General features: G+C 43.5%; 2 protein-coding genes and 1 long non-coding RNA gene across 10 annotated transcripts; 1 reads left to right on the top strand and 2 right to left on the bottom strand.

Moving 5' to 3' along the window:
• Window positions 1-13,185: 13,185 nt before the first annotated feature.
• Window positions 13,186-126,134, bottom strand: LOC110501067 (cadherin EGF LAG seven-pass G-type receptor 1). 7 transcript variants are annotated; one of them, XM_036957692.2, is made up of 38 exons: window positions 122,352-126,134; window positions 73,983-74,151; window positions 73,563-73,743; window positions 72,962-73,250; window positions 71,204-71,426; window positions 68,991-69,106; window positions 67,647-67,735; window positions 58,741-58,821; window positions 42,059-42,216; window positions 38,863-39,026; window positions 38,633-38,758; window positions 33,952-34,118; window positions 33,624-33,809; window positions 33,427-33,540; window positions 33,063-33,237; window positions 32,616-32,757; window positions 31,377-31,497; window positions 30,970-31,153; window positions 30,004-30,105; window positions 29,002-29,096; window positions 27,176-27,385; window positions 26,279-26,462; window positions 25,909-26,058; window positions 24,118-24,304; window positions 23,347-23,514; window positions 23,129-23,255; window positions 22,750-22,950; window positions 20,322-20,496; window positions 19,356-19,468; window positions 18,924-19,003; window positions 18,517-18,643; window positions 18,030-18,155; window positions 17,742-17,878; window positions 16,307-16,413; window positions 15,967-16,131; window positions 15,397-15,681; window positions 14,880-15,189; window positions 13,186-14,379 (listed from the first exon to the last, which is right to left on the bottom strand). In XM_036957692.2, the coding sequence occupies exons 1-38, from the start codon at window positions 125,908-125,910 to the stop codon at window positions 14,352-14,354; spliced, it is 9,321 nt and encodes a 3,106-aa protein (XP_036813587.2). In that variant the 5' UTR covers window positions 125,911-126,134; the 3' UTR covers window positions 13,186-14,351. The 7 variants fall into 7 exon arrangements, with proteins under 7 accessions (XP_036813587.2, XP_036813588.2, XP_090070440.1 ...); XM_036957693.2 differs by having other exon boundaries at window positions 13,186-14,412; window positions 122,352-126,055; XM_090214314.1 differs by having other exon boundaries at window positions 13,186-14,412; window positions 17,784-17,878; window positions 122,352-126,055.
• Window positions 126,135-127,566: 1,432 nt separating this feature from the next.
• On the bottom strand, window positions 127,567-129,305 carry LOC110500281 (uncharacterized). Its single transcript, XR_002470078.3, has 2 exons — window positions 129,045-129,305; window positions 127,567-128,289 (listed from the first exon to the last, which is right to left on the bottom strand). It is a non-coding gene; the product is annotated as an uncharacterized LOC110500281 (long non-coding RNA).
• Window positions 129,306-139,568: 10,263 nt separating this feature from the next.
• On the top strand, window positions 139,569-142,324 carry LOC110500280 (dol-P-Glc:Glc(2)Man(9)GlcNAc(2)-PP-Dol alpha-1,2-glucosyltransferase). Of its 2 annotated transcripts, XM_090214313.1 has the most exons (4): window positions 139,576-139,945; window positions 140,298-140,495; window positions 140,727-141,041; window positions 141,272-142,324. In XM_090214313.1, the coding sequence occupies exons 1-4, from the start codon at window positions 139,781-139,783 to the stop codon at window positions 141,461-141,463; spliced, it is 870 nt and encodes a 289-aa protein (XP_090070439.1). In that variant the 5' UTR covers window positions 139,576-139,780; the 3' UTR covers window positions 141,464-142,324. The 2 variants fall into 2 exon arrangements, with proteins under 2 accessions (XP_021433248.3, XP_090070439.1); XM_021577573.3 differs by having other exon boundaries at window positions 139,569-139,945; window positions 140,727-142,324.
• The last annotated feature ends 77,347 nt before the right edge of the window (window positions 142,325-219,671 follow it).

Genomic DNA, 219,671 nt, shown 5'->3' with positions numbered 1-219,671 from the left:
TGACACGCATTTTAATTTCCACAAAGTTTGCTGCTTCAGTGTCTTTAGATATTTTTGTCAGATGTTACTATGGAATACTGAAGTATAATTACAAGCATTTCATAAGGATTTTGACAATTACATGAAGTTGATGCAAAGAGTCAATATTTGCAGTGTTGACCCTTCTTTTTCAAGACCTCTGCAATCCGCCTTGGCATGCTGTTAATTAACTTCTGGGCCACATCCTGACTGATGGCAGCCCATTCTTGCTAAATCAATGCTTGGAGTTTGTCAGAATTTGTGGGTTTTTGTTTGTCCACCCGCCTCTTGAGGATTGACCACAAGTTCTCAATGCGATTAAGGTGTGGGGAGTTTCCTGGCCATAGACCCAAAATATCAATGTTTTGTTCCCCGAGCCACTTTTGCCTTATGGCAAGGTGCTCCATCCATCATGCTGGAAAAGGCATTGTTCACCACCAAACTGTTCCTGGATGGTTGGGAGAAGTTGCTCTCGGAGGATGTGTTGGTACCATTCTTTATTCATGGCTGTGTTCTTAGGCAAAATTGTGAGTGAGCCCACTCCCTTGGCTGAGAAGCAACCCCACACATGAATGATCTCACGATGCTTTACTGTTGGCATGACAGAGGACAGATGGTAGCGCTCACCTTGTCATCTCCAGACAAGCTTTTTTCCGGATGCCCCAAACAATCGGAAAGGGGATTCAGAGAAAATGATTCCAAGAACAATGATTCCAAGCACCCTCCTTTTGAAGCTTCCAGTCTGTTTTCCGAACTCAATCAGCATGACAGAGTGATCTCCAGCCTTGTCCTCGTCAACACTCACACCTGTGTTAACGAGAGAATGACTGACATGATGTCAGCTGGTCCTTTTGTGGCAGGGCTGAAATGTGGTGGAAATGTTTTTTTGGGTATTCAGTTCATTTGCGTGGCAAAGAGGGACTTTGCAATTAATTGCAATTAATCTGTTTACTCTTCATAACATTCTGGAGTATATGCAAATTGCCATCATACAAACTGAGGGAGCAGACTTTGCGAAAATTCATATTTGTGTCATTCTCAAAACTTTTGGCCACGACTGTATAGTCCGTTTGTCCTGTTATGCAGTTGTTGCAAAAATTATTGTAGACTAGTCGACATGCATTTGACACCATACAATGGTCTTCTCTATACTCTCCAGCAGCTGATAGTCTGATACTACTGTTGTTCCATCCTGGTCAGGGAATGACCCCTGACCCTTACACAACATCTCACTGGATTGGCTGTCTGAATAAAGTGAACTCTGCCCCCAGATGTGGAGGTCCTGGGCTGGAGTGGTTACGCGTGGTCTGCGGTTGTGAGGCCAGTTGGACATACTGACAAATTCTCTAAAATTATTTTGGAGGTGGCTTATGTGGAGAAATGAACATTAAATTCTCTGGTGAACATTACTGCAGTCAGCATGCCAATTACACGCTCCCTTAAAACTTGCGACATCTGTAACATTGTGCTGTGTGACAAAACTCCTTTTAGAGTGGCCTTTTATTGTCCCCAGCACAAGATGCACCTGTGTAATGATCATGCTGTTTAATCAGCTTCTTGATTTGCCACACCTGTCAGATGGAAAGATTATCTTGGCAAAGGATAAATACTCAGTAACAGGGATGTAAACAAATGTGTGCATAAAATTTGGGAGAAATTAGCTTTTTGTGCATATGGAACATTTCTGGGATCTTTTATTTCAGCTAATATAACATGGGACCAACACTTTACATGATACATTTATATTTTTGTTCAGTATAGAATAAGGAATCACATCAGCCCTATCCTTGGCATATCTATCTGCAACGTTCTGCAAGGTTGTTCACTGAACGTGGCCCTGGTTTGAGTCAGCCAAGTGGACCAAGAAATGTGTTGGCCCAGTCTAAAACCAGCCTCCTTCTGTCGCTTGTCTGTCCTTGTAAACCTATATCTGAGAATGGAGGGCTAGGTGGAGCTGCTGTAATATTAATGATATGGCTTAAATCCATCTGATCCTTTCAGACCAACAAAGTGTCTAGGAGAAAAGGGTTTGATTTTGAACTGGGCTGAAGTCTGGTCTCTTTCGCTCTCTCTCTCTCTCTCTCTCTCTCTCTCTCCTTCTCAATCTCTCCCTCTCTTTTAATGTTCTCCACTAGGTGGTGGTCACTTAACAATCATGAAACAGATGGACCCCACTAAAATGTAATTGAGCCGTTAGTCATTGCACTGTAAGAGCAAAGCAAACACTGCTTTGCATTACACGCATCATACACTATAACCAATCATATAAAATGCCAAGTCATCCTCTCAAAACACTATCTTATATGGTGAAGTAATACAGCAGTATGCAAGATTAAGTGGAAAATTCAGATCAAGACTTAAAGACTTCAATCACCACTGTGCATATGAATTGGGTTACGTAAGTCCGCTGTGACCATGTTTTAGGTAATTCAATTACCGTTTTACGAAATTGTAATACATTTTATTTGACACAGTATCGCAGTATTATGACGACATAAAATCCTGATCCCAAATTTCTCATTGGACATGTTACAATAGCAGGAGGTATGTTTTGTGGAAACTAAATTATTTTATACCATGGTTTTACAGTATGTAATCCCTTCTCTATTTCTGGCCTAAACACAACCATCACTCTCTCTCTCGATGTCCCATATCAGAGCTGTGGGGCTGAAGCGCCCAAATCCTCCCTCCGTGTTATTAATTAAAGTCCTAATCCCAATTGAGTGTTTTCTAGAGCGTTCATTGCACATGTTTTCTTCTTATGCAATCATAACTACCACACTTTGACTCAATTACAGAACAGGTTGGAGAGGTTGGTGCTGCTTTAATGATGTAAACACACAATTGTATGAGGGGAAATGAGATTAGACATTTTGTAAGAAATAGAAAGGAGATCAAATATGAATTGATATACCAGTCTGTGATGAAAAAAGTGACATTTATTTTCAATTGTTTTTGTCAAATAAGTTTATTAATTGAATTTTAATTCACTTTCTGAAATGATGGACCTGAAGTTGATAATTGTATTTGATATATTGATATCCTATTTCTATATAAGATGAGTTTGCATTCATTTTTCACATTGTGAATTTTACAAAAAAAAAATATTGTGTCTTTGGTGTAGACTTACCTTGGCCTGACATTTTTGATAGCCGTCATTTTGAGAATTCCCTGTCAAGAGGAGAGACACGGAATCCCCGCTAGCTTAGATAGCCTGTAGCCTCAAATGGAGGACGCTAACAAATGTTTTCAATGCTCCAGGAGCTGTGTTTATTTTGCTTTATTCTGGGACAACGTGGACCGCCCGGACTTTCAATGTAGCCCTGTTTGCTTGCAGAGGACTACAGGGGCAAAGTGGCTACTCTTAGCAAACTTACACAAGCTACTGGGGAATACACGCCCGCTTACTTTTTCTTTCTCTTCTACCCAGTCGCCAGATGATGCTATGGTCTGTTGGAAGTGTTGCCGCCATGTCGGCTCTCCACACCAGACTGGTCAGTACTCTGCATGGATCCCATCCCCGAAGGGGTCTCCCCCTTCCCTGGAGAATGGCGTTAGGAGGATGCTCCTGGATGACTTGGCGGATGTTCATGTTCTCGATCCTACCAACCAACCATGAAAATATCACTCACCGTGGAAGTCATAAACAGCAAACTCTGGCAATGGGGGCCTCCTTGGCGAAGGTAAGCCTAGACTGGAAACAGCTTCGCCGCCCTTGATCCTGAGTTTCCGGCGCCTTCTTCCCTGGGGGCTTCCGATTCGAGATCGGATCCTGAGGTACCTGCGCCTTCGCCCTCTGTTCTGTCTCCCTCTCCGGTGGCTTTCGAGCTCGGGTTCAGATCCTCAGAGCTCCCCACCTCATCGGACCGTGAGGCTATCTAAGATACCGGACCATTCATCATCCACAATGCATACTACAGCTGGCTCGGGTCCATCGGTCACAACAACCCTTCGGTCCTCGAGGGGTTTGCGAAACCACTCGAAGCGAAAGAACGGATGTACCTCCTCAGCCATTGCACCAGCTGTCGTCATCGGCAGCTCTATGGTAAGAAACATCTCAGTTCACGGGGTAAACACCCTGTGCTGTCCTGGAGTACGGGGCATTACAAGGCAGCTTCTGACCTTTCTACGACAGCTGCCGGGAGCTGACACTGTTATAGTCCATGTGGGGTCGAATTACATTAGGGATAGTTCGGAACTGCTGAAAATTGATTTTAAAGAACTGATTATAGCTCTGAAAGATTCCAAAAAGCAGACAATTATTTCAGGTCCGGTTCCATCGTTGGGCTGTGGGTGTGAACGATTCAGCAGGCTACTGGTATTACACACCTGGCTAAAATATTACTGTAGCTCTGTTGGAATAACTTTTATAGGTAACTTTGATGCCGTCTGGAAACAGACGATGCTCTACAGGAATGACGGAGTGCATCCAAATCATCTTGACTCCTGGACTCTATCCACCCATTTTAAGGCTGCATTGAGGACAATGATTTATCAGATCAGGTAATCCCTACCACTGTGTCGCTGAGTTGGCGTAATGCTGCAGCAAATGTACATTATCCCAGGGGCATTGGCAGTCACATTATAAGTAACCTAATTTATGTCCCTCTAACACCCCTGAATGCCTCTGTTGATCCTACAGCTGTTGTATACAGTAATCATGTGCATATGAACCAGAGTTATACTGTAAGCACTGCGGCGGTGTGCTCTAGTAGGAAGTCCACTGTATGCAGCTCACCCTGCACTATCAGCTCAAACATAAATAACATTGTCATGTCTACTTCTGATAAGCTTCCTGGTAAAGCAATAAAAACAATCCAAGAGTCCCATAAAAGTGCTAAAAATAGCCTACATTAACATATGTGTCTTAAGAAACAAGGTTTATGAAATCAATAACTTGCTAGTAAGAGATGACATTCATATACTGACTATCTCTGAAACTCACTTAGATAATACATTATATTTACAAAAGTATGTGGACACCCCATCAAATTAGTGGATATGGCTATTTCAGCCACACCCGTTGCTGACAGGTGCATAAAATCGATCACACAGCCGTGTAATCTCCATAGACAAACATTGGTAGTAGAATGGCCTTATTGCCACCTTTCCAACGAAATTCTACCTTGCTACAGCTACCCCGGCCAACTGTAAGTGCTGTTATTGTGAAGTGGCAACATCTAGGCGCAACAACAGCTTAGCTGTGAAGTGGCAGGCAACACAAGCTCACAGAACAGAACCGCTGAATGCTGAAGCACATAGCGCGTAAAAATTGTCTGTCCTGTTACAACACTCACAACCGAGTTCCAAACTGCTTCCGGAAGCAGCGCCAGCACAAAAACTGTTCATCTGGAGCTTCATGAAATTGGTTTCCATGGCCGATCAGCCGCACACAAGCCTAAGATCATCATTTGCAATGCCATGCATCGGCTGGAGTTGTGTAAAGCTTGCCAGCATTGGACTCTGGAGCAGTGGAAACACATTCTCTGGAGTGATGAATGACACTTCACCATCTGGAAGTCCGACAGACAAGTCTGGTTTTGGTGAATGCTAGGAGAACGCTACCTACCCAAATGCATGGTGCCAACTGTAAAGTTTGGTGGAGGAGGAATAATGGTCTGGGGCTCTTTTTCATAGTTCAGGCTATGCCTATTAGTTCCAGTGAAGGGAAATCTTAACGTTACAGCATTTACAATGATATTCTAGACAATTCTGTGCTTCTTGCTTTATGGCAACAGTTTGGAGAAGGCCCTTTCCTGTTTCAGCCTGACAATGCCCACCATCCACAAAGCGAGGTCAATACAGAAATCGTTTGTTGAGATCGGTGTGGAAGAACTTGACTGGCCTTCACAGAGCCCTGACCTCAACCACATCAAACACCTTTGGGATGAATTTGAATGCCGGTTGTGAGGCAGGCCTAATTGCCCAACATCAGTGCCCGACCTCACTAATGCTCTTGTGAACTCCATATTAATGCCCATGATTTTGAAATGAGAGTGCATGTGTCCACATACTTTTGGTAATCTAGTGTAACTGCCTTAATGTTGCTGGACCCCAGGCTGAGTAGGGGATCCTTAATAAATACAAATGCATTGTAATATGTCAAGAGGCTGGTGTGCAGAGATGGTTGAGTTTAGAGTAGGGGTGTCTAACACCGAGGGCCGCATTCGGTATTCAACGAGTTCGAACCAGCTCCCCCCTGAATCTAGGACAGCAGAGTCCCTGCCTATCTTCTAAAAACACCTGAAACCCTACCTCTTCACCTTGACCCCTCCCCCCAAAAAACAAACAAAAACAAGAATAATAACCAACACAGTTGCACTGACTGTTTAGCTTAATTTCGGTGATTATTAGAGAGCTGGATACAGTGAAGAAGCTGTATAAATGTAGGTCCATTCTAGACAGTTTCGATTTGGTATTAGTCATTTTTTAATATAATTATTTTACTCAAACTACCTGGGGGTCGGATTTGGTCCCCTCGCGTATGTTTGACACCCCTCGCTTAGAGGCAGAGGAAATGAAAGGAGAAAGAGGTGGCTTTTTTTTATTTTAGTGACACTAAGTGGGCTCCCGAGTGGCACAGAGGTCAAAGGCACTGCAATACTGTGCTAGAGGTGTCACTACAGACCATGGTTCGATCCTGGACTATATCACAACTGGCTGTGATTGGGAGTCCCATAGGGCGCGGCCCAATTGGCCCAGCGTTGTTAGGGTTTGGCCGGTGTAGGCCGTCATTGTAAATAAGAATTTGTTCTTAACTGACTTGCCAGTTAAATAAAAATGTGTGCTTGTATGCAGTATAGACTACACACATGCCAGAGAAAAGCCTAAGAGGGAGCCCTTAGTCCAGATTTAATACAATTAGAGCATACAAAGAGGTATTCAATCAGGGCCCTTACCCATCAGCCCTGGTATCCACTGTGGCAGGGCAGGCGAGACTAATGTATCTGCAATATAATATACTTGTTGTGATACTATTTTACAACCAATAGATGGCGGTGTAGGATTCTTGTCATGGACTTTTTTGAGCCAACAAATAGGACAGTTTCCTGAAGTCTGTGTATCTGCTGTATGGTACTTTTTTCCAGTCATGCCAACATGGGCCCGCCCACAGGAAAATGTATTATTTAAGTGATAGCCATGCCTGAGAGACACTCAGGTGAGGCAGAGATCATTTAGAGAGGAAAGGTCAGTGCCAGTCGGCTAAAGTGTCTCCACATAACCCCCAACGATACACACTGAGTGTGATTATACAGTGACAATATGATTCTGAAGAGTATGAAATGAAAGGAATATTCGCTGATTGTTCATCTCGGACAAAAACATATGTTTTTTTAAATTTTTTAACACAATTTAGAGATCACAACATCTTGAGGTTTTAAAGCTATCGGTCTCAGGTGCCCCCAAGACTACCTCTATCCCTAACACCCCATTACTACCTGTACGCGTCCTCCTCAACTGTCTGTGTCCCACACCAGCTCTGTCACCTGAGGTAGAGCCTGTTGTCACTGGCCTGACTGACATCCCGTCACCCGGCCGCCAGTAACCCGAACCACACATATATCCTTTCACTCACACAACATACTCTACTTATTAGTGTGCCTTGATAAAGCAAGACCACTCTAGCATTTCCACTTACTTCTGACTAAGTATGCCTTGCTAAGTGTGGTACAGATAAGTATGCCCTTGCTTTATATGTTGTTGGAATGACTTAGTATCTTCATTGGAACGAGATCCTAAGTCGTTCGGACGAGATAATTCCAAGACTCCAATTTTTGTTGGGGGGGGGGGGGCTTCAGGGCTTCCATAGTAGATACAAACCTGCTGAGGAAGAGGATGGAGTTGGTATTGTTTTGTCTGATGAAGATGAGGAAGGGGTGGTCTTCAATGAAGTAGTACCTCTTTTTAGGATCACATGATCTGCCTCGCATTAACCCCACTACATGTGTCAGCTTCTGTTCCGTTCATACCAGGTAGGTTTGCCTTGTCCTGGTCAAACATGTCAGTCACGCCCATTTGAGACAGATGCTCCCTCATTTGGTAGTCCTCCTCAACTTTAAAGACATCCTCCAGTGACATTTTTTTTTTTTTTTACATTTACTGTTGAAAAGCGATATCCCAAGTATAAATACAGTTAAGTACACATACTAAAGGGTAAAAAATACATTTTATAATAATCTAAAAATATATTATAAAATAATATAATACAATATATATATATATATATATATATATATATATATATATATATATATATATATATATATATATATATATATTGCAAACTTCAAGAAGTAAGGCATTAAAGGAGTTGGTCTGATGGGAATCATTGGCCTCCCCCTTGCTTGAGGAACAATAGACAAGCAATATAGAACTAAAGAGGCAAGGCTCATCCCCCCCATTTGTGCTAGGTCATGACTTACCTGGACCACCTATTGAGATGTGTCTTTTGTTAAGTAAATTTGGTGAAAGCGTGAATTTAGGAAGATTGACAGTAGAGGTCGACCGATTATTAATTTCAACATCGATATCTATTTATCGGTGAACCAAAAAAAGCAGATACCGATTAATCGGATGATTTTTAAATGATTATTATTTTATTTTTTTGAATATATATATGTATATATATATATATTTATGTGTGTGTGTGTGTGTGTGTATATATATATATATGTGTATGTGTATGTATGTATATATATATATATATATGTACGTATATATATGTATGTATGTATATATATATATGTGTATGTATGTATATATATGTATGTATATATGCATATGTATGTATATATATATGTATGTATGTATGTATGTATGTATGTATGTATATATATAAAAAATAGATATATATATTTTTAAAAAAATAAAATAATAATAATTTAAAAATCGTCCGATTAATTAATGTATATATATATATATATATATATAGGTGTCACGCTCTGACCTTTATTTCCTTTGTTTTGTCTTTATTTAGTATGGTCAGGGCGTGAGTTGGGGTGGGTAGTCTATGTGTGTTTTTCAATGTTGGGGTTTTGAGTTCAGCCTAGTATGGTTCTCAATCAGAGGCAGGTGTCGTTAGTTGTCTCTGATTGAGAATCATACTTAGGTAGCCTGGGTTTCACTTTTGAGTTGTGGGTGTTTGTTTCCGTGTGAGTGTTTGTTGCCACACGGTACTGTTTCGGTTTTCGTTCACGTTTATTGTTTTGTATTTCATAGTGTTCTGTTTATATCTTAAAATAAACGTTATGGACACTTACCACGCTGCGCATTGGTCCTCCGATCCTTCTCGCTACTCCTCCTCAGAAGAGGAGGAAGAATGCCGTTACAATATATTTGTAATAATGACAATTACAACAATACTGAATGAACAATGAACCATTTTATTTTAACTGAATATAATACATAAATAAAATATATTTAGTCTCAATTAAATAATGAAACGTTCAATTTGGTTTAAATAATGCAAAAACACAGTGTTGGAGAAGAAAGTAAAGGTGCAATATGTGCCATTTAAAAAAGCTAACGTTTAAGTTCCTTGCTCAGAACATGAGAACATATGAAAGCTGGTGGTTCAAGATTCCCAGTTAATAAGTTTTAGGTTGTACTTATTATAGGAATTGTGACGCGTCAACTATTTCTCTCTATACCATTTGTATTTCATATACCTTTGACTATTGGATGTTCTAATAGGCAGTTTAGTATTGCCAGCCTAATCTCCGGAGTTGATAGGCTTGAAGTCATAAACAGCTCTGTGCTTCAAGCATTGCTAAGAGTTGCTCACAAACACCGTAAAGTGCTGTTTGAATGAATGCTTACGAGCCTGCTGCTGCCTACCACCGCTCAGTCAGACTGCTCTATCAAATATCAAATCATAGACTTAATTATAATAAACACACAGAAATATGAGCCTTTGGTCATTAATATGGTCAAATCCAGAAACGATCATTTCGAAAACAATTTCTTCAGTGAAATACGGAACTATTCTGTATTTTGTCAAACGGGTGGCAACCCTAAGTCTAAATATTGCTGTTACATTGGACAACCTTCAATGTTGTCATAATTGTGTAAAATTCTGGCAAATTAATTACGGTCTTTGTTAGGAAGAAACCGTTCGCAACTAGCCAGGTGGCCCAAACTGTTGCATATACCCTGACTCTGCTTGCACTGAGCAAGAGAAGTGACACAATTTCCCTAGTTAATATTTCCTGCTAACATGCATTTATTTGAACTACATATGTCTGTTTAAAAAAATAGATACTTCTGTGTATTTATTTTAAGAAATGCATTGATGTTTATGGTTAGGTAAATTTGTGCAACAAATGTGCTTTTTTCGCGAATGCGCTTTTGTTAAATCATCACCCGTTTGGCAAAGTTGACAAAGGCTGATAAATGAACAGGCACAGCATTGATTATATGCAACGCAGGACAAGCTAGTTAACCTAGTAATATCATCAACCCTGTGTAGTTAATTAGTGATTATGTGAAGATTGATTGTTTTTTATAAGATACGTTTAATGCTAGCTAGCAACTTACCTTGGCTCATTGCAGCCGCAAGGTCCTTTTGATGCTGCACTCACGTAACAGGTGGTCAGCCTGCCACGCGGTTTCCTCTTGGATTGCAATGTAATCGGCCCCCCAAAGGTGCGGACTCCGGCCGCAAAACCTGAACCTATAGGGGAGGTTCTGGGTGGGTGTCTGTCCGCGGTGGTGGCTCTGGCGCGGGATGTGGACCCCATTCCACCATAGTCTTTGTCCGCCTCCTCAACCGCCTCCGTGGCCTCTTTCGAGCTGCGACCCTCGCCGCCGACCTCGGACTGGGGACCCTAGCAATGGGTCCCGAATGGACAGGAGATTCCGGCAGCACCTGACAGGCGGGAGACTCCGGCGGGCCCGGATTGAAGGAAGACTCCGGGCAGCACCGGAGTGACGGGCGATTCCGGACCATGAAGGTGCACTGGAGGTCTTGAGTACCGAGCCTGCCCAACCTTACCTGGCTGAATGCTCCCCGTAGCCAGGCCAGTGCGGCAAGGTGGAATAGCCCGCACTGGGCTGTGCTGGCTAACCGGGGACACCATGCGTAGGGCTGGTGCCATGTACCCCGGCCCGAGGAGACGCACTGGAGACCAGATGGATCTGTACACAATTCCTGGAAGCTGAATATAACCCAGTTCTTCCATGGCCTGCATACCACCCATTGAGCTGTTTGAGATGCTCTGGATCGACATAGGACAGCGTGTTCCCGCCAATATCCAGCAACTTCGCACACAGCTATTTAAGAGGAAGTGGGACAACATTCCACAGGCCAGAATCAACAGCCTGATCAACTCTATGCGAAGGAGATGCGTCACGCTGGAGCTGAAATACCCAAATCTGAAAAGGGCGAGAGGCTTACCTTGGAATTCGGGTCTGAGAGGTGGATAATCCTGCCTGCTTTTTAGGTAGGTATAATGTACATGAGGAGATTGTGTGATGTCAAACGTTTAATAAATCATGTGGCTTTACTTTAAAGTGGCAATCAGCAATTGAAACAATAACAGTAATTGAAACAATAACAGTAATTGAAACAATAACAAGGGTTTCCCCGCCCGTTTCGGTAAAAATGGGGCTAGAGAAATGTAACCACTCAAATTCATAGACAGAGCTATGGATGCAAACACTGACCATCTATTATATCACAATTATAGTTTAAACCATATTTCTAGGCTATATAGTGTTTGTTTACAGGGGTTTTCCCTGACCTCATAACCTGGTAAGGAATAACTCTGGGTCATAATTAAAGTCTAGATTAACTAGAAACCATTTTTTGGGGGGGTCGGGGCCCGTATTCATAAAGCATCTCCGAGCAGGAGTGCTTGTCTAGGCTCAGGTCCTCCCCAACCTCTGAAGCTAAGTAGGGTTGGTCCTGGTCGGTCCCTGGATGGGAGAACAGATTCTGCTGGAAGTGGTGTTGGCCGTCCAGGGACCAACCCTACTAGGAGGCACTCTTTCCTCTGGTCAAAATGTTTTACAATATCCCAAATGCCCCAGTTCAGTGACTGGGGACATTTCCCTGTGTAGGGTGCTGCCTTTCGGTTGGGACGTTAAACAGGTGTCCTGACTCTGTGGTCACTAAAGATCCCATGGCACTTATCATAAGAGTAGGGGTGTTAACCCTGGTGTCCTGGCTAAATTCCCAATCTGGCCCTCATACCATCATGGCCACCTAATCATCCCCAGCTCCTCCTAATTCATCTTCTTTCCCCTGTAACTATTCCCCAGGTTGTTGCTGTAAATGAGTGTTCTCAGTCAACTTACCTGGTAAAATAAAAATTAGTATAACCCATTTCATGACAAAACAGATCCAAGATCAGAACTCCTATTCTATTCTTTGTGAATATGTCAGGAAACATTCCTGTTCATCCTCATTGTCATCATCAATACTTATCGCTTAAACCCCAGGTCACCTTTTCCGTGAACTTACAGAGCCATTTGTTGAAGAACGACTAAGAAAGTGTGATAAAATACCTAAACTCTTTATCGGGGTGTCAAGAAAAACTCAACGCACTTCAAAAATGTGCCTTCTATTACACACTCACCTGTCATGTGGATAATGAAACCTGTGTGAGAGTTTGTGGCTGTCTCTCAGGGTGTCTGCCTGGTACAGTGAGCATGTTCTGTAGGGTGTGTGTGATGTCTGGGGTTAACTGTTCTGTTTCATGTGTGACTATTCTGGTATGTGAACATACGCTACCCTGGAACCACACTGGAACAGACAGACAGACAGGCAGACAGACAGCAGGACCGGTAGGCACCATTGTTTCATAAAGGATTAGCCCTGGACCTCAGTCACTGTCTGGACTTTGGACCCCACAGCAGGCAAGTCAGACAGTCCATCAGCCAGCCAGACACACACACAAACTCCCAGTTGTGCCTGGCACAGCACAGGACAGTCTCAAGGAGTGTAAAGAGACATTACATTCCTTGGCCAGTGTAAGGATATACAGGGAGTCATTTAAGACATAGCTACACTACCTTTTAAGGAAAAATACCATTCAAAGTACATCTCTTTTCTTTCCTCCCTTACCTCGTTCACAGCTCATTTCAGTTTTATCTCCCTCCTTAAGGGTATTATATCAACTTTTCATAACGTGTGGGTGGGATGTCAGAATTCGGACAAGGCATAAAAAAAATTCAACGTGTCATCTTTAATTTTACAGTTACAATCAATTTTTCCAGTGTCTTGAAACCATAAAAATAAATATACGTGTTACAAAACGATTCCAGTGTCTTTGATCATACAAAAAAAAGAAGACATTTTGTACAGTGCCGATCACATGATAGGCATTACTTGTGTAGTGGTTAGCTTGACATTAGAGACTCCATACCGTATATGTACTGCAGTGGTTCTTGATCTACTTTGGTAAGCAGAATAATGGGTGTGTGCTGTTGACCTGTGTTACATTTTTTTTGGGGGGGGGGGGGGGGGCATGATGGGTATGGTTTGCACAATGATAAGGCACAGGTTTGCTAGTCTGAGCCACAGAAGAGCATGTCCTATAACAGAGTGTGATTTCTCCACAATGAGAAAGGATTTCTACAATTGTGTTTACAAAAGCATTTTCTTTTCAATTTACAAATATGTCGTTTTGTCTCATCCATGATGACACAGTTCAAATACAAAATATAGAATTTTTTGTTGTTGAAATATCTACATATTAATTACACTCTAAAAGCATTGGGTGAAAGGCTATGCTCCTCTTTCTATGATTCGCTTGGAGGAACAGGGCACTTGGTAAGTCTCTTGAGTTTCTCCTGAGTTTCTCCCATAGGATTTGTAGTCTTAGAAGTCTTTCTCTGGATTACCTCTGACTGTACCGGCACGCAGTGGTCATACATCCATATCTGTATCAGTCCTGAGGCTCTTAAGAGTCTCTGATCGACCAATGTGAGTCACTCATTCTGGGGGGGTGGAGTCTTCAAGGATTTCAAAAATGTGGTTTGGCACAAGAGGTTCCATTAGTCCAGTAAGTAGGACCCCATCCTTTACTTGGTTTAGTCTGACACATACATTCCCTTTTCTTGCCTTTACTTTAGTCCGGCAGGCGTGGCTCTGCAGTAATACTGCTCTCCTTACGAGATTAAGAGGGTGAGAGGTGAAGGATGAGAGGTCACCTCTCCGTTGCACATGGGTGTGATACCTTCTCTCTTTTTAATTATACCTATCCCTTTCTCGCCTCTCTTTTCGCCATTGCTCTCTTGTTTTCTCCTCTCTTTTCCTTTCATTGTCCTTTCTCCTCTTGTCCTTTCTCCTCCTCCTCCTCCCCTTCAGTGAGAGATCATCTTTTCTCCTCTCATAAGGGCAGAGAGACTCTGGTTTTCCTGCAGGGTCAGATTGAAGTTTCATTACTGCCGCTGTTCCGGAAGAGAAAAAGGAATGGAGGGAGGGAGGGAAGGATAGAGGGAGGGGAGGGAAGGATAGAGGGAGGGGAGACATGCTGGGTTAGATGTGTGGAGGTAGGGGATGCAGGCTAACCACTAAACAACCACGTGCAACATTCATATGTGGGATGGGAACTTTCATTCATACAGTACACATAGACATGTGCAACAGCGACATATGTCCTCCTTATGTGATAACTTCACCTAACACATGCAAGTCAGCATCAATAGACTCCATGATCAACAGATGCATGTCATTAACGTGTCTATAATGAAATACCATTCAGATGCAATCTGACATTTAAAAAAATCCACTCATTCACTATTTAGGCTAAAAGGATTCATACATCACTTCATGCTGAGTTGCGCTGCATTCTCTGCCCTATTGAAAAACACCACACACAACAATTACACTATGACATCATCACGCGACTACCCACTCTGAGTCTGATTCGTTGCCTCCGTTGGTCGTTATCGCCTTCATGCTCATAGCCACGCCCCCGTTCTGTGGTAATTGTGGCCGTGGGGCAATCGGCGGCTTGATGACTACACTGTTGCTCTTGCCCACAGATACGGGGTGTACCCCGTCGTTGGAGGCCACAGAGGGGGTCTTGGACGGAGGGATGATGGGTGGAGGGATGGAGGAAGAGATGGTGGGAGGGTTGTAGTCACTCAGCTTCTCTCTCAGTCGGTTCTTCATGTTCTTGTCGGTCAAGGGAGGAGGGTACGTGATCTTGTTCTTCAGGATGCCTGAAGGAAGAAGAATACAGAGTCACTTTAGATTTGTTTAAGGTGTAATAAAAAAAACTTTCACAAATGGATAAAGACCCAGTTACAGGGCCAATATATTGTATGCTTGGATGAATGATTGAATGAACAAACAAACAAACACAAACAAACAAACAAACCAAACCAACAAACCAAATAAACAAAATGAGGAATGTCTACATATCTCACCCTTCTTCGGCTCCGGTTGATGGGTGCTGTTGGGTAGGCTTGGAGGTCCATTGGAGGGTCCATTGGAGGGTAGACTGGGAGGTCCATTCTCCCTAGTGGGGGTCTCCCTGTCCTGCGGTGTCTCTCCTCTCTCTCCTACATGGTTGAGTTTGTTCTCCTGGTGCAGCTCCACGTTCACCTTGGTCTCCACCCTCAGCCGTTCTGCACCCCCAGGATCCTCGCTGTCACTGGCTGTTGTCGCCTCTTTGGGCCAGTAAGGCTTCACGTGATTGGACACTGCTTCCACTAGGGTCAGAGGAAGAAGAAATATGAGCCAATCAGTACTGTGGTTGTAGGTAGTACTACCATACCACAGTACAATACTAAATATGTCGATAACACTTTACTTATGGTAAAGTCTGCAGGTATAATGCACTATAATCCAGTTATAATGTATTCTCAGACGTATGTACCGTTATCAGTGAGTCATTAAGAATCAATAAAAAGCTACAGTGCTTTCTGAGCAGCGAGACCATGGATGTTTTGATAGGTACCGTTGAGGGGTGTTTTGGATTGGAAATGGATGGCTACCTTTGGTTGCAATGCTGGTCCCTTTAGGTGTGCTGTGTAGAGGCTGTCTCTCGTTGTTCCACTTGGGCTTGATGTCCATGTCATCATCTTCGCTGTCGGAAGAGTGAGACGAGGCATAGGACGAGCTGTGCTCATCTACAGACAACTCACTATCCGAGTCCGAGTCTGAGAGAGAGAGAGAAAGAGGCAGACCAAAAGACAAAAAGAGAGAAAGAGCAACACATGAACACATTATGCACACACAGCTCACTGCTGTGAGGACTGCACCCCATCTCCATCAACCCTTTCATGAAAAAGGACAGCTTGATGGGAGTTTGAATCGGATCATGATGCAGCTTACCGTCTCCTCCTTTCGTGCCGTTCCTGTGGAACAGAGATCCGTCCAGGTCAGTGTGTCCTGCTTTCGCTGTGGCCGACGACACACTGGGCTTCTGACCAGAGTCACCCCTACATCAGAGAGCAGGCCAAACTGAGGTTAGTTACACGTCTAGATGGAATCACATTGGAGCCTTTGGACTTACTGTAGAGCAGCGGAAGAACTGATAACGAACTTCCTTTTCTTATTTTTTTATTTTATTTTTTGACTTTTCACCCCTTTTTCCGGTGATATCCGATTGGTAGTTACAGTCTTGTCCCATCGTTGCAACTCCCGTACGGACTCCGGAGAGGCGATGGTCGAGAGCCAACGGTCCTACGAAACACGACCCTGCCAAGCCACACTGCTCGCTGAAACCGAAAGCCAGCCGCACCAATGTGTCGGAGGAAACACCGTACAACTGGCAACTGAAGTCCGGCCCGCCACAAGGAGTCGCTAGAGCCTGATGGGACAAGGGAATCCCGGCCGGCCAAACCCTCCTCTAACTAGGACGGCGCTGGGCCAATAGTGCACTGCCTCATGGGTTTCCCGGTTGCGGCTGGCTGCAACACAGCCTGGGATCGAACCCGGGTCTATAGTAACACCTCTAGCATTACGATGCCCGCTGCGCCACTCGGGAGGCCATGATGACTAACTTCACCTGGGCAATGGATGAAGTGGATCCCCCCCATTTTGTCTCTTTTTCCCTGAACATATTGTAAGAGTAATACCTTTTGAGACATTAGCCAGAGGGCCGACAGCAATACTGTATTGTAGCTAACCTGTCTGATGCTTTCTGATCTAAGACTTATCTAGGCTCCAGCCCCGACAAGCCGAACTGCCAGCTGTGTGTGTCTGAAATATTCTACCAGGTACTGTATATACCTCCCTCCTCCAGCCAGACACTCCCCACCCACTGGGCCTAGCCCTAGTTGACCTGTGTAAGTGTGTGTGTATGTGTGCTTGTCGTTGACACACTGCTGTGTTAAGCTGAGCCATGCTTTGCCTGCATGCGTGTGAAATAATATTTGTAGAAAGGTAGAAAAACAGTCACGAAAAAACAGAGATAGATAGAGAGAGATGGCTCAGAGATGCTGTGGAGGCTGTAGCTGGGGTTAGTGTGGAGAGAGAGAGAGGGCTCAGAGATGCTGTGGAGGCTGTAACTGGGGTTAGTGTGGAGAGAGAGAGAGAGAGAGAGAGAGAGGGCTCAGAGACGCTGTGGAGGCTGTAGCTGGGGTTAGTGTGGAGAGAGAGAGAGAGAGGGCTCAGAGATGCTGTGGAGGCTGTAACTGGGGTTAGTGTGGAGAGAGAGATATGGCTCAGAGATCAAAAGAGTAACAGAGAAAAAAAGAGAGATCCAGACTGAGACAGGACAGACAGTTATGCCATTGCCATAGCCATGCGGCAGCCACCATGTTACCTGAGTGTGTAAGCGAGGTAGCTGCTGTGGCTTTTGGCTGACCTGACGGCACTCTCCAGAGAAACAGTGGACTCCCCAATGGCTGACCTGTACAGAGGACCGTCCTCAGTGTACGTGTTGTTACAGTTCAGAGACCGCTGGAGGGAGGGACGAGGGGGGATTGGTTGGAAGGAGGGAGGGAGAGAGGAGGAGAGGGGGAGGGGGGTGTGGAGAAAGAACCCAGTCAGTACCAGACAGTAAAGACATCTGTTCATCCCCTTGTGTGGGTTTATCCATGTGTATACTCACAGTCAGTAGAGATGCTCTGGTAGTGCTGGACTCATCCGGTAAAGCCTTCTTCCCAGTAAAGACATTCTTCAGATTCTTCCTCACTTCTTTATTAAAGATTACATGGAAGAAGAAGATGAAGATGCCCTATAAGGAGACAGAGAGAGACAGAGAGAGAGAGGGTCAGTGAAAGCCTTTTTCAAAAATCCATTCTCTTCACTGATATTAGGCCAGGGCCTGCATTCGTAAATTGTCTCGGAGTACGAGTGCTGATCTAGGACCAGGTCTCCCCCCGGCGATATAATCTTATTCATTACGATCTAAAAGGCAAAACTGATCGAAGATAAGTATGCCTACTCTGACAAGCTTTATGGATGTAGGCCCTGGCCTAATGAAGAGAATGGATTTTGTAACGGCTGGTGTACAGTAAGGCTGAGAGTTTTAACCTCTAGAGTCGTACAGCCTGACCCGTGACCTTTAACCCTGAGCCCTGTCCCTGACCCCTCACCTGCAGACAACTGAAGATGGCGAACAGGTAGTGGAAGGTCATGACATCACTGTTGACTGCCATGAGGCCCAACAGCCAGGTGGCGCTGATGAGCAATAGGAGGAGGAAGGCTGTCCTCAGAGCAGGACTATGTAGGTAGAGGGAGAAACTTGGATTATAACACACACACACACACACACACACACTCATACATACACGCATGGATGCACACCCACACAGTCGCGCATCCACAGACACACACGTAAGTCCTACTAATAGATGGTTAATGTAACATAGGAGACACACACATAAGTCCTACTAATAGATGGTTAATGTAACATAGGTGTAGCTTAACAATGGAATGTAGAGAATGGCCTTTGATGTTCTTAATCTCAAGGGTGTGTGCCTGCGTGTGTAAAAATAATTACATGGCTCCAGACTTCTCGAAGGACCTCTGCCTGCGTCCACAAGATGCCTTAGCTGCCAGTACAAAGATGACAATGTTGACCTGAGAGAGATAGAGACAAGCATTAGTACCATGGCAGACAACAGGGTAATCCACTTACAGTCAACAGATACACTCAAGACCTTAAACTGCAAATCAATGGGGGAGAGAGGGCTCAGGCATGGCATTCACTAAGGAATGAGAGAGAGAGAGAGAGAGAGAGAGAGAGAGAGAGAGAGAGAGAGCAAAGGAAGAACAAAAAGAAACAGAAGGGGCAAGGAGAGAAGAAAGAGCAAAGAAATAAAAAGAAGAATGTGACATTGAAAAGAACCGTGTAAGTAAAGTAAAAACCAGTAAGTAAAAATCTATCACTATTACATGTTTAAAAAAGGCACCATTTATCTCAGGCACTCACCAGGACGACTACAGAGATGGGTCCTGCGAAGCTCCAGATGAGGGTGTCGTGGACAGAGAGCCAGCAGAAGTCTGGGTTCCCATAGCCCTGAGGGTCAAGACCCACTGCCAGACCTGAGGAGGGGAGAACCAGAGAAACACATCAACACTGTGTTAGCTACAGGCCTACTGTAAAGTACGAGCATCACCTGTACTGGGCCAATAATAAATTTGCACTGTGCAGGAATTCTTTCTTCATTCAAATGCAGAGAAAAATAAATCAGAGGCATCTATTAGAAACCTCCACAAAATAAACTATGCAAGTAGATGAATTGGGCTATTATTGACGGGAGAAGAGAATAGCAGAGAAAAGTCTAGAACGCTTGTGCATGGTTCGTCCACAAATGAAGTTGCAGGTCAAGCAAACCACGTGGGAACAGTGTATACTGTGTACAGGCTTTCTTCCTTCATTCAAATCCATAGATACACACAGAGGCTTCATAAAACACCTCACTCTAGTGCACAACGGTGTAAGCAGATCTACCGGTATTATCCACGAGAGAAGAGAAGAGCTGGGCTGGGTTAGCGTCTTATTCTCTCCCCAGGCTTTGTGCGTGTGCCAGGGTGGAAGGTGATATAGCATTATGGGCCGACTGGCATCAGCAGACACCGGTCTAATCAACTAGAGGAAGTCTTCAGTACAGGAGGAGACATATAGCACTGGAGACTACTACTGGACAGAGACTTCAGGATGTCTCTCCCTCTCTCTCTCTCGGCGCTTTCCCTCACATTATCTGGCTTTTCCTACTGCTCTTGCTCTCTCTCTTTCTCCCTCTCTCTCCTCCAGGTTTCCCACAGGGATCAACAAGTACGCCAGAATACAGACAAGATGGCTTCTGACTCATAGATGTGACTAGGTTTGTTTACCTGGGATTGGGGTGACTGAGTTTAAGTAAGTGTGTGTGTGTGTGTGTGTGTGTGTCCTCACCTGTGATGATTGCAGGTATGCCCCAGCCCATGGCGTAGTAGAACCTCATGTGACCGTGGTTGATGTTCCGGACCTCCGTCAGCATGCGGTAGATGTGGAGGCCCTCCACAAACATCCAGGCAAACGTACACATGTAGAAGTAGTGGAGCAGGATGGCGATCACCGTACACACAAACTACAGACAGAGAGTCGTGGAGGGACAAGGTCAGAGGTCTCCAGGGACATCCATTTCAATCACATTGAGAACCACTAATCCAGGTTACATTCTTCAGCACTGGCCACACTACACTGAGGGTACAAAAGCATCAAGAACACCACCTTAATAAAGCTTCGTCTTGCCCATTCGCTCTCTGAACGGCACACATACACCATCCATGTCTCAATTGTCTCAAGGATTAAAAGTCCTTCTTTAACCTGTTTCCGCCTCTTGATCTACACTGATTTGAAGTGGATTTAACGAGTGACATCAATAAAGGGATCATAGCTTTCACCTGGTCAGTCTATGTCATGGAAAGAGCAGGTGCTCACAATGTTTTGTACACTCTGTCTAGCCCTGAGTGGGTCTCTCTCTCTCTCCCTGCCTCCATCTCGCTCTACTTTTCTTTATCTCCCCCCATGCCTTGTTCTAGGAAGAATGCAGTGTTCTTGGGAATCCCCCAGCAGGTAGAGGAGGGAGAGGACTAGAGCTAGATCACGGAGCTGAGGGTCATCAATCTAACAGAAGACGGCTCAGGGCTGTGACTGGTGACAGCATTCCAGCGCACTGACACACAAACACAAACACACACGGCTAGGCTTCTAACTTCAGAAAAACAAGAGGGTGAGTCAGTGAGTAAGTGTCAATCGTTACTACTGCTGCAACAGCACAACCAGAAGAGGAATGGCCAGCATTCGGAGCCTGGTTCCTCTCTAGGTTTCTTTGTAGGTTCCTGCCTTCTAGGGAGTTTTGCCTAGCCATTGTGCTTTTGCCTCTGCATTGCTTGCTCTTTGAGGTTTTTAGGCTGGGTTTCTGTAAAGCTCATGATATCAAAGAAGTTGATTTGAATTTGAACAGTAACAGTCTATGGAGACAGACTCAGACCTGTATGTCTGTCTGTGACAGGGTCTACTGCCCTGAGGCTCAAACAGTCAGGCACCAGTAACAGCATGTCTCTATTATCACAGGCCCGGAGGGACATCAGGCCTATTAGTGTGTCTGTGTGTGTGTGTGTGTGTGTGTGTGTGTGTGCGCATTTCAGAGTAAATTGCATATATGTCAAAATACACTATTAGATTACTTGCTTATAGGCAAACCTTTATACTGCACTTACAAGTTAAAGGAATCACATGCTATGTGAATACACAGTATCGGCATCTCAGAGTGCCTTAAATAGAAAATCTATTTTTAGACAACAAAAAAATGGTTAGTCCCATCCAGTACAGTAAATTCCTTAGCTCGAACACTATTAGTGAAGCATCAGATGTATAATCCAAACAACAACAAAAAAATCGAGCAGACAAAGACAAACTCTCAGGTAGGACCGATCCCTCTAAGCTCCTGTCAGCACCAGTACCTGAATGGCTACAGGCAAACAAATATCAGCTACTTACCAGAAACCGCTAACTGGAGTGAACCTGAAACAGAAATCCCTGCTTTATCCCTTATCCTACCTGAAAATCCACCTCACTACAGGAATAGGACAAATACTGTAATTGTTGGAGAGGAGTGTGTATGTGGGGGGACTGGGGAGGTGTGTATGTGGGGGGACTGGGGAGGTGTGTATGTGGAGGGACTGGGGAGGTGTGTTTGTGTGTGCATATAATGAACGTGGGTTGTGAGTGTGTTTTTTAAACATTGCAACATGATTTTGGACAAAAAGAGAAACGCGTGCAGGCAGACAGACACTAAGACTTTCCATAGTGATGTTGTAGAGCTTGACTCTTTTCTCAGCCCAACAACAACTATGAATTCCCATAACGCCAGGGAGAAAATGGCTGCAGGGCTGTATTCCTGGGGTGTTATCCCAGGTGATCCCTTCAATTTGTAAACAAAATGCGGCGACTCCATAATCCACATAATTCACAGAAGTGATAATAAAATAATTAAATGTAACTGTGAATACAATGGAAAGCACACCTGTGCTCTAAGCAGAGAGAACAGGGGCACTTAAGCTTAAGAATCATATCTAGATAGTCACAAATACTAAACATTCCAAACCATCCCTGCTAAAGCATGGTCAATGTCATTTTCAGGAGTTTAGAGGTCAGGGTTCCTTAGTTTTCAGTCACTGGGGTTTCAGTCTGGTTGATCGGTCAGAGATTAGAGGTCACAATTAGGCTTCCTTAGTTCCGTTTACCTCACCAGGTTGTCAGCCTGGTCGATTCATCGGGGCTAGGGTCGTAGAAGTCAGAGTAAGAGGTCAGGGGTCATAGGTTAATTGTTTCTCACCGGGTTGTCAGTCTGGTTGATGCCGATGAGGAAGACGAGCTCGGAGAAGAAGAGTGCGGCCACCAGGTTCCTGTGGATGCTGTGGAGGTTAGAGCGTAGCTTCCTGAGTAGAGCCAGCAGGATGAAGGTGAGGAGCAGGGCTACCAGGGAGGCTGACACCGTGGTGTAGGTCACAATTTTTAGGGGTAACACGTCACCATGCTGGGGAGAGGGGAAGGGAGAGACGTGTATTACATTGTTATAGAACTAGCTCAAATAAAGATCATAATCAAACTCGATAGCAGCAAAGAGTGAGAGGACATTAACTACCCACCCTGCCCATAGCAATATAATGACAACAATATTTAGAGTTATGTACAGTGTATCTCTATGAGCCTACCTCTCTCTTGGAGATGTCCATGAGCACAGCGAAGCTGCTCATGTGGTCACACTGACAGCTGATGTGTGTGTTGTTCCTGTTCAGCAGCTCACATCCCTTAGACGACCAGCCTCCCGTGCCACCAATCCTACACACACACACACACACACAGAGGAAAGAGAATAAATACCATGTAAAGAGTGTGTGTGTGCGTGTGTGTGTGCGTATGTAGTACTCACGCGATGGAGTGATTCCAGAACACACACACAGGTTTGGTCCTCTCCTCTGTCTCCAGTAGTGTGTACTCCAGTGTGATGGGGGGGTCAAGGGGAGAGGGGAGGGGCGAACCCTCACTGTACACCAACGTGCTCACTATGGGGGTGTTGATCACTGGACGGTTGGGCAGCCTGCTCACACACACAACACATACATATGAACGGGCACCCTCATTTTGATAACTTTTGAAGTACTGTTTACGCACATATGACCACAGACACTCCTTTTAGGGAGTTCCCAAAATATACATTCTCAGCTGTTTGTGGCCACTTGGCGACCGGCCAAATAGTGCTTTACGAGCCCTTCTAGTACCAGTGTAGCAGCTATCATATACACACACAGCGCTAAATATTATGACATACCAACCAAACTGTTCCACATTTAACTCCGCCTTACACGTGTATGTTTCATTTGTAATGATGTGTTTTAGTCATGTATAGAGTTTTGAGTGGTCTAAATGTATACAGTGAAAGATTCAGACAGCATGGCAATGATATGTGAGACAAACACCCACAGTATGCCAGGGCAATAATCGCACCTAAAGTAAACAATGGTTTGTGCCAACGCAGTTGTCATATCTGTTGCCACGCGTGAGTAACTTATGACATACGTTATGTCTTTATTATGATGGCTAGATTAGCTACATAGAAATTGATAAAGGCAGTGTCTGGTTATGTCAGATTTTATGAAAGATTGAAGTAAAGTGTGGTAAAATGTAGTAAAGTGCTGGTCACCTGAGGCTCCTACGGTCCGGGTCGTATCTCTCAGGGAGGAGCTGACCCAACGACCTGAACACTATCACCACGGCAACAGGCAGGGGGACGGCGGGCTCGACATGGCGGCGTCTCTTATTGGATAGGGTGTGATACTCTTCAGGGGCGTCGGTCTTAGAGGGCTCGGCGCTGGGGCTGGGTTCGACTACTAGAGAGTGAGAGTAAGAGAGAGAGTTGGAACACCTATTAAAGTCCTTGCTACATAGTAGATTGGGACCCACTGATGCATTAAAACAAAGATAAATTATATAAAGAATAATAGTAAAAAGCTTTGGAGCACCTTAAATTAAATTTTGGGCAAAAAGGCAAACTCGGCTCCATCATTCACTGAATCAGCTGGCTCATTCATCACAAAACCCACTAATATTGCCAACTACTTTAATGTTTTTTCCATTGGTATGATTAGCAAATGTAGGCATGACATGCCAACAACTATTTCTGAACCTACACATCCATGTATAGCTGACCAAATTATGAAAGACAAGCATTGTCATTTTGAATTCTGTAAAGAGGCTCAAAGTAGAGGAGAGATTGACGTCAACACTTCTTACAAAAACAAGTAGTGATGACATGTTGAATGCACCGCGCTGTCTGTTTAAACTACTAGCACACAGCTCAGACACCCATGCATACCCCACAAGACACGCCACAAGAGGTTTCTTCACAATCCCCAGAACAGACTATGGGAGGCACAGTACCACATAGAGCCATGACTACATGGAACTCTATTCCACATCGAGTAACTCATGCAAGCAGTAAAAATACAGATAAAAAAACGGAACACCGGGGACTGTGACGAGGCACACACACACACACACATGATATCATACACACATGATATCATACATACACACATGATATCATACACACATGATATCATACACGCACACACATGATATCATACATACACACATGATATCATACACACACACACACACACACACACACACACACACACGATATCATACATACAGACATGATATCATACACACATGATATCATACACACACATGATATCATACACACACACACACACACGATATCATACATACACACACACACACACACATGATATCATACACATGATATCATATACACACACACACATGATATCATACATACACACACACACACACACACACACACACACACACATGATATCATACACACACACACACACACACACACATGATATCATACATACACACACACACATGATATCATACATACACACAGACATGATATCATACACACATGATATCATACACACACATGATATCATACATACACACATGATATTATACATACACACATGATATCATACACACACACACACACACACACACACACACACACACACACACACACATGATATCATACATACACACACACACACACACATGCTATCATACACACACACACACACACACACACACACACACACATGATATCATACATACACACACACACATGATATCATACATACACACACACACATGATATCATACATACACACACACACACATATCATACATACACACACACATGATATCATACATACACACACACATAAAATCATACATACACACACACACACACACATGATATCAAGCTTGACTACAGGCACTGGATCTGTTAAATTGGTAGGTCACCCACAAATCCGAAAGGTTGTGATGGATTACAGCCCAAACGAGTTTGTACGAGTTTGTGCAGTACTCCATATCCAGCGGTAGTGTGAGCAGACGACTGTACCTTTGTTGGGGACCTCCTGGGGCCTAGTGTTGAACTGTGGGAAATGGACAGAGGACGTGAGGTCTTTGGGGTAGTACTCCTGGATCTCATGGAAGCGAGGGAATGAGGCCTGCCCAGGGACAGACGTGTCCAGGTAATCAACGACAATGACTAAGGAGAGAGAAAGAACTACACATCAAGACCAGCTCATTATCAAATAAAGGTGACATTTTACAATTGCACTGAATGGAAGTAAAACTTGACTGCAGTTTACCCAGAGCCGAATTATCAATGGACGATTTGTTCAAATTCTGTGTTAGGGAGTTAGGAATCTGCTCCTAGACTCTCTGAAATCCTCTCTTCATTGGTCTGTAAATGTGTCTTCACTCACTCATATTGTCAGTGACGATGGTGAATGGTATGAGGTAGGTCTTCCTCATGTTCCGTGCCAGGGTGTTGGTGTAATCCTCAAAGTGGCGCAGCAGGTGGGCGGTTCCCCCCTCAGAGCGCTGGATCTGCTCCCAGTGGTCTCTGGTGCCAGGGTCTAGGATGGCACTGCCCGCTCTCACCAGGTTCTGAAGGGTTTAACAATAGCAGGACGGTCTGACAGTAAGTCGCTTTGAATATGGCCACAGCTCAAACTCACAACCTAAAGAGAAATGCCATAATAAAATGTGGAGATATAAAATGGCTCAGATTTTTGTAGATTAGTGTTCGTATTGCAGGTTGACGTTTATTGTCATGAATCTTTCCCCGCAACGAGAACTGAGCAGTTTCCGCTAGATAGGCCAGCTGCAAAGTCAAAATTGTCTATATCGTTAAAAAAACGGCTTAATTTAAGGTTAGGGTTAGGCATTAGGGTCAGCAGTGTGGTAAATGTTATGTTTAAAATCTCATTATAGAACTTTGTGGCTGTGCCAGCTAGTAACCACTCTGCAGAGCTGCCTCCAGGACATGAGTCATCTATATAAAATCCAACCTGTGTTCACATTGGCCAGATCAGCTTCCCCTGTCATTGGAACTGGGAGAGAGCCAGTGGAGGGCAGTATTCCTCCAGTCTTCCCAGTGTAACTGAGCCCACCCAGTAGGCTACTCCTGAATAATGCACTGGTAATGCACCTAATGCCCTGCTGTCTGACACAACAGACAACTAGCGCAATACTGAGAAATACTGTGCATACAAAAACTAATCTTTGTAAAAAAAAACAACAACATTGCAATTAGACTGTTTGCAATCAGCATACTTTCAATGTTGTTTTCAAAGATACCAAAAACAACAAACTCTGACCTCGTTGAACTCTGCGTCCCTCGTGGCGGTGAGATCGAAGCCTGTCTGCTGACTCTCGTACTGGAGGACCCTGGTCAGCAGCTGAAACGCTGTCTTCACATCGTTGCCGTAGTAACTGTCCGTGTGGTTGGTGGCGTTGTGGAGCAGGCGTACGATCGCTTTGGAGCGCTCGCCATCCATCCGGGACTCGTTACGATGCATCTCCTCATTCTGGAGGGACGGAGGGGAAGAGAAGGAGGTCAAGAATACAGACAGATACTGGAGACAGGTACAACTATATGGACTGTCTGTGGTAGGTTGGTACTAATAGATGAATCCTAACCAGGGGTGAAAGTAGATTGAATTTCTTACCGATACGCGACACCCAAGCACACGCACGTATTCGTTTCATACATGATCTCTGTGGGCCTAGTAGCCTAGGCCAAGTCAAGATTTGTCACATGCACTTTTGTCATAAAATATTCCATGCATCCTCGTATTTGCAGACTTATGTAAGACGACCTACTTTTCCTAATGTGATGATTAGATCGGATAGTCATAATTTAAGTTTATAATATAACTCAATCACTGGTTGCAAAAAAAAAAGACTGTTCAGCGCAGCACGTTTGCGGCGTAGAGTAGGCCTCGGCTACAAGCTATAGGCCTATCACATGTATTTCTTGTTGGCCTTTTATAAAAACATAGCATGCAATTGTACTACACTTCATAAGACTGGAGACGTTAACAGAAACTGTTTTAATACGACAAAAATGACAGGGTAGCCTACTTTGCTGCCATTGACAAACAGCTCGATAAAAACAACGTTGTCGGATCCATACAATCGACCTATGCAAATGCAACATGACGTCCATCTAACCTGGAGGAGGAAAGGATTGTCCAAAAACCAACAAAAGTGGCATTGGCGCAATGATAAAGACAGTGAATATGCACACTCACCGGAGACGTGGCCGATGTTCTCCGCTAGTGCCAATAAGATAGGCTACTGTTCGCTCAATTAAGATGAGCATTTTGATAACTAAAAGACAGATTGGAGTATTTTCATTGTCATCTCTGTACAGCAATAGCCATTTGCTTTCCAAACAGGCTTTCCACGATTGTATTTTTAAATATTACGATATGCCTGGCTGCCTTTTAATGTGGCATAAACACAACCAGTCATGATGTTTTCATCTGATTGTCAAACGATCATGTAAAGAATACACACCTGTAGGCTACCCACGCACGTTCATCCACTCACAAAATAATTCCAGCATCCAAACCCCAACAGTGCACTGTGGACCCACAATTTGATGAATGGAAAGAGACATCTGTTATAAAACACCCACTTGTAATGTACTGACATTCTGCCATTGTCATTAGGCCTACACTTGTAGCCCGAATGGATGTCCACTGTTATTAACGCGTGCTTTGATCTCAGCCACCCATCTGCACTGCTCGGTCTCAGTCACTAATTTGTGCCTTGTCCTCGCACGTCTTGACCATTCATCTCCGCTTTGGCAAAAATGCAAGTGCTCTCGTTGAACCACAATGCAATTTGGAGCAATTTGCACATTTTCCATGTGGCTGACATTCAGTAATGTTAAATAAGGGTATTACTTCTGATAGCCTGACTTTTGACCAATATGGCGTACCTCCACAATTTATTTTGCTGGGATGCGTACCAGCTTACTTTCACCACTGAACTCCAGATTCGCATAAGTGACTCCAAATTGTGTATAATCTTTCAGTGGGAGATTTGCAAGTTAAGAAAGAGCTCTGCATATGCAGATCTGTAGTTAAAATAGGTCTCTGAGTGAACTTGGACTGGATAAGAGGAGCACACCCACCATCTTCATGAGCTGGGAGAAGGAGACTGTGGTACAGTTGAAGAGTTCAGGAGGCAGCCAGCCCTTTTCATCATTGCAGTGGCGGATAGCAGTTCCTACAGTTCGAAAAGAAACAAGTTCATTGATAGCTATAGTCACAGTAAGAATAGAAAAAACAAAAAGGAATATTGGCGTGTGAAAGAGTTCAACCGGCCTCTTCCTAGCACCAGGTGGCTCTCTACACATGGGTGAAAATGGGGAGTTACTTCATATAATAAATTAGTTAAAAGCACAATCTAAATGCCAACATCATTACCATTAATTCCAAACAATCATTAAACAGAGAAAAGACTTTACGGTTAGAACTGACAGTTGGTTGATGTGAGCCAAGGCGAGTCACCCAATTAAAACAGCCCAAGAGAGTCCTGCGGGGCAACAACGGGTTTCCGTGGTGACAAGAGTAACTAAGGGGGTAACTAGGGAGGTTAATGTGGTTTAATGGGAGCAGGTCAGTGATGTTACGTCTTGGCCCTGCCCATATTGTCTCTACTGCTTAGGCTCTATGTGGAGCAGGAGACCTAACCCAAGCGTGCGCACGCGCGGAACACACACACACACACACACACGGTTCTGCAGTATTATGAATGTGTCTCCAAGCAGACGTTGCCAAGTCTTCTACACAATACCTTGTGTTTGTCTCTGTCTCCGGCTACTGCCCTCCAGAGACAGAGTTTCTTTAACACCATTGGACAAAGACAAATCTCAAAAGGCCCTGATAGACCAATGAGATGGCCTCGTTAGTGTGCTGCGTTAATGAGTTCCCTCGACAATAGAGAGGTGTTAGGGACAGCAGAAGGCCTTGAACTAAGGGACTCCACAGTACATAACCTCCATTCTCCACCCATACAATCTTTATTATGAATAAAATCCTTTGAAGCATTTGATATCCGTATGAATTGGGCTTTCTATTATTGTGACTGTACCTGCTATGCTAAGAGCTGTGTTGAGTGCAGAGGAACTCACCGATAGATCCTTTGGGACAGTTCATGGCTGCAGGACGGCCAAACTTGGTCTTAGGCCACCAGATCCCTTGATCGAAGGCCTTGGGACAGCCCTCGTACACCACTGAGAGATGAGAGGAGACAGATGGCACATGGTTAGAAGTGGTCCCTATAATCCCTAACCACTGACACAGGGTCAGATGTGTTGAGATCCCCTAATGGTTCTGGTTGGTAGTGAGGCTTGTGTAATCTGATCCTAGATGGTTAGGAACAACTTCTGCCTTGAGCGTCAAGGGCTGCCTTGGGCTGTATTTCACATATCTAACACGCCCAAGAAACACGACTGCTAACGACTCTTACGAGTCTTTCAGAACAGCCAAACAGGCCAGGAATTATATCAATAATCCTACAGAGTGGTTACACAATGTTAATAAATTATTCACCTGATTTCTAATTTTGTAGCCTAATCCTAAACAAAACCTGGTTAAGACTTGTACGCGCGTTGTTATGGCTTTCTAAGTAATGCAGTCTGATCATGTGCTGTACTGTATACACACCCAAGTGCTTATATCCTAAGAAGTGACCATGATTGTAACTCTTTGAAGACCTTTTATAGAGTAAGCCACAAGGTTGGGTTGAAGCACTTAGGTGACAGATACGGTATGGGGACTGTGGTTCTTTACTGAAGCTAGAGTGGGATCTAAAAGAGGGAAGGCCTTGAACCAGACTATAGGGAGGCAGAGGTTCTGTTCAAATACTCTGAAGATGAATCCTTCCTTCCTCCAGTCCTTGGCGTTATAACTGATCTGACATGTCTGGATAAGAGGAATCCTTGCTTACATGAATCCAAATTGAGTGAGATCAATTATTACATCAAGGAAGGGAATACTTGTCAAAGTATTCAAAAAGACAGAATGCCCTCACAGGCTCTCAAGGTCACATTTAGGAGTAACAAACATTTGCACGTGCATCATTTCCTTCCACATACCTTCGCAACCGGTGGCGGTGACCTCGGCGAAGGGGTTGTCACAGCGGTTACACTGTTGCCCAATGACCCCGGCCTTACAGGGGCACTGTCCGGTGTGTGTGTCACAGGTACGGGAGTGGGCCCCTAGAGGGAAGCACTCACAGGGGTAACAGGTGTCCTCATCCTTGGGCCGGTAGTAGTTATCCTGGGGAGAGAGAAGATACGGTTAGTTTACTAAGCCTACAACATGCAGTATTATCTACCAGCCCATTGTTTAAGAATGGTTGGTTGATTTGGAACCTATTGGTGAGTTGTGGCCAATTCCTACTAGGTTTGTCATAGTTTACAATTGGGGGGCTTCAAGAGGAAAGATAGTTCGATTCAAAAGGCATAGCCTGTGAGAAGAGTACCTGTGATTATCTTCTTACCTTGCACCGACACTCTCCACTGGTCTTGTTACAGTCAGGGTTGAATCCTTTGCTGATGTCACAGTTGCAAGGGCCACACATGGGGTTCCCCCACCAGCCCCGAGGACACGGCTTCTCAACCCTGACACATCACACAATAACAACGCATTTAGTTGCCTTCAGCACATAATGAATGGAAATAAAATGGCAGGAAAAAAAGTACGAGAAAAAAGGAGACTGCATTTATCCTTACATCACATACCTGCTATATAACGGTATCACTTAACAACATGAATCTAGCATAAATGTTCTATCCCTTAGAAGAGAGACACAACACAGTGAGTCAAACACTCTTTCTCCAACACTTTCATGTCTCTGAGCTGATGGAGGGGTAAGATAGTGGGTTATGATAGGGGCAGGGTAGTCAGTAGCAGAGTATCAGTGCAGGTGGAGACCAAACACCTATGGAGGAGCACTGAAGCGTGAGGTGGTCCCACAGCCTGCCTTAGACAGGAAATGATGTGTGACATATGGGTCAAAGGTCAGTGGGTAAAGAATTGACATGCAATCTACCACCCAGAGGAATAGTCAGGAGTACGTTGCTAGCTACTGTTACATAACTACAGTCCTACAGGAGCCAGTTATGGCCAGAACCTAATATAGCCAAAGCTGGCCTGAGGCTTGGCTTACTGTTATATATATATGGCCAAAAACACACATACACTCACACAAACGCCCACTAGAGACCCCGTTTGCATTTAAACCATACACAACCACACACATAGACACTTGTTACAAGACCCAGTTAATGTCTAGAACAACACACAGTGGTTTCATCTAACCCTCTGGCTCCTGCCTCTGACACTCACGCCAGATTCCTGCTCTGATCAAAGGCAGATCTGGGACCAGTTTTGGAAGAATAAAAATCCCCCAGAGAGCTCAGATCACAGGTCTGGGAAAAGCCACAGCTAGGGTTCATTACCAGCAGGTGCTGGAGAAGGACTGTTTTGAGTTAAGGCCAGTAAAAGTAGAGCCTGTTGCCAGTCAGATGAACGGTGAGGCGCATATTTGTGAAAGACAGAGAGGAAGGTAAGGGAGCAGAGGTTGATTAGGCTAACATGAAAACAATCAGATGTTGCGTTGATTTTGGAGGCATGTGAATGTGTGTTTCCCCTGCACTGTGGAGCCAAACCAGGACACACACATACCCACACGTGCACACACTTACACAGGCACTTGCACAAAGCGGCCAGGTCTTACTTGTTTTCGCAGTACTGTCCGTAGTAGTTCTGTCCACACTCGCAGGTGTAGCCATGGGAGGAGCTAGGCTTGCGGACGCAGGTGGACACGTGCTCGCAGGGGTTGAGGTGACACGCGTCAACGCACTCCCTCCCAAAGTAACCTGGGAAAGGACACAAGTCACAGAGAGAAGAGAGAGACACCTGGTCAGCAGGTCTTCAACATGGCAGAACTATACACAGTTATTTAATGGAATGAAAACTCGGTCAAAGCTGGAGACTACAAAACAGCATTCCTATGGTGAACATTTTTGAATGGTGTGACGAGATGCAGACACAGGTGTGTGTGTGTACACCGTGTGTGCTGACAGCATGTGTGTAACCTGGGTCGCAGACGCAGGTGTGTGTGTGTCTACTACAGTGTGTGTGTGTGTGTGCGCCCCCTTACGAGCGCATGAGTGTGTGTTACCTGGGTCACAGACGCAGGTGTGTGTGCTCCAGTCGTCGCTGCAGTGGCTGTTCTCAGGGCAGATGTTAGAGTCACAGGGGTCAGCCAGGTCACAGCCGTCCTCTACGCGAATCTTAAAGCCCTGCAGCATGTTCACGTTGACCACGTTGGTGGATGTCTCACCCATGCGCGCACCCTGTGGGAAAGAAAACATGCCCTCTCCATTAGGTCCCAGAGAATCGCAGGTACACACTCTCCTCGCATGCTCTGCCCACAGCCCCTAGGTATTAGATAAAGACAGGTAGGTATATACATACAGAGGGCTACAGAACTTTATGTTGTGAAGAATAATGTCATCCAGACGTCGTTTACTGTTAAAACGTACCTGTATGCATCCGGTGAAGCCATCGTGGACGTGGTTCCCCTCTCCTGGTAATCCTCCCAGATACAGAGCCCTCAGCCTCAGACCTGGCAGCTCGTTACCTATCTCCACAGACCTCTGGAGACATGCAGACACACACAGAGTGTAAGATTTGCTGTGTGTGTGTTTGTATCTGTGTCTGTATGTGTATGTCTCAGTACCTCGTACAGCCCGTAGTCCAGTGACACCAGGGCCATGTATTTGATGTCCTTGCCATCTTTGACGCTCTTCAGCTCCACAAGGACATGGTGCCACTCCCCATCGTTCACCCGGACTTGAGGGAAGCCCAGCACCGCTACCCGCTCAGATCCCAGAAACACCTCAAACCTCACGTACTGATCACTTATCTGAGGGGAGGGTGGGGAGAGAAAGAGAGAGAGATAGAAAGACAATTACTACACACAGGTAGTCTACTGAACTTCAGTCAACCATATAACACAACTTACCTTCTTGCGCTGTTGTTGTTATTGTGCGTGTACAATAACTCACCAGTAAATTGATAGTAGAGAAGTCTCCAGCGTTAGCCTGCATCAGTGTGCCAGTGCCTTGCCTCGTCCGGAACATCAGGCCCATGTACCAGGGCACAGCGATGGTGACGTCGAGGTCACTCCACGACACCAGGGCCTGGCCGTCAAAGTGCTGTGGGGACGGCATCACTAGAGGAGGAGAATAATACAAAATCAGAATCACATAATATATTCAATAATCACTGCTATTAAGGCAAATCACGTGTTATACACATCACATGCTAAGTAGGGCTGGGAATTGCCAGGGACCTCACGATAAGATATTATCATGATACTTAGATGCCGATACAATATGTATTGTGATTCTCAATTTCTATATGTATTGCGATTCGATACTGCGATTTTATTGCGATTCGATACTGCGATTTTATTGCGATTTGATGTTCCAAATATATTATTCACTGTATGTCTGCTACAGAGAGACACAAGAGAACATGAGAAAATGAGTTCTGATTAGTCATGGAACTAAAAGTGCAGAAAGCGTCTTAGCTCGCTGTTTAAAAAGAAGATGGAGAACAAGCTATAGGATGAGAAATACCAGCGTTTTGGCGACTGGCGACTAGGGCTAGCCAGCAAACAAAACAAAAACATTTGTATTTTTACCTGGAGTCAAAGTATCGATACAATATCGTCAAAAACAATATCTCGATATGTAACTGTATTCATCCCCCCCCCCCCCCCCCCCCCCCCCCCATCATTAATGCTAAGTATGTCAGACTTACAGATTGCATCTTGTATTTTTGTATTCTTCCAGGGAGAATAATTACAGTAGCTAATCCACCTCACCATGTCTAATTCAGCTATAAGACATCATTACTGTCAAAAACCTTGTACCATACAGGACACTAATCCTTCTTTGACAAACATGCCCACAGTATAACACATCAGACATGCTGTAGTCAGTCAGTCAGTCATTCAGTATAACACATCACACTCCAGAGCACCCACTAGCCCTGCAGCCAAACAGACATGCTGTAGTCAGTCAGTCAGCCATTCAGTCAGTCAGTATAACAGTTGTATGTCTGTCAGCATAGCACTAGGCTGTTCCCTATGAGACAACTGAAGCGCTAAGCTCTCTCGATCTCCCTCTTCTCCGCAGGGCACATATTTCTACTGAGGCACAGAGTACACACACACACACACACACACACACACACACACACACACACACACTCTCAGAAGATGCATGGGGACTAACTCCTGAACCATCTGTGTCTCTCCAACTTTCTTTTCACACGATACATTGTTCATTTGCAGTGCCTGGAAAGAGACAAAAGATGTACATGAGGCATAAAGAACAACATCAGAGATAGTCTGGAGTTGGATTCCTTCGAGATACAGTTCAGAAGAGAGTGGAGAGCAGAGGAAAACCACCAGCTCACACGAAACCTTCACACTAACCTAAAAACACTCACAGATTGATGTGCAACTAAACCACATCATCAACTCAAAAAAAAAGAAACCCTCTTTTTTCCTCTCACTGTCAACTGAGTTTATTTTCAGCAAACTTAACATGTGTAAATATTTGCCTGAACATAACAATATTCAACAACTGAGACATAAACTGAACAAGTTCCAGACATGTGACTAACAGAAATGGAATAATGTCCCTGAACAAAGGGGGGGGGGGGGGGGTCAAAATCAAAAGTAACAGTCAGTATGTGGTGTGGTCACCAGCTGCATTAAGTACTGCAGTGCATCTCCTCCTCATGGACTGCATGCCAGTTCTTGCCAGTTCTTGCTGTGAGATGTTACCCCACTCTTCCACCAAGGTACCTGCAAGTTTCGGACATTTCTGGGGGGAATGGCCCTAGCCCTCACCCTCTGATCCAACAGGTCCCAGACATGCTCAATGGGATTGAGATCCGGGCTCTTCACTGGCCATGGCAGAACACTAACATTCCTGTCTTGCAGGAAATCATGCAGAGAACGAGCAATATGGCTGGTGGCATTGTCATGCTGGAGGATCATGTCAGGATGAGCCAGCAAGAAGGGTACCACATGAGGGAGGAGGATGTCTTCCCTGTAACGCACAGCATTGAGATTTCCTGCAATGACAACAAGCTCAGTCCGATGATGCTGTGACACACCGGACCCTCCACCTCCAAATCAATCCTGGTCCAGAGTACAGGCATCGGTGTAACGCTCATTCCTTCAACGATAAACACAAATTCAACCATCACCCAAACCGCGACTCGTCAGTGAAGAGCACTTTTTGCCAGTCCTGTCTGGTCCAGCAACGGTGGGTTTGTGCCCATAGGCAACGTTTTTGCCAGTGATGTCTGGTGAGGACCTGCCTTACAACAGGCCTACAAGCCCTCAGTCCAGCTTCTCTCAGCATATTGCTGACAGTCTGAGCACTGATGGAGGGATTGTAGTGTAACTCGGGCAGTTGTTGTTGCCATCCTGTACCTGTCCCGCAGGTGTGATGTTGGAATGTACCGATCCTGTGCAGGTGCTGTTACATGTGGTCTGCCACTGTGAGGATGATCAGCTGTCCGTTGTATCTCCCTGTAGCGTTGTCTTAGGCATCTCTCAATACGGACATTGCAATTTATTGCCCTGGCCACATCTGCAATCCTCATGCCTCCTTGCAGCATGCCTAAGGCACGTTCACGCAGATGAGCAGGGAACCTGGGCATCTTTATTTTGGTGATTTTCAGAGTCAGTAGAAAGGTCTCTTTAGTGTCCTACGTTTTCATAACTGTGACCTTATTTGCCTATCGTCTGTAAGCTGTTAGTGTCTTATCGACCGTTCCACAGGTGCATGTTCATGAATTGTTTATGGTTCATTGAACAAGCATGGGAAACAGTGTTTAAACCCTTTACAATGAAGATCTGTGAAGTTATTTTGATTTTTACGAATTACCTCTGAAAGACAGGGTCCTGAAAAGGGACGTTTTTTGGGGGGCTGAGTTTATGTCCAAACCCACAGAATGCGTCTGGGAAATCCTGAATTATCGACTGTCTCGTCATATTTCTCTTCCTGCGCCTGCCTCTACAGTATCACGGATATGCCTATGGTGTCCATTGCTGCTCTAAAAGTGATATGATTTCTATGATTCCCGTGCTGTCCGTACCCATGATATAACGTCTATGGTTTCTACTTCCTACACAGCTTGTCAACAAGTAGGGAAGCAGCCAAACCATCCGTGTTACTTCTGTTCCTAAGTCCAACTACAGATACTCGATCTGCTGCCTGGCATCACTACACAGCTACCTCTTCCAACCCAGACTAGATGGAGATATTTGATCAAATATCAATGTGTGTGTGTTTTATAATTGTTTGGAAGCAGGCCCTAGAGGGTAAATCAAAGCCACCCTCTTACTGTTTTATAACTCAGTAGGAATATTACTCATATTCGTGTAGGAGCATTCAAAATAACAATATTTTTGGCAAGTGTTCTGGTTCTATTGCCCTGGCCTTGGGATAGTTTCCCAAATAAAGAAATTGCTTTTGACATAATGCTGACACACACACACGCACACACACACTACAGCTTCCCTTGATGACTTTAGATGTCTCTGTGTGCGAGACAGGACAGGCACAGTGTGAGTCACTTAGTTTAACCCTTTCAGAGGAACACACACACACACACCATTTCAGTACCCCGCTCCGGACCACAAAACCAGTAAATCACTGTCATACAAGCGCTATCATTAGGCCTGTTAGACACACACACACCACACCCCACCCATCATCCATCCCTAGTTGGGGATATGAGCAACAGAACAGTCAGGATCAAAACAGGGCAAGCTGTAACAGTGTAACCACACATCATATATCTGTCTATCACACTCCCACACCTGTCCATCAGCACGGGAGTATATAAGACTGCTATGATTGGTACTGTAAATACACACTACAGGAGCGCTGTGGTCTGTTCCATGTAAACACTCTGGCTCAACAACAGTGGGGCAACCACAGGGTCCGCGTGTGTGTGTCCACGTCCCTTGATCCTGGCACTGATATGTGAGTCAGAGTTGGTCTTTGTCTCATTAGTGAAATAGACAACAGCTCTTTGGGCCATGCTCTAAGTTTCACTATTATACTAACATTTAGCTTCTGCATAGCACGTGTATGAGTCAGTAATGACCAGTCACCTCAGGTTCCTGCTGGATCTCTATCCGCAGATACACTTCCTTCACACACACACACACGCACTCACACACACCCTTCTTGATCGCTATCTGAAAAGACACTTCCTTCACAGGAAGCTAAGCCACATTAACTCCAGTGTCCTTCCTCACTTCCTTATGCAATCAACTGTAACACAAACAAGTCCTGCTCACACTGACACATACAGATGCCGACCCAGATATTCAATATGAGGGACCCTCATTGTAACATGCACGGCTGCAGTCCTTATGCCATCTTGAAACACACACACGTAACAGTTTTGCTTCTGTCCCTCTCCTTGCCCCAACCTGGGCTTGAACCAGGGACCGTCTGAACACATTGACAACAGCCACTCCACAAAGCGATGTTACCGATCACTCCACAAAAGCCGTGGCACAGCAAGAGAAACAACTACTTCTAGGTCTCAGAGCAACTGACGTCACCGATTGAACACTACTAGCGTGCACCGCTAACTAGCTAGCCATTTCACATCGGCTACACACACACACACACAGACCCTCACCTTGTTCGCAGTTCTTGCCCCCGTAGCCCAGAGGACAGTCACAGCTGTAGGTGTTCCACTTGTTGACACACACTCCTTCGTTCTGACACAAATCCTTAGTACAGAAATTGATCTTGGCAGGACAACCTACATGGGTCATGATAGATGTCAATCAGTAGCAGTAAACAAACAACACAGCTAACCTGAGTAAAGATGACAAAAATATGTTACCTGATGACAAAGGTTGTTACCTGCAGTGGTTCCGTTGTTAGCGATGAAGCTGGCCATGTCGGTGGGTTTGCTGTCGATGCTCAGGTTCCTCATGCAGCCCACAAAGTCTCTGTTCCTCACAGGGAAGTCCTCGGGCAGGTTGGGAACACCACCCAGCAGCAGCGGTCCTGTCAGATCCAATGATCTGCAGGGGAGAGTACAGGAAACGGGGTCAGAATGGAGACAAAATGGCACTTAGAGTTCCTCTAATGGTTCTGGATCCAAAATGGCGCCCCAGCCCCCAATGGATTAGGAGCTAAAGATGCACCAACAAAGTGCCAACTGATGTGTAATGGACTAAGTGAAAACGAAAGTCACACACTATATTGAACTCTTTCTTTCAAATGAATGCAATGACAGGACCAACGTTCCACAACAGAGTGCCTGGTGACAGACACCAAAGTCTTCCTCAAAGTTTCTTAAGTTTTCTAAAGGGGATTACAGGGTACTGATGGTGTGAGTAGTATGGTTACCCTGCAAAAAGCTATTTGTCACAGGCCTTGTTGACTGAAAGGACAAAGCCACTGTAACCCAGCTAGCTGGCTTGATTCATTCCTCCTTCTGTAACACCACCAACGGCCCAGAAGACTTAGCAGGCAGCAAGGACGCTGGCTAAAGCAGCCACTTAGCTTACACACAAGCCTCTAAACAAGCCTCTAAACTCACAAAACATCCAACGCCCAGGGTTTAACGTGAACTATTGTGACGCGACACCAATGCATAAGGTAAAACATACAGTGCCTTGCGAAAGTATTCGGCCCCCTTGAACTTTGCAACCTTTTGCCACATTTCAGGCTTCAAACATAAAGATATAAAACTGTATTTTTTTGTGAAGAATCAACAACAAGTGGGACAAAATCATGAAGTGGAACGACATTTATTGGATATTTCAAACTTTTTTAACAAATCAAAAACTGAAAAATTGGGCGTGCAAAATTATTCAGCCCCCTTAAGTTAATACTTTGTAGGCCACCTTTTGCTGCGATTACAGCTGTAAGTCGCTTGGGGTATGTCTCTATCAGTTTTGCACATCGAGAGACTGAATTTTTTTCCCATTCCTCCTTGCAAAACAGCTCGAGCTCAGTGAGGTTGGATGGAGAGCATTTGTGAACAGCAGTTTTCAGTTCTTTCCACAGATTCTCGATTGGATTCAGGTCTGGACTTTGACTTGGCCATTCTAACACCTGGATATGTTTATTTTTGAACCATTCCATTGTAGATTTTGCTTTATGTTTTGGATCATTGTCTTGTTGGAAGACAAATCTCCATCCCAGTCTCAGGTCTTTTGCAGACTCCATCAGGTTTTCTTCCAGAATGGTCCTGTATTTGGCTCCATCCATCTTCCCATCAATTTTAACCATTTTCCTGTCCCTGCTGAAGAAAAGCAGGCCCAAACCATGATGCTGCCACCACCATGTTTGACAGTGGGGATGGTGTGTTCAGCTGTGTTGCTTTTACGCCAAACATAACGTTTTGCATTGTTGCCAAAAAGTTCAATTTTGGTTTCATCTGACCAGAGCACCTTCTTCCACATGTTTGGTGTGTCTCCCAGGTGGCTTGTGGCAAACTTTAAACAACACTTTTTATGGATATCTTTAAGAAATGGCTTTCTTCTTGCCACTCTTCCATAAAGGCCAGATTTGTGCAATATACGACTGATTGTTGTCCTATGGACAGAGTCTCCCACCTCAGCTGTAGATCTCTGCAGTTCATCCAGAGTGATCATGGGCCTCTTGGCTGCATCTCTGATCAGTCTTCTCCTTGTATGAGCTGAACGTTTAGAGGGACGGCCAGGTCTTGGTAGATTTGCAGTGGTCTGATACTCCTTCCATTTCAATATTATCGCTTGCACAGTGCTCCTTGGGATGTTTAAAGCTTGGGAAATCTTTTTGTATCCAAATCCGGCATTACACTTCTTCACAACAGTATCTCGGACCTGCCTGGTGTGTTCCTTGTTCTTCATGATGCTCTCTGCGCTTTTAACGGACCTCTGAGACTATCACAGTGCAGGTGCATTTATACGGAGACTTGATTACACACAGGTGGATTGTATTTATCATCATTAGTCATTTAGGTCAACATTGGATCATTCAGAGATCCTCACTGAACTTCTGGAGAGAGTTTGCTGCACTGAAAGTAAAGGGGCTGAATAATTTTGCACTCCCAATTTTTCAGTTTTTAATTTGTTAAAAAAGTTTGAAATATCCAATAAATGTCGTTCCACTTCATGATTGTGTCCCACTTGTTGTTGATTCTTCACAAAAAAATACAGTTTTATATCTTTATGTTTGAAGCCTGAAATGTGGCAAAAGGTCGCAAAGTTCAAGGGGGCCGAATACTTTCGCAAGGCACTGTATGATCAATTTGAAAACGGCAAAAGGCCAATGTCATATGGTCTAAAAATGCCACAAAGTACGTGTCGAACGAGTGTCACACAATGCATGCTAATTTTGGGCCGGTCCTTTGTAGCGATTGTTGCCTCTCACTTCAGGAGAAGCAGCTAGGGTGAGGTCTGAAACGACAAATAGGTAAACAGATAGATACTGTGTGGGTGCGTCGTAACTTTCACTCCTTTTCGTCAAAGACCTAACCTAAAAGCCTTGGGTGTCGGCCTCAGAGTCAAACGGAGCCACGTACTTTACTGTAGAACAGCTCTGAGCCTACCATAGTGGAGCGACCGGTTCTAAAAGAATGCAGCCTCATTACCCCGTTGCTTTGATGTGTTTTTCTTCTTTTCCTAAATGTGTTCTAGCTCGCTGCCTTGCCTAACATCCCTAATTTGAAAAGGATCTTGGGTTCGGATACAGAAACAATTAGTTGCAGTGGTAAACGTCTGAAAGATTAAGTAAAGGTTAAGCCATGTTAGGCTGTGTAAGAGGCCATGTCTGAGATATTCGTCTGACAATTGAGAGCATGTCAATCCTGAGAGATTAAGAGAGAGAAAGGCAAGGTAATGTGGTGTAATGAAGGTGACTGAACATCAGTCCTGCACTTACAACACTGACTCCTATTAGCCTAACACATATTAGCCTCACTGAAGGTAGTGGAATGAACCTGAAGACAGAGGGGGAGGGACAGAGAGAGAGAAGAGAGGGAGAGAGAATAAAGAGAGAGAGAGAGAGAGAGGAGGGAGCGAGTGAACAAAAAACAGAGAGAGAGAAACAGAGAGACACTCACTTTTTCTGTCCTGTTTGGGTTCCCTGTGCAGCACAGGAGTAATTGCCGATCTGGTTGCCAAAACGAACTGCCATGGCAATGTCACAATCGTCCACAGCAACCACAGCCACCTTCTCACCTGAGGGTCCATGGGGGATCCCCAGTCGACCAATGTTGGGCTGGAACACAGAGGTCATAGGTCTGATGATTATTACAGGAATGGTAAAAACAACTAACATCAATAATGGAGGAATGAAGAAGTTGCCCTCGTTTGAAAATCAGTTTTTACTCATTCTTTACTGTTTGAAAACAGTTTGCATTCTAAAGATTGCATGAAACTTAAACAGTAAAAAGCTATTAGGTTAATTTGGTCATAACGGACACTGATGAGAGCAATTATCCTGATCAAGGGCTCTGGCCTATGAATGTTAATCTGAGAGAAATGAAGATCCGTTTAGAAAATCTGATCCAACTCATTGGTTTTAAACACAGTGTCAAAGCTCAGGCTGAACGTTCATTTGCAGGAATATATTTCCTCTAACAATAGGCAAGCAGTGGGCTTGTGTGGAAAGACCAGTATTGTCTCACAGTGTATTTACTCCACAGCCTGGCCTGAGACCACAGATTAGTTGATTATCTGTCTCTCTGTCTCCCTGGAAAACAGTAAAGAGGTAAATAGTCTACCCGTACAATAACTCCCGTACAGACCCCAACTCAGATGAACAGTAAAGAACTTGCCCCTACAATAACTAACTACAGATCACAATGCAGAAGACCACAGAGTTTACAGAAGATAGGAAGGGTTTTAATCCTGGGTGCTTCAAGATTGGGCTAGAAGAGAGGAAGAGAATGAGAAGGGGAGAACGCGAGAGGAAGAAAAAGTGACAGAGGGGCCGGCAGAGTGTTTACCACTGACAAATAACATTAAAGTAATAGGACAGTGTATGGCAGGGCAGACAGGCTGTGGGAGGAAAGATATACAGAAATAGAGAGGGAGACTATAGTTAGAAAGAAGTGGAAAGAGAAAAGAAAATGAGAGAAAAACAAGAGAAAGTTGTGAGCGAGACAGAGAAACAGAGAGCGAGCTCCATTTTGGGTCAGAGCAGTCCCAGGGTGGCACAGTTGCCAGGACACAATATCCTTTAGCAGCACTATCACTACCACTCCTTTAGCCCCACCCCTTTCCACCACTCTCCACGCCTCTCCACCTTCAAAAGACTTTCACATTTTCCATATAAAGACCTACCTAAACAACAGTGCGCTTCTGACCTCGTTACACTCTCTCCCTACATTACACTCTCTTTATCTGTCCCCGTTTCTCTCTCTCACACACACACACACACACACACACACACACACACACACACACACACACACACACACACACACACACACACACACACACACACACACACACACACACACAGGGTTTAACAGGGACAGTGTGTGTCTAGCAGTGAGGGTATTTGATCCCTTTCCTGTGGAAGTGTGACAATGGGGAGGATGGGCTGTTGAAAGGCAGGCAGGTGTGGTCCAGCAGCAGAAGCTGGAGCAGGCCATTGTGGGATAGCTCTCAGACAACACACCACCAACTGTGTCTGGACGTTTACAAAGTACAAAAGCTTAATAAAAAGGTCGTTCGCACAGGACTGGTCTGAGGATGTAAGTCATTTTAGGTTACTGTTCTTTGCAGTGTAACCTCTATTGAAACCCCTAGATATTCTCTGGCTCATAGAGGGAGAGAGAGAGCGAGAGATAGAAAATGAGAGAGAGAGAGGTAGGAAGTATAGAGCGCGAATGCTTTGAACTTTTTAAGTAGAGGTAGCGAGCCGAGCCGGCGGCGTTTCTTGAGGTCGAGCCAACTTCTCTTGGTACCACGTACAGCTCAGTACCGCACAATGCCCTGGTCTGCACTCACACTGGGTCGACCTGTAGAGTGTCATAACTCTGGCTGGCCAGGCCTGATTTAAGAGCTGCACTGGGAGCTGGCTGGCTACGCTCCGAAGGCACCACTAGAACTCTCTAACGGTTTGATTTACTATAAGAGCTTGAATAGAGAGCTAAGCACCACGGCTCTCTGTCTAATCTCTTTATCAGAGAGCAGAGAGAGGGAAAGTAGTGGCACCATTACTGACAAATGTGCACATATTCACGTGAACCCACGAATGCAAGCAAGCACACACACACACACACACACACACACACACACACACACACACTTACTGCCAAACACAAGAAAATAATGACTTCCTCGCCTTGCCACATAACCATGAGAAAAGATCAATATTCGATAAGAAACAGTTGCCTGGAAAAATAGCACGAGGCCGAGTTACATGCCTGTCAATCCTCCATGCTTCAACATCAAGGAAGATCTGTGCTAAATGAATCAGTGTAAGTGAATGAGAGAAAGGAGGGGCAGTTCTCAGAGTGGATAATGAACATTACCCTCTTAGCTGTGTGTAGGTGAAGTGTCTGCTGAATGACCATAGAGGTCTAGTGGTAAATGTTGTAGCCAGCTCCCTAATGACAGGCCAGGCCAGCAGATCAATGGCTCTCAGGGTGAAGTGTCAACGGTATACAGTACTGGCCTCCTAAGCAGACACTCTCACACTCTCTGGTTATGTTCCAAATGGCACCCTATTTAACAGCAATGTAGGGCTCTGGTCAAAGGTAGTGCAGTGCACTACATAGGGAACAGTGTCAGCCTAGTGACACTGTATGATTAATGAGACGAGGGGTGAAGCCACTCCATTGGCACGCAGAGAGGCCCATTAACAGTGAGGCATGCACACACACACACATGCACACTCAATGAAACCCCACTCTATACTTGGCTTGGGACACCAGGCCTCTCTTTATGCATTGGCGGCAACACACACTCAGCGGCAGTGGACTGGAAAAGAGTTGAGTGTGTGTGTGTGTGTGTTTATGCCCAGGGGGACAGGGAGGGCTGTGTTAGGGAAGGTACAATATAATATCCTCTTTACAGTTACCTTTAGAACAGAAACACAAATACATAATTGAGCTCAGGTGCATCCGGTTTCCATTGATCATCCTTGAGATGTTTCTACAACTTCACTGGAGTTCACCTGTGGTAAATTCAATTGATTGGACATGATTTGGAAAGGCACACACCTGTCTATACAAGGTCCCACAATTGACAGTGCATGTCAGAGCAAAAAGTTTGGAACCACCAAGACTCTTCCTAGACCTGGCCGCCCGGCCAAACTGAGCAATCGGGGGAGAAGGGCCTTGGTCAGGGAGGTGACCTAAAACCCAATAGTCACTTTGACAGAGCTCCTGAGTTCCTATGTGGAGATGTGAGAACCTTCCAGAAGGATAACCCTCTCTGCAGCATTCCATCAATCAGGCCTTTATGATAGTGGCCAGACAGAAGCCTCTCCTCAGTAAAAGGCACATGACAGCCCGCTTGGAGTTTGCGCCTAAAGGACTCTTGGACCATGTGAAACAAGATGATCTGGTCTGATGAAACCAAGACTGAACTCTTTGATCTGAATGCAAAGTGTCACGTCTGGAGGAAACCAGGCACTGCTCATCACCGAGCCAATACCATCCCTACGGTGAAGCATGGTGGTGGCAGCATCATGCTGTGGTGATATTTTTCAGCGGCAGGGACTGGGAGGCTAGTCAAGATCAAGGGAAAGATGAACAGAGCAAAGTACAGAGAAAGCCTTGATGAAAACCTGCTCCACAGTGCTCAGGACCTCAGGCTGGGGAAAAGGTTCACCTTCCAACAGGACAACGACCCTAAGCAAACAGCCAAGACAACGTAAGAGTGGCTTTGGGTCAAGTCTCTGAATGTCCTTGATTGACCCAGCCAGAGCCCGGAATCCGATCGAACATCTCTGGAGAGACCTGAAAATACCTGTGCAGCGACACTCCCCATCCAACCTGACAAAGCTTGAGAGGAGAAACTCCCCAAATACAGGTGTGCCAAGCTTGTTGCGTTATACCGAAGACTCAAGTCTGTAATCGCTGCCCCTTTTGGCAGCGATTACAGACTCGTCGACAAAGTACTGAATAAAGGGTCTGAATACCTATGTAAATGTGATATTTCAGTTTTTTATAAATTTGCAAAAATTTGCAAAAAAAAAAGGCATGGATTATTTTGTATGAGGGCATTTAGGCCACACAAGGCGGATGGATGCCACAGGAAATTCGAGGCCCGGTGAGAATATTATCAAAAGTTGCAGCCTGCACAAGAAACAAAGCAGAGCTCATGCCTTTCATGAGACTTTTTTCAAATCATTATTAGAGTCGCATCAAAACATATAGCCCAACGTTTTAATCCAAGCTAAAGTTGAATAAATCATTCTAAATGAAGCATATAGGAGAATCTGCTTCTTTGTTAACCGCTCAACACAGAGTAGAATTCTAAGCAAATCTTGTCTGCTAAATGCACTAGTGTAGCCGACAGCCATATGGCACAGCCAGATCAGGACCTAACATAAGGACAACTCAAGAGTATGCTATTCTGTTCTTCTGAAATAGACTACATTTTCTTCATATCATGCTTCTTTAGACATGTCTAAAATAAATCATACATTTATTGTGAAGGTGTAGGCTATATTACATGGATTTATTAGACTTTTTAAAATGTAGATGTTGCAAAGGTCTGCATCAGTGGCTTGTAGGCTATGCGTGGAAGCCAGGAGATGCTAAATGTGTTTATGTTAATTAAAGGGTAATTTACTGTGAAACCAGCAGTTATTTGCTTGACAATCGCCGGCTGATAACATTTCATGACCAGCACAGCCCTACTCAGGACGTTATATAATTAAGCAATAAGGCCCGAGGAGGTGTGGTATATGGCCAATATACCACGGCTAACTGTTGTTCTTATGCACAACGCAATGCGGAGTGCCTGGATACAGCCCTTAGCCATGGTATATTAGCCATATACCACAAACCCCAAAGGTTCCTTATTGCTATTATAAACTGGTTACCAACATAATTAGAGCAGTAAATAAGTAATTTTGCATCATACCAGGGATTTTTCTGGCATTGAAATTCTTGGGTGGGTCCAAACAGTGTAAAAATGTTTTTTATAAACAAATGTTTTATAATGAAAGCACTTCTAAAATTCAGCCTCGGCGACGGGCCGAGCACGCCCATTGCCACACCCCCTTGCTACACCCACCACCTAAGCCCCTTTTTATTCCAGAACAAACCCTGCATACCGTGGTATATTTAAGCAATAAGGCATACGGGCGTGAAGTATATTGGCCATGTACCACAGACCCTGAGGTGCCTTATTGCTATTATAATCTGGTTACCAATGTGAAAAGAGAAGTAAAAATAAATGTTTTGTCATACCCGTGGTATACGGTCTGATAGGACAGAGGAGGTGTGATATATGGCCAATATACCACAACTAAGGGCTGTTCTTTGCTCGACGCAACGCAGATACAGCCATTAGCCGTGATAAATTGGTCATATACTGTACTACAAACCCCCAAGGTGCCTTATTGCTATTATAAACTGGTTACCAATGTAATTAGAACAGTAAAAAGTTATGTTATGTCATATCCGTGATAAACCACGGCTTTCAGCCAATCCGTATTCAGGGCTCAAACCACCCAGTTTATAATGTCTAATATACCACGGCTTTCAGCCAATCAGCATCCAAGACTCAAACTACCCGGTTTATAATATACAGTACATGTATGGTGAAATCAGGTGATATATGTATTGCAGCAGGTGATATACATTATGCAGGTATGCGATTTATAATGAGAACACACCTCCGTCTCTGGCACAGTGCCATTCTTCCCCAGGACCTGTACCTGGGTGCCCCCTGGGATCTCATGGTAACCACAGACATCCCTCTTTCCTGTCTTGTACCCTTAAAGGGGCAATCAGCTGTTGAAACAATAACAAAGCTGTCACCCCGTTTATTTATTATAATTTTTTTTATTTAACCTTTATTTCACCAGGTAGGCTAGTTGAGAACAAGTTCTCATTTACAACTGCGACCTGGCCAAGATAAAGCATAGCAGTGTGAACAGACAACACAGAGTTACACATGGAGTAAACAATTAACAAGTCAATAACACAGTAGAAAAAATATAAAAAAAAGAGAGTCTATATACATTGTGTGCAAAAGGCATGAGGAGGTAGGCGAATAATTACAATTGCAGATTTTGGAGTGATAAATGATCAGATGGTCATGTACAGGTAGAGGTAGAGATACTGGTGTGCAAAAGAGCAGAAAAGTAAATAAATATAAACAGTATGGGAATGAGGTAGGTAACTTGGGTGGGCTATTTACCGATAGACTATGTACAGCTGCAGTGATCGGTTAGCTGCTCAGATAGCAGATGTTTGAAGTTGGTGAGGGAGATAAAAGTCTCCAACTTCAGCGATTTTTGCAATTCGTTCCAGTCACAGCAGCAGAGAACTGGAACGAAAGCAGGCCAAATGAGGTGTTGGCTTTAGAGATGATCAGTGAGATACACCTGCTGGAGCGCGTGCTACGGGTGGGTGTTGCCATCGTGACCAGTGAACTGAGATAAGGCGGAGCTTTACCTAGCATGACTTGTAGATGACCTGGAGCCAGTGGGTCTGGCGACGAATATGTAGCGAGGGCCAGCCGACTAGAGCATACAGGTCGCAGTGGTGGGTGGTATAAGGTGCTTTCGTAACAAAACGGATGGCACTGTGATAAACTACATCCAGTTTGCTGAGTAGAGTATTGGAAGCTGTTTTGTAGATGACATCGCCGAAGTCGAGGATCGGTAGGATAGTCAGTTTTACTAGGGTAAGTTTGGCGGACGGTTGAAAAGCATGCATTTGGTTTTACTAGCGTTTAAGAGCAGTTGGAGGCCACGTAAGGAGTGTTGTATGGCGTTGAAGCTCGTTTGGAGGTTAGATAGCACAGTGTCCAAGGAAGGGCCGGAAGTATACAGAATGGTGTCGTCTGCGTAGAGGTGGATCAGGGAATTGCCCGCAGCAAGAGCAACATCATTGATATATACAGAGAAAAGAGTCGGCCCGAGAATTTAACCCTGTGGCACCCCCATAGAGACTGCCAGAGGACTGGACAACATGCCCTCCGATTTGACACACTGAACTCTGTCTGCAAAGTAGTTGGTGAACCAGGCAAGGCAGTCATTAGAAAAACCGAGGCTACTGAGTCTGCCGATAAGAATATTGACAGAGTCGAAAGCCTTGGCCAGGTCAATGAAGACGGCTGCAGAGTACTGTCTTTTATCGATGGCGGTTATGATATCGTTTAGTACCTTGAGCGTGGCTGAGGTGCACCCGTGACCGGCTCGGAAACCAGATTGCACAGCGGAGAAGGTACGGTGGGATTCGAGATGGTCAGTGACCAGTTTGTTGACTTGCCTTTTGAAGACCTTAGATAGGCAGGGCAGGATGGATATAGGTCTGTAACAGTTTGGGTCCAGGGTGTCTCCCCCTTTGAAGAGGGGGATGACTGCGGCAGCTTTCCAATCCTTGGGGATCTCAGACGATATGAAAGAGAGGTTGAACAGGCTAGTTATAGGGGTTGCGACAATGGCGGCGGATAGTTTCCGAAATAGAGGGTCCAGATTGTCAAGCCCAGCTGATTTGTAAGGGTCAAGGTTTTGCAGCTCTTTCAGAACATCTGCTATCTGGATTTGGGTAAAGGAGAACCTGGAGAGGCTTGGGCGAGTAGCTGCGTGGGGGGGGGGGGGGGGGGAGCTGTTGGCAGAGGTTGGAGTAGCCAGGAGGAAGGCATGGCCAGCCGTTGAGAAATGCTTGTTGAAGTTTTCGATAATCATGGATTTATCGGTGGTGACCGTGTTACCTAGCCTCAGTGCAGTGAGAGGAGGTGCTCTTGTTCTCCATGGACTTTACAGTGTCCCAGAACTTTTTGGAGTTAGAGCTACAGGATGCAAATTTCTGCCTGAAGAAGCTGGCCTTGGCTTTCCTGACTGACTGTGTGTATTGGTTCCTGACTTCCCTGAACAGTTGCATATCGCGGGGACTATTCGATGCTATTGCAGTCCGCCACAGGATGTTTTTGTGCTGGTCGAGGGCAGTCAGGTCTGGAGTGAACCAAGGGCTGTATCTGTTCTTAGTTCTGCATTTTTGAACGGAGCATGCTTATCTAAAATGGTGAGGAAGTTACTTTTAAAGAATGACCAGGCATCCTCAACTGACGGGGTGAGGTCAATATCCTTCCAGGATACCCGGGCCAGGTCGATTAGAAAGGCCTGCTCGCAGAAGTGTTTTAGGGAGCGTTTGACAGTGATGAGGGGTGGTCGTTTGACTGCGGATCCGTAGCGGATGCAGGCAATGAGGCAGTGATCGCTGAGATCCTGGTTGAAGACAGCGGAGGTGTATCTGGAGGGCCAGTTTATGAGGGTGCCCTTGTTTACAGATTTAGGGTTGTACCTGGTGGGTTCCTTGATGATTTGTGTGAGATTGAGGGCATCTAGCTTAGATTGTAGGACTGCCGGGGTGTTAAGCATATCCTAGTTTAGGTCACCTAACAGAACAAACTCTGAAGCTAGATGGGGGGTGATCAATTCACAAATGGTGTCCAGGGCACAGCTGGGAGCTGAGGGGGGTCGGTAGCAGGCGGCAACAGTGAGAGACTTATTTCTGGGGAGAGTAATTTTTAAAATTAGTAGTTCGAACTGTATGGGTATGGACCTGGAAAGTATGACATTACTTTGCAGGCTATCTCTGCAGTAGACTGCAACTCTTCCCCCTTTGGCAGTTCTATCTTGACGGAAAATGTTATAGTTGGGTATGGAAATCTCCAAATTTTTGGTGGCCTTCCTAAGCCAGGATTCTGACACGGCAATGACATCAGGGTTAGCAGAGTGTGCTAAAGCAGTGAGTAAAACAAACTGTCACTGATTTGGTAAATAGCTGAGGGTTGAGGCTGGAGAAATGTAACCAATTTCAAAAGCAGATTGCCCCTTTAAATGCCTGTGATGGTTCTTCACTTCTGAACCACGTTGTTGAGTGAGCAAATGTGAGTGGTGGTGACAGACTTTCTTCAACAGAAGCTAGTAGTTAGTAAAACCACACAGAGTGGAGGATATGTAGTCAGTCTCACCTTCGTGTTCCCCTATGTCCTCAGCCATGCAGGGCTGGGAATGCAGGTGCTTTATCACTAGAGTGTGTAATTGCATGGTCTGTTCTAATCTAGAGAAAAAAGAGAGAAAGAGAGAGACAAACCAAGAGAGGGGAGAAAGAAAGAAAGAAAGATGGAGAGGAACAGATGCAGGTCCAGATGTGGTATATGGGGGTCCACACCGAACAGTGTAGGGTCTGCAGCAGTCTGTGCTCGAAACTCACTTCACACTCACACACACTGAAATCCCAGGATAGGGGTCCGATATGTGTCTGACGTATTGACATATGCGCAGGGGCAACTGCTCGGCCTCCAACCGCAAGGCACTACAGAGGGTAGTGCGTACGGCACAGGACATCACTGGGGCCAAGCTTCCTGCCATCCAGGACCTCTATACCAGGCGGTGTCAGAGGAAGGCCATAAAAATTGTCAAAGACTCCAGCCACTCTAGTCATAGACTGTTCCCTCTCCAAAAAGGCCTTTCAACATCTTTTACCCCCATGCCATAAGACTCCTGAACAGCTAATCAAATGGCTACTCCCCCCCCCCTTTTACGCTGCTGCTAATCTCTGTTTATTATCTATGCATAGACACTTTAACTCTACCTACATGTACATATTACCTCAATTACCTGGACTAAACGGCACATTGGACTAAACGGCACATTGACTGTATGTAGCCTCGCTATTGTTATTTTACTGCTGCTCTTTAATTATTTGTTACATTTTTTTCTTATTTTTTTTACTTATTTATTTTTAACTTAACACATATTTTTCTTAAAACTGCATTGCTGGTTAAGGGATTGTAAGCAAACATTTCGCTGTCTGGTCTACACCTGTTGTATTCGGCGCACGTGACAAATAAAATTTTATTTGATTTGAAACATTACCATTCACCCAGCTATCAGCTGGTCACAAGTGTCTCCCACGCACACGCACAGGCACACACACACACACCCACACCCCCACACACACACAGAGGAAAGGGACTTCCCCAATACAGCTCCAAGACATACATATAGTAGACATTTGACTAAGTCCTGTGTGAAATAATGTTGCCCTTTATATGGAATGGGGCTTTCAGTGACACTGACTGTTATTCAGCATACCGACAGTTAGATCTGTATGTATGGGAGAAATGTATCGAGTTACAACAGAGTTTTCAGCAGAAATCAAGGCCTAGGCCCTATACAGTTTCAGTTTCAACAGAGTTTCTGATCCCCCGACTAAAAGTGGACTTGGCTCACAGACAGGGCCCCCTGGGAGTCTCCAGTTTACCCCATTTCTTTCTCTCTTTCTCCCCCTCTTTCTTTCTCTCTCTCTCTCTGGGGTGTTGACAATTCTGCCGTTCATCTCCTAGCTCGTCTCTGGGGACGATAGCCTAGCTGGTGCCATAGCAACACACTTGATCCATACGGCGACTGACAAAGAGGAGAAGGTCAGAGAACACAAGCAACAAGTAACCCACACAGACAGACAGACGCACGCACAAACGCACGCACAAAAGCACAAACGCATGCGTACACACACACTCTCTCTTCACACCACCTCTTTGAGTGTGTGAACCAACTAACTCTCGCTCTGTGTACTTGTTTTCAGCTCTAACACAAGTCAGTACAGGCATAACACTCCATGTTATGGCCTCACGTCAATTAGCAGACGATCTTATCCATTGCGACTTACAGTTAGTGCATTGATCTTAAGATAACTAGGTGGGACAACCACATACGTCAGTCATAGTAAGTACATTTCCCTCAAAGTAGCTTTCAGCAAAGTCAGTGGTAGTAGAGGGGAAAAGTCAAGTGTGAGTGTTAGTTTACGAAAGTTTCAAAAAATGTTTTACCACTCAGTGTGCCCTGCAGCACGGTATGTAGGGTGTAAGATTACTGACAGAGCTGACAACATAGAAAACACTGCGGTAACTACCCCCAAACAGCCCCTAGGACTGAACAGTGACTAACTAACATTATATTTTCATCCTTAGACCTCTTGTCTGACACACACATGACAACTTTACTACCCGGGAGTGAGGTTAAGGTCAGTGGTGGATGTATCAGATTACAAACAAAAAGAGGTGAGAAAAAAATCGAGCCACTTTATGAGGACTTGTAATACTGCTAATGTCATGACTGGCCTCTTTCCAGGAGTACATTTTGAGTCGCAAGGCAGTGTTAGGGCCGTGGAGTGGGAGGGTGCGTGTGGTGTCGAGAGTGTGTGTGTGCGCGTGCGAATCAGTCTTCCTCCGCTGTGTCACAACACTCCCGCACAAAGACAACGGGGAAACCCTGGACATCAGATTGGACGGGAACCTCTTCAACACTCCAAGCCCCCACAAAGCTCTAATCTGAACACGTAACGCCGATGATCGCGTTCCTGTGGCAAGTACCCCAGAAGCTTTTTTACAAGCCACCCTCACAGCAGCTGTTGAGGGAATACAGCAGCATCGGGCTGTCTGTTAACATCCCAAAAACAGAGGTCCTATGTCAGTGGTCATCTGATCCTCTGCCTGAAATACCCGCGTTCTCCATCTCCGACTCCTCACTTGCCATTGTGCCACACTTTAAATATCCTGGAAGCATCCTCTCAGACGACCGCAACATCGACCAGGATATCCAGAATCGGGTCAAACAGGCCTCATCCTCCTTTGGACGGCTAAGGAAGAGGGGTTTCAACAACCTGAACCTACACACCAAAGTGGCAGTGTGTATATACACTCCTTTATGGACGTGAAACATTGACAGTCTACAGCCGACACGTAAAACAACTGGAGTCCTTTCACATAAAATGCCTACAATGCATTTTGAAAGTGACCTGGCAGGACCGTGTTCCACACGCAGAGAATCTTCAGAGAACCAACTGCAGGAGCATTGAGGCATCCGTCAGACACCACCAGCTTAGATGGCTCGGCCATGCCGTCCGGATACCAGAGGATCGACAGAGAAGGCATACGACCACGCCTGCACCAGCATCAACGGGACAGGCCTTTGTGTGCTCTGTCTGTGGCAGATCGTGTGCATCCCGCATCGGATTATACAGTCATCAGCAAACCCACAAGCAGTAGTGGAAGTCATCATCGCATACGATGGACTACCTCAAGTAAGTAAGTGTGTGAGTCAGGCCCACGCTGTAGGAAGTTACTAGCGGAGGAGAGGAAAGGGTGAGCGGGGGTATTTTCATAAGGAAGGAAGTCGGGAGATTTGACTTGGGTTTCACCGAGGAAATGCAATCGCCAACCTCTTGCCCTCTCTTTCTCTGTCTCTCTCGCATTCCAACCTCCAGAATTTTTTTGAACAGCTGTATCTCCTGCCATCCTTTGCTTTGTGTGTTCCTACGGAGGGAGGGGAAATGCAAATGTTCAATGTGTGTATGTGTGTCTGTGCATGCATGGTGTGTGTATGCGTGTGTTTGGTCTGGTGTGTATGTGTGCCTGTCTTGTGTGGGGTTGGGTGTCCGTGTACGTCCCCATGTGTTCTTTGACCATTACCTCACCTATCCTCTGGCACTGTAAACCTAGAGCTGTCAATTATTCATACACGCATGCATGCGCACCCACCCACCCACCCACCCACCCACCCACCCACCCACCCACACACACACACACACACACACACACACACACACACACACACACACACACACACACACACACACACACACACACACACACACACACACACACACACACACACACACACACACACACACACCCTGAGGATATACAATGGGTAACAATGCTGCTCTCTCTCCCACAGGACATGAGGCAACCCTATATGTTACCCCGATGCCTTCTCTATAACACACACACATATATCAGTGTTCTGCTCTTTCTCTGGGCGATGCCAGATGGACAGCAGCATTGTCCTCTGAATATCTTGAGCCGGACAAATGATATGCTGAGGAATAGGAAACCTTCAAATATGGAGCCTCTATCATAGGAATCCCGTGAGCGGATATTGAAATTTAAAGCTAGTTGGAATATCTGTGAAATTACTTACTTACTAGAAACTCCCCACTATTGGTGTGACAGGTTACTGTTATACATGTTTTATACAAGCCTAGGAGTATTGAAAGCATCAAACACCCATAAGAATGTCTGGCAGTGAATGCTGTTACACATTAACACGGCTTATGAGTAAGAGAAATGGACAGAGTGAGTAAGGGAGGAAAGGGACAGAGAGAGAGAGAGGGGGGTAAAAGACAGAGACAGGAGACAGGTGTTTACAGCACTAATAATAAATCCCTTCTTGGCACCCTCACAAGTTCTCTTTCTCCTGACCACGTTCTCCCTCCTCTCTCTCTATCATTGAGTTATGCTACATGAGCTGCGTGGAATCTCTGGCTCTCTGGCAAACAGCAATTGGTCTGGAATAGGACACAGGAATTACAACAGGGGTCTTCAACAATTTCTTGCACAGGGACCCCGACTCAGGCAAACCGGCAACATAAGCGTCCCTTTCTCAGGACCCTGTCTTTCAAAGATAATTCGTAAAAACAAGTTCACAGATCTTCATTGTAAAGGGTTTAAACATTGTTTCCCATGCTTGTTCAATGAACCACAGACAACGAATGAACATGCACCTGTGGAAAGGTCGTTAAGACACTAACAGCTTACAGACGGTAGGGAATTAAGGTCACAGTTATGAAAACGTAGGACACTAAAGAGTCCTTTCTACTGACTCTGAAAAACACCAAAATAAAGATGCCCAGGGTCCCTGCCCATCTGCGTGAACGTGCCTTAGGCATGAGGACTGTAGATGTGGCAAGGGCAATAAATTGCAATGTCCGCACTGTGAGACTCCTAAGACAGCGCTACAGGGAGACAGGACGAACAGCTGATCATCCTCACAGTGGCAGACCACGTGTAACAACACCTGCACAGGATCGGTACATCCGAACATCACACAGGTACAGGATGGCAACAACAACTGCCCGAGTTACACCAGGAACGCCCAATCCCTCCATCAGTGTTCAGACTGTCCGCAATAAGCCGAGAGAGGCTGGACTCAGGGCTTGTAGGCCTGTTGTAAGGCAGGTCCTCACCAGACATCACTGGCAACAACGTTGCCTATGGGCACAAACCCACCGTCGCTGGACCAGACAGGACTGGCAAAAAGTGCTCTTCAAGGGCGAGTCACGGTTTTGTCTCACCAGGGGTGATGATAAATGATTTGCGTTTATCATCGAAGAAATGAGAGTTACACCGAGGCCTGTACTCTGGAGCGGGATTGATTTGTAGGTAGAGGGTCCGTCATGGTCTGGGGCGGTGTGTCACAACATCATCGGACTGAGCTTGTTGTCATGGCAGGCAATCTCAACGCTGTGCATTACAGCGAAGACATCCTCCTCCCTCATGTGGTACCCTTCCTGCAAGCTCATCCTGACAAGACCCTCCAGCATGACAATGCCACCAGCCATTCTGCTCGTTCTGTGTGTGACTTCCTGCAAGACAGGAATGTCAGTGTTCTGCCATGACCAGCGAAGAGCCCGGATCTCAATCCCATTGAGCATGTCTGGGACCTGTTGGATCAGAGGGTGAGGGATAGGGCCACCCCCCCCCCCCCCAGAAATAAAGTTGGAAAGGTACTATCCTTTTTTTCTACTGTAGGTATGAAATTCAACATTAATGTAATCTGTTGTTGCTTGCGATATTCATAAAAACATATAAAAAATGTAACTGTCCCAATAATTTCCGCGGCCCCCCTGCAGTACCATGGATCCCCGGTTGAACGCCCCTGGATTAGAACACAGAGGGAGGGAGGTATGGAGAGAACAAGGGAGTGTGTGATAGACATAAAGAGACAGAGGGAGAGATTGAGAAACAGAGACCGGGAGATAGGGAAAGTAAAAGAGGGATGGAGGGAGGGAGAGGGGGATGGGAGGAAGAGGCAGTCATGAATGCAGGTGGAGACTGGCAGATTTATGACTCACTGTCTAAACATCGGGGGTTTTCTACTACTGTAACTCACAAGTAGACACACACACTACGCTTAGCTCATCATGTCCTGGTGTTATGCATACACCGTGCTGGAACCAATACAGCTGGAGAGGTTTGGAAACCCACGTATTAATCCTTCACACAATCCCTTTAATGTAGCCATCTTTAATACATTAATCCCAATGAATCTCTCCTATTAGCAAGTCAACTATCCCAAAGTATCCTTATTATCACTCAGAGGAAATCAAATTGATGAGATTAACAGTTAAAGAGAGAGTACCAGCCACACTGACAGAAAGCACCCAACTCCTAATCTTGCCAACATCAATTAGAATTCTAGCCATTAAGCTTCAGTCCCTCGACATTTGAGTGACAGCTATCAAGATGCACACATAGCAGAGCGAGAGAGCAATGACGAGGTGTGCATACAGTATCTGAAAAACACCAAAAGAAAGATGCCCAGGGTCCCTGCCCATCTGCGTGAACGTGCAAGCCAAACGTGGTCCCCGATAATTGCGTACTATATATATATATAATATATATAATATATTATATATATATAATATGTGACATAGTACGCAATTACCGGGGACCACGTTTGGCTTGTGAGAGCTACTGGCTAAAAAGTATACAAAAGCACCAGATAATCTCTTTAATCCTGCTACTCCTATTGGCTCCCTTGGTCACACGACCAGCCCTATAAGAGAAAATATGTCAGCGGGGAAAGAGATCCCTCTCTGTGTGTCAGGGCCATTCTGACTGGTGATTGGCTGAAATCTGACTCCTCACTTCACAATAAACCCCTCCATTTGAACCCGTCCTGTGCTGAGCGCTACAGTAGGTGCTTGTAGCTCATGGTGCGCAGCGCTCCTGCAAGATTCCCTGTAGGTGTTTGAGAGGCTGCAGCATAGAGAGATGTCGACGAACACAAACACACATGTTTAATGGGTGAGCATTGTGTTTTCAGTGAAGGAAAATGTAGCTACAGTGAAATGAATGGAAATCAAATGGAAACCCACGACAAGAAGTGAAGTAACTCTGTTAAAGAATGGAGTCTGTAAAGCAGGGATCATCAACTAGATTCAGCCGCGGGACGATTTTTACTTTAGGGGAAGGTTGGGGTGCCGGAACATGTTTACAAGTCATTTGTAGACTGCAAATTGACGACAAGAAGCCCATACAGATATAATGTTTGACTAAAACATAATCACCTTGCTTACATTTGCACACAATCACGTCTCTGTATTATCTCTATTATGGGTTGGATTTATTGAGAACAGATATCTTTTAAAAAAAATCACTTGGAGCTGACTGGTGTTTATCCAGTCTTTTATGTCCCGTCCCACCCCCCAATTTTGTATTTTGGTGTGTCATTTTTTTGCCTAAAAAAAACTTGGGGGGCCAAATAAAAGCACCTGCGGGCCGAATCCAGTTGGGGAACCCTGCTGTAAAGACATGCAAACCTGTGAGACACTCAACAACATGTTGGATAACACACTATGGACTAGAACCAAACTAACCATAGAACCACCGCAAGACTAGACCACAACTAGAGCAAGACCAGAGACCAGACTAGAGCCAGACTAACCCCAAGACTAGTACTACCACCAGTACTTGCAGTACTAGAACTAACACCAGTACTAGAGCTAAGACACTAGAGGCCATGCTACTGTACCTCCTTGTGTGTCAGCTCCAGCCAGGCAGTATAAAGAGGGACCCCCAGCACCCCACTGGACCCCAGCAGGTGCAGGCTGTCCTGGGTAGACCATGGGAGAGAGAGGGGTGTGTTAGATCCATTAAGATCTGCAACTAGTGTGTGTGTGTGTGTGTGTGTGTGTGTGTGTGTATGTGTGTGTGTGTGTGTGTGTGTGTATGTGTGTGTGTATGTGTGTGTGTGTGTGTGTGTGTGTATGTGTGTGTGTGTGTGTGTGTGTGTATGTGTGTGTGCGTGTGTGTGTGTGTGTGGACTACAGCATCAACAGTGGATCCTCTAGTCTAGTGTAAGTGTGTGTGTTTGTCTGTGTCTGCATGACAGGGAGTATGCATGTGTATGCATGTTTGAGAGAAATAGCTTCTGCTCATTTAGATCTCAATGACTGGATTATTCTGTACGGCTCAGCATTTTAGTGCTGAACCGGATAAATAAAAAAAGTTATATCAGTTATAACTCCAGGTATATCAGCTAATATAGTGAACCACAAATATTATCTCCCTACAAAACCAATGACTATGGCGGATATGACTCCCATTTGAAAATACACATTTTAACTCACTCAGAGTTTATGATCATGAGTCCAGCTGTGAGCAGTGAACAGAGCCTTCTTAACTGTTCTGAGGTGCTAGCACTGATGACAAATTCTGCCTTTGAGCTCTGGAGTAATGAGCGTCAAGACATACCAAAGAATAACAAGCTGGCTTCCTTTAAAACACTCCCCTAAGAGACAGAGACTGGCTTTAACCTAGAAAACATACATTTAACCCCTCAGACATTTAGGGAGCAGCAGAGCTCCCCCACCCACCCACACACACACGCCACACTCCTATGCCCCACACCCCTACAGGGGTCTCCACCTGGGTGTTGGAACGCATAACGCCCACCCCAGAGTCCAGTTATCTGTTGGGGGATAAATCTCACTGTGAGTAGATAGATCATCCCCACTACCACACATCTCTCTGCACTGTTTGCATAGAAATTATCATTCGTAGAGCAGAGACACACAGAGAAAAAGAGACACTGTATATTACACTGGCTGTCCTGGATAAAAATGCTTCCTGAAACACAAGCAAATCCCTCTGCCATAACACTAGCTGCTCTGCTTGGTAGAGCTAGCATGGCTGAATTAATAAGAGAAAACTGGTGGAGGGAGTGTGAGAGAGGAGAGAGAGCAGGCAAACACTGCGTTGTCCTGTGAGAATGACCCAGCAGGGGGTCCAGTGAGACTAGACCTGTTTGTGTAGCCTGGTCCCAGATCTGCTAATACTGTGTATAGCCAACTCGCATGGTCACTGCCTGTGCTACTACCTGTGGTCCTAGGACAGTGGTTCCCAACCAGGGGTACAAGGACCCATGTGGGTACTTGGCTTATCCACAGGGGGTACTTGAGAAGACTCATGAGACCATAGACCTACTGGTAAAATGCACATGAGGGGGTACTTCAGGCGATTTATGCCGAAACTTAAGCCGGTTTGTATGCGCCAATAAATACTCAGATCAATGCAGAAATAAAGTGCTACTTTTTCTTGAAAAAAGGAATTCCATGTGACAGTTGAGTCACGGTAATCTCCTCTTATGCACTCTGGACATTGCATTGGTACTACCCAACTCACTAACGACCGTCAGGTCTCTAATGGTCTGGTGCTCACTGCTCTATTGTCTCTCGAACCACTCTGACGTCACATCAAACCCTTATCATCAAAACAGTGTCATGCTTTTAAAACTCACCTCACTGTGAATGAACAAGTTAAACAATGAAGTTCAACAACAGGTTGAAACTGAGCGGAAAACATGTTTGTTGTTTCAAAGCCCAACACAGCAAAATGGACAGCGCTTTCTAAGGTGATGATTCATTCAAAAACCCCATATACATATTAGAGCTTATGCATAGGCCTATATATATATATATAATATATAATATATATATTGCCTACCGCATATTACGCACAGCAGAATTTTTTTTTTTTAAATGAGCTAGGCGATCCTGTTGGTTCATTGATTGTGCAGGGTTAGGCTACAATTATAGTGAATTTGTATTTGATTTTGAATAGCCTAGCAATAGGGCATTTTTTACATTATTATAATTAATAGGTTGACACATTACCTTTAGCTACAGAATATCTTACCACCATGCGTTTCCATCTCCTCCGCTCTCTCCTCCTTTCTAGAGTGTGCAGAGAGAGGGGCTGTCAACAGTTTAATGAAATGTTTCGTTGTGAAAACATGTTACTATTGATGTTCCCAATCAGATTTCCCTTTGTTTACCAAATTAAGCACTGTGTAGCTGCAGGAACAGGGTTGGAGAGCTCATGGCATACAGAATTCTGGCAGAATATCACCTGTCGCGTATCGAGAGGATGCATGCTCCTCAAACAGTGGTTGATGGGTGGAGTGAAATAACAGGCAAAGAATACCTGGCATAATGGAAAAAACAAACCCATTCGCTAAGGCATTGTAAGGTTTGTATCATTCACAACTAAAGTTTCCAAATATCTCTAAAACTAGCCTATGGGACCTGTTTCAAATGATAACTTTTACGCTCAATATTGACACTTCAAATTTCCACTCGCTCCCAAATGGGAAAAATATCCTTTCTATTTTATTCAGCTAAATAATGGCACGGGACGTACAGTGAGGGGAAAAAGTGTTTGATCCCCTGCTGATTTTGTACGTTTGCCCACTGACATAGAAATTATCAGTCTATAATTTTAATGGTAGGTTTATTTGAACTGTGAGAGACAGAATAACAACACAAAAATCCAGATAAACACATGTCAAAACTGTTATAAATTGATTTGCATTTTAATGAGGGAAACAAGTATTTGACCCCCTCTGCAAAATATGACTTAGTACTTGGTGGCAAACCCCTTGTTGGCAATCACAAAGGTCAGACGTTTCTTGTAGTTGGCCACCAGGTTTGCACATATCTCAGGAGGGATTTTGCCCCACTCCTCTTTGCAGATCTTCTCTAAGTCATTAATGTTTCGAGGCTGACGTTTACACCACAGTGATACTTCCTTCCCAGACAATCATCCTTCTGAGAGATGACGTGACATCACTTCCTGCTTCATAATCATCAAAACCTGAACAGTCCAAGAATATCCCTCTCTTTCTCTTTGTGTGTTTCCTGTTTAGCTCTCTGTGTGTGTGTGTGTGTGTGTGTGTGTGTGTGTGTGTGTGTGTGTGTGTGTGTGTGTGTCTTGTGCCAACTCCTCTTGCTGTCCTTGAGAAGTCGCTGCTCTACATCCAAAATAAAGTGGGAATTTCAAAAATGTCTCCTATTGTGTGAAATCTTCAATAGGAACGGCACCCCCGCCCTGCATGAGTCTACCCACCACACACACCACCGTAAATCACCTTGCACAATGCAAGTGTTTCTGTTACCATTGTGGCCCAATGCCCCTCATAGCCCATCCCCTTGTGGCCTCTGAACTATGATTTTGGTGAGAAAGAGGAATGGGTGCGTGCAGGGGCACCCCTACACCCTCGGTCCCTGACCCCATAACTCAGAGCAGACTGTTAGGGGCTGTTTGGCGTGACTGGGCCTCTCCACTCTGATTTGGACAACCCTTAATCTAACCGGTGCCTTGAGAAGTCTTGAATAGGCCATAAAAATATCATAGGCTGTGCCCCAAATGGCATTGCATTCCCTACAAAGTGCACTATGTTTTCCCAGGGCCCATAGAGCTCTGGTCAAAAGTAGTGCACTGTGTATGGAATAGGATGCCACGCGGAAAGCAGACATAGAGAATCCCTTTATAAGTTCTCCAAGGCTCTGATGTAGAAAGTGATAGGTCTTCTGAGCTTAGTCTGGCTTTAGATGAAGGCCTGGATGCAATCTGGACTGTCAGGGCCAGGTTTAGCTGTTCTAAATCTGACTGGGGTGAGGTATAACATAAGGTGACAGCGTGCCTGGTTGCGGTAGCCTCTTCCTAGATTTAAGGAATTTCATCCAATTAGTGGACAGCAAGGTTATTAGTGTTTTTATATCTATTCATTTTTCGATTTTTATTTGAAATTATGATTTGCTCATTTTTATTTGGTTTTAGTTGTATAAAAATATGTATATTTTCTTTTTATATTTGGTTTTAGTATTAGGGATAGAAAGCATGCTAGTGAAATGTTTTGTGTCACTTCTTGCAACTGGGGGCAGGAATACATAAGGTGATTTGTCAGGTCATAGGTGAGTTTTGGTTGAATTATTAGGTCAAATCTCATCGTGACTTGGATTTATTATAAGGAATAGCGTACAGACTGGAGCAAAAAAGATGTCGGAAGGAAACTTTTGCTCGCGTATGTTTACACCAATCCAGTGCTTTTTAACTTTAGTAGTACATGTAAGAAGAAGCTAGTTAGCTACCTAGCCATTTCTTTCCGTTAGCTACTGATAACTAGTGATAGTGATCAAAGAATGTGTACACACTGACCAGATACTGGACTGACCACTCTAACAGTCTGTATTCACGATCCCGGATGGCTAAGTGCTAGAGGTTAAAATAACATCACATTGATCAAAAATCCAGTGTAGACATGTTGTAAATGACTATTGTAGCTGGAAACGGCAGATTTCTTATGGAATATCTACATAGGCATATAGAGTCTCATTATCTGCAACCATCACTAATGTGTTCCAATGGCACGTTGTGTTAGCTAATCCAAGTCTATCATTTTAAAAGGCTAATTGATCATTAGAAAACCCTTTCGCAATTATGTTAGCACAGCTGAAAACTGTGTTCTGATTAAAGAAGCAATAAAACTGGCCTTTAGACTAGTTGAGTATCTGGAGCATCAGCATTTGTGGGTTCGATTACAGGCTCAAAAAGGCCAGAAACAAAGTACTTTCTTCTGAAACTCATCAGTCTATTCTTGTTCTGAGAAATGAAGGCTATTCCATGAGAGAAACTGCAAAGAAACTGAAGATCTGTGTACTACTCCCTTTACAGGACAGCAGAAACGGGCTCTGACCAGAATAGAAAGAGGAGTGGGAGGTCCTGGTGCACAATTGAGAACAAGACAAGTACATTAGAGTGCCTTGTTTGAGAAACAGACGCCTCACAATTCCTCAACTGGCAGCTAAATAGGACCAGTGAAGAGGCGTTCCTCTGTCCAGTGTCTGTGTTCTTTTGCCCATCTTAATCTTTTCTTTTTATTTGCCAGTCTGAGATATGGCTTTGCAACTGCCTAGAAGCCCAGCATCCCGGGGTCGCCTCTTCACTGCTGACGTTGAGACTGGTGTTTTGCGGGTACTATTTAATGAAGCTGCCAGTTGAGGACTTGTGAGGCGCCTGGAAAGATTTCCACCAGTCTAATGTCCATTGCTCGTGTTTCTTAGCCCAAGCAAGTCTCTTTTTCTTATTGGTGTCCTTTAGTCGTGGTTTCTTTGCAGCAATTTGTCCATGAAGGCCTGATTCGCACAGTCTCTTCTGAACAGTTGATGTTGAGATGTGTCTGTTACTTGAATTCTGTGAAGCATTTATTTGGGCTGCAATCTGAGGTGCACTGAACTCTAATGAAGTTATCCTCTGCAGCAGAGGTAACTCTGGGTCTTCCTTTCCTGTGGCGGTCCTCATGAGAGCCAGTTTCATCATAGCGCTTGATGGTTTTTGCGACCGCACTTGAGGAAACCTTCAAAGTAATTGAAATTTTCCGGATTGTCTGAACTTCATGTCTTAAAGTAATGATGTAATGTGCTTATTTGAGCTGTTCTTGCCATAATATGAACTTGGTCTTTTACCAAATAGGGCTATACCCCCCTACCTTGTCACAACACAACTGATTGGCTCAAACAGATTCCACAAATTAACCTTCAACAAGGCACATTCCAGGTGACTACATCGTGGGAGAATGCCAAGAGTGTGCAAAGCTGTTATCAAGGCAAACGGTGGCTATTTTGATATGTTTAACACTTTTTTGGTTACTACATGATTCCATATGTTATTTCATTGTTTTGATGAATAAAGAAAAACCCTGGAATGCGTAGCTGTGTCCAAACTTTTGACTGGTACTGTATATATAAAGTAAGAGAAGCCCTAGAGAGATCGAGAGAAAGATCGAGATATGCCGGTGCCATGTTCCCGACACAGACATAAATAAAAGTTAGAAAATTGCAACAAACCTGAATAGCGAGTTTCACACAGTCCATTCACACAGTCCCTCTTAATGATCGGCCCCTTCATTAAAAGATTTTTGCCTAAAATGACATACCCAGATCTAACTGCCTGTAGCTCAAGGATATGCATTTTCTTGGTATCATTTGAAAGGAAACACGTTGCAGTGTGTGGAAATGTGAAAGGAATGTAGGAGAATATAACACATTAGATCTGGTAAAAGATAATACAAAGAATAAAACACCCGTTTTTTTTGTACCATGAAATGCAAGAGAAAGGCCATAATGTATTATTCCAGCCCAGGAGCTATTTAGATAGTAGTGTATGTGCAAAGTTTTAGGCTGATCCAATGAACCATTGCATTTATGTTCAAAATGCTGTATCAAGACTGCCCAAATGTGCCTTATTTGTTTATTAATAACTTTTCATGTTCAAAACTGTGCCCTCTCCTCAAACAATAGCATGGTATTCTTTCACTGTAATAGCTACTGTAAATTGGACAGTGCAGTTAGATTAACGCCTCGCCAACATTCTTCTCATCTTTGTCCAGTACAATTTTAAAACTTGTCCCCGAGAACATTCTCATTGTCTGAGAATTGTTTTACTTCAATGGAAAAGGCCTCCATCTTCACAATCAACAGTAGCCTAGGCTAGGGCTCCTTTCACTGGCTCTCTACTCAGCAGCAGGCGCACATAACAAGCTTGCGCAGTTGTCATTACCTCACACACATTAAATTAACAGAGGACGTGTCCAATCTATAATACATTTTTAGTTACACCTACCCGACCCAGATCCGAGACAAAAGTCCGAATTTAGGACCCACCTGGGGCCCGGGTCGGATCTCGGAATTTCAGGTCTGTTGGACTCGTGAAGACCTCTAGTGTGCGTGTGAGCTTGCCCATGTGTGTGTGTGTGTGTGTATGCGTTTGGGTTTGTTTTACGCTGCCGACAGAACACTAGTAGCTTAAAGGCGACAAGTCCAGTCATGGGAGAAACTAAACAAGCAAGAAAGAGGAGGATTTGGTTAAGAAATCTGCCCAGACTGGCAATGGCAGGGAAATTAATCACCCGTTCCCATGGTACTATACCCCCACAACACTCGCAGTACAACAAACAGAACAATGAAAACCAACATTCCTTAATAAGTTTGTACAGTGCAAATAACACTGTGCTTGTCATGGCTAGGTATTGAGATGAACGAAGTAGGGAACTGCCTTCAACTGAAATGTGTCTTGCGCATTTAACCCAACTCCTCTGAATCAGAGAGGTTCGGGGGGCTGCCTTAATCGACATCCACGTCTTCGGCGCCCGGGGAACAGTGGGTTAACTGCCTTGCTCATGGGGCAGAACGACAGATTTTTACCTTGTCAGCTCGGGGATTCGATCCAGCAACCTTTCGGTTACTGGTCCAACACTGTAACCACATAGTGCTACATGATATGTCGCTCGTTAACAATAACCATCCTCTTTAGACCTGGTTCCTATTGAGAAAGGTTGGGATTAGTCCTAAATACACCAATGACAACAGTCATGCTGCTCTAAAGAACCTCTTTATCTATTTACATTTCTGAGACCGAATGCTTGTCAGTGCCAGCATGCCTGGTAGAAACAAGGCTAGTTGATAGGTAGTGTAACAAAATGCTAGATTGTTTTCTGCAATCCTGGCAAAGTCAGAACAGAGGCAGGTCCTCTTTAAGAGGGGGCTGAACAAAACTATACGTACAGTGGGGTCCAAAATGTGTGTAATTCATTTTGGACTCCACTGTACGTACGTACACACACACACACAATCCGACAGCCAGACCCTGGATGTCTCCCAACCTGCTAGGAGGTTGGCCAATCACAATGCAGTAGTTCACATCTGATAAAACCGGGGTTAGGGAAGTCCGGAAAGCGGGAATCAAAGACAGGCAGGAAATAAAGAAACTGGTGTCTTTTGTGACAAAAATGTACGAGGCTATTCTAAAGCTTCAACACAAGGCACATGCCTTCCAGGTAACATACGCTTTCCTGGAAACCGGTTGGAAAAGAGTCTAAAAGTCGGTGCTAAGAAACTCTCTCATGTTCAGAGAAGCATAACCTATAAGATACGTTTGAGCTAGATGAGGTAGATGTTGTCAGCCTGCTATTGTAATTCAATGGGCCCGAGGCCATGGAAGTTTGTGGGAAAATAACACCCAGCAATTTACTGTCATAATATATACCTTTGGTGGTGAATTTGATCCACACTATGAAATAAGCATTATAATGCTCCTTAAGATTGGCTTTCATACAGAGAGTAAGGAAAATCACAGCCGTGTTTCACCCTGTTCGAACAGTTCACATGTAATAAAAAGATGGTTAACTCAGACACACACACGACTCATACAATCTTCATGATATAATCATGATCATTATGATTAAAATGTATGTAGTTCTGTCCTTGAGCTGTTCTTGTCTATTGAGGTTCTGTATCAGGAAGAGTAGCTGCTGCTTTTGCAACAGCTAATGGGGATCCTAATAAAATACCAAATACCAAAAATGAATATGGTACTTAAATGTAGTCACACTTTATTTCGATAGTCCATAATAAATGATTGAAAGGTGGCCAAAATATCAACAGACTATCAACCAGGTTATCTGAGTAGGTGAACATGATGCAGACTTCTCCACTGGGGTGTCCATTATATTTGTCTTCAACATATGTTTACAGTTTCTATGTACAGCAACAAACAAGCCAGACGAGACAGCGAGATAAACACGGTGTAGCGGTGTCTTACCTTGTTGTAGTAGTGCAGCTGGACAGAGTGCCACTGGCCGTCACTGACCCCACCGGGAACAAAGGGATGGACCACGGTCTTCGACTCTCCTGGAGGAGGGAGAGAAAGTGATGGGAAAGAGGGAGAGAGGAACGACAGGAAAAATCAAGAGAGATGAAAAGAGGCTGTGGTTAATTCAATACCATATTGTCTGTTGAATGTACCTTGCATGCCAGACCTATAGGCTCTACTTTAATAGGGTGATAAATGTCTCCTATTATAGTAGTGCCATCGTACGACACTACTAACAAACAATACATGATTTACAACATGCATTATTTTTTAAAACATTTTTACAGTCCCTAAGTACGTCTAAGTTCAAATCAACGTAAGGAAACCTACTTCTCTCCTCCGTTCATTCATGAAGCTAAAACATGAAACTCCAACATGGGGAAATAAACACGCAGCCAGACTCACAAGGCCAGTCAGCTCACACAGTCATCATAAATCACACTCACTGTAAGAACACCAGGCTTTTCCCCAACCGTATCGATGGTTCTCATTCACAACGCCTACAGAGCAACAATCACACCGGATTTACCCAGGGCTTTTACTGACTGTTTACCAAGGGCAGGAGCCCCCCTGGAAGAACTTACCCACTGACTCAGTCAACAGTAACGCAACACCGTAGCTGTGTTACACAGAGCCATTAGTCATGGTGTTTAGCAGTCTTTATCAGAAAAACGCAATGACTTCTGCAGTACGACGTTGCCTTTTCTCGTTGGCTGTGTGGTATAAACTCCAGGGCTCCCTAGGCAATGGCAGTGAGACACACTCGGCGGAGTGGATTCAACAAGAGCTGTGTTTGTTTGCGTGCACATTGGTGTTTGAGCCAGAGGAAGCTGTGGCCCAGTCTTTGCTCCTCTGTTTATGAGCGTGTGTGAGCGGGGCTGAACAGGGCTAAGGTGTAAGTAGGTCTTTATGGCTTGTTAAGTGTCTATACTGTCATGAATCAGTCAGCCAGGCTCTGTTACGGGGGAAGCAGCTGCTCTCTGACCACAGGAAAACACTCATTCCTTTCACACAGCCAAAGCCAATGCATCTCTAGGTTTAACAGCACAGCAGCACAGCCAGACAACTGAGAGGACACAACGAAATCCTGGAACTGTTTGTTTCACACTGGTCAAGGAGTTCAGCTGATAAGAGTGTTTACCAAGGTTTGTGAAAGCCACATTAATGAAATCATTACAGCGGAGTTGATTAATCAAGCTAGTGTTAATACAAACAACTTGAAAGTCATTTTCCAGCTCTTTGTGTGAGCATGATTATTTGTTACTGTGGACACACACACTGCCGCCCTCTCACCTGCAGAGAAGGTGAGTTGGATCTGTTCCTCGATAATCTCCAAGGCGATAAAGTCGTGCTTCTCGTTAAATCTCCCATTGTACAGCAGCAGGGCATTCCTCTCTCTGGTGGCAAACCTGGGGACAAGATGGACACAGGGTCAAACTTTTATTGTAAAAGTCACATTTGGTGGCGAAATGGCACCCATTCAAATCTGACATCTCAAATATGGTTAGCCAAATGATTTCTTAGGTTTTTACAGTTTGTGGCATAGTTAGACTGTCACAGTGTCTGTGTACTGAACCCAAACTGCAAGATAAGATCCACTATATAAACAAAAGTATGTGGACACCCCTTCAAATTAGTGGATTTGGCTATTTCAGCACACAGCCATGTCATCTCCATAGACTAACATTGGCAGTAGAATGGCCTTACTGAAGAGCTCAGTGACTTTCAACGTGGCACCGTCATAGGATGCCACCTTTACGAACAAGTCAGTTTGTCAAATTTCTGTCCTGCTAGAAAACATGTTCTCTGGAGTGATGCATCACACTTCCCTATCTGGCAGTCCGGTGGATAGTGCCAACTGTAAAGTTTGGTGGAGGAGGAATAATGGTCTGGGGCTGTTTTTCATGGTTCGGGCTAGGCCCCTTAGTTCCAGTGAAGGGAAATCTTAACGCTACAGCATACAATGACATTCTAGACAATTATGCGCTTCCAACTTTGTAGCAACAGTTTGGGGAAGGCCCTTTTCTGTTTCAGTATGACAATGCCCCCATCCATGAAACGAGATCCATACAGAAATGGTTTGTCGAGATCAGTGTGGAAGAACTTGACTGGCCAGCACAAAGCCCTGACCTCAACCCCATAGGAAACCTTCGGGATGAATTGGAACGCTGACTGTGAACCAGGCCTAATCGCCCAACATCAGTGCCCAACCTCACTAATGCTCTTGTGGCTGAATGGAAGCAAGTCCCAACATCTAGTGGAAAGCCTTCCCAGAAGATTAAAGGCTTTTATAGCAACTAATGGGGGGACCAAATCCATATTAATGCCCATGATTTTGGAATGAAATGTTCCAAAATCATGGGCATTAAGTTGTCCACATACTTTTGGTCACGTAGTATATATGAAAGGTGGGATTTGGGGTTGGAGAAGTGTGTAAGGAAGGGGTGCGAAATTCATGAGGAAGAAAAGAGGAAGAGAGACTTGAAGAACAATAAGGAAGTGGTCGTAAGACCAGTGGTCTAGAGACAGGAAGGAGGAAGTAGATGCCCTGCCCTGGTGGCCCATCTCCCTGTTAACCCCTGCCATAGTGTGTGTGTGTTTGTCTGCCTGTGTGTATGCTATGAGGGGCACAGAGGGCACAAGAGTCAGACACCAGATGCCAGCAGGGCAGTGGGAGGTGCGGAGGGGGGTAGGGGGGCAGGAAGACACAGCCGATAAAAGAAAACAGTGATAAGAGTACCTCATCACAGGGCGCTTCCTGTTTTCACCCTGTTCTACCGCTTCTCACCGACACACACTCTGCTTTTCACATCAACCCACTTTTATGATCCTCACCCCACCTAGAAATTCAAATGGGACTAGCAACAGATCTGATACAATATTTACACTATTGTGCAAGTGCACTAGTTTTGACCAGAGCCACATAGGGCTGCCTCATAGAATGTAGTTTACTATAGGTTATGGTCCGGGAATATGGAGTCATTTGAGAGACGAAGAACTTGACCTGCATTCCCATTTCTGTGTTCCTGCCTTGACTAATATGGTTATGAAAGGTGTTGTAGCTCATTTCCCTATACGCAGTTTCAACAGATTCGAGCGTGAACACACACACACCCCTCTCATGTGTTTAATGTAAGCGGTTTTGGTGTGAGCTCCGACACAATAAAGATGTCTCTACATGCCCCACTGAACTGGTACACTGAACTGAGTGAAGTGTGTTTGTTTGTGCAACCCTACCTGTACCCAAATTACAGTTTACCACACACACGCAAACATGTACAGTACGCATGTCGCTCTGTTAACACACCTAGTCTGTGTAGCCGTGTGTGTGTGTGAGGTGAAGATCGACAGGAGATGAGAGAAGAGACGGTAAATGGGGAGAATAGTACAGTTGATTCAGCTAGAGGAACAGGAGGTAGACATTGATGGGGAGCTGAGACAGAGAGCGAGAGAGAGAGAGAGAGAGAGAGAGAGAGAGAGAGAGTAGATGGTGTCCAAGTACTCACATGAATGAGACAGTAAAGTGGAACCTCTGTCGCAGTCCTCTGAAGGTGATGAAGGACTGACCAGGGAAGGACCTGGTGGTCATCTCACAGTAAGGCTTCTCGTACTCTCCCGGGGGACACTGGCACATGAACCCCCCCACCAGCAGGTCTACACATTTCCCCCCGTTCTTACACACCCCCGGGACACACCGCCCCGACCGGGCGTTCACCTCACACTGCTCGCCTAGGGAGAGAAGGGAGGAGGGAGACGGTAAGGTTTAAGAGTGATATATACAGCCGGTCAGACCCACACAAAGTCATATTGATAGACTGCATTCCCATTTCCCATTTCTGAGAGACAGAAGACACTGAGCAGACGTCACTGTTTCCATATTGCTCCGCTGAATGGTTCTCATGGAGAATCTAATAATAATAATCATGTTTTATTGTCACATACACCGGATAGGTGCAGTGAAATATGCTCATTTAAAGGGTCAGCCATACTAATACGGCGCCCAAGGAGGAAATTAGGGTTATGGAGACTAACTACTGGTCTGGACATCACCACCACAGATACACAGCTCAGTTTCCCACTGACAGACTGTCTGTCTATGAGACCACAGGAAACTGGCTGACTGGCTCAAGTTTGCATGCCAAAGTTGGCCAGCCTAGGCAGATTCCTGATTCCTCCACTGACAGACTCCCATGGCTCTGACTGGTACTCCATCTTGGAGTCCATCAGTTTCCTTATCTAAGACAGCCACCAACCATCGGCGTCAACTCCAGCTCCAGTGTTGTGTCAACCATCATCCCGACAAAATCTGTCCGGGGGGAGGGGAGGGGACAGCCAGGTATGCGTGGGATGGAGGGGGGCACAGGATGCCAGAACGTCAGATTTCGGACCCTGTCTGGACCCTGGTAATGACTCTTCTCTCTGCGGTATAATCCCTTTTCCCGAGGAGAATTAGGAGGATCTGTTTCCCTGTAATGTGGAAATAATGTGGAAACCCAAGGCAGACACAGTATGCCCCGCTGTCATCGGCCACATAATGGCTCCTGACTAGCTGAGGTTGAACTGTGACCTTCAAAGACTAGGCCCCCCATTGGAGGAGCGGAGAGGTGGAGGAAGGTATAATCAGGTAATTACAGCTGATAAGGAAGCGAAGGAGGGAAAGAGAGGAAAGGAGTGGTGGGGTTGTCATTATATTCTACCGGGCCCCATTGTAGGGACAGAGAGACGGAGAGATGTGGTATCACTATCAGATGAAAGCTCCCGTTCAGTTGACCTGCAAACGCCATAATAAAAATGTCACGAGTGCAACTGATAGCTCCGACCCTCGACCATCACTCATAGACACAAAGACAGAGTGATAGGAGTAGGGAGTAGGGCCTACTATAGAGTGTACCTGGGGCAGCCAGCTAGACAGCATTCCAACCTCATCTCAAACATAAATCACATTGAGACAGACCACATGCTTTCCCATTTAGTAAAGGGGTCATTTCTAGTTGATGGATCATCAGTGGGTTGGCACATCCTGCTGCTGGCAAACACCAGAGTTGATCTGCAGCCAAAATGATTGCCATGCAAAGCCTGCGTCACCCAAATGGGAAGCTACACTCTGATGGTGGATGGGGTGACTTAGAGACCTAGTAAAGTATTAGCCTGTTTCTGCTACTTTGTCAACTACTATGGCCATTTCCACACCATTGACAAGACCCCACAACAGCTTAAAAAACAGGCTAGCAAAGGATAACACAGCATAGAGTGGAGCCACTCACCAGTGAAGTCTTCCTGACACTCGCAGGTATAGCCTCCCTCTCGGCTGCGACACTTCCCGTTGTTCCTGCAGGGTCCTGAGTAGCAGAGGTCTATCTCCGTCTCGCAGTAGTCCCCGGTGAAGCCTGCAGGACAGCGGCAGCGCAGACCGTTGATGGGGTGGATGGGCCGGAACAGCACCGTGTCGGAGGAGATGAAGGGCGGGGAGCTGTCAAACTTCAGCACAGACACACACTTCATATAGTTCTCACACGGCTCCCTCAGGCAGATGTTGTCGTCGAAGGGAAGCACCTGGAATGGATACAATTAATCAGGAAATTGCTCAAATCCAGAAAATGAAATTGGCAACAGAGTTTGCTGGTTTTCGTTCCTTCCTTCGAATCAGTGGCTGACTTAGATCGGGAACACCTGAGTCGTGTTCATTAGGGCACACCGTAGCTAAACTTTTCAAAAAAACAACAAACATTTATTATTCGACAAGTTCAGATAGTACCTTCCAGTTTCTGATAATTTCCTTCAATTTCGTGACAACTGTACATGACCCAGTTCTACAGGAGTGCCTATGGGGTAGGTAGGGGTCGATTTGGGATTCATTCAAATAACCTGTTGTGATGATATTAGCCGAAGCAGGGTGCGGTTCAGGTAGATCTGCTCCTGCAGCTCCTCGGAGGGGAAGTACCTCCCTGGGGGACCCCCTGGCTGCAGCGCCGAGAAGGTCACGTTGAGGATGGCGCCCCGCACGTCTGTGTCGTTCTGGATATTGAACACAAAGACGGCCTGGCGGCTGGTGGAGAGTAGAGAATAGCGAGTAGAGAGTCTTGTGATCACACGGAGCAGAAGTACCATAGCAGCAACAGAATGCTACACGGACTAACCATGTAGGGTTACAACATTTCAATATCTTTCCTCCCCAAAAATCCCAGGTTAGACAGAAATCTCGGTTGGAGGATCATTATTCCGTCCTGATACCGAGAATCTTCCAACCAGGTTTCCTGGAACCCTCAGTAGGAGCAGACACATTACCTGGTGGAGAGCACGGCTGCCACACCCTCCAGGAAGAGGGACAGCAGAGGGGACAGGAAGCGCTCCTGAGACATGTTCTCCAGGCGCACCGTGATGCTGTTGGTCAACATGTCGTCTGTGATTATGGTGACACGCAGGGTGCACAGAGCTGTGACCTGATGGATTCCGTCTGGGGAGGGGGGGGGGGGGGGAGAGGGAGGGTTAAATGGATGAACTACAGAGCAGAGCAACAGTTAAAAGGCGGACCAGAACTACTGTACATAATTGAAGCCATTAAGATGTGCAAATATTTGTTTAGCATGTAGAAGTGATAATTGTCTAAGTCAGCGTTTCCCAAACTGGGTCCCGGGGCTCGTTTTGGTTTTTAGCCCTAGCACTACACAGCTGAATGAAATAATCACAGCTTGATGACTTGGTTATTTGATGCAGCTGTGTAGTGCCAGGGCAAAAAACAAAACGTGCAAAACAGTTTTGGGAAATGCTGATCTAAGTGGATTTATTGCAGAGCAGAAGTAGAGTCAACCACAGTTCAGCCACATGAAAACTGGTGTTGAACTTTGTTGAATAGTTCATTTTTTACCTTTATTTAACTAGGCAAGTCAGTTAAGAACAAATTCTTATTTACAATGACAGCCTACCAGGGAACAGTGGGTTAACTGCCTTGTTTAGGGGCAGAACAAGAGATTTTTACAGGGATTTGATCTTGCAACCTCTTGGTTACTGGCCCAACACTCTAACCACTAGGCTACCTGCCGCCCTCCTAGGCTACCTGCCGCCGTTGAATAGTTAATTGGCCCGATCAGACATTAAATCAAGTAGACAGTCACTGGTAGGGATATATCATTTGAATAAATAAGCATTTTGCCAAACCTGAAAGTGTAGGCATTTTTACCCCTCTCGTCCACAAACACACTTTACTGACTAACAGTAAATATCTCAATCCTAACGGATCATTCTCAGAGGAGATCCCAAATGGCACCCTGCTCCCTATGTAGTGTACTACTTAAACCAAGGCTCCGGACAGAAGTACTGTCCAAGAGTGTGAACGCCAAACGAGAGACGTGATCTGCTCACAGCGATTTCCTGACAAATATTAAGTTACAGTGAGACATGGGAAGGACTGGCTTATATTGTCCAGTCTGCCAGCTTTCAGAGTTAAGTGGGTGTCTGTAGGTCTCGTTGTGATTCCACCCGATTCAAAGCCACTCCTAAGTAATTAAACGAATCTGATGTGTCATTTCAACTTGTGGAACAACTGAAAACTGCTAAGTCTTACTAACCTAAATATCATACACACTGAGTGTACATAACATTATGAACACCTGCTCTTTCCATGACAGACTGACCAGGTGAATCCAGGTGAAACCTATGATCCCTTGCTGATGTCACTTGTTAAATCCACTTCAATCAGTGTAGATGAAGGGGAGGATACAGGTTAAAGAATACATTTTTGAATCTTGAGACATTGAGACACGGATTGTGTATGTGTGCCATTCAGAGGGTGAATGGGCAAGACAAAAGATTAAGTGCCTTTGAACGGGGTTTATGGTAGTAGGTGCCAGGCACACCAGTTTGTGTCATGAACTGCAATGCTGCTGGGTTTTTCATGCTCAATAGTTTCCTGTGTGTGTGTGTATCAAGAACGGTCCACCACCCAAAGGACATCCAGCCAACTTGACACAACTGTGGGAAGCATTGGAATCAACATGGACCGGCATCCCTGCGGAACGCTTTCGACAACTTGTAGAGTCCACGCCCCGACGAACTGAGGCTGTTCTGAGGGCAAAGAGGGGGTGCAACTCAATATTAGGAAGCTGTTCCTAATGTTTGGTAGACTCCGTGTAGAGCCTTTCGGCATGGGCCCGTTCGATATAATGCTGGATAATAGGGAGAGAGCTGGCAAATCAAAACTGTTAACTCTAACTGATCCATACAAAGTCTATAGGGCTAGTCTATATGTTCAACACCAAGCATACAGAGAGAGACTATAGGGCTGTGATGTAGGAGGAGAATGGCCAACAGGTGGCTGCAGCAGTTGAAATACTTTTGAAACGTCTCTGAGTGGGAGATCGGGTTGCAGGAGTCTTGTTGAGTCAATGTGAATGCGTGTGTGAGAGAGACGGCTGAGGGGCAGGTGCCTTGTCAGTCACTCTCCCCCAAATTAGGTCATTTCTCAGGACCCCTACACCCCTCTCTACCCCTGCCTCCCCCCTTCCTATATCCGCTCTCTGCTCCCTCCCCTGTCAGTGCCTCTGTTCATCAGACTGCCTCACACTGTTTATCAGACTGGGTGTTGATACCGTTGTCTCCTCACAGCCTCCTCCTTCTCTCCCTCTTCTCTAAAGTGTTGCCCAGTGTGCCATCACTGTCAGACAGAGAAGAGCAAGGCGACCCATGTTTTCCACTCTGTTACACCCACAGTCACCACATATACTTTGAGAGAAGTACACACAAAAGCACCCGCTTCCCATGTGGTCACACACACACACACACACACACACACACACACACACACACACACACACACACACAAACACGCATTCCCGACTGTGCTCTACTCACACAGAGTAACTGTTACATTAGCCATCCATTACAGAGTAGCCTACCCAGTCGTCCGCTCCCCACCTGTCCCCTCTGCCTGTCTGTCTGCACAACACACTGTTAGTGCACATGGTGGTCTAGAAGCTAGATCAATCACCTGATTGATTGAAACACAAACACATATGCGAGCAGGGATGGTCGGACAAAAACATGCACACACACACACACACACACACACACACACACACAAACACACACACACACACACACACACACACACACACTACAGAAAGTCGCAATACAGGAGGCAGGTGTAAGAGGTTCCAGTCGCCTGTTGAGTGTTGTCATTAAGCCGCGATGAAGTAAGCCCTGACACTAGCTGTTGGCACTCAGTTTAAGACAACAGTACAACTCTAAACCCGTTGCTGTTGAGAGTACAGCTCAAGCCGTCTTGTTTGTAGGATAAATGATGTGTTTGACAAATGTTTCATCACCGATTCTCAGTGTACTCAAAAGGCAATCTAAGCTATTCACTCACTGAGTAAACTAAGCGGGAAAAGGCCTACTGTATAGGCCATGAAGTACATGCACACAGTCCTGACTCTAGGTAAGTTACTATATAGATGCACTGAACCCTCATACTCTTCCCCACACACAATGCTGGGGGAATGAGGTTTGACAACAGGCTACTACAATTTTTTGTTAATTTATTTATTTGTATTTAAAAATTGAACCTTATTTTAACTAGGCATGTCAGTTAAGAACAAATTCTTATTTACAATGACGGCCTACTGTCACGACTTCTGCCGAAGTCGGTCCCTCTCCTTTGTTCGAGCGGTGTTCGGCGGTCGACGTCACCGATCTTCGAGCCATCTCTGATCCATTTTTCATTTTCCATTGGTTTTGTCTTGTCTTCCATCACACCTGGTTTCAATCCCATCAATTACATGTTGTGTATTTAACCCTCTGTTTCCCCTCATGTCCTTGTTGAAGAGTGTTTGTTTGTATGTTAGTGCTATTATGTGTTGGTGCGCGACGGGTTTTGTACCCATTTTATAATTTGTTGTATATTTTGGTTTTGGAGCTTGTTTGTAGTTCTTAATAAATGACTCAGTTTATACCAAGTTCGTTCTCCTGCACCTGACTTCCCTGCCACCAACACGCACACCTTACACCTAGACCGGTCAAACCTGGACGACGCTGGGCCAATTGTGCGCTGCCCTATGAGCCTCCTAATCACGGCCGGTTGTGATACAGCCTGGGTTCGAACCATGGTGTCTGTACTCTGTAGTGACGCCTCAAGCACTGAGATGCAGTGCCTTAGACCGCGGGAGAACAAGGTTAAATACAGGAAGAGTTTTACTGCCATCTTTTTCCTCTCTTTCCCGTGGCATCCCGAGAGAGAGAGAGAGATGCTATTTATATCCCTGCAGCTGTTCTATTCGGGATCAATGAGAGGGCAACACACACACACACACACACATACACACACACACACACACACAGGGTGTTCCTGGGCAGATAACAACCAGTCATCTCTGGGTGTGTCACATTCAGACGCCATGGAAAGTGGAGTTCTCTGAGGGTAAACAGGACTACATGGGAGTGACATGGGAGAAGACAGGACCCATCCCATAGTGATATGAAACAATGAAACACCACACACTACATTACAAAGATGCCGCTTACAAGTATATCTGAGTGTGTCACAATAAAACGCCGTGACGAAGGTCTATAGAGTCTGAAACATTGGTGAAATAAGATCCATGACATTTGTTGGAAGCAGTTGCTACAGTTTTCTTGAATATTCCGTGTGTTGCAACTACGATATGCCGAGCATTCATGAACTAGCAATAACCATTAAGATACGAGACTGATATACTAGTGCTAAAGTCAATAAATGAATACATTATCCAAACAGTAAAACTCATTAGCGTCACAGCGTATCACTCATTGTTTTATTAGTCATCTCGGGCTAAAGAATCCAGGCGGTGAACCCCCGAGCTGTAGCAGCGAATGAATCATAGACGCGATGATTGCATATGTGTTTATTGGGTTACTAAAATGCAATAAACCCGCAATCTGTTTTCCATAGACAAAGATCTAGTCAGCAATAACTCCCCCAATCCTAAACAAAAGTGGGACAAACTCCAAACTCGCCATAGGTCAGTGTCTAGGAGAGTCTTGTTTACGAGGCAGGAGGTGCTAAGGCTGTTAACAGACTGGGAGACACCAGCCAGTCCCTGTAGTTTATAAGCCAACTTAACTATGATGGAGCTGGACACTGGGACACTGGGACATTCCACCAAGGTCCCCAGCTGTCACAGTGAGTGACAACACCCTTGTCTATATCACTGACTGCCCCCACCCATCCACCCACCCACCCATTCTGGAGATCGATGACACTGCTGTCACTATCTGTCTGTGGTCTGTGACTGACAGTCACAGAGTGTGGTCATCATGGTGTCGGTTAAATTGTTTTTCAACTCACAATTCAGGAAGCATGTTAAAATGTTAGTAATGAATTGAAACATTTTCATAGAGACAACAGGTGATTTTCAAGTCAATTGACCAAATTAAAAATGAAGCAGAGCACAACCCTGGTGGCCACCTACTCCATCCAACAACGACAGCAGTGTTTTCACAGATAACGGAAGAAGCAGAGCGGGTGGTAAAACAAACGACAGACGTCTCATCTGTACGACAGTCGACAGGTTCCCCTCGCAAACCTGTCAACCTCACCTGTGTGAGACAGAGGGGCGATTCAAACCTCCCCCCTACAGCAGGAAGAGAGTGGTATGTTCCGCTCCTAAATCACTATGACAGCAGAAAGGAAAGGACAACCTCTGCATTCCACACAAAGACCAATCCTTCCCTGCATTGGTTTGTTTGCAGTGGAAATGTGATGGTTTAAATCATTTTGACATTTACCACAGTCAAATAGGATGGTAATACGAGGAAAAGTGTTGAATCCTTGAAGAAAGCCAACAATTATTACAAAAGGGCATACTAGACATACAGACTTTTTTTTATTTTACTGGCAACCACGTTTTATTGTGCAATAACATTTTAAAAGGTACAGGGACCAATGAAAACCAGTAAAAACTGAGCCCTATTTAGCAGGCGCTGAGAAAACGGCACAAAGCGACCAACTGACCCCTTTCTCTCTCTCCGAACATTCAAATATTTGAATCCCAACAATGATTCCAAACCGACTGTACCTCGACCAATCGGTGTCTAGAGTGATATCAGCACCCCATTCCCTGTGACACACCTAACCGCCCCTGGCCTATCAGGTACAGAGCAAACAAACAGGTTATTTGACTGTAGAGTCAATCCCACACTCTCACTAACAGTTTGGCTTTCTCATCAATCAGCTCGAGAAAGTGTAATTAATCTCTCTCTCTCTCTCTGTCTCTCTCTCTCTCTCTCTCTCTCTCTGTCTCTGTCTCTCTCTCTCTGTCTCTCTCAGACAAACACACACACAGTGAAACTTTTCCCTATAAGAACTTGGTAACTAACTGGGTCCAGGAGAAGGGTTTCTCTCACAGTGTGAGCAGACAGACTGGGATGTCAGGATCACATATCAGCGGCCTACAGACATCCTGCTGTCTGTGTGATAAGAAGAAGAACAGGGGAATTCACCTCCTCTACCACAGTGACCTTTATATCCTACAGACTGACAGAACGGAAAGACAATCATGCTAGAATCAATCTATCTATCGGTTACTCGGGAATTCAACATGCATGACATGAGATGATTGGTTAGGGAAAGTAATAGATTCAATGAGGAGGCGAAGGAAAGTTTCTTAGCAGTTGCCAAGTGGATGTTTATTATGCGAGCGTGGGGAGGAGAGGATAGGAGAGCGGGAAACAATGAAACTGTAGCTGACAGGGGTAATCACTGCCGATGATTGGGGATGACTGGGGCCTCTCTTCCTGCGCATCTGTCTCTCCCTACACACAACTGGCACACACATCAATCAAGTCTCCACACACAAACCCACACAACTGCCATAGGCATCATTCAAGGGAGGACAGGAGATACTGACACCACGGCAAATCATTGTAATAACATTATTAGTGGGCTCCCGAGTGGCACAGTGGTCTAAGGCACTGCTTCTCAGTGCTAGAGGCGCCACTACAGACCCTGATTCGATTCCAGGCTGTATCACAACCGGCCGTGATTGGGAGTCCCATAGGGCGGCGCACAATTGGCCCAGCGTCGTCCGGGTTAGGGTTTGGCCGGTTTAGGCCGTCATTGTAAATAAGAATTTGTTCTTAACTGATGTGCCAAGTTAAATAAAGGTTCAATTCAAATAAAATCCACTATCACTAATACAACTTTAACATCTCTGTTGACATACAACTGTAATGTGACTTTGCCATGATAGCATGATAGTGTAATAAATATGGGCCACGTGTCAGGGACAGGGAGTAGGAGCTTTGGCCGTGAGTCAGACCAGTGGCCCTTTAAATGAAACCGTGTTCCAGGATCAATGGTTAACCCTACAGGAATGCGCAGAGTGACTGGGTTCACTGAGAAACCCTGGCAGGTTTACAGGCCTCAGACCTGAAGTTAGACAACTAGAAAAAGCTGGAGCTCATCTATCAGTTCGCTCTTTATAAAGTTGTTTTGAACTACGCCTGCATCCCAAATGGCACCCTTGCCCATATATATATTGCACGACATAGGGAATAGGGCGCCATTTGGGACGCTGGCTATATGTTTCCCATCCACACTGCCGCTCTCACTCATATTCCCCTTCACCAGGAATGAATTGTGCAAGGTCAGCAGAGCGTTGTCGGTGTCAACTGTAATTCCTCCACTTGGCAGTCCATTCTAGCGAAGGAGGAGATAGTCTGCTACATATTTTAGCTCATCCCTTCCTCCTTCCCTCTTGTTCTCTTTCTCTCACCATATCTCCCTCCCGCTCTTCACCCATCCCTATCGCTCACTCTCCTTTAACGGTCTCTGTCCGTCTGTATCTGTGTCTCATCCCCGTCTGTCCAGCAGACCCGGTGGACTCTACACCCAGAAGCCTTTATCTCACAGGATTAGTGTTTATGTACGTCTGGCTGCAGCTTTGATCTGCTCTGGCCTGGAGACAGACACACGGACCGCATCTCAAATGGTAACCTGTACCCTTTATAGTGCAATACTTTTGACCGGGGCCCATAGGGATCTAGTCAAAGGTAGTGCACTATAAGGGAATAGGGTGCCACTTGGAACGAAGCCATGGACATACCTGAGAATAAACATGTCTGGGGAGATGAGAGGGGCTTTCACTGACTGCTTCCAGACACACTGACAGTAATAGAGGAGAGGAATAGAGAGGAGATGAGGAGAGCTTCTGGCCACAACTCCTCTTCTGAGGCTGCCAGGGGTAGTGTCTGAAAGTGCACCCTGACATATTCTGTGTCTATCTGTAACTCTGCGGCTCTGGCTGCTTTGGAAGCACTGCTGATGATGTTACAGAGGTCCTATCCCACTAGACTAGCAACATTCCCTTCATGTCATAACTCAGACACACATACACTAAAAACACACACAGCTGTCCCACTCAACACCCGCACTTTCCAGGGGGTCCCCTTCCCCCTCCTCTTCCTCCTCCTCTTCCTCCTCCTCTCCAACGGTACAACTCCAAACTCAAGTGTGAGCTAACAGGGATTATTGCTCACTTAGCCAGTCAGTCACTCAGCCGTAGTTGTGAGGAGAGGATAGCAGAGCGGCAAGCAGGTAGGGACACAAAAGACTCCTTTCACCCCAGGATGAGAGGAGGGGGGCTAAGCAGGGAATAACATCCCTTTGACAGCACTGGAACAGGTGGGATTACAACACAGGAACATACTATCTATTTATCCTTACAACAGGAATAGGGAATCATTAAATTCTTCCAGAGTGATCATGAAATGCAATCACGACACCCTATTCCAATCACGAGGTAATTGAGTATTCACACCGATTCACACCGGTTGACATTATCCACATTTTGTTGTGTTACAAAGTGGGATTAAAATGGAGTAAATTGTCATTTTTTGTCAACAATCTACACACAATAATCTGTAATGACAAAGTGGTAGAAAAATGCAAATGTTTCAAAAACATTTTATGGATAATAAAACACTAAAATATTTTGATTAGAGAAGGATTCAACGCCCTGAGTCAATTAGAATCACCGTTGGCAGTGATTACAGCTGTGAGTCTTTTTGGGTACGTCTCTAAGAGTTTTGCAAACCTGGATTGTACAATATTTGCCCATTATTCTTTAAAAAATTATTCATGTTGGTTGTTGATCATTGCTAGTGTCACACCCTGATCTGTTTCACCTGTCCTTGTGATTGTCTCCACCCCCTCCAGGTGTCGCTTATTCTCCATGGTGTATACAGTTGAAGTCTGAAGTTTACATACACTTAGGTAAGAGTCATTAAAACACGTTTTTCAACCATTACCGGAAAATTCCTGTTAACAAACTATAGTTTTGGCAAATCGGTTAGGAATTCTACTTTGCGCATGACACAAGTCATTTTTCCAACAATTGTTTACAGACAGATTATTTCCCTTATGTATCACAATTCCAGTGGGTCAGAAGTTTACATACACTAAGTTGACTGTGCCTTTAAACAGCTTGGGAAATTCCTGAAAATTATGTCATGGCTTTAGAAGCTTCTGTTAGGCTAATTTACATCATTTGAGTCAATCGGAGGTGTACCAGGAGATGTATTTCAAGGCCTACCTTCAAACTAAGTGCCTCTTTGCATGACATCATGGGAAAGTCAAAAGAAATCAATCCGCCTGCCTAACTATTCTGCCTGCCCTGACCTCGAGCCTGCCTGCCACTCTGTACCTCCTGGACTCTGAACTGGTTTTGACCTTTTGCCTGTCCATTTGCCTGCAACATTCTCTTGCCTACCCCTTTTGGATTGTTTAATAAATATCAAAAGACTCAAACCATCTGCCTCCCGTGTCTGCATCTGGGTCTCGCCTTATAGCTAGACAGCCATTTTAAAGTCTTGCCATAGATATTAAAAATGATTTAAGTCAAAACTGTAACTAGGCCGCTTAGGAACATTCAATGTCGTCTTGGTAAGCAACTCCAGTGTATATTTGGCCTCATGTTTTAGGTTATTGTCTTGCTGAAAGGGGAATATATTTCATATTGTCTGTTGGAAAGCAGAAAAAACTGATTTCCATCTAGGATTTTGCCTATTACGTTTATTTTTATCCTAAAAATCTTCCTAGTCTTTGCCAACGACAAGCATACCCATAACATGATGCAGCCACCACCATGCTTGAAAATATGAAGAGTGGTACTCAGTGTTGTGTTGTGTCGGATTTGCACCAAACAAAAAGCTCTATATTCAATGCAGTATTACTTTTGTGCCTTATTGCAAAAAGGTTACATGTTTTGGAATACTTTCCTTCTGTCATGCAGCTTTAGTATTGTGGAGTAACTACAATGTTGTTGATCCATCCTAATTTTTGTCCTATCACAGCCTTTAAACCCTGTAACTGTTTTAAAGTCCTCATTGGCCTCATGGTGAAATTCTTCCTCTCCGTCAACTGAGTTAGGAAGGACGCCTGTATCTTTGTAGTGACTGGGTGTATTGATACACCATCCAAAGTGTAATTGATAACTTATCCCCCCCCCCCATCTATCAATAATCCCCCCCCATCTTCTTTGCGAGTTATTGGAAAACCTACCTGTTTTTTGTGGTAGAATCTGTGCTTGAAATTCACTACTCAACTGAGGGACCTTACAGATAAATGTATGTGTGGGGTACAGAGATGGAGTCATCAATCAAAAATCACTTTAACCACTATTACTGAACACAGAGTGAATCCATGCAACTTATTATTTTCATTTTTTTTATTTAAGTTTTAACTATTGAACAAATTCTTATTTACAATGACGTCCTAGGAACAGTGACTTGTTAAGCTTTTTTTATGTTTTATTCCTGAACTTATTTAGGCTTGCCATAACAAGGTTTTCATTTATTATTAATTTGTAAAATATTTTAAAAACAACATTCCCCTGTGACATTATGGGGTCCTGTGTGTAGACCAGTGACACAACATCTCAACTGAATCCTTGCTAAATTCAGGCTGTCACCCAACAAAATGTGGAAAAGGTCAAGGGGGCGTGAACACTTTCTGAAGGCACAGTAGGAGTAACGTTATAGACCCTTCCCCCCCGTTACCAAGCCAATACCCCTATCTCAGGCTGTGTGCTGCTTGCATTTTAACCTGTGGTTGTCCCCAGTTAAGGCCAGACCCAGGGAGAAGAAAACAGCCACGGTTACAGAAAGACAACCTCTAAAATGAGTCCAAATTATGGACTAACTGCTTGATTTGCTATTTAGCTGTTGTTACTCCGTCTTATCCACAACAGGGTGGCCGAGGCCATTATCCTCTATCTCGTAGCTAGGGGCTGCTCAACCAGCTGTTACACTGGACCTGAGATTTGAACACAGAACGGATTGATTTGCTGCCAGTTGCCCCTGTTGTCGCTACAGGCCTAAGACTTCAGATGGTGGTGGCTGGAAGCTGGAATTGCATTACAAAGCATATTAGATTAAGAAGGGAGGGAGAAGAACGAGAGAGAGGGGGGGAGAGAGTGGACAGAGTGTCATGTTCGTTGTCTATTACATTAGCTGGCAATAAGTCGCCGGGTGTCATGCGACGTTCATCTGCTGTGAGGACAGAGACCGAGAATAGAGCCTGATGGCTGGGGGGGTATTTCTACACTACAGGAATACAGTCACACGATGGATCACTGGATGGTCTCGTCCACCAGCCCGGCTCTTTCGCTCTCACTCTGTTATATTTGCTAGCAATTATCCTGGGGACAAGGTCACTGGTGGCCACAGGCTCCTGTTGCTTTATCAGGGTTCATTAACGTCCCAAATTCAGCAGCAATCAAACTGGTCTCGTTGGAAGCGATTAGTTGATTTTCACCGCTTAGATCTACTTAGCGGTTAACTCTGCAACTCAGCACCCCCCCCCTCTCTCCATCCCTCCCTACCTCTCTGTTTTCTCTCCTCTAATCGAGATCCGGTTCTCTATTTCCCCTTATTATAAAGGTCAGAGGTCATCATATCCAGGTGTCTACTACTCATCACCAGAAGGAAAGGTAGACGTGGCCCACAGGCACTGATCTAGGACCAGTTGTACCCTCCCAAAATATTAACCTCAGCGATTTGTTAGGGAAAGTGCAAAACTGACCTTAGATCAGTTTCTAGGGTCAACTTCTACCTACTCCTCTCCAGACTGTTTTATGGTGGAGAAAAGGGGGAGAGGAAAAGGGGTATTACAAACAGGGGAGGAGAGGTTGATTAGAAAGAAGGAATGGAGGGAAGAGATGGGGGAGGAGCGAGAAGGGGTATATCAGGAACAGATTGAGGGAGGGGTCAAGGCGTCCGAATGCTTCCCAGACGAAACAGTTTGGAGTATTTTGTGAAGTTTTTGTTCGTTTTTGGACTTCAGAAAGTTTTTTTCCGGCTGTTCAGGCACAAAACATTTTTTTCTCAAGACAAGCCAAAGTCGTTAGCCGAAGTCTATGCCTCTTCGTCAGTGATTGGTCAACAGTAGGGATTCTTCAATAAAGTCATTCAATGGGAGACAACTCGTTTTCATGCACATTTTTTCCTGAGTGCCTGTCCCATACGGAGACGCACACTTACTCTGTAAGAATAGTGGCCACAGCAACTACACAGTCACCAAGGGCTGACCTAAATCCTCCTCTGTAGCTGGGGCCTTGGAGCATGGCCAGAGAGAGAGAGAGAGAGAGAGAGAGAGAGAGAGAGAGAGACGGTGGAGAGAGAGAGAGAGAGACGGTGAAGAGAGGGAGGTGAGAGCGAGAGAGGAGGGAGCGAGAGAGTGGAAGAGAGGAGAGTATGAAGAGAGAAATACAATATGTACAGGAAGAGAGATGGAAAGGGAGATAGAGGATGCACCAGGGTTTGACCCAGGTTTTGTGATTTTATGATCACATGTTCCTGACGAGATCTGCCTTCTCTGCTGTAGTCAATCAGTGACAAGATTGACTCATTGTCATATTTCCCTGCTCAGACAGCTTTGCTTTCTACAGCATACACAAACCCTGCGTCACACTAGAGCTAGAGCGAGAGAAAAGAGCGATAGAGAGGAGGAGTGGGGAGGGGATATGGGAAAGAGAGATGGAGAGAGATAAATGAAGAGAGAGAGAGAAGAGGGAGATCTCCAATAACGGTGTTTAAAAAGTAAAATAAACAATGTCTGTGCTATCTAAGATGTGGAATAGGCCTCCTGTGGCATGCTACTGCACTGTGAGAGGGGAGAGCGTATGAGATGAAGAGATAGCTCTGACTGTCTGGGTGATAAACTCACTCAGCAACACAACACAATGACGAAACCCCCCTACCAAATCAAAACAACACACAAAACATGTCAACAATGAAGCATAGTCAATCAGGCCTGTCAAAACTACTCATTCCACTAGGCCAGGATAAAGTATCTTATTTCCTTAACATTTTAGCTTACATTTCACACTACTAAAGAGACACAGAAGCACACAAAAAGAAAGCACCTGAGAAAGAACCACTACTACTTATGGGTTATAAGTTTGACCTCAAACTTACAGCTTTTAAATTCCCCTAAACTTAACCTAAACTTAACCTAAACTTGAAATCACCTGGGTTGTAAAATCAAAGAATGTTCTCTGATCACTCAATCAGATTAAGGAATTTAAGGGACATACAAAGTAGTGATGGGGGAAACAAATTGATGCAGTTATATATTCGGGATATTATTTTTGACAATATATAATATAGTTTTGACAATATTGCAATATTATTTTTGTGCTAGTCGGCTGTACATGTACAAAAACGTCAGTATTTTTACACATCACGGACAAACTGAATTGGTCCACCCACACAGACAGCGTGGTGAAGAAGGCGCTGCAGCGCCTCTTCAACCTCAGGAGGCTGAAGAAATTTGGCTTGTCACCAAAAGCACTCACAAACTTCTACAGATGCACAATCGAGAGCATCCTGTCGGGCTGTATCACCGCCTGGTACGGCAACTGCTCCGCCCACAACCGTAAGGCTCTCCAGAGGGTAGTGAGGTCTGCACAACGCATCACCGGGGGCAAACTACCTGCCCTCCAGGACACCTACACCACCCGATGTCACAGGAAGGCCATAAAGATCATCAAGGACAACAACCACCCGAGCCACTGCCTGTTCACCCCGCTATCATCCAGAAGGCGAGGTCAGTACAGGTGCATCAAAGCAAAGACCGAGAGACTGAAAAACAGCTTCTATCTCAAGGCCATCAGACTGTTAAACAGTCACCACTAACATTGAGTGGCTGCTGCCAACACACTGACTCAACTCCAGCCACTTTAATAATGGGAATTGATGGAAATTGATGTAAAATATGTCACTAGCCACTTTAAACAATGCTACTTAATATAATGTTTACATACCCTACATTACTCATCTCATATGTACATGTATATATACTGTACTCTATATCATCTACTGCATCTTTATGTAATACATGTATCACTAGCCACTTTAAACTATGCCACTTTGTTTACATACCCTACATTGCTAATCTCATATGTATATACTGTACTCGATACCATCTACTGCATCTTGCCTATGCCGCTCTGTACCATCACTCATTCATAGATCTTTAAGTACATATTCTTTATCCCTTTACACTTGTGTGTATAAGGTTGTAGTTTTGGAATTTTTAGGTTAGATTACTCGTTGGTTATTACTGCATTGTCGGAACTAGAAGCACAAGCATTTGGCTAAACTCGCATTAACATATGCTAACCATGTGTATGTGACAAATAAATTTGATTTGATTTGATTTTGAATCGCAATACATATCGGCACATAAGTATTGTGATAAAATCGTGAGGTCCCTGGCAATTTCCAGCCCTACAAAGTTAGAATGGTAGAGTAGATGAAGGCTATGAACTTTCTAACAGCTCTCATGACTTTCATGATCATGGTAGGAACAGTATTGGACTAATGTCACACAGCTGCCTCAGGCACACACATACGCAGACACACACACACACACACACACACACCGTATGGTCAAAGACAGTATTCCCCCTCTCCCTCCTCTATAGCTCCAGAGAGCTATAGACCTCCCACCTGAAGCACATCTGCTTTCTGCATCAGCAGCCAAACCTCTCCCTCCATCTCCCTCTCTCTCTCCCACTCCCTCCCCCTCCCTTAGGCTGGTATGGCTGCAGCACCCACAGACTGACATCTCAGTGTAACTCAGTGTAACTCACTAGATGTCTTTCTCAGACATAGTCTCTTATTAATCACCTCCACAGGCACTCAGATATAGCATTTATCTGGAAGAGAGATTAAGGAATGCTCTTTTATATGTGCAGGTCTGTCTTGGCAAGCGTGTGCATGTGTGTAGAGGAGGGGATTGTGTGTGTGTGTGTGTGTGTGTGTGTGTGTGTGTGTGTGTGTGTGTGTGTGTGTGTGTGTGTGTGTGTGTGTGTGTGTGTGTGTGTGTGCATGCGTTCATGTCCCTGACCATTAGATCTCTCTGAGTATGTATACATGCACACTAATAATTCAATAATAAACTGATTATGGCAATAGTCATGTAAACACCTTACTCTGCTTATCTTATTCGTCGTTAGGTCAAAATCGAAGTAAGCATATCTGAGCAATCTTTCAAGTTTATTTGCATGTGCTAGCACGAGCAGTGAAGTGACTTCGGAAAAATGAAGTGACTTGGGGAAAAACTAAAAGTATTCATCTTAGAAATGTTTTTTTACAAACAAAACGTATATGTCAGAACTCAGAACCAAATAGTCTTCACAAAAATAGCTAACAGCGGATGATCTGAAAGAGCTGCAAAATCTGGACCCCTACAAATCAGCTGGGCTAGACAATCTGGACCCTCTCTTAATAAAATATTCCGCCACAATTGTTGCAACCCATATTACGAGCCTGTTCAACCTCTCTTTCGTATCGTCTGAGATCCCTAAAGATTGGAAAGCTGCAGCGGTCATCCCCCTCTTCAAAGGAGGTGACACTCTAGACCCAAACTGTTACAGACCTATATCTAACCTACCCTGCCTTTCTAAAGTCTTCGAAAGCCAAGTTAACAAACAGATCACCGACCATCTCGAATCCCACCGTACCTTCTCCGCTATGCAATCTGGTTTCAGAGCTGGTCATGGGTGCACCTCAGCCACGCTCAAGGTCCTAAACGATATCATAGCCGCCATCGATAAAAGACAATACTTTGCAGCAGTATTCATCGACCTGGCCGAGGCTTTGACTCTGTCAATCACCGCATCCTTATCGGCAGACTCAACCGCCTTGGTTTCTCAAATGACTGCCTCGCCTGGGTCAACAACTACTTATCTGATAGAGTTCAGTGTGTCAAATCGGAGGGCCTGTTGTCCGGACCTCTGCCAGGCTCTATGGGGATGCCACAGGGTTCAATTCTTGGGCCGACTCTTTTCTCTGTATACATCAATGATGTCGCTCTTGCTGCTGGTGATTCTCTGATCCACCATTCTGTTTACCTCTGGCCCTTCTTTGGACACTGTGTTAACAAACCTCCAGACGAGCTTCAATGCCATACAACTCTCCTTCCGTGGCCTCCAACTGCTCTTAAATGCAAGCAAAACTAAATGCATGCTCTTCAACCGATCGCTGCCCGCACCCGCCCGCCCGTCCAGCATCAGTACTCTGGACGGTTCTGACTTAGAATATGTGGACTACACATACCTAGGTGTCTGGTTACCCTGTAAACTCTCCTCCCAGACCCACATTAAACATCTCCAATCCAAAATTAAATCTAGAATCGGCTTCCTATTTTGCAACAAAGCATCCTTCACTCATGCTGCCAAAAATACCCTTGTAAAACTGACTATCCTACCGATCCTTGACTTTGGTGATGTAATTTACAAAATAACCCCCAACACTCTATTCAGCAAATTGGATGTAGTCTATCACAGTGCCATCTGTTTAGTCACCAAAGCCCCATATACTACCCACCACTGCGACCTGTATGCTCTCGTTGGCTGGCCCTCGCTTCATATTCGTCGCCAAACCCACTGGCACCAGGTCATCTATAAGTCTTTGCTAGGTAAAGCCCCGCCTTCTCTCAGCTCACTGTCACCATAGCAGCACCCACCGTAGCAAGCGCTCCAGCAGGTATATTTCACTGGTTACACCCAAAGCCATATCCTCCTTTGGCCGCCTTTCCTTCCAGTTCTCTGCTGCCAATGACTGGAACAAATTGCAAAAATCACTGAAGCTGGAGACTTATATCTCCCTCACTAACTTTAAGCATCAGCTGTCAGAGGAGCTTACCGATCATTGCACCTGTGCATAGCCCATCTGTAAATAGCACACCCAACTACCTCAACTACCTCATATTGTTATTTATTGTTTTGCTCCTTTGCACCCCAGTATCTCTACTTGCACATTCATCTTCTGCAAATCTATCACTCCAGTGTTAATGCTAAATTGTAATTATTTCGCCACCATGGCCTATTTATGGCCTAATCTTACTACATTTGCACACACTGTATATAGACTTTCTATTGTGTTATTGACTGTACATTATCCAGTGTTGTTTGTGTCGCACTGCTTTGCTCTATCTTGGCCAGGTCGCAGTTGTAAATGAGAACTTATTCTCAACTGGCCTACCTGGTTAAATAAAGGTGAAATAAAATAAAAAATAAAGTTTAAAAATAACATGGTCGCTGTGGTAGAACATTTATTTTGATTGCAGATTTTCTGTATTTATCAAAATCCCACCGGGTAGGCTGATTTCATATGTGAACATGTAAACATGATTAATAGGGAAATCGTCCTTCTTGCAAAGCATGTTAATCAAACTATTATATTAATCTGACTATTCACAATAATGTTATTATTGTGTGCATGTCACCAATAGAAAGAAAGAGTCTGAAGGCATTCCTTTGTTACTTAACACTTATAGTGTTGTGGTAGAGTGCAGAAGTGTTAGCCCCCCCTTGTTGCCAGACAGGTAAACTTGGGTTTGCTCTGCACAGTGCTCAGCTAAAAATCTGAGATTTTACGGAGATTACAGCATAGAGATCCATCGAGGTCAACACGTCTGGTGGTAGCACGAAGAGGTAACTACCGTTCTATAACACAATCAACTATTTGGAAGTATTTGATGTAAAGTACATAAGTAAAAATACTTTGAAGTGTTTTTTTGGGGTATCTGTACTTTACTTTACTATTTACAGTACCAGTCCAAAGTTTGGACACACCTACTCATTCAAGGGTTTTTCATAATTTTTTACTATTTTCTACATTGTAGAATAATAGTGAAGACATCAAAACTATGAAACAACAAATATGGAATGAAGTAGTAATCAAAAAAGTGTTAAACAAATCTAAATATATTTTAGATTTTAGATTCTTCAAAGTAGCCACTCTTTGACTTAATGACAGCTTGCACACTCTTGGCATTCTCTCAACCAGCTAAATCTGGAATGCTTTTCCAACAGTCTTGAAGTTCCCACATATGCTGACCACTCGTTGGCTACTTTTTCTTCACTCTGTGGTCCAACTCATCTCAAACCATCTCAATTGGGTTGAGGTCGGGTCATTGTGGAGGCCAGGTCATCTGATGCAGCACTCCATCACTTTCCTTCTTGGTCAAATAGCGCTTACACAGCCTGGAGGTGTGTTGGGTCATTGTCCTGTTGAAATACAAATTATAGTCCCACTAAGCGCAAACCAGATGGGATGGCATATTGCTGCAGAATGCTGCGGTAGCCATGCTGGTTAAGTGTGCCTTGAATTCTAAATACATCCCTCACAGCGTCACCAGCAAAACACCCCCAAACCATCACACCTCCTCCTCCATACTTCACGGTGGGAACCACACATGCAGAGATAATCCGTTCACCTACTCTACATCTCACAAAGACATGGCGGTTGGAACCAAAAATCTCAAATTTCCACTGGTCTAATGTCCATTGCTGGTGTTTCTTGGCCCAAGCAAGTCTCTTCTTTTTATTGGTGTCCTTTAGTAGTTGATTCTTTGCAGCAATTTGACCATGAAGGCCTGATTCACGCAGTCTCCTCTGAACAGTTAATGATGAGATGTGTCTGTTACTTGAACTCTGTAAAGCATTTATTTGGGCTGCAATTTCTGAGGCTGGTAACTCTCATTAACTTATCCTCTGCAGCAGAGCTAGTTTCATCCTAGCGCTTGATGGGTTTTGCGACTGCACTTGAAGAAACTTTAAATGTTCTTGAAATGATCCAGATTGACTGACCTTCATGTTTTAAAGTAATGATGTACTGTCGTTTCTCTTTGCTTATTTGAGCTGTTCTTGCCATAATAAGGACTTGGTCTTTACCAAATAGGGCTCTCTTCTGTATACCACTCCTACACAACTGATTGGCTCAAACGCATTAAGAAGGAAAGAAATTCCACAAATTAACTGTTTGCTGCACTGAAAGTAAAGGGGCTGAATAATTATGCACTCCCAATTTTTCAGTTTTTGATTTGTTAAAAAAGTTTGAAATATCCAATAAATGTCGTTTCACTTCATGATTGTGTGCCACTTGTTTTTGATTCTTCACAAAAAAAATACAGTTTTATATCTTTATGTTTGAAGACTGAAATGTGGCAAAAGGTCGCAAAGCTCAAGGGGGCCGAATACTTTCGCAAGGCACTGTATGTAATATAAGAGCTATCTCCCCCCTTCTCAGAAGTATATTTCTTAATCATGAGGGGGTGTGGCAATGTGAGTTAATTGGTTCCACAGCCACAGGCGGTCCTAACACTGTGTGTCTTCTCTCGCTCTTGTCACAACGCCCTCCTCTCTCCATTTTGTCAACAATTAATCTCCCTCTACGATAAAGCGTTTGGTCGTCTACAGTAACACCACACAGGAAGACACAGTCAACATGCTGCAACATGGCTCCTAGAACTTTAATAGCAGTGTGTATGACTGTGTGTGTGTGTGTGTGTGTGTGTGAGAGAGAGAGAGAGAGAGAAAGAGAGAGAGAGAGAGTGTGTGTGTGTGTGTGTGTGTTCGTGTGTCTGTGTGTGGATGTGTGTCTTTTAATAAACACTGAAGGTATTTCAAATCTCTCTCACTGAGTGGAGTGTGGTGGGGCCAGAACCATAACTCAAAGCCAGCCGAATGAAACGCCTCTATCTCTGGGGAGAGATAGAATAGTTGTGTGATGTGATGATGCGAAGCAAAGTGAGGGTCGTCACTCCAGGCGCGTTACTGAAGTCATGCAGTCATTTACTATTTCCTCTTAACCCCCCACTGTGTAGGGAGGTTGGGATGTAAAGTTGAGTGCTATTTACCACATGAGCCCTGTTTATCACAATACATATCAAAATACAATAGACAAATTCAAATACACCCCACATTTACACATTAAATACATGTTATTATGCACAACAATACATGAAAAGCAAAACACAAGTCAGCGGAAATCCTCTTGTCCCTAGACAGCCTCTTATCCCTTCCCAGAGGAAAGGAGGAAAGGAGACGAAGGAAAGGAGACGGAGGAGGACTGGAGAAGGATGAAGGCCTCTCCACTGACTGTACTTAGGAGGTGGTATCTCATCCCTCCATTCCTGCTCTCCCTGTCATCCCTCACTACCACCCACAATGCACTGTGGCTTAACAGCTCCCCTGAGGAGAGGATGGGGGGAGGAGGGGAGGGAGGGAGAGAGGAAGAGGGGGATGGTGGATTCCGCTCTATTCCTTTACTTTCACAATCACATTCTCTCTCTCATTTCAAAAGAATCTCCTGGTGAGCCAGGGATTATTCACCTTCAGTCAAGCAGAATGCTTCATTTCACTCTGAAAAAGACCACAGTTACATCCCATTCCACTGCTACAAAACAGCAGCCCTCGTAATATTCAGTTAACCACTCTATTCTTCTGTGAAAACACTTAGAAGTACATGTTTCAGCATCATTTAGTATTAGTTGCCTGGTGTTTCAGTCTAGAGCCTACCTCTTCAACCATGAGGAGCCCTGCATTTCTCTATCGCCCTTTCTCATTCGCACACACGCACGCCCCATCTCTCTCCACACACGTATGTAGTTTGGCTTACACACATTCCTCCATCCGTCTCATTAATGGGACTACAGATGTGTTATTCTGGGCCCAAGCCTTTACTGAGCCTTTGCACATTTCACATTTCACACTTGTACAGGTTACCCACTTGCACATGCAGTGAAACAGGACAAATATAAGCATCCAGTATTTGAACTTTGTCGATTTGCGCCTCAGAAGTGTTGTGGAGTGGAGCTAAGAGAGAGCCTTTTCATCCAGCTCAGAGACCAGAGTGGAAGGACTGGGTAATAGAGAGCACCTGGCCTAGTCTGCCTGCCTCCTCTGTAGATTTCCCCTGATCTGCCTCTCTCCCTGCCTAATCTTTCTCTCTCCTCTGAAACCCCAGTGTGGTGGGCTGGGCCGGTACAGCTTTGTTCCTTGGACCAGAGGGGGTAGTAAAGCCGAGGGGAACCACAACAAGAAAAAGGCACGTTGTAGGAGGAGATGTTGGCTGCCTTCCTGCTACTCGGGTATTCAAGGTTTTACAGCCCTGGTCCTGGGCAGCAGAGAGAGAGAGTGTGGGCAGGGCAGGCACCCAGCCAATAAATATCAATAACTCAGCCAAGAGCAGCACCAGGTGGGCCTGAGCCTACTGCCCATTCACTCATCTGGCTCGGGGTCAATGGCTCAATGGCACAAGTCAACTCACAAGCTGATCACAGACCGGTAGTTTTGAAGAGGATGTAAAGGGTGCATGCTTCTGTATTTGTTTTCATTTTTGTCTTTAAATATTTGTTCTAGTTTGTACAAGAACATGCTATATTCGTGCAGAGAAGTCAAATATATTAGTTATGGCATTGGTTTTAAATTGGATAGGCATCCATGGTGAGCGGAAAAATGATTGTGAGAAATAAAAAATCCCTGTGTGAAGTTATGTCCGTAAATCTACTGTAGTCTGATAATTATTAGGTTTTAAGTCCCCTCTGACAGTTTAAACATCCGGAAAATGATCAATGATTTATAATTGGAACCCTTTCTTAGAGATGACAGTGCGTCTGGGGGCTAGCCTCGCGGCGGCAGGCAGCTAAAGACGTCTAGCATAGAGTAGGGGGGAAGTAGTGGGGGGGGGGTGTTTCACCCATAACTAATTAGGTATGAAAACGTGGAACAGCAGTCATTTGTTCGCGTGTTATTTGGTTTCCTCAGAAATGTGACAGGACACATAAAGAGAGGAATGAGAGGTATGTCTCTAGTCTCCATACATCCTACGGCAAACGCTTTCAGATAGCTATGTGGTCTATATGGTCGTAATGTTGTTACTATCAAGGGCTTAATAAATCACTTCTGGAGAGCAGCGAGCCATAAGTGGACATCTCTGTCTTTCCTCAGCTGGCTAGACTAGCCTGACCTTACAGAGAGTAGTAGGTTGGATTATAGACATAATATAGTAATGGTTTATTTATCAATGATTTACTACCGATGGCTCTTCCCCATTAAATTCAACTCCTCAGTCACTAATTAAAGACTGCCATTATGGAGTGGCTTGACTAAAACAGACACCAATACTTTTATTACTATGCCTTCACTTTGCACCTTGTTAAGTTCTACACGGGGAATGTCTGTGGGGTTACAGCTTGCTTAGCGACAGTGCAGGGGGTAGACAGACGCCAGAGGGTATTGGGGGTCATGCCATCTCTAGCTGTGTGTTGGTAATAGCTGTGAAAATGCCTCCACTCCACCTCAGAATACGCCTGCATGCCCCGGCTCTACTTTTTCAAATTTACACAAGTCTCTGTGTCGCCCGGGCAACCCTTTCTTGGCTTTGTTGAAAAGAGCCAAATAATCCGCGGGCACGTAACTAAGCCTCCTGTTTATCAGTAACTAGGACGGACAATGCCTGTAACTTGACTCTGGTCCAACGGAGAGGGAGGGAGGGAGGGAGAGAAAGGGGAAAAGCGAGGGAAAGAGAAAGAGAGAGAGTAGGAGAAAAGAAGAGAGACGATGGCAAAAGACAGTGGAGCAAGCCAAGAAATCAAGGGAGAGTGAGTGGGAATGACAAAAGAAAGAGACGACAGGAGAACTAAAGAAAAAGAGCAAGAGAGAGCCAGCTAGCTAGAGGAAGATCTAATGACAGTGGAACTGATACTCCAGACCAGTCTTATTAGGACATGCACGGGTGGGTGCGTCTTAAACAGCAAAGCCAAGGAAGGGTTGTACTGTAAGGAGGCATTTGATCCTTTCAGACAATAGTCAACTTTAGCCTGGCTATTTGTTAAGGGTTAAGTTAACTGGTTTCGTTATTAAATGAGATCAGTAAAACAGAAACTAAACTGGGTGTGATAGGGGAGTATTTGGTAATGGTACTGTATCTCCTAGAGAGATAGACTTGGAAGACTACATACACAGACTGTTTGGTAGACGTATCTTGTAGACCAATACAGACTAGCAAAGGACTTCACAGCCAGCGGGGTAAGGGTCGCTGGGGGGTGGGGTGGGGCAAGGGGTTGGTGTTTAAGGGGCAGGGGCCCGTGACTGGGTGACTGTTGGTGCATGGCTGGCCCGTGTGAGGGTGTGGTCACAGCTCACTGGTTCTCTCTCCTAGTTGTTGAATAGGGACATTTGACTAATGCCCCCCCCCCCCCCCCCCCCCCTGTGATCTCCTCTGTACAGATCTAATAACCAGCCTCTGTTCCGTTCATCCTCCGCTGGCAATGTACCCATGCTCACCCTATTCTACCTCTATTCCCTATGTCCAGCTGGCTCTTCTGTCTGGCCCTATGGAAGGGGGCCCTACTGTGTTTGAGAGAGAGAATAACCCAGTGCTGCTTCCGGACTCTTGTGATGCAGGCTGATATGCCCATTGCTTTTCAATATATTTCTAAACATTTTCCATTCAACATTGTCCAGACTCCAGAGCAGCTGAGTATCTCTGGCCCATCTAGTGGCTGTGACACAGTGCTAGTGAGACAGAGCCAGCCCCCCTACTGTCCTCCAGTCACACAGATCAGCAGGGGGACACTTACACACTGTGATACACCCAGCGCGAGGCTCTCTTTCACTGGGCCTTCCGACTCTGGCCACAGCCACAATAGACCCTGGGCAGGAGCCCCACTCCACCCCAAAATGACCCTAAGAGGGGCTTCTGGTTGCTATAGAGATAGCCCAGTGGGCACCAACAATCCTGCAAAGGCTTTTGGGATAAGTGAGAGAGAAAGGAGAGGAAGAAATTAAAGGAGGGGAAGAGAGCAGCGAGAGAGCGAGAGAGCGAGAGAGAGATGGTTATTTTGACCCTTGGTTATTTTTGTTACTGTTGTCCCGTTGACAATTTTGATTCTTATTATTTTCATATTGTAAATATCAAAAGTAAGAGTTTGGTAATATGTACATTGTTACGTCATGCCAATAAAGCAAATGGAATTGAATTGAATTGAAATTGAGAGAGAGAGTGAGCAATGCAGAGAGAGTGGAATCTAGCCCATAACTTCACTTCTCAGTGGTATACATGTAGGCCTATGCCAATGTAATGCATGCCCACGCGGTACTGTCATCACTACAATACTAGAGCATTTACACTACCAGTCCCAGCCGTGCTTGCCTGCTTCAGTACCCTGAGGTATGTTCATACCAGCCTCTGTTCCCACTGAAGACATAACCACAACACCCAATTAAACCTGCAACCCAATGGAAACTATGTCTGATTACAGTACACACGGATAGCACTCGTTAAATAAGCATATCATGCTGCTCTTACTCACATCAGATCACAGCAGGTACATAGGGTCCTAACCCTCACACACGCACGCCGGCAAACACACACACACACACACACACACACACACACACACACACACACACACACACACACACACACACACACACACACACACACAGGGGGATGGTGGATTCCGCTCTATTCCTTTACTTTCACAATCACATTCTCTCTCTCATTTCAAAAGAATCTCCTGGTGAGCCAGGGATTATTCACCTTCAGTGAATAACCGTTGTTTACTTATGAAAGCAATGTGTATATGTAACAGTTTCTAGGCTGTGTGGCAACAGGCCAGTTAAAGGAAGTGATGAAGTTCATCCTGTGTTTAGTGTGTTTAGTGTGTTTCTCAGTTAAAAAGCTAAAGATAGAGCCATGCACTCCCAACAGCTACAACACACCTTACTGAGCAAACATTCCCTCAACAGGGCTGTGTAATTACTTCAGGAGGAAAGCTTGGGGGATAGAGAGATATACTGTGGTAGTCTCGTCTCTACTGCTACATGATTGAACTTTATGTACATTGAGAGAGGACAGACTCCCAGATCTGTTTGCTAAACAGTGACTAGTCAGAACTTATGGCTCCACACGAAAAGCTAGCTCCATTCAACTCCAGCTCAGTCTCAGCTCAGCACAGTGAACTTTATCACAGACTTGTTTACCTAACATCATTACACACTACTACAGTGTCTATGACAGCTTACTAGCTTATTAATGCCACAATATTTCATTGAGTGAAAATCAATAGGCTAGAAATATTGTGGTGATATGAGGGCTGGGATAGTGACACACAAGCAGTGTGAGCGTGCGTGTGTCCTTGCGTGTCTGTGTGCACTGCAGGCCTTGAAATGTATGTGTGTTTATGTGCGTGCGAGCCATCCTGCGCAAGCCTGTGTGGTGATAGATGAGGATAAGGGGGTCAGTGAGTATGTGAGACATCCCAGTATGGAAACTGTCATCGCCCGAGTGGACGGATCTCATTCCTCACATCACCCACATGACTGGGGCCTCACACCCCCCCTCCCACTTGGGAGTGGGACCCAGCCCAGAGACCCAGGACCGAGCTTGGGCAGCTCCATATCTAGAGCCCAGAGAGGGGCACAGCCTGGTGGAAACAGCCTTACTCTCTAGACGTGACAGTTTAGCCATCGTAGCAGATGCTCCTACCCAGAGCGACTTCCCCTAGTCGGTTTCGGGGATTCTAACCATCAATCTTTTGGGCTACGGGCCAAACGCTCTTAACCGCTAGGCTACCTGCCGCCTGTAGACCAGCCCATGACTCATGCCCTGCCTCATACCCTGAGCCCAGAGAGGGGCACAGCCGTGGGGGGGGTCTAAGACCCTTGTGTAGACCCTTATGTTTATGTATATATTCTTATTCCATTCCTTTACTTAGATTTGTGTGTATTAGGTAGTAGTTGTGGAATTGTTAGATATTACTTGTTAGATACTGCTGCACTGTCGGGAACTAGAAGCACAGGCATTTCGCTACACTCGCAATAACATCTGCTAACCATGTGTATGTGACCAATAGAATTGGATTTGATTTGACTTAACTGGGGCCTAGCAAGACCACATCTATTTAGGACCCAGAAGCGAAAACGTGACTTTTCAATTAGGCTCCATTCACTTGCATTGTCCTGCAGGTCATTTCAATGTGTGTGAATCATAACACCTTATAACAGTGTAGGCTAATAAGGGCTGGGGCTACAGTAGTCAGCTAGCTGGGACTACTGGAGCATTGCCAAAACAACCCCTTCCCCTAGCTCCATTGTCCATGCATTTACATTTGCTCTACATTACCAGAGGGTCAGTTTCAAATTCCCACTATGTGACTGAAAGAAGAGAGGAGACGATTGTGATTTCGGAGGAATCCCTGTTATGACTGCCAGGACATAGGCCTAGTTCATTAAGATAATTATTACAGTGAAGCGACAAGGGCCCTCCTTTCCTGTCTGTGGAATCTCAGGGCCACACAGTGAATCGGTAACACTGTTGTGTTCGCATGGGAAAATATTAGCCCTGACAGAGACAGCTAGAACACGGAGAGATAATACACACAGCAAACAGGACAGGATCAAACCCTGAGTGATTGGAACTGCTCTGAAAAAACAGACTTGGACATTCACTCATTTGCATTCTAATAGTTAAACAACGATGATAGACAAGTAGTGTGTGTTACAGCAGCTGACCCGGGTGTGCCCTGGTGCCCATACTGATAAGACTCTGCTGCCACTGTCCAGCAGGCCAGGCTCTGGTCTAGTTGACTAGTTGACTTCTAGGGTCGAAGGTACAATCACCATCATGACCCTGGGATCTGTGACAATCTCTGCGGACAGGGATCATAAATCCATATGAAATCAATAAGAATGATTTGTTTTTTTTTTAATTCACCTTTATTTAACCAGGTAGGCCAGTTGAGAACAAGTTCTCATTTGCAACTGCAACCTGGCCAAGATAAAGCAAAGCAGTTCGACACATAGAACAACACAGACCTACGCATGGAATAAACAAACATACAGTCAATAATACAGTAGAAAAAATCCATATACAGCATGTGCAAATGAGGTAGGATAAGAGAGGTACGGCAATAAATAGGCCATGGTGGCGAAGTAATTACAACATAGCAATTAAACACTGGAATGGTAGAGTGTGCAGAATATTAATGTGCAAGTAGAGATACTGAGGTGCAAAGGAGCAAGATAAATAATTAAATACAGTATGGGGATGATGTAAATTGGATGGGCTATTTACAGATGAGCTATGTACGGGTGCAGTGATCTGTGAGCTGCTCTGACAGCTGGTGCTTAAAGCTAGTAAGGGAGGTAAGTCTCCAGCTGTAGTGATTTTTGCAGTTCGTTACAGTCATTGGCAGCAGAGAACTGGAAGGAGAGGCTTTGGGGGTGACCAGTGAGATATACCTGCTGGAGCGTGTGCTACAGGTGGGTGCTGCTATGGTGACCAGTGAGCTGAGATAAGGCGGGGCTTTACCTAGCAGAGACTTGTAGATGACCTGGAGCCAATGGGTTTGGCAACGAGTATGAAGCGAGGTCCAGCCAACGAGAGTGTACAGGTCGCAGTGGAGGGTAGTATATCGGACTTTGGTGACAAAACGGATGGTACTGTGATAGACTGCATCCCATTTGTTGAGTAGAGTGTTGGAGGCTATTTTGTAAATTACATCGCCGAAGTCGAGGATCGGTAGGATGGTCAAATTTACGAGGGTATGTTTGGCCTTGAGATAGAAGCTGTTTTTCAGTCTCTCGGTCCAAGCTTTGATGCACCTGTACTGACCTCGCCTTCTGGATGATAGCGGGGTGAACAGGCAGTGGCTCGGGTGGTTGTTGTCCTTGATGATCTTTATGGCCTTCCTGTGACATCGGGTGGTGTAGGTGTCCTGGAGGGCAGGTAGTTTGCCTACCCTCTGGAGAGCCTTACGGTTGTGGGCGGAGCAGTTGCCGTACCAGGCGGAGATACAGCCCAACAGGATGCTCTCGATTGTGCATCTGTAGACGTTTGTGAGTGTTTTTGGTGACAAGCCGAATTTCTTCAGCCTCCTGAGGTTGAAGAGGCGCTGCTGCACCTTTTTCACGATGCTGTCTGTGTGGGTGGACCAATTCAGTTTGTCTGTGATGTGTACGCCGAGGAACTTAAAACTTACTACCCTCTCCACTAGTGCCTCTAAAGACGTTTAAACCAGGTGATGTCACTGCATACGTGGGAGGTGGACCTAAATGGTAGGTTAAGGCATATTGAGCAGGGCATGAGGCTCTACAGTGAAATAAGACAATAATCACTAACCAGGACAGTAATGGACAAGGCATATTGATATTAGGGAGAGGCATGCGTAGCTGGGTGATCAATAGGGGTCCAGTGCAGGCCGAGGCTAGCAAGCTAGCAGACCGGGGCTAGCAAGCTAGAGGGACATCTCGATGGAGGAGATGGCTAGCAGGTAGCGGGCCGCGGCTAGCGGATGGGCATTCAGGGGACGTCGCAATGTAGAGGCCAGTTGAGTACCCTCTCGAGCAGATTACGTTGTAGTCCAGTCGTGAAGGATCGGCGGGGTTCCTTGCCCCGTACCGACAGTAGAAGGGGTCCGGGTATTGTAGCTCAGGAGTGGCTGATGGGCCTCTTTAGCTAGCCGGGAGAAAGGGCCTAGCTCCAGGTAGGAAACTGGGGATATGGAGAGAAAATAGGTTCGGTATGCTCTGGTTTGAGTCGCGTTGTACAAACTGGCGAGAGCTTTCCGAGCTAAAGGTTAGCTGATGACCGCTAGCAGTGGTTAGCTGACTACTAGCTAGTAGCTAGTGAGCTGGCTAGCTTCTGTTGGAGGAATTGAGGTGAATAAAAATACTTTAGAAAAAAAACAGATCCGCACCACAATGGGTGAGGCGGGTTGCAGGAGAGTGTTTTGAAGTTGAGTTTTAGAAAAAAAATATAAAAATATATGCAAAGAAAAATATATAAATAGATATATACACGGGACACAAAAAAGACGAGGACAAACGACATCTGACTGCTACGCCATCTTGGATGGATGCACACTTTCTCAACCAACTGTATCATTTCACCATAATGACAGAAAAGTTTGTCTTTGAAAATGAATTGGCTTCAAGGGTAACAGTGACAATAGACTGGAGTCCATTCAATTGATCTCAGTGGACGTTTGTCATTCAGTAGTGTAGATGTGTGTCATTCAGCAGCCAATCTATGAGTGGTGTGAGTGTCTATGGTGAGACAGTGAGAGGCTGTATCAGTGGAGTAGGCTAGATGTCTGCCTGTTATCACTCTGTGAGTGAGTACAGTTGGCCAGCAGCCTGCACGGTTGCACTGAGGGTTGAGGGCAGTCCTCTGGCTGGCACTCAGCCGTTAGCTAGCCCGGTCCTTCCAACTAACCCTGATAAACGCTCTCCCTTCCTCCGTGACTCTCCCTCCCTATCGCTCTAGTACCTATCCTCCCTCTAACAAGAGAGGCAGATATACCAAAGCCTTCTTCTGTATTTCTCATACTTCACCGACACACACCCCAACATGCACACACACACACAACACTGCAGAGCTGCATGTTCCAACCCTTGAAACGAGTTTATCTTGAGGGGAATTAGATTAACGGTTTGAGGTTGGGTCAGTAGTGTTCCAGGGAGAGGACAGAATGGCAGCAGCAGGTATATCATTTACCACTAATGATGAGGGAGGAAAAATCTATACAGTTACATATCGCAATATTATTTTGGACGATATTATATCTATACTTTGAGTATTAAAAAAAATTAAAATGTTTTTTTGCTAGTTAGCATTATCTAGCACTATTTGACAGTACCTGTGCCAAAACTCCAGGAATTTTCATCCTATAGCTTCTTCTCCATCTTCTTTTTAAACAGTGAGCCAACATGCTTTCAGCACTTTTAGTTCCATCACTGATCAAAACTTATTTTCACATGCTCTCGTGTCTCTCTGTAGCAGACATACAGTGAACAATATGTTTGGAACATAAAATCGCAGTATCGAATCGTAATACCTATAAATTTGTGAGAATCGCAACACATATCATATCGGGACCTAAGTATTGGGATAATTTAGTATTGTGAGGTCCCTGGCAATTCCCATCCCTACTTACCACATGGATCTGAAACCAACAGAGGATCCCATTGTAGGTCTAATCCCAACATGGAGCAGGTTCCACCCACCCACGTGCACTACTTTAAACTAAATTGAATTTAAGTTAGGGAGGTGAGGGGAATGTTTTAACTATGCAGTGTTAAGGTGGGAAGGATCTTCGGGGCAAACTGTGAAACTTGACAATAACACACACACACACACACACACACACACACACACACACACACACACACACACACACACACACACACACACACACACACACACACACACACACACACACACACACACACACACACACACACACACACAGAGTAGGGAGGGAGGGGTCATGAACTGAATACCTCCATCATGTTGTGTAAGGTAACATGGAGGTAGCCTGACACCTTTACAATAGAGAAGGCAAATTCAATCCATCTGTGTTCTCCTGTCCGCTCAGCTCTCAGTATTAGACATTAGCCCAGAGGGGTTTAATAAAACATAAGACTTCTATCCATTCAATACATGTCTTATACAGGGCCTTTGATATGCTTAGAGAAGGGATAAAGCTGGTGTAGCTGGGAGCTATAGGTGTGACGTGTGTGTGTGTGTGTGTTCTGCCAGGTAACACATTGTTGTTGCTCTGTTCTGACATTTGGAAGATCTGTCAGATGGTTGTAAAATAACACCCAGATGATTGTGTGTTAAGGGGATGGGGGACATGTTGTCATGGGGGGGTGGGGCGGGGGGGGGCTACAGAGATCAGTGACAGGGACATGATTTATTCTATGGGCCATGGACCAGTTAATTCCATAGCAAAAAGGTACGGAGCATTTGGAAGTGTTTTATAAACTGTATAATCCCATTATTATCACCATTGGAGATGTGAGTGACTGGTTTCGGGGTTTCATTTCTCTCTCTGAGCGAAGGCCATGTACCAACAAGTTTATATAAACACTAACCATTACCTTAAAGGATTAGCTAGACAGACAGATGGGCGTTATCCAAGGGTCCTCTTAATACCTGTCATACTACCATCCAGATGCATCACGCACGCAATTCAATTTTCGTCCATTATACATCACAGAAAGATTGTACACGGAGGATTGTGTGCTGATAATAACAGTGCTATAGAATTACAGCTAGGGCTGGGCATTCCATCCTCAGTTGCGTTGCATAGGATCAACAGGCAGGCAAACACGAAAGTCTAAATCTGGAGAGAGATTTTTCCCCGCAGAGGGCACACACAAGCACGCAGGAATGAACACAAGCGCACATGCATGTGATACTGAAATTGTATATGGTTATCCTATGCAAAAAAAATAATATTGGTGCAATGCTAATAAATATAATATTATAACAAATGCGCTTTCTCCTGCGTTAGATACTGTCATTGTCCGCGGTTCTGAAACAATCTTCAGAGCGCCGTAGAATTGGTGTCTTTCCCTATGTTGTTATGAGCATAATAGAAAAGTTAACCAGAATATTGGGATAAAGGACAATGCGGCAGAGGCAACAGCAGCAGAGATGACAAAACAGCCCTTGCCTTAGGCTAATTTGTAAGAAAATTGAGGAGAGAAGAAACCCTAACTTAATTAGGTCTATAATCAATAGCCTAACTGTTAAATGTGCCTGGCTTTAAAAATCATTTATATAATGTATATCTACAGAAATAAGACAGATATGGCTTCTGTTGCCTGTTTGAGTGTTTGTTTAATAGCCTACGGATTGGGTGAGCACCAAGCCTTGTGCACTGGCAAAATCTTGAATATTTCACAGATTAGTCTGTTTTTAATCTTGGCTATGCTGTCATAAAGTTCGTTTTTTTTCAACGTTAGAACAGACTGGTATTACTTAGAATTTATTTAGTGTTGTTTACACTGTTCTAAACAAGCAGGAAATGTATATTGTAATGTAACAGCACACATGACATGCACGCAGCTCTCGGCTCTTCCTTTTCCTTGATCTCCTTCTTATTGTTATTATTACAATTATCATGATGATCATCATCATAATATTAAGTCATGTTGTTATCATTAGTAAGCATGGTATAACCACCATAGAGCTGTAGGCCTAAGAGCGCGTCCTGCTTAGTCTTAATACCGTAATTTACTGTAGGCCTATATTTGAATATATAGGCTACTGTATCAATCCATTCATTCATTCGTTCATGCCATCACACAGCATACGAGACATTCATGCTTTGAAATGCAATCAAGCATTTTAATTTTACAATTAAAATTTTTAAAAAGGGAGCTTTGAATAATTAACCCAAACAATAAATAAAACTCAATTGTTTTCATTCTGCTGTAATAAAGATTTTATTTATTTATTTATTTAACACTCTCTGGTACACTTATTTATTTAGTGTTGTTTATACGGTTCCAAATGGTCAGAATTGTTTTAAATATTTTAATCTAACAGCAACTGTTTGGCACACATAATAATCACGCTTGTTCCTATACCCTCCTTTTTCTTCATCTCCAACATCTCCTTCCACAACTACAGTCAAATGTCTTCCACATCTGACTTCCCCTTTCTCTCCCCTTTCCTTCCTGAGCAACCAGTAAACATTCAGCGTTTCAAGTTTCGTTTTCACGTCCTCCGCATCCCGTTTGCTGCCACGTGTTACAGTCTTCGGAGTTTGTTATAACAAATGTATTGATGTGATTATGATAGGGCCTGACCTATAGACTATGCACGTGCACGCGATGCTTTTATGTTTCATGTAAAGAGAGCAAGGATTGAGGGAATAGAGAATGTTTTTACTAAACCAGTTGGGGATTTTGGTAAGATAACTTTTCAATCAGAAACAAATAATAAACTAAATGGCGGACATGATGTTAAAGCTTCAGCACGGACAGCACAATAAACCCTTGCTGTGCTGTGGTGCCTTTTCGATGAAGTAGGGGAGAGAGCGAGACAACGTGCGCCAGTCACACAGGCACTTGCTGTCATTTTTTTTTTTAATACATTGTGATCATCAAGCTCTTTCTTGAGTCATTTGTGTGTCTTCATTATTTGAGTTTGAGTTTATTTTATTTGTTACAGGGACAATGCACACTAATCAACGTTTCAGTAAAAGTGCCGGTTTTAGCCCGCCGGCTAATTTTCAACCGCAGTCCCTTAATCGAACAGAGTGCTTAATCAAAGCATCAGACAAGCTCAGTGCACATGTAGTTGGTTTTACTCAAACAGAGTGTGTCTGTCTATATATGGAAAAATATATGTCTATATATGGAAAAATAAGTTTAAACATTTTGACCAATCGATTGGTTGAAAGAACAGGACGACTCTCGGTCTGGTCGGGGACAGCCCTAACGCAAACACACACACAAGAATGCACACATGTGGCACACACACCACACGCACAAACACACACTCACACGCATGCACACACACACACACACACACACACACAACCCCTCCGGACCCTGTCACTCATTGCCCTGTTAAGACGGAGCACAGCAGCTTTAAAGTTCCATCCCCCTCTCTTAACATTCCAGTAGTTGGTCACTGTAGAGCCGACCCATGTAATGTCACACTGTAGTGCCGTTAGCTGAACAAGATGCTTTTCCAGCCCCTCAGTGTGAAGGACAAAGACCTCTATTGTTTGGTTAGAGAGAGAGTGGGGAGAGAAGAGAGAGTGGCAGGTGTGTCGTGTTACACTCAAATATATCCCCTCCAGTCCGGCTAGAGTTGAGTGATGAAAACAGTGTCCTGCAGCATGTTGGCCCTGTCAGAGGGATGTGACTGTGTGTGTGTGCGTGTGCGTGTGCGTGTGCGTGCGTGTGCGTGCGTGTGTGTGTGTGTGTGTGTGTGTGTGTGCTTGCGTGCGTGCGTGTGTGTGTATATGTGCGCATGTGGCCGTGCGTGTGTGTTTTGTCTGTGTATACTTCTGCATGTGTGTCCGACGTGTCTGAGAGGGGAAGTGCTCAGGTGATAGAGAGAGCAGGAGGTTCCAGACTTCCACCTTATCCCTCCTCACCCCGGGTGAGAGAGGAGGAGGGACACCTGTTAGAAAGCTATGCATCAATAGGACAGGTACCCTCGCCCTCCTCACCCCTTTATCTACCTCCGCCTACCACTGTGCTCCGAGCATGAGTGTTTGCTAGCAAACAATTGCAAGGTTGTCCATTTTGACAACAAAGCGGAGCCTGTAGAATAAAGAACTGATTGATTAGCAATCGGGGGCCAATCTCGGGTGAAGAAGCATGGTAAGATGATCAGAACCTGATAAGCTTCTATGTTGTACACCGCAGTCATCTTATTAGGGCAGGTTAAATGTAAACTTTTTCCTAAAAATCAGGACATGCTTACTTAGGGAAATCTATGTGAAATATCAATTTATCTTGAAACCAGACCATGTTACTTTCACTTCTTTGTTTCCTTCGTTACAGGTCATGAGAATCTACCGTCTGAAGCCTGAAACGATACAAGATCACCGGTGAAGTGTTCATTAGAGAAGTCCTTATCAACCAGTGGAACAGAAGAAGAATTCCTCACTACCGGCAGACTGTCAGAACATAATTTCTAATAATTATCTATGTGGGACTGATACCAGTGTGGAAGTGCTGGTCACTTTTTTTTAAACTTGTTGAATAATTACCTTGCCAATAGGACGACTGAATATTATTGTCTAGCAGACAATATTTTTTTTGTGAGTTTCCTCCTAATACAGGATGTGGTAGGGACTAGAGGTCAACAGATTAATTGGAATGGCCAATTAATTAGGGCCGATTTCAAGTTTTCATAACAATCGGAAATCGGTATTTTTGGGCGCCAATTTGCCTATTTTTTTATACCTTTATTTAACTAGGCAAGTCAGTTAGGAACACATTCTTATTTTCAATTACGGCCTAGGAACGGTGGGTTAACTGCCATGTTCAGGGGCAGAACGACAGATTTTCACCTTGTCAGCTCGGGGGATCCAATCTTGCAACCTTACAGTTAACTAGTCCAACGCAATAACGACCTGCATCTCTCTCGTTGCACTCCACAAGGAGACTGCTGTCACACCCTGACCTTAGTATTCTTTGTTTTCTTTGTTATTTTGGTTAGGTCATGGTGTGACATGAGTGATGTATGTGTTTTTGTAGGGGTTTTGTATGTTTATGGGGGTGTTTTCTATTCTAGGTGTTTTTGTAAGTCTATGGTTGCCTATATTGGTTCTTAAATAGAGGCAGCTGTCTATCGTTGTCTCTGATTGGGAACCATATTCAGGCAGCCATATTCTTTGGGTATTTTGTGGGTGATTGTTCCTGTTCCAGTGTTTAGTGTTCACGTTACGGGACTGTTTTGTCTTCGTTCATTTTGTCGGTTTGTTGTTTTTGTTCGGGGTTTAAAACCTCTTGAAGATAGGGGAGACGCTAGCGTCTCAACTGGCCAATTTCCAGGGGAAATGCAGAGCGCCAGATTCAAATAAAATGCTATGAAATTCAAACTTTCATTAAATCACAAATGTAAGATACTCAATTAAAGCTACACTCGTGAATCCAGCCAACATGTCAGATGTTAAAAATGCTTTTCGGCGAAAGCATTTGAAGCTATTATCTGATAGCCTGCAGCCATCCTCACCAGCAGTAAACAAAGGGGCTAGCGTAGCAGGCGCTACACAAAATGCTGAAATAAAATATAAAATATGCATTACCTTTGACGAGCTTCTTTTGTTGGCACTCCAATATGTCCCATAAACATCACAATTGGTCCTTTTGTACGATTAAGTATTCCCATTAAATATGGATTATCATCACGATGCATCTTGGTCCTCCTCTCTTTCACCCGAAGACAATCGTTACAGAATCACCCACCACCAGGCAGCAGCAGGAGGAGCAGCGCAATCAGGACTATTGGACTTGGGAGGAGATACTGCATGGAGAAGGACCCTGGACGCAGCCGGGGGAATATCGCTGCCCCAAGGCAGAGCTGGAGGCAGCCAAAGTAGAGAGGTGGCGGTATGAAGAGGCAGCACGGCAGCGCGGCTGGAAGCCCGAGAGGCAGCCCCAAAAATGTCTTGGGGGGGGCACAAGGGGAGTGTGGCGAAGCCAGGTAGGAGACCTGCGCCAACTCCCCGTGCTTACTGTGGAGAGAGAGGGCGTCACACTGGTCAGGCACCGTGTTATGCGGTAGAACACAAGGTGTCTCCAGTACGCATGCTTAGCCCGGTGCGCTACATCCCAGATCCCCGCATCTGCTGGGCTAGGGTGAGGATCCAGGCAGGGCAGATGGTGCCAGCCCTGCTCTCCAGACAGCCAGTGGGTCTCGTCGGGCCAGGATATCCTGCGCCGGCGTTGTGCACTGTGTCTCCCTTATGTCTGCACAGCCCAGTGCGTCCTGTGTCTGCACCCCACACGTGCCGGGCTAGAGTCATCCATCCAGCCAGGACGGGTTGTGCAGGCCATTAGCTTGAGACTTCCAGTGCGTCTTCACGGTCCGGTCTATCCAGTACCACCAGTGCCAACACCACGCACCAGACCTCCAGTATGCCTCCAGGGTCCAGTACTCCCTGTTTCTGCTCCTCGCACTCGCCCTGAGGTGCGTGTCCCCAGCCCGGTACCACCAGTGCCGGCACCACACACCAGGCCTATAGTGCGCCTCGGCAGTCCAGTACGCACTGTTCCTACTCCCCGCACTCGCCCTGAGGTGCGTGTCCTCGGCCCAGTACCACCAGTACCGGTGTCTACAGTTCGCCTCACCAGTCCAGAATGTCCGGCAACAGTACCCAGTCCAGAGCGTCCGGCAACAGTACCCAGTCCAGAGTGTCCAGCAACAGTACCCAGTCCAGAGTGTCCGGCAACAGTACCCAGTCCAGCCTCCCATCTGACTGAGCGGTGGTAGGCAGAAGCAGGCGCGTAAACATTCATTCAAACAGCACTTTCGTGCGTTTTGCCAGCAGCTCTTCGTTGTGCGTCAAGCATTGCGCTGTTTATGACTTCAAGCCTATCAACTCCCGAGATGAGGCTGGTGTAACCGAAGTGAAATGGCTAGCTAGTTAGTGCGCGCTAATAGCGTTTCAAACGTCACTCGCTCTGAGCCTTCTAGTAGTTGTTGCCCTTGCTCTGCATGGGTAACGCTGCTTCGAGGGTGGCTGTTGTCATTGTGTTGCTGTTTCGAGCCCAGGGAGGAGCGAGGAGAGGGACGGAAGCTATACTGTTACACTGGCAATACTAAAGGGCCTATAAGAACATCAATAGTCAAAGGTTAATGAAATACAAATGGTATAGAGGGAAATAGTCCTAATAGTCCTATAGTCCTAGTCCTATAATTCCTATAATAACTACAACCTAAAACTTCCTACCTGGGAATATTGAAGACTCATGTTAAAAGGAACCACCAGCTTTCATATGTTCTCATGTTCTGAGCAAGGAACTGAAACGTTAGCTTTCTTACATAGCACATATTGAACTTTTACTTTCTTCTCCAACACTTTGTTTTTGCATTATTTAAACCAAATTGAACATGTTTCATTATTTACTTGAGGCTAAATTGATTTTTAAAATAAGTGTTCATTCAGTATTGTTGTAATTGTCATTTTTACAAATAAAAAAAATTAATCGGCCGATTGATCGGTATCGGCTTTTTTGGTCCTCCAATAATCAGTATCGGTATCGGCGTTGAAAAATCATAATCGGTCGACCTCTAGTAGGGACATCATCATTACACCTGTTAATACTTATTTTTTATAACTTTGTTTGAAATCTATTTCTTTTTGTAACACCAAGTAAAATATGCCCTTGGTGTTTTATAGGAATGCAAGGTGTTTAATGTGAATGATTATATGCCTACTGCTAATGTTTTTTACACGGTCTATTTTTTCATGTTTTCTAAAAAGACATTTGAAGTATATTTCTTTTTAAATGGTCTAGGGGGAATGTAAGAATATTTTGAAAATAAATACACAACGCAGATGTCTAAAGTTCAAGAGGACTAAAAGTCAAGAGGACTAAAGGTCAAGAGGGAATTAACGATCAATGGAAATAGTGTTTTTTCTGTAATAGGGAATTAATGATCAATGGGTCAGAGACGGGTCAGAGAATTTCAGTCCGGGACTCATAGCTACATGGCAAGTTCTCATTGGTCCAAATTGTTTATACATTGAGCCTGAAATAGGACTTGTTATTTGGCCATTGGCCCAGTTTTATTGCAAGGAATTCTAATTGGTCAACCACAGGCTACGGTTGGCTTATAAAACTACATCCTGTCCCTTTGTTCTGTGGAGAGAATCACTGAGGACAGAATCACTGAGAAGAGAATCACTGAGGAAAGGGGAGAATGAACATCTTATCTACCTCTCAGCATAACATTGGTTCTGTTTGAATAAACCTATTTTTCTCCTCCTGATTTGCCTTGGGGTCTGTGTTATTGAAGAGTAACATGCTAACACTGGGTGTATTGATACACCTCCCAAAGTGTAATTAATAACTTCAACATGCTCAAAGGGATATTCAATGTCCTCTTTTTATTTTACATGTTTTATCTACCAATAGGTACCCTTCCTTACAAGGCATTGGAAAGCCTCCCTGGTGTTTGTAGTTTAACCTATTTGAAATTCACTGCTCGACTGAGGGGCCTTACAGATAATTATATGTGTGGGGTATAGGGCTGTCGATTGAAAGTCGTCTGTTCTTTCGACCAATTGATTAGTCAATCAAATTTAAAAAATCAAATATATGCATTGAGATTGTCTGATGCTTTAAGCTTATGGTTTGATAAAATAAGACAAATGCCTCAAGAGGGCACCAAAGATCTAAATAACCAGAATAAAAAAAACCTGACCCAACCATTCTCCTCCCGCTCCTGCTGGCTTTTGCAGATTCTGCCATTACTCTCCAGAAGTTTCCGGTAATAGGCTACACGAGGAGTCTGCAACTTTCAAATGTGGAATGCCGATTTATCTTACCATTTCTACCGATCTGCGTGCCAGTTATGGTTTTCATATGCAGATTTTCGTGAAACAGTCAATCTCAAACGTCAATCTCAAAATCATTGTCATGTGGTTAATCAAAATTCTATTCAAATCTAAATGAAAATGATTACAAACCTAAAAAGTAACTTCTATTGCCATTGCAAACTATGTAAAAATAGCTTACATAAAGGCAACAAATAAAAACATTGCAGCCTGCAGGTAGAAAATATCCTGATAAAAATAAATGTCCTATGAATCACATTGGCTACACATGGCCTGTCTGCAACTAACTTCAAACATTGTATCAACTATTAACTTGGTACATGGTGCAAAATAGTCTGGGCCCACATCGTTTCCTGCACTAGTGAGCTCGGGACAGACACAGCTCTAGGCTATCTGCGCAAGGGATAAGAAGCAGCGCTTCCCAGCTGGTTGCGCATTTAACATGTTGATAGAGATTAGGTAAAACTGATTTAAGTTTCCCTGTATTAAAGTCTCTGGCCACTAGGAGTGCCACCTCTGGGTGAGCGGTTTCCTGTTTGCTTATTTCTTTATACAGCTGACTGAGTGCGGTCTTAGTGCCAGCATCCGTCTGTGGTGGTAAATAAACAGCCACGAAAAGTACAGATGAAAACTCTTTTGGCAAATAGTGTGGTCCACAGTTCATCATAAGATACTCTACTTCAGGCGAGCAAAATCTAGAGACTTCCTTAGATTTCGTGCACCAGCTGTTGTTTACAAATCTTTGTCTATTCCGAGGTGAGTGATTGCTGTCCTGATATCCAGAAGCTCTTTTTTTGCCATAAGATACAGTGGCAGAAACATTATGTACAAAATAAGTTACAAATAACGCGGGAAAAAAACACATAATAGCACAATTGGTTAGGCGCCTGTAAAACTGCTGCCATTTCTTCCAGCGCCATTTTATTTATAAACCCTAACAATCAAACGCAAACAATTCACCCAATGAAGTTATGAATCAATGAATGTGCACAAATTAGCGGGAGAGAGCGCATTCTGGAGAGAGAAGTGCATTGTGCAAATGGGCGCATGGTCAATCCGACATCTGCATTGGACATGCAGCCATTACGGTGATATGGCTTCAGCAGTTGTCAGGGCCTTCACACTTCTTTCGCTTGGCGGAGCAGTGCAGAGCTTTAGTCAAGGAAGTGAGTTTCTGTTTTCTACAGGATGTACCGCCCCCACCTACCGTCAACCAATCATGTCAATGCGGAGCTATACAGAGCCCTCCGCATTGTTACAAAATTTGGGAGGTGCAAGAGCTTGATTTGGCCCCTGCGTGCCTTTGGAGGCTCTACAATTGCGTCACACCCTCCATATGGAGCCTCCGACCACATTTTCGATCAAGCATAAATTGGCTTTTAGTCTAGGCCTCCGCAATGGATTAGTTCACTGAGAAAAACACTTTTTTTAAATACATTTTATTAATTTGTAAACAATTCTAAAAACGTAACTCTACTTTGACATTATGGGGTGTTGTGTGTAGGTCAGTGACACAAAATCTCAATTTAATCCATTTGAAATTCAGCCTGTATCACAACAAAATGTGAAAAAAGTCAAAGGGTGTGAATACTTCTGAAGGCACAGTATATATTAAAAGTGGGCAGAATAAATCTCCATATGTAGTGGTCCAGTTTCTAAGACAACAGGTAATACATAACCATATGGATTATCAATCCCTTCAAATCCACTCAGAACTGATTTGAAATCAAACATACCTCTGGACTTAATTCCAATTAAAATCCGCTATAGAACATAAATAGATCTAATTTAATTGATTACAAATTCAAACTTCACTGTCAAAGGTGTAAAAGTAGTTGTAATAAAATCCCTAGCCTGCATATTCTGTTTACCACTCCATCCATAGCTAGACTGCATGGAATCCATACCAGCATTGCCTGCCCTGAGGGTAGTGATGTCCTAACCAGACAGGACCAGACTATAGATCCTCTATACTCCTAGACCTGTAATTTACCGTCTGTCGAGACCCTTTAAAACTACACTCTGGGATTCTTTTCTCAGCACAATAGCAGCCCGGTCACAAAAATTTAAAAGACCATTAAACAGGCACCCAGATGTCAGATTGCGGCGATGGAAACAGAGGAGAGATGTGGTCGAGCCTGATCCCCAGGTAGTACTACTTCCATTTCAAACTCCAAGCCCACACAGACACACACACACATACACACACACAGACACACAGACACACACACACACACACACACACAAAAACAGTGGGCATACCTCTCTGCTGGTCCAATGGGCCCTAAGGGTTGGTAAATGCTGTTACAGCCCTGCGGCTAGCTCTGGCTGGCTACATCTAAAGGCCAGACACGCTCAGAGAAACCAATGAGCATTGCTGAAATACCAGAGACGATAAGATGCCAAGAAAATCCCCTTTTCTATTTTTATAACTAATAGCCTGTACACCAATCAAAGGGGATTAGGATATAAATTAATCGATTAATCATAACTAGCTGTATGAGGTGATTGAGGTCATCTGTGTTTCTATAGTGTCCCTGGATAGCCCTTTCTCAGACACTCCTCTCTTTTCCTATCCTTCCCCCTTTCCTGTCCTCCTTCAGAACCAGGCTTATACCACATCCACACGTTCCTGAGTCTAGCCTCCATCAATCTCAGTCACCTCGACACGCACCAATGACAGAAACACGCACACATACCAGCCCCTGACACACACATACACACACACACACACACACACACACACACACACACACACACACACACACACACACACACACCCAAGTGAGTGTGCAAGATTAAACATGAATCAGATTCCTTTCCCGCTCATTGAACAGGGAGAGAGGCCGGCTTACCCAGTTCAGACAGTTATTTCAGCCTAATTGATGTTCACGATTCCCAATCCTCTCTTCTCTCTCTCCCTCTGTCTCTTCTGTTGTAGGAGAACAGAGAAGGCTGGGGTGGGCTCAAACCTAAAGTCATGGAATTGCTACAGGAAAATCAGAGGCTAGCTATCCTGGGCCATGACAGTTTCTGCCCTTGCTTTCTAGAGTGTTGAAGTGTATTGAACAAACTTAGCTAGGCTACTATGAAACGCCGTTTGGGTCTTTGCGTGTCAAAAAAGATACACGTCAAATAACACTATGCAAACAATGTTCTTCACAAAAACATAACAAAATGACAATCAGTTTCAGTAGGTATAGTTAGCTAGCTAACTATCTAGCTAGGTGTCATCCTCTAAAATACCCCTACTTTACAAGACAGTTCTTATTTGATTATGTGAAGCTAGCCACAATAAGGATTAGTCACAATAGTGACATTTGCGGTTGGCCTTCAGAATAAAAGTATCTCAATAAAAGTGATGCAAATTAATAAAACTAGCGGAATCATGGAATAATGGAACAGATCATGCTAAACGAGGTTGGAGTGTTCTTATATCAATTCAACAGAAGACAATCATTTGTTAATTTGACAAAAATCTGTTGGAATCACACTGGAGGAAAAATGGTGCCGACATATAGGGCAGCAGTGCTTCTATATATATTTTTTTAGTACAAGCATTTTGCTACACCCGCAATAACATCTGATTAACTATGTGTATGTGACCAATAAAATGTCATTTGATGTATTAGACCTTAGAATTGCATTGGGGGCATACTTATCTCACTGTACAGCCTTACCTATGGATTGTGGATCAATTACATGGGGTATCAGTCTCCTCAGTGACACCCACAGAACATTATCGTCATAGCTCTTATTGCGGGACTTTGAAACCACTGTGAATTGAGACACATTAATTGTACCAATAAACCTACTATTTGTATTGAACACTATTCCAGAGGAAAAACAATTCAACGTGGATGTTTTGGAGTCTGATAACTCTGAGGACTGGGAAAAAAGCACTTGGGTACTGAGTAGACGGATACCCCATTTCATTGATCCCCAATCATTAGGTAAGACTGTACAGTGCAATATGAATGTCAATACGCACAATAGGCTGACTGGGGAGATGATTTCCCACAGTCAAAAGTCCCGCAATAAAAGCTACAATGCTAATATTTAGGTAAACTCTTCACAGTTGTGTTCTGTGGGTGTCACCAAGTAGACTGATACCCAATTTCATTGCTCCACATTCCAACACTCCAACCTTGTTTAACATTATCTAGTCTAAATATGGCATGATTCCACCAATTGTAACCTTCTGCATCACTTTCAAAGAGGGACTTTTATTTTGAAGACGAAACACAAATTCAACTATTGTGGCTAATGTGCAGATGGGAGAACCTTCCAGAAGGACAACCATCTCTGCAGCACTCCACCAATCAGGCCTTTATGGTTGAGTGGCCAGACTAAAAAGGCTCATGACAGTCCGCTTGAAGTTTGCCAAAAAAGCACCCAAAGGACTCCCAGACCATGAGAATCAAGATTGTCTGGTCTGATGAAACCAAGATTTAACTCTTTGGCCTGAATGCCAAGCGTCACGTCTGGAGGAAACCTAAACACCATCCCTACGGTGAAGCATGTTGTGGGGATGTTTTTCAGAGGCAGTGACTGGGAGACAAGTCAGGATTGATGGAAAGATGAACAGAGTACAGAGAGATCCTTGATGAAAACCTGCCCCAGAGCGCTCAGGACCTCAGACTGGGGCGAAGGTTCACCTTCCAACAGGACAACGACCTAAGCACACAGCCAAGACAACATAGGAGTGGCTTCGGGACAAGTCTCTGAATGTCCTTGAGTGACCGAGCCAGAGTCCGGATTTGAACCTGATCGAACATCTCTGGAGAGACCTGAAAATATCTGTGCAGCGACGCTCCCCATCCAACCTTAAAGAGCTTGAAAGGATCAGCAGAGAAGAATGGGAGAAACTCCCCAAATACAGTATACCAAGCTTGTAGCTTCATACCCAAGAAGACTCGAGGCTGTAATCGCTGCCAAAGGTGCTTCAACAAAGTACGGATTAAAGGGTCTGAATACTTATGTTAAATGTGATATTTTGCAAAAAAATTCTAAAAACTTGTTTTTGATTTGTCATTATGGGGTATTGTCTGTAGATTGATGAGGAAAAAACAATTTAATCAATTTTAGAATAAAGTTGCAATGTAACAAAATGTGGAAAAAGGGGTCTGAATACTTTCCGAATGCATTATACTAGTTTGGTTACGTTAAGAGTTAATCAAATGTAATATTTTAACAATGAAATACAAGGATTGAAATACCCAAAGCTTGATTCCGACTTCAAAACCTCCCCAGTGAGTTATGGGGAGCTTTATTTCTTCCCTTGCCTGCTGTGGCATTCAGGGCATAGCCTGGTGTTTTGTTCAAAGGCTGCGAGTTTCAGAGCAATGTGCGTGTGTGCTGTGTATGTGAGACCCAGACTGTTTCTGTAATCTAATAACAGTTTCTATAGACACCAAGGACAGATATAGCCTCCAAACCAGGAGCCTGGTAACCAACAGACTGATGACTCGCAATGAGGACAATCCTTAGAGAGAGGGAGGGGAGGGAAGTGAGAGAGCGAGAGAGAGGAGAGAGAGAAAAAGAGAGATGGAGGCAGGGAGAGCGAGAGACAGGCAGAGATATATTATTGAAAGTGATAAGAGAGAAGGAAGGATGAGAGAGGGGAGAGAGGTGGTTGTAATGTCTTAGAAATGACCATGGAGTTACTTGCTAATATCAGTTACTTTCAGTGTCAAGACTAATATACCACCACATCACGCACATAAACATGTAAACAAAATCTGGTCTATGAATAGAGGACGACTTACATCACACGAAATGTCAACAAAACCATCAATCTCCGAACCCCTAGTGCCAATCTATCATGCAAACTAAAGGCATGGTCCAAGATCGGTTTGTGCTCTATAGCCAAAACTTATGGTCACAATATCCATAGGAGTTGGCAATACAGCACAAACAGATCTGGGACCAGGCCAATGTTCCTCTGGGCAGGCCCTGTATAGGTAGTGACTCATCTCTACAAGCCTCTCTGGACATTGTTAGGACATTCATCAAAGTTAGGGGTCAGACACAGGAAGGAGCCCCGCCACACCAATAACCCCCTCTCGCTCTCCCTCTCTGTTGCAGCTGGTTGAGTGCAGTCAGTGGCAGCAGTGGTAGTATTGTAACAGGCAGGGCTGGGATACACACTGGCACAACTGGACAGGGGGCACACTCTCCTCTTTCCCCACACAAACACACACACATTTCCTTACTTTAGTCCTTTCCTTTAGCAAACCTCTTGTAAGATATATTCAGCACCTAATGTACTAAAACATCAATATTTATCATCTTATTCATGCTGCTGCAGTAGAGACCTCATGTAAATCAAATTAAACCTCTTAGATTCCTGCAGAAAATCTGATTATAGGACTTACAAGAAATGGTAAACCTCCTCTGGGTGCTATGGAGATAAACTTCAGAGAAAGAGAGACACGGAGGAAGAAAAAAGAGAGAGAAAGAGAGTGCCAGAGGAAGAGAAAATGAGACAGGAGAGAGAAAGAGAGATAGGGAGAGAAGGAGCGCATGAGAGGGAGAGAAAATGAGACAGGAAGGGAGAAAGAGTGACATGGAGAGAAGAGAAATGTTCAAAAGCCCAACTATGTGGCCCCGACAGAGTGGGGTCGAGGGCCAAACCAGTCCTATAGGAGAAGCTAGCTAAAGGCCTGTAGGGGGGAACGAAGGAGTGTGTGAGTGTAGCGGCACACTGCAAGCTCCCCATCCCTTCATCCCTCCTTCCCTCCAAAAGAAGAAAGCGATAGACAGACCAAGTGGAAATGATGATTTAACACCAATCACTCCAAATCATTAAGGTACATCTCACAAAGTCAGCCTACAGAGGAGTAATGTAACACTATCCATCCCTCGTCTCAATTACGCCAGGAGGGCCACACAGACAGACAGCTTATATCACACAGACAGAACTCCGTACACTGGGCCGGAGAAAGACTTATAGGTATCTAGATAGAAGCCCGAGGAGATAGATACATTAGATAGTCAAGTCAATGGCTCTTCTTTTAACAAGACTATGGTGAATAAAACGAGAGAGCAACATTTCGGAGGGAAAAGCTTGTTGAGTGTTGAGCTAGCCAGATAAGAGATATTGTATTACAGTGGGAACACTCAGCCCCTACCATGCCTCATCGGTGTTGTTCTAAGGGGAGAGACAGAGTGGTGTTGTGACTAGAATGTTAAACTACGTTATCTGGGGGATATCTGACAGTACCTCTGGCCTTTCAGGAGGGATAGATAAACAATTTCAATCCCTTTCTGTGGGTAGAATAAAACACCTGTTCCTACCGCTTTTGGTGAATTTAAACAGGTTTCGAGAGCTTCATTTGAATGGAAAGAGACATCTATCTGTCTAATTAAAACAATGTTCAATTTCACACATCCGTAGTCACCACTACTATGCCAATGGTAGAGGTAAGGAGGTCAGACTTAACTAATAATATAACTGTTTTTTGGAACAAACATTTGTTTCCTTTCTCATAAGCCCTAATATTGGGCCTAATCTTCTAAAAAGCTCTGAATGAATTCCAGCCAAGTCATTACCTCACAGAGAAAGAGAGAGAAGGGCTAGTGTTTCATTAGTAAAGGGAAACAGTAGCAGGCTGTTGAGGTCCATCTCAGTCTGGTCTCCTGTTGTCCCTAGAGGGCCCTTCCTCTCCCCTGGGCCTGGGGTTGAGAGGTCAGAGCACCAGTGTTAATGGTTACCTAACATTTGACATCAGGGTATGTCTAGAGTAGTGAGGAGGTAGGTTGGGGGTTAGAATGTGTGTGTGGAGGGGGGGGGGGGGGGGGGGTGGGCAGAGTGTGTGTGTGTGTGTGTGTGTGTGTGTGTGTGTGTGTGTGTGTGTGTGTGTGTGTGTGTGTGTGTGTGTAAAACACATTATTCTGATGGTCTGATGGAGGAGGGCAGGGGTGCCCCTCGAGGGACAGCCGGGGGTCAGCATTGTCAAAGAGACCTCAAGAGTCCCAATTGTTAAAGGCAAATGCGAAAGCAGGGCCTACACAAGGGACTAGATGCTCCTTTAGAAGGTCCACTAGTGACTCATTGGCCAGACTGTCTTTTGTTACACAGAAAAAGACAAGTAATTGAGATAACGAATTATGAGAGAAGTTGAGAAGGAACGGCTTAGAGAGGTTTCATTCTTGGTAAATAGAAAGGGAGGGAATGAGAGAGAGAGAGAGAGAGAGAGAGAGAGAGAGAGACACTTAAGGTGCTAGGCAGTTTGCCATATCGGGAAACATGACGCGATTTGAAAGAAAAGCCTTCACAGAGAGACAAACAGCTGTCACTATGACAGCATTCTCTCATTGGGATAGGATGTCTCTCTCCCACTTACTGCCTGAAACAAGTCAATACGAAGGCCTGTGTAACACCAATGCTCTATATTACAGTTGAAATAACCATACTACCACAGTGTCTCTGTGAGGGTGTGAGCTATGGGTGTTTGCATTAGTGCAATCTTTAACTTAACCGAACGAAGTCTACTGCTGTATAAGAGGACATCTTTCACACAAATGATTTCTGCGTGACGTACTGACGAATGCAGATAACCCATCTTACATTTATTACACTATGGGCTGTACAACACAATCAGCAACAAGGCACTCCGCGCTTTAACCAAAATTGCAGCAAAATCACCCAGCACGAACTGCTGACTAAGGCTATGTAAAGCACGGAGAACTATTTCAGTTAGTGAATGCGTGCGGCAGACATTGCAGCAGTTTTGATCATCACACTTAACCATTCCTGCTAACCTAAGTGAAAAAGGGGCCAACGTAAGCTGTTCACTTCTAAGGTGAGTTCTTTTGAAGAAGGTGTCTTGCGTGCCATGATGTTGATATGTGCAAACTGCTGTTCTGCAGTGAAAAAACCCAACATTGGTTAAGAAAATAGGGGCACCTGGTATAATAGCACATTTTATGAACCCAGGCAACCACCAACCCCCACAATACAGTAGCACACAAACAGTATAAAGCGGTAAAACCAGATCCTTTTACACCTTCCAACTACCTCTCACTAAACAAAGACAGCACTTCTGCTGGGGCCTAAGCTCCAATAGAACACGCAGTCAATTACACACAGTTCCAGGCGACAAATGTGTTATTACAACTGTGACATCTGTTACCTATCTCACATATTCGTCTTACACTTTATTCCACTCCGCAAGCAGCAAACGATTTCAGGTGACTGGAAAGAGCGGAAAACCAAAATAGCTTACTTTCAAATGCTTCTTCACTTCATTTAATTCCACTCTCGGTCATTCTACCATACAAATAAGCACTGAGATATCCATCTTGAATAAATTCCTTTGCTTACTCATTCAACTCTGCCAGCGGGAAACTAGGCCGATTTTAGAAGGCCAGAAGAACATGATTTATGAACAAGGCGTTTTCTTTAGGTAATAAGACAGGTAATTATAGCTCATAATAATAAGACATGGTAATAAGAGGATCTCCCATTTGCATTTATACATTTGAGGTGCTCTCACCTGAGACAGAGACAGTCATGGGGGCCTCTAGAGGTCTGTTGTTATCCAGGTCTCTGCTGAGCTTTAGTTCCCCCGTGTCTGCATTCAGCACCAGTAGGTTCAGCTCATTCCCTGACTCAAAGCTGTAGTGGAGTTTATCCGACACGTCCGGGTCATGGGCAGGCACCTTCCCTATGATCCCTGAGGGGAAACTATTGGACTTGTTGGTCACATAATTGTTGAAGATAATCTCAAAGTTTTGCAGAACCGGGTCGTTGTCATTGATGTCGACTAAACGGATGTGGACAGTGGCACGGCTGACAAGCGGGGCGGACGTGGCCTGTACCACAATGACAAACTCGGTTCTAGACTCGTAGTCGAGGTCCATGAGGGCGGTGAGGTCGCCTTTGAAGATGTCCAATTTGAAGACCTCAGGGATGTTCCCCTCCACGATCTGGTACATGATCTGAGCGTTGGTTCCCTCATCTGGGTCGGTGGCGCTGATCCGAGCCAAGACGGAACCGACGGGACTGTTCTCCTCCACGTAGATAAACAGTTCGTCCTTCTCGAACACGGGCGCATTGTCGTTGATATCCAGCACAGACACCTGGATGTCCACCGCTGCTTTGAGAGGAGGAATCCCCTTATCCACAGCGAAGGCCTTCAGGGTATACACAGGCACGTTCTCTCTGTCTAGCTTCCTGGCTGTTCTGATGATGCCAGAGTAGGGCTCGATGAAGAAGTCCCCCTCCCCATCATCTCCACCCTGGAAGGTGTAGCTCAGCCTTCCGTTGGACCCGGAGTCCCTGTCGGAGGCAGATATCTGGAGCACGCTGGTGTAAATGGGTGCGTCCTCGAATACAGTTCCCTGATACATGTCCCGTAGGAACTGAGGTGTGTTGTCGTTGGCATCCAGGATTATTATCTCCACATAGGTCGTATCGGACTTCTGAGGAATGCCGTTGTCCCTGGCGATGATGGCTAACGTGTACGATGCCTGGTCCTCGTAGTCTATCTCCATCTGGGTGGTGATGGCGCCCGTGTCGGGGTCGATCTTAAACTGGGGGACGTTGTCCTCCATGATGTACGTGATGCGAGCATTTTCACCCGTGTCTTCGTCGGTGGCACTGATGACGACCACGGTGGACCCAATGGGCCGGTCCTCGCTAATCGTCACCTGGTAGTTGGCGCTCTGGAACACAGGACGGTGCGTGTTGGCATCCGTGACGTTGATGAACACCTGTGCCATGTCATAACGCGTGCCGTCTGACGCAGTCACCGTCAAGACATACTGGCGCTCCTGTTTGTAGTCTAAGGGTAACGCCAAGGTGATGAGCCCACCTCCACTCTGACTGGTGATGGCGAAACGGTTCCTGGTGTTGCCGCTAGAGATCTGATAGGTTACGACGCTATTTACATCCCTGTCGATGGCTGTCACTGTCAACACACTGGTCCCCACCACAGCATCCTCATTAATTTTCAGAGAATACACCTTCTCTGTGAAGGTCGGGATGTTGTCGTTCACATCTAGGACCGTGATGCTCACGCTGGCCGAGGATGACATCGCAGGTATCCCACAATCCCTCGCTTCCATGCCGAAGGTATAGAACTCGGTGGTTTCCCTGTCGAGCTCCGCGGCGACTGTGATCCACCCAGTGCTATTGTTGATGGTGAAGGGGAAACCAGGGGAGGTGTCAGTGAGACGGTACTCTAGACGTGCATTATTCCCAGAATCAGCATCTATAGCCTGGATGTGGATTACCGAGTAGCCAATGGCCACATTCTCCAGCACAGTGGCTTGGAACGGCGTGCTGACGAACATAGGAGCGTTATCATTTACGTCAACCACCTGGACCACCACCATCCCAGTCCCGTTGATCAACGGAGGCCTGCCACCATCCTGAGCTTTAATCCGTAAATTATACTCCCTAATCATCTCGTAATCCAAGGGATTAATGACATCGATGACCCCAGTGGGAGAGTGGATGTAGAACTGTCCCTTCACGTTGCCACTGATGATGCTGTAGTGGACCTTAGCGTTGTTTCCCTCGTCTTTGTCCGTGGCCTCGACTTGAGTGACTTTAGAGTTGACGGCCACGTTCTCAGGGATTTGGACCACGTAACGTTTCTCACTGAACTGGGGGTAGTTGTCGTTCTCGTCCTCTACAGAGATGTTGACGGTGGCCGTGGCGCTCCGGGGTTCAGGGTCTTTCCCCTGGTCGTTGGCTTCCACGATCAGCTGGTACTGGGACATGGTCTCTCTGTCGGGCCGCTCTCTGATCCTCACTAGCCCGTGGCGTGGGTCGATCTCAAAACCAGCGTTCACTCCGCCGCCGTTTACTATTTTATAGACCATATTGGCGTTGGAGGGTGCGTCCCCGTCTGTGGCTCTTATGGTCATGACCTCAAAGCCCACCTCTACATTCTCCCGTATGGTTACCCGGTATTCAGTCTGCTCGAACACCGGGCCGTGGTCGTTGGTGTCGCTGACCGTCACGGTGAGGTAAGACGTGGCTGAGCGCCGAGGGGAGCCGTTGTCTGTTACCATTACTTTGAAGACGTGTGTGTCTTTGACCTCCCTGTCTAAAGGCTGCACTGTTGTAATAGCACCTGTCTGAGGGTTAATTACAAAAAAGTCGTTGGATCTGCTGTCAAAGAGGGCCTCCATTCCATACTCTATTCTACCGGCCTCTCCATCATCCGGATCAGTGGCCTTCAGTGTGATGACACGGGTCCCTGATGGTTCATTCTCAGGTACAGACACCTGGTAGTTGGGGAGTTGAAACTGGGGAGGTGTGTTCACATTTCTCCGTTTTCGGTGGTTCCATTTGCCAGGCACAATCTGGATGGGGTGTGATGGTGATGGTGTGTGCTGCTCATGGGTCTCTCCCTCAACTACTGTCACCAACCGCAACCTCACGCGCACGGAGATGCGGACGCGCCGGTCACTCAGAGATCGCAGTGTACAATATAAATGTACCTCGCTCAGCTCTCCTTCACCCAAACAGTAGTTGTCGTCCAGCAATATATTGCCATGTTTAAAAACTGCCCTCAAATCTTTTACAGTAGTACAGGAGGCAGAAAAAGTGGTATTTTGCGAAAAGGCAGGCAAAAGTTCTGTTACATTCACAAGCAAATTACCCGCGGATAAGCAGGAAGTTGCTTCCAGTTTGGAAAAGTAATTGATGTGAATGTCGGGCTTACCTATTGTGCTCTTTCTCTTGTATTTGATAAAACAGTCCTGTCCGTGTACAAATGTATTGAAATGTGTCAAAACAAAATTCTCAGACGTCAACGACCCTATCCTGATATAGACAGGCACTGGGTTCCTCAATAAGCGCACACAATCCACTTTTCGGTACATACGGAGAGCTCCTTCTTGCCATTCCACTTGTAAAAAGTTCTGAATGTATTTAGGAGTTAAAGTCCTGTCGATTTTGTATGTCCAACCGGGCCCCAGGGACAAATTTGCCAAAACGGTCCCAGTTTGTAACGTCTCCGAAAGGTGTAGCTCGAAACATCCCAGCAAGGGCACATTGAATAGAACACAAACCCAGATCCAATTCATCGGTAATTCCATGGTTTATAACTCCAACAAATCCCATTCAACCTCATCGAAACACCTCCACAAAAACATTAACTATCCCTGTCCCTTTTTCTTTTATCCTTCATGGTGAAGTTTTGAAGTGGAAAACACACTTATATCCGTAGTATCCACAGAGCGCAGTCACATTATTCCACGGACAAGTTTAAATGACTACAAAATGGCTCCGCGGCTCCCCTCCTCTGAGAGTTGATTAGCATAAACCTGCTGTGTTCGGCTCAGCGGGACACTTTCGCAGGGGGCTTTCTCATTGACATTCGGAAGTGTCCTGAGCTGTTGACGATTGCGCATTCGGACCATTGTTATAACAATACAGAGAGCTTGTTAACACGCGCATTGTGTGTTTGAGGGCCACTAGAACTTTGTTATAAAACAAGTTTGGTATCATTGAAACTTTCTCTGATGTTTGGTATTGAGCTTGTCACCTGGGAAAATGGTACATTGTTAGAGATGTGTCTGGCCACGGTTCCAAGAAAATTAGCACACAATTATCTTTTGGAAAAAGTTAAGCTATTTGGTCAACGATTCGCTATTGTTATGGTTAGTAGTTTAGAGCTCATCATTTGCATATCCATTCTGAATAAATAGTTTACAATAATTTATTGATTTAGAATTGGCCCATGTGCTTGGACTTGTATTGTGGAGTTGGATTATCACTTATTATGGTCAGTTTATGAATTTATTTTCAGAATATACATAACTCTCCAGATCATCCATTTGAAATTAGATTATAATCCATTGCTTCCTTCCATCCTACCATCTATGTTGGTATCCATCTTAATGTAGCCTGATTTAATGAAAAAGTGGCCCTTGCACCTGTTTGTAATGTATGGCGCTTTCATTCAACTTATGGCAAATTGTAGGTTTTATTCCCATGGAAATCACATCACCATTGAAAATGAAGGTATGCAATGGAACTAAATGAAATAATGCATACTCTGCAAAATCATTGAACAGGTACAGGTAACTACCAAAATAAAGAAAACCCCAACATAAAGTGTCTTAATAGGGCGTTGGGTCACCACGAGTCAGAACTGCTTCATTGCACCTTGGCATGGATTCTACAAGTGTCTGGAACTCTATCGGAGGGATGTGACACCATTCTTCCACAAGAAATTCCATAAATTGGTGTTTTGTTGATGGTAAGTGGAAAACGCTGTCTCAGGCACCACTCCAGAATCTCCCATAAGGGTTCAGATCTGGTGACAGCCATGGCTTATAGTTTACATCATTTTCATGCTCATCAAACCATTGTGATTACTCGTGCCCTGTGGACGGGGGCATTGACATCCTATGGCCATGGCAGTCAAAATAATGGGCTGCCCAGCATTTTATACACCCTAAGCATAATGTGATGTTAAATGCTTAATGAACTCCGGAACCACACCTGTGCGGAAGCACCTGCTTTCAATGTACTTTGTATCCATCATTTACTCCAGTGTTTCCATTATTTAGGCAGTTACCTATACATTCCACTTGGTATAACATCAATACTGTTATTTTAAACACCAGAAACAGTGCATCTGAAAAAGTTTAGAAGACTCAGTATAACTTATGCGTGTTCGCCCCCTTTTGGAGAGAGTGGAAGAGGACGGGAAACAGATGTAAAGTGACTCACATACATTAACTGGATTTCTTCAGTGAGGTTTTCTGCTGGCCACAGAAATCACTTATTTAAAACAATCGTAAGTTTAATCACTTAATCAAAGTTATTCTCTATTTACATATCGGATATTTTGCACAGTAGTTCAAAAGAATGCAGTTCCATGCTAAATGTGTTTAGGTGAAATGTCACCAAAAGGAAAAGGCACTGTTTGTTTGGATTTTAACAAAAGCCATCATTTTTTAAATATGAAATTTCACATTTTCTAATAATCCGTCCAAATAAATAAATAAGACAATGAATTACCATGTGTATGATTTTACACAGTCCACACTATCAAATAATACTGTACATCACAAGTACCATTATAGGAAGAAGTATCAACTGAGTGCAACAGTACAGAGGAAGTTTTTGAGTGTGTTTTTTTGATGAGTGGACAGGCCCAAAAGCATGATCAGTGTTCTCTTCTGTTCTACAGTAGTGGTTCAGAGAATGGGATAAGGTCTGTAAGAGTACAGTAGTCTTGTCCAGCAGCAGTGTGACTGAAGTCTGGAAGGTAAGGTTAGGTCCATATTGATAGTGGGCCTAGGAAGTCTTTCTCAGGCTCAGCTGGCTGGTTCCGGAGTCCTCTCCTTGTCCACAGGGGCTTCCTTCATGAGGTCTCGTCCCTGTTGGAGTGTGTGCTCTGTGAGGCCCAGACGGACGATCTTCCCACTGCCCAGACACTCGTCCCCCCTGTTCAGCACTGCAAACTGGGGGGAGATGAGGGAAGTGAATAAGAAGTTAGAAGGGAGGGTAGTGAGGAGCAGACACTGACAGAATTTTTGAAGCAAGGCTACTCATTCAATATCAAGGTAGATAAGACAGGAACAGAAAATTGATGTTAGTGGGAGACATTGATGCTGAATATTGACTACTAGTTCCTCTGAACTAACCTCCACATTTGAGCACACACACCACTATTCTCCATCGCTTCTCTATTCATCTACCCGCACTCTGGCCTCAAGCCCAGAGCTCCAAGACAAATGCGTCTCGGCCATATTGTTTTCTCAGAGCAGTGGGTTATGGGATAGCACATGAAGAAAGGGGGTAATCCAAGCGTGGACAAGGCTCTTTGTGCCCTGACTAGAGTCTGGAGTAATCCCTGTCAGGGAAATCAGAGACACACTGGAGCAGCTGCCTACGTTTGTTGGGCCTATGATAGGCCTTTGTTCGCTGGCTAATCAGGATCTTAAGGAATAACACACTGGGACTAACACTAACGCACCAGCTCACACAGATGAACGAAAACGACTGTAACAGTACATGGGTTGGCTTTACTCCTAAAAGCTGACCTAATGACAATAAATCAATTTGAAAATGGCCTATTTTAATCATAATTTTACAAAAGAACATGAAAAAAACATCCCTAGGAAGTAACAAAACCAACTGCCAAAACTGAAAAAACTGAAAAAGGGTGAGCCAGACGGCTTACATGTCTATGTGTGGGAAACAACAGAGTGCTTACCTGTCCTGGTGTGAGTGCTCTGATTGACTGAGACAGCATGATCCACACAGAGCCATTCATGTTCAAGGTCACAGTGCAAGGAGCTGTGTTATTAACAAGTTACCAACACTTTATTAACATGTCACTAACACTTTCGAAGTATACATTTTTTAACCCATTAAATCTGTTTAAGTCGTATGGGAGGTAAAGGTATTATTAAATGACACTTCCTTACAAACTGTGTCTGCCCCTAACGTGTCATGTGACTCACTGAGAGGCATCTGGTGGATGAAGCGGAAGAGACACTCCATCTTAGTCTGGATCAGCTCAGTGGGAGGGTCCTCTGTTATCCAATGGAAACAATCTGTTCGTACCTCGTCTCTGAATAGAGCCGGGTGATTGGTGGTCGGACCCTGATGTTAGGGAGTTTAGAATCAGAATCCCATTGAGAATCAACAGCAAATAACAGCAAGGAGGCGGAAGATCTGCCTTATATAGTGTACTGTAGCTAGGCCGGTTGTTTAGGACTCAATTAGCTATAACAGTATCGAAGAGGTAGAAACCATACCTTACCACAAACACTTCTCCAGTAGTGATGTCTTTGTCCACAACAAACCATGCCCTCTGCCCACCAATCGAATTTGCATATCACAATAATAAATGTTTCAATATAGGATTCAAGTCAGAATTATTTTGATTTTTTTTGCGCAAAATTGCGCAAAATGTTATGCAGCATCATCTGGATATGTGTGCAGAAGGTGAATGTCAACATTCACCTTCTGCTACCATTTCTGTCAAGCCATCTCCGCATGCGATAGTTCCCAACATATGCACTACACAGAACACACTGCAACGCAATGCTGCAAGGCAAACGCAGCGTTCCATTGGAAATTAATGTACTTCTGGTGTACCAAAATGCGATGACGCTGTTGGTGTGATTGAGGCGATATTTTGCACACATTTACAGTTAAAATGCCACAAATAAAAATTCCACGAGATCTAAAAAAAAATAAAGCCTCTGGACAAGTTTGTCTATAAGTCCTAAGAACCAGTGTGTGGAATAGAAATGTAAATGTATAGGAATGTAAATGTACCACTTTTGAAGGCTGAGAAAACTACTTGGTGCATGGGAAACAGGTCATTTTGAGAAAATGGCTGATAAAGATAGGTTAAGTGCGTTATTATTTTTCACATAAAAGGCTGATGAAGTGTGCAGAAGTTCATGGATGAATTAGCTATGCCAACCAGCCCCATAATGTAAGGCACTACTTGAGTTGTTGCTGGAGCCTGTTAACTTTTTGGACTGTGTCTTCGGGGACTGTGACTACGCTTGGCACACACTGTTGAAACAGCATCAGCTCTCACAACATGCCTCTCACCCTCCTCTCTGATTGCATCCAGTGTCATCAGAAATGTTGTCAAGCCACAATCTGTCCATCACATTTGATACAGCAGTGGCACCCTTGTCAAATGTGGCTACTGCCATACTGGCTGCCTTGCCTGCATCAATGCGGCTTTTGCCCACAAAGACTGTTTTGGGGCACCATATTACGGAATTTCGAGATTCATTTCCATTCTGCGTTCCTCCGTGCTTCATTATTTTGAGGAGGTTGTCATTTGACATCCTATGTTATACAAGCACCATTTTCTGTGCAACCTCTAGATCAAAATAATATATTGCCTGCATAGTTTTTGTGCCAGAACCAAGATGACGAGCATCTACTGTGAGTATGGGTTGTCTGTTGACATAGAATGGAGAAACCAGACAGCAGTCTTTATGCCTTCTACATCACCCTGGTTATCAAGAACTGCACCCCTGTAATAGAAGTTTAGATTCTTACATTTTATTACATCTCTCCCCCAAGGCACTAAGTTTCCGTAGCGCTCTTCCCATCCTCTTGTGGGCATGATTGATGCATTCCAGTTTTCATATCTTAATGCCTGGTTAAGGATCTAATGTGACAACTGCCTTGTATGCAGTACAGTCACCATCTGAGAGCATCTCATCGACTGACTGATCTGGCCCACATTCGTTTTGCTGCTTCCTGCTTCATTGCTTTGCTAGAGCCTGAGACGTTTTGGGCATAGTCGTCTGTGTGACTCCTTCCAATAACCTAAAATCCTCCTCAGTAACCCCACTTTCCCTTTTCATGGGATTGGCATTCTAGAGCATGCACTATTTCCCTGTAACGCCAGGTAGAATTCAATGGCTACAGTTCATTCTTCTTCTTCTATGTTTGAGCTGCTTTTGAAAGCAAAAGTCAAATTGAAAACGTTATTGGCATTGTTGAACTAGATTTTCATAATGGCAAGCTAGGACTGATGGCCTGGTTAGCTAAACTAGCAAGTCTGTGGTTACCATGGCAACTACTGTAGCTATCTAGTTAACTTGCTAGCTACTTCAGTGGATGTCAAACACATTTCTAGCAGCAAATGTATTACATTATAGCCATGGTATAAAAGGGATAAACAACTCTGAGTTCCATGCATTCTCTGGAAAATAATGCAAATCAGTGGAAGGTTAGTTCCACTCTGCTACAGCATCGTAGAACACTGCTTCCATGTCGCTCCTTATTTTCCCTAGAACGCATAGACCCTCGTTGATGATCCCTTCACACTGTGAAAATAGGGAGGCGCACAATTGGCCCAGCATCGTCTGAGTTAGGGTTTGGCCAGGGTACGCCGTCATTCTAAATAAGAATTTGTTCTCTAACTGACTTGCCTAGTAAAATAAAAAATATCAGCATATTTTTACTGTACGTAAAGTACATTTCTCAATAATCATACAGCCCATGCAGTAGCCAACTCTGTATGTATACAGTTGAAGTCAGATATTGGAGTCATTAAAACTTGTTTTTCAACCACTCCACAAATGTCTTGTTAACAAACTATAGTTTTGGCAAGTCAGTTAGGATATCTACTTAGCGCATGACACAAGTATTTTTTTCCAACAATTGTTTAGACAGATTATTTCACTGTATCACAATTCCAGTGGGTCAGAAGTTTACATACACTAAGTTCACTGTGCCTTTAAACAGCTTGGAAGATTCCAGAAAATGATGTCATGGCTTTAGAAGCTTCTGATAGGCTAATTGACATCATTTGAGTCAATTGGAGGTGTACCTGTGGATGTATTTCAAGGCCTACCGTCAAACTCAGTGCGTCTTTGCTTGACATCATGGGAAAATCAAAAGAAATCAGCCAAGACCCCAGAAAAAAAAATTGTAGACCACCACAAGTCTGGTTCATCCTTTGGAGCAATTTCCAAACGCCTGAAGGTACAACGTTCATCTGTACAAACAATAGTACGCAAGTATAAACACCATGGACCACGCAGCCTTCATACCGGTCAGGAAGGAGACGTGTTCTGTCTCCTAGAGATGAACTTACTTTGGTTCGAAAGTGCAAATCAATCCCAGAACAACAGCAAAGGACCTTGTGAAGATGCTGGAGGAAACGGGTACAAAGTATCTATATTCACAGTAAAACGAGTCCTACATAACCTGAAAGGCCGCTCAGCAAGGAGAAGCCACTGCTCCAAAACCACCATAAAAAAGGCAGACTACGGTTTGCAACTGCACATGGGGATAAAGGTCGTACTTTTTGGAGAAATGTCCTCTGGTCTGATCAAACAAAAATAGAACTGTTTGGCCATAATGACCATCATTATGTTTGGAGGAAAAAGCGGGAGGCTTGCAAGCCGAAGAACACCATCCCAACTGTGAAGCACGGGGGTGGCAGCATCATGTTGTGGGGATGCTTTGCTGCAGGAGGGACTGGTGCACTTCACAAATTAGATGGCATCATGAGGAAAGAAAATGATGTGGATATATTGAAGCAACATCTCAAGACATCAGTCAGGAAGTTAAAGCTTGGTTGCAAATGGGTCTTCCAAATGGACAATGACCCCAAGCATACTTCCAAAGTTGTGGCAAAATGGCTTAAGGACAACAAAGTTAAGGTATTGGAGTGGCCATCACAAAGTCCTGACCTCAATCCTACAGAACATTTGTGGGAAGAACTGCGTGTGCGAGCCAGGAGGTCTACAAACCTGACTCAGTTACATCAGCTCTGTCAGGAGGAATAGGCCAAAATTCACCCAACTTATTGTGGGAAGCTTGTGGAAGGCTACCCAAAACGTTTGACCCAAGTTAAACAATTTAAAGGAAATGCTACCAAATACTAATTAAGTGTATGTAAACTTCTGACCAACTGGGAATGTGATGAAATAAATAAAAGCTGAAATAAACCATTCTCTCTACTATTATTCTGACATTTCACATTCTTAAAATAAAGTGGTGATCCTAACTGACCTAAAACCGGGAATTTTTTACTCGGATTAAATGTCAGGAATTGTGAAAAACTGAGTTTATATGTATTTGGCTAAGGTGTGTGTAAACTTCTGACTTCAACTGTATATGTGACAGTCTTATTGTATAGCCTAGTTATATTTTTCCCACGTTTAAATATTTTGAATAACACTTTCTAGTTACTGGAGCAAATGCATATGATTATTTATAGACAGCAAGTTACTTCACAATAATGGGCTACTCTCCCTTTTTATTTACCTTCACTCTCCTGTCATGTCTCTGATATGAGCAGAGATTTAAGGAAGGAATCCCTAGAACTGTGCTTATTTTCTTATTTTAAGAGCTGCATAACCAAGTTCATGAGCTAGAAGAGCCATCCTCACATTTATATAAAATGCCACATCTCCCCTGGAGCACTTGCACAGCCTCAAGGAATTGTACAAATGCATCACGATCTCCATCACATTGTGCTCATTCTATCATGACAGAATTACAGAATCCCTCAATGGTGATTTTCCGTCTTGTGTTCAGACACATAGGTCAAAAAAAGATAGTGTCTTGACGCGCTGCTGGCTATCTCCTCTATCTGTAGCCTACTGCCACGCACGATCTGTTGAGGAGGCAAATTTGTTGCTTTTCTCGCATTGGCTAACAGATAGCGAATTTGTATTATTTGTATTATTTTTGTATAAAACAAACTGCAAATGCATCCAACAAGTTTGTAGTCACTAACGTGATGTAGTCATTGCACACTAGGAAAAAGGGGACAAAATACAAAACTTCTAACTACCCAGCCTGGTGCAGGTCTACAATTTTGTTTCTGGTGTCCTTTGACAGCTCTTTGGTCTTGGCCATAGTGGAGTTTGGAGTGTGACTGTTTGAGGTTGTGGACAGGTGTCTGGCTCGTTTGTAGGTGACCAAATACTTATTTCCACCATAATTTGCCAATAAATTCATTAAAAATCCTACAATGTGATTTTCTGGATTTTTTTTCTCATTTTGGCTGTCATAGTTGAAGTGTACCTATGATGAAAATCACTGTATATGTTCGATAAATCCAAGGCATGCACCACACAGAACGCACTGCAACGGCCTCATCAACACAATGCTGCAAGACAAACTCAGCATTTCCATTGGAAATGAATGTACTTCTGGTGTACCAAAATGCAATGACACTGGTAGTGTGATTGAGGCATTAAGCTACAGATTAAATAAATTATGAACTTCACAGGGTGGTGAAAGTGCATGTTGATGAGATTGATGCTGCTTTCCAATATCAAGGGTCTTAATCTGGTGACATGATCGATGCTTGGCTGCCATTTAACAAATACAAATCATTTTGCTCATTTGTCCATAAAAAGCTCATCATGTAGGCAATACCCACACTGTATATGTGAGCTGTAGGCAAGAGCACACATGCCAAGGTGAGTGGGCACAATGGTGGGCACATTCTCAATATAACGCAATGTTTTGTGACAAAACCATCAGTTGAGTTGAAAATGCGATGACAACCCACATACTTTTTTAAATTGGATACATGGGAATTAAAACACAAAAGTTAGTTAAATGTGCACTACATCCTCACGCTCAGCTTTTATTCCACAAGTCAATTTGATTAGATTAAACAGCTCTGATGGGGAAATGTGATTTTTGAGTATTTGCATGAAAATCTGTATCCAATTGGATGGTAATCTAGCTATAGTTAATAACCCTGTTTGGTCCTCTGATGTTTTTACACATCTGTCATTTTCTAACCAGATTCAACATTGCTGATGTGTAAATTAACAGTCATATAAAAAATAAAAATACACATGTTTAATAACATATTCAAGGAGGAAAACATTTGTTTTATGACATTGTGCAGCCAAAAAAATGATAGAACATTCCATTTGCTGCCATGTCTTCTTGTTGAGCTACATGACATCTTTGGTTGCCATCCTGCAGACAACAGAAAAAAAGGACATTCAGGTCTTTAAAAATAAACGTCTCTGTTGGAGGATAAGGTGGGAGGCTTTGGCGCAGACATTTACAATATTGTTACCTGAGAAAATCACACAATTTATTATTTTCATCTGGAACATTAAAATGTTTATTATAGCTTGAGAGTTGACAAAAAAGATAATTCCTAATGTCACTTTGTTTTGATGGATCCATCGTTACAAAAAGAACAGACACGTTTATCTAAGGGAGTGTTTGTGTATCGACGAGTCTCAATACCAAGAGGGGCCATTCCACATCTACATTTTGCAAAAGAGCTTCAGTATTGCTTAGATAAAGCTGTACTTAAGAAAGATTCTGTCCCAAAAGTGCATTTAAAAAGCAGTTGGTGACACTAAGTTCTTCACTCTCCAAAAGTGCTAATTCTAAAATATTTCTGTCCTTTCTAGAATACACTGTCAGTATCAGTGAGATTTTTTTATTTGAACTTTATTTAATTAGGCAAGTCAGTTAAGAACAAATTCTTATTTTCAATGACAGCCTAGGAAGTGGGTTAACTGCCTTGTTCAGGGGCAGAATGACAGATTTTTACCTTGTCAGCTCGGGGATTCGATCTTGCAACCTTTCGGTTACAAGTCCAACGCACTAGGCTACCTGCCGCCCTACCTGCCGAGATGAGTCATATGGAGTTAAAAATGGTATATAAAAAATGTATTTGCCATTGCAACATCAAAAGCCAATAACACAACATGTTTACATAGACGTACATTTTGCATGCTGCAAAATCGCTGCCAAATGTTTCAAATGCAAGTGCATTTGGAAAGTATTCAGACCCATTGACTTTTTCAACATTTTGTTACATAACAGCCTTATTTTATTTTATTTATTTTTATTTCACCTTTATTTAACCAGGTAGGCTAGTTGACAACAAGTTCTCATTTACAACTGCGACCTGACCAAGATAAAGCATAGCAGTGTGAACAGACAACACAGAGCTACACATGGAGTAAACAATTAACAAGTCAATAACACAGTAGAAAAAAAGAAAGAAAAAAGAGAGTCTATATACATTGTGTGCAAAAGGCATGAGGAGGTAGGCGAATAATTACAATTTTGCAGATTAACACTGGAGTGATAAATGATCAGATTTTTTATTTATTTTATTTTTTTTATTTTACCTTTATTTAACCAGGTAGGCAAGTTGAGAACAAGTTCTCATTTACAATTGCGACCTGGCCAAGATAAAGCAAAGCAGTTCGACAGATACAACAACACAGAGTTACACATGGAGTAAAACAAACATACAGTCAATAATAAAGTATAAACAAGTCTATATACAATGTGAGCAAATGAGGTGAGAAGGGAGGTAAAGGCAAAAAAAAAAAAAAAAAGGCCTTGGTGGCAAAGTAAATACAATATAGCAAGTAAAACACTGGAATGGTAGTTTTGCAATGGAAGAATGTGCAAAGTAGAAATAAAAATAATGGGGTGCAAAGGAGCAAAATAAATAAATAAATTAAATACAGTTTGGAAAGAGGTAGTTGATAGGGCTAAATTATAGGTGGGCTATGTACAGGTGCAGTAATCTGTGAGCTGCTCTGACAGTTGGTGCTTAAAGCTAGTGAGGGAGATAAGTGTTTCCAGTTTCAGAGATTTTTGTAGTTCGTTCCAGTCATTGGCAGCAGAGAACTGGAAAGAGAGACGGCCAAAGAAAGAATTGGTTTTGGGGGTGACCAGAGAGATATACCTGCTGGAGCGTGTGCTACAGGTGGGAGATGCTATGGTGACCAGCGAGCTGAGATAAGGGGGGACTTTACCTAGCAGGGTCTTGTAGATGACATGGAGCCAGTGGGTTTGGCGACGAGTATGAAGCGAGGGCCAGCCAACAAGAGCGTACAGGTCGCAATGGTGGGTAGTATATGGGGCTTTGGTGACAAAACGGATTGCACTGTGATAGACTGCATCCAATTTGTTGAGTAGGGTATTGGATGCTATTTTGTAAATTACATCGCCAAAGTCGAGGATTGGTAGGATGGTCAGTTTTACAAGGGTATGTTTGGCAGCATGAGTGAAGGATGCTTTGTTGCGAAATAGGAAGCCAATTCTAGATTTAACTTTGGATTGGAGATGTTTGATATGGGTCTGGAAGGAGAGTTTACAGTCTAACCAGACACCTAAGTATTTGTAGTTGTCCACGTATTCTAAGTCAGAGCCGTCCAGAGTAGTGATGTTGGACAGGCGGGTAGGTGCAGGTAGTGATCGGTTGAAGAGCATGCATTTAGTTTTACTTGTATTTAAGAGCAATTGGAGGCCACGGAAGGAGAGTTGTATGGCATTGAAGCTTGCCTGGAGGGTTGTTAACACAGTGTCCAAAGAAGGGCCGGAAGTATACAGAATGGTGTCGTCTGCGTAGAGGTGGATCAGAGACTCACCAGCAGCAAGAGCGACCTCATTGATGTATACAGAGAAGAGAGTCGGTCCAAGAATTGAACCCTGTGGCACCCCCATAGAGACTGCCAGAGGTCCGGACAACAGACCCTCAGATTTGACACACTGAACTCTATCAGAGAAGTAGTTGGTGAACCAGGCGAGGCAATCATTTGAGAAACCAAGGCTGTTGAGTCTGCCGATGAGGATGTGGTGGTAGAGATACTGGTGTGCAAAAGAGCAGAAAAGTAAATAAATATAAACAGTATGGGGATGAGGTAGGTAAATTGGGTGGGCTATTTACCGATAGACTATGTACAGCTGCAGCGATTGGTTAGCTGCTCAGATAGCAGATGTTTGAAGTTGGTGGGGGAGATAAAAGTCTCCAACTTCAGCGATTTTTGCAATTCGTTCCAGTCACAGGCAGCAGAGAACTGGAACAAAAAGCGGCCAAATGAGGTGTTGGCTTTAGGGATGATCAGTGAGATACACCTGCTGGAGCGCGTGCTACGGGTGGGTGTTGCCATCGTGACCAGTGAACTGAGATAAGGTGGAGCTTTATTGATTAAATGTTTTCCCCCTCATCAATCTACAAATAATAGCCAATAATAACAAAGCAGAAACAAGTATTCAGAAATTTTTGTAAATGTATTAATGTATTATATATATATTTAAAAAAGCACATTTATCTAAGTATTCAGACTCTTTACTCAGTACTTTGTTGAAGCAAGGACATTAGTCTCCCAGCCCCTGCCGCTGAAAAACACCCCCACAGCGTGATGCTGCCACCACAATGGTGCCAGGTTTCCACCAGACGTGATGCTTGGCATTGAGGACAAAGAGTTCACTCTTGGTTTCATCAGACCAGAGAATCGTGTCATTTAGGTGCCATTTGACAAACTCCAAGCGGGCTGTCACATGCCTTTTACTGAGGAGTGGCTTCAGTCTGGCCACTCTACCATAAAGGCCTTATTGATGGAGTGCTGCAGAGATGGTTGTCCTTCTGGAAGGTTCTCCCATCTCCACAAAGGAACTCTGTGGCTGTGTCAGAGACCATCGGGTTCTTGGTCCCCTCCCCTCCCTGACCAAGGCCCTTCTCCCCCGATCGTTCAGTTTGGCCGGGTGGCCAGCTCTAGGAAGAGTCTTGGTGGTTCCAAACTTCTTCAATTTAAGAATGATGGGTCCCCTGTGTTCTTGGGGACCTTCAATGCTGCAGACATTTTTGGTACCCTTCCCCAGATCTGTACCTCAACACAATCCTGTCTTGGAGTGCTACGGACAATTCCTTTGATCTCATGGCATGGTTTTTGCTCTGACATGCACTGTCAACTGTGGTACCTTTCTGAATCCTGTCCAAACAATTACATTTACCACAGGTGGCCTCCAATCAAGTTGTAGAAACATCTCAAGGATGATCAATGGAAACAGGATGTACCAGAGCTCAATTTCGAGTGTCATAGCAAAGGGTCTGAATACTTATGTAAATATGTTTTTTTATTTTTAATGAATCTGTTTTCGCTTAGTCATTATGGGTTATTGTGTGTAGATTGCTGGGAATTATATATATTTTTTATACATTTTAGAACGCATTTGTGGATGAAACAAGAGCCGAACATTTGTTAGACCATCTCACGTGGTTAAAAAAATAAATAGAGGGAACAAAAACAAAGTAGCACAATTAATCTAAAAGGTTCCGGTTTTACTCGACAAAAAATATCTGTATGCTGAACTTGTAAATTAATACATATTATGAAATAAAATATAATACATATATGCTCGCATTTTTTAAACGTGTGTACAACAGAGAAGCAATTACATTGTTTGTGAAATGATACTGATAGGGACATCAGAATTCTAAAACAGCTTCCGTACGGACTACCTTTCACTGACGGACCACCAAGCTGTCAAAAAATCGAAACTTTTCCGTTTTAGCTAGATGGAAAGATCTGTATATTTTTTGTAATCTTATTTCAATTTCATGCTTACTTAACTTGAAATTAAACGTATGTAGTGTACACCATATATACGGATCTAGCTAATTTTAGAATTATTTCTGCGTTAGTTCAGAATTCGTAGGTGAAGATGGAGAAATTCGAAAGGTACATTTTCACTGCTCTCTGCAGCACCAACTTTTTGGTTTCATGTCTCCTGTTCTCCAAAATAACTCGGGAGCAAAGGGAGCCCTACATGGACGAAATATTTCACGTCCGTCAAGCTCAGAAATACTGCTACGGGAAGTTTAACGAGGTATTGTTTTGCAATGTCAATGTCATTACCTTGATTTTGTTATATTGTTGCTTGTCGGATTAACGCAACGCTTGTCCTTGGAATATTGTGACAGATTGCTAGATTGACTTTTTAACCCTTAACTAAACCATCTGTGACGATGAACATAGACAGATCAGACTATCGCTGGTCATTATTGTGGATAATATGCCTGAATTCTGAAAAGTATTGTAATTCTGCAGTGGTATATATCCCTATATGTAACTAAACTATTTGGCATCTCTCTAACTTGAAAAACATGAACCCTTTTATGTTTAATGATGTAGTAGAGGCTCTTTAACGGGATCTTTTTCCTTTCTCTTTGTTGTTCCAGTGGGACCCAATGATCACCACGCTTCCTGGCCTGTACCTGGCGTCAGTGGGTGTGATCAAGCCAGTGGTGTGGCTAGTGGACCTCACAGGGAAGGTAGTATGTTCTACGGCAATGCTGCGCTTCATCAACCTCCTCTTCAACTGTGGTATCCTCTACCTGCTGTATCTCATCATCTGCAAGCTCCACCTTAAAGAGAAGGTAATAATGTCTTTACATGTTATTACATTTATAACATCCCCAAGGGTGGCCAGCTCGTGTGGCAAGCTGCAGTGTGTGCACTGTGCAGGCTTTTGCTCCAGTCCAACTTTTACTCACCTTACTCAAATAAGTTTGGTATAAATTAAAAGACCTTGAAAAAATTATTGAATGTCCTTAAAGCTTCAATTGCATTCCTTTTGTTAGTCATAACAACCATGGTTTCTCTTTCAGACTAAGACTGCCTCCCGCAGAGTTCTCTCAGCCCTGTCCCTGTCCACCTTCCCCGTGCTCTACTTCTTCAACTTCCTCTACTACACAGATGCCGGATCTACTTTCTTCATTCTCTTCACGTACCTCATGACCCTGTACGGCTGTCACAAAGCCTCGGCACTCATCAGCGTCTTCGCCATATTCTTCCGCCAGACCAACATCATCTGGGTGGCGTTCTGCGCCAGCACGGTTGTGGCCAACAAGATGGACGAAACTTGGAGGACGGAACAGTCGAAGAAAAAGGATGATAAGTCGCCCTGTCAGATACCTTTCTCAGTAAGCGGGGTGAAGAGAGTGATGCGTTTCCTGTTGGAATTCCTGACCACAGCCAATCATGTGAAGGCTGTGATGTTAGTGGCGTGGCCGTACATTCTTGTTGCTGTGGGTTTTATTGCATTCATTGTGTTGAATGATGGGATCGTAGTCGGAGACAGATCCAGTCACGAGGCCTGTCTCAACTTCCCTCAGCTCTTCTACTTCTTCTCCTTTGCCCTCTTCTTCTCCAGCCCCACATCGCTGTGCTACCACCGAGCTCTCCGCTTCATCCAGAACCTCAAGAAGCAGCCACTGCTCTACCTACTGATCACGGGACTCTGCCTTCTCCTAGTGTGGAAGTTCACCTTCGTACACAAGTACCTCCTGGCCGACAACAGACACTTCCCCTTCTACGTGTGGAAGAGGATCTTCCAGAAGCATGAGGTGGTGCGTTTTGCCCTCATCCCGGCATACGTATTTGCAGCGTGGAACTTCATGGACACTCTGAAGTCCCGGTCACTGTTCTGGAGCCTGGCGTTCCTGGTGTGTCTGCTGGCGGCCACAGTGCCTCAGAAGCTGCTAGAGTTCAGGTACTTTATTGTTCCGTATCTGCTCTACCGCCTCCACATGCCCCTGCCCTCCCTCACCAGACTGGTGCTGGAGTTCCTGTTCTATACAGCCGTCAACGCAGCCACGCTGTACATCTTCATCAACAAGACTTTTCAATGGCCAAATAGTCCGGCTGTACAGAGGTTTATGTGGTAGCCTGAACTGAACCCAGTTATTTGCAAAAACCTATAGGTTATACTTTTTCTATTCAAAATGAGTAAGGCCAGGAGTTTTTCCTGTTGTGATGAGATCATGCTCAGGAAACATCCCTGGCCCTAAATGTGAGAAAATGCATTTCATGTGAAGAAAGCTTTGAAGAGCACAAGTTGTTTTATTATGTACATTTGAACTGTGAATTGTACATTGAATGATGTAATTTGGATGGAGGAAGAGACTGAAAAATGTGAAAGCCATATTGTAAAGCAAGAATCTGTGTTTTATACTGTATGGTTTAAAGAAATGTTATTTGTTTTGAAGAACATTCATGACTTATCTTAATTTAACTCTGTGGTAGAGTTGTGTGTTATTTGTCTATATTTCTATATTTAATTCAAACAGATGGTTAAAGGTTGATAAGAGACTAAATGATGTGGCTCTCTTTGTAAACATACAACATCCTTGACTGTATTCAAATAAATTAGTCTGTGATGCCCTATTCTATATTGGGAATAGAATCAATAAACCATGTAAACAAACATCTGTGTTTACATTCTGCTGCAATATTCTGATGAGTAAAGTTGTGATATTACAATGGGTTATAATCATCTTTCTTTCTTTGTGCTGTATTTTAGATGATCTAAATCCTGCCTTCAAATGCATTCCCTTGAATAATGTTCCTGAACTTCTTTGTTTTTCTTGTGTGGTTTGTTGCCCTAAAAATTCCAGAACCATTCTCTGTTCTTTAGGCCTAAGATATCATCCAGTAGCTTAAATAGTCTTTAACGTACAGTACCAGTCAAGTTTGGACACACCTACTCATTCAAGTTTTTAAAAAAAAGAAATGTTTTATACTATTTTCTCTATTGAAGAATAATAGTGAAAACATCAACTATGAAATAACACATGGAATCATGTAGAAACCAAAAGTGTTAAATCAAAATATATTTTATATTTGAGATTCTTCAAAGTAGCCACCCTTTGCCTTGACAGCTTTGCACACTCTTGGCATTCTCTCAACCAGCTTCAACTGGAATGCTTTTCCAACAGTCTTGAAGGAGTTCCCACATACGCTGAGCACTTGTTCACTGCTTTTCCTTCACTCTGCGGTCCAACTCATCCCAAACCATCTCAATTGGGTTGAGGTTGGGTTATTGTAGAGGCCAAGTAATCTGATGCAGGACTCCATCACTCTCCTTCTTGGTCAAATAAATCACTTACAGTGTCACCAGCAATGCACCATCACACCACCTCCTCCATGCTTCACGGTGGGAACCACACATGCAGAGCTCATCCGTTCACCTGCTCTACGTCTCACAATGACACCGTTGTTGCAACCAAAAATCTCAAATTTGGACTCATAAGATCAAAGGACAGATATCCACCGGTCTAATGTCCATTTGTCATGTTTCTTGACCCAAGCAAGTCTCTTCTTCTTATTGGTGTCCTTTAGTAGTGGTTTCTTTATAGCATGAAGGCCTGATTCATGCAGTCTCCTCCGAACAGTTGATGTTGAGATGTGTCTGTAACTTGAACTCTGTGAAGAATTTATTTGGGCTGCAATTTCTGAGGCTGGTAACTCTAATGAACTTATCCTCTGCATCAGAGTAACTCTGGGTCTTCCTTTACAGTGGCGCTACTAATGAATCAATATTGAATAAAGATGATTGTTTGAAGAAATGACAAAGTCTCTCACCTGATTAGAATATTCCACCACAAGAGCCAGTTTCATCATAGCGCTGGATGATTTTTGCAACTGCAGATGAAGAAACGTTTAAAGTTCTTGACATTTTCCGGATTGACTGACCTTCATGTCTTAAAGTCATGATGGACTGTCATTTCTCTTTGCTTATTTAAACTGTTTTTGCCATTATATGGACTTGTCACAACACAACTGAAGGAAAGAAATTCCACAAATGAACTTTTAACAAGGCACACCTGTTAATTGAAATGCATTCCAGGTCATGAACCTCATGAAGTTTGTTGAGAAAATGCCAAGAGTGTACAAGGCAAAGGGTGGCTACTTTGAAGAATCTCAAATATAAAACATTTTTATTTCTTTAACACTTTTTTTTGGTTACTACATGATTGTGTTATTTAATAGTTTTGATGTTCTCACTATATTCTACAATGTAGAAAATAGTAAAAATAAAGAAAAACTCTGGAATGAGTAGGTGTGTCAACTTTTGACTGGTATTGTATGTAGATTCTTCAAATGTAGTGTGTACATTAGCTTCAGAAATGTTTCTTTGGTCAACATTCGGTTACTTTTAACTGTATTTCCTACCTGCATCTTTATCTGTCTGCTACTGATCTTTCTTGCCCTTGTATGGCTGTCCCTGGGCTGAAATGATCAAATGAAGTGATGCAATAAAATTATTCATGTAATACTAATGTTGTTGAGTGAATTTGAGCCACTGCCTGATGCATCAATACACCCATTTTACCACAGGGTGGTGCTCTAATATTTTGTAAATATACATATGAACTCAGTCTTGAATTGTGCACGATTAGCTTGATTGGGAAACAATGATTTGATAGAACATAATATAATTGGCAAACCTTTTTAAGTGTGCAAATGGAAATGTATATCAGAATTTGTGACTCGTTGTAAAGAAACAAAGGGTAGACAAAGAAACAAGAATGAACATGCTTACTGTAAATTAGGTATTGATTGCCTTGTAGCTATAGTGTTGTGAAGTGCTCTTCCTACCCACACTGTCAATAGAGTAATCAAGTATGCTCTCTACTAGGGATGTAATGATTCGCCGGTCCCCGATTCAAAATGTTTAAGTGCATCGATCGGCAGACCACAAACCGAAACAAATGTAGGTAGCACGCATCCGTCAGAAGATCGATTAAAACATTATGAATCGCCGGTTCACTAAAATGTTTTGCTCATATTACATTCTTTCAACCAAATACCTCATATTTTAAGTCAATAGATGCGTCCTCTCCTCCAGTTTCGAATTGCATGTTACTGTGTTGACAGTCATTGATTTACAAGTCATTTTGCATTCCACACAACCCCAGGCAATATATTATCAGTAGCCTAGTCAAACTGGATTCAAATGCTAAAATGGCCTTCGTGATATTAGGCTTTATTAGTGGAGTGAACCTATGTCGTTTTCTAGGTTATTGTTATTTGTGCGCTGTTGAGCCTCAGATTTCATTTCAAGCCGTGCTTAAATTTGTATACGATCACGTGTCTCTCTATTATGCTTGGGAATACTTGGGAACAGATTTCTTGAATTTGGAACTGATTTGCTGGTGTTTTTACAGTCTATAATGTCCAGCAAGTTGTGAAACCCTGCCATAGACATACATAATTTACACACACACACACACACACACACACACACACACACACACACACACACACACACACACACACACACACACACACACACACACACACACACACACACACACACACACACACACACACACACACACACACACACACACAAAGTCAGCTCAGACAGATCCAGCTCAGAGAGGCCCAGCTCATGAGTTCCATCAGCATCAGATTTGAATTTAGAATGGAAAATGAATGTGTTTATGCAACAAATGTTAGTGAACCGAATCACATCCTGTATGTATCAGAGTCCATGTATCTAGATACGTATCAAATCGTCTTAAAAGGGAACAATGCACATCCCTACTCTCTACCTACGCAACCGATGGCCCTACTAGAGTATAATCACACTGTTCTCAACATGAGTTCTCTGCTGTTTACATAAGTGTTTTATAATGAGACAGACAGGATGTAACTGGAATTTTCTTCCAGTGTTGATTACACTATTGAGCCAAAAGTTGCTTGGTTAACGACTAATTAGCATCTTGCTGTTATTGCAATGATCAGCTCCTCATATGAACGCACAATGTTATATGCAGTTTTAATATTATGGCTTGGAAGGGCAGAGAAAGCTCTGTGTAATAACAATGTATTATGAACCTATAGCAGCTATTTTTAATAAGGAAAACCAGTTAAGGTTTGTTATTGTTGCAAGTATAACATTTTAGGTGTGTGGCTGGTAGAGGCGTCTGTAGAGGTTTTATCTTTACTCACACACACACACAAATTGCTCCCAATTCTGAGCATTCCCTTTGTGCCCACAGAATACACACAGTATTTTCTTTATTAGTCCAGCGGATAAGAACCAAATATACCAGAGATTGTTCCACTTTATGATACAAGTATCAAACTTGGTACACTAATACTAAATACCACCTTCAGGAACATTTTAAAGATTGGAGGCAGTCTGGTAAACATGTCAGTCAACCAAGGCAGCCATTTTAATAAAATGGCAGCAATTCGGGTTTCCTGTTAGAATAAAATACATAATTACAAATAATATCAAAATGACTTTGTAATGTTATCTACCCATTAAATAAACCCCACAGATAATATAGACAACAATTCTGACTCAAAATACTCTGAAGACCTTCGTGGGGGTCAAATTGAGGTCATTTTGGCCATAGTCCAGTGACTACGGGAGAGAATTGTGGACTTTGCGATAGAGCCACCAACTTTCACACAGCTGGGGCATGTCTAAAGAAGGATTTTTGGCTACTATGCCATCACAGATTTTGTCCATTAACCCCCTGGCGACCATTTCCACATGTCTACCAACCAGCTACATGTGGCCATATTGGACGATATTCACTTGGCCATATCTTCATAAATAATTGGTACATACAGCTCAATGATGGCTTAAAATGTCTCAAGGTGTTTGGAAAACACAGTAAATGGGCCACAAATACGTTTAGTTTAAACTTTTAGTAGAAAAGTGATGAAAAAGCATGCCAAATGTATATTTTTTGTTAATGTTTTCATGGTTTGTTCCAATAGTTTCCACGTAAATACTCCAAAAATGTATATGGTATTCCCTGAAGTCTACTGATTGCAATGATATGATATTCTGTTGTGTGTCAATTTTAAGAAAACGTACAGGAAATCTGTCCTGTACACGTCACTTTAGGTAAAATCCCCTAGGAATGGATTATGTCCAGCAGAGAGACATGTAACCCATTTTAACAAAATACTATTATGATGAGAGCATTTGGCCAATCATGAAAGATAATTAGTCTCGTTTTATGGGTGAAATGTCCAAGCTGCATCTGAATGCCAACAATAACCTTTTGATCGCACTCTCACTGAGGATATTCTATTAGGGAGGGATTGGACTTCTCTGAAATGAAAATGGATGGCCCCTAAAACAAAAGTGGATAGCAGAAAACATGTCGACCGTTTACTCTTAGTCCTTGGACAGACCAGAGCCTTACATATGCAGTTTTAGAAACTGGGCTGCTGGCCAGAAGGTTGTGGGTTACCTGACCACCATTGACAAGAGTAGGGGTGGAAAGATCTCCTTTATAGTAGAAGCATTGAATGAATCGATCATCATTTTTGCAGGTCTGAGAACAAAATGCCCTTATATAAAAAATGTCATACAATTCAACATAATAGAGAATCTTTAATACCACACAAATGCATAATAATAATTAATCATTCATTCAGTGATCTTGCGAGACATTGATTTGTCTGGAGACATTGATTTGTCTGCCATATACTGTTTATGCATCCTTTAAGTATTTTGAAGAAGTGGTGAAAAAGTGCACAAGAATCTACCAAAATGACTGAATCTTGAACATACTTTCAGCCTCATTTTCAGTATTTGACATTTAAATACTTAAAACTGTCAAATGGCTGTTCCCTAAAGACATAAAATATGATATTCTGTATTTTGTCAATTTCAATAAATGTGACAAGAAATCTTTCCTGTACATTGAAAGTCAATGTTTTTTTTGTTGCTTCAATAGAGTTATCAGGGACATGCAACTATAGTTTTCCTTCACATAAAATACATTAGTGCAACACATTTGGCAGAAAATCGATTCATTTACATCAGATGACAACAGAAGTGCCACGCTATTTGGCTGGCAGCCACACAAGTAAATGAGCTTACAACGATAAAGCAAGGTCTTTTTTTTTGCCAAAATAATGCATGGTCATCACATTTCTGATGTTTATCATAGAAAGAATGTAGCCAGCTACATTTCCTTATGTTTTGCTTAAACTTTCTCTTATCTTGCATTTTACCAGAGAAAAGTGGGCTGGCTACACCAAGAAATGTATCAGAGAAAAGTAGCTACACATCAGTCAGAGTGCTGTCTGCTTATAGAATGCCCGTTCATGAATTCCCATCTGAATGGTGAAGTGCAACTGAAGCACAACATTTGTCTGATGCCGAGCAGAAATGACCCAGATGCAGACACATGAGGCGAATAGTTTGGTTCTCAGAATATTTATTATAACAAAAGGGGCAGGCAAAGGGCAGGTCGAGGGCAGGCAGAGGTTCGTCATCCAAGGCCGAGTCAAATCAGGGACAGAACCGCAGGGAGCAAGGTCGAAACTGGGAAGACTAGAAAACAAGAACTGGAAAAACTGGAAACATGCTGGTAAGACCTGACAAAACAAGACGAACTGGCAACAGACAAACAGAAAACGCAGGTATAAATACACAGGGGATAATGGGGAAGAATATGAGACACCTGGTGGGGGGTGGAGACAAGACAGGTGAAACAGATCAGGGTGTGACAAAATTACAATAAGAAGCATTTTAGATCAGCATTTACAAAATGCAGCAAGATATATCTAATGCGTTTTATATTTTTTCCCTTCGTGAAAAATTCAGAATTCTGTGGTCACACGACACCTAAGTTTAACTAGCTAGTTATCTAAGTAAGTGGCAGAATTATTAAAGTGACAGGGCATCATATTGTTTTAGCTTTCATCTCGGTTTGAGAAGTCAAAGCAATTTGAACGAGTTATTTGTACAGCTACCACTATCTTGATATTCTCTCCGTTCTTAGTCTGTCTTCTCCTCCTCCCTTTCCTCTGAGCAGAGCAGACAGGCCCGTTGCCCTAGCGCCTTCAGACACAGTGTGTACACATGCTGCTCTAGAGCCAGCACTGTTCTTCCTTCAGACAAGCATGCAACAAACCTTTGTTCATTTGCACAATATCTCTCATTCACATTCACTTATAAATGACCAAAGACACCAAAAATGACATTCGGTAGCGCCTACCTACAGTACCAGTCAAAAGTTTGGACACACCTACTAATTCAAGGATTTTTCTTTATTTTTACTATTTCTACAATGTAGAATAATAGTGAAGACATCAAAACTATGAAATAACACATAGGGAATCATGGAGTAATGAAAAAAAAGTGTTAAACAAATCAAAATATATTTTATGTTTTATATTCTTCAAAGTAGGCACCCTTTGCCTTGATGCCAGCTTTGCACACTCTTGGCATTCTCTCAAGGCAAAGGGTGGCTACTTTGAAGAAGTAGTTCTCCACACCATCTCAAACATTTTATGCCATCACTGGGCTGTATGTACCAATTATTTATGGGAATTAGAACCAATTTGGCTTTTAAAATATGCAATGGTACTATAGCTAGACATCTTTATGTAGTACTTTACTCACTTTGTGTAAAGATTGAAAGGTCTCATTATATTGGGGGACTTGTCTCTCTGCTGGACATAATGCATTCACATGGGATTTTGCAGGGCATGTTTCCTTAAGTTGGCACAAAACACAATATAAAAATCATTATCAAATTTTATTGGATGTGTACACATACTGTATTTACCAGATGTTATTGCAGGTGTAGCAAAATGCTTGTATTCCTAGCTCAAAACATGCAGTAATATATAACAATACACAACAATAAACATACATCTAAAAAGTAAAATAATGGAATCTAGAAAAAATATAGAAATATTAGGACAAGAATTGTTGGAGTCAGGAGCATAAATATGCGATGGGATGTACTGACAGTATATGGATAGAATATGTAGTATATCTGAAGAATAGTATACTGTATGTACAGCAATAGTTAAATAGGATAGGACTTAGAATACAGTATATACACATGAAGTAGGTAAAACAGTATGTAAACATTATTAAAGTGACCAGTGTTCAATGACTATGTACATAGGGCAGCAGCCTCTAAGGTGCATGGTAGAGTAACCGGGCGGAGGCCGGTTAGTGGTGACTATTTAACAGTCTGATGGCCTTGAGATAGAAGCTTTTTTAAGTCTCTCAGCCCCAGCTTTGATGCACCTGTACTGACCTCACTTTCTGGATGGTAATGGGGTAATCAGGCCGTGGCTCTGGTGGCTGAGGTTCTTTATGATCTTCTTGGTCTCCTTGTGACACCGGGTGCTGTAGATGTCCTGGAAGGCAGGCAATGTGCCCTCGGTGATGTGTTGGGCAGACTGCACCCCCCTCTGGAGAGCCCTGCGGTTGCGGAAGGTGCAGTTGCCGTACCAGGCAGTGATACAGCCTGACAGGATGCTCTCAATGGTGCATTTCTAAACGTTTGTGAGGGTCTTAGTGGCCCAGCTAAATTTCTTCAGCCTCCTGACACTGAAGAGGCGCTGTTCAAATCAAATGTATTTATAAAGTCCTTCTTACATCAGCTGATATCTCAAAGTGCTATACAGAAACCCAGCCTAAAACCGCAAACAGCAAGCAATGCAGGTGTAGAAGCACGGTGGCTAGGAAAAACTCCCAAGAAAGGCCAGAAACTAGAAAGAAACCTAGAGAGGAACCAGGCCAGTCCTCTTCTGGCTGCGCCTTCTTCACCACACTGTCTGTGTGGGTGGACCATTTCAGATGGTCAGTGATGTGTACGCCGAGGATCTTGAAGCTTTTCACCTTCTCCACTGCGGCCCTGTCAATGTGGATGGGGGTGTGCTCCCTCTGCTGTCTCCTGAAGTCCACGATCAGGTCAATCAGGGCCCTCACCTCGTCCCTGTAGGCTTTCTTGTCATTGTTGGTAATCAGGCCTACCACTGTTGTGTCATCTGTAAACTTAATGATTGAGTTGGAGATTTGCATGGCCACACAGTCGTGGGAGGGGGCTGAGCATGCACCGTTGTGGAGCCCCAGTGTTGAGGATCAGCGAAGTGGAGATGTTTCTAGGGATGCACGATATATCGGTGAACATTTCGGAATCGGCCAATATTAGCTAAAAATGCCAACATCGGTAACAGCCGATGTCTAGTTTAACGCCCGATGTGCAAAACCAATGTCAAAGCTGATGTGCATACCTATATAACAAAGGTGCATGACGTAATGACGCCACGTAAAATGTTGCGCTATACGTGCCACACAGCAATTCCTACACTAGCCCACAATGTCTTCTGTGTGGATCGAGCAGTCAACAAGTAAAAATTTCAGCGAGACAACTCAAAGGCAAAATCCATTAAAGCCAAGATAATGGAATTCATTGCCCTTGACAATAAACCGTTCTCGGTCGTGGGTGATGTTGGCGTTCACCGACTGGTCGAGCACCGGTTAGCTATTTTTCCAATGCTGCCCTACCGGAGTTAAACAGTAATTGCATCACTGCTATGATCTTCACGACATACATACTATGGAACGCTGTCTTTGGATGTCAAAAAAGATACAGTAGCACTGTCAAGGCTGTACAAAAAAGTTTGCAAACAAGCAAACAACGGCCACAAACGATATGTTTACAATACCGAGTTGGTAATAAAGCATAATTTGTTCGACCGACACTTCCGGGGAAGATAGCTTTAGCTTGGTAAGTAGCTAGCACCAATACAACTAGCCTGAAAACAATGACCAGTAGAACCTGCAGTCATTTTCATTATTCTTAGCAATGATTTAGAAATCCTTGTGAGTAAGTATTAGCTAGGTTGCCACTTGTTGTTCTCCTATTGAAATTAACGTTATAAAGCAGCCAGCTAAACTCAGCAAAAAAAGAAACCTCCCTTTTTCAGGACGGTCTTTCAAAGATAATTCAAACATCTTCATTGTAAAGGGTTTAAACACTGTTTCCCATGCTTGTTCAATGAACCATATATAATTAATGAACATGCACCTGTGGAGCGGCCGTTAAGACACTAACAGCTTACAGACGGTAGGCAATTAAGTTCACAGTTCTGAAAACTTAGGACACTAAAGAGGAATTTCTGCTGACTCTGAAAAACACCAGGGTCCTTGCTCATCTGCGTGAATGTGCCTTAGGCATGCTGCAAAGAGGCATGATGACTGCAGATGTGGCCAGGGAAATAAATTGCAATGTCTGTACTGTGAGACGCCTAAGACGGCGCTACAGAGAGACAAGACGGATAGCTGATCATCCTCACGGTGGCAGACCACGTGTAACAACACCTGCACAGGATCGGTACATCCAAATATCACACCTGCGGGACAGGTACAGGATGGCAACAACAACTGCCCGAGTTACACCAGGAAAGCACAATCAGACTGTCTGCAATAGGCTGAGAGAGGCTGGACTGAGGGCTTGTAGGCCTGTTGTAAGGCAGGTCCTCACCAGACATCACCGGCACCAAAGTCGCCTACTGGCAAAATTTGCACTTTTCTGAAGAGTCGCGGTTTTGCCTCACCAGGGGTGATGATTAGTGTTTATCGTTGAAGGAATGAGCGTTACACCGAGGCCTGTACTCTGGAGCTGGATCGATTTGGAGGTAGAGGGTCCATCATGGTCTGGGGCGGTGTGTCACAACATCATCGGAATGAGCTTGTTGTCATGACAGGCAATCTCAACGCCGTGCATTACAGCGAAGACATTCTCCTCCCTCATGTGGTACCCTTCCTGCAGGCTCATCCTGACATGACCCCCCAGCATGACAATGTCACCAGCCATACTGCTCGTTCTGTGTGTGATTTCCTGCAAGACAGGAATGTTAGTGTTCTGCTATGGCCAGCGAAGAGCTCGGATCTCAATCCCATTGAGCATGTCTGGGACCTGTTGGATCGGAGGGTGAGGGCTAAGGCCATTCCCCCGTAGAAATGTCCGGGAACTTGCAGGTGCCTTGGTGGATGAGTGGGGTAACATCTCACAGCAAGAACTGGCAAATCTGGGGCAGTCCATGAGGAGGAGATGCACTGCAGTACTTAATGCAGCGGGTGGCCACACCAGATACTGACTGTTACTTTTGATTTTTGACCCCCCTTTGTTCAGGGACACATTACTCCATTTCCGTTAGTCACATGTCTGTGGAACTTGCGCAGTTTATGTTTATGTTATGTTTATGTCTCAGTTGTTGTTATGTTCATACAAATATTTACCAATGTTAAGTTTGTTGAAAATGAACGCATTTGACAGTGAGAGGATGTTTATTTTTTTGCTGAGTTTAGCTTCATCTGGAAATTGACGCTCGACTGGACTGGGTTGTGTTGTGAAGCTAGCCACAGTAAGGATTAGGCACAATAGTGGAATTTGCGGTTTGTCTTCAAAATAAAAGTATGCCATTGACAGTGATGCAAAGGAAAACAAATAGTAGAATTATGTCATACTTTTATTTTGAAGGCTAACCGCAAAGTCCACTATTGTGGCTAATCCTTATTGTGGCTAGCTTGACATAGATGGGTCCGACCACCATTATTCAAATAAGAACTGTCTTATAAATTAGGGTTGTTTTAGATGACACCTACCAATAGAGTTAGCTAGCTAACCACAGCTACTGAAACAGATGTGTTATTTGACATTTTTTGTTTCGCAAAGACCCAAACGGTGTTCCATAGAAACCCTGGTTGAGAATGAAATGACTGAACAAATGAACAACGAACAGCACAGCAAGTAAGTGAAAGAAATAGGTTTTGATTATGTTTTACTGGTAATGGGGACAGACGTAAATGCCAACAAATTAACTTTTTGGTCAGTTTGATGTGTGTAACCTTTATTTAACTTGGTCAGTTAAGAACAAATTCTTATTTACAATGATGGCCCGGACGGCGCTTGGCCAATTGTGATCCGCCCTGCGGGACTCCCAATCACGGCCGGATGTGATACAGCCTGGATTCAAACCAGGGACTGGAGTGACGCCTCTTGCACTGCGATGCAGTTCCTTAGACCACTGCGTCCATGTGTGTGTGTGTGTGTGTGTGTGTTAACTATTTAACTGTACTAGAATGCTTAAAAGGCCAACATTTTTACATTGGATATCGGTATCGGCCAACAATATAATTTCGGTGCATAACTAGTTGTTTCCTACCTTCACCATCTGGGGGCGGCCCATCAGGAAGTCCAGGACCCAGTTGCAAAGGGCGGGGTTCAGACCCAGGGTTCAAACTTAATGATGAGCTTGGAGGCTACTGCGGTGTTGAATGTACTTACACCGGCTCAGACGCTCGTCGGATGTGGCAGGGCTCGCAAACTATTACAGACTACAAAGGAAAGCACAGCCGCGAGCTGCCCAGTGTCACAAGCCTACCAGACGAGCTAAATTACTTCCCTGCATGCTTCTAGGCAAGTGACATTGAAACAGACGGATTACCAGGACATGTACTCTGAGCATGTGCTGACCAACTGGCAAGTGTATTCACTGACATTTTCAACCTGTCCCTGACAGTCTGTAATACCAACATGTTTCAAGCAGACCACCACAGTGTTCTTGTGCACAGAGACTAAGGCAACCTGCCTAAATGACTACCGACCTGTAGCACTCACGTCTGTAGTCATGAAATGCTTTGAAAGGCTGGTCATGGCTCACATCAAGACCATTATCCCAGAAAACCTAAACCCACTCCAATTTGCATACCGCCCCAACAGCGTCACAGATGATGCAATCTCTATTGCACTTCACACTACCCTTTCCCACCTTTCCCACAAAAGGAACACCCATGTGAGAATGCTATTCATTAACTACAGCTCAGCATTCAACACCATGGTGCCCTCAAAGCTTATCACTAAGCTAAGGACCCTGGGACTAAACACGTCCCTCTGCAACTGGATCCTGGACTTCCTGGCGGGCCGCCCCCAAGTGGTAACGGTAGGTAACAACACATACACCACGCTGATCCTCAACACGGGATTCCCTCAGGGGTGCGTGCTCAGTCTGCTCCTGTACTCTCTGTTCATTTATGACTGCATGGCCATGGACTGCATGGACTCCAACACCATCATTAAGTTTGCCGATGACACAACAGTGGTAGGCCTGATCACCGACAATGATGAGACTAGGGAGGTCAGAGACCTCAACGTGATCAAGACAAAGGAGATAATTGTGGACTACAGGAAAAGGAAGACCGAGCACGCCCCCATTCTCATCGACTGGGCTGTAGTGGAGCAGGTTGAGAGCTTCAATTTCCTTGGTGTCCACATCACTAACAAACTATCATGGTCCAAACACACCAAGACAGTCGTGAACAGGGCACGACAAAGCCTATTCCCCCTCAAGAGACTGAAAAGAGTTGGTATGGGTCCTCAGATCCCCCAAAACGTCTACAGTTGCACCATCGAGAGTTGGTTGCATCACTGGCTGGTATGGCAACTGCTCGGCCTCCAACCCCAAGGCACTACAGAGGGTAGTGCATACGGCCCAGTACGTCACTGGGGCCAAGCTTCCTGCCATCCAGGACATCTACACCATGCGGTGTCAGAGGAAGGTCCTAAAAATTGTCAAAGACTCCAGCCACCCGAGTCATACACTGTTGTCTCTGCTACCGCACGGCAAGCGATTCCCGGGGGGGGGGGCAAATCTAGGTTCAAAAGGCTTTTTAACAGCTTCTACTCCCAAGCATTGCCCCCCTTCTACACTGCTGCTACTCTCTCTTATTTTCTATGCACAGTCATTTTAATAACTCTACCTACATGTACATATTACCTAAATTACCTCGACTAACCAGTGCCCCCGCACATTGACTCTGTACTGGTACCCCCTGTATATAGCCTCACTATTGTTATTTTTCTGCTGCTCTTTAATTAATTGTTACTTTTTATCTCATTTTAACTTAACAGTCATTTTTCTTAAAACTGCATTGTTGGTTAAGGGCTTGTAAGTAAGGATTTCACTGTAAGGGCTACACCTGTTGTATTCGGCGTATGTAACAAATACAATTTGATTTGATTTGAATGCTTAGTTATAGTCAATGAACAGCATTTTTACATAGGTATTCCTGCCACCACCATGCTTTAGATTTTCTCCGGACTCAACACTTGGCATTCTGGCCAAAGTGTACTAACTTGGTTTCATCAGACCAGAGAATCTTGTTTCTCATCGTCAGAGTCATTAGGTGCCTTTTGGCAAACTCCAAGCGGGCTGTCATGAGCCTTTTACTGAGGAGTGGTTTTCGTCTGGCCACTTTACCATAAAGGCCTGGTGGAGTGCTGCAGAGAACAAAGAAGAACTCTAGAACTCTGTCAGAGTGACCATCAGGTTCTTGGCCACCTTCCTGACCAGGGCCCTTCTCGGGTGGCCAGCTCTAGTTAGAGTCGTGGTAGTTCCAAATGTCTTCTATTTAAGAATGCTGCTACCATTCCCCAGATCTGTGTCTCGGCACAATCCTGTCTCAAAGCTCTACGGACAATTCCTTCGACCTCATGGCTTGGTTTTTGCTCTGACATGCACTGTCACCTGTGGGAAAAGTCAAGGGGTCTGAAAACTTTCCAAAGGCACTGTATATGGCATCTTTGTGCCATTTTATTGTGTTTTCCAGACATCCTCAAACATTTTAAGCCATCATTGGGCTGTATGTACTAAATATATATGGAGATATGTCCATGTGAATTGTGACCAATACGGCCACCTACAGCTGGTTGGCAGCTGTACAAAAGCTCTCAGAGGAGCAGCATACTACTGAGATTAATTAGTATGCTGCTAACCAAGTTGATGTCACCTGTTGACTCTCTCTCTCAATGACACACACACACACACACACACACACACACACACACACACACACACACACACACACACACACACACACACACACCACTAATTATCAGGACTGGCATGATTGCCTCATTCACACCCTTGAATCATGTCAAGCCAAGAGTAAGTGTGTTTCCTATTTTCCACATATTTTCTTCTATTAGGAAATCAGAACGGTTGACTGACAGGGTTCCCAGACTGCCGGCAGTCTTTAAATGTTACTTAAGTTATCTAGTATTAGTGTACCAAGTTTGATACCTGTGTCATAAAATGGAACAATTATTTCACATATCAGCTGGACCATATGTGCTCTGCTTGTCACTCCTGCTCCCGCTCCCCGGCGCTCGAGGGCGCCAGGCTTCCCATCATTTTATGCACCGGTTACCATCAATATGCGCAGCTGCTCTCATTGGACTCACCTGGACTCCCTCACTTTGTTGATTGCGCCTGCATATACAGTTGAAGTCGGAAGTTTACATACACTTAGGTTGGAGTCATTAAAACTTGTTTTTCAACGACTCCATAAATGTCTTGTTATTAACAAACTATAGTTTTGGCAAGTCTGTTAGGACATCTACTTTGTGCATGACACAAGTAATTTTTTCCAACAATTGTTTACAGACAGATTATTTCACTTATAATTCACTGTATCACAATTCCAGTGGGTCAGAAGTTGACATACACTAAGTTGACTGTGCCTTTAAACCGCTTAGAAAATTCCAGAAAATGATGACATGGCTTTAGAAGCTTCTGATAGTCTAATTTGAGTTTATTTTATTTTTTACAGGAACAGTGCACATTAATCAACGTTTCAGTAAATGTGCTGGTTTTAGCTAGCCGGCTAATTTTCAACCGCAGTCCCTGGGCAGGTTATTAAAAACAATTACAATATAGACAATCATTGAGCAGTGAGCACACGCAGAGCAACATAGGACAAGCAAGACATAGCATACAGACAGAGCAACATAGGACAAGCAAGACGTAGCATACAGACAGAGTAACATAGAACAAAAAGCAGCAAGACAAAATTCATAAAAGCAACAAAGTGTTTCCACACCTCACAAGCTACAGACAACAGACATGGAAAGCGAAAATACACAGCTAGGGATTATGTTCACAAATCTGATTGACCTTTAGCCATGTCTTCATGCATTTTGTGAAAGTGTGATATGTGGTGCAGTTATGTGTGTCTGATGGCAGTGTATTCCAGACATGGGAATCTCTCACAGAGAAAGCAGATTTACTAAAGATGCTTTTCCTTAAGGGAACTATACAGTCACCTCTTGTAGATCTGTTGCCATATGTTTGGGTTTTCTGTTTGACAAAAATACTGAGTGGAGGGGGAGCCAGGCCATTTAGGATTTTGAATAGAAGACATGCGTCGGTGTATTGCACAAGTTTTTTCCTACTCAGTAGCTCATGCTTTCTGAGGATGTAACAGTGATGATGGCTATTGGGCTTCCTATCAAGCATTTTGAGAGCCTGTTTGTAGACAGACTGAATAGGTTTTAATGTTGTACAGCAAGCTTGGGCCCAACTTGTCCAGCAGTATGTTAAGTGGGGGAGTATCATAGATTTTGAAGTACAGTTTTGCTACCTCTGTAGTCAAACAATTTGGTATAAATCGGAAATTAGCTAGGTTGAATTTGGAATTACCTTTTTCTCATGCTTTTTAAAAGAGAGGTTGGAATCAAGTATGATGCCAAGGTACTTAAAATCAGATACCACCTGGAGCTTCTCCCCTGACACATAGATATCATTTGAGTCAATAGGAGGTGTACCTGTGGATGTATTTCAAGGCCTACCTTCAAACTCATGCCTCTTTGCTTGACATCATGGGAAAATCTATAGAAATCAGCCAAGACCTCAAAAAAATTGTAGACTTCCACAAGTCTGGTTCATCCTTGGGAGCATTTCCAAACGCCTAAATGTACCAATTTCATCTGTACAACCAATAGTACGCAAGTATAAACACCTTGGGACCACGCAGCCGTCATACTGCTCAGGAAGGAGACGCGTTCTGTCTCCTCGAGATGAATGTGCTTTGGTGCGAAAGGCGCAAATTAATCCCAGAACAACAGCAAAGTGAAGATGCTGGAGGAAACAGGTACAAAAGTATCTATATCCACAGTAAAACAAGTCTTATATCGACATAACCTGAAAGGCCACTCAGAAAGGAAAAAGCCATTGCTCCAAAACCGCCATAATACAGCCAGACTATGGTTTGCAACTGCACATGGGGACAAAGATCTTACTTTTTTGAGAAATGTCCTCTGGTCTGATTAAACATAAATAGAACTGTTTTATCATAATGACCATCGTTATGTTTGGAGGAAAAAGGGGGAGGCTTGCAAGCAAAGAACATCATCCCAACCGTGAAGCTTGGGGGTGGCAGCATCATGTTGTAGTGACGCTATTGGAGTGGCTATCACAAAGCCTTGACCACAATCTTATAGAAAATGTGTGGGCAGAACTGAAAAAGCGTGTGCGAGCAAGGAGGCCTACAAACCTGACTCAGTTACACCAGCTCTGTTAGGAGGAATGGGCCAAAATATACCTAACTTATTGTGGGAAGCTTGTGGAAGGCTACCCAAAACGTTTGACCCAAGTTAAACAATTTAAAGGCAATGCTCCCAAATACTAATTGAGTGTATGTAAACTTCTGACCAACTGGGAATGTGGTGAAAGAAATAAAAGCTGAAAGAAATAATTTTCTCTACTATTATTCTGACATTTCACATTCTTAAAATAAAGTGGTGATCCTAACTGACCTAAAACAGGGAATTTTTACTCGGATTAAATGTTAGGAATTGTGAAAAACTGACTTTAAATGTAATTGGCTAACGTGTATGTAAACTCCCGACTTCAACTGTATGTCGGCCCCTCTGTGTTGTTGCCTGTAGTAGCATTGTTTGTCGTGTCTGGTTTATGTCCTGACGCTGTTCTTGTTCTGTTGCATGTCTGTCTATATTAAAATGGTTCACTCCCTGTACCTGCTTCTCATCTCCTGCATTGGGCGTTACACTGCTTGCTCAGTTGGTTTTCAAAAGTTGTGCGCAGTGAGCGTGGGAAATGCACTCTACAAATATTATTATTTATTATTCACTGTTATGGAAATGGAATGACACTGATGGATAAAAAGTCAGCGAATTATAATTTAATATAGACCGATATGCAACGGAACAAGAACAGCGTCTGGACATAAACACGACGTAAACCCTGCGTTGGGCCTTACTGAATGCTACTACCATTACAAGAAGCATCAGGGAGTTGTGGTTTTGTTTTGTTGGTGACGTCAGACCAGGGGGCTGCCACTAATGGAACCGGGGGTACCTAACCTGGCTCGTCGGGCTGTCATGCCCTAGCTGGCTCGATAGGTTACTTTGCCCCAGGTGGCTCGCTAGGTTCCCATCCCACGTCATGCTTCAGCCGGCTCGTCAGGGTTCCTATGCCTCAGGTACTGTCACGCCTGCTCCCGCTCCCCCTCCCTGGCGCTAAAGGGCGCCAGGCTACCCATCATTACGCACATCTGCACTCATTGAACTCCCCTGGACTCTCTCACTTTGTTGATTGCCCCTGCATATATGTCTGCTCCTCTGTGTTGTTACCTGTAGTAGCATTGTTTGTCGTGTTGTGTTTATGTCCAGACTCTGTTCGTTTCCCGTTGCATGTCTGTCTATATTAAAATGGTTCACTCCCTGTACCTGCTTCTCATCTCCTGTGTTGGGCATTACACTGCTTGCTCAGTTGGTTTCAAAAGTTGTGCGCATTGAGAGTGGGAAATGCACTCTACAAATGAAATCTTATTATTTATTGTTATGGAAATGGAATAACACTGATGGATAAAAAGTCAGCGAATGAAAAGTTATGGTGGTTTCTTTTATAAAGAACCCTAGCAAATATTTCTCAACTCTCATTATTCTGGACACTTGGCAAACATGTACTGCACATAAAGATGATTAGGATGTCTTATCATTTCTTCCAGGCACTAAAACACTTGTGTTACTGGATCTGTGAAATTAATTAACTTTGAGCAGAAAGAAAAAAAATAGGCATCAATTGCCTAAAGGACAAGCGGACAAACATTGTTACTGATTAACTGGCCGTTAATTAACTTCATAATGTAATCCGGCTCTGCGCTTTAGTTGTTCACTGAAGCTGTAAGATTTTGCTGTGAAAGCAGAAAAAAGATAGAAGACCATTTTCACATCATTATCAACTTTATCTCTGCCCCAGATACTGTCTCTAGATTGACACCTGCTGTGCGAGAGTAGTTGTCACTACAGCCAACCTGAAGGAAAAACAAACATTTAAGAGCCCCCCCCCCCCCATTCAATTTAACTGTCATGTAGAATAAAGGTACTACACACAAAAAAGGGTTCGTTGGAGTTCTATACAGGACCTTTTGGTTCTTTGGATGAGATTAAAGAACCCTTTACTAAAAAAGGTTATATAAAACACTGAACAAAAATAGAAACGCAACACGTAAAGTGTTGGTCTCATGTTTCATGAACTGAAATAAAAGATACCAGAAATGTTCCATACACACAAAAAGCTTATTTCTCAAAAAATGTGTTTAAATCCCTGTTAGTGAGCATTTCTCCTTTGCCAAAATAATCAATCTACCTGACAGGTGTGGCATATCAAGAATCTGATTTAAACTTACAATTGTTGCATGTTTTGTTTATATTTTTGGTACACATATACACACACTAGAGGTCGACCGATTAATGGGCATGGCCGATTAATTAGGGTCGATTTCAAGTTGTCATAACAATTGGAAATCTGCATTTTTGGATGCCGCCAAGTTAAGTTGCTAGCTAGCATTAAACTTATCTTATAAAAATCAATCAATCTTCACATATTCACTAGTTAACTGCCACTTAATATAGTGTTTACATACCCTACATTACTCATCTCATATGTATATACTGTACTCGATACCATCTACTGCATCTTGCCTATGCCGTTCTGTACCATCACCCATTCATATATCTTTATGTACATATTTTTTATCCCTTTACACTTGTGTGTATAAGGTAGTAGTTGTGGAATTGTTAGGTAAGATTACTCGTTGGTTATTACTGCATTGTCGGAACGAGAAGCACAAGCATTTCGCTACACTTGCATTAACATCTGCTAACCATGTGTATGTGACAAATAAAATGTTATAACTACACATGGTTGATGACATTACTAGGTTAACTAGCATGTCCTGCGTTGCATATAATCAATGCTGTGCCTGTTAATTTATAATCGAATCACAGCCTACTTCGCCAAATGGGTGATGATTTAAGAAGCGCATTTGCGAAAAAGCACAATCGTTGCACAAATGTACCTAACCATAAACATCAATGCCTTTCTTGAAATCAATACACGGAAATATTTTTTTTTAAACCTTCATATTTAGTTAAAATAAATTCATGTTAGCAGGCAATATTAACCAGGGAAATTGTGTCACTTCTCTTGCGTTCATTGCACGCAGAGTCAGGGTATACAGTGCCTTGCGAAAGTATTCGGCCCCCTTGAACTTTGCGACCTTTTGTCACATTTCAGGCTTCAAACATAAAGATATAAAACTGTATTTTTTGTGAAGAATCAACAACAAGTGGGAAAGTCATGCGTCCTCCGATACACAACCCAACCTAGCCGCACTGCTTCTTAACACAGCGCACATCCAACCCGGAAGTATGGATGTACCGGAGGAAACACTGTGTACCTGGCAACCTTGGTTAGCGTGCACTGCGCCCGGCCCGCCACAGGAGTCTTGGTGCGCGATGAGACAAGGACATCCCTACCGACCAAGCCCTCCCTCACCCAATGGACCTCCCGGTCGCGGCCGGTTACGACAGAGCCTGGGCGCGAACCCAGAGTCTCTGATGGCACAGAGTTGAAGTTGAAGTCGGAAGTTTACATACACCTTAGCCAAATACATTTAAAAATGTAAGAATAATAGCAGAGAGAATGATTTATTTCAGATTTTATTTCTTTCATCACATTCCCTGTGGCTCAGAAGTTTACATACACTCAATTAGTATTTGGAAGCATTGCCTTTAAATGTTTAACTTGGGTCAAACGTTTCAGGTAGCCTTCCACAAGCTTCCCACAATAAATTGGGTGAACTTTGGCCCATTCCTCCTGACAGAGCTGGTATAACTGAGTTAAGTTTGTAGGCCTCCTTGCTCGCACACACTTTTTCAGTTCTGCCAACACATTTTCTATAGGATTGATGTCAGGGCTTTGTGATGGCCACTCCAATACCTTGACAATACTAAGCCATTTTGCTTGGGGTCATTGTCCATTTGGAAGACCCATTTGGACCAGGCTTCAACTTCCTGACTGATGTCTTGAGATGTTGCTTCAATATATCCACATAATTTTCCTCCCTCATGATGCTGTCTATTTTGTGAAGTGCACCAGTACCTCCTGTAGCAAAGCACGCCCACAACATGTGTTCTTCGGCTTGCAAGCCTCCCACTTGTTCCTCCAAACATAACAATGGTCATTATGGCCAAAAAGTTATATTTTTGTTTCATCAGACAAGAGGATATTTCTCCAAAAAGTACAATCTTTGTCCCCATGTGCAGTTGCAAACCGTAGTCTGGCAATTTTAATGGCGGTTGTGGTACAGTGGCTTCTTCCTTGCTGAGCGGCCTTTCAGGTTATGTCGATATAGGACTTGTTTTACTGTGGTTATAGATACTTTTGTACACGTTTCCTACAGCATCTTCACAAGGTCCTTTGCTGTTGTTCTGGGATTGATTTGCACTTTTCGCACCAAAGTACGTTAATCTCTAGGAGACAGAACGCATCTCCTTCCTGAGCAGTATGACGGCTGTGTGGCCCCATGGTATTTATACTTGCGTACTATTGTTTGTACAGATGAACGTGGTACCTTCAGGCGTTTGGTATCAAATTGTTTTTCTGAGGTCCTGGCTGATTTCTTTAGATTTTTCCATGATGTCAAGCAAAGAGGCACTGAGTTTGAAGGTAGGCCTTGAAATACATCCACAGGTACACATCCAATTGACTCAAATTATGTCAATTAGCCTATCAGAAGCTTCTAAAGACATGACATAGTTTTCTGGAATTTTCCAAGCGGTTTAAAAGCACAGTCAAACTTAGTGTATGTAAACTTCTGACCCACTGGAATTGTGATACAGTGAATTATAAGCGAAATAATTGGTCTGTAAACAGTTGTTGGAAAAATTACTTGTGTCATGCGCAAAGTAGATGTCCTAACCGACTTGCCAAAACTACAGTTTGTTAACAAGAAATTTGTGGAGGCATTGAAACACGAGTTAATGACTCCAACATAAGGGTATGTAAACTTCCGACTTCAACTGTATAAAAATTCAGAAAAAAATGAAACATCATCTCACTGTCAACTGCGTTCATTTTCAGCAAACTTATTAACATGTGTAAATATTTGCACGAACATAACAAACTGAACAAGTTCCACAGACATGTGACTAACAGAAATTGAATAATGTGTCCCTGAACAAAGGGGGGTCAAAATCAAAAGTAACAGTCAGTATCTGGTGTGGCCACCAGCTGCATTAAGTACTGCAGTGCATCTCCTCCTCATGGACTGCACCAGATTTGCCAGTTCTTGCTGTGAGATGTTACCCCACTCTTCCACCAAGGCACCTGCAAGTACCCAGACATTTCTGCAGGGGAATAGCCCTAGTCCTCACCCTCCGATCCAACAGGTCCCAGACATGCTCAATGGGATTGAGATCCGGACTCTTCACTGGCCATTGCAGAACATTAACATTCCTGTCTTGCAGGAAATCACGCACAGAACGAGCAGTATGGCTGATGGCATTGTCATGCTGGAGGGTCATGTCAGGATGAGCCTGCAGGAAGGATACCACATGAGGGAGGAGGATGTCTTCCCTGTAACGCACAGTGTTGAGATTTCCTGCAATGACAACAAGCTCAGTCCGATGATGCTGTGACACACCACCCAAGACCATGATGGACCCTCCACCTCCAAATCGATCCCGCTCCAGAGTACAGGCCTCTCGGTGTAACGCTCATTCCTTCGACGACAAACGCGAATCCGACCATCACCCCTGGTGAGACAAATCTGTGACTCGTCAGTGAAGAGCACTTCTTTCCAGTCCTGTCTGGTCCAGCGATGATGGGTTTGTGCTCATAGGCGACGTTGTTGCCAGTGATGTCTGGTGAGGACCTGCCTTTACAACAGGCCTACAAGCCCTCAGTCCAGCCTCTCTCAGCCTGTTGTGGACAGTCTGAGCACTGATGGAGGGATTGTGCATTCCTGGTGTAACTCAGGCAGTTGTTGTTGCCATCCTGCACCTGTCCGGAGGTGTGATTTTCAGATGTACCGATCCTGTGCAGGTGTTGTTACACGTGGTCTGCCACTGCGAGGATGATCAGCTATCCATCTTGTCTCCCTGTAGTGCTGTCTTAGGCATCTTACAGTACGGACATTTAATTTATTGCCCTGGCCACATCTGCAATCCTCATGCCTCCTTGCAGCCATCACGCATCCTTGCAGCATGCCTAAGAAACGTTCACAAAGATGAGCAGGGACCCTGTGCATCTTTCTTTTGGTGTTTTTCAGAGTCAGTAGAAGAGCCCCTTCAGTGTCCTAAATTTTCATAACTGTGACCTTAATTGCCTACCGTCTGTAAGCTGTTAGTGTCTTAACGACCGTTCCATAGGTGCATGTTCATTAATTGTTTATGGTTCATTGAACAAGCATGGGAAACCGTGTTTAAACTCTTCACAACGAAGATGTGTGAAGTTATTGGGATTTTTCCGAATTATCTTTGAAAGACAGCATCCTGAAAAAGGGAGATATATATACATATTAGTACCAGTCAAGTACTTCCGGCGCCGACAGAGATGGCCGCCTCGCTTCGCGTTCCTAGGATACTATGCAGTTTTTTGTTTTTTTACGTGTTATTTCTTACATTAGTACCCCAGGTCATCTTAGGTTTCATTACATACAGTCGAGAAGAACTACTGAATATAAGATCAGCATCAACTCACCATCAGTACGACCAAGAATATGTTTTTCGCGACGCGGATCCTGTGTTCTGCCTTACAAACAGGACAACGGAGTGGATCCTATGCAGCGACCCAAAAAAACGACTCCGAAAGAGAGGGAAACGAGGCGGTCTTCTGGTCAGACTCCGGAGACGGGCACAGCGCGCACCACTCCCTAGCATTCTTCTTGCCAATGTCCAGTCTCTTGACAACAAGGTTGATGAAATCCGAGCAAGGGTAGCATTCCAGAGGGACATCAGAGACTGTAACGTTCTTTGCTTCACGGAAACGTGGCTTACTGGAGAGACGCAATCCGAAGCGGTGCAGCCAACAGGTTTCTCCACGCATCGCGCAGACAGGAAAAAACATCTTTCTGGTAAAAAGAGGGGCGGGGGCGTATGCCTTATGACTAACGTGACATGGTGCGATGAAAGAAACATACAGGAACTCAAATCCTTCTGTTCACCTGATTTAGAATTCCTCACAATCAAATGTAGACCGCATTATCTACCAAGAGAATTCTCTTCGATTATAATCACAGCCGTATATATCCCCCCCCAAGCAGACACATCGATGGCTCTGAACGAACTTTATTTAACTCTCTGCAAACTGGAAACAATTTATCCGGAGGCTGCATTCATTGTAGCTGGGGATTTTAACAAGGCTAATCTGAAAACAAGACTCCCCAAATTTTATCAGCATATCGATTGCGCAACCAGGGGAGGAAAGACCTTGGACCATTGTTACTCTAACTTCCGCGACGCATATAAGGCCCTGCCCCGCCCCCCTTTCGGAAAAGCTGTATAAGGCCCTGCCCCGCCCCCCTTTCGGAAAAGCTGACCACGACTCCATTTTGTTGATCCCTGCCTACAGACAGAAACTAAAACAAGAGGCTCCCACGCTGAGGTCTGTCCAACGCTGGTCCGACCAAGCTGACTCCACACTCCAAGACTGCTTCCATCATGTGGACTGGGAGATGTTTCGTATTGCGTCAGATAACAACATTGACGAATACGCTGATTCGGTGTGCGAGTTCATTAGAACGTGCGTTGAAGATGTCGTTCCCATAGCAACGATTAAAACATTCCCTAACCAGAAACCGTGGATTGATGGCAGCATTCGTGTGAAACTGAAAGCGCGAACCACTGCTTTTAATCAGGGCAAGGTGTCTGGTAACATGACCGAATACAAACAGTGCAGCTATTCCCTCCGCAAGGCTATCAAACAAGCTAAGCGCCAGTACAGAGACAAAGTAGAATCTCAATTCAACGGCTCAGACACAAGAGGCATGTGGCAGGGTCTACAGTCAATCACGGACTACAGGAAGAAACCCAGCCCAGTCACGGACCAGGATGTCTTGCTCCCAGGCAGACTAAATAACTTTTTTGCCCGCTTTGAGGACAATACAGTGCCACTGACACGGCCTGCAACGAAAACATGCGGTCTCTCCTTCACTGCAGCCGAGGTGAGTAAGACATTTAAACGTGTTAACCCTCGCAAGGCTGCAGGCCCAGATGGCATCCCCAGCCGCGCCCTCAGAGCATGCGCAGACCAGCTGGCCGGTGTGTTTACGGACATATTCAATCAATCCCTATACCAGTCTGCTGTTCCCACATGCTTCAAGAGGGCCACCATTGTTCCTGTTCCCAAGAAAGCTAAGGTAACTGAGCTAAATGACTACCGCCCCGTAGCACTCACATCCGTCATCATGAAGTGCTTTGAGAGACTAGTCAAGGACCATATCACCTCCACCCTACCTGACACCCTAGACCCACTCCAATTTGCTTACCGCCCAAATAGGTCCACAGACGATGCAATCTCAACCACACTGCACACTGCCCTAACCCATCTGGACAAGAGGAATACCTATGTGAGAATGCTGTTCATCGACTACAGCTCGGCATTCAACACCATAGTACCCTCCAAGCTCGTCATCAAGCTCGAGACCCTGGGTCTCGACCCCGCCCTGTGCAACTGGGTACTGGACTTCCTGACGGGCCGCCCCCAGGTGGTGAGGGTAGGCAACAACATCTCCTCCCCGCTGATCCTCAACACTGGGGCCCCACAAGGTTGCGTTCTGAGCCCTCTCCTGTACTCCCTGTTCACCCACGACTGCGTGGCCACGCACGCCTCCAACTCAATCATCAAGTTTGCGGACGACACAACAGTGGTAGGCTTGATTACCAACAACGATGAGACGGCCTACAGGGAGGAGGTGAGGGCCCTCGGAGTGTGGTGTCAGGAAAACAACCTCACACTCAACGTCAACAAAACTAAGGAGATGATTGTGGACTTCAGGAAACAGCAGAGGGAACACCCCCCTATCCACATCGATGGAACAGTAGTGGAGAGGGTAGCAAGTTTTAAGTTCCTCGGCATACACATCACAGACAAACTGAATTGGTCCACTCACACAGACAGCATCGTGAAGAAGGCGCAGCAGCGCCTCTTCAACCTCAGGAGGCTGAAGAAATTCGGCTTGTCACCAAAAGCACTCACAAACTTCTACAGATGCACAATCGAGAGCATCCTGGCGGGCTGTATCACCGCCTGGTATGGCAACTGCACCGCCCTCAACCGTAAGGCTCTCCAGAGGGTAGTGAGGTCTGCACAACGCATCACCGGGGGCAAACTACCTGCCCTCCAGGACACCTACACCACCCGATGTCACAGGAAGGCCATAAAGATCATCAAGGACATCAACCACCCGAGCCACTGCCTGTTCACCCCGCTATCATCCAGAAGGCGAGGTCAGTACAGGTGCATCAAAGCTGGGACCGAGAGACTGAAAAACAGCTTCTATCTCAAGGCCATCAGACTGTTAAACAGCCACCACTAACACTGAGTGGCTGCTGCCAACACACTGACACTGACTCAACTCCAGCCACTTTAATAATGGGAATTGATGGGAAATGATGTAAATATATCACTAGCCACTTTAAACAATGCTACCTTATATAAATGTTACTTACCCTACATTATTCATCTCATACGCATACGTATATACTGTACTCTATATCATCGACGGTATCCTTATGTAATACATGTATCACTAGCCACTTTATACTATACTATGCCACTTTGTTTACATACTCATCTCATTGTACATACTGTACCCGATACCATCTACTGTATCTTGCCTATGCTGCTCTGTACCATCACTCATTCATATATCCTTATGTACATATTCTTTATCCCCTTACACTGTGTACAAGACAGTAGTTTTGGAATTGTTAGTTAGATTACTTGTTATTACTGCATTGTCGGAACTAGAAGCACAAGCATTTCGCTACACTCGCATTAACATCTGCTAACCATGTGTATGTGACAAATAAAATTTGATTTGATTTGATTTGATTTGATTTGATTTGATTTGAAAAGTTTGACCACCTACTCATTCAAGGGTTTGTCTTTACTTTTTATATTTTCTACTTTGTAGACAAACAGTGAAGACATCAAAACTATGAAATAGCACATATGGAATCATTTAACATGTAAAGTCTTAAATCAAAAAAATATTTTAGAATCTTCAAAGTAGCCTTGACAGCTTGGCACACTCTTGGCATTCTCTCAACCAGCTTCATGAGGAATGCTTTTCCAACAGTCTTGAAGGAGTTCCCACATATACTGAGCACTTATTGGCTGCTTTTCCTCCACTCTGCGGTCCAACTCATCCTAAACCATCTCAGCCTGGAGGTGTGTTTTGGGTCATTGTCCTGTTGAAAAACAAATGAAAGTCCCACTAAAGCAAACCAGACAGGATGGCGTATCGCTGCAGAATGCTGTGGTAGCAATGCTGGTTAAGTGTGCCTTGAATTCTAAATAAATCACTGACAGTGTCACCAGCAAATCGCCCCCACACCACCTCCATGTTTCACGTTGGGAACCACACATGTGATGTTCATCAGTTCACCTACTCTGCGTCTCACAAAGACACGGTGGTTGGAACCAAAAATTTCAAATTTGGACTCATCAGATCAAAGGACAGATATCCACCAGTTTAATGTCCATTGCTCTTGTTTCTTGACCCAAACATGTATCATCTTATCTGTGTCCTTTAGTAGAAGTTTCTTTGCAACAATTTGACCATGAAGGCCTGATGTCGGCCAAAAATGTCATATCGGTACATCGCTAATCACAACTGAAGTGGCCAAATAACTCCAAATGTTATAGGCCCAAGACTGCTGTAACATGGTTGGAGAGCCCATAGACTAGAGCCTAGTGAAATGTGTTCTTATAAGCACAGTCATTGCGCAATCACATGTGAAAACAGAGATTTGACCAATGGTGGATAAAGTACCCATTTGTCATACTTGAGTAAAAGTAACGATACCTTAATAGAAAATGACTCAAGTAAAAGTCACCCAGTCAAATTCTACTTGAGTAAAAGTATTTGGTTTGAAATATACTTAAGTATCAAAAGTAAAAGTAAGTGGCTTATTAAAAACGTAACTGCACATAACCTCCATTCGCTATTGGAGTGCAGGCTATGGATTCCTTTTTTTTTGCGGGGCATTCTAAATCAAAAATAATTCCACACATAGGCCTATAGCCTACTAATATAGCCTATGTAAAGACAAGATTAAATTGTGAATACAGCGTGAGAATATTATTAAGTGCTTGTCTAATTGTGAATGCGAGATTGATGAAGTGTCTGCAGCCTGTGCAAGAAATAAAGAGCACTTCCCTTTCATGTGACTTTTTTCCAATCACCATTCGTTGCATCATGCAGCCTTAGAATGTATTAGAAATCAAAACATATAGCCTAACTTTTGTATTGCATCTAAAGTTGCATAAATAACTCTAAATTAGGCATATAAGGAGGACCTGTTTGTTAAACCCTCAAAACAATAGCCGCATGAGCACTCTCCCTCGAAACACATGCTCTCCTTTGAAAATCGTTTGGGGAGAAATATCCTGTCTATTTTATTCAGCTATGTTCAATTGTATTCGTCTTACTGTAAAACAATAGTCTATAAAATAATGCCATGGGAATTGGAAGCAAATCTTGTCTGCTAAATGAACTATTGTATGCCACAGCCATATGGCATGGCTAGATCAGGGCCTAACATAAGGACTCCATGAAATAGGCTCCATTTCATCATATCATAATGTTTCTTTAAACCTGCCTAAACTAATGGATTTATTGTGATATATTAAATGGCTTTATTAAACTTTTAAAATGTGGCTTGTAGGCTGTGTTTGGAAGCCAGAGATGCTAAATGTGTTTATGTTAATTAAGTCAATTAATGTGAGACCAGCAGTTATTTGAATGACAGTCACGGCTGACAAAATGTCACGACTGCCACAGCCCTAATCCCAACCCCAGAGTGTAATGGGGATTTAAGAAAATAGCTAAAGCTAACCCAGTCACATAAAACTCTATGAAACCTTTTAATTTGTTTCAGCTGTTTTACATAGACATTTATATCCATATTTCACCTGGTCATAAAACTGTCAAACTAGCCATTTATCTCTCTAAGGCAGGGAGAAGATCATGTCATATTTTGCAACATTGTTGCCAGGTCTGAGAGACAAACAGCAAGGTTCATACAAACTATTGGCGGTCGGTGCAATTTTTTTTATGAGCATGGGTTTATTTCTATTACAGCATATTGGATGACTGTCATTCCTATTCCATTCACGCAGTTCAATGCAACATCGATAGATTTAGGCAAGTACATGATACTTAAATTTTCCCTATACGTTTTTCAACAGAATCTTTGGAATGAATACATCCCTGATGTAACGTTTTTCTTCTGGTGAAAGAGAAGCGGACCAAAACGCAGCGTGGGTATAATTCATGGTTCTTTAATAACGAAACTATACTGACACAGGAGACAACGACCCACAAAACCCAACACAAAACAGGCTACCTAAATATGGTTCCCAATCAGAGACAATGACTAACACCTGCCTCTGATTGAGAACCATATCAGGCCAAACATAGAAATAGACAAACCAGACACACAACATAGAATGCCCACCCAGCTCACGTCCTGACCAACACTAAAACAAGGAAAACACACAAGAACGATGGTCAGAACATGACAACTGATTTCACGTAAACAGCTCACTTTCATAGCCAGATACAAACAGCTTGTTGTATTCCAACTCGCAGCTACACGCTCTCCTCCTCTCACCTGTTCCCTTCGCTTATGGACTTCAATGTACAACACATCAGCTGTCTGTGAACAGTCAAATAAAAACCCTTCCAAGCCAAACTTTCATTTTTTAACAACTACATCTTTGTCACCATATTATCTAAAGTAATATCATAGTCAACATAGCTAATATAGTAAACCCGCTACAATCATGCAGTACAGTCAGTAAGCAATTAGCAGTCACACCGGTGGGCCCCGTTTGCAATAAATTAGTCAAACCAAAAGCTTACCTTGACTTGGAAGAGTTCCAGTGTTGGATAGCCATAGCCAGCTAACTAAGATAGCATCCCTTTCTGTTTGAGTAGGCTAATCTAGCTAACTGCATTTGCTACCTAAGTAAATTAAAGTGAAAGTAGAACGTAAATATAGCTCTTGCTCGCTCCTTCATATTTGAAGAAATACATTTGTTCAAAACTGTTCAACTATTGTCTTTCTTTTTGAGTCAACTATTTACCACATTTGATGCACTGCAGGGCTAGCTGTAGCTTATTTCAAACGTCACTCGCTCTGAGACTTGGAGTAGTTTTTCCCCTTGCTCTGCATGGGTAACGCTGCTTCGAGGGTGGCTGTTGTCGTTGTGTTCCTGGTTCGAGCCCAGGAAGGAGCGAGGAGAGGTACGGAAGCTATACTATTACACTGGCAATACTAAAGTGCCTATAAGAACATCCAATAGTCAAAGGTATATGAAAACAAATGGTATAGAGGGAAATAGTCCAAATAATTCATATAATAACTACAACCTAAAACTTCTTACCTGGGAATATTGAAGACTCATGTTAAAAGGAACCACCAGCTTTCATATGTTCTCATGTTCTGAGCAAGGAACTTAAACGTTAGCTTTCTTACATGGCACATATTGCACTTTTACTTTCTTCTCCAACACTTTGTTTTTGCATTATTTAAACCAAATTGAACATGTTTAATTGTTTATTAGAGGCTAAATTGATTTTATTGATGTATTATATTAAAATAAGTGTTCATTCAGTATTGTTGTAATTGTCATTATTACAAATACATTTTAAAAATTGGCCGATTAATCGGTATCTGCTTTTTTTTTTGTCCTCCAATAATCGGTATCGGTATCGGCGTTGAAAAATCATAATCAGTCAACCTCTAATAAAGACTGCACACAGATGCCACTAATGAACAAGACAATTACCTGTGCTGACGTAAAGAATCCTGCATGCCGGAGATCAAATCATATCTCTCTATCTGAGACTTAGAGTGGGATAGAGTGGAGACTGAAAAGGGGTCTAGAATGGAACAAGGTGGATAGATTATTGAAATATCTGGTGTAATCTCTCACAGGCAATAATAGTGGGTAAATTCTGTTAATGTAAGGAGACCGACGGGCCCCATGATGCAAAGCTATATCTGTACCAGCCAATAACACTATGTGAAAGGCTTGCTGGCTCAACCAATGTCATTTTTGATTATTATTATTACCACCCTCCAGTGTATTTACGAAAAGAGACCGTTCCAGTTTCCTCCTACGTTATTGATGCAGCGAACGTCGTTGAGATATTGGATCTGAGTCGCTTCTTGCTTTGTGAGTGTAGATGGTGCAGGGAACAATACTGTTTCTGTGTGAGGGGATATTGTTGGGATCTTCAAGTGGGCTCATATAAATTTGGCAGCAGTTCAGATGTGTGGGAGTCATCTTAAAGAGCAAAGCTGGGGTGAATAACTCATTCTGCTTGGTTCATCGCTTTTGTTTCAGATTTTTGGTATGGAGGTTACCCACACACATACAATGCATTCGGAGAGTTTTCAGACCTCCTGACTTTTTCCACATTTTGTTACGTTACAGCCTTATTCTAAAATTGATTTTTTTTAAATCCTCATCAATCTACACACAATACCGCTTAATGACAAAGCAAAATAAGGTTTTTGGCAAATGTATTACAAATATTAAACTGGAATATCACATTTACATACAGTTGAAGTCAGAAGTTTACATACACCTTACGCCAAATACATTTAAACTCAGTTCTTCACAATTCCTGACAGAATAATAGTAGAGAGAATAATTTATTTCAGCTTCTATTTCTTTCATCACATTCCTAGTGGGTCAGAAGTTTACATACACTCAATTAGTATTTGGTAGCATTGCGTTTAAATTGCTTAACTTGGGTCAAACGTTTTGGGTAGCCTTTCACAAGCTTCCCACAATAAGTTGAGTGAATTGAGTCAGGTTTGTCGGCCTCCTTGCTCGCACACACTTTTTCAGTTATGCCCACACATTTTCTATGGGATTGAGGTCAGGGCTTTGTGATGTCCACTCCAATACCTTGACTTTGTTGTCGTTAAGCCATTTTGCCACAACATTGGAAGAATGCTTGGGGTCATTGTCCATTTGGAAGACCCATTTGCGACCAAGCTTTAACTTATTTAACTGATGTCTTGAGATGTTGCTTCAATATATCCACATCATTTTCGTTCCTATTTTGTGAAGTGCACCATTCCCTCCCGCAGCAAAGCACCCCCTTAACATGATGCTGCCACCCCCATGCTTCACGGATAGGATAGTAATTCTTCGGCTGGCAAGCCTACCCCTTTTTCCTCCAAACATAACGATGGTCATTATGGCCAAACAGTTCTATTTTAGTTTAAAAGTATGATATTTGTCCCCATGTGCAGTTGCAAACTGTAGTCTGGCTTTTTTTATGGAAGTTTTGGAGCAGTGGCTTCTTCCTTGCTGAGCGGCCTTACAGGTTATCATATAGGACTCGTTTTACTGTGAATATAGATCATTTTCTACCTGTTTCCTCCAGCATCTTCACAAGGTCCTTTGCTGTTGTTCTGGGAATGATTTGCACTTTTCTCACCAAAGTACGTAAATTTCTAGGCGACAGAACGCATCTCCTTCCTGAGCGGTATGACGGCTGCATGGTCCCATGGTCTTTACACTTGCATACTATTGTTTGTACAGATGAACGTGGTACCTTCAGGCGTTTGGAAATTGCTTCCAAGGATGAACAAGACTTGTGGAGGTCTACAATTTTATTTCTGATGTCTTGTCTGATTTCTATAGATTTTCCCATGATGTCAAGCAAAGAGGCACTGAGTTTGAAGGTATGCCTTGAAATACATCCACAGGTACACCTCCAATTGACTCAAATGATGTCAATTAGCCTATCAGAAGCTTCTAAAGCCATGACATAATTGTCTGGAATTTTCCAAGCGGTTGAAAGGTACAGGCAACTTAGTGTATCTAATCTTCTGGCCCACTGGAATTGTGATACAGAAATATTATTTAACTTATAATTCACTGTAACAATCTATAATATATTTAGATTTGTGGAACAATTATTTGGTTACTACACAATTCCATATGTTCATTTCATAGTTTTTTTGACAATTTATTAGTTGGTTATTTTATAACAATGTTTTATCCCTTTTTTCTCCCCAATTTCATGGTATCCAATTGGTAGTTATAGTCTTGTCTCATCGCTGCAACTCCCGTACGGACTCGGGAGAGGCGAAGGTCGAGAGCCGTGCGTCCTCCAAAACACAACCCAACCAATTCACACTGCTTCTTGACACAATGCCCACTTAACCCGGAAGCCAGCCGCACTAATGTGTCAGAGGAAACACAGTACACCTGGTGACCTTGTCAGCGTGCACTGTGCCCGGCCCGCCACATGAGTCACTAGTGTGCAATGGGACAAGGACATCCCTGCAGGCCAAACCCTCCCCTAACCCGGACAACGCTGGGCCATTTGTGCACAGCCCCATGGGTCTCCCGGTCGCGGCCGGCTGCGACAGAGCCTGGACTTGAATCCAGAATCTCTACTGGCACAGCTAGCACTGCGTTGCAGTACCTTAGACCACTGCACCACTCGGGAGGCGAGGTCTTCACTATTATTCTACAATGTAGAAAATAGTAAAAATGAAGAAAAATCCTTGAATGAGTAGGTGTGTCCAAACCTTTGACTGGTACTGTATGTAAATAAGGTATTTCTGTTTTTTATTTGTAATTAATATGCAAACATGAAAAAAAATTAAAAAACGTTTTCCGCTTTCTCATTATTGGGTATTTGTGTGTAGATTGGTGAGAAAAACGAAATACTTAATCCATTTTAGATTAAGGCTGTAACGTAACAAAATGTGGAAAAGGGGAAGGGGTCTGAATACTTTCTTTTTTTTCTTTTTATACTTTGTTTTTATTGTAGGAACACAAAGAAAGTACAAATAAAGTAAAATAAAAGATTTTAAAAAAGATCTGGCAGTTACAGTGCACTTCATACCTTCATCATCATATTAGTTACATTGACATCTTTGAATTAGACCTTTTCCAAGTACGAAACCCATTTTTCCCAGTTTTCTTGACCTCTCTCCTGTTGAGTTCTTAGAGCAAAGGTCATATGCTCCATGTGGTGTATTTCTTCTACAATGTCTATCCATTGTGTCACTGTGGGAGGGTCTTTTTGTGGCCATTTCCTAGTGATAGCCTTTTTACTGGCTGCCAGTAGGACCTTCAAGAGGTACTTTTCTCTATTATGTAAGTTATCAGGTATTTCACCCATGTACAAAGAAATGAATGTTTGTTCTATGTCAAATCCCATTATTTTTCCAATGTTAGATCTTATTTCTCCCCAGTAAGTTTCGATTGCAGGGAAAGTCCAAAAGATATGAGAGTGGTCCACTCTCAATAGAACGCATTCTCTCCAACAAGGGTGTAGTGAGCCAGTCTGTTTTGATTTCAGTTTAGGTGTTATGAAGAAACGTATAACATTCTTCCAACAGAATTCTCTCCATGACCTTGAGTTGGTGGAGCTTTGTTGAGTCTCTAATATGTTCAACCATGTTTCATCAGTTATTTCAATGTTAAGTTCCTCCTCCCATTTATTTTTAAATTTAGTTTGTAGAATGTTTCTTTGAGGATTGAATACCCAAGTAGAGATTTTAAATAGTTTTTTTGTTACTCCCCAAGTTGCATGCGTTAGTGAATACTTGGATTAATTTCGGAGGTGCTCGAGGGACAGTCACTTTTATCTCCCTTAAGAAATCGTGTCGAACTTGTAGGTATCTGTAAAAATCTTGTTTATCCAAGCCATGTTTTTTACTTAGGTCCTGGAAGTTATCTAGGTTCCCATTCCTTATAATTGTACTGAATGATGCGATGCCTTTCTGCGTCCATTGTTTAACCCTGCTGTCCTGAGTTGCAGGGATGAAGCTGGGGTCGTATGCGGACCAACTCAGCAGTTTGATCTCTCTGTCTAAATTATTTTGCTTAACTACCCTAAACCATGTCTTCAGAGAGAAATTAATCCACTGATTTTGTCTATTGTATATTTATTTTACCATGTCCTTATTTCCCAAAACTGACTGTATGGTTATCTCTGTCAAAGTAGTCTTGGTGTCTTTCCATTTGGATTCGCATTCTGAATTGCACCAACACACCAGAGGTCTCAATTGGGCTGACACATAATAATCTTTTAGGTTTGGTAAGGCCATACCCACACAGTTTTTTGGTAACTGTAATGTTGTATATTTAGTTCTTGGTCTCTTACTGTTCCAGATAAACCTTGATATCCGTTTATCCCATTCCCTAAACTGTTTAGGCGGGATTTCTATGGGCAGTGATTGGAACAAATACAGTAACCTTGGCAGGATGCTCATTTTGATTGTTTCAATTCTACTACTAAGATCTAAGGGAAGTGAATTCCACCTTTCTAGTCATCATATATTTTTTTGTTAATGTGATCGTAATTCATGCAATAAAGTTTGGGTGTATCTTTTGGTAAATTTACTCCCAGATATTTAATGGATGAAGAGGTCCAGGTGAAGATATACCTACTCTTCAGCTCTTCCTGTGGGGTATAATTATATACTAGGGCTTGGGTCTTGTGTACGTTAAGCACATACCCTGAATATGTTCCAAATGTTTGTAAAACATCCATCAATCTGGTTACACTTGTGCCTGGGTCTTTAAGGAATAACAGAACGTCATCAGCATACAAGCATATCTTATGTTCCCTGCCTCTTATTGTTATTCCCTCTAAGGTTGGGTCCTGTCTTATTGCCTGTGCTAATGGTTCAAGGTACAAGGAGAAGAGTGCGGGTGAAAGATTACATCCTTGTCTTGCCCCTAACTCTAATTTTATTGTTCGTGTCAAATGTCCATTTATCTTTATTCTAGCATTCGGACATGAATACAGTGTTTTGATGCACTGTATCACTTCTTTGTTGAAACCAAATCGTTCCATAACTTGGAATAGGTAATCCCATCCCACTGAATCAAATGCTTTTTTCTGCATCTAGGCTGATTAATATTGCACTTGTCTTATTCTGAGTAATGTGGTCCTTGACATGTAGTGTTCTCCTTATATTGTCCTGTGTCTGCCTATTTTGTATGAAACCAGTTTGATCTCCGTCAATCAATTCTGGGATTATGTTCTCTGTTCTTTTGGCTATTATTGATGCATATAGTTTATAATCTGTGTTAAGAATTGCGATAGGTCTATATGAACTGCTGTAACGGTCGTCGTAGGTGGAAGGTGAGGACCAAGGTGCAGCGTCGTACGTGTTCATGATTATTTTAATAGAACACTGAAAAATACAAAAACAACAACGTGAACGAACAAAACCAAAACAGTTCTGTCTGGTACAGATACGAAACAGAAAACAACTACCCACAACTCAAGGGCGAAACCAGGCTGCCTAAGTATGGTTCTCAATCAGAGACAACGATTGACAGCTGCCTCTGATTGGGAACCATACCAGGCCAAACACATAGAAATACAAACATAGAACAAACCATAGAATGCCCACCCCAACTCACACCCTGACCAACCTAAAATAGAGACATAAAAAAAGGAACTAAGGTCAGGATGTGACAACTGCATTCCCTCTTTTGGGATTACTGATATGATGGCCTCTCTCCATGACCCCCCTCCCTCAGAGTCCAGTTAAAACAGGCCTTAAGTAGAGGTGCTAATTGTTCTCTGAAGGTGTTGAACCATTCTGAAGGGAAGCCATCAGTGCCTGGAGACTTGTTGACTTTATGTTGAGATATTGCTTTATTAATTTCTTCTGTGGACATTTCTAAAGTTAGTCTATAATTTTGCTCTGTCCCAATTGAGGGGAGATCCAGTGAGTTCAAAAAGTGGTCTATTGTCTGTGCATCTGCAGATTTGTGTAATATGATTCAAATGCATTCTGTATTTCATCTAATTTGCATGTGATCTTTTTTGTTTTGGGGTCTTTTATTTTGAAAATGGTATTCTGTGCTTGTTGTTTCCTGAGTCTCCATGCTAGTAATTTGGTTGCCTTTGAGCCTGCTTCATAATATCGTTGTTTCAGGAACCTAAGCTTTTTCTCTACTTTTCTCTATAAATCTGGTCAATTTCCTGTTTTACCTTTTGAATCTCTCATAATATAAAAGGGTCTTTGTATTGACTATGAGATCGTTCTAAGTTTCTTAGGGTTTCCTGTAATTTCAGCAGTTTCTGTGCTAATCCTTTTCTTGAGAGATGATGTGGCTATGATCTTCCCTCTAATAACCGCCTTAGCTGCATCCCACAATATAGCAGCAGATACTTCCCCATTATCATTATTCTCCAGATAGATGTTAAATTCTGTCTTTATTGATTCCTTGAATGCTGGATCATTCAGCATGCTTGTATTAAGTCTCCATATAGTATTTCTTGGTTTGCTATCAAGGTGTAGAGTTAGGTAAACTCCATTATGATCTGATCTCATAAGTCGCTCTGCCCGATCCTACAATCCTTAAGCCTGTGTCTATCTGCACTGTACATAAAAAAGTAGTCTAACCTGGAGTATTCAGTTATCGGTCTTGTGGGTGTCACGCCATACATTGAGCAGTCCTAGATCCTGCAGTATCCTATTGACCTTTTTGGCAACTAGGCTCATTTTCCTATTTTGGTTTGTGCTGTCCAATTTTGAGTTTAGAATTGTGTTAAAGTCCCCTCCACAGATAAGAGTGCCAGTGGTTTCTGTGGCAATTAAATCAAACACCTTCCAGTAGAAGACCATGTCACTCCCTGGGGGTGCGTATACATACATTATTTAATGTAACTTCCTTGTTATCCAGTTTACATTTAACAAGTATAAATCTACCCTCCTTGTCTTTTATTTCTGACATAAACTCAAAATTAACTGAATTTGGGATCAAGATTGCAACTCCCCTTCTACCCATTTTGTAAGAAGAAAAACAATAGTTCCTATATCCCATTTTCTTGAGTTTCTCGTGTTCAGGTGTGGATAAGTGAGTTTCCTACCAGAATAGTATGTCAACTCTCCCGTTTTATCTTTGCTATTACCTTACTTCTCTTGATGTCACTCCCCAGTCCGTTTACATTGAGACTTATGACCTTAAATTTCCAATGATGCATCGACATAAATAAAGAAACCTGGGCACCATATCTGCCTGCTTATCATGAACCTAAAAATGAATGAAAAATCAAGAACGATAATAAAGTGAACCAAAGTGGGAAAATATTTTGGTATTTGGACTCCCATGTCAGAGGACTGTCTCTTGCCTCTGGGGTTTGAGGGGATGAGCCTGTCCGCAGGATGGGCCCCTCGCTCAGATATAAAAATGCGTGACGTAGACACAAACAAGACCTGGTGGAACCGAAAATAATAAGGGCACCTATTTCGTCGCTTATACACATTGGTTAATTACAAGTGAAAAGTATATCAGTCATGCTTGCATATCATGAATCCTCCCCTTGATGTGCCCTTCTGTCGCCCCGTTGCCAATGTGTCATTAATCCTTAGCTAATCTATATGTTATTAACGTGACGCTACTTAGTGTGTTCGTAAAGAACACATGCTTTGGCTACTCACCCTTGTTCAGCGTTGGGGGAAAATAGGGGATATATTTGACCTATTGCAATGTCAACCGTAACAACCCAAAGTCTTAACAGCTCGCGGTAACTATTAATTCTGTTAAATCCGATTCAGTGTCTTACATCTTCCAGTTGGAAATGCCGAGTCTCTCTCGGATGCGAACGTCCTCTCGCCGAGATGGTTTCCCTCTTTCTCCATGACCCTGCTTGTCAACAATGATCCATGGGAGAGCTTGCTCGAGTCTTTCCGCTGGTGATGTCGCCTTTCTCCTGGCGGTATACTCCACTGGGAAGCCCCTTGACTTTAGGTCCTCAGCCGCCTCTTCTGCATGCTCGTATGTAACCGGGCCATTTTCCAGAAATACCTGCATTTTTGCCAGGTATGGTGTTTGGAAGCGAATACCCTTCTCCTTTAAGTGCTTTCTTAATGGGGGTGTATTCTTTCCTTCTTTTCAGTATCTCTCCCGCGTAGTCATGATCAAAGAACACTTGTTGGCCTTGGAAGTTAACAGGCTTTTTCCAGGTTGCATGTAAGACTTTCTCTTTGACTGAGACTTTTAGGAACCGTACTACTATGGATCTTGGTGGGGCGCCGCTGGGGGGGTTTGAGGCCAGAGCTCGGTGTGCTCTCTCGATTCCCAGGTCAGTGTCGTCTTCAAGTATACCCTTGAATAGACCCTCCACGAAGTTGGGCATAGAGTATTTTTCTGCGCCCTCTACTATGTTATAAAGTCTAATGTTTCGACGTGAGAAACCTTTGAGTTCTGTCACTTTTGCCTGTAGTTCGTGTTGGCTTTTCAGTGACTGTTCAAGTATTTCCTTGTCTGCGGAGGTCCATGTGTCCGTTTCCCCAACGCGCTGTTCTGTGTCCCCCATTCTTGTAGATATGCTGTGAAGTTCTAATTTGTTGTCTTCCAGTTTCTGGTTAATGTCCTTCTTGAACTAATTTAGTTATTTTCTTACATCTTCTCAAAGTTCCTCTCGTAAGCCTGTGAGCGCCTCGCGCAATTCCTCCTTCATCACCTCACGAAATGAGGGTTCTTTTGCTGCTGCTATCTTATTTGCGCTAGCATTAGCCATTTCGGGTTCATCGACGATTATATCTTCTGCTGTCTTGTTATTGGCTGTTGTTGTAGCTCCGCGACCTTTTCCTATTTTCCCCTTTTCCATTTTGCGTTAGTTATTATAATGCTCAGAGTAAATACTTGAATTTAGCAGGGGAAATACCCAACCGATGTGCAGTACGAAAAACTAGGCAGCCATTTCCTAAGTTGCATCACCAGAAGCCCCCGTCTGAATACTGAATACATGTAAGCACACATGCCCATGCATGAACATGGGCACACACAAACACAGGTGGGATGCAGAGCTACAGTGCAGTGGTAATAAAGGGCAGTTTGCCGGTGAGTAGAAGTGATGTCATCGTGTTAGAGACTGGGAGAGAGGATCCTATGGTCTCCCTGCCCACTCTCCTCAAGACGCTGTCACTGTTAATCAATCAGCCATGAAAACAGACGCACGCACACACTCAAATACACACACATATTTCACATCTGCACGTGCACACCCCGAAACACTCACACTCACACAAAAACACGCACACAGAAAGGAGCACACGTGCACACTACTACTTACTCAGTTCCTCATTTTTCCATTCCCTGCAGATCCAGCTCTGCTCTGGGTGCTACGTACAGTACATCTGCTTACTGCATCCCTGCATAATACATTGGCCTTCTTAGGCTTAAATAGGGTGAAATCACCACAGAGGACAGACAGGCATGTCTGTAGAGAACTGTTACTTCTCCTATCATGTTTTATACAGCAGACTGGATTACAGGAGAGTTCCAGTCCCATAAATTGCATTTCTAACCTCATCTGTAAATGTATTTCCTCTTGTCTTCTTTTTCTTTGTAATTGATTGCATATGTGAGCATGTGTGTGTGTGTCTATACTTGTGTGTGTGAGTAACTCACTACTGTGGCACGGTCTGCAAAGTGCAGAGGCAGCATGTTTCTGAAGCCTGTGAGGAGAGCAGCATCAGGCTGGTGTCTGTGTGAGAGAGAGAGCAAGAGAAAGAGAGACAGAGAGAGTGTGTGTGTGTGTATGTGTGTGTGTGTGTGTGAGAGAGAGAGAGCGACAACACGCATTGCCTTAGAAACACCTAACATTTCCTGGTATTGTAATGTATTTTTTTGGCAACATGAGTCATTGCAAGCTGTTGAACCTTTTTATATAAATAATTTAAAAAGATGTGTTGCTATTGTATTTATAGTACACAACCTACCAGGATGACAACCCAGACTAACAGGCTGGGCATTTACTGTGGCCTTACTTCTGCTCTGCTTAGCAACTCTACTATAAGAACAATTACAGTACATGAGAATATGCGCTATTTATAATTATACAGTAGGTGTTTGGTGGGTAGGCAGAGAAAAGCATGTTTTAATTATGTATCACAAATTCCTTTCCTATGCTAACTATCTGAAACTTTAATGCAGAGCTAAAGTGGCTCTGCATTTCCTGCATTTTAAAAAGGCCCAATGCAGCTGTTTAAAAAAAATCTCAATATCAAATTATTTCTGGGTAACAATTAAGTACCTTACTGTAATAGTTTTCCATTAAAATGGTCAAAAATAAAAAAAATTGCTAGGACTGTCTGGGAGTGGTCTGAGTGGGGAGGGGAAGGACTCCAAAGCAGTGCATTAACCACAATGTAGATCAATCAACCAGAGCAAAGGGGCCTAATGGGAGGGATATACAGTATAACCTGCAAAGTAGCTGTTATAGGCACAGAGGTTTCAAACTATTTTTGTTATTGGTCTATTAACTTAAACCACCTGGTGATGTCACCTGGCAAGCTAAAACTCCACCCATGCAAAACTTACTGATTAGAAGATGATTCTGACTGAGTAGATTGTATTTTCAAGCAGCAACTATTACACTTCATATTATGACATTTTTTCACACTTTTAAAGTGTTAGTTTCTTCCACTCTTGTATAATATGATACAAAACAATTTTGACTGCAATGGGCTTTTAACCTCTCTTGGATATTCGTGACGGTAGCATCCCACCCCGCCAACAGCCGGGGAAAGTGCAGGGTGCCAAATTCAGAACAACAAAAATAACATAATTAAAATTCCTCAAGCATACAAGTATATTTTACACCATTTTAAAGATAAAATTCTCATTAATCCAGCCATTTCAAAAAGGCTTTACAGCGAAAGAACCACAAACGATTATGTTAGGTCACCACCAAGTCACAGAAAAACACAGCCATTTTTTCAGCCAAAGAGAGGAGTCACAAAAAGCAGAAATATAGATAAAATTAATCACTAACCTTTGAGGATCTTCATCAGATAACACTCATATGACTTCAAGTTACACAATACATGTCTGTTTTGTTCGATAAAGTGCATATTTATATCCAAAAATCTAATTTTACATTGCCGTGTTATGTTCAGTAGTTCCAAAACATGCGGTGATTTTGCAGAGAGCCACATCAATTCACAGAAATACTCATAATAGACATTGATAAAGGATACAACTATTATGCACAGAATTATAGATACACTTCTCCTTAATACAACTGCTGTGTTAGATTTTTTTTTTACTTTACGGAAAAAGCACACCCTGCAATAATCTGAGTACGGTGCTCAGAGCCCAAACCAGCCAAAGAAATATCCGCCATGTTGTATAGTTAACATTAGTCATAAGTAGCATTATAAATATTCACTTACCTTTGATGATCTTCATCAGAATGCACTCCCAGGAATCCCAGTTCCACAATAAATGTCCCTCATTTATGTCCAAATAGCTACTTTTGTTAGCGCGTTTTGTAAACAAATCCAAAGTCACGAAGCGCGTTCACTAGGAGCAGACGAAATGTCAATAAGTTCCGTTACTGTCCGCAGAAACATGTCGAACGATGTAGAGGAGTAAAACAAGGTTGTCCTCTATCGGCATATCTATTTATTATTGCCATCGAAATGTTAGCTGATAAGATTAGATCAAACAATAATATTAAGGGATTAGAAATTCGTGGCTTAAAAACTAAGGTGTCGTTGTACGCTGATGATTCATGCTTTCTTTTAAAACCACAATTAGAGTCTCTCCACGGCCTCATAGAAGATTTTGCTATTCTCTCTGGATTAAAACCAAGTTATGATAAATGTACTATATTACGTATTGGATCACAAAAAAATGCACATTTTACATTACAATGTAGTTTACCAATAAAATGGTCTGACGGAGATGTGGACATACTCGGTAAACAAATCCAAAAAGAAAGAAATGATCTCACTCCAATACATTTTTATAGAAAGTTAGCAAAAATAGATAAGATCTTGCTACCATGGAAAGGAAAATACCTGTCTATTTGTGGAAATATCACCCTGATTAACTCTTTAGTCATATCTCAGTTTACCTATTTGCTTATGGTTTTGCCTACACCAAGTGACCTGCTTTTTAAATTATATAAACATAAAATATTCAATTTTATTTGAAATGGCAAGCCAGATAAAATTAAAAGGGCCTATGTTTGTAACAAATATGAATTCGGAGGGCAGAAATGATTAAATATTAAAACATTAGACCTCTCACTAAAGGCATCAGTCATACAAAAGTTATACTTGAATCCAAACTGGTTCTCTAGTAAATTGGTACAAATGTCTCATCCTGTCACGTTCTGACCTTTATTTCCTTTGTTTTGTCATTATTTAGTATGGTCAGGGCGTGAGTTGGGGTGGGCAGTCTGTTTGTTTTTCTACGATTTGGGTATTTCTATGTTTCGGCCTAGTATGGTTCTCAATCAGAGGCAGGTGTCATTACTTGTCTCTGATTGAGAATCATACTTAGGTAGCCTGGGTTTCACTGTGTGTTTGTGGGTGATTGTTCCTGTCTCTGTGTTTGCACCAGATAGGACTGTTTTGGGTTTTCACGTTTCTTGTTTTTGTATTCAGTTGTTCATGTGTACATTTACGTATTAAAAGAACCATGGACACTTACCACGCCGCATATTGGTCCTCTGATCCTTTTCGCCTCTCCTCTTCGGAAGAAGAGGATGAAATCCCTTACAGAATCATCCACCACAACAGGACCAAGCGCCGTGGTAAACAGCAGCTGCAGCAAAAGCAGCAGCAGGAGAAGGAACATAGGCAGCAGCAGCAGGAACAGCAAGAGCGATGTCAGGATTTTGGGACATGGGAGCAGAATCTGGACTACACAACTTGGGAAGAGATAGACAGGTGGGCGGTCGACCCAGGGAGAGTGCCGGAGCCCGCCTGGGATTCGATGGAGCAGTGCGCGGAAGGTTACAGGAGAATGAGGTTGGCGAAGCGAACACGGCTGGCAAGGAAGCCCGAGAGGCAGCCTTATTGGGGGGGGCACACAGGAAGTATGGCGAAGCCAGGTAGGAGACCTGAGCCAACTTCCTGTGCTTACCGGGGGGCGAGAGAGACCGGACAGGCACCGTGTTATGCGGTGGAGCGCACGGTGTCCCCAGTGCGGGTGCATAGCCCGGTGCGGTACATACCAGCTCAGCGTATCGGCCGGGCTAGAGTGAGCATCGAGCCAAGTGCCATGAAGCCGGCTCTACGCATCTGGTCTCCAGTGCATTTCCTTGGGCCGGCTTACATGGCACCAGCCTTGCGCACGGTGTCCCCGGTTCGCCTGCATAGCCCAGTGCGGGCTATTCCACCTCGCCACACTGGCAGGGCGACCGGGACCATTCAACCAGGTAAGGTTGGGCAGGCTCGGTGCTCAAGAGCTCCAGTGCGCCTGCACGGTCCGGTCTATGCAGTACCACCTCCACGCACTGATTTTGGGCAAAATCAGTAACAAAGTCAATGGATAGATGGGACCAAGGTTGCTGAGGCACGGGAAGCGGCAGGAGCTTCCCTGCTGGAGAATTCCGGGGGTACTTGGTTTGAGCACACACGGAACAGGAGTGGACATGCTGCGTAACATCCTGCACCAAGGTGGGCCACCAGTATTTCTCAGTGATGGAATCGATGTTGCGAGAAATACCTGGATGTCTAGCGACGAAAGCTGTGTGTGACCAGGGCAGCAGCCGATCCCTTATCCCCGTGGGAACATAGATGCGCGTGTGGGGACAATTCCGGGGTGCGGGCTCCCTCTCAATAGCCTGGCAGATGTCCACATCTGTGTCCCAAACCACTGGACCCACGACTCGGGAGGATGGGATTATGGGTGCCTCTCCCGAATTGTAGATAAGGGACAGGGCATCGGCCTTGATGGTTTTAGAACCTTTAGATCCTTGGCACCCTCCAGCAAGTGTCTCCACTCCTCTAACTTCACCCCTTCTAACTTTCACGTCGTAATTCCTCTCTGTGGGGGACAGTTTCTTGGAGAAGAAAGCACAAGGATACAATTTTAGTGGGCCCCCCTTTGTGACAAAATTGTCCCCACACCCACCTCCGATGCGTCTACCTCAACCACAAAAGGTAGCGTGGGATATGGGTGTTTAGCAAGGGGGCAGAGGTGAAACGCCCCTTGAGGAGACTAAAGGCCTTGTCAGCTGCTGGAGACCAAAGCAACCTACGAGCTGAGTTCCTGATGAAGCGGCAGTAAAAGTTGGCAAACCCCAAAAAATGTTGTAACCCCTTGATGGTGGTTGGGACTGGCCATGACCTTATCGCACCTACCTTCTTGTCCTCCATCTTCACTCCCTGCGGGCTGATTTGGTAGCCCAACTAGGAGACAGCCCTCTGGTGGAATTTGCACTTCTCCGCCTTGAGGGACAGTTGGTTAGCCAAGAGGCGTCACTGGACTGATTGAACGTGAGTGGTGATCTTCCAGGTTGGTCAAGAAGATCAGGATGTCATCGATGTACACAATCACCTGACGTTCGAGCATGTCCCTGAACACCTCGTTGATGAATGCCTGGAACACTGACACAGCATTGGCTAAGCCAAAGGGCATAACCAAGTACTCGTAGTGACCAGACATCGTGCTGAACACCGTCTTCCACTCATCCCCCTCCCGGATGTGAATGAGATTGTAGGCATTACGCAGGTCCAGTTTGACGAAGAACCGGGCCCCACGAAGCTGCTCGATGGCTGACGGCACGAGCAGGAGAGGGTATCGATACTTCATGGTGATGTAATCCTCCCTCCTTCTTGGCCACGAAGAGGAAACCAGCCGACACAGAGGACGTGGACCTGAGGATGAAACCCTGTTGGAGCGCCTCTTGAATGTAGTCCTCTATGGCCTGGGTCTCAGCCACCGTCAGAGGGTAGATGCGTCTGCACGGAGGTGTAGCACCGGAAAACAGGTCAATGGCTCAGTCCCAGGGGCAATGAGGAGAGAGACAGGTAGTTTGGGTCTTGGAGAATACCTCCGTTAGATCCTGATATTCCTCTATGATGGTGGGCTGGAGGGCATGTAACGGCTTTCATATAGTGAAGGAGAGTCGGACCAAACTGCAGCGTGTCAATTGCGATCCATGTTTATTTAAACAAACGTAAACACGACTAAACACGAACACTACAAAACAATAAACGAAACGAAAACCGAAAACAGCCTATACTTGTGTCAACTAACATCAAACAAGGACATCAAGACACTCAGGACAATCACCCACGACAAACTCAAAGAATATGGCTGCCTAAATATGGTTCCCAATCAGAGACAATGATAAACACCTGCCTCTGATTGAGAACCACTCCAGACAGCCATAGACTTTGCTAGATAACCCCACTAGCTACAATCCCAATACATACACACCAGAACCCCAGGACAAAACACACTACAATACAAAAAACCCAATGCCACACCCTGGCCTGACCCAATACATGAAGAAAAACACAAAATACTTAGATCAGGGCATGACAGGGCAACCACAGGACTCTCAAACGACGTGGAACCACAGGGGACAGGAAAGCAGGTCTTCTGGCATTCAGGTGACCAGTCGGTGATTCTCATCCTCGACCATGAGATGGTAGGGTTATGGCGCTGAAGCCAAGGTAGGCCGAGGATGATCTTGTGAACTGGTGCACTGGTGATGAAGAAGGGGATGTTTTCCTGGTGATTGGGCTCCACGTGAGGGTGAGTGGTTGCGTGATGTGTGTGATGGTTCCGGATCCTAGAGGCCGACAGTCGAGACCTTGAACCGGAAAAGGAGAGGAGAGCGGGTAGTAATATTGAGAGAGGAGACAAGGGTCTGATCCATAAAGTTCCTTCCGGCGCCGGAGTCCACTAAAGCTGTAGACACAGGGCATGAGGGACAGTCAGCCAGCGTGATGGGTACTAAAAAGAGTCTAACAGGAAGAAGGACACTAGATGGAAACTCACTCCTGGTCCAGGGGATGTAACATCATTTGTCCGTCTCTCTGCTGTGAGGTTTAGGGTAGATTTACAGGACTATTGTTCAACCCCTAACGTACACTTCTCTCACCTTACAATATTTCATGGATTGAACAACTTTTATGATTAATCAAATTGTTTTTTTTTCAATGTTCCCTACTCTGAACACATTTTCTCGATATTCTAGTAAATTTGTCGAAATAAATCTAATTAAAGATGCATCATGCCGAAATCACTCGGGTATTTCCTGGTTGCTCAAATTCTAATAGTTTGCTTAATTTCAGTATATGTGACAAAACAAGCAAGTATAGTGTAGAGAATCATTGTATCATCTAAACAGCCGTTAAATATCTTTTCGATAACCAAAAATATTGTATTTTCAGCTGTTTGAAGCTTGTGTACAAAACCTGAAAGTAAAAGAAGCAAAAACAAAACTTGAGAATGGGAAGCATAGAAATAGTGCACATAGAACAGTACACTTCTTAGACTTGCTCTCAATGCGAACTCAAATTTCTATGTGAATTTGGTCAGGTTTCCCAACAAGCTACATATTGCAGCTTTAAAGGTACACTATTTAAAGGAATGGCTTTAGATAAATGTATTGTAAACCATATTGAATGAAAACCCAGCAAGTGGGAGGGTTTTCAGCAACTGAATTACATTTACATTTAGGGAGCCACACCTGTCACCTACACTTACATACAGTAAGTCTGGATACCAACTACTGAGAAGTACCTAAATCAAAATGTGTAAAAAACAAATAGCTTTCCTAAGTCTGAATCAGGCACTAAGACACTCACTTGGTGATGGCTACAGGGGTGAAAGACAATGAATACAACAACCATGTCTCTGTCACTAACAAATACAGTCATGGGTGGTAACTACAATTCCCTCGAATGGCACACTGGGAAATATGCAAATAAGTTACAATAAATTCTCAAGTTCAATTGTATGTTCACTCAACTTAGATTTTTAGGTTGAGTGAACATACAATTCAACTTGAGAATGTATGTTGGTTCATATATATGCCCAAATGTTGAGCAAAAACACAATCCTATTGCAGCTGGTTGCCTTATAATTGTACTTTGAATCAATTTCAATGCTATTTTAGCGATCAAACTCACAATCCTATTGCAGCTGGTTGCCATACAATTGTACGTTGAATCACTAAACTTGTTTTTTTACAGTGTAGCTTTATGTCCACATCCCGATTCAACACTTTTTTACATTTTTTATTTCACCTTCATTTAACCAGGGAGGCCAGTTGAGAACAAGTTCTCATTTACAACTGCAACCTAGCCAAGATAAAGAAGCAAAGCAATGGGACAAAACCAACAACACAGAGTTACACATGGGATAAACAAACCTACAGTCAATAACACAATAGAAAAATCTATGTACAGTGTGTGCAAATGTAGTAAAATTAGGGAGGTAAGGCAATAAATAGGCCAAAGTGGCACTGGAGTGATAGATGTGCAGATGATGATTTGCAAGTAGAGATACTGGGGTGCAAAAGAGCAAAAAAATTAAATAACAATATGGGGATGAGGTAGTTGGGTGGGCTATTTACAGATGGGCTGTGTACAGGTGCAGTGATCGGTAAGCTGCTCTGACAGCTGATGCTTAATGTTAGTGAGGGAGACAGAAGTCTCCAGCTTCAGAGATTTTTGCAATTTGTTCCAGTCATTGGCAGCAGAGCCATGGCACTGTGATATACTACATCCAGTTTGCTGAGTAGAGTTTTGGAGGCTAGTTTGTAAATGACATCGACCGAAGTCGGTAGGATAGTCAGTTTTACGAGGGAATGTTTGGCAGCATGAGTGAAGGAGGCTTTGTTTGCGAAATACGAAGCCGATTCTAGATTTAATTTTGGATTGGAGAACCTTAATGTGAGTCTGAAAGGAGAGTTTACAGTCTAACCAGACACCTAGGTATTTGTAGTTGTCCACATATTCTAAGTCAGAACCATCCAGAGTAGTGATGCTAGTCGGGCGGGCTGGTGTGGGCAGCAATTGGTTGAAAAGCATGCATTTAGTTTTACTAGCATTTAAGAGCAGTTGGAGGCCACAGAAGGAGTGTTGTATGGCATTGAATGTCGTTTGGAGGTTAGTTAACACAGTGTCCAAAGAACGGCCAGATGTGTACAGAATGGAATCATCTGCGTAGTGGTGGATCAGAGAATCACCAGCAGCAAGAGTGACATCATTGATATACAGAGAAAAGAGTTGTCCTGAGAATAGAGACTGCCAGAGGTCCGGACAACAGGCCCTCCGATTTGACACACTGAACTCTATCTGAGAAGTAGTTGGTGAATCAGGCGAGGCAGTCATTTGAGAAACCAAGGCTGTTGAGTCTGCCAATAAGAATACGGTGATTGACCGAGTCGAAATCCTTGGCCAGGTCGATGAAGATGGCTGCACAGTACTGTCTTTTATCGATGGCGGTTATGATATAATTTAGGACCTTGACCGTGGCTGAGGTGCACCCTTGATCAGCTCTGAAACCAGATTGCATAGTGGAGAAGGTACGGTGAGATTCAAAATGGTCGGTGATCTGTTTGTTAACTTGGCTTTCGAAGACTTTAGAAAAGAAGGGCAGGATGGATGTAGGTCTGTAACAGTTTGGGCCTGGAGTGTCTCCCCCTTTGAAGAGGAGGATGACCGGGACAGCTTTCAAATCTTTAGGGATCTCAGACGATATGAAAGAGAGGTTGAACAGGCTAGTAATAGGGGTTGCAACATTTTCAACTGATCATTTTAGAAAGAGAGGATCCAAATTGTTTAGCCCAGCTGATTTGTAGGGGTCCAGATTTTGCAGTTCTTCAGAACATCAGCTATCCGGATTTGGGTGAAGGAGAAGCTGGGGGCTTGGGCAAGTTTCTGCGCGGGGTGCAGAGCTGTTGGCCGGGGTAGTGGTAGCCAGGTGGAAAGCATGGCCAGCCGTAGAAAAATGCTTAAAAATTCTCGATTATAGTAGATTTATCGGTGGTTACAGTATTTCCTAGCCTCAGTGCAGTGGGCAGCTGGGAGGAGGTGCTCTTATTCTCCATGGACTTTACAGTGTCCCAAAACCTTTTGGAATTAGTGCTACAAAATGCAAATTTCTGTTTGGAAAAGCTAGCCTTTGCTTTCGTAACTGCCTGTTTATAGTGGTTCCTGACTTCCCTGAAAAGTTGCATATCATGGGGGCTATTCGATGCTAATGCAGTACGCACAGGATGTTTTTCTGCTGGTCAAGGGCAGTCAGGTCTGGAGTGACCCAAGGGCTATATCTGTCCTTATTTCTATTTTTTAAGAATGGGGCATGCTTATTTAAGACGGTGAGGAAAACACTTCTAAAGAACAACCAGGCACCCTCTACTGACAGGATGAGGTCAATATTCTTCCAGGATACCCGAGGCAGGTCGATTAGAAAGACCTGCTTGCTGAAGTGTTTTAGGGAGCGTTTGACTGTGATGAGGGGTGGTTGTTTGACAGCGGACCCATTACGGACGCAGGCAATGAGGCAGTGATCGCTGAGATTCTGGTTGAAGACAGCAGAGGTGTATTTAGAGGGCAAGTTGGTCAGGATGATATCTATGAGGGTGCCCATGTTTACGGATTTAGGGTTGTACCTGGTGGGTTCCTTGATCATTTGTGTGAGATTGAGGGCATCTATCTTAGATTGTAGGACGGCCTGGGTGTTAAGCATATCCCAGTTTAGGTCACCTAACAATACAAACTCTGAAGATAGATGGGAGGCAATCAATTCACATATGATGTCCAGGGCACAGCTGGGGGCTGAGGGGGGTCTATAACAAGCGGCGACAGTGAGAGCCTTAGAGTGCAAATCCGCCCCCTTTGGCAGTTCTATCTTGATGGAAAATGTTGTAGTTCGGGATGGACATTTCAGAATTTTTGGTGGCCTTCCTAAGTCAGGATTCAGACATGGCTAGGACATCAGGGTTGGCAAAGCGTGCTAAAGCAGTGAATAAAACAAACTTAGGGAGGAGGCTTCTGATGTTAACATTCATAAAACCAAGGCTTTTACGGTTACAGAAGTCAACAAATGAGAGCGCCTGGGGAATAGGTGTAGTACTGGGGGCTACAGGGCCTGGGTTAACCTCTACATCAGCAGAGGAACAGAGGAGGAGTAGGATAAGGGTACTGCTAAAGGCTAGAAGAACTGGTCCTCTAGTGAGTTGGGAACAAAGAATAAAAGGAGCAGATTTCTGGGCGTGGTAGAATAGATTCAGGGCATAATGTACAGACAAGGGATGTGAGGATGTGAGTACAGTGGAGGTAAATGTAGGCATTGAGTGACGATGAGAGAGGTTGCATCTCTGGAGGCACCAGTTAAGCCAGGTGAGGTCTCCGCATGTGTGGGGGGTGGGACAAAAGAGCTTTCTAAGGCATGTTGAGCGGGACCGGGGGCTCTACAGTGAAATAAAACAATAAAAACTAACCGAAACAGCAGTAGACAAGGCATATTGACAATAGAGTGGCATAAAGCAATCATAGGTGCTGATCGGGAGAGCTAAGACAACAACGGGTAAATGGCGATCAATGGGCAGAGAGGGTCAGTTAGGTAAGCACAGGACCTGAGTTCGAGGCTGGGACCGACAGGTAAACAAAAATTAGGTACCATATTAGTGAACAAGTCCAGCAGGCATCAGCTGTGTAGCCGAGTGATCATCGGGTCCATTGAGCAGCAATAGGTGAGTCAGGGAGCCGCTCGGTAGTCGCTACTACGCTAGGCGAGCGGGAGACACGGCATTCAGAAATGTAGCGGGTCGGGGCTAGCAGATGGGCTTTGGCGACATCGCAATAGAAAATGCTGTTGAAACCACATCGGACGATTACACCGGCAGACCAGTCGTGATGGATTGGCGGAGCTCCGTGTCGACAATAAAGGGTCCAGGCCAATTGGAAAAGAGGTATTGTAGCCCAAAAATTAGCTGATATACTTTGTCGGCTAGCCGGGAGATGGGCCTAGCTCGAGGCTAGCTCAAGGCTAACTAGTGCTTGTTTGGGACAGAGGTGTTAGCCAACAATAGCCACTTGGTTGCAGCTAACTAGCTGCGATGATCCGGTGTAATGGTCCAGAGCTTGCAGCAGGAATCTGGTGATGTGGTAGAGAAAAGCAGTCTGATATGCTCTGGGTTGATATCGCACTGTGCAGCCTGGCAGGTATTGACCGAGCTAAAGCTGGCTGGTGTCCGAGCTAAAGGTGAAGACTGCTAGCAGTGGCTAACAATGACTACTAGCTAGTAGCTAGTTATCTAGCTAGCTCCTGATGGAGGTTCCAGTTATAAAGTATAAAAAAAGCAGATCTATACCACATTGGGTGAGGCGGGTTGCAGGAAAGTATATTTAGTTTGTAGATGGAAAGTGAGATTAAAATATATTTAAAAAAAACTAAAACAGACTATTTACAGACTATTTATACGGGACAAGACAAACACACGTCCGACCGCTACGCCATCTTGGATATATGTCCAACCCTGATCTTAGCCACAACCCTAACAATAGCTCATGTCCACATCCCGGTTAAACCTTAACCCTCAACCACAGCCCTAACCCATAAGTCCACACCCTGGCTCGACCCTACTCCTAGCCATAACCGTATCCCTAACCCTAGCTATAACCTTCTGATATGCTACCAGGTCTGACAAGAATCAATGACATGAGAAGGTTATGGCAACCCAGGTTTACATATGTCTGAAATAGCACCCTATTACCTCAGTAGGGCCCTGGGGAATAGGTTGCCATTCCAGACAAAGATATGGGCATCCAAACAGCAGAAATGTTGATTTGATAAATCTATTTAAAAAAATTAAAACCCCATCTGACCTTTCCCCGTCATTGTTGAACTAATCAAATTATTACAATAATGATTTCATTAATTAATGCATTATTTCCCATCCACTGTGCAAGGAATGTATAATTACCATAACGAGAAATAATATTGGGTAGAATATGTATTTTATTGTGTGATGTCTCTGTGTGCTTCTAAGTACACACAGCAGGACTCATGTTTTTGAATAAACTTGCTTTTGTAAAAGGGAGATATGAATATGCACAGATGTGAATTAAAGAATGGCTCTGGTATATGGAATACTGTTAATTGTATTGACACTTATACAGCACAAATTGAATAAGCCACATATTGTAATTACTTCTGTGCTCTTAGTATTCAGAAGAATGCACAGGGCTGTCATTTATTTCAGATGCCAGGTGCTATTTTTGTCCACATTACTGCACAGTAGGGCTGGGCCATATGACGAAAATCTCATATCCCGATATAGTTCATTTCATATCCTGATAACGATACATATCACGATATTGCACATTTTCTGTAAATTCAATTAATAAATAGTTTATATAAAATTACCACATGTAAAGGCCTATTTCTTATTACATGTTGAATTATATTCAACAAATAAAAAGGTACTTATTAATATTTTATTATTTATTTTATTTCGAACCTGTGTAAATTTTGGTATATTTCACTGGTCATCCCCAAAGCCAACACTCCCTTTGGCCGCCTTTCCATCCAGTTCTCTGCTGCCAATGACTGGAATGAATTGCAAAAATCTCTGAAGCTGTAGTCTTATATCTCCCTCTATAACTTTAAGCATCAGCTGTCAGAGCAGCTTACTGTACCTGAATACAGCCAATCATTCCCATATTATTACTTACCGTCTTGCTACTTTGCAGCCCAGTATCTCCACTTGCACATCATCATCTGCACATCTATCACTCCAGTATTAATGCTAAAATGTAATTATTTTTGCCTCTAGGGCCTATTTAACGCCTACCTCCCTACTCTTCTACATTTGCACACATCGTACATAGATTTTTCTGTTTTTCTTTTCTTTTGTGTTATTGACTGTACGTTTGTTTATGTGTAACTCTGTGTTGTTGTTGTGGGTAGTTGTTTGTGGGTAGTTGTTTCTGTTTTTGTGTCTGCACCAGACAGAACTGTTTCGGTTTCGCTCGTTCTCTTTGTTATTTTTGTTATTTCAGTGTTCAGTTCAAATAAAAGTATGAACACGTACCACGCTGCACCTTGGTCCTCTCCTTCCAATGCCGTTATAGAACTACCCACCACCAAAGGAACTGGAGGCAGCTAAGGCTGAGCAGCAACATTATGAGGGAACAAGGCTGACGAGGAAGCCCGAGAAAGCCCGAGGAAGCCCCAAACCAAATTTTTGGGAGGAGGCACACGGGGAGTGTGGCAGAGTTAGTTTGCAGACCTGAGCCAACTCCCCGTGCTTACCGTGGCGGGTGGCGTACTAGTCAGGCACCGTGTTATGTGGTGGAGCGCATGGTGTCTCCAGTACGCATTCTTAGCCCGGTGCGCCCCGCATCTGCCGGGCTAGGTTGAGGATCCAGCCAGGACAGATTGTGCCAGCCCTGCTCTCCAGACCTCCAGTGTGTCTCCTCGGGCCAGGATATCCTGTTCTCGGGTGTGGTTCTCAGTCAGAGGCAGCTATCTATCATTGTCTCTGATTGAGAACCATACTTAGGTAGCCTTTTCCCTCCTGTGTTTTGTGGGTAGTTGTTTTCTGTTTTTGTGTCTGCACCAGACAGAACTGTTTCGGTTTTGTTCGTTCTCTTTGTCATTTTTGTTATTTCAGTGTTCAGTTCAAATAAAATAAATGACTCAAATAAAAGTGAAAGTCATCCAGTAAAATACTATCTGCCTAAAAGTCTAAAAGTATTTGGTTTTAAATATACTGAAGTATCAAAAGTAAATGAAATTGCTAAAATGCACTTAAGTATCAAAAGTAAAAGTACAAGTATAAACCATTTCATATTCACAATTGTATGTATTTTTATTTATTGGCGATAGCCAGGGGCTCTCTCCAACACTTAGACATGGGTTGCAGTCCAAACACTTAAAATACACACCCTCGTCCTTATGCCCTTGGGGGAATCCTTGTTGCCATCTTGGCGGGTGTTCCAAATGATTAGCCAAGCAAGGGAAGTTTGCAACGTAAGCCCTTAGTTTTCAAGCTTAGGCTTAGTTTTCAGTCGGCTTTGCAAGTGTACAATTATGTTCACTCTGGGTCCTGAAACTCCCCATAATTAAATTTGCGACGATTGTACATCCGCTAAGAAAAGCCTCAAAAACTTAAAAACAACATCAATGGAGAAGTCAACATTCAGGTGTAAGTAAAAACGAATGCAAATAAGTTATAAATGTTTCTACTACGTACAAATAAATATGTTTTTGTTTGGTTATCTTTTGGAAATGGTAGAAATAAAACATTTCCCTTCTTCAGAAGTTCCAGCTAGGCAGGCTAACGTCAGTTAGCTAATTAATTTGCTTGCTTGTCACGTTCTGACCTCTATTTCTGTTGTTTTGTATTTATTTAGTATGGTTAGGGCGTGAGTTGGGTGGGCAGTCTATGTTTGTTTTTCTATGTTTTGGGGCATTTCTATGTTTTCGGCCTAGTATGGTTCTCAATCAGAGGCAGGTGTCATTAGTTGTCTCTGATTGAGAATCATACTTAGGTAGCCTGGGTTTCACTGTGTGTTTGTGGGTGATTGTTCCTGTCACTGTGTTTGTTGTCACAGGATAGGACTGTTTTGCGTTTTCACATTTCTTGTTTTTGTTAGTTTGTTCATGTGTAGTGATTTATTAAAACATGAATAACCACCACGCTGCGCTTTGGTCCGCTTCTCTTCCTCCTACAGACGAACGCCCTTACATTGCTATCATACTTTAGGTGTATATTAATAATTATATATTTAATATAAGTAGACATGCACTCATAATTGAATGTAGCGCATATAAAACACCCACAAGCTACCGGTGGCTGAAAACACAATCATTGCGGCATGAAAGAGTGACGGATTTCCTGCCAAAGGTGATCCATTTAAAACTCATTCCTTCCTCCCTCGCCCCTTGCCCTGCAAGTGTATACCCGTCAGATGTTATGATACGTCATCAGAAGTGTCCGCTTAATTTGAGGGCTGAGGGGATAGGGTGTGTCTTTTAAGTGTTTGGAGCGCAACCATCATTTACAAACGAAGCATTTGTGTTTAGTGAGTCCGCCAGATCAGAAGCAGTAGGTATGACCAGGGATGTTCTCTTGATAAGTGTATGAATTGGACCAATTTCCTGTTAAAATGTAAGTAGAGTACTTTTGGGTGTCAGGGAAAATAAAAAGTACATTATTTTCTTTATGAATGTAGCGAAGAAAAAGTTGGAAAAATATTAATAGTAAAGTGCAGATACCTCAAAAACGTAGTACTTAAAGTACTTTACACCACTGGCTGTCGTGGCTTTGTTCACAGATATCCTCTTACTTTAAATCAGTTGACTGTTTTATTTTTCTAAACCTGAGGCACTTTTTCAGTCACATTCTTAAAGGTTTATGAATTACTTTTTGGAGGGGGTGTCCAGTACACCAGTGGTCATGATCATGTTGATCAATCAAGGGCACAACTCCTGCTTGCGTGGTAACTTAAGACATCAAGTATAACTGAACATCCTGCTCCTTCCAGCCAAATGTGTGTGTGAGAGAGTTTGTGTGTGTTTGTACATGGAAGTGTAATGTATGTGTGTGTTGAGCCAATCAGTTGTGATGTAACAAGATAGGGGTGGTATTGGGCTCCCGAGTGGCACAGCGGTCTAAGGCACTGCATCTCAGTGCTAGAGGCGTCACTACAGACCCTCGTTTGATTCCAGGCTGTATCACAACCAGCTGTGATTGGGAGTCCCATAGGGCTGCGCACAATTGGCACATCGTTGTCCGGGTTAGGGTCTGGCCGGTGTAGGCCATCATTGTAAATAAGAATTTGTTCTTAACTGACTTGCCTATTTAAATAAAGGTTAAATAAAAAAAATACAGAAGATATCCCTACTTGGTAAAAGATCAAGTCCATATTATGGCAAGAACAGCTCAAATAAGCGAAAAGAGAAATGACAGTCCATCTTTATTTTATGACATGAAGGTCAGTCAATCCCGAAAATTTCAAGAACAATGTCAAGATCATGAAAATGTCAAGAAAATGTCTCTCATGAGGACTGACAGAAAAAGGAGAACCAGAGTTATCTCTGCTGCAGAGGATGTACGTTAGAGTTACCAGCCTCAGATATCGGTAATTAACTGCACCTCAGATTGCACCGCACAGAGTTCAAGTAACAGACACATCTCAACATCAACTGTTCAGAGGAGACTGCGTGAATCAGGCCTTCATGATCGAATTGCTGCAAAGAAACCACTACTACAGGACACCAATAAGAAGAAGAGACGTGTTTGGGCTAAGAAACACAAGCAATGGACATTAGACCGGTGGAAATCTGCCCTTTGGTCTGATGAGTCCAAATTTGAGATTTTTGGTTCCAACACCCATATCTTTGTGAGACGCAGAGTAGGTGAACAGATGTTCTCTGCATGTGTGGTTCCCATTGTGAAACATGGAGGAGGTGTGATGGTGTGGGGGTGCTTTGTTGGTGACGCTGTCTGTGATTACTTTAGAATTCAAGGCACACTTAACCAGCATACGCCTTCATTTTTGTTGCTCCAAAAAACACCTCTAGGCTGTGTAAGGTCTATTTGACCAAGAAGGAGAGTGGTGGAGTGCAACATAAGATGACCTGGCCTCCACAATCACCCGACCCCACATCCCAATTGAGATAATTTGTGATGAGCATTCCAGGTGACTTCATGAAGCTGGTTTAGAGAATGCAAAGCTGTCATCAAGGCAAAGGGTGGCTATTTTGAAGAATCTAAAATGTAAAACATATTTTGCATACTACATGCTTTTTTACATGATTTTACTTACTACATCCTTACTACATGATTCCATATGTGTTATTTCATAGAGTTGGTGTCTTCACTATTATTCTACAATGTAGAAAATAGTCAAAATAAAGAAAAACCCTGAAATGGATACGTACAGTTGAAGTCGGAAGTTTACATATACTTAGGTTGGAGTCATTAAAACTTGTTTTTCGACCACTCCACAAATTTCTTGTTAGCAAACTATAGTTTTGGCAAATCGGTTAGGACATCTACTTTGTGCATGACACAAGTCATTTTCCAACAATTGTTTACAGACAGATTATTTCACTTATATTTACTGTATCACAATTCCAGTGGGTCAGAAGTTGACTGTGCCTTTGAACAGCTTGGAAAATTCCAGAAAATTATGTCATGGCTTTAGAAACTTCTGACAGACTAATTGACATCATTTGGGTCAATTGGAGGTGTACCTGTGGATGTATTTCAAGGCCTACCTTCAAACGCAGTGCCATTTCGCTTGACATCATGGGAAAATCAAAAGAAATCAGCCAAGTCCTCAGAAAAAAATTGTAGACCTCCGGTTCATCCTTGGGAGCAATTTCCAAATGCCTGAAGGTACCACGTTCATCTGTACAAAAAATAGTATGCAAATATAAACACCATGGGATCACGCAACCGTCATACCGCTCAGGGAGGAGACCCATTCTGTCTTCTAGAGATGAATGTACTTTGGTGCGAAAATTGCAAATCAATCCCAGAACAACAGCAAAGGACCTTGTGAAGATGCTGGAGGAAACAGGTACAAAAGTATCAAAAGTGTCCACAGTAAAACGAGTCCTGTATCGACATAACCTGAAAGGCTGCTCAGCAAGGAAGAAGCCACTGCTCCAGAACCGCCATAAAAAAGCCAGACTACGGTTTGCAAATGCACATGGGGACAAAGATGGTACTTTTTGGAGAAATGTCCTCTGATGAAACAAAAATAGAACTGTTTGACCATAATGACCATCGTTATGTTTGGAGGAAAAAGGGGGAGGCTTGCGAGCCGAAGAACACCATCCCAACCGTGAAGCACGGTGGTGGCAGCATCATGTTTTGGGGGTGCTTTGCTACAGGAGGGAATGGTGCACTTTACAAAATAGATGGCATCATGAGGTTGGAAAATTATGTGGATATATTGAAGCAACATCTCAAGACATCAGTCCGGAAGTTGAAGCTTGGTCGCAAATGGGTCTTCCAAATGGACAATAACCCGAAGCATACTTCCAAAGTTGTGGCAAAATGGCTTAAGGACAACAAAGTCAAGGTATTGGAGTGGACATCACAAAGCCCTGACCTCAATCCTATAGAACATTTGTGGACAGAACTGAAAAAGTGTGTGCAAGCAAGGAGTCCTACAAACCTGACTCAGTTACACCAGCTCTGTCAGGAGGAATGGCCCAAAATTCACCCAAATTATTGTGGGAATCTTGTGGAAGGCTACACAAAACGTTTGACCCAAATTAAACAATTTAAAGGCAACGCTGTCAAATACTAATTTAGTGTATGTAAACTGCTGACCCCCTGGGAATGTGATAAATCATTCTCTACTATTATTCTGACATTTCACATTCTTAAAATAAAGTGGTGATCCTAACTGACCTAAGACAGGGACTTTTTACTAGGATTAAATGTCAGGAATTGTGAAAAATGTATTTGGCTAAGGTGTATGACTGCGAGCCAGGCCTAATCGCCCAACATCAGTGCCCGACATCGCTAATGCTCTTGTGTCTTAATGGAAGCAAGTCTCCGCAGCAATGTTCCATCATCTAGTGGAAAGTCTTCCCAGAAGAGTGGAGGCTGTTATATTAGCAAAGGGGGGACCAACTCCTTACTAATGCCCATGATTTTAGAATGAGATGTGCGACATCCAGTTGTCCACATACTTTTGGTCAGGTAGTGTTTTTTATATAAATATATGAAAAACTACTGTTGAATTAGTTTATGAGATAGCCTTAACTTTTGGCTATTTATTGTATTAAAAAAGTGATATTGAATTGTGTTTGGTTGAAAACGCAACCAAACATCAACATTTTATACCGATCTAATGGAGAGTTTCATCTGAGCCTATTCTTTAATTTTTTTTTTGGTTTAGTTGAAGACGTGAATCCAACATTTAACTTGTTGTTAATAGGCTATTTACTGTATTGCAAAAGTGATATTGAATTTTGTTTGGTTGTCAACGCTCCCAAATAGAAGGAGATGCATCTTTTGTGCCACTGATTTAGTCAGACTTTCATTCGAATTTGTCTACAAATAACATTATTTCAAATGTAATCTTCAAGTTAATAATTAATATGGTGGATTCACATTTCCATCTCAACCAACAATCTAAGTTAAAGAATAGGACTAAATCATGTCAACCTTGATTTAATAAAGTGCATTTTAACTTAGATTGTTGGTTGAGATGGAAACGTGAATCCACCATATTAAATATTAACTTGAAGATTACATTTGAAATAAAAAACTGCTTGAAACCCTAGACATAAATGTATTGGTTAATTTTAGTTGAACCTTGGGTTGAATTTTAAACAATAAGCATGATGACTTCACAAATGTGGAGGCCTAAATAGTACCATTGATGATATATTACTTTCAAGTATGGTTACATTTAATTTGCTCTGTTAAACCAATCCTTTGGAACGACTGATAGCAACAGTGAATCTATTTAGTTATTAAGAGATCTCTCAATAATTATTCTCACGATAGCACATAGGTAGTAGTCAGTGACAAAGATCAATGCTAAGCAGGGCTGGTGTTTGTCAAAATACTGGTTGGGAGACCAAAAGGATAGCTGTAGACAGATTGACTCTCTGGTAGGAGGTGCTGCCCAGCCTATTGATATTTTTGTCTGGTAGTGGATATAACGTTGAAGATCTGATGTTGTTTCAAAGGTACAAATTCAACATATTTTATACTATGTTTGTCTATGTTTGAAAATTGGTTACCATGATGACAATCCTGTGGTTGAAATTTCACCCTTTAACAACAGTTTTCCACATAGATTCCATGTCACAATATGTTGACAAATTACATTGAAACAACGTTGATTCAACTAGTGTGCCCCCAGTGGGCTACTCCTCAGTCCCCATAAGGTCTCTGCAAACCCCAGAGTCCCCACCCTCCACAGTCCCTCCAGTACCCCGCCTCCACTCTTAGGTCCCAGGCAGTCTACAGAACATTGACCCAGGCTCAAGCAGACTGGGCCAGGGGGGGCAGAGGCCAGGCCGGAGGCAGCTGGTTTTACTCCCAGATGAGACCCATGTAGCGAGAGATAGCACCGTAGAGACACACACACAAGAACACACATGCAGATAAACATACACAGGGTGCGAGAGAGCGAGCGAGAGGGAAAGAGATAAAGGGAGAGAGAGAGAGAAAGAGAGACCCAGCGATAGATAGCACCCTCGAGACACAGATTTGAATTTAATTAAACTTTGAGCCGTACAATAAGCCCCATGTGAGAATGTGCCTGTGGTGGGTTTTGGACATGCAGACAATTGGAAGATAAAGAGAGCACTGACCAGCTATATATGGAACAGACAGACGCACACACACACAGGCTCTAACTCACATTCATACTATTGCAACAAATTATTTTCAGCACTAGTTCTCAGGGAAGGAAAATTTGGCCATATACAGAGAGTTAACTTAACTCCTTAGCCTTTCAAAGACACATGACACAGTCTCATATGGATAGTAAAGCTCACTTGAGGACTCTCCCTCAATCCAATTTAATCAAATGTATTTATAAATCCCTTTTCACATCAGCAGATGTCACAACGTGCTTATACAGAAACCCTGCCTATAGCTCCAAAGAGCAGGCAATGCAGATGTAGAAGCACATTGGCTAGGAAAAACTCCCCGTTTCTATAAATAGCCTCCTGGATATTTAATATTCATTAGTTGATCAGGGCCCCTGTGTGTGTGTCAGTTTGATTTGTGTCTCTGGAGCAGAAACTCGGGCCTTGATTCAATCAGATCAATCATTAGCTGGCGATAGCAGCACAGCGGATGTTTTGGCGGTGTTAGAGGTGGAACTGTGTTGGAGCCGTCACATCGGTGAGCCGTTGCTCTTGCATCGTTGTCGGTAAGCCATAACCGCCCAACTCGAGTTAGAAGGTCAGAGCAAGAAAGTGTAGGCTACAGTGCCTTCGGAAAGTACTCAGACCCCTTGACTTTTCCACATTTTCTTACTTCACAGCCTTAGTCTAAAATGGATTCAATTGTTTTTTCCCCTCCTCAATCTACACACAATACCACATAAGGACAAAACAAAAACATTATTTTTGACATTTTTGCTAATTTATTCAAAATATAAAACTGAAATATTACATTTACATGAATATTCAGACCCTTTACTCAGTACTTTGTTGAAGCACCTTTGGCAGTGATTACGGCAGAGTCTTGTTGGGTATGTCGCTAAAAGCTTGGCACACCTATATTTGGGGAGTTTCTTCCATTCTTCTTTGCAGATCCTCTCAAGCTCTGTCAGGTTGGATGGGGAGCGTTGCTGCACAGCTATTTTCAGGTCTCTCCAGAGTTGTTCGATCAGATTCAAGTCCGGGCTGTGGCTGGGTCACTCAAGAACATTCAGAGACTTGTCCCAAAGCCACTCCTACATTTTATTGGCTGTGTGCTTAGGGTCGTTGTCCTGTTGGAAGGTGAACCTTCACCTCAGTCTGAGGTCCTGAGCAGGTTTTCATCAAGGATCTCTCTGTACATTGCTCCGCTCATCTTTGCTTCGATCCTGACTGGTCTCCCAGTCCCTGGCGCTGAAAAAAATCCCCACAGCATGATGATCCTGCTTTACCATAGGTATGGTGCCAGGTTTCCTCCAGACATGATGCTTGGACAATTCCTTCGACCTCGTGGCTTGGTTTTTTCTCTGACATGTACTGTCAACTGTGGGACCTTATATAGACAGATGTGTGCCTTTCAAAATAATGTCCAATCAATTTAATTTACCACATGTGGACTCCAATCAGGTTGTAGAAACATCTCAAGGATGATCAATGGAAACAGGATGCACCTGAGCTAATTTTCGAGTCTCATTTTCAAATACTTATGTAAATAAGGTATTTCTGTTATTTATTTTTTGTTTTCGCTTTGTCATTATGGGTTATTGTGTGTAAATTATTTATTTAAATCAATTTTAGAATTAGGCTGTAACGAATCAAAATGTGGAAAAAGTCAAGGGCTCTGAATGCTTGCCGAAGGCATTGTATATAGAAATAATTCCGCTCAAATTTTTTAAACATTCATCAAAATAATCAGGGTTTCTACTATCCTAATCGAGGTGTAGATTACATCTCACATTCCAGTGTTCAACTTGTAAACAAGGCTGCATGGGATTCCTCTTAATGTGACTCTGTGCAGCCAATGTCTGCTTTAGGTGTAATGATGGGAGCCACTTGTGGATTTGACAGCTCTAATGTAGTTCCACCTCCGCTATGTGGATGTCGGCTAAAGCGGATCTGATTGAATAGAGCCCTTTGTCATACAGCCGGGAGATAACTAGTAAATGTATTTATAGCATCTACCCCTCTCTCTCTCTGGTGCAGCGGACTGTGCAGAGCATGCATGCCTGGAACAAGACAGAGCACAACTACACACACACACTGATGGACTTACACTCACATGTGCACAGGGACTCAGGCAAGCAGACAGGCATGCACACACACATGCACGCACGCACGCACGCACGCACACACGCACACACACACACACACGTGTGGAGAGGAGAGCTGGATGGAGAGGAGAGCTGTTCACACCTGGTGAATCTCTCTAGTCCACCTCCCATAAAGTCACACATGGCTTCTCTGCTTATTTTCTAGCTGAAATCACTCATGGGTTTTCTGGTTTAGTTTGGTTCTGGTGTCTTGTACTATTGTTTTAGAAGCAGCCTATACATTACAGTATCTTTGAAATAAATTAGATACAAAATATATGTTGCATCAATTACCATATAACAAAATCCCTATTTACAGGCAATGCAGTAAGGAATATACCAACTTGACACCTTGGCCTAGCTATTAAATATTGTTAGCCATCACAAAGAGGGATTGACCAGCAATATGGTGTCAGTTGGTCTCTAGCAACCTGAGGGAAATTACAGGCTAACAAGCTTTATAGTAAATAAAGCCTTTACTCCAGAGGAGACTACCCACTGACGTCAATTCAACATCTAGTTTTTATTTACATTTGGTTGAGTTATCATATCACCATGTAATTGGATTTAGGTTAAGAGTTGGGTGATACATTTTTTCAAATCCAATCAGTTTCCCATGTTGATTTCTAATGTTAAGGAAGTCTCAGGTTTTTGCTCGCCTGAGTTAGAATATCTCATAGTAAGCTGCAGACCATACTATTTACCAGAGAGTTTTTATCTTTATTTTTTGTAGCTGTCTACTTACCACCACAAACTGATGCTGGCACTAAGACCGCACTCAACGAGCCATATGCAGACAAGAAAATGTATATTCATAGGCAGCGTTTCTAGTGGTCGGGGATCCGTTTGTCACCTGTGCAACTAGAGGTGGAAATCTCTACAGGACCTTTATTCCACACATAGAAATGCGTACAAGGCCTACCCTCGCCCTCGCTTTGGCAAATCAGACCACAACTCCATCCTCCTGCTTCCTGCTTACAAGCATAAACCACTTCCGCTCAATAAGGAAGTGGTACGATGAAGCGGATGTTAAGCTACAGGACTGTAAGTTTATCACGTCATTTCCAGCTTCCTTAATAAGTGCATCCACAACGTCTTCCCCACAGTGACCGTACATACATACCCCAAACAGAAGCCATGGATTACAGGCAACATCCGCACTGAGCTAAAAGCAAACAAAAATCGAATCCTACTATGCCCGGCTCTGACACTAGATGGATGTGGCAGGGCTTGCAAACTATCACGGATTACAAAGGGAAACCCAGTAACTCGAGCGTACCAGAGGAGCTAAATGCCTTCTATTCTTGCATTAAGGCAGAAGTAGCTCCCAGACCCAACCCATCTGTATGTCTTACAGTGGAATCTAGTCTCTCTCTCGCGTCGCTTCCTCTGTCATGGTGTCTTCACTCACCCATTATGCAGCTGAACCTCACTTCACGTGAGAACTATGCACCCTCCAAGGAGAGTCATGACAATATTTATCGCTGCAGGTATGGTACGGAGTAGTGTGTGTAGCCCAAACCAACGCTGTCCCAACACCCCAGCCTGGTGTCTCTTGATGTACACTCAATCTCCAGAATTCAGCCCGTGCCCTTGGTTATGTCTGCTTTCACCTGAGGATATACACACTGCAACACATGGGTCATTTCCTGACTACATGAACTCTCCTCCTATGGCAAGATCACTAATTTGTGACATTTGAATAACCGCATCCCCTGTACTCCCATTGGTCTCCCAGTTACCAGTAACCAATCCATGTGGCATCAGTCATCATAAACTGGTATCCCAACAATGCTACTAAAGTAACCCCTGCTACTACAAACATGGCCCATGACTATAGTCTCACAATACCCCTCATTTGCACAGTAGTCCAATTCCATGCTGTCAATATAGCATTCTACGCTACTAGTACTGCTCCTTCAGTTACTGTCCCTACAGCTCCTTCAGTTACTGTCCCTACAGCTCATTCAGTTACTGTCATTACAGCGACTGCCGTGAGAATACCTCCTGCATGTAATCTGTCAAATGTTCGCCGGCTGTTAGAAATTGGAGAAAAATGAATGAGTTGGGAATAATATCCAGCCTAACAAAACTCTGAGTCACAGGTTTCCTGAAAGTTTACCATAGTGTCTGAAATACCACCACTACCTCTTCTACTCGCAGCATGATCTAGGTATGTGTAATGTTCAACTAAACCCCGATATTGTGTACAGTTGGCTGTCCTCCCTCGCCTATGAGCCATCTCCTGTAACAATATACAGTCTCTGGGAATGATGCTCCTCTATCATTACATCTAACCCATAACACACTATACCCCTCTATCATTACATCTAACCCATAACACACAATACTCTTCTATAATTACATCTAACCCATAACACACTATACCCCTCTATCATTACATCTAACCCATAACACACGATACTCCTCTATCATTTCATCTAACCCAGAACACACTAGTCACTACTCCTAATGCATTTTCTACAGTTATAAACATACTAACACATTCTCAAATCCGTTAGTCAATATACATCATTCCCTCCTCTGGAACATTGAACAAATCAAATCAAATCAAAATCAAATTTTATTTGTCACATACACATGGTTAGCAGATGTTAATGCGAGTGTAGCGAAATGCTTGTGCTTCTAGTTCCGACAATGCAGTAATAACCAACAAGTAATCTAGCTAACAATTCCAAAACTACTACCTTATAGACATAAGTGTAAGGGGATAAAGAATATGTACATAAAGATATATGAATGAGTGATGGTACAGAGCGGCATAGGCAAGATACAGTAGATGGTATTGAGTAGAGTATATACATATGAGATGAGTATGTAAACAAAGTGGCATAGTTAAAGTGGCTAGTGATACATGTATTGCATAAAGATGCAGTAGATGATATAGAGTACAGTATATACATATACATATGAGATGAATAATGTAGGGTATGTAACATTATATTAGGTAGCATTGTTTAAAGTGGCTAGTGATATATTTTACATCATTTCCCATCAATTCCCATTATTAAAGTGGCTGGAGTTGAGTCAGTGTGTTGGCAGCAGCCACTCAATGTTAGTGGTGGCTGTTTAACAGTCTGATGGCCTTGAGATAGAAGCTGTTTTTCAGTCTCTCGGTCCCAGCTTTGATGCACCTGTACTGACCTCGCCTTCTGGATGATAGCGGGGTGAACAGGCAGTGGCTTGGGTGGTTGTTGTCCTTGATGATCTTTATGGCCTTCCTGTGACATCGGGTGGTGTAGGTGTCCTGGAGGGCAGGTAGGTTGCCCCCGGTGATGCGTTGTGCAGACCTCACTACCCTCTGGAGAGCCTTACGGTTGTGGGCGGAGCAGTTGCCGTACCAGGCGGTGATACAGCCCAACAGGATGCTCTCGATTGTGCATCTGTAGAAGTTTGTGAGTGCTTTAGGTGACAAGCCGAATTTCTTCAGCCTCCTGAGGTTGAAGAGGCGCTGCTGCGCCTTCTTCACGATGCTGTCTGTGTGGGTGGACCAATTCAGTTTGTCTGTGATGTGTACGCCGAGGAACTTAAAACTTACTACCCTCTCCACTACTGTTCCATCGATGTGGATAGGGGGGTGTTCCCTCTGCTGTTTCCTGAAGTCCACAATCATCTCCTTAGTTTTGTTGACGTTGAGTGTGAGGTTATTTTCCTGACACCACACTCCGAGGGCCCTCACCTCCTCCCTGAACACCCTCATGTTCCACGAAACCTAAACACATATCGACTTTAAAAGGAAAGAGAAACAAAGTACATGTTTAGTAACCTAGCACCACCCATTGATGCGATGTAACATAACAATTCTGAATACAGGGTCAAATAAAAGAGAAAAAAAAACGTTCATGGTTGTCCCAAGCTATCATCCAGTGATTCCCCTAACAAACCACCTCAGGATGACACTTAGAGATAAGGTTTCTGGAGACTCTCTCGGTTAGCAGCGCCCCCACCCCTCATCGTTCAATTCCCTCACTTTGCATCCCAATCACAAAGAATTTTTTTTATAAATGATCCAACCCAAATTTAGAATGACAGTCCTAAGTGCTTATTTTGAGTCTAGGACTCGAATTCCAGCTTCTCAATTTAGCACACATCATCCTTGTTAGAACATACATTTATAAACAACCTTTTGTTGCCGGTCATAACTCTTCTCATGACAGCCCCCCTTTGTCCCTGTTTTCCTGTCATGAGTGGCCTGGTAATGAAATATCAGTATCTCAATGCATTCTTAGTCTAAATAGTTAGCAGGACATATACCCCCCCCCCCCCCCCTTTTCTTCACCCGGCACTTATCATTCTAGCATGTCTTCTTCAGATATCGTTTACAGTCCTATTTTAATATCCAAGTAGATACTTCCGTTTCTCCCACGTACACGAGTCTCTCAACTGAGCTGTTCTCTACCCTCTACACGCTCACTCCACACGCGCTCTCAGCACACTGGCCCCGGTTTATGACTCGGACTCAGATAAGAGTGGTAAAAAATCACTGTCTCTCATTGCACACCTTTGCACGCTCTTTCTTCAGCCGGTCAGGGAGGGTTTTGAGGTTTACACACACTGTCTGTGGTCAAATTATTCCTACCATGCACGAAGACAAGATCTGACGTCACCTTCCATGATAACCTCAAAAAAGCACAGATCATAACAACAGTTTAGCCAATTGAATTTCTGTTTCAGGAAACCTAACAAACATTGACTATATGACGAATTATGATATTAACCATTTCTTAATAACATTATCTCTGCGACAAATGTCAGAAAAGCATAACATAATGTTACTGCTAAAACCATTTTCGAAATTAGTCCATATTCCCTTGTTCTACTGGCGACCTCTCGGAAGAGTTACCAGATTATGAAGTTAGCACCCCAACCCCTTGCAGAATTCCCCACTCCAGGATCCCAATCTGGTGAAATGTGTATCGAAACAAAAACACAAAATTAAATCAGCAATACATATATCACAATCCATTTGAAGTAACTGTCACCCCTTATCAACATATATTTCCCTTTCTATATGCAGCCTGAACACAGTACCACTGTATAAGTACCTCAAAGACCAGGACCTCAGGGAACTGGTCATTTACCCCTTTCAAACACGTGATTCAAAAACATGTTAAATCAAAAATAAACAAATTTGAATAACTAATAAATTTAGAATTACAACTCTTTCTAACTCCCTACGGAAATAACAATCTCCTAACGTAATGGTACAATTTGAAGAGAGTGGTGTTTCAAATTCATTTTATAATTAAATCCCCCCTGTTTCGTTAATTTCTAGTGAGGTTTATCATTCCTCACGAGACATTTTAGTATCCAGGGCATTTAACACCATTCAAATGTTTCCTCTGCCTTTCTTTCCCTGTCTTTCAGAAACTATTTAAATACCTTTAAAACATTTCCATCCTTCTGCATACCCAATTTAACGGAATTGAAAAGACCCCATCCAATAAATCCCACAGTATCAACACACCACTAATGCACATGTAACCAGTAAATGCTGGTGAACCGTAGGTCCAGAACACACATGAACAGGCATCACTTATTATCTGGAACTCGTTTATGGCCTAATCCAGATACGTTAATACCTCAAACTGACGAATATCACTAAATGCTCATCCCCCACAATCTCCGGGGACCTTCCAACGCAAAATAATGAAACCACCTCTTTCGGAAAAGAGAGTGTACATTTTGCTAGCATTCACTATGCAACATTTTAATCAGCAATCCAAAGGTATTAATTATAAACCAAACCTGTTATTTGTAAATCCACTGTCCTTTCTCCAATCATTAAATGTTTGTTTTAATCCACCCCATCCTTTATTTAGCACGTACTACCCTTAGACACGGCTACATTATCTCTCCAACGAGTCTAACGATTCACTGGTCTCCTTTCCCCCAAGATTCTTCATAACCACCACACCACATAAAATAATGTGAAGTTAATTTTAGGTTTGGTAACCCCTGTACCAATTCCTCATGACCCCTAAGGCTGTCTGAGTTTCTAAGAAGTGTTTGGCTATATCATTTAAATGTGTTAAATGTTCTTCAACCCAAAATATGTTTTCCTGTGGCAAATTTGGCCAATTTCTCATTGCAAGGAATATTTCATCCCTGGCCTCTACTAAAAAATTAGGTGATGCATTATGTTGATAGAATGCTGACATCAAGACGCTGGTATATTGAGCTTTTGATTCTGGTTTTATGTTTTTGTGCCAAGTCATAATTGCCTCCCTGAACTCTTTATTTTTATTTTTATTCACCGTTAGAAGGAAAATGTTGTCCAATTTGATATTATTTGCTTAATTTTTCCCATATTTCTGCCGAACTGGTAGAATGCTTGTGTGTTTCTTTCAGCGCCGCCATGGCTTTATTAAAATCTGCTAGCTCTATATTACAGGGAGAGTCGGAGCCATTTGTCAACAAATCAATAGTTATTATTCCCTAAACACTCCCGACGGTGTTCAGGGTATTTTAGATTACGTCACTCCTGTGTAACGATTGTCGTAGGGAGAAGGAGAAGAGGACCAATGTGCAGCCTGGTAAGTGTCCATTTTAATGAAATATGACTGAACACTGAATACAAAATAACCAAAGTGAAACAGTCCTATCAGGTGACAAAACAGGAAACCACTACCCACAAACACCAGATGGGAACAGGCTACCTAAGTATGGTTCTCAATCAGAGACAAAAAAATGATAGCTGCCTCTGATTGGGAACCATACCAGGCCAAACACAGAAATACAAAACCCAGAACAAAACCTAGAATGCCCACCCCAACTCACGCCGTGACCAAACCAAAATAGAGACATAAAAAAGGAACTAAGGTCAGGATGTGACATCCTGTCTATAATACACACCTTCTATTAAGTATTTCTAAGATAGCACTACACACTTCCCCGGATAATAGTTAATTGGTCACGGCACTTAATACCTTGTATTTAGAACCGATACCATAGCGTCTGCAAATGTATTACTGGAGAATACGGAAGACTTAATGGCTTTGTCCCGTATTTCCTCCAATATCCCTATGATTGATAACACACATCACCAAATTATCACATTTGTCTTCCTATTTCCACATAATCTGCCATGGTTCACCACCCCAACAGGGCACAAAACTAACCTCCCATTCACACACACACACTCACACCCTGCGCTTTTACGGCCACTGAAACTAGGCTCTCAGCCCTTTATTGTGACGACTCTCGTCGTTATGAGGATCGGACCAAAGCGCAGCGTGGTAAGTGTTCATGATTTTATTTGATCACAAAACACTCGAACAAAATAAACAAGAGGGAAAACCGAAACAGTACTGTAAGGTGCATAAACTATACAGCAAACAACTACCCACAAAACACAGGTGGGAAAAAGGCTGCCTAAGTATGATTCCCAATCAGAGACAACGATAGACAGCTGTCCCTGCTTGAGAACCACACCCGGCCAAAACATAGAAATAAAGAAACTAGAATGCCCACCCTAGTCACACCCTGGCCTAACCAAAATAGAGAATGAAAAGGCACTCTAAGGTCAGGGCGTGACAGTTATAGGTTATGCAGGGAACCAACCCCGCCTGGATTTACCTCATAGGACTTAACTTTTGCAGATTCTAAACTGCTCAGGTTTACCTTATTTACCTTATTTACCTGCTCAGGCAGGTATTAACCCACTAACCCATCTATTTTATAGTAATCCCAGGTATTAACCCACTGGGATCTACTATTTACATTATAGTACTAGCAGGAACCAACTTACTAGGGATTTACCCCCTAAGACTTACCCTATAGGTACCAGCCTGTACGAGTTTACCTTCCAGGACTTTACCGTAAAGCTACGACCAGTCGTTATACAAAAGGCCTACTGAATTAAACTCAGGCTCTCCAGGTCAGTATCCCATGATTAGTTCAGCCAAGTATTCTCATCTCCCCAAGATGTCAAAATGAGTGGAAACAGATATAGGAACTAGCCTACCTTGTTTGTTGCCAGCTCTGCTCCACTGATCTGGATTCTTTGGTTTGACTACAAATTGTGGTGAATCCTGCAGACAACGCCATCTGTTAGGTTTTTATTTATCAGAGTAAATAACGGACACTAGAGAAGCTCAACCAAGTTTAATTATTTCCAAAGGGTCGTTACAGCTGTAATTCAGACAACAAAACATTTCTCACCATCACAGGTATATATGCACCACTTAAGACACTCCTCCTTGTCTTTCTTCACCATCTTATGGTTCCACAGGAAAAGGATAGTAAACCCTTATTACTCCCTTCATGGGATCTGAACTGACCTCCTGACCTCAACCCCTCCTTCTCCTAATCCACAGATGTCCATCTGCTTCCCCTATAGCAATCCTTTGATCTCCTCCCGTCCACCCAGCACATTCCACAGCCACTCTGTCTTTCTACAGATCTCACTCCTTTATATACTAAGTGTCTGATCTATCATGTCTTTAATATCTTAATGTTCAAAGTTTAGAATCCAACAGAGGCAAGCAACACTGAACCATGCATGAGAGCACCAGCTTTTCCGGATGACGGTGTGATCTCGCTCTCCATAGTTGATGTGAGTAAGACCATTCGACAGGGTAACATTCACAAGGTCGCATACTCAGAGCATGTGCTGACCAGCTGTGTGTCTTCACTGGCATTTTCAACCTATCCCTGACCCGGTCTGTAATACCAACTTGTTTCAAGCAGACCACCATAGTCCCCATGCCCAAGAACACCAAGTTACATGCCCGCATGACACCTATAGCCATGAAATGCCTTGAAAGGCTGGTTATGGCTCACATCAACACAATCATCCCAGACACCCTCGAACCATTCCAATTCGCATAGGCCCCGATTCCTGACCCGAGTTAAGCGTGCGTAAATGGAATGTTATTCCCTCTTCATGCACTTTTCTCAAAAAACTTTATCTCCTAGATATAGGACAGACACTTCAAAATCTTACAATTTATTTTTTGACCGTCTTTTTTGCCATTTATGAATGTGTTTCTCAAAACATTTCTATAGGCAAATTCAATAATTTATCAATTAATTTGTAAATATTTTTGGGGGATACCTACTGTAAAGGGGTCCTATAATTCTAAATCAAATAACCAAATTATCCATGGTATGACCATCTTAAAACAATTCCATATGTTAGCAAGACATTTCTGAGTTTCCTACTTCCGACTAGCACGTGAATGCAGCATAATTATGTGTTCATAACCAAGTGGGAATTTACATGTACGACTGGGAAAAATCCACTTGAACGGCCCTCCAACTGGTAATTACTAGTGGGAAACTCATCTACCATCCTAAGCACATCTAAAGTATCTATACGTTGAAATGCAATTGCAAGTGAGGCATTCCAAGTTAATTTGTGGGACGGGCCAAAGCGTAGCCTACCCAAGTGCATTGCGATTGACGGTAAATACACTGCTCAAAAAATAAAGGGAACACTAAAATAACACATCCTAGATCTGAATGAATGAAATATTCTTATTAAATACTTTTTTCTTTACATAGTTGAATGTGCTGACAACAAAATCACACAAAAATTATCAATGGAAATCAAATTTATCAACCCATGGAGGTCTGGATTTGGAGTCACACTCAAAATTAAAGTGGAAAACCACACTCACTACAGGCTGATCCAACTTTGATGTAATGTCCTTAAAACAAGTCAAAATGAGGCTCAGTAGTGTGTGTGGCCTCCACGTGCCTGTATGACCTCCCTACAACGCCTGGGCATGCTCCTGATGAGGTGGTGGATGGTCTCCTGAGGGATCTCCTCCCAGACCTGGACTAAAGCATCCGCCAACTCCTGGACAGTCTGTGGTGCAACGTGGCGTTGGTGGATGGAGCGAGACATGATGTCCCAGATGTGCTCAATTAGATTCAGGTCTGGGGAACGAACGGGCGGGCCAGTCCATAGCATCAATGCCTTCCTCTTGCAGGAACTGCTTACACACTCCAGCCACATGAGGTCTAGCATTGTCTTGCATTAGGAGGAATCCAGGGCCAACCGCACCAGCATATGATCTCACAAGGGGTCTGAGGATCTCATCTCGGTACCTGATGGCAGTCAGGCTACCCCCCAAAGAAATGCCACCCCACACCATGACTGACCAACCGCCAAACCGGTCATGCTGGAGGATGTTGCAGGCAGCAGAACGTTCTCCACGGCGTCTCCAGACTCGGTCACGTCTGCCACATGTGCTCAGTGTGAACCTGCTTTCATCTGTGAAGAGTACAGGGCGCCAGTGGCGAATTTGCCAATCTTGGTGTTCTCTGGCAAATGCCAAACGTCCTGCACGGTGTTGGGCTGTAAGCACAACCCCCACCTGTGGTCGTCGGGCCCTCATACAGTGCAGACTGAAATGCTGTCCACAAAAGGCTTAACTTTGGATGGATATTTGTACTCTGCTTCATTTAAGAAACTAAAGAAGGATACTACTTAATCTCCAGTGGTGTAAAGACTTACGTAAAAAATACTTTAATGTACTACTTAAGTCGTTTTTTGGGGTATCTGTATTTTACTACTTATATTTTTGGCAACTTTTACTTTTACTTCACTACATTCCTAAAGAAAACAATGTACTTTTTTTCATACATTTTCTCTGACACCAAAAAGTACTCGTTACAGTTTGACAGGAAAATGGTCCAATTCACACACATCAAGAGAACATCCCTGCTCATCCCTACTGCCTCTGATCTGGCGGGCTCACTGAACACAAATGCTTTGTTGGTTGACCTCTGTCTATTTCAAGCTAGACGTTCAATTGCTCTCCATTGGAAGTGTGTCAGTTCCCCCTCACTTGGTCATTGGTTATTTCTGTAATTGTTGATTGTCCTATTTGGAACTAATAAATATATATGTAAACAAAAACAAACAAAAAAAAAAAAAATATATATATATATATATATACAGTGCAAGTCAAAAGTTTGGACACACCTACTCGTTCAAGGGTTTTTCTTTATTTTTACTCTTTTCTACATTGTAGAATAATAGTGAAGACATCAAAACTGACTCATTTCCACAAGTGTAATTTCACAATATTCACTCCAACCAATATTTTTTTGATGTGTCTTACAAATGTGGATTGATAGTACATTTATTAAGTCTTTTTAAATGAACACCCAGGATCAGATGTTACTGGCGTATTTTCTATGAATTTCTTTTGGGATCATTTCTGCTGTAAATACAATGTTTAATAAGCCTAATTTATTGTAAAACTTTATATTTCCCAATGGTGTCACGAATATTACTGAAGGTGGTTCTTCTTGTTCGGGTGGCGGTCGTCGTCGCCGGTCTACTAGCTGCCACCGATCCTTTGTTACGTGTTCGTTTGGTTTTGTCTAATTGGTTTCACCTGTTCATTGTTTGGTTGTTAGGGTGGGGTTATTTAAGTTTGTTTAGCCCGCTTCTGTTTGTGTGGGCTTGTTCTTCTGTATTTGTGAGAGGTGTTACTTGGTTTTCTCACTGTCCTGGTATTTTTACCTAAGGGTACTATATTGTTTTGTATAGTTACGCCTGTTTGGGTATACTATTTTGTTCCTTTGATTTTGGACATTAAAGCGTGTTTTTTCCCGCATCCTTTGCTCTCTGCGCCTGACTCCACACCCATTCACTCATTGAGCGTTACAAATGGAGTCAAAACAGATTGATATACTGTCATCTAACTGACACCCAAACAAGATTTGTGGACAATTCGATTGTGCCATCTGTCATAGTTATAGCCTTGTGTGTGCGTAAACACGTGTGTTCAAGCACTCTTGCACCTATGCATGTATGTATGCCATAAATGTACCAGACAAACAGCTCTATCATGACGAGACTAGCACGTTTCCTCATCATAAATCAATTAAAAAAAACATGAATATCCAGTTCTATTGACTTTTGGAAAATCCTGGCTTTATGAGATCTGCTAGCCGAAGTCAAACCACTTCCTGCTTCTCCTCTCATTCAGTTAAGGTTTCCATTAATCTCTTCTCCGAGAGAGAGAGACACAAGACAGAGAGACAGACGAAGCGAGAACATTTACTCCACCCAAAATCTGTTCACGTGAGATAAGTGGGGATTTCTTTGTATGGAGGTCTATGAGAGTTTCAAATTATGTGAACCTTATTTGATCGAATTGAAGTTTGATAATGTTTAGGCTGTTTCAAATGTACTGATATGCATGTGGCATTCTAGCAACTTTGATTAAAACAACTTATTTGTGCCTCATTGGCTATAATGGTCCCACCTGATCTCGCCTCCACCCACCTGCCTCCCATCTTTGAGGACATGTATTTCCATTGTTAGAGCGGTCACTTGACTGTCTTCTCAATATAATAGATCACCTTTGGTAGAGACAGTGACCTGTGAGAAAGGCTTGTAGCTTCTGTCTCATTAGTTGACTGCCACACTATGACACTGTGCCTCCCTGCCTGACACCCTCTAGTCCAGGTGTAGGCAACTTGATTCAGCCACGGGCTGCATTAGTCCTTATGAGGTGAAAAGACGGAGTGGAGCTGGTCGTTTTGGGTTTTATTTGGTTAGTGTTTTATTTCACTGCTAAAGGTATCTGAGCACAGACAATAACAGCATACAGAGCGACCCCAACCCTGACCTGAGTTACCCTCTGACTTATGAGGAAGTAGAAAGCCCATCCCTGGTTTCTACCGCTACACTGGTAGGACAAACCTGACCTCTGACACCAGGAAGTACAAACAACCTTAATCACTGACAGGGGGTGTGGTTTGTTTTGCTACACCAGCAGCTCAACCCTGACTCTGTCCAGACATTGCTCACTCAGACCCAGCCCTTACACACACTGCAACCAAGGTGATAGTTGTTACTTGACAACTTGGATGTGTTTTATGCTGAGTAATTACTATGACTCTCCCACAGCCAACCTCCATTAAATTACTTCATCTACTCACTCCTGGCTGTTAATAAGTTTACACCAGAGTAGTTACTATCACATGAAGTGATTTATTGAATACGTAGGTATAGTACTCAACAAATTAGTTGAGTTAGTTGGGTTAAATCACAAACACTGTGAAAAGAAACTTCACATGAAAATGTTCAAGTACAATGCCGTCTTCATGACAGGGAATAGCAGCATCCTGTAAATAATGAACGCAGCTCGCAGGGTATCCTATAATGAGAATATATTTTCTAGCTGTTGACTTCATTAAACATACCGCTTTTCATCATAAGTTAATTAACATGCTGGAATCTGTTGAGTCCTCTAATTAACGAGAATATACTCCATGCTGATGCTTTACTGTTCAACTACTCAAAAACAATATTACAGATACATGCTGTGTGTGACAATAACATACTCTCTGTTAGCGCTAATTGGCTAAAGCGCTGTGTTTGTGTGTGTGTCTCTCTGTGTGTGTGTGGCTGCATTTACACAGGCAGCCCTAATTCAGATTTTTTACCATTAATTGGTATTTTGACCAATCAGATCAGCTGGTCAAAAAAACAATTAGTGGAATGTCACGTTCTCACCTTAGTTCTTTTGTTATGTCTTTGTTTTAGTTTGGTCAGGGTGTGAGTTGGGGTGGGTAGTCTATGTTCTTTTCTCTATGTTGTGTTTATGTGTTTGGCCTGGTATGGTTCTCAATCAGAGGCAGGTGTCGTTCGTTGTCTCCGATTGAGAATCATACTTAGGTAGCCTTTTCCCACCTGTGTTTTATGGGTGATTATTTTCTGTTTAGTGTTTTTCGTCACCTTACAGGACTGTTCGGTTTTTTCGTTTATTCACGTTGTTATTTTGTATTTCAGTGTTCCATTATTAAAATCATGAACACGTACCACGCTGCGCTTTGGTCCACACCTTCTTCCACCTACGAAAACCATTACATGGAAAAAATCTGAATTGGGCTGCCTGTGTAAACACTTTGGATTTGAGGTCAAAGGTGAATATTTAGAATGGGCGAAGATCTTCGGGTCAAAAATTTTGCACAATAAAAATACGGAAGCAATCAACAGTGATACATGTACCTATCTGTCCATCAACAGTTCACTCTACTCTGCACCTGCATGTTACTGGATGTGCGTACACTACTTCAAACGAGAACATTTAGGACGGACCAAAAACATGTTGGTGGAGACACCTGTCCATGTGAACAGATTGAAAGATTATACTGAGTGGAAGTTTCAAGGTATAGAGCTAATTAGTAGTGAGTGGCATTGAAAACATAATTAAAAGGTTTTCAACAAGATGGTTCTTTAAGGTAACAATTTTGCTCCGACTTGTGAACGCATACGTGTCGCATTTAAGCATCTAGATCAGTGGTCACCAACCGGTCGAGCACGATCGACTGGTCGATCTCCAAGCCATTCCTAGTCGCTCACCAAACATTTCTGTAAAAAACAAC

This window comes from Oncorhynchus mykiss, chromosome 21, assembly GCF_057628025.1.
Source record: "Oncorhynchus mykiss isolate SJ-2025 chromosome 21, ASM5762802v1, whole genome shotgun sequence".
NCBI classification, from domain to species: domain Eukaryota; kingdom Metazoa; phylum Chordata; class Actinopteri; order Salmoniformes; family Salmonidae; genus Oncorhynchus; species Oncorhynchus mykiss.
Note: the sequence above shows the minus strand (reverse complement) of the source record. Positions and strands in the feature narration are given on the sequence as shown.

Excerpts from the sequence above, each read along its gene's own strand:
- LOC110501067 (XM_036957692.2), bottom strand. The coding sequence starts at position 125,910 with ATGGAATTACCGATGAATTGGATCTGGGTTTGTGTTCTATTCAATGTG. Across the intron at positions 42,217-58,740 it reads TGGAGCTGACACACAAGGAG|CCCAACATTGGTCGACTGGG; the intron begins GTACAGTAGCAT and ends TCTGTGTTCCAG. Across the intron at positions 19,004-19,355 it reads CCATCTCTGTAGTCGTCCTG|GTCAACATTGTCATCTTTGT; the intron begins GTGAGTGCCTGA and ends TATCTCTCTCAG.
- LOC110500280 (XM_021577573.3), top strand. The coding sequence starts at position 139,781 with ATGGAGAAATTCGAAAGGTACATTTTCACTGCTCTCTGCAGCACCAAC. Across the intron at positions 139,946-140,297 it reads GCTACGGGAAGTTTAACGAG|TGGGACCCAATGATCACCAC; the intron begins GTATTGTTTTGC and ends TTGTTGTTCCAG. Across the intron at positions 140,496-140,726 it reads AGCTCCACCTTAAAGAGAAG|ACTAAGACTGCCTCCCGCAG; the intron begins GTAATAATGTCT and ends TTTCTCTTTCAG.